General features: G+C 52.2%; 5 protein-coding genes, 2 non-coding genes and 1 pseudogene across 32 annotated transcripts; 3 read left to right on the forward strand and 5 right to left on the reverse strand.

Moving 5' to 3' along the window:
* The first annotated feature begins 347 nt into the window (after window positions 1-347).
* On the forward strand, window positions 348-121,039 carry Rapgef1 (Rap guanine nucleotide exchange factor 1). Of its 10 annotated transcripts, none has more exons than XM_047525386.1 (27): window positions 348-571; window positions 63,504-63,643; window positions 64,089-64,202; window positions 69,533-69,711; window positions 72,248-72,404; window positions 80,159-80,247; window positions 81,148-81,300; window positions 81,943-82,063; window positions 82,408-82,591; window positions 83,813-84,307; window positions 89,221-89,423; window positions 91,525-91,683; window positions 102,879-103,136; window positions 103,924-104,016; window positions 105,582-105,670; window positions 107,713-107,824; window positions 109,649-109,724; window positions 112,949-113,033; window positions 114,494-114,586; window positions 115,450-115,635; window positions 116,359-116,443; window positions 116,548-116,642; window positions 117,391-117,469; window positions 117,548-117,649; window positions 118,056-118,153; window positions 119,198-119,326; window positions 119,843-121,039. In XM_047525386.1, the coding sequence occupies exons 1-27, from the start codon at window positions 511-513 to the stop codon at window positions 119,991-119,993; spliced, it is 3,786 nt and encodes a 1,261-aa protein (XP_047381342.1). In that variant the 5' UTR covers window positions 348-510; the 3' UTR covers window positions 119,994-121,039. The 10 variants fall into 10 exon arrangements, with proteins under 10 accessions (XP_047381342.1, XP_047381343.1, XP_047381344.1 ...); XM_047525387.1 differs by having other exon boundaries at window positions 91,528-91,683; XM_047525388.1 differs by lacking the exon at window positions 103,924-104,016.
* Window positions 121,040-128,929: 7,890 nt separating this feature from the next.
* Prrt1b (proline rich transmembrane protein 1B) lies at window positions 128,930-140,026 on the reverse strand. 6 transcript variants are annotated; one of them, XR_007105025.1, is made up of 6 exons: window positions 139,922-140,026; window positions 132,830-133,299; window positions 132,175-132,318; window positions 131,863-131,989; window positions 131,117-131,233; window positions 130,954-131,025 (listed from the first exon to the last, which is right to left on the reverse strand). XR_007105025.1 is itself a non-coding variant. In XM_047525398.1 (5 exons), the coding sequence occupies exons 1-5, from the start codon at window positions 139,929-139,931 to the stop codon at window positions 130,876-130,878; spliced, it is 852 nt and encodes a 283-aa protein (XP_047381354.1). In that variant the 5' UTR covers window positions 139,932-140,026; the 3' UTR covers window positions 128,930-130,875. The 6 variants fall into 6 exon arrangements, 4 of the variants coding, with proteins under 4 accessions (XP_047381354.1, XP_047381353.1, XP_047381355.1 ...); XM_047525398.1 differs by lacking the exon at window positions 131,117-131,233 and having other exon boundaries at window positions 128,930-131,025; window positions 131,881-131,958; XM_047525397.1 differs by lacking the exon at window positions 131,117-131,233 and having other exon boundaries at window positions 128,930-131,025; window positions 131,863-131,958.
* Window positions 139,930-150,197, forward strand: LOC124964782 (signal recognition particle 54 kDa protein-like; annotated as a pseudogene).
* A 987-nt stretch (window positions 150,198-151,184) lies between these two features.
* Uck1 (uridine-cytidine kinase 1) lies at window positions 151,185-153,992 on the forward strand. Its single transcript, XM_047524370.1, is given in 8 exon segments — window positions 151,185-151,349; window positions 151,538-151,697; window positions 152,476-152,572; window positions 152,769-152,911; window positions 153,001-153,095; window positions 153,232-153,280; window positions 153,669-153,791; window positions 153,794-153,992. Coding segments are annotated over 8 exon segments (882 nt in total). The 5' UTR covers window positions 151,185-151,190; the 3' UTR covers window positions 153,850-153,992.
* A 948-nt stretch (window positions 153,993-154,940) lies between these two features.
* Window positions 154,941-176,876, reverse strand: Pomt1 (protein O-mannosyltransferase 1). 3 transcript variants are annotated; one of them, XM_047524368.1, is made up of 20 exons: window positions 176,702-176,876; window positions 175,451-175,599; window positions 174,132-174,238; window positions 173,936-173,986; window positions 173,106-173,252; window positions 171,916-172,027; window positions 171,491-171,556; window positions 171,314-171,407; window positions 170,920-171,075; window positions 169,858-169,988; window positions 169,476-169,571; window positions 167,548-167,640; window positions 165,829-165,925; window positions 160,513-160,605; window positions 160,152-160,272; window positions 159,364-159,461; window positions 158,722-158,835; window positions 156,990-157,116; window positions 156,026-156,203; window positions 154,941-155,693 (listed from the first exon to the last, which is right to left on the reverse strand). In XM_047524368.1, the coding sequence occupies exons 2-20, from the start codon at window positions 175,570-175,572 to the stop codon at window positions 155,519-155,521; spliced, it is 2,178 nt and encodes a 725-aa protein (XP_047380324.1). In that variant the 5' UTR covers window positions 175,573-175,599; window positions 176,702-176,876; the 3' UTR covers window positions 154,941-155,518. The 3 variants fall into 3 exon arrangements, with proteins under 3 accessions (XP_047380324.1, XP_047380322.1, XP_047380323.1); XM_047524366.1 differs by lacking the exon at window positions 176,702-176,876 and adding an exon at window positions 176,115-176,262; XM_047524367.1 differs by lacking the exon at window positions 176,702-176,876 and adding an exon at window positions 175,758-176,221.
* A 583-nt stretch (window positions 176,877-177,459) lies between these two features.
* Prrc2b (proline rich coiled-coil 2B) lies at window positions 177,460-255,847 on the reverse strand. 10 transcript variants are annotated; one of them, XM_047524361.1, is made up of 32 exons: window positions 255,668-255,846; window positions 229,775-229,944; window positions 229,001-229,178; window positions 226,743-226,845; window positions 224,109-224,181; window positions 222,347-222,490; window positions 220,213-220,454; window positions 219,681-219,802; window positions 219,166-219,308; window positions 214,216-214,306; window positions 211,931-212,117; window positions 208,301-208,598; window positions 206,728-206,936; window positions 204,430-204,625; window positions 199,586-199,802; window positions 196,960-199,017; window positions 195,600-195,802; window positions 194,949-195,094; window positions 194,349-194,490; window positions 192,953-193,035; window positions 192,319-192,510; window positions 191,993-192,190; window positions 191,489-191,575; window positions 190,423-190,527; window positions 190,134-190,326; window positions 189,391-189,488; window positions 188,475-188,602; window positions 187,800-188,040; window positions 185,545-185,700; window positions 184,771-184,862; window positions 182,842-182,923; window positions 177,460-181,701 (listed from the first exon to the last, which is right to left on the reverse strand). In XM_047524361.1, exons 2-32 carry the CDS (start codon window positions 229,887-229,889, stop codon window positions 181,567-181,569), a joined length of 6,657 nt encoding a protein of 2,218 aa, XP_047380317.1. In that variant the 5' UTR covers window positions 229,890-229,944; window positions 255,668-255,846; the 3' UTR covers window positions 177,460-181,566. The 10 variants fall into 10 exon arrangements, with proteins under 10 accessions (XP_047380317.1, XP_047380316.1, XP_047380312.1 ...); XM_047524360.1 differs by having other exon boundaries at window positions 204,430-204,619; window positions 211,931-212,123; XM_047524356.1 differs by having other exon boundaries at window positions 211,931-212,123; window positions 229,775-229,940; window positions 255,668-255,845.
* LOC124965046 (small nucleolar RNA SNORD62) lies at window positions 186,200-186,268 on the reverse strand. The gene has a single exon (XR_007105060.1). It is a non-coding gene; the product is annotated as a small nucleolar RNA SNORD62 (small nucleolar RNA).
* On the reverse strand, window positions 189,758-189,843 carry LOC124965045 (small nucleolar RNA SNORD62). Its single transcript, XR_007105059.1, has one exon. It is a non-coding gene; the product is annotated as a small nucleolar RNA SNORD62 (small nucleolar RNA).
* Window positions 255,848-277,834: the final 21,987 nt, after the last annotated feature.

The following is a 277,834-nucleotide window of genomic DNA, read 5'->3' on the forward strand; positions in this document are numbered from 1 at the left end:
GTGGAAAGGTGAGGGGGCAAGCCGGGTGGGGCCGTGGAAGGCACTGGATCCCATGCGGGTGTGTAGGTCCCAGGACCAGTTCTCCAGTCGCGGGTTGGAGCCTGCCCAGCGCGAGGACTCCGGGCCGGCAGGGGGCGCTGCGTCCCGGGCGGGAGGCGCGGGCCGGCTCCGGGCCGGCAGGGGGCGCTGCGCGGCGGCAGCGCGGCGGCTTCCGGCAGGTGGCGCCGTGGCCGCGGCCCAGGCCGGGCGGGCGGCGGCGGCGGCGGCGGCGGCGGCGGCGGCGGCGCGGCGCTGCGGCCGGCTCGCGGGCCGGGAGCGGCGGCGCGCGGGCGGCGGGGCGGCGGCGGAGCGGCGGAGCGGCGGCCCGGGCGGGCTGCGGCGCGGGCGGCGAGCAGGGGCCGCGGCCGCGCGGAGCTCGCCATGCGGGCGCGGGCCTGAGGCGCGGCGAGCGGGGCCCAGGCGAGCCAGGGCGCGCCGACCTGTCGCCCGCGGCGGCCCGGCCCGGGCCCGATGAGCGGCGGCCTCGGCCTCCGGCGCAGCCCGGAAATGTCCGGCAAGCTCGAGAAAGCAGGTGAGGCGCGCGGCGCGCCCCGGGGCCTCGGCTCCCGGCGGCGGCACGCAGGCCGCGCGGCCCCCGCCGCAGGGCCATCTTGGCCGGGCTCGTCCGAGCCGGCGGGCGCGGGGACCCGGCGGCCCGGCCTCGGAGGCGGCTGGAGCCCGGCGACGCGGGCGCGCGGCTCGCGGGGGATGCGGCCGGGCTGCGAAACGCGTCGGCCCCGGAGCCTGGGGTTCAGATACCGAGCCGGCCGCGTCGGCGGCCCCCGAGGAGGCAGCCTGGACGCGCTGGGGCGGTTCCAGGCGCGCCCGGGTGCCCTCGGCCCCGAGCCCAGCTCGGCAGGCAGGACCCGCGGGGAGGCGGGGGCTGGCGGCGGCGCGGTCTTGCTGCGGACCTGTCTCTTTGTGTGTTCCCGGAGAGCTCGGGGAGGTGCCCTCCGGTGCCTTGGGTTCCCCGGGCCGGGAATAGCTCTCCGAAGAGTCCATTACTGGCGTGCACATGGGGCCCAGGGCTGCATCAGGCGGCGGCACCTTGCAGGGCGCAGTCCTGGGTGCACCGCGAAGTAGGCAGCCGTCCAGGCTCCTGTGTTGAGACCACGGCTGGCTGTCATAGCCCAAGTACCTGGCCAGCTTGGCAGCCGCTTATGGAAAGCACCCTTCAGGCGCCCGAGGAGGGATCCGTGGCATTCCATCATGTTTCCCAGGTTGAATCGGGACACTTTTCTGGGATGCACCTCTGCAGCAGACCCACAAGGCAATGTAACTTTTGCAGCCTGCGGTTTAAGCACAGGAAGGAAATTTTTGTAGCTTTTATTAAGGGTTTGCTGTATATCCGGCTCTGTCCTTAGCCCCTCGAGTGTGTGGCTTATTAAATCTTTGAAGGTTCTTGTGAAAGAGAATATGGCTCCGGTTTTATGGGCTCAGAGAGGTTCAGCTAATTTCTGTAGTTCACCCAGCAGGGGAGCAGCACGCCCAGCCCTCTAATAAAAAACCAGGGCACCCTTCTCAAGAGTGGGGCCCTTGGTTTCGGGTGCTATTTCTGGGGTATGTTTCTCACTGTTCTCTAGCCCCAGGGCCTTGCCTGGTGACCATGAGTCGCTTTCCTGCACACGTGCTGGTCCAGAAATATCTTTGGTTCATCTGAGCAGCATTTCTCAGGAACTCCTAGTATAGTGTCTCATCTGAATGGCACTGTTGGAAAACTTGTATAGTTTATTTAAAAATAACATTAACTGAAAATTACATTTATTGTTTAAAACTTAGTAATCATAGAAAAATAAACAGAAGAAACTGAAAATCATTTGTCACCCTATCATCTGTTTTCCACAACTCAGAATGACATGAGCGTTCATCAACATCTCTACTACCAGTCTGTTTTGCCACAGTGTCCTTAGGCCTTCTCCGGGCACACCCTCTGCTGCAGGCTGTAGTAGGTGCACAACCCTGTAAGTGCCTGTCCTCTTGGGGCCTGGCCTAGTAATACCTGGGCTGCCAGGCTGCATGAAAGGGCAGCTGGAGCCTGGGTGAGGAGCCTAATAGCCAAGGAGCGAGGAAAGCTCTGGAAGGGGCAGTGCGAGGCTCTGAAGAGAGGGGCATGGGATAGCTCTGTAGAAATGGAGGAAAGAGGATTGAGTGAAAGAAGCTGCTCAGAGGTAGTGGGAAGGGCAGGAGGAGGATGCCTTTCTTGAAGTTCTGAGGTCGACAAGACCAGGGTGTTGGGGACCATAGGTATGGAACTTACAGGAAGTCTAGCCTTCTCACAGATCTTCTGTTATGGTCTGTTCACAGCTGCCCAGGAAGGTTGGGCTACTTCTGGAGTGAGGGTAACCTTTCTGGCAGTTTCTGCTGGTTATTACAGGCGAACAACAACTACTACTTCTTCTTCTTCTTCTTCTTCTTCTCCTTCTCCTTCTTCTCCTCCTCCTCCTCCTCCTCCTCCTCCTCCTCCTCCTCCCTCTCCCCCCACCCCCTCCTCCCTCCTCCCTCCTCCCTTCTTCCTTCTTCCTTTTTTTTTTTTTTTTTTTTTTGTACCAGGAATTGAAGCCAAGGGCAGTTAACCACGAGTCACATCCCTGGCCTTTTTTATTTTTTATTTTGAGGCAGGGTCTCACTCAGTTGCTTAGGGCCTAGCTAAATTTCTGAGACTGGCTTTGAATTTGCAGTACTCCTGCCTCAGCTTCCCTAGCCGCTGGGATGACAGATGTGTGCCACTGCAGCCAGCTCACTTTGCATTTTGATGAACTTGTCCTGTTAAGGCTTCTGTTGGAGTTTTATTATTTGTTTTGTTTTAGAGACAGGGTCTCACTGAGTTGCTGAGGTTGGCCTTGAACTCTAGCTCCTTCTGTCTCAGCTTCCTGAGTCTTTGGGATTACAGGTGTGTGCCTCCATGCCTCATGCCTGCTGGCACTTTCCAAATGGTCCTGCTGTTCAGTCTCAGAGCAGTGTTTGATGGAAGGAGAGGTCCTTTGCTGAAGGGACTGATCTCAGGTCAGCCCACAGACACGCTGCTGTTTGATGCCTGGAAGCAACAGAAACAGTGAAACATGCTCACCTCTCTGACCTCTGAAAATAGTTCCTACTCTTCAGGGTTTAGAGAACTGGGGGTCTCTGAGCGAGCAGGAAAGCTCTTTTCACCCCTCACACCCCCCAGACTGGCCCATCCAGCCTTGTTTCCCACCTCTGGGCAGATCTCCCCAGCTCTGTCATTGCTGCTTTTCAGTGCTTCACTTACTCATCCAGAACATGCCACCTCATAGGAACACAGAAAGGCATGCCTTACCTTTGGCTGTCCCAAGTGCCTGTGGGGGATCAAGACAGTCTGGGTTCCAGAATGCAGAGGGGGCTGTCAGGAGGGGTAGAAGGCTGGAGTGAGGGGATCAGGTGGGCTAGGAAGCCCTGGCCCTGGGATGCATGCTCGTAGGAGCTGAGAGGGGCTTGTGCTGCAAGACTGCCAGCAGACAAGCACAGCCCCTCCATGATGGAACGCTGGCCACTTTGGGGGACATGTGAGCACGGTTCTAGGTGCTCTTGTGGCGGTTCTGCTGGCTCACGCTTTTCCCCAGTGAAAACATCAAGTGAGGAGAGTTGCTGCCCTGATGTTTCTGAAGCTTAAGGCTGAACTGGCATCTGTGGGCTGGCTTCAGTCCATTTTCCACAACTGTTCTGTGGAAGAAAAAAAAAGTTGATGGCCAATACATGAAACTCAAATTTAATTACTCAGAAATTTCAGGCTCCTGGTTCTCTTGAAAATTGGGATCGCTTGTGACCCCGAGTCCTCATTCCTTCCTGTCAGACAGCCAGAGCAGGGCTGGGCAGTGGCCACCTCCCCATCACTCCCGCTGATGGCCACATCACTGACTCTCATTGCCCACAAGGACTGTGGACATTCGTTTGCATCCCTATTCTTGTTTGCCTTTAGTCTGGACTTTGAAATCTTTGCCCTGTTCCTTTATTGATTGATTATTTGATTCTTCCAGCACTGATTGAGCCCCTGCGCTGCCAGGCGCTGTCCTCAGCTCTAGAGATCTGGTGGGGAATTGGGCAGACCTCAGGCCACTTGCCTTAACCGTGGCATTGGCCTGTACAGAGAGCTGGAGAGGTTACAGGATGGTGGTTCTGAACTACTGCTGGAGTGACTAGAGATTTCGGTGGGAGTGGAGGGTGAGTGGAGTTTGCTGGACCTGCTGAGGGCTGAGCAGCCCACTGGGGCACGCCCACAAGGCCTCTGTGCTGGGAGGAGGGAGGGCACTTGAGTTTCACAGGCTGTTCCCACCAGAGCTTCAGCTGCTCCTTCCTTCCTCGGCTCAGGTCATTCATCAGTTTATGAGCACCGCCTAAGGCCTAGGCGTAGTCCTTGGGTTATAGGAAGGGTCCCTGTCCTATGGGCCTTACTTAGCTGGGGCCGATGAGAGAACAGATACTGCAAAGAAGGAAAGAAAACTATCTCCTTCCTTCCTTTTCTTTTCTTTCTCTCTCTCAAGTCCTCCCTCCCCTTCCCTCCCGCTCTCTCTTTCTCTCTCTCCTCTTTCTTTTTTTTTCTTTCTTTCCTCCTTTTTTTATCTTTTCCCCTGTGCTCTCTGCAAACCACAGTCTGCCTAGAAGTTTCATCACTTACCAAACCCTCTGGCCAGTGCCAGCTCCTTGTGGCCTTGGTGAAATCTGTGGGGTCGGTGAGCTGGCCTCAGGCTTGCTTAGCACACCACCTGCAGACAGAATTAACCTGGGGTCTCCAAGTCCATGTGCTGTATTTTTCAAGTGTTTAAAGATGCTTTTACTATGAATTGAAAGGACGTGTACAGTGACTGATTCACTAGTAGCTTGTTATTTTGTATCTTCTCAGAATAGGTACAAAGTATAAGTACTGTCACAGGTGGGGCTGCACATTTTTTGTGACCTAAGAAAGAGGGCCTCTTAGATTAGCAATCGCTGTATTTTGATCAGTTTTAAACTCCTCAGCTTTCAGTTTACCAGCACGCCTGTCCTTGGCATCTGCTCCTCATTCACTGTTTGCTCCCTGAACACTTTCTAAGTGCCTCCTCCTTGGTGGATACTGTGTGATGCCCCGTGGTGTCTGAGAGCCTGTGGAAAGCTGGTCCTCAAGGTGGCAGTCCAGGGGTAATGCTGGTCTTGAACGTTTCTGCAGTTTCCTTTGGTTTTTAAATGCATTTATAGACTACCTCATTTCACTTCGTCCTTATGACAGCGGAGAGGGCGAGGACAGGGAAGAGTCTCCTCATTTTGCACCTGCAGGCAACTGGGGCCCAGGGAAATTTGATTAGTTGCCCAAGACGGCAACCTGAGGGAAGTGAAATGGGGAACTGGCCCCTCTCGGCCTCTGTGAGTGCTGTTAGAGCCTTGGCATTGCTGGCAACACAGCAGCTTTCTGTCTTCATCCTGGTTCACGCTTCTACATATCTTTTTGATCTTAGGGGGAAAAAACCTGCCAGTTAAATTAGGGTAGGCCCAACTTGACCTTTAGGCTGCATATACTATTTATGATACTAAGAGCATTAACAGTGCTATAGGAGGTAAGAAAGAACACTGACACAGATAAACCTGATTTTGAAAAATTAGCCACAACAACTCCAAATGTTTCCTGGGCTCCTGAGCAGCTGTTGGCAGAGTGGTTTGAGTGGGATTCCTTGTAGCCAGAAGACCTGATAGGAGGCTCATAAAGACGAGTCATGGATGAGCTTGCAGAAAAATCATTTTCCAAGTTAGCTCGGATTGCAGGTCTCCTTGGATGCCAGACTGGGTCTTACCTCAGTCCCCTCAGTGTGTTGCCTGTTGCCATAATAAGATGACACCCTGGGAAGGGGAGAGGCCAGGCAACAGCCACCTACCTGCCCACCCATGGCCTCGGGCTAGCAGATTTGCTCCTGGGACAGGTGTGTCTCTGACTCAGCACCACCTTGCCCCAAAGGCTGTTTTATGAGTAAATAAATAAAATGCATGGTTTGAATTATTAAGGGATTTGTCATCTTAGTGTCTTGTTTTAGACCATCTGAGACCTGGCCTTTGGGTGTTTCTTTCCCTCTCTGGGGTCTCATTTTCTCCATCAGTGTCAGGAACGGGTGGGCTCTGGTTTAGGTTTTTGTTTGTTTGTTTGAAGCAGTAGGTCCCTTTTTATATAGAAGAAGGCCACTACATAGCGGCTAGTGGGAAAGCCACTCCAGTCCTTGCTAAGCTATGGGTTCTGAGGCTCCTCCTTGGACCCCCACCCCCCAACTGTGAAAACCCACTTCCTGGATGCTCTCACAGCCTACTGCACCAAAACTGACTTCCTGCAAGCTCTTGGTGCCTTCTCTTCCTCTAGCAGATAGTAAATTCCATGGAAAGGCCCCAAGTAAACACTTGGGTGGAATGATATTGTTTAACTCATTCAGAGTTCAAAGCACCAGTTTCCTGCCTGCAAGTTAAAAATCAACAAATAAAGCCTTAAATAGATCATTAGGTCCATGAGAGAGTGTACCTGTCTACCACTGGGGGCCACCACAAGCCTAGCACACATTAGGTGCTCAATACCTATTTATTAAAAGAATATGAGCTTAGTTAACATTGGCATAGAATGAACTTAGTATCTTGATTTCAAGTCTCTGATTGTCTTTTTTAAAAACTATTTTTTAGTTGTAGATGGACACAATGCCTTATTTATTTTATTTATTTATTTATTTATTTGTGGTGCTGAGGATTGAACCCAGTGCCTCACATGTGCTAAGCAAGCGCATTACCACTGAGCCACCACCCCATCCCCTCTGATTATCTGTAATACTTTATTTCTTTGGTACAGGGGGTCAAAGCTATGGTCTTGCACATGCTAGGCAATTGCTTTACCATTGAGCTACTCCCAGCCCTGAAGTGTTGTAACTTCTGGTTTTAAATTGCCAGTCAGGCTGTGTCCTGATGAGTTAATAGGACCAGTGCTCTGATAAGGGGCATGCAGAGAATTAGGGTCCTGTGTTAACCATTTACAATAACTGTGTTTTCACATAGTCCTTGAATATCAATGATGAGGTTGAGATCAAATTCCCAAGCTGGTGTGTCAAGATGCATACCTGTAGTTCTGGCTAATGGAGGCTGAGGCAGGAGGATGATTTGAGTCTAGGAGTTCAAGGTCAGCATGGACAGCATTAAAAAAAAAAAAAAAAAGGCTGGGGTGCAGGTCAGTGGTAAGGGCCGGAATTCTAGGCATGGGGAGACAGAGCCACAGCGCAGCTCTGACATGGCACACACTCCATTTGCAGTGACAGCTTGCTTGGGAGCAAAGTACTCTTGGACAATGTTGGTTCTATGTGGAGCAGTTGTGATTTTGCCAGTACATTCATAAAGTGTATGCCAGCTCTGCCCAGCCTGGCACCCATAACTAACACCAGGGCAGGAGTCTGTCATTACTTGTCCTTTTTTTCAGTTGGTCTTGGAACATTCTTGAGGACAGCTCCCCCATCTGTTCCTGGGTGACTGGACAGTACTGAGTGCAGGGACTGAGGAGGCTTCTGCTGGCATCCCCTGTTCCCCTTTCATTTTGTCCAGGAGTCTGGTGTCTCTTGCCATGCCTCCACCCACCCCCTCCTTCTCTTTTTTAAAATATTTTTTTAGTTGTAGATGGACACAATATTTGTTTATGTGGTGCTGAGGATCAAACTCAGTGCCTCACATGTGCAAGGCAAGTGCTCCACCACTGAACCACAATCCCAGCCCCATGCCCTCCTCTTCTGAGAGCTGAGATGCAGTGCACTTGCTAGAAATCTGGTTTCTGATCATCACAGTTCCTCTTTGTTGCCCCTTTTTCTTTCAGGCTGTGGTTCAGGAGACAAATGGCACTCTGAACCAGAGTCCCTCCTGCTGCTTCCTACAGATTGCTTCTTCCTCCCCATGGCACTTTAGCCTGCTGCACCTGTTGGCCCCTAAAAGGGCGTCTTTCTCTTGGCTTTTTGCTTGCCAGAACCACAATCATTTCGTGTCAAATAAAGTTCTGTAATCAGGAACCGATTTATTTTTTAAGGGTGCTAGGGATGGGACCCCTGGTCTCACGCGGGCTAGGCAAGTGCCCTACCCCTGGACTCCACCCAGCCCAAACTGTCATGCTTTAAAGCTTAGGAATGGGTCCTGCATAGGATGGTATTTGGTGCTTCCCAGGGATGGGGACAAGGCAATTTCAGGCATTTGCTTTGTAGCTTTTAAAAATGTAGGGCATTGGTGTGGACTTGGCAGATGTGGCTCCCAGGCACACACTGCTGCGTTAAACAGTTCAAGTGTGATGTTGCAATGTTGGGGAGAATGAAGGACATGGAATGGGAAGGGGGAGCTAAGTTCAGTGGACAGCCACTCAGCTGACCCAAAGCAAGCAAACAAACGAAACCCCTGGCAGGAAACAATTATTGTATTTCTTTGCTGGCAGTGGATCATCACATGTGCCTGCCCTCCTCAGTGACTGGTTGTGAACACATAGGTGATGATTGTGCGTGGGCCATGGCATTGGCTCCCCTCAGCCCTCCTTTCAATAATAAATAAAAATAGTAGTAGCAGCCCACATTCATCAGACTGTCATCCCATGCCAGTGCCAGGCTCTGTCCTGTGTTCTACACATGTGGTTTAATCCTGACAGTAGGAGGAAGGTCTTGCTGCTGCTCCCATTCAGTGGAGGAGAAGCCATAGCCCTTTCTTTGAGATCTGGAGTACTTAAGATTGACCCAGTCTTACCCTGACTGGGGCAGAGCTGGGCCCAAGCCCTGTGAGTGTCACCCTCACCGTGTTTTCACTCTTCTGGGCACAGCTCTCCACCGCCCAGGATCCCTCTGCTGGATGCTTGAGGAGACAGCTGTCCTCCAGCCTGCACTGAGGGGGCTCAGGAAGCCTTGCTTCTTGCTGTGAGAAACAGAAAGCCTGGTGGTCCATCTTCAAAATATAGTTGTAAGTGGCCCTTCCCTTTTGCCCACCCTGTTTCTTAAATTAGCCAGCCACATAGATTGTGCCCAAGTCCTCCAATTAGGGCAAAGGGCAGAGGTGCCTTCAGTATATAGGCAGGTGGACTGCTGCCCAAGTGCACCTGCTAGCTAGGTTCAGTAGCACATCCTTCTGGCAGAAGCAAAGGTTTACCTTGCCCACCTGCTTTGTGGCACGTTTGATTTCTTGCAGCATCTCAGTGTTTCTAAAATTGCCAGGAGACCTTGGGCAAACTGCTTATCTTTGTGAGCCCCTGGTGCCTCTGTTGAAACTCAGCTGGGTGGGCAGACCCTGAGAAACTTTCTTTTTTTGTGGTTTTATATTGGGGATTGAACCCAGGGGTGCTCTACCACTGAGCCACATCACTAGCCTTATTATTTTTTTTTATTTCTTTTTTGAGACAGGGTCTAAGTTACTAGGCCCTACTAAGTTGTTGAAGCCTCCTGCTTCAGCCTCTTAAGTAGCTAAGATTACAGGTGTGAGCACCACTGCTCCTGGCTTTGACAATTGAGGAAAGAGAGGTAGTGGAAGGGGAAGTGACTTGCCAAGTTCACAAATTCCAGGGAACTGGCTTTCCCTTCACCTCTCTCCCTCTACTGGGCCCTGGGTCTAGCACTGGTCTGATCCAGAGTTTTAGGGGCTGGCTTGGAGGCCCCACCATAGTCATTGCTTGGAACCTACTTTGGGACTCCCCTGGGGCTTTCCAGCCTCTCCACAGGATGGCAATGATGGCTCCACCTCTGCCTACAGATTTATGAAGCAACTTCTGGTTTCTTAGTTACAGAAGTGGCTTCAAAAGTACATTGACTGGAAATATCGCATATGAGTCTGCTTTGGAGAAACCTTTTGCAGATGGGGCAGTGGAAAGTGGCCCTTGTGAGTCAAAATAGTTCCTTCCACCCACCCAGCCAGCTAGTACAGGCTGAGTGTCCTGAGTGCCAAGCAGCCTGTCCAGCTGTGGGGTTCTGAGAGGGCGAGAGGTGCCGGTGTCCTGCAGGAGCTGGCAGCTCTGCCACTACCTGTACTGTGCAGGGGCCTGGATCTTGGCTTCACACATTTGCCTGTGTTAAAGACGGCATGAGCCCATATGAAGGGCAGGAAAGAGAACTTCCTGTGGCCCCAGGTCTGCACTGATGCATGCCTAGTATCCCTCGCAAGTCCTTAGTCTCCCCAGTACTTCTCCCTGTGCAGTACTGCCAAGAGCAGTGCCAGGCAGCGACTGAGCTTGGACCTCAGGTCCCCAACTGGAGCTTTGGTTCCAGGGATATTGTGAAAGTCATTCTCCTTCTCTGAGCCTCAGGTCCTCATCAATGAAAAGGAGAAAGCAAGACCAGCACCTGACTTGTGGTTTTGAGGGAGGAGTGGACAAGATGATGCTCTGTTCATAAGTAAGGTTCCTTCTGCTCCAAAATGGCTGTTTCTTCAAAAATGATAGTGATAAATAAAATAGACCTCAGCACTCACAGAAGAAAGGGAGGACTCTGGCTGTTGTGTTTTGGAGTCTCCAGGGCTGGGGGTGGGACCCAGGCTTTGTGCATGCAGAGCTTGCTCTCACCCGCCCTCTCTCTACACCTGAGAATACTGAATTCCAAGCAAGCCTACTGGGAGGCTGCTGGGAGGCTCATGGCGCTGCAGTCAGCATCTCACTGGAGGAGTGGCTTGTGTCTGAGCCACAGCAGTGCCGACCCGTCAGCAGGTCCTCTCTTGTTCTGTTCTAAAGATCACTTGAGCGTCTCCTGTTCCGAGTGATTCTAGGATGAGGAGCCGTGTTTTCAGCTCTGGAGGTGAGCTGAGCACCCAGCTCTGCTTTTGTTTTCTGACTGTAAACTACTACAAGCCATTCAGGGCTCTCCTGGACGAGGAACTTGGGAATTATGTGGAGTGCCACATCATTTTCTTCCTTGATTAACTTCACAGTTAAGATGAGCTCAGGAATCCTGTCATGTTGTTCCATGCCTCCCTCCACCCACGCTCTCCTGGGCTGTCCTGAGAGTGAGTGTCTATGGTCTCTGCAGATTTGTCAGTGCAGCTGGAATGAAGCACAGGGAGTGCAGGGGGACCAAAGCCCACTCACCTCTTTCACTTTCTGTAATCACTTGGTCCTGGAGATACAGAACCTCTCACTCGATTACTTAACCACACCACCTGTACTTCTGTCTCAGCATGTTGAGTGTGCCTTACAAATACTAATTCTATGAGCTCATAACAAAATCAAAAGCATGCTCTTCTGCATGATCTGCTCTTGTTTCATCTGCTCACAGGGAACTATTAATTACCCTAAATATGCAGAATTGTAGAAAGAAGTTTTTATATTGGACAAGATAGGAATTGGGCTAGGGACCTGGACAATACTTTAGCCCCAGGTTATAGGGACCCTGGCCCCAGCTTGGTAAGACACAGCATCTATCACTGAGGAAAATTGTCGGAGGGAATGTAAGTCACTGTCACCAGCAAGGCTTTGAATTGTGGCATCTTTGGGTGATGCCAGATTCACTCTGATCTCTGGGCAAGCCACAGTTCTTCTTTGGGCCTCAACCTTCTCCATAAACAGATCCCTACACTAGACAGTGGTTTCTGAGCTTTTTAAGGCATAGGTCTCCCAGGATCAGGGGAGTCTGTGTGCCCTGCCCCCAGAGGGAAGATCAGTCATGTGCAGGCATGTTTCCATCACCTATAAATTCCCACTACTGTATAACATGATAATTTGCAAACACCCTGAGCCTTGGAGAGACTGAGTAGTATCTTGGGTGTTTGAAACTAGTAGGACTTGGTTTCCTCTTGGTTTAAATGACAGTCAGTAGTTACGCATTTCTGGGATTTCGTAAGGATCTGAGGGACATAGTGCTTGCCAGCCTCTTTTTTTTTTTTGCAGTGCTGGGGATTGAACTCAGGGACCTGTGCTTGCAACGCAAGCACTCTACCGACTGAGCTGTCTCCCCAGCCCTTGCCAGTCTCTTTATTTAGTGCTTGTTGGATAAAAGGGGGAGTTTCCCCTTCTGGATGAGGATTTTTTTTTTTAAATTTACATACAGCACAGCAAAATTGATGTTGTGGGTGTAAAGTGCTGCTGGATTTGAACACATTTAGACTCATGTAACCACCAGTCAGGAGGCAGAACAGTTGGTCACTCTGGGAAACCTGCTGCACCTCCACGGTTGAGCTCTTCTCAGCCCCTGGGATTGTTGGTCTGCTTTCCATCTTCACCTGCAGATTTGCCTTTTCTGGAGTGTCTTACAAATATCATCACTCGGGCTGGGGATATAGCTCAGTTGGTAGAGTGCCTGCCTCGCAAGCATAAGGCCCTGGGTTCAATCCCCAGCACTGGAAAAAAAAAAAAAAAAAAAAAAAAAAAAATCACCACTCGGGATGTGACTGTGGACACTGGCTTCTGCCCCACACCCACCTTCGAGATTCACCTAGTCCTTGCTTTATCACTAGCCCATTCCTTCTTGTTGCTGAGTAGTATTCCATTGTATGGGCATGATGACTTGTATGGGCATGGTTTGACCATGGTTAATTGTCTACTCTGTTTCCTGGAAATAAAGATGGCATGGGATCATCACCAACAAACAACCCAAGTTTTAACAACGGTCAAATGATTCAAAAGATGCTTTGTAAATGGCCAGCATGTATGCCCCACATCACTAAGATTAGGGAAATGCAAATTGCCTCATGCTCACGAGTATGGCTGCTTTCAGAAACACTGAAAATGAAAGTGTTGACAAGGACTTGGAGAAATTAGAACTCTTGTGCACTGTAGCTGGGAATGTAAAATGGAGCAGCCACTGGAAAACAGGATAGCGATTCCTCTAAAAATAGAAAATAGAATTATCATGTGATCCAGCAATTCCACTTCTGCATATATACTCACAGGAGTATTGGAAGCAAGGACTTGAAGAGATATGTGTACATCTTTCTTTATGCCTGCATTATTCACAAGAGTCAGCAGGTGCAAGCAACCTGGGGGTGTGTTGACAGGTGACAGATAAGTTAAAGTGTGTGATACAGTGGAATATTCTTCAGCCTTAGAAAGGAAGGAAATTTTGGCATGCTGTAGCATGGATGAACCTTGGGCATGGCCCCTAAGCGGCTCATGTGGTTAGAAGAGATGTCTGACCCTGTGGGGCAGGAAGCTCCTTGGCTAGGGTGGATCTCGTACTGCAGAATGGGACTCTCCTCATCTTGTACCAGGGCTTTTCAGCTGTGCTTGGCCTCTGCAAATACCCCCACAGGGGGGATTGCCTGCAGTCCTCTGCTTAGCTGCACTTTCCTCGCGTCCATCAGTACAAGAGGAGCCTAAATGCCCAGTTGGGCCCTGTCCCTGGTGGGTGCTGTAGTCTGGCACGTAGTGCTTAGAGCAGGCGAGGTATTAAGGCTCAGTGGCCAACATCTGAGGTCCTGCCCAGATCGCGTCATTGGCACTTGCTGTGGGTTGATGGCACAGGGGGCATGCACTCCCGCTGTGTGGAACAGGACTCCAGGCTGTTGGCCACATTCCTGAGAAGGCATCACTGGCTTGAGGGAAGGGAAGAGAGATGATCTAGGCGGATGAAGTCAAGACCAGTCAGGCCTGTTGGATGGAAGGGTGCCTCCCTGAGGGAGTTTCATCAAGACTGCCTTGATGGCCTCTCTGGTCCACTGGTATTATTACCACAACTCTGTGGATCTGGGGGATGAGCAGTGGCCATGTCTTGTTGACACGGATGCACCAACACGTAAGATGTGCCTGTACTGGGGAGTGGACCCAGGGTACTCTGCCACCGAGCTGCACCCCAGCCCTTTTTATTTTTTATATTGAGACATGATCTCGCTAAGTTGCCTAGGCTGACATGGAATTTGTAGTCCTGCTGCCTTACCCTCCCATGTAGCTGGGATTACAGGTGTGCACCACCAGGCCCTGCATGAAATCTATATTTGATTTAATAACATTTATCAGGATGCAAAAAATGAAATATTCCAATAAAGTGGATTATAAAACAACATACTTTGATTCAAAAGTTAAACTATGAGAAAGTATATGTCTTAGAATCAAGGCAGTCCCACAGGACCCTTTCTTCAGCTGGTTTCCTGAGCTGCTCTGCACGTTCCTGGCAGGAGATGCTTGGGACACTGAGCAGCAAGTCAAGGATCCTGCTCTGGTGGAGCTTGCTGTGTCTGGACCCAAACTCTCCCCTCCAATTTGGACTCAGCCTGTGATTGAAGAGGTGGACTCTGAATCTTTACCTGTACATGTACCTCTGTTCTGGCCTCAGTTTGATGTCTGGACTCTAGAAGAAAATCACCTTGACGGTCCCTGTTCACATGGGCTGTGACAGATAGGATGATGATCACACTCACCTGCTTTTCCAAAACAGTGGTTAACAGCACCCTCCCTGTTCCCGGGTGTCCTGGTGCGTATGGGAAAACACCAAGGAAGTGGTCACTTGACAGCTGCAAGCTCCACAGGTTAGTGTCGCAGATGGTCTGGGCTTCAGGAGGGGACTGAAGCAGGGTTGGCTACAGGCAGGGTTGTGCCCCAGGGGCCCACAGGAAGGGAAGTGGAGCTGAGTTTTGGTTATGTTCTTCCTGTGCACATCTGCCACTTTGCACATTCCCCATGCTAAAATTGTAGGTGCATCAAAACCTGGGACAGTTTGGTTTGAGAAACAATAACCACTTACATAGAAAACCAGAGTTGTGTGTTCCTCATGATAAAGGTTAACCAGATCTTAAATTAATATTTTTGGAATGGATGGAAAGGATACTAGTGTTTGTGTCAATTTAAGTCAGAGAAAGTTAGAAAAATAATTCTGTATATATGGACATGGATTTTGTATCCTGTTTCTGTACAAGGGAGTATTGGGATAGAATTTTTGTGAGAAGTTTCATTTTTTGCAAGCAGTATATTTGGAATTGAAAGAAAACAGCCAAAAGACAGGAAAGTTTGTGTTTGTGACAACTGATGTAATTTGTTTTGCTCAGGATCATCTGGGGCCAGGTGGTCTTTGTCCTGAAGACCTGCTGGGTACCCAGAATACTTTTCAAGATTTAGGACCTGGAAGGGCCTGGCATTTCTAACAAGTTCCCTGGTGCTGCTGAGAAGCGGAGGGCACACTTTGGAGCCACTGCTCAAAGTATGGAGAGGACTGGGAAGGGTCCTAGGGATCTGCACTAAAAACTGGAATGTTTCCCTTAGAGCAATAATGATCGTGACGACTGTGTGACAGCACATGCGCATTCACGGGAAGAGCTGGCCTACGTGCACACAGTCCTCTCAGCAGCACTGCAAGCAGGTCACAGTGGCGTCATTACTCAGATGATAAAACAGAGCCCCAGAGGGCTTGCGTGACTTGTCTTGCTGGCCCGTGGAAGAGCTGGGTTGAAACCACTGGCCAGAACTGAAACAAACCCTGATAAAATGGAGATGTAGCTAAAAAATATTCCTGAAAGACATCAGGCTGAAGATGATCTTGGTGGTGAAGCTGAGAGGGCAACTCATGCTCCCGGCAGGCGTGTTGTGCCAGCAGTGTGAGAGGGAGACAGCCGTGATCTAATCAGCTCTGACAGGAAGGTGGTTGGGAGCTCAGCAGCCGTGGAGAAAGCTCTCGTGGGTCTCACACTTAATGTACATTGTGCCTTGGGATACTAGCTAATTAATTAGGATGATGTGCTAGTCATCATGATAAGCAAGACATTTAAAAACCAAGCATCCAGAACTCAGACAAAACTCTAAAATTTAAATTACGCTTAAAGTCACATGTTAACATCAGTGCTTTAAAAGCACAGTGATAAACATTCACAAACTTCTGAGTTCTCTTAATGTGCAAATGCTCCGTAAAAGGAGGCTTCCTCCCGGCTTTCCTTTTGGGGATCCTTTCTTTCTCTTCTGAACACTCCATTTGGAAACATCCCAGAGCTGAGATCTCTGACTTCTTCTAGACAGTCCAGTTTATACAAATACAGGCCATTCCCAAGTGTGCACTTCCAGCCTGTGTCTCTCCTGAGCTGCCTGCATATACTCTCTACTTGGACAGTGTCTCAGTCTCTTCAGGGTGCTATGACAAAACATCGTGCATGGGTGACATAAACCACAGACATCACTTTTCATGGATCTAGAGGCTGGGAAGTTCAGTATCAAAAGCCCTGGCAGATTGGGTCCCTAGGGAGGGCATTCTTCCTGGTTTGCAGATGGCATCTTCTTCCTGTATGGTCACTTTTATAGGGTTATCAGTCCTATTTCTGAAGGCTCTGCTCATGACCTGGTCACCTCACAAAGGCCCCACCTCCTCATACCACCGCATTGGGGTTATGTTTCAGTGTGAATTTTGGGTGTCTGTAGACATTCAGATCAGAGCAGATGCTTTGGAAGCCTCCAGACTTCATGTGCTTACCTGAGCCCTCGGCCCTCCACCTCACACTCTGCCTGCTGGCGCCTTGGGTTCCACTTTGCAGTCTTCTACCCAGTCTTTCACCCTTGACTCCTTTCCTACACGCCACACCCAATCCCCAGAATGTCCTCCTAGGTTTACCTCAGTGGATCCTGGCCCAGGCTGCTCAGGCCCCCTCTGCTGAGCCCCGCAGTCCAGGTTGCTAGCTGCCGTCCTGGTTTCCACTCTTGCCTCACAAATGCCCATTTGTCTTTCAACAACCAGAGGGTAAATTAGATCAGATTGTCCTGCTCAAAATTGTCCAGTGCTTCCCATTTACCATGTGAATAAAAGTTCAGCAGAGTGCTCTCCAGTCGCTGGGCTCTCCCCAGCCAGAGAGCTTTTGTGCCTTCCTTAGCATGCACTGCCTCTGAGCCTCCACCCTTGCTATTCCTTCTGCCTGGACTGTCCCTTCCCCCAGATACTGTAGGACACCTGCTGAGAGGTGTGGTCAAAACCTGGACTCAAATGCTGGTCATCCCTTGCTATCATGTGACCTTGGGAAAGTTACTCACCCTCCCACTTTCAAAACTCAGTTTCTTGCTGATAAATGGATCCAGTGCCAGGGTTGAGAGTTCATGCATGGGAGGTTCTTAGATTATGAATCCTGGAAAATGTGAGCTCTTCCGTGTGCAGGAGCCCCAGAGCCCTGCTCTGACCACTGGGTCTGCAGCGGCATTTACTCCAGCACTTTCCATCCCCTCAGCCTGCTGGGGTTTTTTTTGAATGTAGCATTTATCTGCTTCTTTTTTGTGATGCTCTTCCTCAGTTGGAGGTAAGCCCCTTGCCAGTTGCCTTTTCACCAGAGCCTGGGCAGTGCTGGGAGGGGCACAGCAGCCGCTGTCATGCATCCAGCCCACTGTGCCCAATGTGGCACCTCGCCTCTGGAAGTGAAGAGTGGCTGCGGGTAGGGCTGGAGGCTGAGCTCCGGAGGGTGTGGGGCATGCAGGGCCTCCCCAGAATGAGTATTGCCTCTTGGGATGCTGACATGGGCCACATGAAACAGAGACCATGGGTCCCCTAAGGCTTCCTTGACAGTGTACTGGACATCTCTCATAGGTGTCATTTGGTTAGCTAGAGAGGAGGGAGTGAGCTCCTGCATATCCAAACCGGCAGGAGCAGATTCGCGTAGGGAAAGCAGAGCTCGGGCTGGGAAGGTAGCTCCAGAGGCCTTGATCCAGTTGAGGCCCGTGAGCTATCCTGCTAGGCCTCCAGGAAGCATCAAGAGTTTAAGGAGTGTTCTCCACGTGTGTTTAGACTTTCCCCCAAGTATTCCCAACATGAAAAAGTGACAGAGAAACTTAAAATTTGGGCTTTTCTTTTTTTTTTTAATAATGTCTTCCGTTCAATTCCAGGTGGAATTGGAAAGTTTGAGGTGTGGTCTTTCTCTCCTTCCTTTCCGGGGCTAGCCTTAGTTCTGGGCCCAGTGCTTTGCTTTAGAAAGAGCCACAGATTAGTGGCTTACCCAGAAGGCTGGATCTGAGTAGTGGCGAGGTCTGTGTGAAGGGTCTTAGCCTCAGGTCCTCGAAGACCCAGGAACTATCTGGTTGAGGGCCTTTGAGTCCAAGGTGAGAGGCCGGTTCTGAGTCTGGCTACTGAGATCAGCCCAGGAAAGTAGCAGTTTGTTGCTGTGGAACACCACTTGTGGGCCTGCCTGAGTGGAGACAGCAGCCTGTTCGGGGTCCTGTGTCAGAACTCAGTGAGGTTTAGTGTGTGTTTGTTGACACATTTCCTGAAGAAGCAAGGTCTTGGCTAGCTGTAGAAACATCACACTAGGTTGGGTGACCCGTTCTCCAGCTGCCTCAGGGAAATGGCTTTCCCTGTCTGGGCCTCAGTTTTCCATTTCGTTGTAATGAGTCAGATGAACTCAATGACTGTTAAGCTTTTGGAACCCTTCAAGACTTTGGGAAAAGCAATAGACCCCTTCTCAGAAAAATGAACACATGTGGTGTGATGTCTTGGGAACCCCGAGACCCACAGCCTGCAAGGTGCTGGCCCACTGACCTGCCCACCTCCTTCCTTCACGCAGTGCGCCTCTCCTGCCCTGCGTGCTCCTGGCCCCTTGTCTCACACCACCCTGCCCACCTTCAGGTCTCACCCTTCCCTGACTTCTCCACTTAGAGGAGGTCACTGTGCTGCCACGGCAGTGGTGGCAAGTGGTTCTTGGCTAAGCCGTTGGTGTGAGGCCCCACCAGCTGTGATTCTGAGACTGACCTTTGAGTGTCAAAGAGAGTCCGGTGCTTCCTTGGACACACAGCACCAGGTGCCTTTGCTTCCGATGATTTCTTGGGCCAGGCAGAAAGGTCGCTTCAAAGCAAGGCTGGAGGACCCCAAGCAGTGCTCCAGAGCCTGCCCTGGCACCCGCCAGCCTGACCTCCGGCCGCTTGCTCCCTTTGTACGTGCACTGGACCAAGCCGCGGCTCCCACTTGGAGCGTTCCCACAGTGTTGGAGCTTCCTCGTATTGTTGTGTTTTTCTCCAGGAGGGAAGTGACCAACATCAGACTTTCCTCCCAGCAGACAGATTCACAAAGCCGAGAGCCTCGCCCCGGGTGGGTGGATGCACCGTTACAGGGCTCTGTGGCCTGTCCCTGCTGTGCCACTGCTGTCTTTCAAAACACTCCCCCTCGAGAAGTCGGCAACGCTCTGCAGAGCCTGCCTCTGTGTCCAGTAGTTTCTGGCATGTAGGGGAGGCACTCCTGAGAATGTCCCTCACTTCCCTAGCCACAGTGTTACCTCTCTGGTTTACGTTGCCTTCCACAATCAAAATGTTATTCCTGTGGTGTAAGTGTTTGTAAATGAGGTTTTATTTGAATTGTACCAAGAGAATGAGTTATTTATCTCAGTATTGCAGCAGATCTTACTGTGATGTAGGGGAGAATCCCTGTAGGGGTAAATAGTTTTTCTTCAGTGTATTGTGTCTAAAGCTTGGTAGTGTGTAGGTTAAAATGGCAACAGCTGTTTTTGTTTTTTGAGATGTGGTCTCACTCTGTTGCCCAGACTGATCTTGAACTCCTGGGCTCTGGTGTTCCTCCCACCTCAGCTTGCTGAGTAGCTAGAACTAAAGGCATGGGCCTCCATAGCCAGCACATGGTAACTGTTCTTTATTGAGCGTCTGCTGTGTGACAACATTTTAAAACATCTCATTTAACCTTTAAACAACTTGATATCGTAGGTGGCATACCTGAACATATTTTACATATGTGAAATACAAGGTCCAGAGAGGTTAAGTTTCTCTCCTAAGTTGCCCAGCTTGGAAGTACTCACACAAAGATTTCAACCAGGGCAGCTGTGCTCCAAAACCAGTTTATCTCCCTGCCCTCTTTTCCCTCCTCTGATTCTGAGAAAAAAGGCAGCAAAAGTTTTCCTAGCCAAGTATAATAATAAAAATTGGGGGACTAGATCCCGCCCTCTCAACAGAATAGCCTTGATTCCCCCCATTGCCTGCCCTGCCCCACCAGGGCCTCTGGGACCTGGGACAGGTGCTCCTGCATTCTGAGCCAGGGATTTGGGGCTTGTGGTAGCAACGTTGTTTCTCAAGGAGCGACACTGACTTGGGGTCAGTGTGGTCTGACTGAATGCATCACGTCCATCCACAGCCCTTGCCAAGTATTTGTGCAGGATTGTAAACACCACCTTGGCTGTGTAGCGAACCTTAAACTTCTGGCGGCTTTGCACTTTTTGATTTGTCCTGTCTTGGTCTCATGTTGTCTCCCTAAAGTGTGAACTGGAGGTAGTCGCTTGTCCATCTTGGATGAAGAGCATGACCACCTTTGGGGATGGTCCAAACCATACTTGGTCTGAGCTGGGAGTTTGGAGGAATCCGTGAGGTCAGGCTCTTCTGTTCATCCCCCCTCCCCACCTAGAACAGTTCACAGTGGGTCTTGGGGGGGCCTCGATTACCTGAGAGGCAGTTGAACCCGAGTTCTCATTGAAAGCTGTTCTCAAGGAAATCCCAGTTCATTTGAAAGTGTCCTCATGACATGAGTCGTTTGGAACTTGGGGTGCATTTGCTTGTGCACACACTTTAGAGTGTGGCAGCGAAGGAGCAGCAGGGCCAGACCTGAGCCCAGATCCTACCTGACACATTCAGCGTGTGGGCTCAGTGCCATGCTGCCACACTGCCAGGCACAGACACAGGGGAGCAGAGGTGGGAGACTCCAGCATAGAGCAGGGAGGTGCCCCTGTGCTCCAGCCGCCCCCTCCACTCTCCAGGAAAGGAGGGCTTGCTTATGATCAGGCTGCTTAACTGCTGGAGAGGTGGGATGGCAGCATTCTCGGCGCTTCACTTCTTCATCTATCCATCCGTTCATTTGTTCAGCAGTTAAACTCTGTCTCATGCCAGGTATCCTGCCGTGCTGGATGGCATTGTGAGTCGCTGGCCATGTGTTGGCAGGTCAAAGCTTTGCTTGGGTGAAGGGAGAGAGTAAGATGCAGGTTGGTGATCAGAGCCTTTTGATCTATTGTGGTTTTCAAGATGATCTGAACATGATCCGAAAGAAAGGGCTCAGATATTACATCTGGTGTTGAAAACGGGTGCAGTGTTCACTGGGAAAACTCTAGGAGGTCCCTTGGCATCTTCTTGGCAGTGGGGCTGATCAGTGGAGGGGGTTTTGCGGGGTGGGCTGCTGTGCCAGCTGAAGGCTGCCCTGGGCCTTGGGCATGCAGGGCTCCTGCCCTTGGCTCTCCAGCTGGGGTTGCAGTTGGCCTGGGAGGAACTTAGGGTCAGAGAGGGAAGCAGAGTCTTCGTGCTTCTTTGCTCTGGGCTGCTACATCACTGAAGAAGTGAAACACATGTGGGATGTGCTTTGCCAAGTTTGGAATCTCAGGATATGACTTTGGAAAGTGATTCCTATATTGATGATCAAAATATGAAGCCTTAAGATCTTGTAGAGATCTTGTAGAGGGCTTGGGGTTGTAGCTGTGGTACAGCACTCACCTAGCACCTGTGAGGCACTAGGTTCCATCCTTAGCACAACATGAAAAGAAACAAATAGGGACTGGGGTCGTGGCTCAGTGGTAGAGCGCTTGCCTAGCATGTGTGAGGCACTGGGTTCGATTCTCAGCACCACATATAAATACATTTTTAAGGTCTATCAACATCTAAAAATTTTTAAATTTTTTTAAAAAGAAAACAAATAAGTAAAATAAGGTAATATGTTTTATAAAAGATCTTGCAGAGATCTGGTCCAGCTCACTCATTCTCTATGAATGGGCGAGATCATCTCCTCTTCAGACGGGGCTGGGGTTGGTGCAACACCATGACTGGGTTCTTGGAAGTTGTCAAAGCATCAAGGTTTTCTGAAACTCCATCTCTTTGGTTCTGAGGGTCTTTATTTAAACATTGTTTCCAATCCTACTATAATTCTATAATTTGCTCCCATATAGTAGTATTAACTCTAAAGAGCAAATTTACTCGGATACCATGACTGAAGTTGGAAACCTCCCTCCTGAGCTAACATAGCCTCCTAGTCTAAGATTATAGATGTAACAGTGCCCATGGCCACAGGCTTCCTGAGTCCTGGGCAGCATGCTCAGTCCTGCACAATGCTTTCTTTTATTTGGTCCTCATTACAGTTGAGGTGGGACTGACTTACCCATTTAACAGGTAAGGAAACCAAGGCTACTGCACTCGTTGGCAAGGCCAGTGGGAGGACTGGGATTGGAGCCCAGCTGGATGGCCCCAGAGCCTACGCTCTTACCCTGGATGCTCAGGGGGTTTCTTAAGGGCTTTTACTTATTTATTTATTTATTTTGGTACTGGGGATTGAACCCAGGGTGCTTAACCGCTGAGCCACATCCCCAGATCATTTTTGTAATTTTTTTTAGAGACAGAGTCTCGCTGAGTTGCTTAGAGCCTCCCTAAGTTGCTGAGACTGGCTTTGAACTTGCCATCCTTCTTCCTCAGCTTCCTGAGCCCCACACCACCACACCCAACCCTTAAGGGCTTTTTTAACCCCAGACTCTGGAATTATTGACGTTTTATTCTGTTTTACCAAAGAGTAAATGACTCTGTGTCCTCGTGTTCTTCTGGCAAGCCCATTGTTTAGAATGTAGGTGCTGCAACACTGTCTCCAGTACAGTCGCTGCCACATGGGGTGCAAGGTTGGGGCTCCAGGTTGCAGACTCCCAGCTGCATTTGTGCTCTGTGCTCTTCTCTTGGAAACAGGCCCAGCTTGCATTTTGGTGTTGGGTTTTCCTCTTGGAAGCGCAGTATGAATGACGCCAGCCTGTTTTACTGATGGATTGTCAATTGGGGCACCTGGTCTGAGAGTGAGACCCTTCCATAGAAAGTGTGACTTGGGCCCGTGTGAGATTTCTTCTCGAGGCACACCCAGAACTGGCCCATTATGACTTTAGCTTCAACTTTTCCCACAGGGAAAGCGGTATTGAGAGTTTGGAATGCAGTCCATTCTTTGAGGCTTGCTGATGAGTAACCGTCACGGCAGGGCTGGGCCAGATCTGCTTAATATAGACCATTACGAGGCCCACCGGTAGGGCGCGAACAGGCCCTTTCCTCTGGTTTCCTCCCTGGGACTGAGGAGTTTGAAAGGCAGAGGCAGAGGCCTTTCCAAGTAGAATTCCTCCTTTTCCTCGGGAGGGTGTGCCAGGACCCTGCTACTGGGTAATGTGGAATATCCCAGAGATGAATCCCTTTTCAGCCAGTGACTCCGTGGTCTTTACTTGCTGTTCAACAAAGCCGCCTGGGCTTGGAAGGGCCCTGTGATCCCATTGGCTTTAGAATGGGCAATGCTGTTGAAAAACAGAAGCCCCTGAAACGAAGCCACCTGTGCCCCTGGAAACAAGGTAAGAAAGCCCTGGCCTTGGTTTCCTGAAGAGTCAAGGAGGCAACCTTCTGTTGGGAGACTGGCTCAGTGCCAGAACCTGAAACTGCCCAGGAAACACCTTCCATATTAGAAAGCTCTCCAGTCCAGGGTGGTTTAAAGACATTAACAGATACTTCTAAGGAATAAAATGATTTGCATTTTATTATGATGACTTGTCTGACAATTCAGTTCAGCTTAGAATGTTTTCTTCAGTGTAGAAGGTCTGTTTGTTGGAATTGTACAGTTTTAAAGACATTTTCCAAAGTTTAAATACTTGAGAGTTTGAGTCTTTTGTGATATTTTTATTTTAGAGAATATTATTAATTGTTTTTAACTACATACCACCTTCCAAGGAATTCAGAGGACCTTCTGTGCACATTTCTCATGTTCATCTCTTTTAGAGCGACTCCCCTCTGAGGCCTCCTGTCAGTCAGGTCTGAGGAGAAGCAAGCCTGAGCATGCGTACTCCTGGGCCCAGGGCCTTTCCGCAGTGCGTCTGGGGCAGTTCAATCTCTGGCACCTCTTCCACTGCCCTTACCACAGTGGACAAGCAGGGTGCAGGCCTGGAGGGCACGTCAGGGGTGGAGCCTGTGGGACTCCACCAGGTCTTCACCTTGACCTGCCAGAAACAGTCATGATAGCACGGGGTCTGCAGCAGGACAGTGCCTTTGCAACTGCGTGTGAGTGTGTCCATGGAACAAAAGAGTAAAATGCCTAGAAATGCTAACAGTGTCCAATTTTTTTTCTCTTTAAAAGGGAAAAGTAGATGGATGCTAATTCACTGTCAAGCTCCAGCTTTTCAGACTCTGTAATCATTCTTTTGTCTTACATGTTACTTTTTGAAATTGGTGCATTGTAATTATATGTGAAGAGTGGGGTTCATAGTGACATGTTCGTACATGCAGGTGACAACTGGACAGTTTCATTTCCTAGCCCCTCCCTTCCCTCCCTTCCTTCCCTCTGCCCCCTTCCTCTACTATCCTGGTCTCCCTTTTATTTTCATGAGATCACTATCCACTTCTCTCTTGCTTCCACATGAGAGAAAATAACCTGTTACTCCTTAGTGGTCCTTGATTGGATCCTGGTTTAACAAGGGGTTATCAAAGACATTTGGGGGACAACTGGGGAGAACCGGGCAAAAATTTTGATGGGAAACTGTTATTACCCACCCTCTTCATGGAGCCTAGGCTGGAGCTCGCCAGCTTGCCTCTGCCCTACAGCTGCACCTCCCCCCTCCCCCTTTGTTTCTTTCCATGTGTGGCAGCAGCACCAACCTTTTTTTTTTTTTTGGCCAGTCATGCTGAAGTATTAAGGGCTAAGAGTGATGCTGTCTGAAATTTACCTTCCAGTGATTTGGGGGCTGGGATGTGGCTCAGTGGTGGAGCGCTTGCTGTGCACGTACAGAGCCCTGGGTTCCACCTGCAGCACTGGGGCATGGTAAGTAAGTTTCAGCAAAGTAATACACGCATAAGTAAATGGTACCTATGTGAACAGAGTAGGGTAAGTTAAACAAATATCAGCGCCCAGGTTGTGAGTATATGAAACTTGTTAAATTTTCTTTAATATATTTGTACATATTTTAAAAAACATGAAAAAGCCAGCTGCTGACTCTGACACTGCAGTACAGTGTCTCTCAGGACAAAACTTAGGCCATGTTCACCAAGGTGGGTCAGGATTCAACCCTCCTCTGAACTCTGTGTCTGTGGGCTGATGTCTCCAGCTACCCAGGAGAAAATCAGCACTGATCACATAACTCAAAGCACCACTTTTATGGCAGGAATTTATATATTTACTTTTGTATTATCTCTGGTTCGCCTTTGAAAAATACTGAATTAAAACTTATTACATTTTTCATTGGAAGCAGCTGAGTTTACAGACAAATTTAAAGAGTTCTACCTGCTGATTTGTTTAGTGTGTTTATAAATCAGGGTGAAAACAGTTGTGGGAACCCAGGGCCAGCGGGTGGGGAATGAAGAGTGAAGCAGCTGGTGGTCCATGATTTCTGTCTTCACAGATCCCATTGGCTAGGATCCTGTCTTTGCTGGTGGGGTTTGTGTGTGTGTTTGTAGACCCCAGGATGGAGTTTGTCTTCACAGTCAGAACCCAGAGCCATGTCCTGAGTTGCTCTGTGCCCTGCTGAGAAGTAGCCTGCACAGCTTGCTTGCTATTTGTCTCTGTCGTGAAGTTGTTCATGTTTTGGAAATGGGACTTGAGCACAGTACTTAGGAGCTGGGTTTAATGGATGTCAGGCACCACCTGGCCCCTGGCCTGAGTGCCTTTCCCAAGTTCACCTTTGACAAAGTTGTGAATCTTGGTGGGTGAGTGATAGTTCTAGTCAGGGTCTGCTTTAGGGCTAGTGAGTGGGAACCTGCCTTGAGCTCCTTGTTGCTGCAGGTGACCAGAACAGCCCGGGTGGCCCCTGACTTCTACCCAGCCTGCTGCCCCCTGTTGGAAGTTAGACTTCAGTCAGAGCCCAAGAGAATGGCTGCCCATCTAGATCAGTCACATTCGTTTCTATAGCAAAGTTCTGGGAGTGGGATATTGACATAATGGAACACCTGTGTGAGAGGGCTGCCTGCCCCCCAGCTCTGCCTGTCTGCCACTGCCTCCAAGGAATCTAAAGATTTCAAGCAGCACAGGACACACACCCAGCCGGGGACCAACAACATGCTCTCCGACTACTGTTCTGTTTGATTTTTAAAATAGTTTTAGGGCCCCAAACAAAAATGCTTTATATTCTTTTTTTAATAATATTTCAGTTGTAGATGGACACAATAACTTTATTTTTATGTGGTGCTGAGGATCGAACCTAGTACTTCACATATGCTAGGTAAGCACTGTACCACTGAGCCACAACCCTAGCCCCTGCTTTATGTTCTTCACAGAAATGGATAATTTCTGGGGTTGGTAAAGTCGACTCATTACCATCATGAGTACTGGCAGGTCTCCATCAGGTGGGAAGCAGGATAAGACGGTGGTGGCAGTGTGGTCCTGAGGGCTCCAGCAGTTCTGTCTGTGTTTCCTGTCTGACCTTGAACAACTGAATCCCTGTGGCCTCATCTGCAGTGGCCTTTTCTAAGTGACTGCCTCTTATCAAGTTTTTTAAATTTCCTTCAAAACCATGGGAATTTTTATTTCTAAGATCTGTTTACCACCTGATTATTCACTCCCTGAGGGCTGCCTGTCAGATTCACTGTTCTATCTTCAGCACTAGTAGGCACATGGCTCTTGTGCTCCTGGAGTGCCACCTGGCCCATTGTCACTGGGTTGTGAATGAGGGTGGGCACAGCAAGGACAAGCCCAGTGGTTTGCTGGTGCCTCTGGATGCGCACAGAGTGCCACCTACCAGTGCCGGCCTGGGCTCCAGGGACTTGGAGACCTGCATTCTTAGCCTTTCTCTACCCATAGCAGAGAAATGAAATGAAATGGGGAATGAAAACAGATGCAGGGTCCTCTGTCCTGCAACAATGCTGAATTTGCAAAGAACCATTTTACTGATGAGTGTTCATGTTGTAGGAGATTGTCTCACAAAAAGCCTTTATAAAGGATCAACATTTAGTTTTTGATTTATTTGCCCAGATACCTAGAGAAACTTTGAAATTTAACTTCTCGAAACACTCATAATTCTGCTGTCCCAGAAGGCAGGCAGGTAGTCTCTCTCTTCCTTTCTCAGAAACAATTTGAAGGTTGCTTACAGTGTTCAGTTTGGCCCTGGGAAGTATAACATGAGGGCAGAGGTTTCCTTGGGAATTAAAAATTGCTTCAGTAATTACAAATGAATTGTTATCTCCTTCAAAAATCCCAGCAGCTCGGGGCCATACCAGCCTGGTAAACGAAAATGTTCATGGTTTGCATGTTTGCACACAGTGTGGGTGTCAGTGAATGAAGTCAGCAGCGTGGAAGGGCTGACTGTAGAACGCTCAGCCTGCCGCCTGGGTGAGGTTCTGCCTTGGCTTTTGGCTTTACCTGCCTATGTTCCTATGCTGTAGGGGCAGATTTAGAGCTTTGGATGGTCGCCAGCAGAGGTGTTTAGACTTGCCTCTGCACAACAGGTGGTGAGGAGGACTCTGGGCAGCAGGATGCCCGTGTGCCTACCAGTGTCTGTCCAGAAGGTGCAAGGGCCCAGGCTGCACTCTGTCCACTTGCTCAGTGCCTTCCAACTTAGGAAGGGGACAAATTCTTTACATTCTCAATTGTGTCCTGATCTCTAAGTGAGATAATAATAATGCCCACTTCCAGGGAGTATTGTAAGAGTTAAATGAGATGATTCATGTAAAGGAATTATGACCTTTAGCATACAGTAGGCATTTAATGAATGATAGCAATGCTTGTTATCATATGCTGCCCAGTAGGAAGAACCCTGGATTTACCAGGCCCGTGAATATGGGTCCGAGGTCTAGCTCTCTCCCAATCCCAACTAGTCGTGTGAGTTTGGATATTTCTCTACTCATTTCCTCCTCTCAGTCAAAGGGAAAACAGTCCCCTTGAGGTCTGTGATTCAGTGACCATCAGTAGTGGTCTCTGCCGTTCACATCTACAAACTCCTGATGCTTCTAGCCCTTTGAGAAAACCTGTTTGGGTGGACTCTACGGGCATGGGAATGCTTTTTGTGGTGTTAAATGCCTTCGAAATGGTTACTGCAAGACAGACATAGGTGTGTTACTTTGGCTGACTTGAGTGTTAACTTCCTAGGACAGCCCACTTTCCAGTACTGTTTTGGGTTTTGTTTTGTTTTGTTTTGTTCTTTTTTATTCATAGACACACAGGGTTATGGGCCTGAACTCTAGAGCCTGGGTGCCAGCCCACTTTCCAGTTGGCTGACCTTGGGCACGCTTTTTAACTTCTGGGTCTCAATTTTTCCATCAGCAAATAGTATTTATTTCATAGGGTGGCAGGAGGATCAAGCAGTTTGTGCATGTATGCTCAGAACAATGCCTGACTTGAAGTAAGTGTTCAGTAAGTTCATAGTTATTATTTTGGGGCTAAATGCTGAGAAGTTGCTTTTTATTTTAGTTGAAACATTTTGTCCCTTGGTGCCGGGGATGAAACCCAGAACCTGTGTAAGCTAGACTAGCACTCAGTTGCTGACCTGCAGTCCCAGCCCTGATGTTGCATTATTAAAGAAAAGAGCTGGGGAAATTTGACACAGTGCAGGCTCAGTGTCCAGAGCTGAAGAACCTGAGGTGAGTGAGAGAACAGGTGTTGGCTGGTGCCCTTCTTTTCCCCAGAGCTGCTGTGCATGTACACATGTTTTTCACATGTGATCAGCCTGTGCCAATAATTTCTCCCTTTATCTCCTGAGTGGTCTTCACAGCTACTGTAATGGCTGGCATCCTGTCATGTCAGGGATCCACAACTTATTACCTAACTCACCTGCTGCCAAATGTGGGAAGTACGTCCCCTTTCTGCTCTTAAGGTAAGGCCCAGTGAGTAGCTTCCTTTGGAAGGCCTTGTAATTCCACTGGATGCTTTCCTTAGGGCGAGGTGCAGCTTACAACTCCTGGCCAGGACCATTGGAGTGACCTGAAGGATCTTGTCATGTTGTTTTCCAAAATGACACATCTGTGTGAGTGATGCATAGGTTCACCAGTTAGCCACAAGCATGTTAGCTCTAATGTTATCCTTTTAAAATTGTTCTGATGAAATTTAAACTACACTTGCTGATGCTATACTGATGAATTGTCTGGTGACCTGGAGCTCAGGGAAGGGGCATAGGAAGTCCACAACCCACTATCAGTGTCAAAGGTTCAATTTTATTATAAAAACTTGATTCCCCACAGTTCCTCACTTTGGGCTTGGCTCAGTCACATTCCAGTGCCAAGTTTCATCAAGAGAGACCTGAAGCCTTGTTTAAGGAGACACACTCGTCATCATAGCCTTTTGTCCTCTGTCTTCCAGAAAGCAGTGATCATCAGAGTTACCCCCGGGGAAAGCTGCAGAGTGAGCCAGTGCATGCTGGCCTGGTTGGGGGAGTGCTTGCTACTGGGCAGGGACCCCGCACCTTCTCTCTGCTGTTTCCTGTTGAGGCCGACTCGCTCTCCTTTGCCACCTGCTTATGTGTGTTGGGGCACCAGCTCCACATCATGAAAGTGAATAGGCTGCAGTCTGTCAGCAGCTTGTTGCCAGGGTACTTTGGACCAGCTCGTGCAGCCCTCAGGTGTCAGAGCAGCTATGATGGGCAGGGCGTGTCTGAGTCCCTTGAGTCTGTTCACCAGTGAAGTTCGAAGCCACATTGGGATGGGATCATGAATAGGTCCAGGGTGGGGAGAGAAAGTTTTAAAAGCAAAAGGTTATTCAGCATGCTTTTGGAATCACTGGTGTCTTGAGATAGAAGGGTAAAAAAAAATTCTAAAATGGTTCCCTAATTTTACCCGTGGAGCAGCTGAGGCTTAGAGAAGTGAAGTGACTGGTCTGAAACCCTGTAGCTAGTGTGGCATGGCCGCCTGTCAGGATAGCGATGTCACAGTGAATGCGTGCAATACCAAAGTCACGCCGCACAGCCAGCGTTGTCCCATAGGTGACGTGTGACATCACAGTGTATGTAGCAGTGGATGGGGTGCTGGGCGATGCCAGTGGCCTCCTGTGTGCAGGCATAGTGCTAAAGGTCAGCATGCCCTGCTGGCTTCCATGTGTGTGCGGTGGGCGTATAATCCAGCCGCCCTGCATTGTGTTTTATTAAGCAAAAACTCAGATGTAGGAAATGGAAACCGTACGTGTGAAGGAGTTTTTCTCATGAGAAGAGTGGGGTGTTGTTTTGGGTGTGGGTAAGAAAAGGGAAGGAAACGGCTCTGTCATCAGATCTCTCCAAGTTTAGAACAGTGTCTGTGCATCATCATTGGCTTTGGGATGTGCTTTGCCCTGGGAACATGGTAGAGTACATTTGCAGCTGTTTAGAGGGCGTCACCATTATTTAAGATAATGGCAATGGTCAGCCTCCACTTTATGTCTAAACACCTCTCCAGTTCTTCTGAGGGATGCTATGAGGCACTTGATTTCAGAAGTCACTTCCCATTGGTGTGCTGGGTGACTCATACAGGGGCCTTATGGACTACAGCTGAGGAGTTTGCTCCAGGATAGTTGATCTGTGTTAAGAGTCAGTAAACTCCTTAAAGGACCAGATAGTGAATATTTTAGAAAAAACAAAATTGAGACTACTATGTAGATGCCTACATAACTATTTTAAATGAAATTCATTTAAAAATATGAGGACCATTCTTTGCCTGCAAGCTATAAAAAGGGATCCTGTGTAAAAGGTGGCTGCTGGGATTTGGGTTATAGGCAGAACTTTGCCTACCCGTGGCTTCCAGTGTCTTTTGGTTTGGGTATTGCAGTCATTATACTCTGAATCAGAAACAAATCACTCTTCCCTTGCAGAACGTCATAGAATCTTCTGGAGCTAGGTGTGCTGGTGCATGCCTGTAATCCCAGGGATTTGGAAGGCTGAGGCAGAAGGATCTCAAGTTTGAGGCCAACCTGGCAACTCAAAATAAAAAAAAAAGAACTGGGGATGTAGCATTGCAGAAGAAAAAGAAACAAAGTCTTGTGGTTGTCAGGCCAGAAGAGGACTTAGATGTCATCCTGCAACTGCCTTGTCTTTGTAATTAGGGTTGCCAGGCTGAGCCTTTTGCTTCTAGTCTGCCACACACAGTGTGAAGTGAGTGAGAGAGGTGGGAGACTAGGCCTGAGCCCTGGCACTCCAGCATTAGGAGGGGGAGCACCTGGGAAGGACCAGCAGAGCCCAAGAAGGACTTTCCAGGAAGTCAGGAGGGAAATCCAGGAGCATCCTGGGAGCCGGTGTGGTGTGTTGCTGAGGAGGAGGGAGAGGTGGCAAATGGTGCTGACTTGGATCAGGTCACACTAGGCTGAGACTTGACCATGAGATTTGGTACTGTGGCAGCCATAGGGCCTTGAGGGTGAGAGAATGAAAGAGAACCAGAGGGAGGAACTGGCCTGAGGAACTTTGCTGCAAGAAGCACAGACACAGCTGATAGTGGCAGTGATGGGGTCAAGGGCAAGATAATGGCATGATTAAGTGCTCTTGAGAGTCATCCAGCAGAGAAGGAAAACTTGATGGAAACCCAGAGATCAGATTATAACAGCTGTGTTTCATTATTATTCTAGCAGTCCATTATTGCTAACAAACCACCTCAGTACTTAGCTTAAAACACTAGGTATTTTACACTTCTGCACTTGACAGTTTAGGCTGGACTGCTGGGTTCCTGTCCTGCAAGAACCTGCAGTCAGCTGCAGAGAGGGTTCCGCTCTGTGCTTCCAGCAGGTTACCTGGCGGTGAGCAGGGAGGGAAACCTCCACCCTTGGTGGGGAACCATAAAGTCACCTTGCAGAGATGTGTAGTTACAAGTAGGGGTTGCCTTTTTTTTTTTTTGGTTTTGCAGTAGTGAGGATGGAACCCAGGGCTTCACACAGGCTAGGCAAGAGCTCTACCACTGAACTATACCCCCAACCCTTTTTAATTTTTTTTACTTTGAGCAGGGTCTTGCTAAGTTGACCACATGAACCTTGAACTTCCAATCCTCCTACTTCAGCCTCCTGAGTAGCTAGGATTACAGGTGTTTGCCTCTATACCTGGTCTTTGTTGCCAACAATCTGCTACAGCTCTCTGGGGGCCATGAAGTTGTGTTTGATCCACAAGCATTCTTTGTGGCTGACAGTATTAACTTTATTTCATAGCTGAGAACGTGAGTTGCCAAGCTCAAGTTCACAGGTTAGTGTCAGAGATGGGTCCACAGCTTGGTGTCTGAGGTCAAAGTCCCTTTCTTCTCCACTCCACTTTCCTGGTGGTGCCTGTGTACAGGAGCCCACAGGAGTGCCACCTCCTGTCTTTCCTCTTCCAGCATGAGAGTAATGTTTTGGTGGATAATTAGCATCTCATAATTGGAATGGACTGAGGGAGGTGATTATCTTGTTGTGGCTTGCCTGTTTACTGCATGGGGATTGGACAGCTGTGTTTATTAGAATCCCCTGAGGTCACAGTGGTGTGTTTAATTAGGGCTTTTATTGAGGCAGATTTCTGTGTCAGCTCTCAGTTGGTCCCTTGGTGCCCCTTGACAGTACTTCCATGTATCCTTGATCAGCTCATACCCCTGTCCAGATAGCCCCCTTGCCTGCAGGCCTTTTGACTTCCATTATCTTGTCTCTTTCTTTGCCTTTCTTTCTGTCCCTGGCACAGGGACACCTTGCCTCTAATCCAAAATTAGCCCCCTCTGCTCAGGTCGTCTGCCCTCCAGAACCTGTCATAATCAACCTGTCTCCACAGCCAACTGGATGTCAAGCTTTCCAAGAGTGGGATCCAAAGAGTGGGGAACTTTGAATTAGCATCAGGGAACTTTGACTCTGTCGCTGACTGTGTAGCCTGTGTAGCAAGTCATTCCCCTCAGGTTTGTGAATCCCAGGAGAGTGGGCCAGTGGAGCCACACCAGGGTCCGGGTCAGTCAGGGAGAGTGTGGTCTGTTTGTGCCCATGCTGAAACCCTCACCTGGTCACACTGTCCTGGGTCTTGACCTCTGTGCATCTGACATCCCTTTAATTTGCTGCAAGAACAGCAGCCTCCTCTGTGCCCTCTGCTCAATCCATGTCAGAACCTTGGTGGGCCTGGGGCCAGAACAGTCGCCAAACACTTAGCTCATTGGGAAAACAACTGGAGTGATGGGTTGGGGAGGGCTTGATTCCAGTCTCAGAAAAGGTGCTATTTGGTTAGAGATCAGAGACCTCAGGGAGAACATGTTTAAAGCTCTCTGTAGGCAGAGGGGTAGTCATTAGTCTCTGTCAGGCATTTCAGGGCCCTTTACCCTTGCTTGTGTAGGGAGCTCACAAACTGCTCTCTCAGAGTCCCCAGTGGGGATCCCTGCCAGCTTAGCTCCGCCTGGGCACAGGGGCAGGATGCAGAGGTAGTCTTTGTGTTTTATGTAGTCTGTAGGGACGTGAATAGTCTCCCGCTCTTTATTTGCCATGTAACCCTGGGGAAATTACTTACTTTCTGTCTGCCTCAACTTGTGCGTCTGTAAAACGAAGGCAGCCAGTGACAGCTGCCTCTGCAAGGAGCGCAGGAGAGCCTGCCACGGCACTCAGCTCGAGGCCCTGGTGGTCACCGTTGTCCAGATTCTTCATACCTTGACGACTGCTGCACACTTTGAAGGTGTGTCCTTGTTTCTTCAATTAGTCACCCATGCACCAAGTTGTATCCATGGGCAAGGAACCATTGCTTGTTTCCTTCCTGTCATCTCTTTCTGACTACCACCATGACCTTTGGAGCGAGTTTGCTGCGTGCCTACTGCCCTAAGGTGCTTACTAGGGGTTAGGGTCCCAAACTGGAATGTAAAGGGAACTCCATGTAAAGCCAGTCACCCCTAAGGAATCTCTTCTGTCACCTGGAATATACAGTCTGTATCAGGGGCCTCAGGCTGTTTCTATAGAGCCATGTAGTAAATATTTTAGGCTTTGTAGGTCACATAGGATCTCTGATGCACGTATTTCTTACAATTACAATTACAATTCTTACAATTACAATTCCTTCTTTACAATCCTTTAAAAAGTAAAAAAAAAAAAAAAAGTGTTGGTCCCCTGCACTTCAAAACAGGCCTTGTTCTGCATGAGATGACTGTGTCCCAGGATGGCCCAACAATCTGGCTTCTGGCATTGACACCTAGGTGTGTTTCCCTCCCACACTAGATCAGACTTGATCACAGTGACCACAGTAGAATCTTACAAGACTCTGTGCTCTGCCTGCCTGGCTCCCAGGGAGACCAGCTGCCATGTCATCTGGCTGAAGCCAGAACACTCTAACAGAAATCCTCCTGCTTCTAAGATAATTTAGAAATATTTAGCAGTAAAAGACAAGAAGTGAGGAATTATAAAGAATGATTGCCTACCTGCAGAATGCAATTGTTTGGTTATTGTGTTTTGTTTTTTGCTAGGAAGTACCTGTGCTACTCGTACATGGCAACAGATCTCTTCATGGTTAGGGTGAGATGGGTAGATGGTTCAGTGATCTGAGAGCATGGCGTGGCTCTTCTGCACTCACTCCCCTCAGCAGCCCTCTCCAGGTCAGGGCTGGGGCCTCCATGCTGTCTGATGGAACTCTTCCCAACTCTTTCTGGGATTTTGCCTACAGTCATCGTGGCCCTCAGCTCCGGTACAGCAGGGCACTTTCCAGCTGTGGAGAGCTGTTACTCCCAACCGTTTCAGATGCTGTGCTCTTCTCCAGTTTTGCCCAGAGGACCTTCAGCAATACATAGTTCATCCATGGGCAGCTGGCCTTGACCTATGTAGTGAAGCCTGCTTTGGAAAGATGAGCTGGCTCTGACCAAGAGTTTGAACCAAGACCTAGAGGTCTTTGGTGGGCATTTGAACTGAAGGCTCCTGCAGGATGGAGCCAGGCAGCCTGGACATGTTTCCACTTAGGACAGAGGAGCACCCAGAAGAAGCATCTCTGTGCATTTCTGTAGCAGTGGTTCATTAGGCACTTCCCTGTGCCAGGCACAGTCACTTGGGTCACGGATCTCCTGTGAGACTTAGATTTCTAAGTGGGACATGTTCTCCATTGGTGAATTCTGTATGAAGTGTGGAAGAAGGTGATAAGTGCTGGGGGAAAGGAGGAAGCTATAGTCCCAGGCAGGATGGCTCAGTTGGTAAGTTAAACTGGCTCCGTGGGCATGGCTCATTTTGAAGGTGAAATTCATGTAAGCCTTGGAGGAGCTGAGGGAGCTGGCCAAGCAGACCTAGAGTACAGGCCTTCTAGGCAAGGAGTCCTGGTAGGTGTTCCAAAGAAGAGTGCGGAGGCTGGGGTGGAGTGAGTGAGAGCCCACGAGCCCTGAGGAGCACTATAAGGGCTTTGGCTTTCATTACAAGAGAAATGTACAGTTATTGCAGAGTTGTGAGCAGAGCAGTGAAATAATCAGAAATTTTATTTTTTGCTCTGCTGGGGATAGAACCCAGGGCCTTGCAAATGCTAGGCAGGTGCTCTCCCACTCAGCTGCCCCCAGCTCTGAAATACTAAAAGAAGTACTCCCTTGTGTTGAGGAGACAGCAGAACCAAGGCAGCAGCCTGTGGGGGCTGATGCCACCGTCTGGGCTGGAACAGAGGAGAGACTGGGAAGTGTCTTGGAAATTAGAGCCACAGGATTTCCTGATGAATGGATGGGAAGGTGAGAAGAAGAGGGATCAAGCATTCGTCTAGGACTTCTGGCCCAGCAGCCCCTGGGTGCAGTTGCTGTCAACTCAGACGGGAATGACTGTCAGGAAGCTGGTCGTGGAGGGAGACCAGGTCCTGCTCAGTTTGACAGCAGCCCCTTAGATCTTTAAGCACCAGGCTGAGTGTACAGTTAAACATATGTCCAGGCCAGAGGTGTGAACTGGGGAGTATTGGCACAGACCATATGTGGAGTCACAGAGTGAATGAACTGCTGAGACTAAGCCTCTGTTGTAGGTAGAGTCTGCAGAGAGCCTGGGCAGAGAGAGCCAGGGAGGGCTGGGTGCTGGTTCTGGGCAGTATCCTTCCCTCTCGCCCTCCTTATTCCAGATGTGTAGCTTTCCTTGGGTCCCAGGACACTCCTTACATTCTATGCACCTTCTGCCTTCCTTTTTACCTGAACAGGTGTCATGGGAAAGCCAGGGCTAGTGATAGTGTCTTCCCCCTTTGCAAGTAGGAGACAGGTTGCACTAGAGTTAGGCCAAGGGGCCTAGCCAGCACAGGCCTAAGGTGGGTGCCTCACTGGGGTCCCCATGTCCTTCCTGAGCTGCACCTAGTTGTCATGCTGTGTTGTGTCTGAGGTGACTTGTGCAGTTTAGATGGTCTTGGGCAAGGGAGCAGACTGGACAGAGCCTCAGGAGTCTGGGGCAGGGGAAGGAGCCGAGGCATGGGGTGGTTTATGGATACTTTCTTAATTCTTGTTTGCAGCAAACATTTGATCACCTGCTGTGTATCAATACTATAGGTACAAATCTTAAACCTGGGTCCCTCATCTGAACCACTGTGTGATTGTTTTCTCAGATCTTCCAGGGACAGTACATAGCTAGTGTCATTCTAGATGTGTAGAGAGAAGCTACTATGATTCATTACTTCAATGGTTGCTTTAGGGATTTAGGGAACCCTGGTTAAGAAAGACAAACTGAAATAGCTGGGTAGGTACATAATTATAGACTGATAATCACTAGGAACGATCAGAGCTGAGCTCTGAAGGCTAGGTCAGAGTTAATTAGGTGGAGTGCCAGTGGGCTTTTGGGAGGAGGAAGGAGATCGTGGGCATGGGCACTGAGGCAGAGGCACTTGGTGTCTTGAGATGTGGACTGTAGCCCCGTCAGAGCCTGGGTTCAGGGCACCAACAAGCCAGGTAGTCACAAAGCATTTTAAATGGTGTGAGTGCTTGTGCATGTGTATGTGTGTCTAAGAGATTGATGAAGATAGAGATCAGATTTGTGCTTTGAAAAAATGATGAGAGTCTCCTGGCTTGGAGGAAGAGAGCCCTGGGGAGGCAGGAATGCAGCTCTGAGGTCTAGTTAGGTTTCTGGGAGGGTGGTGGCAGTAGCACGGAGTCCCTGGGTACTTGGAAGGTAAGATGGATATAGGGCTGGAAGTGGATGGACTCTGGGCTTTGAAAGAGTGCTGGGACTTCCAGTAGCCTCAGGTTCTTGGCTTGTGTTGGAGGGTCCTTGCCATCCACTGAGACGGGGAATGAAAGAGGAAATCCGTGTTGTTTGTTTGGTTCATGTGTAAACAGTGGCAAGTGGCTCTTTTAGGGCCTTCCAGTTGGTGTTAGCTATGGAAGTCTAAACTGTTGACTGTAGACGTGTACAGACTTGAGGAGTTGCCTTCAGTTCTCCCCAGAGTTCTCAACTTGTGGGATTCAGGGGATTCTCACAGAGTGGCTTAAGGGGCAGCGCTCCACGTGCACCTGGAGAGTGCTCCTTGCCTGGCACGGTTCTGGTCCCTGTGCCTGGGAGGGAGCTGCTCAAAGCAAGCAGAAGAGGGTGAGAGACCTGCTGCAGCTTGTTTTTCTTTCTCTTCATGGGCAATTGGGCTCCTAATGAGGGTGTTTCTCATTAGGTCCCAGGAAGCCCCCATCCATGAGTGGCTCACGTGATCCTCAGAACTGCGCTACCAGGTGTCCGCGGGTAACTAGCAGTTGCTCCAAGGGCCCCAGGAGTTTCAGCAAGCCCTTGGGACCCTGTGATAACACAGTGTCAGGAGTGACAAGTTAATTTTCTATTTATATTTAAATGAACTTTGCCAGGCACAGGTGGAACCTCCTGGGTGTGTGGCTTGCAGGAGAGAGGTGGGAGTTTCTTGGTGGGTTTGGTGTTTGCCAGCAGTGTGTTCTGAAGGATCCCAGGAGGCTGCCTGTGCCAGTGGCTGCCGTGCTTCCGTGTTTTCCTTGCCTCCTCCAGTGAAGAGCAAGCCGAGGGTGCCTTGCTCTTCAGAAAGTGCAGTCTGAAGGAAGTGTGTTCAGCAGAGAGCAGGCTTGTGCGGAGGGATGCGGGCTCTTCGTGGATGGTGCTGTGGCCACTCTGCAGCACTGCTGATGGTTCTTGAGCAAAGCCGCCACCCAGGCTCGCCTTCTCAAACTTCCCAAGAAGCCAGACGCTGACTTCACATGATGTTTGGTTTAACGTGATTGGTAATTTTATTATCTTTGCGGTGTTGAACTTCAGCAGTTGGAATGTTCATCTTATTTTTTATTTTCCTTTTTACCAGAACTCTCTTTATAGATCAACTAAGTAATTATAGTAAGACTTTGTAATGGTATTTAACTGCCATGGCTGTAAAGTACCTGGGTTTGAAAAAGCACATCATGGGATCCAGTCTTCCAATCCATTTGCCAGATGTCAATGAGGTCTTCTGAAGCCTCTGGCCCTGAGCTGGGCACCGGAGACGGCACTGAGCAAAACAGCTCAGGGAAAAGGGAAATGCACTTCACCTAGTCCAGGAGGTTAGCAAGGGTCTGCAGGAGAAAGCGATGGGCAATGGTTGCTCTCTCCAAGTGTATCCAGATGGTCTGGATGGTGACTTGATCCTGGCTTCAAGGTGGGTTTGGCAGCCCTTCAAGTTGATGCCACTTGTATAATAGAGCTGCAGTGCACCCCAGTCAGGAATTCGTCGATAAGGTAGCATCATGCTCATCAGCATCACCCTTGAGAGACACTGTTGTCTTCTCAGCCTTGGAATGGAATGCCTCTCCCCGCTTCCTCCACCCCCTTTACCTCTCCTCTCGTACTGGGGATTGAACTTGAGCTACATATCAGCCCTTAATTTTTTAATTTTCAGATAGGGACTCACTGAGTAATGAAGCTGGCCTCCAACTTGCTATCCTGCCTCAGGCTGAAGTAGCTGGGATTACAGGAGTGCGCCTCCCTGCTGGTCACAATGCTGATTCTTTAGAGCCGGAATCATAAACTACTGGCCAGATAAGTCAGCTGCCTGGCTTTGTAGTTGGAGTTTCATTAGCACAAAGCCACAGCCATTTGTACACTTATTTATACTGTCTAGTCATTTAAATGGCAGCTGAGCTGTTGCAGGAGACTATGGTCCACAGAACCAATGATATTTAGTGTCTTGCCCTTTAAAAGGAGAGTTTGCAGCCCTCTTGCTGTAGAGGAAATAAAGGGATTGATTTTATATGTAGGGGCCATGGTGTAAAGGAAATCACTATCTTTTTCCTCCAGAGTCCGAGCAGAGAGTAAGATGCTGGCATCTCAGAGGGTGGGCAGGGCTGAGGAAACCCTTACTCCTCTCCTGGGATCAGGTGCTCATCAGCAGAAAGGAAAGTGGTCTCTCAAAGTACTTCACCCACCTCCTATCCTCTATTCTGTCTCTGTTCTGTCTGTGCACAACTGACCCTGGGGTTCAGGAGACCGCCTTATGCTATGTCCTTCAGTCCAGGGGCGAGGGCGGAGTCAGGCTTACTGTGCGGGTAGGTGATGTTCCTGGACTGAGAGCCACCCAAGTCCCAGTGATGGCAGTAGGCACACCAGGAAGAGAGCAGGGCGTCATTCTGACAGTTCACACACCAGGCCCTGAGATGACTGTCCTGAGCTCCCTCAGCGTGTCCTGTGGTTACTGACAGAACTGTCTCGAGGACACAGGCCATGTTGTCCACAAACCAATACTGTTCATCTAAATTTGGGAGTGGGATTAGTTTATTTATGTTTCATTGTAAGTTGTAAGGGGGCCACGCCCATGTGGTCTCTGATTCCTGCCTTTTGGTGTCCCTACCTCTGTGGGAGTCCCCTCCCTTTGAGTGTGGACAGGACCTATGACTTGAATATGGGGAAGGCAGTGTGTGTCACTCCCAGGGTGATGTTATTGAGCCTGTCCTGCCAGCAGACTCACTCTGGAGCCATTCTCCCTTGCTGGCTCTGAGGAAAGGAGAAGCCTATGCAGCTAGAGCTGAGGGTGGCCTCCATCCTTCAACCAGCAAGGGCTGAGGCCCTTAATCCTAGCTGCATAGCAGGGAGAAAAATGCTTCCCTCTGCCCTGTAGGTTTCCTGGTAGGGCTCCGAATTAAATTGACATAAAGCAGATCAGGTAGAGGAAAACCACATTTAGTTAGGCAGGCACAGGGCCCACCAGGTGAGAGCTGCAAGGAGGGCCTGCACAGGAAAGAGCAGGGGCTGGGTCTCCTGGGATGGAACCCGAGTTACAGGAGGAGGGTGTCATGTGGCGGGTAAAAGCTGCTCACTCTGCACAGTCTCTCAGACCGGGAAGCCTGAGCAGCTTCCTAGTGCACCTTTACCAGTGCAGCTTTTCTTTATGGGTGCCAAGTTCTTCCACAAGGGTAGAGCCATCACTGTGTCTTCTGTCTCAGAACAGCCAGCTCAAAACTTGCCGAAGAAGTCTGTTTTGGGGTGACACTTTCAGGTCGCCTGCAGTCGCTTTCAGACCCTTTCCTGGTGGCACCTGTGGGCAAGCACTGTGCCTACAGCACCTTACTGAAACCTCCAGGAGACCTGACTGTGCTGTGATCCTGGCCCACAGAGCCAGTGAGGCAGATGGTCATTACCAGCCACTAAATCTGTGGAACTTTGTTATGCAACAATAACAAAGCCTTTAAGGGGTTTCCCACCAGGTGTTACTGCTTCATATTTAACATAAAAATTCTCACCAACACAAGGAACCCACACAGGTATTTCCTTCTGGAAAGTTGTCCTTGAGGCTGGGTGTGCAGCTCAGTGGTGGAATACTTGCCTGGCATGTGTGAGGTGAGACCTTGGGTTCCATCCCCAGCGTTCTCCAATCCTCCTGCCCCCAAATGTGTTATTAGGTTATTGAGTCACTTAGCCAGGCATGGTAGTATGCACCTGAAGTTCCAGCTCCTTGGGAGACTGGGGCCCAGGAGTTCAAGTCTGGCCTGGACAACTTAGGCAGACCCCGTCTCAAAAGAAAAATTATTGGGTTACTTGACAAATGGAATATGAAGATGGTAGCTTAGATAAAATCATGGCATCAATGTTAAATTTAATGAAGTTGATCACTGGAATGATAGAAAAGAATATCCCTGTTCTTGGTAATTATTTGTGAAGTATTTAAGGGAATGGGACACTTGTGCAGAAAAGCACTGCTCTCAGCAGTCCTTAGTGGGGAACTCTAGTGTATCCTGCCTTCATTTGCTGACGAGGAGGTGAGATTAGATGTCCATGCTTTCACACCTCCTGAGAGGTGGAGCCAGACTTTGCAGCAAACAGACCCCTAGCCGAGTACTGCAGAATTTCAGCCTAATGTGCCCTTCCCTCAGGAAGAGCTCCAGAGAAGATTTAGCCAAAGCCCTGGCATGATACCACCTGGATGGGAACATCTGAATCTCCACGTTGGGGAGCTTCTAACCTCTGATTCCCTTTTTCTTCTCACTGGGCAAAGCCACACATGACACCAACACAGTATTTCTGGCAAGACACTCATAAGGAGATACCCTGATCACAGTGCGGGGGCGGTGGGGGGTGGGGAACTGCATACCACTGCCCCAGTCCTCTTACTGAGGAGCATGCAACAGGCAGGCTGGCCCTACTGTCCTCCCAGGACTCAGCCTCAGCTCCTAGAGGGTGGCCACTAGGGACACTTAGGCCCCGTCCCTCACTGGCTGCTCATGTGCCACTCTTGCCAGTGAGTCCCCATGGGGACCTGGTTTCTTCACTTGAGCTTCAGAGGCCCCTCTTCAGAGTGTGAGGGACACATTCATGATGGCATTCAGTGGAGGGATTCCTACAGCCCGATGGTCTAGCGACTGCCCTTCCAGACCTACCTGGTTTCATTCATAAAGAGAAGGGGAAACAGTAACACCACACCCGGTGTCCTGCCGCCCCAGCTCACATTGCATAGTGGTGCCTGGGCCGGCAGTGCTGCGCCCCCTCGCTGCTGCTAGAGATAGGCGGGAGGAGGTGAGTTCTGTTAGGTTCTTCAGGGGTTATTTCTGTATTAAGCTGGAGTTCCTGAAAACAGCATTCTGGGCTATACTAATAGTTTAGATTCCCTAAGAAATATCTATTGATATGAATTTATTGGGCTATTGATTTTTCCTAAAGTGCAGATGTTGAAGGTTTTTTGAAGAACATCGTAGATCTTGTAAAATGAAAGTTGAAGACTCAGTTCACAGTTACTGTACATTCCCCTTGAGATTCCTTGTAGACTCTGTACTGGGAAAAGCTACCATCTTCTCTTGGATCCACATGCTTTCTTCTAATGGACAAAACTTGCCACTGGAAAGGACACTTGGAGCCAACCGACTGCAGTTCAGTCGCAGTCGGTCTTGGGACCTGCGCCTGACATGGCTTGCTTTGACTGCGTACTAGTATGTGTTTATCATTGCCTAGATGAAGGCTTACCACTAGGAGAATTGGTTCGTAACTTTGCACATTAGCTTTGTGGTTTGCTTTGACCCCACTTCCAAGCAGCAGCACTGTGATTGTGTTACACTGATTACTAGGCGAGTTGTTGAACTCATGCAGACAGGAGCTGCACCGTGTGTGAAAACTCGTGCTTCTGCTTTTGCTCAAGCGATCAAATCCTGTGTGGTTCTGACCTGGGCCTGACCTGGAGTGAATAGGTGGGTTGGAGCAGACCTAGACTTCTGTACCTGGCAGCTCTGCAGCAGCCAGACCACTGTTCGCCTTGTGTGGCCACACCTCAGGTACTCTCCCCAGCCTGCCTAGGTGGAGGAGAGAGGAGGGAAAGCTCTTTGCAGATGCCTTTTGCAGGACCCTTCAACATAAGGGAGGGAGCTCATTTGAGTCCTGTTTTTAGCATTACGGTAGTTTGTTTGCGTCTTTCCTGAGGGTAGAGCATTTTAGCTTTTGTTTTTGCTTTTGCATTTCCTGTGTACAACTCCTGAAGCAAAATGGATTGCTAAAAATGTCACTTGATGTTTGTTATTTTGTGCCTAGAATAACATTCAAGACCTTTGAAACTGTGAGTCACTAAAATAGTTTTAGGAGAAAGAAATGTCATCTCTGATACTCTTTTTTTATATTTTTTTCTAGAATGTTTCCAGTTGATTTTCTGTTTTTATTTAATTGGACCTATGTAAGGCTAGAGATGTTAACTCAGTGGTGGAGCACTTGCTTTGCATGCCCGAGGCCCTGGGTTCCATTCCCAAGACCACACACGCAGAGTTTGTTTTGTCAATAGCGATGCAGGAACATTTTATGTGCCAGTGTCTTGCATCTCCACTTGTATGCAGAATTTTGGGGATTGAACCCAGAGCCTCACACATGCTCGGCAAGCACTCTAGCACTGAGCCGCATCCCAGCTCCTGAGTCCTTATTTAAAAAAAAAAAAAAAAAAAAAAAAAAAAGTACAGTCATTTTTGGAAGAAGGTCATGGCTGAAAAGGAGAGCTGCTAGAAGTACAGCTGGGCCACTTACCCAGTGACCAACCAGCAAACAAGCCATTTTTATGTGATTGAAGCTTGCACATGGCCTGCCACAGGGCAGACTTGGGTTGTTTCCAGGGTTCCCTGGTACCTAGTGCGCAGCAGACACTTGGCAGTTATTTGCTGGATAATGGAGCAGCATGGCATGTTGAAAAAGGGTGGAAAAGGATGGTTTTGTAAAAAGAAAAGGGCGATCAGTAAGGCTAGGCTTCAGACCCAAGGGGCTCCCTGTCTCCTGGAGGACTTGTTCACACCAATTACTGAGCCTACCTGGAGTTTCCGATGGGTTGTGGGGTGAGAGTATGCATCTCTAAGTACCTCCAGGGGCAGTGACTCTGCAGGGTCAGGACCACACTGAGAACCACTGGCGTTATTTGCCAGATGAGAAAGGAGTCTTGGGGAAATGTGCTCTGCCTGCTTGACAACACTGAAAGCCACATCTCCTCCCATTTCAGGGAGAAATGTATTATAGTGTCCCCAGACTGGCCCAGTGCTGCGGTGGTGACCATGTCACTTCTTTCCTGGGATTCAGCCCTAGCCAACTGGCAGTCTTGGGACAGAACAAGAGGACTTGGTTCCAGGTGTCAGTTAGTTCTCCCTGCCCTGTATCAGCCACCCTGTGACCCAGTGACATCTGCCACCAATTGAAGGACGAGGTTCTATTGGGAGCCAAGTGAAGCTCTATGATTGTTTCGCAGTTGCACTCCCAAAGTCCCTCCCCATCTGGGAGATCTCAGCATGACACCTGGGGAATCAGCTGCCCTGCAGATTGCTGGCCACTTGGCGGGGGGCACTCCAAAGCCTCTCATTTGCTCACTGCCCTCTCTCTCCTCTGGGTGGGCAGGGCTCAGGGCAGAGGGAGGTCCTCACAGCCCTTTCCTGTCCATGGTTTTCTTTTTTTACTTCCCTTCTATGACACTGCCATCCCACCTCCGCAGCGCCTGCCCACGCCAAAAGACACGGCCCCTGACTGCTTAGGTTCAGGGGCACTCGTCAGCATGTAGTCGGCCAAGCAACGTCTGTGCTCAGGCTTTCCCAGGTGCTGTGTGGCTTTGGTCTGGACCTTTACTCTGAGCATTAGATTCTGAACCTGAAAAGTGTCCACTGAAAGATGGCCTGCCTGGCAGGGCTGGCAGTGGGTGCTGCCCGCATAGGCTGCTGCTAGAGCGTGGTGTGGAAGGGAGGGGCCCCTGCTCGCCTTCACTCCTCTTCTTCACCCTCCCCCCAGGACTCCCCCAGAGCATGCTTTGGATTTTGCCTCGTGGCCATTTATTTTAACACAAAGTTGGGAGAATTCATTTTTGTCTAGGCATCTCCTCATCACCAGAACGTTGGTAACAACAGGCTCTCTTTGTTGGGGGAAGATGGCAGGGTAGAAGGCTTCCTGCCTTGGGTACCATATTTGGATTTCTGAATAGTGCTTTCTACAGCAGAGAAGGAAGCTATCCTGCAGCCCAGAACCATGTGTTGCAGCGTCTTTGGAAGTCTGTGAGGACCCACACAGTCCACTGCCCTGCTGGTGCTCACATGCCCTGGCCTCCAGGGCCAACCTCTGCCAGCTCTCTGGTACCCCTGACTCAGTGTGCTCTTGCCTCTCCACGCACCATGTGCGTCCTCCTCAGGCCACACCCACTTCCCCCCCTCCTGCAGTGCGTCTCCCAAGAGTGCAGCTGCCCACCTGCAGCCCCCATGGAAGAGGCCTGAAGGCATGCCTTTTCTTGACTACCTTGCTACCCTGCTTCACTCCCAGGTCCCTGCATCTCCCCAGAAACCGTTTCTCAGGAGCCTGCTGAGAAGCCCATTCCAAAGTTTAAGTGTTGGCTGGAGAGGCCCATGCTTCCCCAGATTTGGCTGTGGGTCTTTGACTCATTTTTACAGCCATCTCCCTTGATGCATTTCAGGCCTGCCCTCCCTGCCCCTCCGGGTATTGGTGCCCATCTGCCTGCCTCGGGTGAGTCCTGCCTGCCCTGTTTCCTCTTACTGTTCTCCTCCACCCAGGCTTCTTTCTCTCAGAGGAGGGTTGGCCATAGCAGGCAGCCAGCTCCATTAGTTTTTCCTCATAGGGAGTTCTCTGCAGCTGGAACCATGGAGAGCCAGGGCAGGTGGGGGAAGTGTCATGGGCATCTGTACTCAGCAGGATGGACCCACACCCACACCGCCCCAGGCTCCTGCCAGGCCCCAGCTGGCAGATGGGGCAACTCTGGTTGTTTCCTGAACTAAATGCAGAGATCCAGATTCTTTGGTACCTGAGGAAGAGGGACATTAGTGATGACCTTTTTCACACACACTGGGGAGCTGACCCAGGGCCAGTTTATGACACAGAGGTCTGGCTCGTGTTTATGTCAGGGTAACTTCCTTGGGTAAAATATTGGGATTTTAAAACCAGACCATGCTCTGTAAGACTAGATAGAAGCAGTTGTGTATTTTAGCCATTGATTGATTGATTGATTGATTGTCTGGGGCTGGAACCTAAAAGTACTTTACCCCTGAGCTACATACTCAGCCCTTTTTTATTTTTTACTGTGAGACAGGGTTTCACTAAGTTACTGAAGCTGACCTCAAACTTGCTGTCCTCCTGTCTCAGCCTCCCGAGTTGCTGGGATTACAGGCCTGCATGGTTATTCTATTTTAGCATTTTAGAACTAGCCTTTTTTCATGGTTGGTTTGGGTTAATTGCTCTCTGAAGTTCATGTTGAAGATAAAGTGACAAGCAGCCCTTTGAAGCAGCCCAGACTTTACTTAAGCTTCAGGACACATAGTTCTGTGCTAATATTTTTGTTTTGATGAAAAATTTTAAAATACTAAGCTCGACCCCTGCCACAAAGAACATAGAAATATTATTGTAAAGAAAGTGAATGTATTTCAATTCCTGTTCTGTGGTAGTGCTTAAATTTGTAAAGAAAATCAGAACCAAATATGCTTTAAAAGGTAGCCTCAAAAAAATGTGCATAGCTTTCTGGCTCCATAACGTGCCTCTTGGAAGCATCCAGACCCGGTTACAGCTGCTGCCACAGATTTCGCTCCTCCAGAGGCATACTTGCTGGTCCTTTTGAGTGGCATGTCTTTACAACCAAGGAGCCCTTAGGTCTGAGGACACAGTGACTGGAGACACCAGTCACAGAATGAAAACTGTCTTTTAGAAGAGACAGCCATGGTGAATGCACCAAGGGCCAGTCTTTCTGGAAGAAAACAAAGAGGCATGTTTTCTTCATGGTCACTTGGTGGCTCTTGGAAATTTCCATTGAACGTTGTGGCATTGCTCTGCCTCCTTCTTCCCTCCCTAAGGAAGGAGCTGTTGTGACCCCACACAGGCGGGGATCCTCATGGACAGGCACATCCTGCTTTCTTCAAACCTGGAGGACCTGTGCTCAGGGCTGCTTATTTTCCCGGTGGACTGTTTTCTTGTTGAGAAAACCCAAGGTTTTCCATCTCAGATGTAAAGTGTGGTTATCATCTTAGAATGTGCTGGAGGGACTTTAAAGTTACTTTGTTTTCCACTGAGGACACAGTTACTCCACAGGTCAGGTCAGGCAGTGGAATCCAGCCCCAGACTGCAGGCTCTGGGCCTGCTCCTGAGCAGTACCAGCCCGAGACCACCCGACTTGAGTGTGTTAACATTGCCCCCTCCCCTTTAGAAAGCCTGCATTAAAAATCACTGTGTATGCTTTGTGTTTCCCGGAGAAACAAAAAGATCGTGTCCGATCTGCTTTCTTCTGACTGTGAGACCTGCGGTGGTGTGTGCACACCCTCTGACCCACTCCTCCTCTCTGGAGAATACTGTATCCGAGCAGTTACTCCAGGGGGAAAGGCACATTTTTTCCCAGCCCAGAGTAGGTGCTAAGCAAACACTACAGCTATGTAAACAAGAAAGTTGTTTAGCAGGAGGAGGGGCAGCCTCGACCCCTTTGTTCCTCTGCTCTGGATGGAACATGTCTGTCATCATGCAGGCCAGCACACAGCAGGTCTTTGGGAAGCACTTACCACTCTGAGTGGTGCTCTAGCCTGCGCTAGAGGAGCCCTGGCTTGGCAGCATTTCCTCGCTGGGGGTGATGACAGGTCACTTGGACTTTGGTGACTGGGACTGATGGGTCATAGCCTCCCCCACGTGAGTAATGCAGCCTTCTGGGCACAGATTTGTTCCCCAGCAGGAGAGGCTCATCCTGGTGTGGGGTGGATCCCACCGGCATGTCCCTTTCCCTGTGCCCTTGCTGTACTGGTCACACCCACCGTTCTCTTCAGCCGAGATTTGGAAACTTGTAGCAGCTTCACCTCTCCCCCTCAGAGGTTTGTCTTCTGAGCCGGCTCACTGCAGTCACCTGCAAGATTGTGAGAACCCAGGTTCAGGAGTCAGGAGTCCTGTGTCGGATGGGCTGGAGAGCTGGCAATGGTGACTGTCATCTTAGGCCTCGCCTGCCCTGCTCAGGTGAGAGTATCAAGCACTCCTTTGTCGGAAAATAACCCAGTAAAAAAGAATTTAAATCCTTTGTGTACTTGGTCATGGTCTAAACTATTTGGACGTTGTGAGAATGTCCCCCATAGCTCATTCTTCCTAAGAAATGCTGCCTTTGCCTTCACCTCAGTTCCAGGCCCTGGTCAGGAAGCTCAGCCAGTGTCATGGTGACTTGGTCAAAGGTCAAAGGTTGTGGTCCCTACCACTGGAACTGACCCCTGACCTGCAGTAGCTCCTCTGAGTGCCAGCGAGGGGTTCCCCAGCTACTGCCCAGGGAAAGGGAAAGCTGTCTCAAGCCAGTCACGGCTGAAGAAAGTTTCAAGAATTTCACCGCACTGCCTGTGGTGCCCTCTGGCATCTTCTGTTTCACTTCATGTTTTAGGCTGTGAAGTTGATTTGGGGACCTACTAATGGGTTGTGACTATAGTTAAGGTTAGCAGTGGAGTGCTGGCCCTCCCACCAGGCAGCCAGGCCTGCTTCTGACTCTCCCCAGCTCAGCACCCCTCTCCCCCACTTTTTTTTGGTGATAGTGGTGATTGAACTCAGCCTGGTGTGTGCTGGGCAAGCACTCTACCACCGAGTCACATCCCAGCCCTTGGTATTTTTCATTTTGAAACAGGGTCTTGCCAAGTTGCCCAGGTGGTCCTCAAATTTGTGATCTTCCTGTCTCAGCCTCCCAAGTGCCTGGGATTATAGGTGTGCGCCACCACGTCTGACTCAGCGCCCTCTTTTCATGGCCAGATCCACACTGTCTGGTGTACTCAGTTCAGGCCTTCTCTCATGAACTTCTTCTGGATCTCTTAAAAGTAGCCCTTCGTGTTGTCGGCGTTCGGCTTTCTCTGCAGGCAGGGCTGTACTTCCCTTCAGCTTTTGTAGGGAGGGCCTGTGTTGCTGTTCAGCTCCACACCCACCCTCTTCTGCAACTTCCCCGGCCTGGGCTGACTGAAACCCAGCCAAGCTGTGTTCCACATGGGGGGCGGGCCTTGGACTGGACTTGGTTTTAACTTTGTGGTGGAGTGTGAGGGCCAGGAGAGGATGGCTGTCTCTTAAGAACACATTGCTGAGCACAGTGCACATGTCTATGAGCTCAACAGCTCAGGAGACTGAGGCAGGGGATTCACAAGTTTGAGCTCAGCAACGTAGCAAGATTCTGTCTCAAAATAAAAAAATGAGAAGGGCCAGGTGTGGTGGCATCTCCCTGTAACCCCAGCAGCTCGGGAGGCTTAAGGCATTCGAGGTCAGCCTCAGCAATTTAGCAGGGCCCTAAGCAACTTAGTGAGACCCTGTCTCTAAATAAAAAAAACTTTTAAAGACGGGAGGGCTGGGAATGTGGCTCAGTGGTCAAGTACCTTTGGGTTCAATCCCTAGCTCAGTGGTAAAGGACCCCTGCATTCAGATTCTCAGGACCCCCCAAAACAAACAAACAGACGAAAAAGCACATTGCTGGGCTGCGGAGATAGCTCAGCTGGTAGAGTGCTTGCCTGGCAAGCACTGAGTTCGATCCCCAGTACCGCAAAAAAAAAAAAAAAAAACATTGCTGATGAGCCTTTTAATCAGTATTGTGAAACCCCTGTATCACTGATCCCAGATGGTTAAGGTACAAATGCAGTGAGAACAGGAGTCTCTCTGACAAGGAGACCCCTTCCCCTGCTTCCTGGCCACCTCCCAACTCCAGGCATCCCTGAAACACAAGTTCTCCCCCAGCCCATTGTTTAAAAATAGAGCCCAGGTTCCATCCACTACCCACCCCCACAAAGTTGGAGAGCCAGTGTGTGACTGTGGCCTCTTCCTCCTAGACCTGACTGATGTAGCAGGTGCCAACCAGCCAGCCCTTTGTGTGCCCCTGCTGTGCCCCGCCATCTGGGCCAGCCAACTCTTCCAGAGGGGTGAATCACTTTTACAAGCCACACTGGCCAGAAAGTCTTCCTTTGGTCTTGTGGTGAATTGCCTCTCTGATGGAGAGGCTGTGAGCACATCTAACAAACAGCTCTGCTGGACTTCGGCTTTACAGAGGATTACGAGCTGGACCTAGTGTGACGTGCACCATTCAGGCGGGAAACTGAGTGGGTGCGGCTGGTGGCCGAGGTGAGTGCTGGTCTGCCCATAGCAGGTGCTGGCTTGTCAGAAGCAGAACACCGATGGGGGGACGAAGCCCTCCCTCCTGCGCTGGTGTTCTCCTGTTTGAACTTCCCTCAGGCTGTTGTCCACTGGCATTTCCCTCCTTAGCCGCAGCTCTCCTGCCTGTGAAGCGAGGGCACGGGACGCCCTGAGGACCACCAGAGTGAAATGGGCAAGATGTGTGGGGCACCCACAGGGTGTGGATGCGCTCTGTCAGGACGTGATCCTAGCTGCTGCTGCACTGTCCCCATGGCTTGGATGGGGGCAGGTGCATGTGTGACAGAGGCTTGACACAGTGTAGCACACAGAGGGAACTCATGCACTTGCCTGGGGAGGAAGTGGATGGGATTTCAGGCTCTAAATCAATGACATTCTAGCTTTGCCTGAACCAGCATGGTTTCATATTTTTATCCCAAGATTTCTTGGGTCCTCAGGAGCCTCTGGTGGGCTATTAGACCACCTGTGGCTGTAACTTCAGAGTAAGAGTGTTGGGGAGATCACCAGCACTGGGACCAGATGTCACTTCTTCCAGCCCTTGGAGCACTTAAATACTGCGCGAAAGTTGTCCCATGAGGTGGAGCAGCAACTATGGGAGACTAGTTGATGCCTTTGGCCATGACTGAGGATAGAGGAGTTGGCCTGGCCTTGTCCGAGGGGCCCAGTCCTCAGTTGGTGGCTCCTTCTGGCCCTGCACCTTATAAGTGGGTGGCATCTCGGTGTGTGTGGACTGAGTGACCAAGGGTTCCTCACAGTGCCTGCCTTGCCTTATCTGACACCACCAGTTGCCCTGAGTGATTGTGAGGAGGGGACTTTACAGTGGCTCCTGCCCCTTCACATTCCTCTTCTCCCAGCAAACTCATTGAAGTGTCCCCTGGTGTTGGGACTATGTCTCCCAGCTCCTTCCCTGCTACTCAGGAAGCACATACATGAATCATTTGCTCACTGACAAATGAAAATACAGTTTCTCGTGGGGAAGCCCAGGGGTGACCTGACAGCCTGTCCTCAGAGTCCCCAGGTGAGCCCTGCGGAGGTAGAGGGAGGCTCTGCCATAGCCTGCACCTGCCAGCTTTCGTGCTTCTGACTGTCTGGCCTCACTACCCCATGTGGGGTGGCTTTGCTGTTGGTCAGTGCTGACGGGCTGGCTGTGGTGACACCAGCGAGTGCTGTTTGGGTTCTGAAGTGGCCTGCTGCCTCCACCTCTCCCACCTGGACCTGGCACCAGTCCTAAGGGAGGAGGCTGCTCCAGACAGCTCCACCCAAGGCACAAAGATCAGGTCAGACTCTGCTTCCTGTGTTATCTGGATCCCAGAGGTCGGGAAGTGCTGCGCCTGCCCGTGTTGTGCCTGTGGTGGTGGCGTGAGTGTGTTCACTGGAATAAGCCCTCGTTTTACCATCTCTGGTTTTTTCATTTTGTCTCTGGAGATGAAACTGGAGTGATGATTCATTCACATCTCCAGAAGTCCATGTTTTTAACCTCAAGGTCAGTCCCACCCAGTAATAGGAAAGGAACGCTTCCATGGATCAGACTGCCTTGGGGACAGTGAATTTGAGAGGCTCAGACACCTGCTAGTACTGCCCTGGGCTTGAGTTTGTCGGGGGAGGGGGTTAACTACATGACTTGACCAAGGTCCTTGACACCCCATGACCTGCTCTGTTCTCCTGTGAATGGTGATGAGAACCCTCCCCTTCCAGTGCTGGTGAGAAGGGGTGTGGAGGACTCTGCACCGTGCTGGCCTCCGGGCTCCGTCTCAGGTCTTCCTTTCTTCCCTCATGACTGGTTGGCTCCCGTCTGTCAGGTGGTGAATGGGGCTGGGGAAGGACCCAAAGTTGGTTGGTGTCTTCAGAGGTGACTCTCATAGAAAGGGCAGGGGCCCTCTAGGAGGCCATGCATGTTCTGTTCATGCCCAAAGTTAGCTTCTACTTAAGTCCTATGAGATACCAAAGTCATTAGAGGGTCCCTTGGTGTTTTTTTTTTTTTTTTTTGCAAGCATATTAAGCAGGTTTTATTTAAAGGTAATAATACAGACTTCTCCCAGCAGGAAGAAGGGGGCCATGGCTGATGTTCTAAAAGTCCCTCCCTTGGTTTTTAATCCTCCTTTGTTGAGAAATAGTAGCTGTCCACTCACTGGTGGCATTTATCCTGAAATGGAGTATTTCTCAGCAATGTTTGGGTGACAGCAGGTGGCATGTATTAAATGCTTACTGGCATGCTTACTGTGCTGTGACTTCACATGGAGTCCCGTATCCAGCCTTCTGACAGCCTGGTGAAGTCAGGACAGCTACTGCCATTTTGTACTGAGGGGTCTTGGCTCACGTCAGAGACGTGGGTAGGTGAGGCATGGTCGTGGAGCTGCCCTGGGCTGGCTGTGCGGTCAGCATCGCTCCTTTCTGCACGTATCCCCAGCAGTGCCTTTGTCCCTGCCTCCACAGAAAATCAGTTGACACCGTTGGCAAGCCAAGACTCAGCAGGTCCTGCTGCTGACATGACAGAAGGCTGCCTCTGCTCTGCCTCTGCTGGGCCTCTTGTGGTGTTTCCTCCAGCACCGTCGCCCAGCCAGGTGCCATGTGAGCTGAGACCCTGCAGGACCGCAGGTGGACTGTGCGGCAGGCTGTCTGACTTTCTGGCATTCTGCAGCTGCGCCCCCTCAGCCCGTAGCCTGACGCAGTTAATCAACCCAGCTCCAGGCACTTTCTTTCAGGAAGCTGAAGGAGTGGGCAGGGGCTTCCTGGGTGTGGAGGTGAGGGCTAGAGCTGGCAGTGACCATGCGGATGAGATGAGACACCGTGAGCATAAAGTCCAGACCAGAGTAGGTGGAGGAAAAACAAGGTGCAGTAGTTCATCTGTGAGAGTTACACAAATTATCTGTTGACATAATATTTTAGGTAAATTTGTTTATTAAAGCCTTATTTTTTCTTCTTTTTCATTTATTTCCTTGTTTTTTGTGTGTTTTATTTTCTTTTTAGTGGTACTGGGGTTTAAACCCAGAGGTGCTCTACTGCTGAACTATATCCCCAGCCCTTTTTATTTTGTTTTGAGACAGGATCTTGCTAAGATGCTAAGATGCTGGGGCTGGCCTTTAACTTGAACTTTCGATTCTCCTGCCTCAGCCTCCAGGGTTGCTGGGATTATGGGCATGTGCCACCATGCCCAGCTTAACTGAAAGTATTTTTAAATTGCACCTGTGGCTTCCTTTGGGCTTCTTTTGTCAGTACTGGCCTAGAGAACCAAAGACTTAGAGAAAGAGGGTAGAAGGAACAGTTCTCCTCTGCTCACTGGGAGGACTTGAACAACAAACATGCCATTAACTGAAGTGACCAGATCTAAGTACCCCATCAAAGGAACTCGCAAGTGAGTCATCTGCTCCTCATGTGCTGCCAGTACTTAAAGAATTACCTTAAAAATGATGCAAACTGTTTCCTCTCCACCTCTAATCAGGCATCACCTTTGGTGTGGTTGGAGTGTAGTAGTTGCTGGTGTTGCAGAACTCACTTGTCAGTTCTGTGTTTCCTGACAAGCACTTACTGTGTCCCCTGCATGCTCATTATTGGGTTAAGTGCCCGAGTCCAAATTGAATAAAGACTTATCCTCTTTGGGGCCTTAAGGGGACAGTAAATAGAACCCTTTTTCTCTCCCCTGAATTCTGAAAGTTGGAAGACAGTGAGATAGATGGAGACCAAAGTATCCCCCCTGCAGTTTCTGGGATAGCCTTGCTTTGAAGGGTGCCGCTTGCTGGAAAACCCAGTGAACTTACTGAGGCTGAGCCCCTGGGTAAACTGATGGATGTTACTCTTGGTCCGGGCTACCCCTTGCCTATCGTATGGGGAACACTGAACCTGTCAGCGAGACCAGCTCGCAGATCAAGAAGCCCCCAGCTGGCTGCTTCCCTGTCTCGTGCGTGGCTCGAGTCACCAGCTCTCCCCCAGTGTGACCACCATCTCCACCCCCGATAATAGGTCGGTGATGCCTGCTTCTGCATTCACGTAAACAGAATGGATGTACAATGTACCTTTCTGTGTCTCGCTTTTCTCCACCATGAGGTCAGCTGGTCTCTGCACAGAACTCATTGTGTGAAGCTGCCTGATCCCCCCATTCTGCCACATACAGGCCCTCAGGTAGTGCTGCCTAGAATGTTCTAGTACTTGTCTTATAGACTGAGGGCCTGGGGAGCATGGGAGGGTCAGCTGTGGCTGTGAGCAAGCAGCTGTGGGAGGGCCTGCCTCACTTGCATCCTTGCCATTGCTCCACATCTCCAGCGTCCTCTCAATCCACTCGGGCATGTGTCTAATGGCGACTCCACTGTGTTTCTAATGCCTGGTTTCCTGATGACAAAGGCAGTTGCACACCTTGCGTGTACTTATCAGCCATTTGGGTGTCAGCTGTTATGTCTCCAATTCTGAATGTGTTTTGATCCTCGCAGTTGTGCACATACACGCAAGATGGTTCTGTCAAATTGGAGCCCTGACCCCCGGCACAGCCTGGCTTCTTCACAGATGCCAGCATCCTGTACCTGACCTCTTCTGCAGCTGCCCAGAGCCTTGCTGCTGACTGCACCCAGCCCGGCCTGGCACAGGGCAGCTTGCCAATCTTTCATCGAACTTTGGATGCTCATCCTCTTCAACCCAGCAGTTCCAGTTCTCGGTCTGTTTCATTGCATAAGTGCACAGAGGCAGGCGTGTGAGTGTGAATCAGCACAGTGTTGTGTGAGAGCCAAGGGCAGAATCCATTCAGCTAGGAGACTGACTGCTGGTTGCATGGTCTAGCATTCAGTCATTGGCTGCACTACTTGGGGAATGCTCACAGTGATCGTTAAGACAAAAAGATAAGCAAAGACTGGGTACAGTGACCCACGCCTGTAATCCCAGCAACTTGGGATGCCAAGGCAGGACGATTGCAAGTTCAAGACCACCTTGAGCAAGTTAGGGAGACCCTGTCTCAAGAATAAAAAGGACTGGGGATGAAGCTCAGTAGTAGAGCATTACCCTAGCATGGGACAGGGCCTTGGATTCCATCCCTAGCACCTAAAAAAAAAAAAACAGCTTTGCCATATTGGAGTTATGAAGGATTTTCACTTTCTGTTGTATTTTTTCAGTGTTTAGATTTTTATGAGATTGTTTTAACTTTGTTGTTGAGAAAGAAAAAAAAAAACTTCATGTAGTATTTTCATCAGCACTGTCCATGGTGGCAGTGGAGTTGATGAACAAACAAGGGATAAAATGAACAGAATTCCAGGTCAGAGAGCCTTTGGTGTTGCAAAACTTCAGATACTGTTTTCCCTCTGTTTTAACATGAATAATTCTATGTTAAGTAGCACAGAGGATCTTTTAATGTGAAAACTGTTAGGAAGAAATGAAACACCAGGTTGCTTTTGGCTCTACCTGACTGGACTATTTTTAGCTTTTGCCTTATTAAGAGTCAGTAGAGCCCTGGCAGTGTGATCAGATGACAGTCACACAGCCTCTATGGTGTTTCAGGCCACTTTGCTCCCTCCTTTACACACATGCTGACATTTATCCTCTGCCACCACCCAAGAAGGAACTCAGTCTGCTATAGGTGAGAAGTGAGAGAGGTCCAGGGAAGAGAACAGTTTGTCCAGTTAGTGGCCATGCTCCAGTTAAACTAGATTTCCTGGCTCTGTGGCCATGTGCTTCCTGTGGTAACCACGACCCCCTCCACCCACCTCCTAGCCTTCAGCCTCACTTTGCAGTCCGTGAGGTATCAGACAAGTGAACATACTTTTCCCCAAATCTTTATATCACAGTTCTTCCCAATACTCTCAAGTCACCTCTCTACAACAGTGTCCTGGAGAGTGGGGGATGGGGATTAAGTGGGCCATCTGTAGACCCCTCCCAAGGCTGCAGCTCTGAGCCCAGTGTATGTTAGATAAGCAGATATTTTCTACCCTGAGTTTCTCAGGTTGAATGTAGTCATTGTGGAACTGCCTCAAAGTGTCATCCACCATGAACTTGGCTCTGTGTGGGTGATGTGTAGAGACTCGCCCATCCCGTGATGAAATTAAGCTCTGACAGAAACCCCTGCTAAGTTGGGATCCCAGCTGCTGCTGCAAGTGACATTTGGAAGAGGGCTGGTCCATGTGCACATTTGTCAGCAACAGGCAGATGGCGGTTAGGCCTGATTGAGGGGTGAATTGAAGATCTAAGAATGGAATATTAGCACCTGGCAGACCACTTTGGAAGAAGGTGGAGTCTTCATGTGGTTTTGTCCTGCTTGGGTTTTTGCTGAGACACAAGTGTGTGAGCAGGCCACGGGGCCTCCCCCAGGCTCCCCTTTCCCTCTGGGTGGAGGGACTGCAGCCCTTGCCGGTTGTCCAAGGACATGCCTGTTACTGGTAGCCACAGGCGTGTATGCAGAAATCATTTATGATGTCACGTACGTGAAGAGGTGACGAGCAGCTGAGCCTCTGGCCTTTTCCAAGTGGCAGTGGGGCTTTTACCACTGACCTTTCAGGTTGCTGTTACATGTTTGGAGGCCACAGTAAGATACCCCAGTTTTCCAGTTTGAGTACTGGACCGTGAAGGTGCTTTTGTTTCCTGTGGCTGGACAGGGTGCACGTGAAGACCTGTGTGTCTGGTGTTGGTTAAGGTATGGAGCGCCTGTGTCTACCCGACTCCCCCACCCCTGCTAGGAGGACTGTAAAGTGGCTCAGCCACTGTGGGGAACCATTTGATCATATCTGCAAGTTCAATATAGCACATGTCCTACAGCCCAGCAGTTTTACCACAAGAGGACTCCAGCACGTGTCCAGGAGACACATCTGAGAATGTTCACAGCAGCATTGTTTACAAAAGCTAGAATACTGTAAACAAACCGGTGTCCATGGCAGGAGAGCAGATAAATGAAAGAGGTATTGTGGAATCTGTGGAAAGCACAAGTACTGACGCGTCAGGATAGCTAGACGTCAGTCCTCCTGTCGGGGAACCGTGAGAGTGAGTCTTTACTGTGCATTGCTCATGTGGAGTCGCAGACCTACAGACTAAACCCCACGTGCAGATACAGACCGTCACCAGAGCTGGTCAGCGCCAATCCTGAGCAGGCATCGACGTAGCACCTGCATTCCCCTTCAGAGCCTTGTGTAAACTGTAGGTTAAACACAGGTTCAGTTCCTCACCCATAGGAGCCACCACGACTTCTGTGTTGCTGAGATGTAGACCATTTCATTTTTGTGGAACCTTCTGGAAAATGCATGGATTTGAATCATCATTTGTACTTTGTATATGTGTGATATGAAATCCTTAAAATTTTTGTTTTGAAATGTAGTTTTATTCATCCATAAAAAATGAAATTATGTGATTTGCAGGAAAACAGATGGAACTGGAAATCATTATGTTAAGTGAAATAAGCCAAACTCAGAAGGTCAAGGGTTGTATGTTCTCTCTCATATGTGGAAGCTAGAGAGGAAAAGGGAGATCAGTAGAGGAAAGGGACCAGGGGGTGAGAGGAGGAGAGGGAGGGGCTAACGTTAAGGAGTGATGTTGACCAAATTATGCTGTTATATTGTGTGCAGGTATGAATATGTAACAACAAATCCCATTATTATGTACAGCTATAATGCACCAACAAAAAAACTTGGAAAAAAATCTTGTTTTGAGTTGGGTACCATAGCACACTCCTATAATTCCAGGTACTCAGGAGGCTAAGACAGGAGGATCGCAGTTCAAGGTTGGCCTAGGCAACTTAGCAAGATCCTGTCTCAAATTTAAAAAATAATAAGAGGGATGGGGGTATAGCTCAGTGGGAGAGCACCTCTGTGTTCAATTCCCAGTAATACCAAAAAATAAAGATTAAAAAACTAATTTTTAAAAATTTCAGTACTATAAAATCTTTAAAGAGACACATTTACAAACTGGTGTGTTTTGTGAGAACTCAGGGAGCAATGGGAGAAAGCGGGGAAATCTGCCCAAGACCACAACAGCGTGGGAGCACCTCCTTGGCCTCACTCTCCGCCCCAGCCATTGCTGTGGAGGGCAGAGGCAGGTAGTGTGCTCCTGGGCCTATGTGTGCAGCTGCTGGCAGGACCACTCTGACAGCTGTATTCCCGTGAATGCCACTTGCTGCCCCTTGCCCCCTGCTACCAATGGCATCACAAAGGTGCTTCTCCAGCACCCAGCTGCATAGTTTAAAGGACCTTGAAAATCACCTGACACCTGTGCCGCCAACCTTTTGTTTCAAGGAGAAGCTGACAAAGAGCCTCATGTCAGAATCTGGCCTAGTTCTGCCACCCTTGATTTCCAGAGTTGAGTAGGTGGGTTGTCAATTACAAAGATTTTCCTTTCTCTCCCTGCTGTATTGCATCTGTGCCAGTGCTGGCTTCTTTGTGGCCACTGAATACCCTGAGGAGAGAGCTTGGCTGGTGATGTCCTCACACTGCCTGTGGGTGCCACCAAGGCTTCCCCACTGTTCCCCAAGACAGATGCGACTGCAGGGCAGAGTGAGGAGAGCACTCTCACCTTCCTGGGTCTGCAGCTCACAAGTAGAACTGCCCTTGCTTGGTCCCTGGGTCACAATGTGGGCCAGCCTGCCCTTGGCATTGTCCCAAGAGGGTGTTTCTTGCCTGCCTAGGTCATGAAGGCAGGGTTGTATGTCTGGCCAGCTCCTCAGCCCCATGCCTGCCCCAGGCTCTGACCAGACTGTACATCCTGCTCTGGTCCCCGTTTGTCTGCCTTGCTCTCCCTGCTTCTACTCTTGGGCAGATGAATGGGTTGACCTCACATCCCACCTGGTCTGTGGGCCTACTTGGTGATGTGCCTATCTTCTAGGGACCTTGTGAGGCTGGTGTCTGAAGGGGTAGGATGGGGCAGCAGTAAGATGGGTACTGAAGTTACATCCAAGAGGGAAGTGGATTAACAGGCATATGGAAGAGATGAGTGGACCCTCATTTACTCAGGAGAGTGAGGTAAGTGTTCAGTGCTGCAGAATAACCTGATAAGATCAGTAAGCACTGCTGCCTGGTATTAAGCAGGTACCCTGTGCTCGGCACTTGGCTAATTACAGGTGCTCCTTGACTTTCCATGGAGTTTAATCCCAGTAAACCCATCACAAAAATATGCAGGCGAGGCACTTAACTTACACAACAGCCTAGCCCCATCTACCATGACCACGCCCAGGACATTTTCCTTAGCCTGCAGTTGGACAGCATCATCTAACACACAGCTTGCTTTATAATAGAGTGTCAAGTGTCTCATGCAATTTATTGAATACCCATATTCACAAAATGCTGTCCACATGGTTCGTGCTGGTCGCTTCTCTCATACTGGTGTGACTGGCCCAGGGCTGTGACTGGCCACCTGGCCCAGCCTGTACCACACACTGCAGGCCAGAAAAGCATCACCAGTGAAGTAGGTTTGTCCTGCATGCATTCAGCACAAGTAGAAACCCATTTACCCATGTCACTTCAAGGACAGTCATTCCAGCCCCACTTTCAGGACAAAGCTGAAGAGTTAGAGGAGCAATGTCCTAAGTATTTCAGCCCAGGCAGCCTGACTGTGTGCATGCTGTGTTAACCACCACATGATTTTGACTATAAAGTGGGAATGTCAACTGTAAATGGGGCCCACCCAGGCAGGCAGAAGCAGAGGCAGAGGGAAGCTGGGAAATCACACTGTCCCAGCTCACCTGCTCCAAATCTCTGGGATGTAGGCTGGTGCCAAAAGCCCCTCCTGACCCTGGGAGCCAGTCCAGGTGACCAGCCAGGTGCACTGCTTCCTGGGAACCAGTGTCCACATCTGGGGTCCAGGAAAGTCTTCCTGCAGCTGTGGCCAGTACCTACCTGCCCTCTTCTAAGTGTTCTAGGCTCCTGGATAACTTGCACAGGGCAGATAGTTTATCTGTTCCTGTTTGGCCAACTGAAAGGTCTTTGACAAAAAAGAATTGAACTTTGACCTTATTAGGTCATGCGCAATGATCATGGACACAGCTGCAGCCCTATGGTACAGAGTGCAGTGTCATCTGTGTTTGTGTATGTACATGTGCGCACACTAGGTCATTTATTTGGAGAAGTTTTTTCCCTGGAAAATTTGATGGAATGCTTTTTATCTTTAAAAATTTAGATACTTTTCCATTGCATAGGATGGTGTTTTATTCTTTAACTGTCAGCCAATTTTAGATAATTTCTGGGTTCCTTTGCTCTTGCTAAAAGAAGCAATCTCTTTTCTGGTGTTCATTCCGTTTGGTTGACTTGCCCATTTGTCATTGAGCATCTTCCCTGGGGTCAGATACAGTGTCAGCACTGGGAAAACAGGCATGAACAACCCGGGTGCTGCCCTCAGGACACTCGCTTTCTTGGGAGGAGACAAATGCATAATTCAGTCAATTAATAAGATGGTTTCAGGCTCTGGAAAGTGGTGGTAAACGGTGAGACAGAGGGAGAATACCCAACTCTACTAAGATACGTTCATCTATCACGTGGTCCACTCATGTTAAATGTGCACTTGAATGTCCTTTTAATAATTCACTGGGTTATGCGACCAGCACGAGATTCTAATTTTAGAATATGTTTGTCTCCACCAGAAGAATCCCCAGACCAGTCAGCTGTCACACTCCCTCCTACCCTTCCCCCAGTCTTACACAACCACCAGTTTACTTTCTGTCTCTATAGGTCTGCTCTTCTGGACATTTTAGATAAAAGGAATTGTATAATATATGGCCTTTCGTGACTGGCAGCCATCACTTAGCATAATGTTTTCAAGATTCATCCATGTTGTGGCATGAGTCAGTGTTTAATTTCCTTTTAATTACTGAATAATATCCCCTTATATGAACATAACACATTTTATTTATTCTTTCATGGACATGTTTCCACCGATATGAAAAGTGCTGCTTTGGACTTGTGGCTGTATGTTTTCATTTCTCCTGGACATATGCTTAGGAGTAGAATTGCTGGGTCAGCCAGGCACAGTGGCACACACCTGTAATCCCAGCAGCTCGGGGAGGCTGAGGCAGGAGGACTGCAAGTTCAAAGCCAGCCTCAGCAACATAGTGAGATCCCATCTCTAAATAAAATATAAAAAAAGGTCTGGGGATGTGGCTCAGTAGTTGAGTGCCCCTGAGTTCAATTCCTGGTGAAAAAAAAAATTGCTGGGTTATATGTGAGGAGCTGCCGGATGCCCCCAAAGCAGTGTCTGAGACTGCCAGTTTCTCCAGTCCTTAGCCATGCTTGGCATTGTCTTCTCTATTTTTTTTTATACCTGGGTACCTGTGAGGTGGTAACTTACATTAGTTTTACAACTTATATTTCCCTAAGGAGCAGTGATGTTGACCATCTTCCCACATGCTTATTGCCAAATTGTGCATCTTCTTTGGAGAAATGCCTGTTTGAGTCCTTTGTTCATTTTAAATTGGGTTATCTATTGTTGGGTTGTAAAAATTCTTTGAATTTCTTTCTCTCTCTCCCTCCCTCCCTCCCTCTCACCCTCTCTCCCTCTCTCCCTCTCTCCTTCTCTCCTTCTCCCCCTCTCCCCCTCTCCCTCTTTCCCTCTCTCTCTTTTCCTCTCTCTCTCCTTCTACCTCTCCCTCTCCCTCTCTCCCTTATATTTCTTTCTCTTGCTCTTTTAAAAATTTTTTTAGTTGTAGATGGATGCAATGCCTTTATTTAATTTATTTATTCTTATGTGGTGCTGAGGATCAAACCCAGAACCTCACGTACACTAGGCAAGCGCTCTGCCACTGAGCCACAGCCCAGCCCTTGGCTCTTTTTTCTTTGCTTTGCTGGGAATCAAATGCAGGACTTCATGCGTGCCAGGCAAGCGCTCTGCCTCTGAGCTGTGTTCCCAGTCCCTCCAATTCCGCATACAGCCCTTATCAGATAGAAGACTCGCAGATGCTTTCTCCCCTCCTGCAGGTCGTCTTGCCACTTTCTTGATGGAACCATTGCAGAAAAAGTTTTTGATTTTGTTGAAGTCTGCTTTATCTGTTACTCCTGTTGCTTGTGCTTTTGCCATTGTGTCTAAGAATACGTGGTCAAATACAAGGTCACAAAAACTCCAGTGTTTTCTTCTAAGAATTTTATGGCTTCAAGTCTTGGGATAGGTCTTGCATTTACTTGCTCATGTGTACAGGTGGTGTGATACAGGGGCCCAGGTTCATCTTCTGTATGTGATGTTTCATCATCCCAGCACCATTTGTTAAAAAGACCCTTCTTCCCCACACTGTTTGTCTTGGCTTCCTGGTTGAAAATCAATTGGTTGAAAATCATGCAAGTTTATTTCTGGACCCCCAGTTCTATTCCATTGATCTACATATCCCATGTAGTCCCATGCCATCTTCGTTAGCATGGCTCGCTAACAGTTTTTAGGCTGAGAAATGTGAGTCCTCCATTTTGGTTCTTCTCTGGGACTTCTTTGGCTATTCTGGATCACTTATATTTCCATACTGATTTTAGAGTGAGCCTGCCCATTCCTACAAGAGAGCCAGCTGGGGTTCTCATAGGACCCATAAGCTGTCATGCAGGGAGTATTGACCTCCTGACAACAGTAAGCCTGGATCCATGGAAGAGGACACCCTTCCATCCACTTAGGTTGTCTTTGATTTCTTTCAGCGATATTTTATAATTTTCAGTGTGTAAGTCTTACATTTATTTGGTTAAAACTGTGCCTGAGTATTTTATTCTTTTTGATGATATCAGATGAAATAGTATACTTTGTTATTATATTTGTCTAAATAATATAACATATTTATAATAATATATAAATAAATTATATGTAGTTATATTATTTATAACAATATATATGTATTATGTTATAAATAAAAATTATAATAGTATATTATTTATAAATAGTATTATTTATGATATCAAGTGATATTTGATGATATAAATGCAAGCTTTAAAATTTTTACTTTGGAATGTTCTGTTTCCTCTATAAATAAACAGTTTGGTTTTTGTGTATTGATCTTGTCCTGTGACTTTACTGGGTTTATGGGTAGTAATCGTTGTTTTGTTGTTCACAGTGCTGGGAAGAGCCCACAGCCTCAGACATGCTAGGCAAGTGCTCCTCTGTTGTGCTGCCCCCGCAGCTCAGTTCTGTTTTCCAGTGGATTGTTTGAGGGCTTCCATACACATAGTCACATTGTCTACAAATAGTTTTGCATGTCCACTTCCAGTCTGGATGCCTTTTATATTCTTCTCCTGCCTAATTTCCCTGCAGTAATCTGCAATGCAGTGTCAGGTCAGAATAATGAGAGCAGATGTCCTAGTCTCATCCGGATCATAGCAGGAGAGCATCCAGCATTTTGCCAAGGCCCAGAGGGTTTGAGCACCGTGTTTCTAGTTCAGTCTCCACTACCAGCCCTGGGGCTGGCCCTTGTTGCTTGAGGCAGTTCCCTACACCAAAGGACGAGGAGTTGGACTTGGAAGACCCCCCTTGCTAGTTCTTACATCTTGCACTTATGTGATTCTACCTGTATTCCTTCTTCGTAGCTAGTTCCCTTGGCCATGGGTTAGATCATCAAACAAACTGAAAAGGACACTTGGACATATTTCAAGTCCTTTCTCCAGTTTTGACTGGCTTTGGTGTCCCCATTCTGAACAACCTATCCTAGTTGGAAATTGGAAAATTGAAACATGAACAGAGCAGAGATTTTTTTTTTCCTTTTTGTGGTACTGACAATAGAACCCAGGGCCTTGCTCCCCCTAGGCAAGTGCTCTGCCTCTGAGCTACACCCAGCCCCAGAAAAGGCTCAGTGGGTGCATATTTCCTTTCCTTTGAATCCCTGGTCAGAGAGAGAGTGCAGTGAGGACACTGCTCTCTCCCCAGCAGCTCCGCAGCCACAGCCTCCCGGCCTCCACCCTCTAACGGTCAGTCCCTCTGTGTTCTCAGACTCCCAGCGCTCTCACCTCTCCTCCTTCACCATGAAGCTGATGGACAAATTCCACTCGCCCAAAATCAAGAGAACACCATCAAAGAAGGGAAAGCCCGCCGAGGTGTCTGTGAAGATTCCAGAGAAGCCTGTGAACAAAGTAAGCTGCCTCTCCAGGTGTCCGTCCTGCCCTCTCCTGCAGCCCGCAGTCAGAGTGGTGCTGTTTGTAGGTGCGCTCCCTGGGCCTCCTTTAGACAGTGCCATATCAGTCAGCTAGTTGGCTAGGACATCCTCCCTTCCGAGCTGTGTCTTCCTCTGGGCACTATGCTCACACCCTGGATGCTGCCTCCTGCCCAAGGTCCCCTCATTACCCCAGGCACACTCACACTTGGGAAGTGTGTGATGTCCAGAACGCCCACCACTTGACTTTAGGGCTCTGAAACATGCAGACCCCTGGGACCCAACCAGAGACGTCCTCATGCTCTAGTAACCTCAGCAGGGCCAGCCAGCCAGGATGTGGAGCTGCTGTTGCTTTTCACCAGCCCCCCTTCAGCTTGCCACGGCCATTTCAAGCTCTGTAGGAATCCAGGTTTCCTCTCTTCCAGGAGGCAAGAGACAGATTTCTGCCAGAGGGCTACCCTATCCCCTTGGATCTGGAGCAGCAGGCAGTAGAATTTATGTCCACCAGTGCTGTGGCTTCCAGGTCTCAGAGGCAGAAGGTCAGTGTGACATTAAGAACAATTGGTTTTGCCTTGCCTTCTACTGCAGCAGCCTGGCCCTTGGTTTGGGGATGAGAACACCTCTCTTGCAGTATCATTGTTTCTGACTGGGTGGCGACTGGGCTGCAGTGTACAGAAGAATGCACAGGGCCTTGGGTACAGGGAGTGTTTATCCAAGCTCCCCTGGGTTGTGGAGAGAATTCAGTACTCCACAGAAATTTGGGGTCCTCTCCAGGGGTGGTGTGGGTGTGCTGCTTGGACCCAGTGGGCTCAGGGGAATGTGGGTGAGCCTTTCCTCTTGCGAGCAGCTATTCTTTCCTTAAATTGCTGAGACAGGGTGAGTAGTTCAGCAGGGAGACTTGGAAAGCCTTCGGACACTGTCCGAGCCATTTGCAAGGATTGGGGCGGGGCAAGGCCAAGTGCTCTGGGGCCAGGACTCTGCTGCCAATGGTGCTGTGGCCTTTTCCTGGCCTGTGCTCAGTGCTCGACACATGTTCTCTTCCTTCATCTTCTTAGCGGCTGTAACAGGTGAGAATCTGTTTTGCTGTAAAGGAAACGGTCTGTAGAGATATGAAGCATTTAGCCAGTCACCCAGCGATAAAGGTGTGGTGAAGTCAAGATTTGGGCACAGGCCATCCTCTGTCAACCTGAATTATCTGATGCTACATTTCTTTTTTAAAAAAGGAAGACAGTTTATTTTTTAATGTCTCACACACTTAAATACTGATCCTGTTGAACTTAAATAAAATAAATTACCCATGTAAAGTGAAATCAAACTTTATAGACAAATTGGTCCTTAATCCTCTGGTGATTCTCCAAAGGGATCTTATTATGTAACTTTTGTCACAGCCACCAGTTAAGTGCAAGTGACAAATACTATCCCGTTGTTTAAACACAAAATCATTGAATTTTGCAATTTGTCTACTCTTGGTTTTCCTGTTGGCCAGCAACATATCTTAAAAGCCTAGTTAAAAGCAGAGAAAATAAGATCTTTAAATCAAAAAATCTCTTGTAGAATACCAGTTTTTTTCTGTGCAATTCATTAACACAAGGAGCCTGAGAGCTCGAGGGAGGCCTCACCTGCCAGAGGCCTGGATTCCCGGGAAAGCAGAGCGGGCAGCACTGCTTGGCCCCGGCCTTGGCTGTTTTTGTCTGCTCAGTGGCTCTCAGAGTGTTGGCCTCCAAGGAGAGTAAGTGTCATCCGACACTAGTCCAGGCAGATCAGAGTAAAGTGGTTTACTAACAACTTTGCCCGGCTGCTGAACTTGGCAAACACATCCATTCAATTCTTGAATTTCCCCTCTTTATTCTTTATCCCAGGAGAGGTCATGGAGGAAAATGTGATATGGAAGCACCCCTCGCATAGTGCAGCACCTGCAAACCCCAGGGGACATTTGGTAGTATCTGGGGACATTTCTAATTGTCAGCACAGGAGAGTGAAGCAGGCACTACTGGGCATCTAGTTGGGATGGGACAGTACTGAGCAGGGAAGCACATCAGTAGTGCCAGAGGCTGCAGGTGTGACCCTCCCCAAGGAGGACTGCTGGCCTGTTCCACCTGCCTGCAACGCATGAGAGCAGGCTTGCTGCCTAGTGGCAGCTGCAGGGGTCTGCCCCCTGTCAGAGACCTCTGTGGGGTCTGTCAGCCATCTTGTCTGCCATTCATTGGTCCCTTGCCACTTGAGTATTTGAACACTCACTGTCCCCTGCTCTGGCTGTGCAATTGCTTGCCCACAGATAGGTAGAGGCACAGATTCAGATCCATTACCACCTACTGAGGCTTCCCTTTGCCTGGGCCCTGTCCTGGGTGGCTTCACACATGCCTTTTCATGTACTTCTCACTGTAACCATGTGGGAAAGGCTTTCTTGTCCCCAGTGCACAGACAGGTCGACTCTGGCCCAGGTTTTCTTAATCAAAGCCTGCTTTCCACTACATTCTGTTGTTTTCCCAGACTCATTTCACTTAGATACATTAATCGTCTCATCTCTGTCCATGAATTTATACTCTTTTTGCAACCTTTTATCAGGCCTAGTAGTGAGCTGTGGAGCCTCAAAATAGTAGAGAAGATTTAACCAGACACTCAGAGTCCAAAGTTGACAATCCCGTGTGATCACAATTACCATGGTCCAGAAACAGCCCAGAAGGGATGAATTGTCCAACCCTGGGCGGGGCACATTTGGACAGTAGTTGGCCCTGGGCTCTTGAGTAGACTCCTGCAGAGGTTTCCTCTCAGCTGTCAGAGTCCTGTAAGAAACATAGGCAGGGAGATGCCAAAGGCCTGGTGAGGGGCACTGCTGTGCTCGCTGTAGCTGGCCCAGCAAAAAAAAAAAGCAGTGTCGTACTGCCTGCGAACGGTCCCACGGCGCAGTTTTTCATGGAGCTGATTTGAACTTGCTTTCCCCCAACCCCAGCCTAGCTGAGATCTGTGTAGTCCCTGTCCTGGGTGCTGGGAGTGAGGCTGGGCTTCTGGGGAACCGAGAGCAGGGCTGCTGGTGGAATGAGGGGTGGGCTGCAGCGTGGGTGTTGGCTGCCGTTCTGCGGACGGGGGAGACCTGAAGAGCAGGCCCGTTTTCCTCCTTTCTCCTCCAAAACTGTCCTGCTCAGCAGCCCACTGAGCCATGCACAGCCTCAGGTCCAGTTGACACCACCCTCCACCGGCAGGAAAGCAATTTCAGTTTCTGTCCATCTGGGCCTTGCTTTCTCACTTAGGAAGGAGAGCTTTGGAGCGAGGGATTGCTAACGCATTTCTGTAATTATACCAGGGTACTTTCCATTAGGCTTTTTTCCCCTCAGCCTCCCCAGGCTCTGAAATCAAACAGGCCAAGTACAAATTCCAGTACTGTTTCTACTGTTAAACCTCCCCACTGCCCACCAAGTCCCTGTTTCCTCCCCTGTGGAATAACAGTATCTGCCCTGTGGGGTGGTTGTAGCCCTTCATGAAATGGTGCACGGGAAACACTGCCCTGCAGATGACCTGTGGTGCCCAGTGAGTGGTAGCTGTGATCCAGACCCTTTTCTTCCCTTTTAGATTTTTACATCCTTTGTGCAGCTTCTTTGCTTTAATATTAGAAGATATAAAATCTCTGATACTGGTATTGTGGCTGTGAAGTGCTATGAACGATCTCCATCTGTGTCCTCATTCAGCCCCCCACCCCTGTCAATCTCTGCAGTCACCCAGGGCGGATACATTCTCCTGCTTTGTAGACAGAGCCTGGAATCCACCACTTCCCAAGGGTGGATGGGCCTTGGATCTGGGCCCTCCCAGTACTGATAGCCCCAGATAGACACCAGGCTTGTGGGGACCAAGAGCAGCAACTGCTTCCTCAGAGCAGCAGGGGTGTACAGCTGGGTGCATCTGCCAAGCCAAGAGTATGAGACTGGGCAGCGTTAGCAAAGTCATAGCAAGTGAGTCCCCAGATGCAGCGCATGCTGGGACAGGTGTGTCTTTGTACACTCTGCCCCACCACCAAAGGGCTGGGAAGGCACCAGGTTCAAGGCCATGACTTCTGGGAACAGCCTTTGCTAGAAAACTGACAGAGTGCCTGCCTGCGTCACTGCCCCCTTCCTAGGAGCCCAGACAGCCGGCTCTCAACTGGCCGATGGGACCTCTCTGCAGTGACAAGGAAGTTCTCTTTTCTGCTCTTTTCTGACAGCCTCTTTCTCCCTTACATACCCAGTGACACACATTTTCTTAAAGTATTTCCTGTTCCCTCACCAAGTTTCATCATTACTTGCTTCCAGTGTTTTCTGATGTGCCAAGATGGTAGTATTTGTCCTAGTCCTCCTCTTGCAAGGCAAACCATGACTTTGGTTCATGTTTGCTGCCATGGGTAGGTGACGGCGAAGCTGAGAGCACTTGCCCAGGAGGTAGAAAGACCAGTGCCTGGAGACGGTGAGCAGTCAGACCTGTCAGGAGGGAAAGGGGAAGAGAAGGTGAGGGGTCCGGGCGTCCAGCGGTGTGCGGAGAAGAGGGCACTCCCAGCTGGTGGAGTCTCCTGGTCTCCAGAGGGAGGGGCCCACAGAGGGGAGCCGCTCCCGACTACAGAACCGTTTAGTTACTCATCCTATTCGTTTATAGGTTTTTCTTTGATATTCTATGAAATAAAAGCCTCCTCTATAGAATTTTTTAAAGTGACATTCCCTCTCATTTTAGAAGAAAGAGCTAATGTTCAAAATCATAATCCTTTTTTTTAGTTGTCAATGGACCTTTATTTTATTTATTTATAAGCAATGCTGAGAATCTAACTCTGCCTCACACTTGCTAGGCAAGCTCTGTACCACTGAGCCCCAACCCCAGCCCTCAAAATCATAATCATTTTTATAAATATTTCTGTCATGTGCTTATATATTTATGAATTACTCTTTCAACCAATGTCTTCTGGAAGTTTCTTCTTGCCCTCAGTTGCTTTTTCTAGCATTCTCTAGTCTTCAGAGAGCCTACAGAGGCAGTCTTTCTTACACAGACCCATGTGGTTCACCCTGTACGTGTGGTCTGTTCTGCTTGAGTAGGCCCTCTGCTCGTGGGCCTGCCCCTTGTGTGCTTGCTCAGTTTCCCCAGCTGCCAGCTGGGACCTGGACATTAGGACCATTCCAAGAGGAGATTGAAGGAAAGGAACTGGAAGGATATGCAGCCACATCCAAGGAGAGGAATTGTGTGGTGGCTTGAGTTCTGGAGCGTGCAGCGCCCTGGATTTCCTTTTCCTCACAGGTGGCTTTCCTTGGGAGCAGGGGCCCTGGATGCTATTGCACAAGTAGCAGCTGAACTGTTGCCACCTCTCCAGCAATTGCAGCTTTCACCCCAGAGCTTGCCACCCTTCCCGCCCTGGGTTGCCCAGTAATTGGGAGTAGCATGTCGTTTCACTGAGAGGAGGCCGAACAGCATGGGAGATGGGTGTGAACCCTCGGGTCTCTGGAGGGAAAGCCCCGGTCTCCAGATTGGTTTACAGGACAGGCGTGCCGTGGGACTTGGCTTTTGCCCCCCACCCAAGACAGCAGCAAGTCAGCCCACATTGTACTTGATGAGATTAGTGGCGGTTCTCAGTGTGGCTGGTTAGGACATGGAAGAGAATGGTTTGGGGAACCTCAGGGTGTGAGGGAGAGTTCAGGAATTCCTTAGTGATCTTTCTTAGTCCAAGCCCCTTCTTCCTTCAGGTTTGGCCTCTGTCTCCTGATCACAATCCACAGAAAAATAATCTGACTCAGTTTCTGCAACAGAATGTTTTCTATTCATAGCAGTCTCAAGCTGGTTTGCAGGAAATTTTATTCATTTATTTTTCAGACAGCTCTCTTTAATCTCTCTCCTCCTGCTTATACTTCATGTTTCCTTTCAGAACCTGAGCTGGCTGGAAGAGAAGGAAAAGGAAGTTGTCAGTGCTTTGCGCTACTTTAAGACCATTGTGGACAAAATGGCTATTGACAAGAAGGTACTGGAGATGCTTCCAGGCTCAGCCAGCAAGGTGCTGGAGGCCATCTTACCCCTGGTGCAGACCGACCCTCGGGTCCAGCACAGGTGAGTTGCTCCCAAGTTCTTGGCTGTGTCACCAGTGAAGGTGCAGAGGCATCTTGGTTTGGGGCACTTCAAACACAGGTTTCTAGGAACAGGAAACAGATTCTTCCCCCTCCCCCAGCTGTCCTGGCAATGAAATCCTTGCTCCTCCTGGGGCCTTGACACAGAAGCAGATAGATCACTGCCATCCCAAGGGACATTCTCTAAGTACCTTCAGTCACCCTACATGTTTAACCAACTTTTATTAGGACCTTCAAGTCCATCATTAGAGTCCTCAACTGCTTGGATGATCAAGGAAAGAGGTAGAGAAGAGCCAGCCTCAGGGCTTGGGTAGGGGAGCCCTTTGCCAGGGGCAGACCAGGGCCTCCTGAGCAGTCTGGGAACTGGGGGCAGGGGCAGCTTCGTTGAGTGCAGGGGCCTGTACTGCTAGAGTGCATTTCTTCTTAAAGGTCACAAGCAGTTGGCCCCACATTGATTGCTAAGTATAAAAAGAAGGGCCGTATTAAATGTAATCTCAGTTGAAAGCCTAGCAGGAAGTTTCTCTTAGGAGGCTGGCCCGTTATTTGTTTTTCATCCATGGTGCCTCTTCAGAGGAAATGCATCTCTGCTTCAGTTCCTTCTAGATGGCTCAGTGGTTATTTGGCCCCCGTGAGGCTGAGCTTTTATGAATGACTTTCAGAACTTGGCAACAAAATTCAGTTTCCTTCTTGTGGAAGATAAAGCCAATGGTGTCTTTATTTCCAAGGAACTGTCTGCCCTGGGTGTCCCATGGACATTTCTGCTGATCGCTAGAGATCGTGGCCTTTAAGCCAGAAGCTCCCTGCTTCTAGCCCGTGTGGTTAGCCTGCTACTGTCTGTACTGTGACTCCCATGATTAATCCTTGCCCACCTCCCAGGAGGGCTTGATCTGTTCTACTTCAAGAAGGCTGTAGTCAGATGCACAACGACTTCCTGTTAAGTCTTCTCAAGTATCTATTTTTGTATGATGGTCCCTTGCCAGGGAAGAGTTAAAATCTAGTTGGAAATCCCCCTCAGATAACAAAGGGGCTAATTTGTGGTATCAAGTTAGAAGCTCTGTTGGGACTTGAAGAAGGGAGAGTTTGGAGAGAACTGGAGTTAGTCTGACCAGGCTTCCCTGAGGAGGACTGCAGCAGACCCGGGGAAGGCTGGAGTTGACTGGCAGTGAATGGCCAAGGACCTGAGGCCAGCCGGCAGGGGAGGAAGCAGTGGCACGAGAAGACAGATCGCCTCTCCTGCCACCTCCTATGCTAGTCAGCCTCTGGGAAAGTCCCTGCTAGAGTCACCTTAACTAAATCCTGCAGCTAAGTGTTACGGTGCCAGCTCTTCCAGTGCCTGCAGGGGATCTTCAGCATCTGATGCTGGTGGAAATTAAATATTAAATGTCCCCATTCCACCTGATCATCCCCAGGAGCTCAGCTGTGCAGTGCTGTGGTGAAGCCACAGTGTGGAAGGCTAGAGGCTAGTCTTTGCTAGAGGTTCCCTTTCAGAACTTGGCAACAAAATTCAGTTTCCTTCTTGTGGAAGATAAAGCCAATGGTGTCTTTATTTCCAAGGAACTGTCTGCCCTGGGTGTCCCATGGACATTTCTGCTGATCGCTGTCCCTCTGTTATAATGCCTAAAGTCTGAAATGGAAAGATAACCTTTCCAGAATTCCCAGGGCAAGTTATCTTGGATTATTAAAAAACTCCGGCAAGATGAGTAACTTACATATACGTGTCTTGGCCGTTGCTCTCTGCTCGCTGGGGCTTTCTCCCAGTGCTCACTGGGCTCCTCTTGCATGCACTGGCATCTCTCTCTCTCTCTCACACACACACACACACACACACACACACACACACACACACACACAGGTCACCACTGTCACACATCCCCACCACCATCGCAGGTCACCTTGCTTGATTCATTGTTTTCTCAGAATAGTCACTAGTGCATTTCTCTATCTCCTCAACCACAGTTACGATGCAGAGAGGATGGTAAAACTGAGCCAGGCAGGAGAAATTCTAATAAACTGCACGTGTTTCTGAGCTCATGGCTCTGCCTTTAAAGGATCCTGCCCAGTAAAATTCCACAGGTCTCTTGGCTTCTGTGACCTGTCCAGAATGAATTTTAGTCTCATTCAAAATAACACAAAGCTTTGACCTGGCCCAGTGTTTAGCCACTTGATGAAGAGGAGATAGGTACTGTATGAGACATTATCAGAATCTCGTAGAGAGAGATGAAGTATAGAAAAGCTTATTAACTATTTTGGTGGAATTTTCATGTTATATTTGGAAATAAAGAATTTCATAACACAGATGAGAACATAAAAGTCTCACAAAATCTTGTTTGACTGTAAGGAGAAAGGCACAGGGCAGATGAGGTCTGCTTCTTCCCCAGAGGCAGGGATTTTTAAAAAGCAAGATGAGCAATGTGCCATGGCCATTAAGAAATTGGTCCTGTATCATGTGGACCTCTGTAGGCAGTGGTCCTGCTTGAGGCTTGTTTCACATTCTTTTTTAAAACCTTCCCTTTCTCTAGCTCAGCCCTCTCCTCCTGCTACAGCCGAGTGTACCAGAGTCTCGCCAACCTCATCCGCTGGTCTGACCAGGTGATGCTGGAAGGTGTGAACTCAGAGGACAAGGAGATGGTGACAACTGTGAAGGGAGTCATCAAAGCCGTGCTGGACGGAGTGAAGGTACCAGGGCGGGTTCTAGGCTGTGCTGGTTGGGACTTAGAGCTGCCAGCCTGCTTAATGTTAGGAGCTTGTTCACAAACTTAATGCCTGGGAATGAATGTCTTCCAGAGTCTGGCACTCTGGCTCATAACTGCTTAATTCTCTCAGGACTGGTCCAGGTGGCTCTTAAAAGCCTATGGGGTTCTTGTCCACACTATTGGAAAGGCTGCCAGAGGCACATTGTGTTCGGTTCTTAGGTGTCCATAGCACGGCTCTGACTGAGCACACTGCCAGCGAAGCACAGTACAGTGGAGACTCTTCCCACATTTTTTTATTGGTGCATTGTAGATTTTCATAATGGGGCTATCTATTGTTATATATTTGTACATGTGGAGATTGTTTTTGCATTGACCTTTCACAGAACTCCTAGTAAACCAGCTGTTCCTTTTCATGTTCTAGGAAATTTGGGGATTCTTGGTAGAAAAGCAAGACTGAGATAAGAAATGAAACTGTATTTACTTGATATCTGTGGTGTGGTCTGAGGATTCACCATCCAGCGAAGTTAGGAGCAGCGTAACGAGAAATATGACTCTGTAGTTAAGGTGGGAAGCAAAGGCCAAGAGGCCTGCTCAGGGTTCTGCGGCATAAACCCTAATTGAGAAAGTAAGTCCTGGTGGATAAGAAGAAAGGGAAACATAGAGCAGGAAACCTGTGTGGGCCTTTGGGCCAGGGCTAGAGCGTGGGCAGTAGGAAGTGGAAGCATGCTGTTACATGAAGCCGTGTCTTGTGGTGGGAAGAGCTGGCCTTGAGGTCTGTCTAGCTTCGAATTCCAAGGCCATCACTTACTGGCCAGTTTCCTCATCTACTCTATACCTCGGTTAACTGGTCCATAAATAGGTGTGATAACAGTACCATGTACCCTATGTGCACACATGATTACACACCCTGTGTAACTCTACATCATATACAACCATAAGAATTGGAAGTTGTACTCCATTTATGTATGATGTCAAAATGCATTCTGTTGTGTATAAATAAAAATTTTTTTAAAAAATAATAGTGCCACGTGTCATCAGGTTGCAGGTGGGATTGGATTAGTCAGTATGTGGGGTGCTTGTAGAACAGTGCCTGGCATGTGCTGAGCACTGGGCATTAGCACCATTTATTATTCATTGTGTGGTGCTAAATGCATGATTTATGAATGTGGCTTAGAAAAACTATATCCTCTTCCTTTCTACCCACCAACCTGAAATGGTAGCTGAGGTATTTACTCTACATCAAGAAAGATTCCTTCCTACTCACCAGGTCGCAGCTTCCTGAAAGCCTCCTGGCATGGACTCTGGAGAGCAGAGCAAGGACTCCCAGGGTTTGGATGACAGAGAAAGCCAAGAAAGCGTTGTGTGGTGTGGCAATTTGCTCCCAAGTGGTTGCAATTAGTTCCAGGCCCAAAGGCTCCCACCTCCAGCACCCCGCAAGGACAACTGAGTATCTGCAGGGATTTTTGAGTTCAGGGAGGCGTGGCTAGGTGACATCTGTCTCCTCCGACTGCTCCCATGTCCTCAGCACCCCCAGAGTTATTAAGTCCCACATGGTTTCTGTTGGACTGTGAGACTTCAGGCTGGAGCCCAGCACGGTCACTTAGCTACTCTGGCTACTTCCTCGTGGTAGCTCCCACAGGCAGCAAGAGCCTGACCTGGGAGGCGCTCAGCTTAGCTCTGGCTCTCCAGCTGCTGTGCCCTCCAGGCCTCTGGAGACACTGCTGTGTGCTTTCCAGGTGGCACTGTGTGGGTCCCTCCACCATGCTGATGCTGCCTAGAGCAAAACAAGTGGGCACAGAAGAGGTGAGATTTCCTCACTAGCTTCACTATAGCCCCATGGAATCAAGACAGCATCAGCCTCATGGAAAGGGAAATTTCTCCAGTTTTCCCATGACCAGGATGTGAAGGAGCCTGTGGGATTTGATGATTTGGTGATGTCTAAGAATAAATAACTTCTCCATAGTTGTCTTAAAACTATTTTCACCAGAGATTCTACAGTGAGGATTTCTGTAGATTCAGTCTTGTTATATTTATTTAAGAAGCATGTAAGGAGCGCCTCTGTCGCCAGATGGGAACATAGTGATGAACAAAGCTCGTGCAGGCCTTGACCTGTGGGCTTGTGTTCCCAGGGCAGGGGACCCCGTGCATCCAGCTGCCTCCACTGCCTCCCTCAGGCAGAAGACCCGGCTTGGCCCAGCAGGGTGCTCTGTGCTCGAGCCTCCCTCGTGTCCTCCAGGCCTGGGACACCCCACACGCCCACGTCCCAGTGGCTGGGAGGGACCAGGAGTGTGCAAAGGCACATGCCTGGCTGTCGGCATCCCTCCAAGAGGTGCAGCGTTCCTCCAGACTGACTCACTGTCTTTCAAGTGATTTATTCAGTTGTTGGACAGAATTTCATTTTGGGGAGAAAGATTGAAAAAATGTTTTCAAACCAGATGACTGTACTCGTCCCTGAGTGAGAGGTCATTCATCTTTTAAGCTCCAAGTAAATATCCCTGGTTGGCTGTGAGGTTTTGAGATATTTACTCTGAAGTTCTGGGGACAAACGAGGTAAGGTAATGGACATGAAGTCTGAGTGCTAGGTACCCGGTAGACATGGCTGGGTACTGCTCCCCACAGAAATGCTCATTTCCAGAAGAGCTCACCTTCGCCAGTCTCTGACAGTGGCCAGGACTCTTCCAGGCAATCTGGCAAATTTCACATCTTCACAACTTTGTAGTTTAATTTCAGCATTTTCTTCTCTACCTCAGACTATGACTCTTCACCCAACTCCCTGTACTCAGCTCTGCCCTCTTCCAGGCCTTTCAGGGTGCGAAGACTTTCTCTGTAGACCTCCACTCTTCAGCTGAAACTCTCCCCAGCCTCCAGTCGCACACACACGTGCCAAACCAACAAACAAACTTGTGGAAACCTACAATTCTGTCATTTAACCATCACCCTCAAAACCAATCTTAGGTGCCAGACTCTATTTGTAAAACAGCATATTTTGAAAGGAATATTTTCTGGCTGTCAATTCAGATTAGGTGTGATAGCAAGGAACCCCAAAATAATAGTAGCTTTTTAAAAAAATATATTTTTATTATTTGTTGACGAACCTTTCTTTACTAATTTGTATGCAGTGCTGAGAATCGAACCCAGTGCCTCACACATGCAAGCCAACCACTCTACCACAATCCCAGCCCCTATAGTAGCTTTTTGAAACAGAACTTGTTCAGTGTCATCTGTGAGAAGTACAGAGGTGGGCCGTCAAGACTGGCAGCACACTGTCACAGCCCAGGCAGGGGTTTCCATCCTGCGTTCCTGCTCTCTTTAGCACATGGATTCTACTTCATGATTCAGAATAGCTGCTTCATCCCTCACCATCATGTCTACATTCCAGCCAGCAGGGAAGATGAGAGTAGGAAGTTGGGCCTTCTCCCCTTAAGGAGGCTTCTTAGAAGGCCTCACAAAATTTCCACATACGTTTTACTGGCCAGAGCTTGATCATGTGCCCAGCTGAAAATCTATTGGGAAGAACGGGTACTATGGCGCAACCACCTGTCTCTGCCACATTGACATTTCAAATAAGCCATTTCTTGTATCCTGTTCAGACTGTTTTTTAATGTTTTATTATGAATGATTTCAAACATGTGCAAAAGAAATGGGAGTAGGAAGAGAAGAGAGCCTGAGGTCCGTCAGGCTTTCCTCGGTTCTCCCCTCCATCGTGGCCACTTCTGTTTCTTCTCTTCCTCCACCTGCTCCCTGGATCATGTGGGGCAGATCCCACGTCTGGAACTGGCCTGTTTGAGAGAGGAACACTGCAGGTCTTCTAGGCCACGGAGAGCCTGTGTTGCCTGTGCCCTTTGTTTTCATTTCTGTTCTCTTTGAACCAACCCTTTGTACTTGAGAGCCTTGCAGACAAAGTCCATCCTCTAGTTCGCTGATTGGTGTCAAGTTTTCTTCACTTTTCTCCTTCCGACTTGTGTTTTTGGAGAGCTGCTGTTCCTAGAGGCCCACAGTCTGGAGCTGTGCAGGGCACCTGGTGGTGCTGCAGACCTAAGGCCACAGCAGATCCAGGCCTTGTGCCTGGGAGAATGCTCTGGTGTCCTCGGATGGGCTTTCCCTGGGAGGTGTCAGTGGCCTTCACGGTCATGACTGCGTCTATTGCTTCCTCAGGGTTGCAGAATGACGACGACGTGGACGTCTGCCATTCCTTCATCACGGGCTTAGCTGGAGTGTCTGAGAGACTTCCCCTCATCACCTTCTTGCAGAGCTCAATTCCTTCCTTTCATATGCCAGTTTTCAAATCAGAGGATTTTCAAGAACCCTTTAGCATGAGCTTTGAATGGTTTTTAGAAAAGTGTCATTATGAAGGAGTGAATTGAGGCATATTTGACATGTTTCACCCAGTGCAGAGTTGCTCTTGGTGACATCCAAGTCCCACCTCGTGCCTGTGGACAGCTCTCTGAGGTGCCTCCTGCATGCGTTTTGACATGGTACTGGAGGTCTTTGCTAGTTCTCTCACTTCTGGCTATGAGAAGTTGATGTGGGATACTGTTGTACTTCCTGGGATTTCTTGGTAGGGGCATTGGTGAGAGTTTTATTGAGATGCAGTTTACCCATCTGGAACGTGCCACTTGGTGACTTCTGAGTGTTTGTTCCTGCACCCTGATGCACAGTCGCCACCACAGCCAGCTTTAGAACACAGTGGTCTCAGAATGAGTACCACCACCAACCACACCACGACTCCTCTGCATGTGAGAATCCTGGGCAGCTTTTCCATGCAGCTTTTGGGGCTCCAGGAGTACTGGTTTGGTGGAAAGTGGCCCTGCTTTTTGTGTTTTAGGAATGGACACATACTCATGCACTCTAGCATTTAGCTTAGCTTCACGTGGATGCACGCTTCTCTAGTCTCCTCTCTGGCACATAGAGGCAGTGCCATGGAGTGGGATAGTCAGCAGACCAGAATTTGCAAGCCAACCTCTTTCAGCCTGGGCCACAGATTGGACCTAGGTAATGTCCTGCAGTCCTGATGTTGCCTTGGACCCTGGGCACACTCATGCATGTGTGCCTGTCATCTCAGGAGGTCACTCTGCCTTTCCAGAAAGATAGCAAACTAATCATAATTGCTCCTGAGTCCGGAGGAATTGGTGGGACTTGTCCCTGTGTCAGCCACTGCAAGTGGGCAGACCTCTCCTGCTCCTTTTGCCCTGTGAGCCTGAAAGTGGGGTCTATGCATGGCTTTGGTCTGGAGCTTTGACCCCCACTGAGGCTGTGGGCTTTCAGGACAGATTGCCGCCCCCACCCTCCTCCAGGCCCTAGGTGCAGGAGCCACCTCCCTGCAGTTGCCGTCTCTTCCTGTTCCACCATCGTGTCCTATCTGTGTCACAAGTTGGCAAGCTGTCCTTGAGTTAACTTCTAAATGTGGTGACCAGAGCTGTGGGCTCTCCCTCCTCTCCCAGCATGGCTCTGAAACCTCACTTCCCACACTTCTACAGAAGCAGACATAGGCTATCACAGGGTGGGGTGACCCAGAATCTGGCTCTCCAATGTGCCTTGGGGGATGTTGAGGGCATGCATTTGTTTAATTATTGTTTCAGAAGCAGTATACATCCATTTTGGAAAATCTAGGGAAGGGCTGGGGAGATAGCTCAGCTGGTAGAGTGCTTGCCTTGCAACCACAAGGTCCTGAGTTCAATCCCCAGTACCGCAAAAAAAAAAAAAAGAAGAAGAAAGAAAGAAAAGAAGATCTAGGAAATAGAAAGAAGGTGAAGGGCAACCTGCAGTCATATTTGTTTCTGTTTCCTATATTCTCAACCTGCTTTTTTTGTTCCAAAGCATACAGTGTACACCAGAGTACCACCTGGGCTGTTCTTTCACTCGACACTGTATTACGGCATCTTTCTGTGCTATGTCACATGTTCTTGTGACTTCATTCTTAATGGCCAGATAGTGATCCCTGGTTGGAGTCTCTCATGACTTGGATCACCAGTACCTGTTAGCAGATGTGTAATTACAGGATGTCGAATGGTCTGATTTCATCCTTGGTGGGTGAATTTTTGCACACATCCAGAGTATTTTCCTTGGGCAGAATTCTCATAATACAGATATTCAAGGCTTGGCATGAGTCCTGGTATTTGCCCTTGGGACAGTTGTCCACCATCCAGAGTGATGCTCCCTGCACCCTGTATCAGGAGGTTTCTGTTTTAGTATATCACAGCTTGGGACTGTCTTATGATATCAGTACAGTTGTTGACATTTGTGAATTTCTCCTTCACTGCTCCTTCTGGCATTTCCATCGTCTTTTCTAGGGTTTGAGTCTTGGCTCTGGGCAGGGTGTTGGCTCTGCCTTCCTCGCAGCACCTGCTGCTGTTCCCTGTGCTGTGGTTTTAGTTTGGATGCTCTGCAGTCCCTGACTCAGGGTGACATGGCTGTGTTGACCCTTGCATCATCACCACCCCCTCCAACTTCAGACGTAGCCTCCATGCTGAAAGGAGGTCCTGCACAGAGGATGAGTAAAGAGACTGCGTGTGTTCACACATGGAGCTCTGCTCAGCTGCACAAGGGAGCAGACCTCCCCTGCTCCCAGCCCTGGCTGCTCCCACCAAGCAGAGGGGGACGGACTAGGCAGACCTTCGGAGACAGAAAGTAGGCTGGTGGGGCCAGGAGCCTCGGGTTGAGGGGAAACGAGGGCGACTGTGAACAGTAGAGTTTCTTGTGTACAGACACCAAGCAGGGAACTGCGTGCTTCAGATGGGTGAGTTTCCTGGCGTGGGTCTTATAGGGCTATAAAAGAAGAGGTTGGACACAAGAGTGTATGCACTGGTTCCTCTTATCAGGGTCTGGGATAGGCCAGAGTGATCGAAGGCATCCAAGTAAAAGAGTGGTGTAGGTGGGGCAGTGGACACGGGGCGACGGAAGTGGCCCACCCCTGAGTGATGTGCAGACGTGAGGAGCAGGGGCAGAGTTCCTCAACTCTGGGTGTGCATTCGAGTGAGAAAACTAGAGGCCTTGACCTGTGCTGTCTTTTCCCTGTTTTGAAAGTGCCTTTTTTTTTTCTTTTTATTTCTTTTTTCTTTTTTCCTTCCCTGTTTTAATTATTCTTTTTTAAAAAAATATTTTCTTTATTTTTTCTTTATTTATTTTTATTTGGTGCTGAGAATTGAATCCAGTGCCTCACACGTACTAGGCAAGTGCTCTACCTCTGAGCTACAACCCCGGCCCCTCCTATTTTAATGATTCTTAGGTCATTTCTGAGTAATGACTGTGACTCCCTGTCCCTTGACAAAGACCCCAGCCAGTCCCCTGGGGATGCCAGCTCCTGCCACACATGAAGCCAGCTAGCTTACTTTGGGAAACCCAAAGCCAGTGACAGGGCCAGGCAGGCATCCCTGACCACATGACATGAAGGCTTTAGAGAATAGAAAGTCACTATCCCCCCAAACCCACTGGGAATCTCATCTGCTGGGAATTTACTTGGTGTGATGGACAGTCATTTCTAGACTGTGGGGTTTTCTATTTCCCCTTCCAAGAGGAAGTGCCTCATGCATTTGAAACCCCTTGACGTGCTATGAAGGTATTTTTGGAGGGTAGGGGACATTTTGGGAAGCCGTGCTTGTCACCTAAAGTGCTAATCCATGCGTAGGAGCTGTGTGGGAAGTGTGTGGGCACAAAAGTGGGACTCAGCATTGGAGCCCAGAAAGGCCACCTGCCTCTGGCACAGCTCAGTGGTGTCCCTCTCTGCTGTGTTGGGTGCAGGAGCTAGTCAGGCTGACCATCGAGAAGCAGGGACGCCCATCTCCAACGAGCCCAGTGAAGCCCAGTTCCCCGGCCGGCAAGCCTGACGGGTGAGTGACAACCAGACCCTGCTGGCATGGTGGTCACAGGCAGAGCAGCCCTTGCTTGACCAAAGTTGGGAGCCCGTAGGCAGTGGAGGTGCATGGGGGAGGCTGGGAGCCCAGGTTCCTTTTCAGTGGTAGGTTCTGGGTGAGCACCTGTTACTTTAAAGTTTTGAAGTGAGGCCTTGCCCATCTGGGGTTTAATACTCCATGTGATGTCACTGAGGGTGGTACAAGTATGTCCAAGAGGGGAAGGTGACTCCTGTCGTCAGCCCTGCAGGCAGGCGTTTTCCTGAGCAGTTTCATGTCATACGTAGAAATTCCAAGGACAGGGGTTTTGAGGGTTTGACTTGAGAGTGCTTTGGGGTTTTTAATATTAGCTTTATCAAGAGCATAACCTGGGGGCGATGTGGACAGCTTTAATACCGTGTGTAATTTCTACCATGAATCCTTGGGGAAAATTAAGACACTTATTTGGAGCATTTTTTGTTTATTTATTTATTTTCAGTACTAGGGATTGAACTGGGGTCATGTACATAGCTACGTCTCCAGTCCTCTTTAGTTTTTGAGGCAGGGTCTCACTAAGTTGCTGAGGCTGGCCTCAAACTTGAAATTCTCCTGCCTCAGATTCCTACACTGCTCAGATTACAGGCCTGTGCCTGCCTAATTCAGAGTATTTTAGAGAACATTTATATCATCCAATCCAAGGAATCCATTTTCAGATAAGGAGACTGAGGTCAGAGTCAGGGGACCTGGCTGAGCCTTGCTAGTTTATCAGTGATCAAGCGTGACTGGAACCCGGGGGCTCCTGCTCCATGGCCACTTCCCCGCCCCCTCAATTCTCAGCCTCTGGGGACCTGAGTATGCTGTGCGACCCTCTGTAATCCAGAGTTCTTTTCGTCTCTCCAGCCAGCCTGAGCTCCCCCTAACAGACCGAGAGATGGAGATTCTAAACAAGACCACAGGCGTGTCTTCGTCCACTGAGCTGCTCCCAGACTCCACGGATGAAGAGGTTGCGCCCCCCAAGCCTCCTTTACCTGGCATTCGGGTGGTCGACAACAGGTGACTGTCTCCCTGTTGGTCTAGCACCTCCTGTAACTAGGACATCTGGGGAATGGATGGCAGAATGAGAAATAGGAAGGTGGCGTGGTCAGGCAGGAGCGGGGTTTCAGGGCCTTGCTCCTCAGCTGCTCTGGAGGTTGGTCCTCCTCAGGGGTGTCTCTGAGGGTCCTGGCCCAGGGCCTGTGCCCATTCTCTGAACACTACTGAATCTCTCATTTTGGCCTCAGCCATTGAAACCCGGTGTGGTTCACTATGAACAGAAAAGAAAGGAGTGCTCTGATTTTCATTCCTTTGTTATTAACAGATTTTTATTTTGGCAGGATGGGAGCAGGTGGTAGTTAAAGTGTGGAAATGGGGTGTGGAGAAACTGGTAATGAAAGAGCCTCACCCACATCCTATACTCTAATATCACGTTTTTGGTTTTTTTGTTGTTGTTTTTTTGTTTTGTTTTTTTGTTTTTTTGTATTGGGGATTAGACCCAGAGGTGCTTAACCACTGAGCAATATCCCAAGCTCTTTTTATTTATTTTTTGAGACAGATTCTCAATAATTTGTTTAGGGATTACAGGCATGTACCTCTATGCCTGGCTCTAAAGCCGGGTTTGCAATGTCTGATTTGCCTGCATGTTTTGGTCTCTTTCAGTCCACCAGCATTACCACCCAAGAAAAGACAGTCGGCACCATCCCCTACCCGGGTGGCTGTGGTAGCCCCCATGAGTCGGGCCACCAGTGGCTCCAGTTTGCCTGTTGGAATCAATAGGCAGGTAATGCAACCTGTGCACAGGTAGAGGGGTCATGGGTGGGAATTTGACCCTGAGGCCCTGCTGTGGTCAGGTGGAGAGGGTGTGGGGGTGGGGTTCTGTGGTCCTCCTCCTCCCCTAGGGGTCGGGGTAGATAGACTGGAGCCACAAGGCAGCTCCCGAGGATGTCCTTGGCCACTCCTCCATCACTCCAGGACTTCCCTTTTGTCTCTGTTGTTTGATTGCTGACACCAGGATGGCTTCTGGACAGGGCTGTGTCCCCCTAAGTCAGTGTTTTGATCGCTGTGTCCTCAGTCCCTGCCACCATTCTCAGAAGTGACTTGACTTGCTTTATTTTTCTTTCCCAGGATTTTGACGTTGACTGTTATGCACAGAGGCGACTGTCAGGGGGCAGCCACTCATATGGTGGAGAGTCACCCCGCCTCTCCCCCTGCAGCAGCATAGGCAAGCTCAGCAAGTCGGACGAGCAGCTGTCCTCTCTGGACAGGGACAGTGGACAGTGCTCCCGGAACACAAGCTGTGAAACACTAGGTGAGCTTCAGGCAACCTCCTGTCTCCTCCTTTCCCACTGGTTTCTTGGGACCATACCATCCTAGGCTTGAGTTCCAGCTAAGGCCAGTCTTGGATAGGTGACCCTGACCAAGGCTTTTAAACTCCAAGCCTCCTCTGCAAAATGAGGCTAGTGTCTGCCCCTCTCAGAGGCCAATGCTTGTGCAGTGCCAGCACAAAACCTGAGCCAGGCGCTCAGGTGGACACCGCCTGCAGATGGCCTGTCAGTGTGGCTGCCCTCTCATGGCCACCTGCACCTGGAGCTCTAAGTGAAGCCATGGGCCCCGACAGTGTTGGACAGAGGGCACAGGCGGCCATGGCTGGTGCTGAATGCAGACTGTGTGAGCCGACTGCAGCTGGCAAGGGCTTGAGAGCGTTAGGCTGTCTGTGTCCCGAGCACGCAGTGTTTTTACTTCCAAGACTGTGTCCAAGAGCATAATCAGAGACTGATAGCAAGATTTCTCTCAAGGACATTAATGTCAGCATTGTTAGGAGTGATGGTAATCTGGAAATACTTAAGAAGCATTGGAGGGAATCCGATGGGTTATGTACCTTTGTTTAGTGGAATTATCTACAGCTATTAGAAATCACTTAAAATATATTGATAAATGGAAAAACCCAGGACCTTTACACAGTATTTTCTCTGTTGGGTTAAAAAAATAAAGGACTCCTAGAAAGAAAAGAGACTTTTAAGAAAATACATCAAAATGTAAGCAAAGATGATAGATCCTGGGAGCGGGTGACACATTTTCATGTTTACCATGTTTTCTGCAGTGGTCATGTTTTTCACTTAAAGTAAGAAATTTTTTAAATATTGGAAATGACTGGGGATTTAGCTCAGTGGTAGAAAGTTCTTGCCCAGCCTGCACACAAGGCCCTGGGTTCAATTCCCAGCACCCCAAAATAAATAAAGATAAATAGATAAATGGATAATTGGATAGATAGATGGACACAGGGAGGGAGGGAGAAAGGGAGAGAGGGCAAGTGCTCATGAGCACAAACTGCAGAGAGAGGTACGGCCATGTCCCCACCTGTTTTACAGTCAGGGAGCAGAATGAAGAATACCAAATAAAGCAAGAGCTCTCGTAGAGGAGAGTGGAGACGTGTTTGTCTCCCTCTGTGAGGCGAGACTGGGCACAGCAGGAAGGGGTGATTGTTTGGCCAGGCCTCTGTCTGACAGGCATGTTTCCTGTTGGATTGCAGATCACTATGATCCCGACTACGAATTCCTCCAGCAAGACCTCTCCAACGCAGACCAGATACCTCAGCACGTGGCCTGCAACCTTAGCCCACTGCCAGAGTCCTTGGGAGAGTCTGGGTCTCCATTTCCCAGTCATCCTTTTCAGCTGCCTCTTAGCAGCTGTCCCCCGTCGGAGGGACCCTCTGCCCTGGGGCGGCAGACAGACACACCGCCTGCTCTGCCTGAGAAGAAGCGTCGGAGCGCAGCTTCCCAGGCCTGGGACAGTGCTGGCTGCAGGGCGTCCTACGAGCGGCACCCCTCGCAGTACGACAACATCCCCGAGGATGGCCTGCAGAGCCTGGCCCCGGCCGTCCCCTGCACGCCCTTTGCTGCTGTCCTCCCCTTTCAGCAAGGAGGCTCCTCAGCCCCCATCGAGTTTGTGGGTGATTTTACGGCTCCTGAGTCAGCGGGGGACCCAGAGCAGCCGCCTCCTCTACCAGAGAAGAAAAACAAACACAGTAAGCCTCTGTCGAGCTCCTCCGAAAGCACACTCTGTAAACTAGAGCAGGGCAGGTTGTGCTTGGTTAGTTCAAGCATTAGACTTAAGTGAAGCCGGGGACCACGGGTAATGCGTGGGTGGCCACCTCAGGGAGCCGGGGCTGCCATCACTGACCGCCGTTCTCAGACCCCATAAGCTGACCTCTCCTTTGCAGTCTCTGTACAATCTCAGGCCTGGTCCCCTCATCCCAAGTGCTTGTCCTCTTCAGGAGCAGTCAGTCAACCTCTGGCCTGAATACAGGAGCGTCGGGGCACACAGGAGTGTGTGTAAAGTGAGGTGGATATTTGAGTGGGAGCAGCCCGGGGGGTTTTCTGAGGACCCCTGTTTAGGAAGACCCTGGGTGCACACCCTCCTGTCTGTAGATGCAGGGCCACATGCTGATAGACTGTCCTGACGTTGCCTGGCAGGAGGCGCTGAGTACGCCTTGTGGATCGGATGTCTTAGTAGATGTCACCAGCATTTGGAGTGGATCTGAAATGTTGAATATTTGTGTTTGGTTATTTTCCAACTGTAGAATCACTGAGCAGCACTCTGGAAGCCCGATTCCTCCCAGCTCCTTAACTTGTTCCTCGCAGTCACCAGTCCCTCTGCCCCCACCTCCTGTCCCCTGATTTTCCCTGGCAGACCCACCGTCACCATTTGATGCATGTGGCCACATTGGCCCCAGGATTCCCTGGCCTGGGTGGAGCATCCCACAGAACACCCACAAACTAGAAACTGGATCTCGATTCCAGAGCTGCAGACCAGAGCACCCATCCTCTAAGCATGGAGCTGCCCGGGGCCACCGGCCCGTGTGCAGAGGCAGCTGTGAGTGTGTGGCTTTCCCACTCCTCCCAGCTTTCGTGATAGCCTCCAGGGGCTGGTCCCAGCTGGAGGGAGAGCCAGCTCTGTGGGGCTAGTGATGTCATTCCCATCTGTCCCGTAAGCCTGCTCGGTAGCAACCAGGGAACTGGTGAGGGGTGCAGCAGCTGTTCCAGGCACATCTCCTGGACGTCTCCCTCAGCATGGGGAAGCCTTAAGGAGCCATTGGCCTCCCCTCCACCCACCCTGCCTGCAGCAGCTTCATTATGGGCTCATCCCTTCCTTTCCTAGGAGTCCCGGGACTCAGATGTAGGGCGGGATTGCATCCCTGTAAACTCTACCAGACACACAGTACTCCCTGGCCAGGAAGCCAGAGCCTCCTCTCCCAGCTCTGGGAGCAAGTGAGTGGCGGTCCTCAAGATCTCCGCTGTGGCTGGAGCACTTGCACCTACAGACCTTCAGGAACCAGGTGTGGTGTCCTGAGCTAAGTGTCACAGCCTTGCTTGCGAGTTCTGGCCACCTGGGGAGGCAGCCGTCATTAACTTAGTCCTGGAGATGAAGGAGCTGGCACAGGGAGAGGCAGCAGCTCCGGGACAGGAGCCTGGCTGTGTTATAGCAGCATAATCCACACCCTCCCACACCAAGGAAGGATCCAGCCCTCCTTCCTCAACACCCCATCCAGTTGCCACTAGTGACCTGTACAGTCTTTTCTGTGCTCTCTGAAAGAATCCCAAACTTGAGGTACCCCAAGGCTCAGTCCTGGTTCAGAATCTGCTCTCTGTTCCCTGAGGGGACCCTTGAGGACTTCCAGCCTGTGACCCTGTAGAAAGCATCTCACAAAATTGCTTTGAAGGAAATCAGCACAAGTCTTCACACTGGACTACTGCCAGACCAAGCCATACACTCAGTCCTGATGTCACAGTGTGTCCTCACCCTGTCGGGAGGAGGACATCTTGAAAGGACCCTGTCCCCCTTGCCAAAGTCAGCTCCTTGGACATCTGGTGCCAGAGGAGCTTCCTGATCACTGACACCTGAAGTCCCAACAGCCCCAGTGCCTAGCAGAGCGCCAACCACTGAGCTCTCCCATCTGTGCCACTTGCGCCGGCCTCTGAGCAGTTGCTGTTGCTTTCGAAAGGTACTGATCTCCCTGTTCCAGAGACCTGGGACACCGCTGCTGTTCCTGGCAGGAACGCAGGTCTCTCTCAGGACAGCATCGTCAGGAGTTCTTACAGATCTGAAGGGTCACAGCTTGCTGGAGCGCCCGGCAGAGGTGGTTGCTTGGTCCTTCCCGGGAGCAGACGGTGGGGTGCAGGTCACTCTCCTGGCTGGCTTCTTGGTGTCATTGTTGCCGCAGGTGTGCTGCAGCCCTGCTGGGCCACGGACTTGCACCCTGCATGGTCAGGTCCTGTGGGTGCTGCTTGCTTGTTCTTGTAGGTGAAGAAGCACCCCGTTTCTCAGCAGAGGGTTCCAGAGGGAGAAACCAGGACCCGACTGAGCAAGCACCTCTGCCTTCCTTGATTTCCTGTGGTTTTTGGGAACGCAGTGTTCCACACCACAGAGCCATCCTGGCCACTTTCCCTTGGCATCTGAATCTCAGCTCTACCAGGCAGGGGCTTGTGGCACTGTGACATGGCCTGAGGAGAAAGCACTGGCTCACAGGGTAGCTGCAGTCTACCCACACACTGACTTAGGTCTCAGCTTCTGAACCCACCGTCCCTTTTCTTCCCAGCTCTTGTCACCTTGGTTCCTTCTGTAAGTAAATTAACTGGTAATTGGTTAATTAATTAACCAGGTGTCAAGAGGCTAAGAGTTTTTTCCTCCTAACGTGGGGACTATTCCAATACCCTCGAGCCCCCACTGCCTAGCCTAGAGCAGGGAGGACAGTACAGGATCAGGACACAGTGCCTGGGGTGCCAGCCTTGGCCTCAGCTCTGCCCTGGAGGTGTCAGGGCAGCATCTGGTCTGCATCCGATGGCAGCTAGAAGCAGGACTTCTGCTCCCTGCAGCCCTCACCACTTTGCGAGGTTGCTGGGCAGCTGTGTGCTCCAGCCCACTACCAGAACCCTCTTGCCCTGTAGGCAGTGGGCAGATCACTAACCCAGAAGTCAGGAATGAAGCACCCACTGATGCCCCACGGGCGCTGTGCCTGCTTCCTGGAGAGGAGCCTCGGGCGAGGACAAGGTCACTGAGACCTGACAGCTGAGCTCCTGGTTCTCTGGCTTCTCTCCTCCCCAGGCAGGTGTGGTCCCTGCTGTTTGTGCTGCCACCTGCATAGCAGCCTGCCTGGACAGGCTGCTCCACATCAGGATACCAGGGCAGCAGGGGTGGGGGCTGCTGCCCCGGCTCGAGGGGAAGGCGCCTGTATTCAAACTTAAGCACTTCCTTTCTCACTGTCCTTCCTTCCCTCTGTGTGGTTTAACCTTTCATCTGGAAGGGAAGGCAGAGTTTAGTGCCTGGCATTTCTTGCATGCCCTGTGGGTACTTCCCAGTCCCACCCTGGGGCTCGTCTGACTCAGCAGGTTCTGGGGACACTTCCTGGGGCACGTGCTCCCTTCCTCATTCTAGGAGTGTTCATAGGCACACTAAGACAGCATAAGCCAGACGTGGTCCCTGCCTCCCAGAGCCTCGACCCTTGAGGGAAGACAGTGAATGCTGTGCACCTGCTGTGTGTGCCTGTGTGCCTGGAACCCAGGGCCTTGCATGTGCTCGGCAAGTGCGCTGACACCGAGCTGCAGCCTCAGCACTTTATATTTTTATTTTGAGACAGGGCCTCACTAAGTTGCTGGGTCTGGCCTGGAACTTGTGATCCTCCTGCCTCAGCTCCCCAAGCTGTTGGGATTGCAAGTGTGGCCACTGCCCCTCTTGCACCATGGTCCTTCCGCTTGTAGTCCAGGGTTGTTTTCCGAAGGAATCAGTCCACCCCAGATATGCCCAGAGTATAACCCTGCAGTAGAGTTCAGAGTAAAGCCCTCTGCCCTGTCCTGTTCACAGCCCCAGGTGGCCTCGCAACTGGGCCAGGCCCCCCTCACTGTCCCCTGCCTGCTGTTCTCTGCCCATCCGCCCTCTTCCCAGCCTTGGACGGTCCTCTGTCTTCACATGGCTCATCCATGTTCTAGAGGGCCACCTGTGGCCACTGCACTTTACTCTTATCGTGGGGACCAATTTCCCATGACCACACTATATGTTTATCTGCTGCCACGAGGAGAGTGTGTGACCCACGAGCAGACCTGTCCTCCTGGCCCTGGCACAGTACTAGTACCTGTGCAGGTGCCCAGCATGTCCAGTGGGCATTCAGTAGACACTGGTGAATACGGAAAGGCCACAGACAGCTCATTATAAACCAGGAGAGAAGTTGAGGAGAACATGCCCAGGCACAGGGGACTGAGCAAGGGGAAGGTTGCTGGGGAGGGGGCTTCTTGGAGGAGCCCCCAAGCATTTAGCCACAGGCAGAATTTTTGAAGCAACTGGAACCATATGTGCAGACCCCAAGGTGGTAGCTGGGGTGGTAGCAGACCCCCTGGTAGACCAAGAACCAGGGAAGGTGCAGGCTGGGACTGAGCTCCCTGTAAGTTGCAGCTGGACAGCCCCATGGAGGCAAGAGCCCACGGAAGCACCTCACTGAGTGTGGCTGGAAAGCCCCGAGGGCTTTACAGGAAGGGAGTGAGGCAGCCCTTGTACTTTCCTTTACTAGACTGTTTTAGAGCAGTCGACTCCCAGCAGCACTGAGTGGAAAGTGAGGAATTTCCCATGTTCCCGCCCCCGACTCAGCCCCCCGTTGCCACCCCTCTAGAGGGGGACCTTTGGTTACAGAGCATGAACCTGCACTGAGGCACCTGGGTTCCCTGAACCTGGGCGTGCAGGGCGCTTCTCTGGGTGTAGGACGTTCTGGGTTTGCACATGTCCTCGCTTGCAGAGTCGGTGGTGTCACCGCCCCAGGAACCCCCGTGCTCTACCCGTCCTCCCTCCCAGTGTGCTCTCCCTGGAAGGCACCCTGGCTGCCAGGGGAAGGGCGGGTGGGCGGGGCCACTGGCGGCTGCCAGAGAGCGGGTGCCAGGCCTCCCTGTCTCGCAGTGCTGGCCTACATGCAGCTGCTGGAGGACTACTCGGAGCCGCAGCCCTCCATGTTCTACCAGACACCGCAGAGTGAGCACATCTACCAGCAGAAGAACAAGCTGCTCATGGAGGTGTACGGCTTCAACGACTCCTTCAGTGGTGGGGACTCTCTGCAGGAGCTGGCCCCGCCGCCCGCCCTGCCCCCCAAACAGCGGCAGCTGGTAAGTGACTTCTCCCCACCCTTATCCTTGGCACTGCTGTGAATGACACTTCAGATCCCAACACCGGGTCCCATGTGGGTGCCTTCTCTCCCTCCCAAGATGCTCACCAGTGGCCTGTCTCACATCCTGCCACCTCCCCACCCTGGGTGTAGTGGGCTTTCTTTTCCAGAGCAGCCTGTGCAGCTGGGACGGGCTTGTGCACATAATGTTTGCTTTCTCTGCTGATGGTCTCTTGTATTTTTTCTTTCTTCTTTGACTTCAACATAGACCTCCCAGAAAGGAGGGACTCAATTACAGCACAGGGCATGGTCTGTGCAGCCATCTGTGGACTTTATTCCATAATGGGCCTAACTGTATGGAGTGACTTAATCCCAGCCCTTGGCCAGGGATATCCCCATGAGAACAAGCTCCATTGAAGCAGGATGGCCTTAGACAGAGCTACTTTGTGCTGCAGATACAGCCCCTGTCCTCCTAAAACACCTCTGTGTGTGTCAAGGATCTTGCAGAGGGAATGAAGCGTGAGTCTGGCAGAAGGCAGTGTTCCACTGGGGCCACCCGCACAACCCAAGACCTCAACTAGCATTAACTCAGCAGGCCAAACATGTACCCAGGGCTCCAACCTTCTCTTTACCCCAGTTGACAAACCTGGTGGGACTTTAGGGTCCAAGCCTCTGATCCAGCCACACTCTGCAAAGGGATGTCCTGACCTTTTTAGATCCTGACCTTGGCGCGTGCAGTTCTGCTCACATGCCAGCCAGCCTGGCAGCTTTCTGATCAGAGTGATGGTGTGGCGAGCCAGCCACATCTGTCCGTTGTGAGAGGGTGCTGTGCTGCCTTTTATGAGAGCAGCTGCCAGCGGGGGAACAAATCGCCTTGGTTACTCCTGGTTGCCACCTGGAGCTTGAGCTGGTTCCAGCAGTCCTGAGCCATCCTACCTGTGGTGGGCACTGTCTGACTGAGCAGGCTATTTGTCTCATCCCAAGAACCAAGACCAGCCCGGGCAGAGCAGCCCTGCCTACTGGAGGGGGGCTGCACTTGGCCTCTGGAGACCTGGATTCCAGTCCTGCCCTGCCCTGCCCATTTACAAACACGTGTGAATCTAAATTGCTCAAAAATGTTTCACAGAGGGGTTTTCATCATGGAAACGTAAATGTCTGGTGGGGACCCCTGACCTAAATGTTTGGTCACAACCATTGCTACCCATATTTCATTGAAAGATGTGTCTTCTGTTCCCTTGACTGTCGTTGGGCATCTTCTCCCTGCTGAGGAGCCCACAGGCAGATCCCTGACGAGCTTCCGGGATCAGAAGCCCCTCCAGGGAGCATCCTGCCCGCTACACCAGGCTGGCAGTGTGAGAGCAAGGTTAGCCCCGGGAGAGGCCTTCAGAGAGGCCTTATCCAACACATCCCTCCCCAGACAAGAGCAGGAGCATGCCCGGGGCTCCCCACAGTCCTCACCATAACTCCCGGCATCCCCGTTGTAAGTGAACTGAGGCTAGAGCCATCCGATGGAAGCCCAGGTCTCCATGCGACGGGCCATGCTGGCTACTGGTCATACCCTGTCACTAGTGTACACAGGGGAGGAGTTAGGCACATCTTACAGACAACAAGCGCAGTGGTAATTACTTAGGTTTGTTGGCCCCACACACTGGTAGACATGGCTCCATCTCATCGAGTCCCCCCCACAGCCCCACGCAAAAAGTACCAGAGTGTACCCCATTTTATAGATAGGAAACCTAAGGCACCGAGGTCTTTCAGGAATGTCCAGGGCCAGCAGGTGGTCAGTGGCAGGGTCCAGATTCAAATCCAGGCATCCTGACCCCTCCTGAGCTCTGCTCACTAGGTGGAGCTCAGAGCCTGGTGTTCACCACATTAGTGGCTCCAGCCCACCTGTCCTTTGGCCACAGTCTGCCTGACAGCTCACCTTCTGCATCTGTCGTAGGGAAGTAAAGGGGTCTCTTCTCCTTCAGACAGTCTTGGCAGAGGTTCTGGTCCAAGCTGGGCCATAGGATTAGGGAACAGCCTCCTCAGCCCTTGCCAACACATGCTGACCGTTCTCTGCTCTCTCCCTCCTCCCTGCCTTCTCTCACCCCTCTGCCCAGCAGGCCTCCTATGCTGCTTCTTCCTTCTCCTCTGTCTCCTACTGTGTCCAGCAAACTAAAGTGGCCTTCACTCCCGAGGACGGCAGTGCCACTCAGGGCCTCAGTGTGTCCGTGTCTAACTCCTTTCTCAGCCGGCACGGCAGCTTGCCCGTGCCCTCGGTGAGTTGCTCCCCGCTGCTCTTCACTCAAAACTGCAAACCTTCCATTCATCTGCAGCCTGTGCTTTGTGGACATGGGTGCTGCTGCCCATTGCTGACCCTTCCTTCTGCAGAGCCCTGCACATAGATGGGAAAGGGTATGAGCGCTGGTTCTCTGGGGCCTCCAGGATGTGTGCCTGCAGGGTGGGCAGGGGTGGGGAAACGTGAGCAGCCCCCGTCTGTAACGTCAGCACTCTGACACGAAGGACAGAGCGGTTTAGCCTTCTGCTCTGCTGTCCCACTGGGCCTGGTGTCAATCCTTCAAGTATTCAGGAACGTTTTAAAGGGAATGAATGTTCCTCGTTCCTCACATAGGAAGCAAGGCCAAGGAGAGAGCAGCATCACCAGGTAGGTGAGAGCAAGGTTGAGGCTATGTTCAGGAGCTTTTGCTCTGCAACCACATCTGTCATTGCATAGGACACAGGCTAGGGACGACTGGGCTAATCAGGCCTAGGTGTGGCTAATCTGGCAGCACTTGCTAACATTTCTGGGACCTCAACTGGGACAGTTGGCTGGTGTGTCTGTCACCTCCCTCAGGCTGGTCTAGGCTTGTTCTCATGACACCTAGCAGGGTTCCAAGGAGACAAATGGAAATACACAAGGCACCCCAGGCCTGAGCCCAAAGCTGTGCGGCATCACTTCAGTTGCAGGCACTCCGTGAAATCACAAGGCCACCCAGATCCAGGGAAGAGGGAAGGAGACCCACCTCCAGGGGAGGTGCAGACTCAGGCCCAGGCCAGCACGGGGAGGGTTGCAGCCATTTCTGTGGACAGTTCACCGCCGACACTAGGAAGTACGGCTTCCCCTAGAGCCTGCCTCTGCCCGAGGACTGAAACAGCTGTGTGTTCCTGCTGACCTTGCCCTGTCTACCCTCTGTAAACGATGAGTTTGGGCTGAGTAACTTGAGAGACTTGCCCAAGGCCAGGTCCCCAGTTTGGTTTTCTCTTGTGTCCGCCTGTGCCCAGGCTTGCAATCCAGTGCCCAAGGCCGAGACAGTACCGCCTGCAGGGAGGACTGTGAGTGGACCTTCCGTGGAGCGCTGGGCACTCTGTAGAGCCCACAGCAAGCTGGGCGTGCTGGAAAGGCTAAGCGCTGCCCTCGCTGCCCCACCCCACCAGCCACACAGACAACTCAATTCCTCAGAAGACACCTCCAGCAAGCTGCCATGACTCTTGCACAAAACTTGGCTGTTAGACAACCCAGCTCTTGACTGTTTCCTTCCCACAATGTTGGCAGAAAGTATGCAGAATCCTGAGAGATTCTACAGAGCCCCTCTGAGCAGGGCTTGGAGGACTGCGGCTGAACTGGACTGTTGACATTCGAGGGCATTGTAACCAAGTTTGGTTACGGCTTGTCTTGGTCTTCATCCCCAGGACGCAGGGCATCTGAAGGCAGCTGGCATCTCTCATACTGCCTTTCAGCACCAACTCCAGGAGGGAGCCCAAGGGGGCCAAGCTAATCACGTGCTTTATTTCATTAAAAGGATAGTGTTTAAAGAGCCATTGGTAGTGATCTGTTTGGAGCATTTGACGTCTGATCTGCTGGACCCCAAAGAAGTGATTTAGTGTAATGGCAATTTATTCATGCTGCAGTCTCTGATTAAATGTTAAAGTGAGCCCAGACATGGGGCTTTGGATCACTATCAGAACAGCCCTTGGTTCCTGTTCAGTCCATGTCCCTGGGCCTGCGTCAGTCCAGCATGGAATTCAGAGGGGCACCCTGGGAATGCAGCACTTGTCCAACCTGGAAGCACCTGTCACAGTTCTTGGCTGAGTGACTTGTTCTTTCTACTAAAAGATTCATTCCGCCCTTGAAACCCTATTGCCATGGGAATCTATGCAGTCCGCCTGCATTGGATGGTGTAAACCCAAGTGGGCCCTGGAGGAGTATCCTGTGCACGCTTCCAAGGACGTCTCCAGAAGCTGCACGAGGGCTGAAGGTGGATGCTCCTGTGCCCAAGAGGAGCTTGAGTTCAGCAGGCCGAAGAGACAGACTTGGGTTCAGGTGACATGTGAGCAGTGTGGGAGTCACAGCAGGGCAGACCCGGTGACAGCACCTCATGGGGTGGGGGTAGAGCTGTGGCCTGAAGGACAGTTGATTTTAAGGAGATGAAGGGCAGGGAAGCCAGCCGAGTGTGTGTCCCACACCTGCCTCAGGGGTGCAGGGTCATCCCAAATGCAGGCCGCCAGAGATCAAGATTATAAGCGAGAGGTCAGAAGGGTGATAGCTGTACCAACCTTCCACCGTGTTCTCTGTCCCTCCATTGGGAAGAGCCAGTTGCCCAGCCTCAGGTGCCACCTGCTTACTGAGCTCTTGCTGCATGGCCCACGGGCTCAGGCCAGTCTTTCATAGGACCCAGGCCTGCAGGTTGGGCTCCAGGTGGGCTGCAGTTCTTGCTCTGGGTGGCACCCCATCCTCCTTTCAGCCCCAGCCCCATTCGCAGGAGCCCTTGGTCAGTGCAGTGTTAGCTCCTGGTTCACAGATGCCCTTTCTTTCCTGATGGGGGCCGTAGTCCCTGGAGGCCTGAGCAGCAGCACTGACAGCATCCAAGTCCTCTGCATGTCCTCGGATGCACTAAAACCAGCTGACAGGAGAAGGACATTGAGGAGGGTGGCAGAGGAGTCGGAGGGTGGAGAGCAGCAGGTGAGGCCTCCTAGAGTCCAGGGGCTGGCCCCTTCGCCCCTGCCACCTGGTGCTGGGGAAGATACCCCTGCACCCCTCCCAGAGGCAGCACTGCTGCTGAGCCTTCTGCCCCAGTGCTGGATCCCTTTCCCTGTCCTGAACTCTCCTTTTGTGGCTTTCTGGGCTCTTTTGCCTCCTGGGCTGTCTGCCAGTTCCACCTTCCCCGTTCCCTCCACGTCCCATTTACCAGCCATCTCTTCTGCCTGCCCTTTCTCTATTCTGACTCCGGTTGTGCAAATCTTGGAAGTTTGGGACTTGGTCCATATTCTTGTCTCCCTTGACCAAGGTGTCGTGGAGTCTCAGGGACCACAGGGCCACCAGTGCTCTTCAGCCTTGTGGTGGTGGTGTTGGGACAGCCTGCTTCCTGCATGCTCACGCTGTCCTCTTGTGCCTCCTCCCTTCACTAGCAGAAAGTGATGGGTGTTCCATTCCCAGGAGACCCACCCACTGGGATGCCAGAAATCTGCCGTTTTTCTTTTCCATCTTGACTGCTGGATGATTCTGCATGAGTCTGCCAGCCATCCCTGTTTCAAGAGCATATTCGATATCCCATGATAATTGCCATTTGTTTAAAAAAATTATTTGGAGTGAGAAAATCAAGGGTGTGTCATGTGAGGACCTTAGGTTTTTACAGGGGCTATGTAGCAGCTGGTACCCGCCTGGGTGCAGCAGTCACCTGAGAGGGTGGAGCGAGGTGTTTGTGCAGCAGCACACATAGTCTCACAGAAGGCCGAGCCTCTGCCCTGGCTGTCCCCTCACTGTGAGGCAGGCTCCTGACACTCCCCCGTGCCTCCGTGTCTCTTGCTCACTTGCTCCATCCCCCAACCTCCTGGCCATGACCATCCCTGAGAATTCACTCAGCAGCCATCACATAGACTATGGTCTAAGCCAAACAGGAAGTGGGCAGATGAAGATAGAAGAGGAGAGAGACTGAGAAGAGGGCGGCCCGTGGTGGGGAGTAAAGAGGCCCACAGCAGTCTGCACCAGGTGGGAGACACATGCCTGCCATCCTTGTCTTCTCTGTTCCCTCCTGATGTAATCTTGTCTTCCTCGACTTTTGTCCTGGACAGAGCAACATCACATTGGCAGATGAGAGGGAGGGGGCTCTGCGGGCAGGACCTGGTGGCCCAGGGTGTGGAAGTGTTTCTCCCAGGAGGTTGCTTCCTCTACCTGCCTGCAGAGTGCCCTCTCATTGTCAGCATGGAGGCTTTTCACTTTGGGGAAATGAGAATCTGCTGCAGTCCCACTGTGGGAAGCCTTTGCTCTGTCTCCGGTCTTATCTTCCGGCACCAGGTGTGGCGTGCGTATTTTGTAGGTGCTTCAAATTAGGTCTAGCCATTGGCACCCAGACTCTCCCATTCTGGGGGTTTTGCAGCACGGCACAGCGTGAAGCCAGCTCTCACCTAGTGACCTCTGCTTCTTGTGCATAGACTTCTATGTTGGACTCTGGCTGCCAAGGCCCAGCACGTAACAGTTGGGCAGTGAGTGACCATTCTCTCCTGTTCTCTTTTGCCCAGCCCTGCTGTTCTGTGAGCATGTCCCTGTCCACTGAGCCACCCAAGCAGGAGACATGGGTTGTCCTGTCACCCTGTGCCACACAAGATCTCTGCCTTGGCTGGTCCACACCTCCCCACCTCTGCTCCCTTGCTCCATTCCCCAAGCGTCCTGCCTGGATGGTCGCTGAGGACCTCTGCTGCCCTGCCCACCTCTGTGCTTGGGAATGCCTACCTCAGCCCCACAGCCAGCAAGGGTGGCCCGTCCCCGCAGTGCCAGGCCAGTGTGCTGCTGTTCTTGGAGGCCTTGCTGCCTGCTCCCACACCCTCCTCAAGTCCGCCGCCTGCATCCCTGTCCTTGCATGGCTCCGTCTTGCCATACCCTCTCCAGAGGCTCTCCCTCCATGTTCCCCCCACGGGGCTTCCAGCCCCCATCTGCCCCATGGAGCATGAGTGGTCACGAGGATGGGAGAAGAACGTGTGCGCCGGACACCAGGCACACGCCAGACCCTAACGGAGGGTAGCTTGTCATCCCAGTTCACTCTGGAAGGTGTTTCTTTCTTTTGTAATAACAATCAAATTCTTTTTCTCAAGATTACAAGTCCCCTGAGAATAGGGACAGAGCCTTTAGTGTAGCTGCTGCACACTGCCCATTGCCAAGCTCCTGAGTGGCAGGTACTCTGTGGCCTGAGTCAGTCAGCAGGCTCTCAGTGCACCTAAGTCAGCAAGAGGTAATGGGAGGCCTTGGGCACGCCTTCTTGTCCCTACCACAGTGCCCTCTTGCCCTGCACCCAGTGTCCTGGAGCAGCCTGGCGCTGACTCAGCACAGGACCGCCTCCTGTCCAGTGGAGCGGAGGTGCTGGTCCAGGTGCCAGCCAGCTTCCTGTTTCCTTTCTCACTTTCTTCTCTGCGGACCCAGGAGGCTCGGGATCCCCAGTAGTTCCTGTCCAATGGGCCCTTGGCATACCCCCTGCCCCTGAACGTGTCTACCCTGTGTTCTGCCCTTCTTGAAAGATCCACATATCCTGCCAACCAGCACCCCTCTGCTGTTTTCAGAACCTCGGGGAGAATGCAGGACCACGTTTGTATAAAGCCCAGCTTTGCAGGCAGTGAGAACCAGCTGAGCCCCACTAGAGACAGTAGGGATGCCTCCTTACTGTCTGAGCCCTGAGCCCTGGGCCAGAGCTCAGTGTTCCCCAGTTGGGGACTTCCACAAGCAGTGGCCCTGACTACCCATCCCCCCTCACTTCTAGACTTCCCGTTGGTATCCTGGCCAGCATTTTGGCAAGTCAGGGCCCCAGGCCCAGCCTCAGGCCTAGGGACATGGCTACTGCACCTTGCTTCAAGTGTGCCTGTAACTCCGCCTATGGCAGCCACACTGATCAGGTACCGAAGGACCCTGCTCTTAGAAAGGTTTCGGGGTGACATGGAGCCTTCAGGCTCTGCTTCACACACAGTGGATATGTCCTTTCCTCTCTCGCTGTGTCCTCTTGTCCAGAGCCTTCCTTACAACTCTTATCTTTCCCCATTCTGTAGATGGAAAAACCAGAGTGGAGAAGCTAAGTCATTTTGCTCTCAATCTTAGGCTAGAGCAAAAGTTAGAATCCAGATCCTTGTCATGAAAAGTACAATGCTCAGTTGACATTTGTGAACTTGCCAAATAAATGTGGAGGTCGGGTATGGCTTGCTCAGAGAAGCCCTGTTGACTGGATGTTGAGGCCTGTGTTTGTCTACCATGTTCCGATGCTTCCCCAAGCGTAGCTAAGGCTCTGAACAGACTTCTGTGCAAAGGAAGTGAGAGCGCCTCTCATGCTCCTGAACTCCAGAGGGTGTAAAGGTGGTTCATCAGACAGCTAGACTGTGTCCAGATCCTGTATTAATCTGAACCGACTCTCTAGAGCCGGTGCTCTCAGGTCAGCCCTTGGTGAGCACACAGAGCACCCTCAAGTGCTCTGAGGTTTGCAGGAGGATGACCATCAGGCATCAGGGCAGGACACAGTTCTCAAGAGAGCTCTACGATATTGCAGGAACTTGTCACTTCTGCATTTGCCACTCTACTACCCAAAACCCTCTCAAGGGAGACATTTTTGTTTTATATCCTAAACCACTAAGATGTTTGTTCCAATAGGAAGAGGATGTTTTTTGGACCTGACATGCTAATGCCACCTTCCTCAATAAGGCTAATGCAGGCATCATTCCCACAAAACAACTGGGAGCAAGACAGGCAGCCTGTGGCAGACCTCAGGCCCTGGAGCCTGTGACACCTGCCTCAGAGTCTGCCATTTGACTTTAGAAGCTCTTCCATCCTCCGTCATTACGTAAAATGTGATCATTTTATAAAGAGGGGTGTTCCCTTTGGGCCTAAGGTAGACCCAAAGGATAGCTTTTGAAAACCACTAGTTGGGACCAGGAATGAGAGAAGAGAATGGCAGAGGTCTTCCCTCCAGGTTGCCACATGCCATAAGGAGTGTCTCTCCCAGGAATGATCATGCGAACCACATCAGACAGCGTCTCCCGCTAACTCTGCTGAGTGTCGTGCACTCGCTGAAAGCCTGACTTCCTTCAAGAACACATCGTGCCCCTGGTGAGCCCTGTTGAAGGGAGCGTGCTCTGAGCCAGGGCCAGTGCTGAAAGCAGCGCCTGGCAATTCACAGAGGAGCCAAAGGCACACTGGAGAGTGTCTTCTCTTGGGTGTTTTTTCTCACAAACAAGGGATTAAGATTGTAAGCCTGAAAAGCAACTGTCCAATAGCTCATCTGTTTTGCTGAGTGCATCCAAAGGCACTGATGTCCTGAACCTTGGTGAGCCAGCGCGCTGAGCAGTGCCCAGTCTCTGGCGGCATTCTGCCCTAGCACTCACCTGCACAAGGGAGGCCATTCACTGGCACGAGTGCTTTCCCACTGCTGGTAGAGCTGAAGCTCTGCAAGGCTGGGCACTCAAGTCACTGCAAAGCAACATTCGGCTCAAGGTTCCTAGGCCTGTGCTCCAGCCCACCTCCTGAGTGCAGGCGACCTTCTCTACACCTGGGGCTTCCTGACCATTGGGAATTAAATGGAATGGCTGTTGCATTGAGGATTCAGGAACTTCCACTTGGTGATAAGTTTTCCTGCTTTCTTGCCAAGGCACCAGGGCCCATCCCTGCCCTTGCCTACCAGCTGCAGTGACAGCCTTCACAGATTGCTCAGGGGCTGTCCCTCAGTCTCCACCTTCTTTTTCACTTCACAACTTAGGAGCTTTCCCAGGTGTTTGTTCTTGAAAGAGCTGGTTCTGCCTCCACCTCTTCTATCTGCCCTGGAACGCTGACCAGACCCACCCTGCACCTGGATCACCGCCTTTCGCGTGCTCGGCAGCACACAGCGCTCAGGATCTGAGCAGATTTGAGCGGTCAGCAGGCTGTATCCTGCAGAGCTGTGGGGTTGAGGTGAAGTCTTGTCAGGTGCCCAGAATGCACCTCTGAATGTGATACAGGCCAGCCCAGCACCACCTCTTACCAGCTGTGAGTCATCAAGTGTATGGTCTCAATTTCCTCATGGTAAGGATCGCAACAGCAGTTCCTGCAGCTTAAATGAGAAGATCCATGTAAACCTTTGGCATCTCACCTGCCCAGCAGGGTGCATTCAGTGAGGATGGTGGTCCTCCTGGTCCTCAGTGGTTCTTGCTAGTTTTGTTTTGTTTTGTTTTCTTGGTGCTGGGCAATGAGCCTAGGGGTGCAGTACCACAGAGCTACATCCCCAACACTTTTTTATTTTTTGTTTTGAGATGGCCTCACTAAGTTGCTGAGGCTGGCTTTGGACTTGTGATCCTCCTGCCTCTGCCTCCTGACTCACTGCAAATACAGGCCTGTGCCTCCATGCCTGGGCATGTTGGCATTTTGACCGGCTGCATCCCTATCCTATCTGCTCACCTACCTTGGCACCCTCAGATCTCCTACAGAAGTTTGTAGGTATCAGACAGGAGCCCCTCATGTTCTAGAATCCTCAGCCCAAACAGTGTCACTCTGGCTATAAATAAAAATTTCTGCAGCACAGAGAGCAGCAGCTTGTCAAAAGTATAGCCAGGCACCAGCCAGTTCCAAAAATAGCTTCCAGGCCGGGGCTGGGTGGTGTGGCTGCAGAGTGGCCATCCCTGCCCTGGGAATGAGCACATTCTCAAAGGGACAGGAAGTGTTTCTCTAGGGAATTGATAGAAACCAGGCCTTGTTGAAGACAGTGTGATCCTGAGCCCCAGCACAGCTCCCTGCATCTACAGAGCTGCAAAGGAGCCAGAATGCACTTCATGGTGATTCGAGAGCCTTCCCTGGCACCTTCAAACTGTTGAGGGTTGGCTCTTGTCCCGGCACGGCCACATGGTTGGAATACCAGAACGCAAGTTGAGGAGGAGGAGCCAGGCCCCTTCGTCCTAGAGAAGCCAACTCTCCACGCTTCTTCCTCCGTGTGGCATCCCTGAGCCTCCTTCCCTCCCTGCCTGGTCTCCACTGTGTATCTGAGCCCAGGCGAGTAGCAAAACTTTTCCCTTACTTTCCACACTCACAGCTGAGTTGCTGCTGTAGGTCAGGCCATGGTCTTGGCATGTTAATAATAGAATCAGTTTCTAAGTGTTTGTTCATGCAGCAAATATGTACCAGGCTATTCTGAAGCGCTCAGCCCTGTGATTTATAGTAGCTCCTATGCTGGTGTTTTGGAGGCAGGGCGTTCCTTTATTGAATGGCCACAGACTGAAGTGCTGTCGTTTTCATCCTCGTTTTTAAAGATGAACTTAAGTCCCTTGCCCAAGGTCACAGGTGGGAAGGTGACAGGGGTCAAGCCATGTCTAGATGACTTAAGGACTGGCATCCAGCAGTTCTTGTACCTCTCCCAGAAGTCCACGTGGAAGTCTGTCCTGAATTGCCACATCAAAGCCTTCTGCACATGCCTGTAATCCCGAGCGTGAACCCTTTGAAGCTGCACAAAAGCCATTTGTGTCTGTGAGCCAGGGCTCAGTTTCTGCAGGGCATCTCTGGTCTGGGGGAGTGGTGTGAGGAACGTAGGGTGTTGCTGAGAGCTGCCCTGGGCTCCAGCAAGAGTCCACCTGGAAGTGACTCTAAAACAGGTGGCAGCAAGTAGGTGAATTTGTGGCTGGATGGAGGTACCTGCTAACTGGAGGTAGCGGCAGGCCATGGAGAGGGAGCCACTGGCAGAGCTGAGAACCTAGTCCTGCAGGGGACAAAGCTACTGCCCTAGAGTCATTCACGTTCTCCCAGAGCAGCCTTCCACACCACACCACCCAGCCACAGAAACAGCAAAGCTCCAGGCCTGTGGAGTCATGAGCTGCTGGAAGGTTCAGGGGAGTGTGGCACTGCTATGGATCAGGGCCAGAGCCATCAGCCTGGGCAAGAAACTGGTCTCTGCTCCCCGTTTCTCCAGGTGGATGCGCATAGGTGGGACTTTGCTGGCCACAGGCTTCTGAGTGTTTGGCATTGGTTGGTCAGAACGTGCACAGCACTTCCACAATTTTATTTAACTGTGGTCAAGGGCTGGCCTTGAGCTGATGAGTTAGATGGGAAATGAAATGTGTAGGTCCCTAGGGCAGTCGTCCCAGGTCCTACACACACCAACAGCCTGTGGAGCTCGCGGAGCAAGAGGGCCATGGCCTCACGGAGGATGAGGACAGGGGAGAGCTTGGAGCTCTGGTCAGCACAACCAAGTGGTCTGCCACACCTGGGGCGGGGGACGTGTGCTCAGAGTTGCAGCAGCTCTGTCCAGGCTGAAAGGTAGTTTTGCACAGCCTTTGAAGGACATGAAGAGCTTCAGCTTCCTGTTAGTCTACACCTTTGTCTCTTTCTTTCCCTATTTCCATGGTTTGTTTTTGTTTGGGGGGAGTTTTTCTGTTTGATTTTCTACTGGGGATTGAGCCCAGGAGCACTTTACCCTCCTTTTTTTGTTTGTTTGTTTATTTTGGTGCTGGGAATTGCACTCAGGGTGCTCTACCACTGAGCCACAACCCCCACTGCTGTTATTTGTTTTACTTTGAGGCAGGATCTCACTAGGTTGCTGAGGCTGACCTTGAAATTGCAATCCCTCTGCCTTGGATTGCAGGTGTGGCCAGGCATGCACAGCATGCACGTTTTCCATGGGTTCCGAAAGTAAGAACTTAAGGCACCACCTCTCCCCTCACTGCTCTCCCATCCCACAGGGTCAGTGCGTGTTGGCAGGCCTCAGCTGGGCATGTCAACTTCCTCAGGTTCTCGGCGTGGTGGCTAGAGCCCCAGCCTGCAGAGTGAAGCTGGGGCACATGGAGACACTCGGTCTGGTGTCTAGCTCTTCTGTCTGATAAGAGTTGGGTGGCATGTGAAGTGCAATGAGACTGCTGCATCTGCCTGAAAACAAACAAGGCGGGAGAAGAACAGAAGGAGGACGAAGGAAGGAGAGTGCACAGGAGGGGAAGGAGCTCGCAGGCCTGGTCAGCATTCTGACAGCCCATTTCAGACATTCAAGGCTTACTTACACCCTTCTGTTCCAGAAGGGTTTGAGGCCAATGGCAATGTTTAAAAGGTTGCAGAATTTGTCTTTTAAGGGATAAACCAAAGGGATTCGTCCGAAAGAGTCACCATGGATAAATACAATGTGGCATTGACTTCAGCCCCACAGTTCCCAAGAGGACACAAAGGTGTTGGGCTGGGGTGTGTAGCTTTAATTTTCTGCTGCAGAGGAATGTGTGGCCATCTGCATGCTGAGTGGGATTTGCTATCCTTGGGGGAACCGGGGGTCCTGCTGCTCAGATGTGAAGGACAGTGCTGGTCAGTCTCCAGGCCCGAGGGCCTCTCTGGGGAGCAGCTAGGGATGTGGGGCCTCCAAGCCAGAGGACGCAGGAGTTGGCCTGGCGCGCCCGCCCTGGCTGGTGGAGTTGGTGAGAACGCCGGCTAATCTAACGACTTCTTCTCTTGTCTGTCTGTTCTCCTTCCCGTATTCTCGTTTTTGTGTTTGTTTCCACTTTGATTCTGTAGTACAAATCTGTGTTTAGGTCCTACTCCCAGGACTTCGTGCCTCACCACCAGGCTTCCGTTCAACCTTTCCTTCCGCCTACCTCCTCTTCCTCTCCGCATTTCCCACCTGTCCACCCGTCTCAGAGCTCGGACTTGGTGGTGCCTGCTGTGGCCGGTCCGCCTCCCAGCACCGTGGCCGGGCCTCTCTCGTCCTCTCAGGAGAGCAGCTTTCATGGGAACGCTGTCTGCCTTCCTTCCGAAACCTCTTGCGCTGACTCGGTGAGAACTCAGCACGCACACGGCTGCACGTGGGGCTGTGCAGTAGTACAAAGCGGTATCGCTGCTCCTCACCAGCCCTCCAGCCACTGCTGGAGTGTGCCAGCTTGTGCCCGGCTGGATTGACAGCCACAGAGGGCCAGGGGTGCACCAGCAGCCGTCTGCTTCAGAACAGAAGTCAAGCCCTTACACAATGTTACCATCCAGCTAGGAACCCAGTTTCCTACACGTGGACTCGTGACCATTTGAGGCAGTAAGTTGTGGTAGCAGGTAGATCACTGGCGTTCTGTGTGAAGAGGAAGGCACAGACCCCTCTGGACGTAGGAAGTGTCAGAGATCCAGGAGGTGCCAGGGAGAGGCCTGGTTTCCTGCAGAATGGCCCCTAATGCTTCCTTTCAGACACTGGACAGTCCCCACAGAAGGGCAGATGGGAGGGGGCAGGTGGAGAGGAAGTCCACAGGTAGAGACGCTCTCCTCCCCAGCTTTGAGTTGCTTCTTTCCCCAACTGTGGAGGACTGCCTTTCCAGGGCAGTTCCCAGGATGGCCCTCGACACCTGTGGAGAAGACCCAGCAGGAAACCAGGGTCCCCACTAGCCCAGAGACAAGAGTTGGCAAAAGCAGCTTTGTCCTCTGACCCTGGGGAAGCACTTTCCAGGGGGAGCAGAGCATAGCTCTTTTTCTTGTAAAAGGAGCATCCAGTTCCAGGCCGGCCCTGCAAGCTGCCCTCTCTAGCCAGGGACTGACTGGAGGAGCTGCCCCATCGTCTCTCCTCTCGTCCTGTCTCCCCCAGAGTGAAAGCACCAGTGAGGAAGCTGGCGAGGGTGAATATGTCAGTCTGTACTCCTCTGGCCGGAGCAGCGAGGAGCTGGCTCCCTCTCGAGGAGTAAGTAGCCTCAGACGTGGCCTCATGCATGTGGCCCGGCCTGGCAAGGCTGGCTCCTGCCCCCCAGGCTGCCTTCCTTGCACCTGCTTCTGTTTGGCTGAGCCCTGCAGGCCTGCTGGGAGCTGATCGGCCAGGGAGAGGATGCAGCTTCTAGGTGCAGGTCTGCCCTTCGCCTGCTTCAGTGGGTGTGATGCTTTTCAGAGCCTGGCCAGGTGTGTCTTCCAGAAACCTCCAGAAGCAGCCTGGTGTGGGCCCCAGCTGTGAATCCAGTCACTTTCTATGGGATTTCTTTCCATCCTTCCTTCTAGTGTTGAGCCCCTCTTCTGTTCTTCCCCAGTAGAAGGGCTGCTTCTCCCACTCAGCCTTTCCGTCCCTCCTCTTCTTCCCAGCATGCTGTGCTCCTACCTAGCTGCTCCTGAGAAAGTCTGGCTGGGAGTCCCTGCCCTCGTTACCCTCATGTTGCTGCCCCAGCTCTTGATAGTCTGGGTGCGCTGGTTCTGCTGAGTATCAGTTTTCCAAATTCGACTTCATGAAAACAAGCGAGTCCAGAAGCTTCAGAGCCCACTGTCCCCATGAGCCTGAGTGAGACAAGTTCCACCAGAGTCGTGTCATTGACCACCGTGTGTGCAACCCAGCCCTGAAGAGCGCTCCCTTGGGGCAGTTGTGCTGTGGGACCTTAGGGATTGAGGTGTCCTCAACAAGTCAAGGAGCACTGAGGGGTCTTCACACTAAGGGGCTTTGGCCTTGGCTGTGGAGTAAGCTGTTGTGCCTTTCCCACCTGTCCCTTCTGGTGACCTGGGCCAGTAGCACCATCCCGACTTTCCTCACCTCGAAGCACCCTTCTGATGATGTCACTTGTATTCACACGGTTCCAGTTCTCAGTTGTAGCCTTGGTGGCAGCCAGGGACGTTGTAGAACCATGGTGTCACTGAGCAGGGCAATGGCAAATCTGCTGGGGACAGTTCACACTAGTGTTTGAGCAGCTGGATCTTTTGAGAATGTCACTGGTTGAGCATTACGACCCTGAAGACTCTCTGAAGAAGGAAATCAGTGACATTTTAGCACACAACGTTGGGACCCAGTGGCTTAGGGCACAGGCTTTGGATGTAAACAGCTCTGGGCTCCATCCAGGCTCTGCCATTTGGAATCTATGTGCAATCAGACTCTTGACCCCTAGCCTGTGTTTCCACACGTGGGGCAAGAGGGTGGCATTAGGTCATGGATAGGGCGGAAGAACGATGTACAGAGCCCTCCGCCCAGTGCCCAGTGTGCTCTGAGAGGCAGTTGCTGAGACAGTCCTCTCTCCAGGAGGGCATTAAGGTGGCTTCATCTGCCCAACAGCTGACATGTTATAATCATGCACCTCCACTTTCCCGAGGTAGGATGCTAGTCTCAAGAGGGCTTGTGTCTTGTAATTAATGGCTTTCAGCATTAACTTGTTCCCACCTTATATTGCTCCATAGGAACTTGCACTCCACAGCTACTTGCAGGTGGGAGTACTGGGCAGACAGATTGCCCCTGGAGCAGGCCACCTTCCAAAACCCAACACTCACTTCTCTTTGCAGGAATCACCAGCTGGGAAAGACGGACAACCCAGAGATCTCTCAGCCATCGGCAGTGCCCCTGGGAAGGACAGTAGAGATAGCAGTGAGAGGTAGGAAGTGAGCCAGGTCCCTAGAGCAGAGTGGCCACTTGGTAAGGCCTGCCTGTGCTGCCGCAGCCAGCCCAGGCCTGCTTGTTTTGTGTTGAAGGTCTTTCTTTGATTCTCAAAATAATACTTGCTCCTGGTAGAAACTGCAAGAACATGGAAAATCCCTGATGACCTCAAAGGTGCTCCCTGGAGTCTGCTATTCCCTACCAGTTGCACTGTGCTATCCCCTTCCAGATTACCCACCATGGCCTTGCCAACCTTCCCTGGTGTTCTCTTCTAAGTTGAGGTCCCTTGGTAGTATGAAAAGCCCCCACTCTGCCACCCACAAACTTGTTTCTATGGACATTGCTGGACGTGTGTGTGTGTATTGTTGCTAAGCCATTCTGAAATTTAAGTTACAGATGTTGTGACTCTGGCCGGCAAATACATCAGCATGCCTCTCTTAAAAAAGTAAAAAGTCCTGATTATAATATCGTTATCACCCTAAGAAAATTCCCTCATGTCATCTAATAGGCAAACCATGTTGCATTTCCTCTGTTCTCCTAGAAATGTCTTGTGCATCTTAAATTTCCGTAACTAAGATCAGTCAAGAGTCACACAGCCTATTTAGTTGTCTCTTTACTCTTGGAACATGTCAAAGTTAGCAGAAGCTAACCCAATCAGGCTTAGGGATATGTGGTCAACTTCTCCAACATGCACTCCTGTGCAACAAAGGAGCTGCACCCTACCTGCAGCTCCATGCTGATGTCACCTTTGTCCTGAGACACTCCATCTCCTCAAGCTTTTCCTTCCTTTTCCAACCAAGGATCATCCACCTTGGAGTCCTGTATAGGCCAATCAGACCTCAGCATGAGCAGGTGGAGAGGTGGTTAGAAAATAGCAAGAGGTGGTTAGAAAATAGCAAGAAAATAAACAGCCATGAGGAAGAATTCTCTCAGGCCTGTTGAGGAGGCCCTGCCTGGCCCACCTCAGCCACTGCTGTATCACCCCTGCTGAGTCCATCAGATTATCTTCCCAGGCTGACTTCAGCAAGAAATGGTGGTTTTCTGGCTTAGCACCTAGCAGCCAAGGTCAGTACATGCCAAGCAAAGCAGCCAGTGGGTTCTCTCACCTGCTTCACTGGACCAGCAGTATCACTTTCAGAGTTGAGATGGTCCTCGCAGAAGAGCAGAAAATCCTGTCAGAAGCAGCCACTGAGATGGCCTTTCACAAGACCACCCACAGCCTGGATCCTGGAGGGCAGGCAGCAGATGGGTTCTTCCCAAACCTACCCTGCTCTCCCTCACTGGAGTCACATGCCTCTCACGTCTCAGACCCTTCAGATGGAAGCCATGACCTGTGACCACGAGGCTGGCCAGTGCCCCAAGTCTCCATGAGGATAAGGCATCAGGACAAAGAGGCAATCAATAGACCGCTGTGCTCCTCTGTGGCCACAGTGCCTCCGCACACCCATCATGGGGATGGTCCTTCCCTCCCAGGCCCTTAGCCACCAACTCCTGTTCAGTGCTTCAGGTCTCAGCCTGTCTGTCCCGTCCCTCCACAGGGAACTTGCCTGACCTTCAGCAGGTCCCCTGCTCACTCTCCTCATTGCTCCTGAGCTTCCCCTCATTGTGCTTCTGTGACTGCCTGTGTCAAAGTGTCTTCTGCTAGACTGGGCACCTACAGACAAGGGGCCATATCTCCTTGGTCACAGCTTTTTCTTGTTGCTGAGCAAAGGGTCCAACAAGGAGTCCTCAGGAAGGACTTGGAGGACAGCATGGGGTGATGCCCCTCCCCTCCCGTCCTGCGGGCCCTCGCTGCACCTCTCACGGTAGGGACTGGGTCTGCAGTGGCCTTCGCAGAGGAGGCTGCAGCATCACTCACACGCTCAGGGGAGCCTCTTGATCCCAGCTAATCCCTTCTGTTTACAGCTGAGACATTCAGAGGGAACAGGAAGGGTCCAGAGCCAGGAACGGTTCTGACCCCATCCCAGGCAGCACTGCCCCGGCCTCTGGGCGTCAGGGAACCCAGGGCCTTTTTTAAGCACCAACCACTTCTCTCTCCAGGGCCCCAAAGTCACCTGACACTCTGGAGTCGGCTCAGTCAGAGGAGGAAGTAGACGAGCTGTCCCTCATTGACCACAACGAAATCATGGCCAGGCTGACCCTCAAGCAAGAGGTAAGGACTTTGCAGTCCAGCCCACAGAGCAAGAGCACAAGGGCTGCGGAAAACGTGGCCTTGGGGCACCTCCGCAAAAAGACCTGGGCCAGGCAGGCGGGGCACCGGCAAGGGCTCTTGGGTTCCCAGCAGGAGTGGGTCCCAGGGTGCGGTGGATTGCCCCCTCTCTTAGTGCTTCTAGAAAGTGCTTTAGGCATTACGGAGCCTCTCTAAGCCCCTGCTGTGAAAGAAGTCCAAAGCAGAGCTACACAGCTGCTGGCCGTGCTGGGGCCTCGCCATTTCTGTGCCATTGCTGATAAAGTAGCCCCACTGCAGCCTCTACCTGTGGCACATGCTGACCAAGAAAACTTAGGCGACGTGACTCAGTGGGAGAGCACTTGCCTTGCATGTGGTAGGCCCCGTTTTCCGTTCCCATCACTGAAAAAAAGAAAGAAAGTGGAAAACCCAGGCCTGAACTCCATGTGGCCCTTGGCAGACGACACCCAGACCTGTCACAAAGGAGAGGAACCCGCCGTGTGAGCCCCACCTCTCCCTTCTGCCAAGCAGCTCTGCAAACACAGGACTGGCCTCGCAAGCAGCCTTGCCCTGAGTGGGCACGGTGGCACAGGCTGTCGTCCCAGCTACTTGAGAGGATCACAAGGTTGAGGCCAGCCTCAGCAACTTAGTGAGACCCTCCAGAGCTTAGCAAGACCCTGTCTCAAAATAAGAAACAAAGGGTCGGAGCTGTGGCGCAGTGGTAGAGCACCCCTGGATTTAATTCCCAGTACCACAAATAAGTAAATAAAAATAAAGAAGCTCAACCTGCTGAGGTGACTATCCTCTGGGCTGACATTTGATAACAGCCACACGCAGACAGATCAAGAAAGCAGATTCCACCTGTGGCACCGTCCTGGTCAGACTCAGCTGGCTGCACCAGGGAAGCCTGGACAGCTGGCCCTCTGCAGAGAGCGATGCTTGCTTGCTTCCCGAGAGTCGGGTCATGGGTGTCGCTACGCCTGCCCCTGGTGGGAACCCAGAGCACTCTGGGACTCTGGAGCCAGGGCAAAAACACCACGTTCTTAGAAAAGTAGGTGTGTCTTGGTCTGTGTGGAAGTGGATTTTTTCTGTCTCCTTCCAAGTGGCAGAGCTTGGGACACTGCAGTGTCTGCTGGGCTTTGTTCCAGGCCCTGTTGACAGTCCCTTTGGGCTGTAGGCAAGTGGTTAAAGCCCATGTGCCATGTGGATTTAGGACTTGTCCCTCATTGGCAGGCAGGGGTTGGTGGTCGCAGAAGCCATGTCAGGTATCATGCAGTGTCTTTGTGACACTTTTCATTCCTCTCATGAAAGGCTCCTCAGAACCTGTGGCGTGGGTCACCGCAAGTGACTTCTCCTTCTCCTTGGGGGAGTGGATTTAGATTTAGGGCAGCTTGCTGTAGTTTTGGGATCATGACCTTGCTTGGAAATTGTCCTACTGCCTCCACAGGCTTCCCTGGGTCAGCCAGGGTGGGCCTGCCTGCCACCAGCAGGCCATACCATTCCATGTGAAGATCCCACCTTGTCTGACCCACAGACCTGTGAGTGGGTGGGTGGGGATGTTGAGTGACACCATGTCCCCCTGGCCCTAGCGTGTGCTTGAGAAGTGATGTGCCCTGGTGCCTGTGGCATCTGGGTATCTCCCGGGTGCCCAACTCCCAGGCCAGCTCCAATTCCTGCCTGCCCGCCAAGCATGGAGTAGCGAATGGGTCCACAGCACAGTGCTGCCACCTGGGGAGGGCCTGGGTCCCTGCAGCCAGGATCTGTCCTCTCAGCCATGCCCCATGCTCTCCTTTGCTGTTTTCACTCCAGGGAGACGATGGGCCAGATGTGCGTGGAGGATCTGGAGACATCTTACTGGTCCACGCCACTGAGACAGACAGGAAAGGTACGGCGGCCTGTGTGCAGCAGGCCTCGTCTGTGTGCGCCTCTCGCTGGACACAGCAGGCCTTGTCACAGTGGGGTTGCGGGTGCCCCCTGTGGAGTCGTCCTGAGTAGATCTGAGTGAGGGCTGGCCCTGCTGGGACGGAGGAGGGAGCGCCCACACAGCACTCGGCCAGCCCGCAGGGTGTGCCCCACTGACCACAGCTTGGCAGCAACATGAGGAACACTGGTACCACAGTCCAGGTGACGCTTGTGCAGCTCTGTCTTCATTGACGTGAGCCCCCAACCCTTCCAACTACCCCGTGACTCACATGCTCCAGCAGAAAGCTCCGGGAGCAGGCTTCGCTCTGCCCAGGGGCCCTGCTCACAGGCCACGCCCAGCCGCAACACCCCTTCTGCATCCCACTTGTTTGGGACGACTGGAGGAGGAAGGACCATCCCTCCATCCCCAGAATGTCCCCTGGCAGAAGGGCTGTCCTGCCGGGTCTGCTCTGGAAAGCAGAAAAAGGAGGGGCTTCAGGGCTTGGAGGCCGGGCCTGGGAGTGACCTCCCGCCCACCTTCAGGGCCCAGTGCCCTAGCTGTCCCATGTCTCCCACATTATTCTCTTTTTACATTTTTAAAAATTATTAAAAAGATGATGTGACAGCATTAAATTGCAGAAGGAATAAAAATACCGCAGTCTCTAACCCAACCAACTTCATTTATATAAACGGCCCGGTCTCTATTTTTATAGCAGATTTCCCAAAAAATTATTCTGGAAATCTTTGAATCATGAAAATAATAGGAAAAAGAAAATGTTTACCTGGCAGAAATTTTGAGAAATTGAGAAAAGAAGAAGTGGCTTCCACCAGCTCTCCCTCACCACAGCCTCTGCTCTGCCCTCCGCACTTCTTCTGACCTGGTCCAGGGATTTAAGAGTCCCAGACCCGTTGTAGGCTGGTGGTCACTGGGTGGTCCTCCCTCCACAGACGCTCTGTGGGGCTGTGTGCAGCCGAGGCCAGTGCAGGCCTGCTCAGGGCACTCTCTGCTCTCCAGGGACAGCCCTCACATAGCTTTGGTGCTGTAGACCCTCCTCCATGCCAGACATGTCAGACTTCTGTCCTCAGTTCCGCAAAAGGGGCTGTTTTCATTTTGTTTTCAACCAGAGGTGAAGGGCTGAAATGGAAGGTGATTCCGGTCCTGCCCCTGGAGGGTGATCTCCCCATTCCCACCAGCTGCAGCCAGCTAGCAGCCCCCGTCAGAGGGCACGGTGGGCAGGAGCCCGAGACCCTGTCAGTCTGTGCCAGCCAGACCTGCTGGGAGGAGACGGCTTCAGCTGGAGCTGCCAGCCGGTTCTGCTGGGGGAGGCCTTGGACTTGGGGAGCCAAGGTTGTTTGTCTGGGCGTATGACTGGAACAGGGCCACACTGGAAGAGCTGGGCAGCAGGGCAGGCGATGACGCAGTCTCCTTGGCTGGGGCTCCTGTACCAGGGGCACAGTGACTGGCTCCAAGACAGCTGGCCCCGGCCTGTGAGCAGCAGGACTCAGCCGCCAGCAGCTGCCAGGGAGGCGCTTGTCATCAGGAGGCTCTTTCCTCAGGGGCGGCCACATCAGGCTCTGTCTCAGGCTCCAGCTCAGACTCGTCCGTCCCAGGAGCCAGGTGTGCCACACCTGTTGCTTAGTCCCTGGTGTCCTCGGGAGGAACACCAGGGACGAAGGGACCCTGAAAAAGCTGTGTGCACGCTGGGGAGTGGCATGGGGCGGCTCATTCCAGAAGCCAGGTGACACCCGGTTTACCAGTGCCCATGGCTGACCGCTCTGGGGCTGGCAGCCTGGACAGGAGCCCATCATACTATTTATGGTGGCGTGACCTCCAGCCTGGTTCCTCGTCTCCTGTGGGGTAACGACGATCGCTGCCCTCGTGGGGTTGCTCTGTGTGCTGAAGGACATGGTGTGTACGGAGTGTGGTCCAGTGCTCAGCAGCAGGTCCTAGGACACACTCACAAGGGGCCACCATGGCTCCTGGCAGTTGTCCTCCCCACAGTGACATGTGGGCTTGGATCAGTTCCCTCAGAAGCGGCATTGGTGTGGCTGCCCCCTCCCTGCCTCCTGACCAGCCACGCTGAACACAGGGCCAAATGCGGAGCGAGCCAGGGAGTTGAGAGCCAGTGGCCAGGGAGGAGCCTGAGCTCAGTGCCGGCACTGGCCGCGAGGCCCCGTGCAGGAGCAGGCCGCAGTTTTTCTCCCTGTTTGGCCTCGGGTGACAGGCAAAGTGCCACATGCCTGTGACAAGTGGAGTGCCTTAAGATTCCTCCCCCCAAAAAGTGCAGGATGCCTGAGAAGAGGGTGTTAGAAGCTGGTGTGCCAGAAACAAAGTTCAAGCAGTGCCTGGGTGGTGGGCTGGGAGCAGCCAGGCCTCCCCGATAGCTCCGGCTTGGCTCCACTCGGGGGACCGGGAGCTGGACCAGCGCCTTTGTCTCATTTGAGAGTTTAAAAACTGCCCTCTCTTTTCTTTTAATGTCAGAGACATCATGGTTGGGAGGGTGAGTCACACAGCAAACAAACGAGACCATGGGGACTCTGGAGAGTCTGACATCCCTGACTGGGACCAGCTCCTACTTAAGGAGGGGCAGTGGGAGTGGGCACTGCCTGCCCAAGTCCCCCAGCTCCTGGGTCTGTCTTCCTTGTAGCTGGCCTTGCCCTTCCTGGGTACCCAAATGCACCCATGAGTATACCTCAGCAACCTGCCAAGCGGTGCCTCTTTTAACTCTCCTTAAGTCTAGTACGTGGACTTTCTCCAACGTCCACAAGACCCTGCCGTCTCTGTCCTGCCTCTGACAGCTTCAGGATCCTGCTGACAAGTTTGTACTGTTTTCTCTCTGCCTGTGGTGGTTAAGACACTTGGGGTCCTGGAACCTGAGGACAGGCAAGCACCCTGGGTGCTGATCCGGGGGCTGCATCTTGGAGCCTCCTGCTCCAGTCTGCCCCTTGCCAGGGAAGGCATCGATAACTGGTGGGAGCTTTCCTTCCCACTGGGACCAGACTTGGCCTGAGACCACACTGCACGGTGTTGCCCAGGCAGCAGTCATTGGGAGAACATACTTGTGAGACGACACGTGGGCCCATCCACCCTCCTGTGAGAGCTGAACGGTGCGGGTGGCGTCCTCTGCGACACAGGCAGAATCCCTGCTTCCCCAGCTCTCAACCCCTGCCCTGCACCCTGACTGAGTTGCTGCCTTGCCCCCGCAGACCTGGTGCTGTACTGCGAAGCCTTCCTCACCACCTACAGGACCTTCATCAGCCCCGAGGAGCTCATCAAGAAGCTGCAGTACCGATATCCTGCCCATCGTCACCACGCGGGGACGCCGGCCCTCGCCCCACGTGGCTGCACCAGCTTCATGGCCTCCCCTCCCGTCGCTTACCCGAAGGGCCAAGGGAGATGACATGGGTGCCAGAGCACGCGGGCTCACGGGAGGGGGGGGGGAACAAGGGCACGGCCTGCAGGGCATCAGGCAGGGCAGGCACCACGGGCAGGGCTTGAGGAAGGGAGACTGGGGCTGCCGCCCACCGCTGACCTCACAGTGGACAACTGCCCCGTCCACCAGATCTGCCTATGGGCTCACCGTTGGGAAATGTCACTCCCTACATTAGTGGCAAGAAGACCCCAGGGCATAAAGGACCTACTGTGGTTGCTTGTTGCCTCTTTCTCAAGCCTAGGCTGCCTGTCCCACCAGACTAGCCCACTGCTTCTTGGCCACCTCCAGCCTTGTAGCCTGTGACTGCCATCTGCTGGGCAGCTGCTTTCCCTCTGGGCAAGAAGTCCTGAGCCTCTGTTCCAGCGTCAGGGTCCCCTCCAGACCCCTCCCCTCACCCTGGCCCTGTGAGCCCCTGGTCCATCCAGACGGATGCGGGCACTTCCACTATGGAGTCTGGGTCCCTTCAGCCTCACGTTCCACTGCTCTGAGCACCTGCTGGCAGGCCTGGCTGGGGAAAGAGAGTTGCCCACTGGTCACACACGCAGCCGCCGCGTCGCAGGCATGGTCTCACCCAGCGGCAGGTGCAGTTCCTGCCCTGTGGCGCCACTGTGCCACTCCTGTCAGGCATTGAGGAAGCTGAGGCTCAGTGGGTCGGAGTGACTGTCCAGCATGGCGTGTGGGGGGAAGGTGCCAGGTTCTCAGCCCTGTCCCGCTCACCTGCAGGATGATCATGGAAGCCTGGCGGCACAGCCCTGCTGCGCCAGGCTGACGTCCGCCCTGAGTGCCCTGACGCCAGCCATGTGTCACAGACCGGAGGGGAGGGGAACACCACAGAGCAGCAGGAAGGCTCCAGGGGACCCTGAGGGAAGGATGAGTGCCGAGGGTCTGTGGGCCAAGGAGCAGGAACTGGCCCAGCCTGTCAGAGGTTGTAGCTCCCCAGAGTGTCCAAGCCACGGCAGGGGGGCCTCCGTGGGGTGGCAGCTCTTGGAGAGTGGTAGGGCCTGCATCTGCCTGGGGCCTGGAGTGGGTGTACTTGGTTGGGACCACCTGTGTCGACTCCAGGCTGGCACTGCAGCCCTCCCACATCCGGGCTCTCCCAGGAGCCTCTGGGTGAACCAGACAGGCAGGCCTGGGCGGTGCAGAGGCGGTGGCCGCTGGGAACCAGCCTTGGGGTTGAGGCCTGGGCCCAACTTTGCAGCACTGCCATTTTGCCTAAGTCCAAGCTTTGCTTCCGGTGCTGCTGCTTTAACGGGCAGTGGGGGCGTGTCTGCGTGGCACGTTTCCCTGCCATGCGTGCCATTTCTTTAACCTTTGCCACCTACGAGAAATTCTCTCCCTTCGCCGACACGTTCAAGAAGCGCGTCAGCAAGAACACGTTCTTCGTGCTGGTGCGGGTGGTGGATGAGCTCTGGTGAGTGCCTGCTCTCCGCCCTCAGGCCGTGGTGGCTCCCACGCCCTGGAGGCCGCTCCAGCCCTCCCAGCCCACCCACAGAGCACTGCCCACAGGCTCTGCATTTGGCTCCAGCCTGCTTCGCTGTGGCCCTCTGAAAGGATGGCCTGGTCCTCCTAGCACACAGTGAGCTGCTAGGTCCTGCCTGTTCTCACGGGCTCCATCCTGGACCCTCAGCAGAGACCCTTCCCACCTGTTACCATCCCTCCCTCCAGCATCTGAGGATCAACCCCTTGTAGGCTGTACTCTGAGCAATAGAGTCGGTCTGGGTGGGGGCTGGGGCTGGGGGCGGGGGCAGCCTCCTCCATGGGGGCATTTCCCCCATGATCTGGGGTCTGTGGTGAGCCCTGGCCATTTCCATGTTCAAGAAGTATGCCTTGGGCAGATCTCTTTCCTGGGCCTGCCGGGTTGGATGTAAACAAGACAGACAAAGACCCTGGCTTCAGCATCGATGTGCTACCGGGGAGATGGTCTCGGGCAGTGGCCACACATCCAGGGAGGGGTCGGGCACAGAAGGTGAGGGGTGTCCTGTCATCTGCTGCTTGGGTGAGCCCAAGCGCTCCTCTGCAGCAGGTTGGTGTGGGGTCTCTGCAGCACAGCCCCCACAAAGTCCCCACACAGTGCATGACCAGCGTCAGCGTGTGTTGAGTGACAGGCAGGAAAATGTTGTCAAGACCACTGCTCCAGAGCTGCAGAGGATGTGGGTGGCTGCCCTGAGATCCTTTCTCACTCTCTTCCCACGGGAGGCGCCAGCTACTGTGCCTTCAGGGTACATGGTGGGCTCTCGCGTGCCTGGCCTTCACCCTGTGCCCTTGGCCCGATAGCCTGGTAGAGCTGACAGAAGAGATCCTGAAGCTACTCATGGAACTAGTCTTCCGCCTAGTGTGCAGTGGGGAGCTCAGCCTGGCACGTGTGCTCCGGAAGAACATCCTAGACAAGGTGGACCAGAAGAGACTGCTCCGGTGCGCCAACTCCGACCAGCCCCTGGCAGCCCGGGGAGTTGCAGCCAGGTGAGCACTGACTTCTCCACCCCTCTGGAAGAGCTGTGTCCATGGCCACCTCTCTATTCCCCTTGCCTCAGCTCACATCCTGGTTCTGCCCAGGCCCTGTGTTGAGGTGCCTCGGGGACAGCCTCAGGGTGCCGAGTCGCTCCTAAGGAGGAGGTGGGGCCGTGGGCAGGCGGGGCTTAGCAGGGCAGGAGGTGAGTGGGTGTGCGCAGGCTGCTGTCAGCTTGGGGCTGTCTCCCACACTGACGTGCCATGCAGACCCTTCCTAAGACTGGAACCCAGGTCCTGGTCCTCTGCCGACCCTCTGCCCTAGCCCGAGGATGTGTCAGCTCCGGCACTGGCTGGTTGGCCAGCCCCTCCTTCGTGAGCATCAGCCCCCATTCCCGCAGCCACCTCTAATCACCGGCCATCTGGGAGGGGTGGCCAGAGGTGAGCAAGGCCTGAGGTGTCCGAGCTGCCCATGACCCCATGAGGGGAGCTCCGTCTCTGGATTCTGCAGGCTGCGGACAAGCTGCAGAGATGGGGCGGGCAGGCCTCCTGGGAAAACCTCAGGGCCTGCTTCCTTGGGATCCTGAGGGACACAAGGAGTGACTGCGGCCCATTGCCACCCTGCTCTCCTGCTGCGGAGCGAGGCTTGGACGGCTGCTCCCTCCCCAGCCCTGGTGCCTACAGTGCCTCCCTACAGTGTCCCCACATGACAGCGCTTCCTGCACCTCCGTCTTCCAGGCCAGGGACGCTGCACGACTTTCACAGTCACGAAATCGCGGAGCAGCTGACACTGCTGGATGCCGAACTCTTCTACAAAATAGAGGTAGGCGTTGGGGGAGCTGCTGCCAGTGTGTCCCTGAATAAGCACGCTCCGGTCACAGGAAAGCCAGAGGTCTCCAGTGCTGTCTGGTCTGTTTCCTCCTCTAGATTCCTGAGGTTTTACTCTGGGCAAAAGAACAGAATGAAGAGAAGAGCCCCAACTTGACCCAGTTCACAGAGCACTTCAACAACATGTCCTACTGGTAAGAAAGGCCAGGCATGCCACTCTGGCAGGGACAAAGAGCTTGCTGTCCTTCCTCCAGGCTCCTCTGGAGGCCCTGCAGGCACCAGGTGCAAACCATGGGGAGCCGAGGAGGCAGGGCCAGGCTGGTCGCCCACCTCCAGAGGCACCGAGGCTCTTCGGGGTAATACCTGCCCTCTCAGGGGCAGAAAGGGAGGGGGTGTTGTGTTTACTGCCCTGCGTGGTCATTATCACAGTCCCCCAGATGTGCCTGGTGCAGGTGCCCTTTTATAGGACAGAATTGGTGATATAGTGGGTGGCACCTCCTCCAAGTAGCCCTGGAAGCAGGCCCACGTGACCCACCAGAGGTGGAGGCTACCATAGGCCCCGAGGCACAGCCATGGCTGCTTTTGCTGCTGGTTTCAGTTCTCGCTTTAGCTTTTGTTGGGGCTGAGATGCTGACCGGTTCCCTCCCTTGTGGCTAGCAAAAGTGATCTGCTAACTGGGGTTTGGCTGGACGCCCTGGGCCAGTCCCGAGGCCCCAGGGGCTCAGGTCAGCACAAGCCAGGAAAATGTACTGGTGCCCCAGGTCCACTACAGGAGCTGAACTCCCTGTTCTGTGTCTCGGGGTATCTCGCATCTACCCCTGGTCACCCTGAGCCACTGGAGGCCTGGTTCATGACAGACACTGTCTGTCTCCACTGGTCTACCAGGACCCACAGGAGACCCGTCTCAGCTCAGCTGTGCTACTCTGTCCGTTGCTCCCACAGGGTTCGGTCCATAATCATGTTACAGGAAAAGGCCCAGGACAGGGAGCGGCTGCTCTTAAAGTTCATCAAGATCATGAAGGTAACGGTGACAGGGCCTCACAGCCCCTTTCAGGCTGCTGGCCCCGTACCCACCCTCACAGGCCACATCTCTCCACAGCACCTGCGGAAGCTAAATAACTTCAACTCCTACTTGGCCATCCTCTCAGCACTGGACTCAGCACCCATCCGCAGGCTGGAGTGGCAGAAGCAGACCTCAGAGGTGGGTGGGCAGGAAGCCTTTCGGTGGGTAGGCCAGGCTCAGTCCTGCTCTGCTACCAGCCCGTGGCTAGGCAGCTGCCTTCCCCACCTGTCTCCTGTCTCTGGTCTCTGGCCACTGGTTCCTGGGCTTCGTGGTTGACACCGAGCTTTCCTGTCCTGCCTGCCTGCAAGCCTGTACCTGGTCCCAGCTTCTGGAGGGGTTCTGGGTGGGTCACACCCACAGGGCCAGTGCTAGAGGGAAAAGGCAAGCTGTTGCTGGCACTGGGCAGGCTCCACACACCCCAAGGGGCATTTCTCACAAAATGGCCGTGGACCTCGCCTCCCCACAGCCCTAGATGTGGCTTCTCTTCGTGTCGCGGGACCTTACCTCAGCCCAGCACTGGCTCACCCACTCTCATCCTGCACAGGGCCTGGCCGAGTACTGCACTCTGATCGACAGCTCGTCCTCCTTCCGTGCCTACCGGGCCGCCCTCTCAGAGGTGGAGCCCCCCTGCATCCCGTACCTGTGAGTGCTGGCCTCCCCCTCAGCCCGTCAGGGCCTGCATCTTCTCTTCTGGGTGAAGACACTGGGCCCCCTGAGAAGTTAGGGCTCAGACAGCTCTGTTGTCCCTGTTTCACCATGAACTTTTAAAGTAGGGCATGCCTCTTGAGCCACAGCTGCCACAGAAGGGAAAGGTCAGTGACAAGTGTCAGCTCCCACACCCCCACACACCCTCTTCCCAGCAGGGGGCCCTTGCACCTTCCAGGAGCCTTGAGCCTGTTAGGCCAGCCCAAGGGTCAGTCACCCCAGGAACCTGGGAACACTCGGTGTCAAGTTGAGGAAGCTTCTTCCAAGCCTGGCCATGGGATAGTAAATCTGTGTCGTAGGAGAGGGAGGTGGACTCAGAGCTACACAGGCCTCTGTCACAGGACTCCTCTGGCCTCTCATGTCCTGGAGGACGTTAGGAAGGGAGAGACCCAGCAGCGTCCCAGGCCCAGGCGAGGGAAGGAGCATCCTGGGGCCTTTGCCCCCAGAGAGACAGAGCTTGCAGCCAGGACCTTCTCCCTGCGCCTGGCCCTCCCGCCCTCACCCAGCACCCACACACGTACCCACAAGCACACAGGCCTGGGTCCTCTGGCTGAGCTCTCTATGGATAGAGGAACTGCCTTCATCTTCCTCCTTCTCTTGACAAGTACCTATTACACCTGTTACATGCCCTCAGTCTTGGTCTGGTTTGGTTTATTGTTCATTGAATGACCTCACATTGGCAACCCACAACTGTGCCCACACACAGGCCTGGGCACAGTGCCCAGGCTCCCCTGCACATGAGCCAGCTCCTGAGGCTCCTGCGAGTGGTCGTAGGTCCAGAGTTCACCAGGCAGGAGCTCACACTGGAGGGAACAAACCCCAGACCTGTTCTTCAGTGTGCCCTGGGCTGGCAGGTACTTGGCATGGCTGGGGCTATTTGTCCCAAACTGGCTGGTCCTGGCTGTGCAGCCTGCTTACAGCCAGCCAGCTGCTTTCTGAGCCAGTCTCTAGCACCTAACAGCTTCTCCATGTGTCCCCCAGGGGTCTGATCCTGCAGGACTTGACCTTTGTCCACCTGGGGAACCCAGACTACATCGACGGCAAAGTGAACTTTTCCAAACGGTGGCAGCAGTTCAACATCCTGGACAGTATGCGGTGCTTCCAGCAGGCGTGAGTGCTATGACCTGTGGGACTGCGGGAACAGCCCAGGCCCTGGACAGAGGACCTCGCCCAGGGAACCCGGGAGCCTCCGTCTTTTGAGTGGGGATACCATGCCCAGCCCTTCAGGTCTCATCAGTACAGCATGGGAAAGTCCCGTGAAGGGCCCGGCTCCACCGCATGCCCTGGGCCTGGACCGGGCAGCAGTAGCCAGCTGTCTTCCTGTAACTGGGAAGCTGGTGCCCACCTTGCTTTGCAGAGGAGGCTGGCACACTCTGCCAGCCTGACTCCAGGGCAGCAGAACCCACCTGGGGCACCCATAGGGAGCCCAACCAGGGACGTTGCCTGGGGGCCGAGAGCAGAGCCTCAGCCCTAGTGGAGTCTCTAGTGCTGGCATCCTCTGTCATGTTGGGTGGCAGTAGCCCCTGCCATTTCAGCCTCTGCCAGGACACTGGGGTGACCAGAGGTTACGGCCATCGGGCTCTTCTGCCCACCCCTGCTCCTGACTGCCTCCCCTTCCCTCACCAGGCATTATGACATCCGGAGAAACGACGACATTATAAACTTCTTCAATGACTTCAGTGACCACTTGGCCGAGGAGGCCCTATGGGAACTCTCTTTGAAAATTAAGCCCAGGAACATAACAAGGAGGAAAACAGACCGGGAGGAGAAGACCTAGGAGCGGTGCGGTGGGCGAGGGGAATGCTCAGGGGCCTCTAGCCTGAGGACCTGGGCCTGCCAGGTGGGCTTCAGCGCCCCAGCCTCAGAGCCTGGCTGGCTGGGCCCGGCAGAGCCCGGAGCCTGCCTGCAGCTTCCTGCCTCCTCCCTGCCGGCACAGCCCCAGGGTCCGCGTGTGGAGCCAGCAAGGGTCTCAGTGGGGCTTTTGGCTCTGTGAACCCAAGGTCTCCCACTGGGCTTTGTTCTCGATTTCACTTCCACATCCCCCTCCCCCGGACCCCTCCAGCCTGGGACAGCACCGAGATGTCAGCAGCAGACCTCATCCCACCCAGGGCCAGGACCCTGAATCTCCTGAAGTGGCAGAGTGGAGGCGGAGGATGCTCTGGGGGACTGCCCTCCAGGACACCTGGAGAGGGGACAGAAGGCCAGGGGCAGGCACCTCTTACTTTCCATCCCCTGGATTTTAAACAGGAGGATGGAGTGTATGGGACCTGGCCCAGGAGGTATGGCAGGTGGCCTTCAGCAGCCCTGGCGCTAGTGCCCTGTGCTGGGACGACCCCAGGCCTGTCCTGCTGTGCGTGCTCTGCAGGGCTGCCCTGCTGGACCGCAGCAGAGTGCTGTCGGCCACCTGTTTCCCCTTCAGCTCCCCCACCACAGGCCCCCAGGCTCTGGGGAGCAGGGGGCACTTGGTCATCACAGAGACGCGTGGTGCTGAGCAGGGAGCATGGCAGAGCTGAGCCAGTCAGGGAGGACCTGGGGGGCGGGCAGCCCCTCCTCCGCACTTGCTGAGTGCCTTAACTCCAGCTCCCATCCCTCCCTGTCCCATGGGCTTCCCTCCTACCTTGTCCCTCCGGGAGGCCAGCAGGCTCCTTGCACAGTGCTCCCTGGAGTGCCGGCGGGGCAAGGCCTGCTGCGGAGATGTCTGGAGGCTGCCCAGCAAAGTGTCCCCAGGCAGCTGCCCACCCCTTGTTGGCCCCTCACTGCTGAGGTCGACAATCCAGGCAAGGCTCCCAGGGCCCGGCAAGCAGGGTGCCAGCGGGAACCCGTGTGCCCCCGCCGCGCCCTGTTCCACATGACGCGCGCTCACTCCTGCTGAGAGGGTGGAAGGAGTGCCGTCCGGGCGGGCCTCCCAGCCCAGTGTGAGCAGAGGGCAGGTGGCAGAGCGGGGGTGGGTGGCGCGGCCCTACACAGCTGTGCCGCTTCTGCCCTCGGGGGCTTTAGCAGCTTCTATCAAGAAGAAATCTGGGCTGTTCTTCTCCTTCGTGTTGATTTGTCCTGTAAATAGAGGGAGGAGCCTGTGAGGTGCACGCAGGCGCCCTCTCTGGCAGCAGCCCTGCGGGCGGCGGAACCTGTCACTTTATTATTTAAGGAGTGTGTGTGTGGAGTCGGTTCCTGAGCAGTGCAGGGTGGGTTGGGCTTGGTCTGTCCCCTCTTGGGTAAGTCCTTTCATTTCAGTCTTTGCCTTTTGCTTCCCACCCTCTGCCCGCCCCGAGTGCGCACGGGGCCCTGGGGTGTGCGAGCTAGGATTCCCTGCCGTTGAGTCCCAGCTGCCTCCTGTGGCACAGGCCACTGCCAGTGCTGTTGCAGCCCCAGCCGCAGCCTGCCCTGCCTGGAGGACGGCTTCCTGTCTGCGTGGGGCCATCCACTTGTCCTGGGGGAGCCACGTCCTCAACTCAGAACAGACCTGCTGCCCATCCCCAGAGTGCCCAGGCCCTCCCTTGCACTCCCTGCAGAAGTGCCCAGGACATGGGGCAGACAGCACCAGGGGACAGGGCGGCACCTCCCAGACGCCTGGGGAAGACAGTGTGGTGCGATGTGTGTGGCTTGCTGGGTGCCAGGCTTCCCGCCCTCCTGCCTCTGACTGTGGTCACACCCCAGCACTCAGGGCCTTGGCCTGGCTGCTGGCTATTTCTTGGGGGGCCAGGGGGAGTCGTGGGAATCCATCTTCACAGAAGGACACAGCATGGTGAATGGTTGGGTTCCCTGCAGGTGGCTGCAGCCAGGGAGAGGCAGACCCACGTCACGGCGGCCTGAGCCCTGACTCAGGTCTCCCACCTGGCTGCCCAGACCTCCCTGATGTTACGTTGTAATATACAGCCCCCAGCTAACCCTTCTGACGTGGCATCTTCCCGCAGACATTTCAAATGTGTAACTTTTATATGAAAGAAAAATAAACAGACGAAAGCCATCTGAGGACCCCTGCACAAATGCCGCACAAGCACCAGGTGGCCTTGGGCACCCCCTGCCTCTCTGCGGCCTTTGCCTGCTGGCAGGGTCCTGAGGGGACTCAGGGCTTAGGTTGGTGGTCTCAGTGCCCAGACCTGCTGAGTGGAGTGAATGTCACCAGCACCCGCTCCTTTCCAGAACTCTCTGGGGTCTTTGCCCAAGAGCTCTCCCACCCCACCCCAGGTCCTATGCAGAGGGACTTTCTAGGGCGGAGTTCAGGGGCACGAGTGCCCTAGAGCTGTCTGGACAGTGCCTTCTGCAGGCCTCTGTCCCCAGTGCACAGGCAGCCACGCCAGAGGCAACACAGCCCTGCACCTGCAGGGGACTGACCAAGGAGCCCAGGGGTTCTAGGTGCCCTCTGCCCAGGTTGGACTGTGTCTCCCCCACAGAATGAGGACATCCACCAGAGGGACCCCTTCTAGAGCCGGGGTGTGGCTCAGTGGAAGAGCTCAGTGTGTGGGAGGCCCTGGGTTCCATGCCAGCACCACCAAGACAAAAGGAAAATCATCATCTCCCTTTCTTTACTACCCTCCAGAGCCACCCCACACGCTGGCCACCCACCCACCCGGCCCCACCCCCAGCACCTTACGCATTGAGACCAGGCACCTGGGTGGCAGCGTGCAGGCTGGCAGGAGGCTGCGGGAGCCCTCTGGCACTCCCCAGGGCCCGTCTCAGCTCTGACCCCACAGGTGGCCTGAAGGCCCAGGGAAGAGGAGGGCATCCCCAAGAGCCACCTTGGGCCACCTGTCAGTCCCTTCTCAGCACCTCTCAGCTTGTCTTGTAACTGGAAAATGGACAGGCACAGGGACACTGCTGCAGAGCTTCTGAAGTCACCGCGGCCCCAGTCGGCCACGCCTGGCACTCCCCCCAAGCCGAGGAGGGGGATGTTCCCTCATGCACCAGACCGCACACGCTGCCTATCTGTTACCTCTGCTTCCCAGCCCCTTTCCTGGATCTGAGGGCCACAGGCATGTGTCACCCTGGGCTGGGTACTTAGCCTAGGGCTGCAGCCCAGGTGGAGCCCGGCTCAGGCCCACGCTGCACTCTACAGAATGAAGAGCGGACAGCTGCCCACGGAGCCACGGGTGTGGGGTCGTGGCCTCAGAGCATGGCCCCCGCTCTCCAAATGCACCTGGGAACAGAACAAAGGACGAATCCGCACACAGGCGCACCCCTGAGCAGTCCACCAACCACATCCGCTCGGGAGAGAACCGTGCCTGTGCCGAACGTTACAGAATGGTCCCCAGATACTGAGGCATTTTAAGTGATCTAGAGACGGTGGGACAGCCACGAGAGGGCTGCAAGTACTAGGCCACTTTATACAAGGGACTTGAGCCTCCGAGGCCTGCAGTGCCCCCAGTTCCTGGACCTGTCCCCTTGGAACAGAGGCCAACTGATTGCCTCAGCAGAGGCCAGCCTTCACTAAAATGTGACACACAGGGCTGGGATGGAGCTCAGGGGCAGTGATGGCCTAGCTACACAAGGCCTGGGTAGAAAAAAAAATTTTAAAACAGCATTCATAAACAGCATTTGTAAAATAAAAACTAACCAACTAGGAATTCCAAGCCTCCCTAAATCTGATAAAGGCTACCTTCCAAGATCCTTCGCAAGCATCACTCTTAATGGTAAAATATTCCAAGTGTCTCCTTTAAACCCGAACCCCACAGGACGCCCCACCAGCACCTTGCCCACTGTGGTGCAGGAGATCCTGGCTAGTGTCAGAAAGGAAAAGTAGCCAAGCCCTTGAAGGTGTCCAGCTGTACACTCGAAAACTCAGCACAGCCCTGTGTGCAGCCGACATACAGAAATGCCACCCTAGAGGACCTCATGCATGCTAGCTGTGCAACTCTGGAGTCCTCGGATTTAACCCAACAAAAGCCACGTGAGCCCTTATAGAAAAATAAGCCTTGCTGGTCACAGTGGCCCATGCCTATGATCCCAGTCACTCTGGAGGCTGAGGCAGGAGGATTTCAAGTTCAAAGCCTGAATCAGCAACTTAGCAAGGCCCTAAGCAACTCAGTGAGACCCTGTCTCTAAATAAAATTTTAAAAGGGCTGGGGATGTGGTTCAGTGGTTAAGCCTCCCTGGGTTCAATCCCCACTATCAAAAAAAAGCTCACCTTGCTTGGGTCTGAGACTTGGAGGAGGTACCGTGGCCCTGGCGGGTGCAAGCCAGCTCCCAGTCACCTAGAGCCTCCTTAGAGTCTGATGACTAATGCCCCAGGCACTCACTGGAGGAGACTGACATCTTCCTAGGCCTCAAGGTATGTAATTTTCCACACACAGTGAAAACAACCAGGCGCAGGTAGGGGGGTGGGTTCGGGGGAGACACAAGAAGCAAGGATCTAAAACAGCGGAAACAACTGGTAGAACCAGAAGGCTCTGGAGCTACCACCTGCAGACAAGGAGGCACAGTGCTTGCCATGCTCCAGGAATAAGACTGAGAATCATGGCAAATAAACAGGACAAGTGGGAGTTCCAAACAGAAACATCAACTAAAGTCAGTCACAGTGGCCTTGCCTGTCATCCCAGGACTTGGGAGGCTGAGGCAGGAGGATCAAAAGTTTGAGGCTAGCCTCAGCAAATAAGAAAGGCCCTAAGCAATTTAGTGAAAACCTGTCTCAAAATAAAAAATAAAAGGGGCTAGGGGATGAGGCTCAGTGGTTAAACACCCCTGGGTGCAATCCCCAGTACACACACAAAAAGTGTATAATTGCCAGGCTAATAAAGGAGAAGAAGTGGACTAATAAAAATAATCAAATAGAAGGCAAGAAAGGCAAGCAAAAGAAGTGGGGGGGAAGCAAATAGTGAGATGGTAGTTCAACCCCCCGACACAAAATCGCTGCTCAATAAATTCTCCATTTGAAAGACAGGCTGTCCAACTGCATTTTTTAAAAATCCAATCAGCCATTAACAAAATGTATCTGTCTACAATTAAAGGTACAGAAAGGTTGAAAGTAAAGTCCCAGAAAAAGATGTATTATGCCCACCTCACCAAAAATATGGTTAGCATAGCTACATTAATATCAGAAGAAGTAGACTGAGGTAAAAACATTACTAGAGTTACAAGGGGGCACCATGTAAAGACAGGAATCATCCTCAGCAGGATCAACAAGGCCTGAATTTTTATGTATCTACTTAAGTGCGACGAGGCCTTGATTATCCCCAGCAAGAGCTAACGGATCACAAGGAGCAATGGGTGAATCGAACCAGCAGCAGTCTCAACACGCCTCTCATAAACACTGATGGAAGCCCATCTCACATGCTTCCCTCTAAAGAGGGAAAAAGGAGAGTCTCACTTCTTGTGATGAGACCAAGATAGCCCTGGTACCAGACTCACAAGGGAGACCCCAGGCCAGTTTCCCTGTCACACTAGCAAGGATCCAAACACCACGAGCTAACTGGGTGGGCGACCCAGGAAGGAGCCCCGTCATGAGCCGTTTCTCCCTCAAATGGAAGGTCATTCTAACCCCTGAACATAAGTCACCACTCCAACGGGATAGATCTGATCGTGTTCTCGGAAGATACATGACAGTTATTTAACAGAATTCAATGTCCATACGTGATTAAAAAAAAAAAAAAAAAAAAAAAAAACTTGGAAATCTAGGAATAGAAGAGCACCTCCTTAATCTGGAAAAAAAAAAAATCTTACAAAGGTAAATGCTGAGAGCCTTTTGAGACTGGGAGGAAGACAAGTCTGCTCACAGTCAGCACCCCTGTTCTGCATTGTACTGGGAATACTAGCCAGTGCAATAAGGCAAGAAAAACAAACAGGATGCAAGAATTGGAAAGGGAGACAAAAAGCTCATTCTATGTCTCATTTTATATAGTTGATAGTACTGTGTGAGCAGAAGACACAAGGGATTTTCAGGTAACTTATCCAAAGTAAGAAATGAACTTGAAAAGGTTGGTGGTGCTAAATTGATAGTCAAAAATCAAATTTATTTCTGTAGAGTAGCAAGCAACCAAATAAAAGAAATGAAAGGAGAGAGGAAAATACAAAGAGCAATGGGTGAATCGAACCAGCAGCAGTCTCAACAATAAAATAAAAGAAGGGAGGGAGGAAAGAAGAAAGAAAGGATTATATTTATAACAGCATCAAAAAGTCAAATACCTGGGGACACTAATGAAACATACTGTATTTCCACATCAAAAACTAAAAACTATATGGAAAGAAATGCTTTTAAAGACCTAAATAAGATAACTCAGCATTTTTATTAGAAAACTGCATTGTAAATATGTCAGTTATCCCCCAATTAATCCATAGATGTAAAGCAATTACAGCCAAAATCCCAACTCTGTGTGTGTGTGTTTGTGTGTGTGTGCGTGTGAGAAAGAGAGAGAGAGAGAGAGAGAACTGACAAATCTAAAATGTATCATAGAGGCCTAGGGGTATAACTCAGTGATAGAGCGCTTGACTATTATGCATAAGACCCTGGGTTAAATTGGAAGGAAGGGAGGGAGGGAGGGAGAGAAGAAACCTACCTCATTATAGATCCAAATGAGTGCAAATAGCCAAGCCAGACACGGAGGCACATGTCTGTAGTCCCAGCTACTGAAAAGGCTGAGGCAGGAGGATTGCAAGTTCGAAGCCAGCCTCAGCATCTTAACAAGGTTCTAAGCAACTCAGTGAGACCCTGTCTCTAAATAAAAAATAAAAAGGGGTGGCTCAGTGGTTGGGTGCCCCTGGGTTCAATCCCAGGTACCAATAAAAAAATAAATAAAAAGTGAAAAGGGAAGCTACCACGTGAGAAAGGGTACTTGCAGTCCTGTGTCCCGAACACAGAGAACTCCCAACGCTGGCAGGGAGAGGAGAACAGGCACTTCACAGAAGAAGGTGTCCGAATGACAGATAAACACAGAGGCTCCGCTGATTTAGTCATCAGAGCAATGCAAAGTAAACCCACTGAGATGCCAGGACCCTCTGGGAGAGTCAAAGGTAGGCGACTGCAGAGCCCAGCGGGAGGGGAGCACGTGGAGCCAGTGGGACCCATCCTCTGCTCGGGACGCAGATGGACAGGACCACTAGAATACAGCTCAGCAACATCTCGTGGGGTCCAGATGTTAATATGTCCACGACCTAAGCTCGGAAAAGCCTTTTTGTTTTTTAACCACTATGGGCCCAACCCCCTCTGGGTCCCTTGAGGGGGATTCTAGGACCAACGTTTCCAGGTCTGGAATCAGGAGGCACCCTAACTCAACCAGAGTTACTTTCAACCTTTCAGATTTTCCCTAGCCACCTCTTCTTCGTGACATTTTTGGGTGGTTGGTAGCTATGCTACTGATAAAAATGTGTCCCCCACAAAGGACTGCAAGCTCAGGTGAGCAGACCCTTCTCCACTACTGGGAATCCCAAACTGCAATTCCTGGGTCGAAAGCCGGGCACATTTTTTTTCCTGCTGTTTTTAAATCACACAATGCACAAATGAATGTGCCCTATTCTAAAACTCAGCAGTATATTGCACAAGCCCTCCTAGGTGGTCCCGCCATAAAAGCAGCCAGGGTCAGCAGTTTGGAATTGGATCCTCAGATCCCATTCCTGCACTTAGACGAATGTGTATTGGCATGTTTCACACACACACACACACACACACACACACAACCAATAGTAATAATCCATTAAAAGTATGAAACTTTTCCTGAGGCAGGAGGACAGCAAGTTTGAGGTTAGCCTAGCAACTTTTTGGGAACCTGTCTCAAATTTTAAGAAAGGGCTGGGGATGTAGCTCGGAGGTAGAGCACTAGAGCACTTGCCTGGCACAGACGAGGCCCTGGGTTCTGTGCCGAGCACCACACACACACACACACACACACACACACACACACACACAGTGGAAAGATTTTAAATTCCACTCACATTCTAATTTTAAATGTTTGTTATTAACAGACACCACGAGTCTCTTTTCCATCAAGTTCATGGCAGCACGCGCCCATGCCCATCGGTAACAGGTGTGAGGGTCCGCGGTCCCTCGGACTCCGGGGGTATTCAGTCTCTGTTTTTCCCATCTACCGCGCACTGATCAGCTCCCTGCCGTGCACCTGTACTTCCTGACACACAGGCCTCCCATCTTCGTCTTTCCCTTTATGGTTTTCCAGATCTTAGAGTTTCCTACGCTCGCTCTTTTGAGATGGCCTTGCCCTGCTTGCTGCCCAGGCTAGTCTTAGACTCGGGCACAGTGGCCCTCCCCTCTGGTCAGCGAGAAGCCCATCCTCTCCTACTGCTCTTGGACTTCTCGACACTTAGCCCCTACATCCAGCTTGGATTGTCTGCACACGATATGAGGACAGCCATTATTTCTTCCAACCAAACAGCCAACTCTGCCTATTAGAATTTAAATGCCATTTCAATCAGGTTCCACATCTACTTGGAATGTTTTCTAGATTCTCCACTGATTTATCTCTGTGGCAATGTCTTTTCTGTTTGATTACTGTAGCTTTATGGAAGTTTTAATATCTGGTGGAAAAAACCCTCTTGAACTTTTAAAAAATAATGAGCAAATATTGCATGTTTTTCTTCCATGTTGATTTTTGTATTTTTAATGAGTCTGTTTGAGTTGCTCTTTTTTGTGGTGCTGGGGATCTACCCCGGGACCTTTGCACAGGCACAACAGCCCTCTCCCACTGAGTCATCCCCCATCCCCCAGCCCAGTCTGTCACGTTGTTTAAAGCATAGTTTTCTGATCAGAATTGCATTAACTCTATTTAATAAACATTTTTATGATGTTACAGCTTCTTATCCTAGCCTTTTTTTTTTAATCTTTTGGCAATTTTAATAATCAGATCCCAGATCTTTTTTGTTAAATTTATCCTAAATTATCACTATCATGAGTGGACCTTTATTTTATTAATTTATTTATTGGTACCAGGAATTGAACCCAGGGGTGCTCAATCACTGAGCCCTTTTGATTTTTTATTTTGAGACAGAGTCTCTCTCCCTAAATTGCTTAGGGCCTGGCTAAATTGCTGAGGCTGACCTTGAATTTGCAATCCTCCTGCCTCAGCCTCCGGAGCCCCTAGGATTACAGGCAGCCTAAATGTCCACTTCTAACTGGTTGTTACTATTGTCTTTAGCACCTTACTTTGTATCCTGCCACTTCGCTGAGCTCCAGTACCAGCTGTTCTTCCGTGGACTCCTGGATGCTCTAGTAGGGAATCCTTTCTTTAGTTTTCATGCATGGTTCACTTTTCCATTAGCTGGAGTGTGGTTGCCTGGCAGAGTCACTAGAGGGCGCCGCACCGCAGCCCTGACTTTCCTCCTGGTGCCAGTTTCCCATCTCCCACTTGAGTTCCCGCCCCGGCCAGGGTGCCAGCAGAAAGGCAGAATTCCAGGCTCTGCCTACTGAACCAGAATCTGCACTTTAATGAGACCCCAAGGGGTTCAAAGCACTTTCGAATTCACCGAGCAGTGGTCAGGATGATTTTCCCATTCCGGCTGGAGCGTCCTGAGGACAGCTGTGGCTGCCGGATCTATAAAGTACTTTTTCCGCATCCATCTAAAAAACAAGGTTTCCTCCTTCCTCCTCCTTTTTGTGGCCATCATGCATTTGGGGGCTCAACTTCCTACTTCTGCACCAGCCCTGTGTCCCAGGACATGAGGCCACCCCATAATCTCCAAACTGCTCATTGCTTACTTCCTCGTTCCTCCTCTCCAGCGTGGAGGGGGGGACAGGCTGGACTGGGCTGGGCCCTTCTGCCTCAGCTCCTGGTGGCTGCTCAGAAAGCACCTGATTCCATCTGCGTCTCTTAGGGTTCAGCCAGGACACACCTCCTTGGATTTGGATCCTGGCACCAGACACAAGAGCACCTGTGTGCAGGTCTACAGGCTGCCTGCCCAGGGGTGGCAGGGTGGTCTGAGAAGGATCCCAATCATGGTAGTGCTCCCCATGTGGGGACCCAGTCAAGCCCCAGTCGTTGGGCAATAAAGGTGAAGAGAGGAGCAGAAAGCTCAGATGGGTGAGGCGGACGCTGAGACCCGCAGGGAGGTGGAGCGCAGTGCCCTAGCTCCCTGGAGCTGCTCAGGCCCTCGCTGGAGCCATCTGTGTGCCAACAGGGTCCCAGAGAGGGGCAGGGCAGGGAGCCCAAGCCCAGCTGTGGACAGAGGTCACTGCCTGCCCTGGGAGGGAGCCAGGGCAACATGACGCTCTGCACAGGGCGTCCTTTTTGTTGACTGAGCCTAGTAGCTTTGATTTCTGGGCATGGGCTCAGCATGACGGCCCCTGTCTCCTGGCATGGTGCAGGGGTGTGGGAACAACCAGCCACGGGGGGCTCTTCTCCACTCTCCCCAGGGAGAGTCCACACTGGCAGCTCCATCACCCAGCTGGGATGGAGATGGGGGTGGCTGGAGGTGGCAGCGTCCTTCTAGATGGCTCTGAAGACAGCGCTGGTCCCTCTGACGGTCTCCCAGGGACAGAGGTGAGGCAAGAGTGCCAGGGGACGCCAGGGAAACAGGCTCGGGCAGCCCCCGCTCCAGGGTGGGTCTGGGCTCTGAGGCCACCTCAGGGTAGGACACCACCTGGGCCTCAGCGGGCATTGGTGAGGGCTGAGGCCCAGCCAGCCTCTCAGGGCTGCAAAGACCACAGGCGGGAGCAGCGCCACAGCAGCGGTGCCGCCAGGCCGCTTCTCCCTGGGACTCCTGGCATCCCTGCAGGAGCCGTGGCCTCAGGGCAGGTAGAGGGCCACCACGACATAGATGACCCAGCTGGTGGACACGAAGACCCCGAAGAGCAGGCTGAAGAGGACGAGCCAGCGGGCCTTCCGTGAGGCCTCCTCGGCCTGCGCCAGGTCGCCCCTGCCCAGGGCTGCGCGGGTCTGCAAGACACGGGCCGCGAGGGTGAGCAAGCCCAGCCCCACCCTCGAACGCACACCCAGGAGGTCGGGACCCACCAGGCCCACAGCTCACAGGGGGACAGGTGGGGCAGAGACAGCCTCGTCACTGCCACCCGGGACAGCCTTCAGCCTCATCAGCCTCATCGCCCGCAACCTCACAGTGACCCGGGGGTGGGATCCTCACGCACCACTGTGCAGACGAGGAAAGGCCCCGAGTGGTGGGGTGACCGCCAGGCCCACACAGCCAGGCGCAGGGCCAGGAGTCACCGCAGGCAGGTGCTCCAGGGTCCCTGGACTGTGCTGAGCTGCCCTCTCCCTTCAGTCCTGCCTTGCTGATGACTGGGGACCAGACCAGCAGAGCAAGGCCAGGCCTGTGACCAGGTCAGCCTGGAGCACGGGCCCCCAGGGGCCTGTCTCTGTTGGAATGCGGTGGCGTTGGTGTCTGCCTCTGCAGAGCATACGGTCAACACTGTCCGCAGGAAGGAGGGAAGCCAGTGAGATGGAGGGTGGACAGGGGAGATGATGAACAGGGCAGAGGACAGAGGGAGGAGGAGGATGGCTGGGGGAATGAGGGCTAGAGACACGGTGGCCAGCAGGTCAGGGGACAGAAGAACAGAGGGTGTGTGGATGGACTGATGGTGGATGAATGGATGGGAGTCACTGGTAAACGGAAGGATGGATGGACGTTAGCAGGATGGTGGGTGGATGGAAGGATGGGGAGGTGGATAAACTGAGCAGCTAGACGGAAGGGAAGCTGGAGGTGGATGGAAGTCCACTACTGGGGCGGGCAGCACCTTGGGCCTTATCAGTCATTCACACCTTCAATGTGATTTTTACTTTTTGTCTTGAGATAGGGTCTTGCCACGTGCTGAAACGGGCCTCAAACTTGCGATCTTCTTCCCTCAGCCTCCCAAGCTGTTGGGATGACAGGCGTCTGCCGCCAGGCCTGGCTTGTGAATTGTTTTAGTAGAATCTTCCAGAGTAGATCTTGAGTGGTGGGGGACCCAGGCAGCAGAGGGGAGGAGGGACCCACACAAGAAGACAACAGGGCAGGGACTTCCCAACCCCCACCCCTCCTGAGACACACCAGAGACCCTGTTGCTGGGAGGGGCTGTGCCCACCCCCACCTACCTCGTGGGAATACACAATGGCGATCAGCCCAGTGAGAAGGCAGCAGAAGAGGGTCACCAGCACGGACTCCATCATGTAGTCCTTGGGCAGGGGCCGGTGCTCCACAGAGGAGAGGGCTGGCACACCGGCCAGCGGGCTGTGGTACTGTGGAAGCAGAGCCACAGAGGTAAGGGAGGCCACGAACCTCCAGACAGGTCCCCAGCCTCTCCCAGCCTCAGAGGGCGCTGAGGCTGCCCTCTGCCCTCTCCTTCCGGCACCCCCTGGTCACTCAGCCCAGGGAGTCCTTTCAGTCCCACCCTTCACACACCGCGGGATCCAGGGTGTGGCCACCACCGCACTCCACCCCAGCTCTCCGGCCTCCAGCTCTCCGGCCTCCTTTTGTAAGGAAATCTGAGGGGCCACCTCCTGCAGCCCAGACCCCTGGGCCTGCTGCGGAGCCTGCTTTCTTCCCGTCCCTCCCGCCGGGCCGGGCCAGCCCATGCCCCCCAGAAGCCACCAGGCTCGGCCTCCACGTCCCTTCTCCAGGCTCCTATTCACCCCTCAGAGCCCAGCCCATCGGCCCCCCTCGGGAAGCTCCGGCGGGCCTGGCGCGGGCCCCAGCCTGGCCGGGTCACGGGGCGGCGGGTGGCTGCGCACGGAAGGCGCGGCGGCTCACCGCGGGGAAGGGGAAGGCGGCGGCGGGCGGCGCGAAGAGCGGGCCGGGCGGCGGGTAGAGCGCGGCGGGCGCGGGCTGGAGCAGCACGGGCACCTGCGGGAAGGGCGGGCAGAGCGGCGGCGCGGCCTTGGGCTCGGGCGGCGCGTAGGGCGGGGGCTCGGCCTCGAAGCCGATGCGCGCCGCGCCGCCCACCGCCCTGGGTCCCGGGCCGGCCGGGCGCTCGGCCTGCGCGGGGGCGGCGGGCGCCACCTGGGCGTCCCCGGGGCCCGGCCGGCTCCCCGCCGCCGCCGCCGCCGCGCCCTCGCCCGGCCCGCCGTCCTCGGCCAGCAGCTGCGGGCGGCGCGGGAGCTGCGGGAGCGCGGGGCGCTCGGGGGGCGCGGGGCTCCGGGGCTCCTCCGGAGCTGCGGGGGGCGCGGGACCCCGCGGGTCCTCCGGGGCTGCGGCGCTGTCGCCCCCTTTCGCGTCGCGACCTGGAAAGAAATGAGGCTGTGAGCCGCAGGAGGCCGCCGAGCCACGTGGGACTCTGCCCCCTCACGCCCCCAAACGCAGGCCCTCCGGGACGAAGCCGTGGAGGTGCCAAGTGCTCAGTGCTCCCTGGCCGGGTCTCGACCCCACGGGCAAGGAGCCCCTGGGCCGTGTCCCAGCTGCCAGGGTCAGCCAGGGCCTCTGCTCCCCGGACACCCACGTCCCCTCTGCGCACCACCTGTGGAACCTGGGCTTGGCCACGTGGCGCACGGTCAGTGGCACACAGCTTACAATCAGGACTTTTAACCCGTGTCTCTAGATGACGGGAGGGATGGGACCTTGGTAGTAGAGCGTCCAGATGATGAAAACCTTCTGGAGACGGATGGGGATGGCCGCACCACATGGTGAAGGTGCTTGAGGCTACCTCTCGCAGATTTAGAAGTGGGGAAGGTGGTGAATTCTATGGTGTGCAGCTGTTGCCACAGTTTTCAAAAGGCCTCCTATCTCTCCTGCTGGCCACAACTAAAGACTCCACACGAAATACAAAGCCACAAAGTCGCCACCCCAGCTCACTGGAGAGTGAACACATGGGAAGATTGTGCAGTCAATGCTGAGAAGCAGCTCCAGGGGCTGGGTTTCCTTTTTTCTTCCTCTCTCCTTCCAAGGTCCGAGCTCCAGCCCAGAATCACAGGATGGGACACGTGGCAGAAGGGGTGACTGAAACTTCAACAGATGACCGTCATTCCAGCCAGAGGAGAGAGGAAGGGCCCTTGCAGATGGAAAGAGCCATCTTTTCCACACAGAAAAGGGCACCACCTACTTCTGTGTGGAGCTGGGCAACCAACCTGGTTGCTCAGGACTTTCTCAGGTTTACCTGGGAGCTCCTGGTTCTGGGCAAACCGGGATGGTCATCACTCCAGAAGGCATCTCCCCATCCTGGGACTCACCCCTGAGCTGCATGTGCAGGGGACAAACCCAGGTTCACATAACAATGACTTTGAAAAGGGATTCAGACTGGGCGTGCTCCTCACAGGGGCGAAAGAGGGTGGAGCGGAACCAACCAGGTGGATGCAGCAACCGAGCAAAGCAGCATCTCCAGAACATTATAAAAGGACAGAGAACCCACAGAGCATAATATTCACCACATCCAGGGCAGATCCAAGATCATTTCCATACAAAAATAGAACTAGGAAAAAACGACCGATCCTCAAGGTGAAGACCGTTAACAGATGCCAACTCAGACAACCGGAGGTTGGACACCATGACCTGGTCCATGAGGCAAACAGAAATCCATCTGGGATAAGTTCTCAGCAGAAATAGAGAGGTGTTTTGTTGTTTCATTTTTTGGGTTTTGTTTGTGTGTTAATTTTAACTAAAATTCATTATTTCTGAAATTAAAAAAGCATTGATTGGACTCTATAGGAGCCTAGAAGAAACAAACAAAAAGTCAATGAACTAGAAGACAGACCAATCAGAAGAACAGAAAAAAAAATACCTGAAAAAATAATTAACAAAGATTTAGGGACCTGTGCGGTAATACACCAGAGCTAATGTGCACAGTAACGAAGTTCCAGAAGACATTTTAGGGAAATAGGGAAAATATTCTTGAAGAAATAATGGCTGCAAAATCCCCAAATTTGGTGACAGATAAATATACAGATTCAGGAAATCCAAAACAGGGACTCCATGGGGAAATTATGCTTAGCTCCGTCATCATTAAACTTATCAGAATGAAAGGTAATAATACAGCCTTGCAAAGAGGCAGAGAAAAATGCACATGATCAACAGAGGAAGAACGAGATGCCCGTGCACACGTATCCCCGGAGGCCAGAACAGCTGGCCAACCTGTGCTGGCAAAAAGGGCCATCGACACAGAACTTTGTATCCAAAGAAAATAGCCTTCGGGAAGAGGTGTGTGTGAGCTTTCGGTTGTATAGTATATCACCATGCCCACTTACTAGCCCACGGTTCTGTCTGTCAGGCCCCTCGATCTGCGGTCTCCAAAGCCCAAGATTATGATATAAGGTAGACCGGGCTCTTATTGGGAGCTCTAGGGAAGAAGCCATCCAAGTTCACTTGATTTGTGAGCAACAATCCAGCTCTGTGTGCTTGAGGCTCCTGTGTCCCTCCTGGCTATCATCTGGGACCCACTCTGTAACCAGAGGATATTCACATTCTTCTCACATGACTCCCTCCATCTCTTCAAAGCCAGGAAGGGCACATAAATCCTTTTCATACTTTGAAATTCTGTCTTCCTCTTCTGCTACTAATTGGAAATATTTCTCTGCTTTTTTTTTTTTTTTTTTTTTCTTCCCTTCTCTGCAGTGCTGGAGATCAAACCCAGGGCCTTGTGCACACTAGGCAAGTGCTCCACCACTGAGCTACATCCCCAGCCCCAATCTCTGCTTTGAAAAGACTCACTTCAGTGGGTCAGGACCACCCAGAAAAATTTCTGTATTTTAAGGTCAACTGACTTGAGCCTCCCATGACATCTGTAAAAACCCTTTGTAGAAGTACCTAGATTAGTGTTTGATTAAATAACCAGGGGATGGGAATCTTGGGAATCATCTTTAGAATTCTGATTACTACATGTAAAACAAAGGCAATTATCAGATGAAAGAAAACTAAGGGACTGGGGAATCTAGCTCAGCTGGTAGAGTGCTTGCTCTACATGCAGAAGGCCTGGGTTCAATCCCCAGCACCCCACCAAAAAAGAAGAAGGAGAAGGAGAAGGGATGCAGTGGCTGAGGCAGGAGGATCACGAGTTCAAGGCCAGCCTCAGCAACTTAGTAAGACCCTGAGCAACTTAGCAAGACCCTGTCTCTAAGTAAAATACAAAATAGGCCTGGGGATGTGGCTCAGTAGTTGAGTGCCCCTGAGTTCAATCCCTAGTACACCCCTCCCCAAATAATTACAAGTCAAATTTAATAATACCTAAAAAGGAATACATGGACTGAGGATGTGGCTCAGCAGTAAGGGGTTTGACTGGCATGTGTGAGGCCCTGGGTTTGATCCCCACCACTAACTCCCCCCCCAAAAATCACAAACAAGATTGTGCAAAATAGATTTAACATTTAAATATCAGTCGATATAATCAACTATATTAGAAGAATAAAGAGGAAAAAACATACCATCATTTTGATGGATGAGGAAAAAGCATTTGACAAAATCCAATACCCATTAGTAGTAAATCTCACATGAATTTTTAGCAACTAAGAATAATAAGAACATCCTCACGCCGATAAGGGGTATCCATGAAAAAACCTACAGCTAATCTCATCTTTATTTTATTTTATTTTTTTTGGGTGCTGGGGATCGAACCCAGGGCCTTGTGCTTACAAGGCAAGCACTTTACCGACTGAGCTATCTCCCCAGCCCCTAATCTCATCTTTTAAGGTACAAGAATGAATTCCTTCATCCTCCCCAAGATCAGAAACACGGTAAGGATCACCATTTTCATCACTTCTATTCAACTTGTTTTGGTGGTCTTGACCATAGCAATAAGGCAAGAAAAAAGAAATAAAAACCAAAAATAATGTACAAAGAAGTCTTACAACTCAATAAGTCAAAAATCTCAATAAGAAAGTGGGCGAAATACATGTAACCCCTTCACCAAAGAAGATAAACCAAAGAATGACCAATAAACATATAAAAAGATGTTCAGTGTCTTAAGTCATCAGGGAAATACTACAAGGAGAGATCACTACACACCCATTAGAACAGAGAAATTACATGGGGTCTCTGTTGTCCAGGCTGGCTCTGAACTCCTGGGCTCAAGTGATCCTCCTGTCTCAGCCTCCAAAGTAGCTGGGAATATAGGTTTGCACCTCCATATGCTGGCAAAGGTGTAAGGTAACTGGAGCTCCCACACAACTGCTTGGAAAACAGCTTGACAGTTTCTTAAAAATTGAAACATACATCTCTCACATGATCCAGCCTTTCCACTCAAGATAGTTATCCAAGAAAAACATATGACCACAAAAAGATTTCTTCACAAATGTTTATATCACCTCTATTGATCATGTCCCCAAACTGGAAACACACATATCCATAAAAATGAATGGATAAGCCTGTTTTGCTCTCTCCATACAACAGAGATGGCCCCAGTGATTCCTGCCCTGTGGAGTTGGTGCTCTAGGGTGACCCTGCCCAGGAATGGGAGTGGGACACGTGGCTTGCTCATGAGGAGAACACAGCTGAAGACATAGGGTTTCACTGCTCAGAGGAGGCTGTGGCTTCTCCTACTGTGCTCTCTGCTCTCGCTTGGTGTTCCATCTCTTTCTGTGTCTGGTAACTCCAAGAGGAAACCAGGCTCCATGCTATGAGAAGTCCCACCGAGAGGCCCATTTAGCAGAAGCCCTCGGAGGCCCTCGCTCCAACAGCTCAGGAGGAGCCGGAACTGGCCAACACTCAGGTGAATGAGTTTGGCAGCAAAGCTTTCAGCCCCTGCTGAGTTGAGCACCAGTACCTTGTGAGGAACTCAGGCACCCAGCTCAGCCATAGCCAGATCCTCATCTGCAGAAACTCTCCAGTAAACACTGTGGTTTTAAGTTTCAAATTCAGCGGTGACGTGTTATGCAACAATACATAACCCATACAACTTCTTAGCAATAAAATGGAGTGAACTCTTTTTGGGGGGATGGGGGTACCAGGGATTGAATTCAGGAGCACTCAACCACTGAGCCACATTCCCAGCCCTTTTTTTGTATTTTATTTAGAAACAGGGTCTCACTGAGTTGCTTAGAGCCTCACCATTGCTGAGGCTGACTTTGAACTTATGATCCTCTTGCCTCAGCCTCCTGAGCCGCTGGGATTACAGACATGTGCCACTGTGCCTGGCTTGGAATGAACTCTTGACACACACAACATGGGTGTATCTGAAAATCATTATGTCAAGTAGTGAAACCAGTCGAGACCAGCGCAGAGACACAGACCTCTAAGCCTGTAGTCCTAGCTACTTGCAGGAGAATGACTAGTTCGAGGCCAGCCTCAGCAATTTAGTGAGACCCTGTCTCAAAATAAATAATAAAAAAGTTGGGTATGTGGCTTAACGTTAGGGCACTTTCCTAGTGTGTGTGAAGTCCTGGATTCCATCCTCAGAACTACAAAAACCAAAAACAAAACACCTGCATGTTGGGGCTGGCCATCTTGTGTTGCTGGAAATCCTGCACCATGCCAAAGAACCAGAGCCAACCTGCTAGACATGCCAGGGAGGATAAGGTACCCCAGAGGATCACCTGGAAGGATAAGATACCTCAGAGGATCCCCTGGTCATCCCCAGACCACCCGACCAGGTGAGCCAGCCCTGACAAGCAGGTGTGGGCACAGGACTGAAATGCTGTCTGCCCCCATGTCCCCATCTGTAAAGGAACAGTAACATTAGCAGTAATTTTAAATAATATCAGTGGGGCTGGGGCTGGGCTCAGGGGTAGAGTGTTTGCCTGACCAGTGCGAGGCCCTGGGTTCCATCCCCGCACCAAAGCGAGCAAATAACAGTGAACAGGAAGACCAGGCTCTTCCTGAGAGCTGCTGCAATGGTTCGGACTGTGCTCACCTGCGCTTTAGTTTTTATGATGCCCGTTTTACAGCGGGGCAGTTCAGACTCCCAGCGAGAGCCTCGGGCAGTCAGATTCCCGGGAATGTCGAGACCCTGCCCCAGTTATCATAACAGAAACCACAGTTTCCTTGGATCCCGCCAGGGCAAATACCTGGCCTGATGGCACCGAGATAGGGACGCAAAGTAAATAAGTCTGCTGGCAGGGCAGCCGGGAGGACTGGGGTTCTCGGGTTCTCGACACCTGAGCCTGGCCGGACATTCCAGCCAGGAAGGGAGGCCGGGCCTGCAGCCTGGCTGCGGAATGGGGACAAAAAGTCAGGGTTGTGGAGGGATCCCGGAGGTCGAGGATCTGGATAGCCAGGCTTCGCGGCCACCCCCACCCCGCGAGCATCCCCTGGATCGGGTTGCAGATGGGATCTGGGTGCGCCCACCCCAGCTGCCCCAGATCAGCCGGGCTGGAGGAGGCGGTGGAGGCCGTACGGACTCTGCACCGTCCCATCGCCACTCTCAATCGCCGCCAGCCGGGGACTCCTGAGGGCATGACAGGATCCTGTTCCCGGCTCTGCCCCTTCAGTGCTGGCCGAAGCGGGCCGTCGGAGTGCACTGAGAGGCCTTCCTGGCGCCACCTTCATCTGCCCACCTTCCCCTCGACCTCCCCTCCCCGCCTCCCACCGCCCTGGGTCTCCGTCCCCAACGCGCCCGTCTGAGTCAGTCCGTGGGGTTCTTCGCACCTCCATCTCCCTCCCAGCTCTGTCTGCCCCCTTGCTGAGGTCCCCTTCCCTCGCTCTAGGGACTTCAGCCTGGCCGGAGGGGTGAACAGCCCCAGATGCAGGAGGCCGCCGGGGACGCTGGAGAGGGTGGGGAGCGCGCCGGGGCTGGGGGGCCACAGCCGTCCCGCAGGCGCGCCCGCGGAGGGCGCGGGGCGCGGGGCGCGGGGCCGGAGTTCCCGAACTTGCCACGGCAGCTCCGCGTTGGCGGCGGAGTCCCGGGCCGGGTCGCCCCCTCCTGCGCCCTCCCGCACCCACCGCGCGCGACCCGGGACCCAGGAGCCGCGCCCGCCGTGGCCTCACCTGCGTCCATGGCGCGAGCGGCGGCCGGTGCGCGGGATGCGCTGCTCCCCGCCTGCGCCTCGCGTCGGGCCGGGCTCGGCTTGCGGCGCCGGCTCGGGTTTCCTGGTGCCGGCAGCGCGGCCGGTTAATAATTGACCGCCTTTGTTTGCCCACGGCCGGCCGTGTCAACACTTGGCTCCCTCGCCCCCTGGCGCTCCCGCCCCAGCCCGCTTCTTCGCCCGCGAGCGCCGCTGGGACCCCGCAGGGCGGGACGTCTGGGTGGAGGGCGCCGCGCTTGGCGGAGTGGAGGGGCCTCGGGTGCAGGGACGGAGCAGGCAGAGCCAACCGGGGAGGCCAGCGGCACGGGTGATGGCCCCAAGGAGGACGCGGGGAGGCCTGGGCGGACTGGTAAGCACAGGCTGTATGTGCGGGACCCACAGGAGAGGTGACGCAGTGGCCAGGCCTCCCCACCTGCCCCGACCCACCCAGCCAGGAGAAGTTAGAAAGGCAGATTTTCCTGTGAAACCGGAGATTTGAGACAGTGCGAAAGAGACTTCCCCCAGGAAATGCGCCAGGCGGAGAACCTGAAGCATCCCAGTCCAACCACTGGGAATCGCAGATACACAACACCAGCGCCAATTTTTAAAAAATATCTTTTTAGATGTTGATGGACTTTATTTTATTCATTCATTTATATGCGGTGCTGGGAATTGAACCCAGTGCCTCACACACGCTAGGCAAGTGCTCTACCGCTGAGCCACAATCGCAGCCTAACCAGTACCAATTTCTGCATTCGCACCTGGACTTCTAGGTAGTGAGGAAAATCCCCAGGAACCAAGAATGATAGGCCCGGAGGCCACTGCCAGTATCACGGGTCTCAGCGGTCTAGGGCTTGAGATCTACCTCCAGGAGTGGCTGGGAGATGAAGACTTCGGGGGGCGGGGGGCAGAGTGATTAGACCACGAAAGGTGAACAGCAAACAAAATCTGCCCGTGGCTTAAAGAGGAGACAGGGAAGCTGGGCCCTGGAGATCTGTGCACCTGTGCACTGGGTATGGTTCACACTCAGCCCACCCTCACCCCGACACAACCTAGAAACCTCTAGATGGAGAACGTCATTAAAGATAAAAGGCAGGCCCAGGGGTACGGCTCAGTGACAGAGTCCTTGCTCAGCACACTCAGGGTCCTGAGTTCCATCACCAGCATCACAAAACAAAAAAAGGCCCTGAGGTGGGGATCCAGGGACGAGCTGTGGGACTTACTCAAAGCAAACCTAAAACCACTCAGGCAGGACACAGCCCCACTGAAGCTGAGACTTCCCACCGGAAGAGCACTCGCAGAGACGAGTTCGCAATCCCAATGGCCAAACCCACAGGGGGACAGCAGACCCAGCACTGCAAGATTCGGCACTGGGTGAGTCAGGGTCCAACCCACGTGAGTGTTTAACACAAAGGTATTTACTGTAGGGAGCTGGCTTTAAAGGCAACAGAAGAGGCAAAAGCTAATCAGAGGGAGCTTAGCATGAAGAAGGCGGCGATGTGACTGAGCAACACAGCAAGGGCACCAAGGTGGGCGCGGTCCACTCCAGGGGCAGGCAACAAGTAGGCAACGGTGGAAGAGAACTTAAAAACAAGAGTGGCTGAAGGTTGCTCTGCTCCTAACTAGGTGACAGTAACTCTAAACAATGCCAGTGGCAAAATTCACCTCCCTGAAAAGTGTCTTCTGATGGTCTAAGTTCTGAATAATTGCTGTGTTCCGGTGGCTCACAGAAATCCTGCAGACAGGCTTACACATTCCTGGCAGACTGGAAGAGTTCTCTCCCATGAATATGATCCCCCTGCGGGAGAAGAGCAAGATGTAAAAATATCAGTGTCTCCTCAGTGAAAATCCCCAGCCAAATAAGCCTCACACCTGCTCCCAGAACCCCCATCATTTTTCTAGTCCCTCACTCAAATATCAATGCTCACTTACCAAAGATCTGAAGAAAGCAGCTCACCTGGAGGAGACACAAACAAATGGGGCGACGAGTAGCTCAGAGGAATAAAGAAGAGTGAGGGAGATGAATATTAAAAAAAAAAAAAAAGAAAACCTCTTTACCAGAAAAAGCCAAGTGGGGTGGCACATGCCCTGGCTACTTGGTAGGATGAGGTAAGAGGATCACAAGTTCAAGGCTAACCTGGGCAACTAAGCAAGATGTGGGGGGGAATGTAACTCAGTAGTAAGTGCTCCCAGTACTGCAAAGGAAAAAAGCTCCAGAAAGTTTAGAGAAGGTGCTCATGAAACAAGAATTGGATGCTATAAAAAAGAAACGTTCATAAAACAAAAAGTTCTTGAGAATTAAAAATTTTCACAGCAGAAATGAAACACAAAACAAAACTCAGTAGAAAACTGGGAGTAGAGATAGAGGAAGTCTTCCAGAAGAAAAATGTAAAAGGGGAAAAAATTGCAGAGACAGTCCAGGATAACTGAATCTCTGAATAATATTAAGTTCCACAAAGAATAAGGAAATCAAAAAAAAAAAAAAAAAAAAAAAAAGAATAAGGGAATCACAAAGGGGAAGAAAACATCAAATAGAGAATCCAAGAAAATTTTCCAGAACTGAATCTTCAGATAGAAAGAGCTCACCGAGGGCCAACACAGGAAATTGGCCACTCCAAAGGACATGATTATGAAATTACAGAATATAAGGAACAAAGAAAATTTCTATAAATTTCCATGGAAAAAAGTAAGTTTCATACACTGGATCAAGAATCAGAATGATACTGGACTTCTCAATAGGAATTTTGAAAATCAAAGAACAACAGATGAATGCCTTCAAAATTCTAAGGGGAATTTCCAATTGCAGTGGCAAGTTCCTTTTGAATATGGCGGAAATGACAACAGATGACTTCTGTGATGCAGTCGGACTGGGGTTGCGGCTCAGTGGTACAGTGCTTGCTTAGCACATGTGAAGCACTTGGTTTGATTTTCAGCACCACGTAAAAATAAATAAATAAAGGTATCGTGTCCATCTACGACTAAAAAAGGTTTTACAAAAAGAACCATGGACTCTCACTCTAGGGAGCTCCCTCTTTCTCTGATTAATTTGGAACAATGCCACAGCAGGTGGTTCAAGGAGGCCACACACACCTGCCCTGTCCCAAGCCCCACACCATCTGGATGAAATCCTAGACAGTCAGGACACCTTCTACTCTGATTCTCAAGTAAGGAAGCTATTAATATAGCAAAGACGTTTAACTGCTGGCTTTACATTTATACTTTCACTGTTGGTTATGTTTTTGTGTTGAATGGACTTGACCATGACAGTTCATTTTCCATTTCTTCCATTTGAACTCCTTGGTTGGTCAGATCCATGTGCAAATCTGCATTGTTTCAGATTTTGCTGGTCAACCTGGTTCTGGGCAGCAAAGGACAAACAGCTGGTAGATGGGCTGGGTTCCCCGAGGCTTCTGGTCGTGATGCCAGGCCTTGAAGGCTTAGCATGACACCCTCCACTGAAGCCCCCAGTAAGGGCATGCCCGGAGTCCACTGGCATGGTTCACGGAAGGTGCAGGGGGACCAGGCGGCAGCTGGGGCTTGGCCCTCCACGTGGCATCGCTGCTGGGTAGTGGCTCAGCTTCTAGAAGTGCAGACCTTTACAGAAGGCCCAGGGGCCTCTTCTGGGAAGGGCAGTGAAAGACCTGACAGTGCTCTCTTGGACCTCCAAGTAGCTAGGGTTTAGGCCACCCTGCCCAGCATGCAGCCGCCACAGTTGTTTGGATCCTTTCCCATTGTACCATCTCCTCTCCTGTGGCTCCAGCCACTCGCTGCACCTGCCGACTCTTCCACAAGGGGGCAGACTTCCCCACTTTGGCCTTTTTAATTTTTGTCTGAGGTTGGTCTTTAGCAGGAGCTGTTCTTTCCTTCTCTTTCTTTTGAAATTTAAAACTTGGAATTGTTTATTTCTGGAACTTGACATTTAACATTTTTTTTTAGTTGTAAATGGACACAATACTTTTATTTTATTTTATTTTATTTTATGTATTGCCGAGGATCAAACCCAGTGCCTCATACATGCTAGGTAAGTGTAGCATGTTCACTGAGCTACAGTCACAGCCCCTATTTTAGATTTTTTTTTAAATTTATTTTTATTGTAAACAATGGAATACATGTTGTTTCTGTTTGTACATGGAGTAACAGCATACCATTTGCATATTCATACATTTACATAGGGTAATGATGTTTCATTGTTATTTTTTCCTTCCCCCCCACCCCTCCCACCCCTCTTTTCCCTCTATACAGTCCCTCCTTCCTCCATTCTTGCCCCCCTCCCACTCCCCATTATGTGTCATCATCCACTTATCAGTGAGATCATTCGCCTTTTGGATTTTTCGTAGTTTTTTGTTTTTTTGTTTTTTTGGGTTTTTTTCCTCTCATTTTCCCGGCAGGGGATTTGAACCGGGGTCCTTAGGCATGAAAGGTGAGCGCTCTCCAAAAGGAGCCATTTCTTCAGCTCCTGGATTTTTGAGATTGGCTTATCTCACTTAGCATGATATTCTCCAATTTCATCCATTTGCCTGCAAATGCCATCATTTTATTATTCTTTATAGCTGAGTAATATTCCATTGTATATATATATACCACAGTTTCTTTATCCATTCATCAACTGAAGGGCATCTAGGTTGGTTCCACAGTCTGGCTATTGTGAATTGAGCAGCTATGAACATTGATGTGGCTGTATCTCTGTAGTATGCTGATTTTAAGTCCTTTGGGTATAGGAGTGGGACAGCTGGGTCAAATGGTGGGTCCATTCCAAGTGTTCTAAGGAATCTCCACACTGCTTTCCAGAGTGGCTCACTAATTTGCATCCCCACCAGCAATGTATGAGTGTACCTTGTTCCCCACATCCTCTCCAACACCTATTGTTGCTTGTGTTCTTGATAATCGCCATTCTAATTGGGGTGAGATGGAATCTTAGTGTAGTTTTGATTTGCATTTCTCTTATTACTAAAGATGGTGAACATTTTTTCATATGTTTGTTGATCGCTTGTAGATCTTCTTCCGTGAAGTGTCTGTTCATATCCTTAGCCCATTTGTTGATTGGGTTATTTGTATTCTTGGTGTAGAGTTTTTGAGTTCTTTATATATTCTGGAAATTAGTGCTCTATGTGAAGTATGAGTGGCAAAGATTTTCTCCCACTCTGTAGGCTCTCTCTTCGCATTGCTGAGAGTTTCCTTTGTTGAGAGAAAGCTATTTAGTTTGAATCTATTCCAGTTATTGATTCTTGCTTTTATTTCTTGTGCTATGGGAGTCCTGTTAAGGAAGTCTGATCCTAAGCCAACAAGGTGAAGATTTGGACCTACTTTTTCTTCTATAAGATGCAAGGTCTCTGGTCTGATTTCAAGGTCCTTGTTCCATTGTGAGTTGATTTTTGTGCAGGGTGAGAGGTAGGGGTTTAGTTTCATTCTGTTGCATATGAATTTCCAGTTTTCCCAGCACCATTTGTTGAAGAGGCTATCTTTTCTCCATTGCATATTTTTGGCACCTTTGTCTAGTATGAGAAAATTGTATTTATTTGGGTTTGTGTCCGTGTCCTCTATTCTGTACCATTGATCTACCTGTCTATTTTGGTGCCAATACCGTACTGTTTTTGTTACTATTGCTTTGTAATATAGTTGAAGTTCTGGTATTGCAATACCCCCTGCTTCATTCTTCCTGCTAAGGATTGCTTTAGCTATTCTGGGTTTCTTATTCTTCCAGATGAATTTCATGATTGCTTGCTCTATTTCTGTACGGTATGTCATTGGGGACATTTAACATTTTTGAACTGCAGTTGACCACAGGTAACTAAAACCATGCAGTGCAAAACTGCAGATAAAGAGGGGGTTTCTGTGCTTACACCTCAGGTATGACTCCAAAGCCCAATCCTAACTCCAAATGGCAGGGCCGGCTTCTCCAGTCCATAATTTGGCACAGCGTCAACATTTCTAAGATCATTGGAAGTAATAATGTCTTTTTAATTTTTTAATTTATTTTTATTTCTGTGTTTATTTAATTTCTTTATTTTTACAGACTGCATTTTGATTCACTGTACACAACTGGGGTACAACTTTTCATTTCTAAGGGGTACACAATGTAGATTCACGCCATTCATGTAATCGTACATGTAGGGTAAGTGTGTCTGTCTCAGTCCACTGTCTTTCCTTCCCCCACCCCATCCCGCCCGCCCCATCTTCCTCTACACCATCCAAAGTCCCTTCATTTGGAAGTAATAATTTCTTGACTGATTATCCAACAATCTTATTATACAGATACACCATGATTTATTTCCCTGTTCACCTGCCGTTGGCCAGATGTCTATAGGTGTTGCTGCTATAAGTCGCTCCCTAAGTCCCTTTGCAGCCCCAAGCCTTGGGCAGGCCAGGCCATCCACCTCTCGGCGTCCAGGAAGGTGGCAGCCTTGGTGCCCACGTCCCAGGGCTTGTGGGGGCTGCGACGCCATTCAGGGCAGGCGTTTCTCTTGTACTGAAGATGGAGCCCGGGGCCTCACGTGCTGAGACATGCTCTCCCACTGGGCTGTGCCTTCCAGCCCACGGCTTTCTTATCTGACTCTTTTTGCTTTTTGTTGTTTTTGGGGTGCTGGGGATCAAAGCCAGGCCCTGACACACGATAGGCAAGCTACTTTCCCCAGCCCTGTCCGCACTTTGGACAATTACCTTAGTGTTCATCTACACGTTTTGTTTTGTTTTGTTTTGAGACAGGTTCTCACTATGTTGCTCAGGCTGGCCTTGAACTCAGACTCCTCCTGCTTCAGCCTCCTGGGCAGCTGGGGTTACGGGCAGGCCCCACTGCACCTGGCTTTCTTTCAGAGTGGACGAGAGCAGGGCTGGGGATGCGGCTCAGAGCGCCTGCCCAGCATGCACGAGGCCTGGGGTCCACCCCCCGTGCTGCACAAACCGACAAAAGCAATGACAGACGCAGGCTGAAAGAGAACACGGGGTCGCTGAAACCGCGGGACCGTGCCAAGCAGCGTTTGAAGACCAGCTCAGGCCGCTCAACATGAGCGGGCAGAGGAATCGAGAGAAAGGGAATAAAGAGAAGCCAGTTACTCCCTTAGCTAGGTTTCGTGAGAGAGCACACGTCCTACATTCACGGTCTCACCAATGATGGTTCCCATCTGCAACTTCCAAAACTGAAAGTTTATACGTATGTGTGTGTGTGTTGTATATATATATATAATATGTAATATATAATGATACAAACATTTTGCTTGTTCTTTAATTTCTAAAGGACACTCATTCACACATTGACTGACATCTATATATATATATACACACACACACATTCTTCTGTGACAGGCCAGAATACCTATATTATCTCAACAATACAAAAAGAAAATGGGTCTAAAACAGTGTTAAGAGACTGCCTTAGTTAAACCACAAAGCTAAGTTAAGCGTGTACGTGTGTGCACATGTATGTTCAGATCTCACCCCATCCCGTCCTTTTGGCTAAATTTCATACAGATGGCATCTGCCCTCACATTTCCACTCCTCTTAAAGGCATCACTGCCTTGTCACTCAAGCCCCTCCGTCACCAGTGCCCGGACACCCTCCTAAGTTTCCCCCGGAACCGATGCCCTCATTAGTTTCTTCTTGCGAGTCCATTTCTTGGTAAGCCTGGCACGTGAGATCTTCCACGCTTGGTCCGTGTTCTCTTCTTGGGTCAGTGTGACTGCTCTGTGACTGAGCAGCCCCACGGGGAGGCCGAAGCCAGTGAAAGCCTGATTCCGTTTCCCGAGAGAAGCGACCCACGGTGCCATGGGGAGCCGAGGCGCCCCAGGCTTGGTCAAGAGACAGGGCAGGAACACAGGGAGAGGCTGGGCCAGAGTCTTCACTGAGGCTTCCGGGGGAAGGCAGGCAGGCAGGGCAACACGTTAGGATCGCCCAGTTCGAGTGGTTGGGAGGTCTCTGGGCTCCAGGTGTCTCTGGCTGCCTGGCACCTGCCTCTGGGGTGATTTAGGGCAGGAGAAATACCGACTGGGGGCGTGAGAGCCGCTGAAGAGGCAGTTGGGGCCCCGTGCTTGGATTGGCGGGCTTGCACATGACGGCCCCCACTCAGGCCTTTGCTGTCTCTGGGGCGTTGCCTGACCTGGGAGTCCCTGGCTGGGGTGCAGGCCCCAGTGCCAGACACTGAGAGCTCAGGAAAGAGCCCTGGAGGTCTGCCTTTCTCCCCTCGTTTGTGCTGAGGGCCGACTCTGCCACGAACTTCGCTGCTGCAGTTTTCACAGCCAGAAAACTAAAGCCAAAAGCCAACCAAATCAAAGAAACACAGTTCTTCAGGGAGGCGAGCCCGTGCCTGGAAACAGAAGTGCATTCTCTTCCAGAAAGGCCGGAATACATGAAGTGATGCCATCTCCTCACTGGATGGCAGGTGAGGCAAGTGAGGCTCAGAGAGCTTAAGTAACTTGCCCAGAGTAACACAGCCAGTATGTAACCGGGCTGGGATTTGAAACCAAGTCTGTCAGACGCCAAAGCCATGTTCTCTCCAGTACTCCACACTCAGCAGAGAACCTTACAAGCACTTCTTAGAGCCCTCAGGTCGGCGGTAGCGGACCTTGGAAGAATAACACCAGCAGTGCACTTGACGAGCTGCGCCACCCTTACCAACGAGGAGGTGTTAAATGTTGTGCCAAAAGGAGCACGTGCAGCCTTACTGGAAGGGGATGCTAATGTCACACTGCAGAAGTAACCAGAGAACTTGCTGCATCTGCTATTGCTCTCAAGACAGCGGCTGGTCTTAGCAAAAGAAAGATGAGTCAGCATGCGGCTTTAAAGAACGGGGGGAGCTTATGGACCCCGGAGTTAAAGCAGGACACCCACCAAAGGAAAATGGAGTGCAATCATGCTTGCTGGGTCGCCAGGAAGTGCAGAAATGCCCCACTCCGAGGGGCTTCTGCCCAATAAAACCTGAGGCCACCCAGGCAAGAGTTCCTCTCTAGGGAAGCTACACAGAACTGGCTCCATTGCCTCTGGAGAAGCCAAAAAAAGAAAAATCTGAATTAGGATTGTTGATGCATGTGGCCACCACAAGCTGGAAAGGCCTCAAGTTGCTGACACCATACAACCTGGTGGCGCTGTTCAGGTGATGGACACCTCCACTGGTCCGGCTCCTGAAGCCCAGGCTGAGGCTTTTTTTTTTTTTTTTTTTTGTAAACAAATGGGACACATGTTGTTTCTGTTCGTACATGGAGCAAAGGAGCAACAGCATACCATTTGCATAGTCATACATTCACATAGGGTAATGATGTTTGATTCATTGTTATTTTTTCCTTCCCCCACCCCTCCCACCGCTCTTTTCCCTCTATACAGTCCTTCCTTCCTCCATTCTTGCCCCCCTCCCACTCCCCATTATGTGTCATCATCCGATTATCAGCGAGATCATTCGTCCTTTGCTTTTCTGAGATTGGCTTATCTCACTTAGCATGATATTCTCCAGTTTCATCCATTTGCCAGGCTAAGGCTTTTAATGAAAAAGTGGCCTCAGTAACAGTGACAAAACTGGATGGTCATGCAAAAGGAGGCGGTGCACTCAGGGCAGGTGTCGCCACAAAAAGTCCAGGGCTTTTTATTGCTACAGGGGATCACGGAGATGGATTGGAACCTTTCAACAGCAAACTTCTGGGTGCAGGTGACAGTGACGTCAGCAAGTTGAAGCTGGATGACTGCCAAGCACCTCTAGAGAAGTCGACACTGCGAGACGTGTCATGAAAACGGGCCCCTTCAGGCAGACCTCAGGAACGATCCCGGGTTTGAAACAGATTTGATGAGCAAAGGAAACGGACAGGAGTCAATGGCAAGGCTAAAGACATTAACGACAGTAAGGGACAGTATGCTTGATCCAGAACCCGACAGTGCCAAGGCGTTTCGTGAGCAACCGGGAGGAATCAGAAGAGCAGCAGGAGGAGAGAGACGCTCCAGAGCCTTTGACACAATCCATCAAGTTTGCACAGATGGTAAAAGTAGATGGGAGGCATCGAGGGACTTCTCAGAGGTGGGGACAAGTCTAAGAATGTGAGCTCATCACAGGCAGCAAAGGTGAACCGACAAGGGCACAGATGATGGATCCTAGAGTTCTGCATCCATGAGGCGGTTTCCCCAGGGTGCTGTGGCAACCGGAAAGGCAGGATGGGATTCGAACATTTTCAAAGCAGAAGCTGAGCCTTACCTGGCTTGGTTGGTGACTGTTTGCTGAGACTTCAGAGCTTCCCTCCTTTTTGCAAACAAGAAGAAAAAGATTTTTCTTGCCCTCTTTTTGTTGTTTTCTCCTTTTTCATTTCCCTTTCTTCTTCCCTCCCTTCTTATGATGTGAGGGAGCACCAGGAGTTAGTGTGTGTGAAAATCATATTTGTTTTAAAATTTCTTCTGTTAGTTTTCACCATCGTTAACACTTAAATCACAACGTAAAATTTTACTTCTTAAAAGATTTTTAATTGCCAATTTAATCACTAAGCATTACGTCTGTAAACAGTCCAAGTAAGGTACATGATCTTGCAGCAAAAGTAGTGTTAAGAAAAAAACCAAAACACAGGAAATAAAATACGGTCAGGATACTCAGCCTGTGAGGCCCGTTCCCATCAGACGCGCCCAGAACCTCACACACGGAGCAAGAGGTGCTGGGAGGCGGCGCCGAGCCCGCGCGGGCTTCGGGCGGGGAACCTCGCCGTGGGCAATGGGCACAGAGGTCCAGCCTGGATCCCGGGGCACGCGGACCCGGCTCGGGCCCTGCGGTGGAGCCGGCTTTCTCGGCGTGCGCTGGGCCGGCCGCCCTCCAGGCGCGCCCCACGTGGTCATCCACCGGCCCTCCGAGGTCAGAGTCCGCGCCCGCTGGCCATCCGGAGGTCTCTAACTCTCCAAGGCGACACGCAGTGACTGCGTCCAGCCCACCTGCCTCCAAGGTGCGCAGCGCCAAGTGGCCCGCGGCTCGGGTGCCTCGGGCGCTGGGCAGGCGGAGCCCGCCCCTCGGGGACCTGCGCCCGACTCGTGCCTCGCCTCTCCGCGGGGCCGAGCGGGAAGCGGCGGGGAGGGGGCCGCCAGCCAGCTCCGCCTTCTCGGCGCTCGCCGCACGCCCAGCGCCGGGCGACGCCCTGACCACGTCCGCCCGCGGCGCTCGGGAGGCCGAGGAGGCTGCGCTGCGGGCCCGAGGCCCGGGGGCGGGGGGCGCGGCCGGGGGAGCGGCCGGCGCGGCGGCGGCGGCGCGTGGGTCCCCGCGGCGCGCGCCCAGGCCCCGCCCCGAGCGCGGCCGCCCTGCGCACATGCGCCGCGGGCCCCGGAAGCGGCGGGCGCGGCGGCGCAGCGGGGCCGACATGGCTTCGGCGGGCGGCGGCGACGGCGAGGCCGCCGCGCCCGAGGCCGAGCGCCCGCACCCGCGGCCCTTCCTGATCGGCGTGAGCGGCGGCACCGCGAGCGGGAAGGTGAGCGGGCCGCGGGGAGGGGCGGGCGGCGGCGGCGCGGGACCCCGGCCCCGCCTCCCGCCTCCCGCCGGCCCGGCCGCGGGCCCCTGCGCTCCGCCCGCCGCGCCACCTGTTGCTGGCCGGCGGAAGCCCCCTGCGGGCAGAGCCGCCCGCCGTGCCAGCGCGGGGTGCTGTTTTTGTGTCCCCAGTCCACCGTGTGCGAGAAGATCATGGAGCTGCTTGGACAGAACGAAGTGGACCACCGGCAGCGCAAGCTGGTCATCCTGAGCCAGGACCGGTTCTATAAGGTCCTGACCGCAGAGCAGAAGGCCAAGGCCTTGAAGGGACAGTACAATTTCGACCACCCAGGTACATCCAGAGAGCTTGCCTGGGGAGGCTGTGGATGAGCCGGGCACGCGGCCAGTTGCAGATGCCCAGAGTGGGGTCGGAGAAGTTACCCACATGGCTGGCAGAGAGGGCCTGCAGGTCAAGTCAGGAGGATCTGACCAGCTCTCTGGGTCTGGGCTCCCTGCAGGAGTTTGCTTGGAGCCAATCAGGAAACCAGCAGCAGGAGGGGCCTTCAGGACCACTGCTCAGTCCAGTTGAAATCCACTTGCCTTCCTTCCCCCACCTTGCTGCTGGTGGGGCCTTTTGCACACCCCACTGTCCAGGGTGGCCTTTCCATTCCCCACCTGTCCAGGGACAGAGTCCTCAGGGAGGCCAGTTGTGGAAAGCAGTGCATGATCTAGGGCCCAGGCCCTGCAGTCCCCTCTCCTGATTTGGAGAGGCCTGGCTCCCTGTCATGGTCAGCCTTTCACAGGGACACCGAGGAAGAAGGCCTGCCAAGCAGCATTCTGACTGATTATTCCTGGCCAGAGAGGGGAGTGGAGACCTGACGCCCTGGTTCCTCAGTGCTGGCCAGTGTGTTCCAGCTTTCTGGTGGGACAAACTTGGGCTGTGCACTGCCCGAGGGTCGTCCAGGCATCTTCGTCCTGTGCGGTCTCTAGGACTGCAGAGGACCCTGTCACTACGAAAGTGTAGGGGCAGCTCCTAATCTGAACGTCCTGTAGGGTCCTCAGTATCCCTGGTACCCTCCTGTCTGTGGCGAGAGGGCAGCTGGGTTTTCTCACCTGCTTCCTCTCTGCAGATGCTTTTGATAATGATTTGATGCACAGAACTCTGAAACGCATCGTAGAGGGCAAAACTGTCGAGGTCCCAACCTACGATTTTGTGACACACTCAAGGTAAGCAGGTGGTTCCCGGGAAGTCCAAGGAGAGGGCTGGTTAGGGTGTCTCCTCTGGGTTCCTACACAGACTGCCCCATGGGGGGCCCTGCCACAGTTGTGGTCCATCCCATACATCTGTCCTCCACCCCAGAGTCCTCCGTGGGATTAGGGTTGACTGTCCAGCAGGGCCTATTGCTTCCTCTCCGTCTGGTAGGTTGCCAGAGACCACTGTGGTCTATCCTGCCGACGTGGTTCTGTTTGAGGGCATCTTGGTGTTCTACAGCCAGGAGATCCGGGACATGTTCCACCTGCGCCTCTTCGTGGACACTGACTCTGATGTCAGACTTTCTCGGAGAGGTAGTGCATCGTGGGTCCGTGTGCCCGGCCGGGACTGGCTGGGGTCCTGAGGGAGGCCTCACTGTGGCGCCTCGCTCCTGTCTCTGCAGTTCTCCGGGACGTGCACCGCGGGAGGGACCTGGAGCAGATCCTGACCCAGTACACCACCTTTGTCAAACCTGCCTTCGAGGAGTTCTGCCTGCCGGTACCACGCTTCATCTATTCGAAAACCTGTTCTCACACCTGAGTCCCTGTTCCCACCTGATAACACCAGGCCGACCCCTGCTCTCACACAGTCCTGGGGAGGAGTAATCCTCCTGAGAAGCTCTTGTGTCTTGCAGACAAAGAAGTATGCTGACGTCATCATTCCTCGAGGGGTTGACAACATGGGTAAGCAACCCCCCAATGCCTGTCCCCGTTCCCAGAGCCACCACCTGGGGTCTGCTGCCTCCTGCCTTGGCTTCTGAGGACTCCCGAGTGCACGAGACCCACAGTGTTTACCTGAGGCACTGGTTCAGCACGGACAGGGCAGGGCTTTAACCAGGCTCCCAAGTGGCCCAGGCTCCTCGCAGCAAATGGAGCTGCTGTGTTTTAATGTCTCACATCCTGTCCTGCAGTTTCTGTCTGCTAAGATGTGTGGCTGTTTGTGAGGACCTGGCCAGTGGCCTTCTGTCCAGGCTGAGTGCGGCTGCCTGGGGCGGGTGGCCCCATGCCCGCAGCCCTGTGCAGGCCTGTGGCACAGCAGAGCAGAGCTGAGTGCGCATGCCTCTCGCCGCAGTTGCCATCAATCTGATTGTGCAGCACATCCAGGACATCCTGAATGGCGATCTCTGCAAGCGGCACCGCGGGGGAGCCAATGGGCGGAGCCACAAGAGGACCTTCCCTGAGCCAGGAGACCACCCAGGGTGCTGGCCTCTGGCAGACGGTCACACCTGGAGTCCAGCAGCAGACCCCACTGAGAGCCATTACGTGCTGTCCCAGCCTGCTGGCAGGGCTCCCCACAGTCCACGTTCAGGGACTGGCACGGAGCACCTCCTGCCCCTGGAGGGCCCAGGCTGCCTGTGCTCTTGCAGGGAAGCTCACTTTGTAGGTAGACAGGGCATCCGTGTCTCACTGCTTCCTCTCACTTAGGGAGGTCTAACCAACATCTCTGTGGCTCACTGAAGTGCCCCCGCTGGGGGGTGAGCCCGTGTGCCTCCGGGAGGAAAGCCAGTCTGCTCGGAAACCTGAGGAAGCAGCCTGGGCACGTGGGCTCGGTGCACGTGACCAATAAGAATTTCCCAGGAGGGCCCGGTTCACACGCACATCACTGAAACAAGCTTTAAGACGTGTTATTCATCCTGATGTTTTCTCTTCCATCCTGTTCCATAAACCAAGGCTGGCTGTGCCCTAGAAACCTCCTTTCCTGACCCACCACACAGCTGTAGTCCAGTGTGGTGTGCTGGTCTAAGGAGCCTCAGAGGCGTTTCCCTCCCCTTGGCCTGGGCCTCAGTGGCAGAGAAGAGGCAGGAACCGGCATCGGCCAGCGTCGGTCTAACCAGCATCACAGAGGGCAGGGGGTTCAGATCCAGGTGCCTGCATGGCCCCTGCATGTTGGGGCAGAAGGCAGCAGGCTGTTGGGTCTGCTCTGACTGCAGCCGTGTCAGCATGTAGGCCCACAGGTGCCTCACCTCACCAGGGACCCCTGAGCCTAAGTGATGTCTAGATGGGCTGTGTACAGGGCAGTGGCCTCCAGCCCCAGCATGTGCCAGCTGGCAAACATTCAGGTGGCTTCCTCATACCGGGCCAGAGCTCAGGGCCTCACAAATGGCCCTGTCATCCAAGTTTGTCTTCCCTCCCATGTGACCACCCTTTCTGGAAAAAAGTGTCCTTTGCCATTGCCACAAGCTAGGCACAGGTCATTTCCTGCTGAGCACAACTTGTACTACCAGCCATGACATTCCTTGCCATATGCAGTGGCAGGGCTGATTTCTGTTGAGTCTTAACAGTGTGTTGAGCCTGTGTCCCCTTGGAGGGAGACTCAATAAATAACACCAAACACAAGTGCCAGTTTGTCTCTTTATTTCTATTGAAGAAGGCAGCGTATCATGGGCAGAGACACGTCTGGATGACCCAACCTCCACTGTTGTCTCAGCAAAATCTCACAGAAGTGTTTCTAAAAAGCAACCTGAGGAGTCACAGTCTTTAAACAGCATTCACTGGAGGCCTCAAAAAGATGTTCACACCAACAGATGGCTGTCCAGGGCGACCCTGCAGGCCCTTGCTGAGGACAGGGCTGGCCTGCTTGGATGAGTGAGCCCATCAGATCAAATGCCAAGCCCATGCCGTGAGGGCCTGTCAGGCAGGTCCTGGCTTGCATGTCACTGGCCTGCTTGCAAGTGGCTCCTGTGCTGGCCATTGAAACTCATGGGTGGGAGGGTGTGGAGGGAAAAAGTTCTTCAGAGAAAAATAAAACCACTCCAAATGAGGTGCTCTTCAGAGGACTGCTTCAAGAATGAAACCACAATTAAGTTCCGGGGCATCCCCGTGAGCCCGCCAGACTGCAGGCTGAGAGCCCTCTGCTTGTGAAAGATGAGCGCGCTGTAAGAGCCTGCCCTACCCAGCCCGACGGCTCTCGTGCTGGTTCTGCTAGTGTTTTCGGATCAGGATGTCCCAGCTATCTTTCCAGCGAAGGGCCTGGAGTTCACTGGGTGAGAGTGGCCTGTCCCCATAGGTCAGTGGGCGCAGCATGTTCGACACGTGGCATGCAGTGGAAAACCAGGCTATGACCAGGGCGCTAAGGAGGCTTCTCTGCAGCTGGGACCTGTGGGCAGGAGTGCAAAGTGTCCTGAGGACCCCTGGTTGCTGCTCCAGCAACCCTGCCTGGCCATCCTCTTGGAATCCATAGTCACCTGCCAGCCTGTGGATTTTTCCCCCTGGGTCCTGGGGACTGAACCCTGAGTCACTCTACCACTGAACTACATCCCCAGCCTTTTTACTTTCTGAGACAGGGCCTGGGACTGGCCATCCTCCTTGGTAGCTGTGACTACAGACGTGGCCACTGTGCCCAGATGGCTGTGCCTCTCTGGGCCCAGGTTGCACTAAGAGCAGTCTCTGTGACCCCCAGCCCTGCTGCCATGAGCAGGACCCCCATACCTGCACAGGTAATCACTGACGTGCTGCAGGACCATCGGGAGCAGAAGGATCTGGAAGGTGAGTGCGGGCAGGTAGTGGTAGAGGAAGAGCGTCTTCTCCATCAGGAAGAAGGGCAGGTAGTTCAGTGCCCAGCCGCCGATACACAGGGCCCCGGCTAAGGCCCAGTGCTGCCAGGCATCTGCAGGAGGGCACGACAGGGTTAGTGTGCATGAGCTCGTGCTTACATCACAGGCATATGACCTCAGAGCCCAACGTCCCTCCCGGAACCTTCCCAGTCTCAGGAGGAAGAATGCACCCATAGCTTCCTGCCTGGACCTAACCACCCCTATGGATGCCCTGGTCCACGGGAGGCCGGGCCCAGCGTGTGTTAGACCCCTGCCAGCCGTGGCTGGCCGCACAGGGCAGATCTGATCCAGTGTGGGGTCAGCCTGCTCTCATCTGGGAATGTCACTAGGTCAGTGCTCTTCTGGGATTTATGGAGGTGGGGCTGCACTCGTCCACCAGCCCAGAGTGACGTGGAAAGTCAACAGAGAGAAGGGTACAGGCATCACAAGATGAACAGAGACACAGCAGGGCAAGGGTGCTACGCAGCTCCCAGCAGTCTCTGGGACTGGGGTCAGGCACTGGGGACACCCACCCCACACTGGTGGTTTTTCCTTTTCTGTTTCAAGATGGTTTCAAGTGCAGTCCTGTCAGCTGGACGCGCCTGTCGGCTGCTCTCTTTCCCCAGCACCTTTGGTACATGCAGCCAACTTGTACGAAGGCCAGAGAGCACCACTATGACTGCTTCCTGCCGGAGAAGCCAGGAACGCCACCAGGGAACCCAACTGCCACTAGCTAGGTATTTTCCTTCCTGAGGAAACAGGGGCCTTAGGGCACAGGCTCCGGGTACAGCGGGGCTTCACTTAAGCAGCGCGAACTCTCATCACCAGAGGGAAGAGGCAGAGAAGTGCGCCGCACTGACCCTCGGGGAGGTCACAGACGTTCCTTCGCCGTCTAAGCAGGTACCAGAAAAAGAGCAGGGTGTAGGCCGCGGTGGCGAGGCTGGCCGAGGCCCAGATCACGACGTTTCCAAGCAGGTGGATCTGAGCCTGAAAGCAACGGGAGTCCCTCTCAGCCACCTGCCCTCCACGCAGAGGGCAACAGCCACACTGAACAAAGTCGAACGTAACCTTTACTCTAGCAAAGAGTGAAAAAGCAGAGGCAGGCTAGGGGGGGCACACCTGTAAACCCAGCTAAGTTGGAGGGAGAGTTCAAGGCCAGCCTCAACCACTTCTGGAGACCCCTGTTTCAAAATGAAGGGCTGGGGACGTGGCTTAATGGTAGAATGCTAGCTAACATGCAAGCCTAGGTTCAACCCAGAGTATCGCAAAAACCAAACACGTCGCGCAGGTACGTTCTGGTATCCTCCAGCCTCGCCACTAACCTGGACATACCTGTTCTCAATGAGAACCTTTCTAGGAAAATGCTAGCATTCTTGATTTTGTAAACTAAACCTGAAAACTAGGAGTAAATGAGATTTTTCCTCTTTTGGGGCAGGGGTCGTGCTGGGGAGTGACCCCAGAGCCTCGTGCATGCCAAGCATGTCTACTGAAGTTCAACCTACCCCTGAGAATTCTTTTCTTTTTGAGACAGGGCACCAATAAGTTGCTGAGGCTGGCCTCAAACTTGTGACCCTGCTGCCTGTCTCCTGAGTAGCTGGGATTACAGTTGTGGACCTGGTTTGAAGTTTCTTTTCTCTTTTTTGGTACTGGGGATTTAACCCAGGGGTGCTTTACCACTGAGCCACATCTCTCCAGCCCTTTTTAAATTCTTTATTTTGAGATGGGGGTCTTGCTGAGTTGTTAGGACCTTGCTAATTGCCAAGACTGGACTCAAACTTGTGATCCTCCTGCCCCAACCTCCCAAATCACTGGGATTACAGATGTGCGCCACAGTACCCAGCAAGATTCATTTTTCTTCCGGGGGGTGGGGGTGCGTACCAGAGATTGAACTCAGGGGCAGTTGACTACTGAGCCACATCCCCAGCCCTACTTTGTATTTTATTTAGAGATAGGGTCTCACTGAATTGCTTAGGGCCTTGCTGTTGAGGCTGACTTTGAACTTATGATCCTCCTCCTCAACCTCCCGACCTGCTGGGATGACAGGCATGTGCCACTGTGCCTGGCTAAGATTCACTTTTTAATGAGAAAGTTATTCACGGAATGGTAGTCCACCTCCCACACAGACACTGGGTGAGCCCTGGGACCTGGTCCTGGTACTTCCATTTCCCAAGGGCTGCTCTCTCTCCTCCAACTGAGAAGGGAGTGTTTAGCACCTGCCCACTCAGCGAGTGTTCCCTGAGCACTGACTGCAGCTGACACCGCAAAGTGACGACAAGACGCACATACACAGCCTGGTGAGTCCAGCGGCCAGGTGCTGTGCAGAACATATCTTATGAACCACTTCTGCCAGGAAAAGCAACAGCAACAAAGCTGGGGCTTTCCTAACAGGCGGGTTTGAGGCCTTACTCTCGGAATCTCATAGAGTGCTGGCCACGCTGCCCAGCATCCTGAGGAAACCAAGTCCTAGACTGCTGCTAGAACAGGCTTTGCAGAAATCCAGGACTCTGCAGGACACGCTGGCTGCTCTTAATGCTAAAGGGAACTTCTACAGGAAGGGACAAAGCTCCTTCAGCGGCCACAGGCGCTTCTTACGCTGGTCTTGGGGTGCAGCCAGTAAGCAATGCTGGTGTCCAGGGTGACCCACTGCAGCGGCGTGGAGCTGTACCTGTGCTCGGAGTCCTCAGTCCTCAGTGTCAGCATCCTCCACTGCAACAGAGCAGAGACCTGAGCTTCTGGGACGGGCAGGCTCTCTGCTTCACACAGGTGTTGGCAAATGGCTGCCCCTTGCCTGTGAACTGTGCCATCTCAAGTTCATTTGGATCATGCAACAGAGGCAGCAGGTCAGGCAGAATGAATGCTCTGGTCAGGGGTCCTGAAGCCTAACCCGGCACCTCCTCTGTGACTAAGAGCCTGGACTTGACCACGAGGCTCACTTTGGTACAGACCCTCTGATTTTGAGGGCCTCTGCTGGTTGAAAGTGGCCCCTTTGGACCTGATGGGTGACCTCAGGATGCTGTGGCAAGGTTGTAATGTCACTAAGGCTGGACCTCCTTGTTCCTGACTGCAAGGGCGGGGACACCGGGTAACAGTGCCCCATGTCACTCAGGCTGGGGAGGACTCCTGGGAAACACTCCTTCTGCCAGTGAGTCTGAGGTTCCAGGTCCAAGACAGATGCTGGGAACTTCAGAGCTCAGCACACACAGCAGAAGCCAGCTCCCTCCCGCCACTTGTCACCTGCAGTTCCGAGAATCTGGCCATGAAGCTGAGGTTCCTGCTGATGTCGACCTCAGTAGGGGAGTGCAGTTCCAGCTCCCTCTCCCTTTGCTCCTGGCCTGCCAGAACACAAGAACACCAAAGACGGGAGCAGAGGAGGGCCAGGAGATGAAGCAGAAGCCATCAGCTTGGCAAAAAGCTCGTCTCCCTGCATTTCCAACCACTCACGTGATACTTCATTGCGTGTGCCGTTCTGGAGTTTGCCCACCACACCCAACTCCCCCACCCGCTGGGGCCTTTCTCCACTCAGAATGCTCTGCTTGTGGGGGGTGCACTAGCTCCTCCGTGGTCCCTTGGGGAAATGCCCTGTGTTGTCCTTGCAGCAGGACAAAGGGCTAGGACTGGCAATTGAGGTGGGGAGTGTTTAGCTCCTGCAAACCCACAATTCTGTCTGTGTCTTTCTCAGGTGCTGAGCACTGGAGACGGCAGGAGGTGGCAGGAGAAGGCAGGAGGTGGCAGGAGGAGGCAGGAGGTGGCAGGAGGTGGCAGGAAGAGGCAGGAGGAGGCAGGAGGTGGCAGGAGGAGGCAGGCGGTGGCAGGAGGAGGCAGGAGGAGGCAGGAGGAGGCAGGAGGTGGCAGGAGGTGGCAGGAGGTGGCATGAGGAGGCAGGAGGTGGCAGGAGGAGGCAGGAGGTGGCAGGAGGTGGCAGGAGGAGGCAGGAGGTGGCAGGAGGAGGCAGGAGGTGGCAGGAGGTGGCAGGAGGAGGCAGGAGGTGGCAGGAGGTGGCAGGAGGTGGCAGGAGGACTCACTTTTGCCATACCGGTGCTCCTCCACGTTCCACACCATGCTCCCGTGGTGACCCCGTGACAGCTTCTCCCCTACAATCTCCAGCTGCCGAAACCCCCAGTCAGGGAGGTGTGCCCCGCTCAGCTGGAAGAACCAAACAAGATAAAGGGGCCTGGAAGGCAGGTCCCTGGCAGCCCACCCAGCCACTCTGTTGCAGATGTCCCCTAGGTCTGCACAGTAGGATTCTCTCCTGAGCAGTTATAAAATCCTCCCTTCCTCGGAGTAAAACCAATACACACACAGCGCAGTGACTGCAGTGCTGCTGCTGCAGGAGTTCAGGGACGCCTTGGCTTCCACAGCCACACTAAGCAGCAGCCCCCTTACCTTCAGCACGGCAGACGTGTTCACATGCACGAAGCGCACCTCTGACAAGATGGTCTTCCAGACGTCTCTATCTGACTCTCTGTTCACAATGTCCTGCAAAAACAGACTTGTCAGGCTGTGGCTGTGGCCCAGAGGTACAGTACTTGCCAAGTATGCACAAGAGCCTGCATTCAATCCCCAGTACTGCAAAAAACCCAACACCAAAAATGGATCTTGTCAATTATTCCTTTTTATTCAAACTTTCCTTAAATGCAAAAATGAAGACCTCTTCTTGAAAACAGACCATGTGTTATGCCACAAAGCAGCCCTTAGGAAATGCAAAAAAATAGAGATACTGCCTTGGTGTTCTATCAGATCATAATGGACTGAGAGGAGAAATCAATGACAAAATAAAAAAGGGAAATTACTCCAACACCTAGAGACTAAATAATATGCTATTGAATGAAACATGGATAACAAAAAACATCAGGGAGGAGGTTAAAAAATTCTTAGAGGTCAATGAGAACGATGATACAACATATCAAAATCTCTGGGACACTATGAAAGTGGTACTAAGAGGAAAATTCATTGCATGGAGCACATTCCAGAAAAGAATGAAAAGTCAACAACTAAATGACCTAACATTACAGCTCAAAGCCCTAGAAAAAAAAGAACAGAATAACAGCAAAAGTAGTAGAAGACAGGAAATAATTAAAATCAGAGCTGAAATCAATGAAATTGAAACAAAAGAAACTATTCAAAAAATTGACAAAACAAAAAGTTGGTTCTTTGAGAAAGTAAACAAAATAGACAAACCCTTAGCCACACTAACAAAGAGAAGGAGAAAGAAGACTCAAATTACTAAAATACATGATGCAAAAGGAAATATTACGACAGACACCACTGAGATACAGAACATAATGAGAAGCTACTTTGAAAATCTGTATTCCAACAAAATAGAAACTACCGAAGACATTGACAAATTTCTAGAGACATATGCTCCTCCCAACTGAACCAGGAGGACATACACGATTTAAACAGATCAATATCAAGCAAGAAAAGCCATCCAAGAAAAGCCCAGGACCAGATGGATTCTCAGCAAGTTCTACAAGACCTTCAAAGAAGAACTCATTCCAATACTTCTCAAAGTATACCAGGAAATAGAAAAGAAGCATACCCTACCAAACTCATTCTATGAAGCTAATATCACCCTCATACCCAAACCAGGAAAAGACACATCAAGGAAAGAAAATTTTAGACCAATATTCTTGATGAATATAGATGCAAAGATCCTTAACAAAATATTGGCAAACCGTATCCAAAAACTTATTAAGAAAATTGTGCACCACAATCAAGTGGGGTTCATTCCTGGAATGCAAGGATGGTTCAACATTCATAAATCAATAAACGTAATCCATCGTGTCAGTAGACTTAAGGATAAGAATCATATGGTTATTTCAATTGACGCAGAAAATGCGTTTGACAAAATACAACACCCCTTCATGCTCAAAACACTAGAAAAAATAGGGATAGTAGGAACATACCTGAACATTGTAAGGGCTATTTGTGCTAAGTCCATGGCCAACATCATTCTTAATGGAGAAAAACTGAAACCATTCCCTTTAAAAACGGGAACAAGACAGGGATGTCCTCTTTCACCACTTCTATTCAACATTGTCCTCGAAACTCTAGCCAGAGCAATTAGGCAGATTAAAGAAATTAAAGGGAGATGAATAGGAAAAGAGGAACTTAAGCTGTCACTATTTGCGGATGACATGATTCTATATTTAGAGGATCCAAAAACCTCCAGAAAATTTCTAGACCTCATCAAGAATTCAGCAAAATAGCAGGCTATAAAATCAACACGCAAAAATCTAAAGCATTTTTATACGAAAGCGACGAAACAGCTGAAAGGGAAATGAGGAAAACAACTCCATTTGCGATAGCCTCAAAAAAAAATAAAATACTTGGGCATCAATCTAACCAAAGAGGTAAAAGATCTCTACAATGAAAACGACAAAACATTGAAGAAAGAAATTAAGGAAGACCTTAGAAGATGGAAAGATCTCCCATGTTCTTGGATAGGCAGAATTAACATTGTCAAAATGGCCATACTACCAAAAGTGCTATACAGATTCAATGCAATTCCAATTAAAATCCCAATGATGTGCCTTACAGAAATAGAGCTAGCAATCATGAAATTCATCTGGAAGAATAAGAAACCCAGAATAGCTAAAGCAATCCTTAGCAGGAAGAATCAAACAGGGGGTAACGCAATACCAGAACTTCAACTATATTACAAAGCAATAGTAACACCAAATTGGCACCAAAATAGACAGGTAGATCAATGGTACAGAATAGAGGACACGGACACAAACCCAAATAAATACAATTTTCTCATACTAGACAAAGGTGCCAAAATATGCAATGGAGAAAGATAGCCTCTTCAACAAATGGTGCTGGGAAAACTGGAAATCCATATGCAACAGAATGAAACTAAACCCCTACCTCTCACCCTGCACAAAACTCAACTCTCAATGGATCAAGGACCTGAAATCAGACCAGAGACCTTGCATCTTATAGAAGAAAAAGTAGGTCCAAATCTTCACCTTGTTGGCTTTAGGATCAGACTTCCTTAACAGGACTTCCATAGCACAAGAAATAAAAGCAAGAATCAATAACTGGGACAGATTCAAACTAAATAGCTTTCTCTCAACAAAGGAAACTCTCAGCAATGCGAAGAGAGAGCCTACAGAGTGGGAGAAAATCTTTGCCACTCATACTTCACATAGAGCACTAATTTCCAGAATATATAAAGAACTCAAAAAACTCTACACCAAGAATACAAATAACCCAATCAACAAATGGGCTAAGGAAATGAACAGACACTTCACAGAAGAAGATCTACAAGCAATCAACAAACATGAAAAATGTTCACCATCTTAGTAATAAGAGAAATGCAAATCAAAACTACACTAAGATTCCATCTCACTCCAATTAGAATAGCGATTATCAAGAATACAAGCAACAATAGGTGTTGGAGAGGATGTGGGAAAAAAGGTACACTCATACATTGCTGGTGGGGCTGCAAATTAGTGCAACCACTCTGGAAAGCAGTGTGAAGATTCCTTAGAAAACTTGGAATGGACCCACCATTTGACCCAGCTATCCCACTCCTCGGCCTATACCCAAAGGACTTAAAATCAGCATACTACAGAGATACAGCCACATCAATGTTCATAGCTGCTCAATTCACAATAGCCAGACTATGGAACCAATCTAGATGCCCTTCAATTGATGAATGGATAAAGAAACTGTGGTATATATATACAATGGAATATTACTCAGCTATAAAGAATAATAAAATGATGGCATTTGCAGGCAAATGGATGAAATTGGAGAATATCATGCTAAGTGAGATAAGCCAATCTCAAAAATCCAGGAGCTGAAGAAATGGCTTCTTTTGGAGAGCGCTCACCTTTCATGCCTAAGGACCCCGGTTCAAATCCCCTGCCGGGAAAATGAGAGGAAAAAAACCAAAAAAACAAAAAAACAAAAAACTACGAAAAATCCAAAAGGCGAATGATCTCACTGATAAGTGGATGATGACACATAATGGGGAGTGGGAGGGGGGCAAGAATGGAGGAAGGAGGGACTGTATAGAGGGAAAAGAGGGGTGGGAGGGGTGGGGGGGAGGAAAAAAATAACGGAATGAATCCAACATCATTACTCTATGTAAATGTATGAATATGCAAATGGTATGCTGTTACTTCATGTACAAACAGAAACAACATGTATTCCATTTGTTTACAATAAAAATAAAGTAAAAAAAAAAAAAAAATGAAGACCTGTCACCAAGTAATGAATTAACATGGCTCTGAGCCAAGGGGAAATGCCCCCAAGCAAAGGAGCCGTGAGGGGCTTGACCTGGATGTCGCCATGGACACACCGATCCATGCCGCACACTGGTCCAGCCCAGGGGAAGGCACACCATCCCCTGCCAAAGGCTATGCAAGGCAGGATTCCCACAGAGACTTAAAAGCCTGATGAGTTTCCCTGCCTGTCTACAATGCATGGTCACCTGGAGGGTGGAGGAGAGCAGAGGCCAGAAGGCAGACATTTCTCAGTCTCTATCCAGTGAATACGAAGTCGGCCCAAGTGAAGCTTAGGTGGTCCCTGAGGGAGGGATTTCTCATTCTGGGTCACAAATAAGCAAACACCTGAAGAGCACTGTGCTGTGTCACAGCCTGACACAGTGGGGCCTCCCGAGGACCCTGTTTTATTGGTAAGATTCAGAGAACCCAAAGCTGAACGGGAGCAAATGCCTGGAGGTCTGGCTGGCCACTCTGAGGCTAGACAGCTGCCCCTGAGGCACGCTCCCCCTTCCATGTCCTGTCAACTGCAGCTGACATGTGGGCATAGGGTCCTAAAGGTGCCACCAGGAGGCGGCAGAAGGAGAGGGATCGGCGATGGAGCCCTTAGCAGCAGAGGGCAGAAGGGAGGTACAGAGCCAGGGAAGAGGTAGGACCCTGAGTGGGACTTGCACTGGGAGAGCTCCCATCATGGGTGCCACCCAGAGGAAGTGGAGGAACAGGGCACAACACAAGCACGTGCGGCATAGGGAAGGCAGAAGCAGCCAGCAGCACTGGCTAAGCACGCAGCAGCCTCTGAGACTTGGCACTGCCGAGGGAGCCACCAGGGACTGTGTCAACTGGGTGTGGTCACCCTACTGAGAACCAAAGGGGGCTGCGGGCACCACTGGGAGCTGAGAGGAAGCTGGACTCAGTGTGGGATGACCGGACTGAGCTGTGCTTAGCATCCAGGTCCCTGAACTCAGGGCAAGGGGTCCAGCAGCCAGCACGCCCACACATGGCCCTTTCCTGGGAGAGCTGTACGGGTGTCGGGGAGAGACAACTGCAGGCCCACTGATGGCCGAGTCGCTCCCCAGGGGGCATGAGAAGCAGGACTGTCAGGCTGAGGGGTGGCCAGAGTTCTGGTTCCTTGTGAGGACCAGATGTGATGGTGAACAGCGGCAGATCGGGGGGGCCTCATGAGCAGGCAGCCCTGCCTGGGGCAGACCCAAAGCACCCGCCACTTCCAGGAAACGCCTTCCTCGGGGCTTGAGGACCTCCACAGAGGAGCAGGGACCTCCTCCCAGTGAAAGCATCCATGACTTTCTCTGTGAGTAAATCCACAGTTTATTTTCAGTTGTAAATTCATTTTACAACTGAATCAGAATAACCTGAAATGGCAGCGGGGCATTCGGAGTAGGAAACGCGCCAGGTTCTCTCTGGCTCACGACCATCCAGGCCAGCATGGCGCTCCACGTGGACTCACCAGCCTCCAGAGGTTCTGGGCGGGCATGGAGATGTTGTAGTCAATGTAGCAGGAGACCTCCTGCGCGTGGGGACTCAGGGGAGCCGCAACATCATGCCTGGAAAGCCAAAGCAGACAGAGCCACTGGAGAGAACCCTCAAAGCTACTTCTTCCTTAAGGGAAAAAGCCACTTTTCAGAGTGAAGGCAGCTGGCTACAGGACAACCTGGTTTTCCACTGGTGGCTACTGCTGGAGAACATGTCCCTGAGGTTGGCCATGAGATGCTGAAAAGGCCCCCACAGTAGCGCACTTTCCAGGGGGCCACACAGATGGACTTTCCAGGGTGGTTATGACATAACTGGGTGGTGTCTCCAGCCCACTTTTTGGACCAGGCCATGTCTCAGAGGAAGGAATGGCTATTACAGGGCTGGCTTCTTGTGTCTGAGAGCCCGAGCCGACAGCTCTGTCATGCAGAGCTCAGGAGCAGTGCTGCCGGCCAGTACCCAGCTGACCAGGGCCAAGCAGGACAGTGTGGGGACAGCAGGCCCTGCGAGGCCAGCTACACAGCCAGGAGCACCCTGTGATCCCTGTCACCCCTGTGCCAGTCCTGCTAGGCGCTGCAGACCCAGCAGCAGCAAATGACACCCTCAGAGCCTTGGGAAAACAGGCCCCGTGGTTGGGGCCTGTGTGCAAATGAGCACCAAGAGTGGACATTTGGGGCCTGTGTGCAAATGAGCACCAAGACTGGACAGCGACGGCCCAGACGCCCACCAGGCACCTGCCAGCAGAGCCAGAGTAAGCAGGGCGGGACTGGGGGCCTGAGTCCAAGCACGTTCCAGCAGAGGGGTGCTGCGCAAGCCCACGTGCGGTGCTTGTCACTCGGGACTAGGAGGGAGGTCAGGCGAGGGGCTGATGTGTGTCAGGACACAGGGGCCTCAACCAGGGCAGGAAGCAGGTGACAGGGAGTCGCCAGAGGGCTGCAGGCAGAGGAGCAATGCCAGAGCATGGCACCTTCTCAAGGGCCTGGGCCCGGGCCACGGGGGCCAGGTGAGGCCGGAGGTCAAGAGGGCTGGGCTGGGGCGTGGGTGAGGGAGAAGGGACAGGAAGAACCAAGGATGGACACCTGACAGGATCCGGGCTCTGCAGGGGTAGCCAAGCCAGAGCTGGGTCCCCATGAGCACCCGGTGCAGCCAAGTGGGATGTGGGCGTTCACAGGAGAAGCTGGAGGCGAGGCTGGACCTGGGGTCAGGGATGCTGGACGAGGTGAGGACAACCCAGAAGCTGGGAAGGTGCAGAGGGTGTGAGGGTGAGGACCAGCCGAGTTGGCAGTATGACCCAGGAGGAGGCAGGAGGGAGAAGCTGGAGGAGGAGTGGCCACTGTACAGAAGGCAGGTCAGCAAGGGGACTCCTCTGGCTGGGTTTGCACCCACAGGGAGTCTGTCTGGAACTCATTTAAACATGCACTGCTCTACAGAGGAGCAGCCCAACGTGTCCTGTGCAGAAAGCATCTTCGCATTCCAATGGTGGCCCTGACTGCATCCCACCTTCTGGAACATGCTGGGCCTTCCACCCCACCTGCACCAGTGTTTCCTTTAAAGCCCTCCCCTCAGCTGCGTCCTCAGGCCCCCTGCTAACCCCTCGGGCACATGCAAGTGCTGGACAGCAGTTGTGTCCTGCTGGACAGAAGCAGCAGAGGACACCCAAGCAGCGAGAGAGCCGGGGGAGCAGGCAGGCACTCACGTGTTGAGGAGGCGGGCAGTCATGCCATGGACTAGCTGCACCACGTCCCCGTGCCGCACGGGTCTCAGAGGGCTGTTCACCACCAGCTGGTGCCTGGGGAAGATGCAGTGCTGTCAGGATGGTGCCCGCTCTGGGCCCCTAAACCAGCAGCTCACCGGGAGGTGCCACAGCTCCAGAGTGCCACCAACTGGCAATCGCCCACTCACACACGCCTCGCAGAGGGGACTGTGGAACCAAGGCACAAAGTTCCACTTAACCTCTTTCTAAAGCTGGCGGTCACTTTCCAAATGGCCACAGGTGACTGTCTGCCACTGTCACGCTTGTCTGCAAAGGCTACAGTGATAGAAGCATGGCGGCTGCCAACACTCCGTTTTTCTAACAGCAAGGATCTTTTGTCCATAACCATCATTAAGAGCTAGAAACCCCAGACGCTGGGCCACATGCCGACATGTGGCTGGACAGGCCAGATGGTGGCCAGCTGCCCTCACATCACTGCACTGAACAAAACTGATAAGGAGCAAATGAACACGCAGATTGCATCAGCAGCTGCACACGATGGACACAGGAAGCAGTGGGGACAGTGATAGAAGGAGGGTGCAGAGGCTGGACAGGGCGACCAGGAAGCCTCCCAAGGACCTGGCCTTCACATTCCTGATAAGTAGGACTGGTCAGGCAGAGGCCTTTGCCCTGCTCTGGACACAGAGGTGGCTGAGAGCTGAGCATGTGGGCAAGGTTGGAGGCTCAGGCTGGGGCAGGGGCACCTTATGCAGGGGCTGAATTCTAGGGGCATGGGATCTGAGGGGGGTTTTGAGCAGGAGAGTGTCCTGATAATGAGGACCCCTGGGGCAGCGGAGGCTGGAGTGGGTGTTATGATTTGGATGAGGTGTCCCCCCAAAGCTCACATGTGACACAACGCAAGAAGGTTCAGAGGAGAAATGGCTGGGTTGCGAGAGCCTTAACCCAATCAGTGAATTAATCCCCTGATGTGTAAACTGAGTGGTAACTGGAGGTGGGGAAGGTGTGGCTGGAGGAGGTGGGTCGCCAGGGCGTGCCATTGGGGTATACATTTGTATCTGGTCTTGATCATCATGTGAGCTGCTTCCCTCTGCCAGTCTTCCGCCATGATGTTACCCCACCTCCGGCCCTGAGGAATGGAGCCTGCTGTCTATAGACCAAGACCTCTGAAGCTGTGAGTCCCTGATAAACTTTTCCTCCTCTACAATTATTCTGGTTAGTCTTTTAGTCACAGCAGGGAGAAAGTTGACTGAAATAGCGGAGTACACATGAATAGGAATCACTGACCACCTGTGGAGGGGGCAGGCAGTGGAGACAGGAAGGTGGTAGAGACAGGACCTGGAAGGTCTGAGATCTCATGTGCAGGTAGAGTCCACAGCTTGGGCATGGGGATGAGCAGAGGGAGACCTGCCTTGGAGGCCTGAGCAAGGTGATACTGTTTTCAAGAGAGGAAGGTTCTATTTTTTTTTTTTCTCGGTATTGAGGATTGCACCCAGCAACACTTAACTACTGAGCCAAGTCCTCAGTAATTTTAATTTTTTTTATTTTGAGACAGGGTTTCGCTAATTGGCTTAGGGCCTTGCTAAGTTGCTGAAGCTGGTCTTGAACTTGCAATCCTCCTGCCTCAGCCTCCCGAGTCCTGGGATTACAGGTATGTGCCCTAACACCTGGCAAGATCCTATTTTTCTGAGGGGAATGGTAGTGGTGGTGGAGGGCACTGGAAGAGGGGAGTTTGGGGCATGCCTGTGACACTTCTAAGAGGAGGCCCTGAATGGGCAATTCCAGGCTCCCAGGCTGAATGAAGGGTGCTGAGTGGGGGAACCCAGTAGAGAGGGGGGCCCAGAGCAGACCCCAAGGTCCTGGTCCAGCCAGGCCTGCTGAGTTCTACTGTGGAGCACCGGGACTGCACTCACCTCCCAGGATCCTTCACAATCCACCAGTTGTTGACATCCTTGAAGGGGTAACAGGTCACCTGCTGCTGGTGGGAGCTGCCCCGGCCATTGTCATATCTGGGTGAGAGAGTCAACAGAGTGGTCAGCCAAGGACCCATGGCAGTTCTCCCACGGAGGTGTGTGGGGAAACGCGGGTGGAGGACACGCAGAGAGAGGCACTCGTGTCAGCGCGGTGAGGAGGGCACACGAGGAGCCGTGCGCTGCACCAGCCCCCAGCACTAGGCCCACACACGCCACAGCACCACGGGAGTGGGGCCCAGCACAGGGCCTCTGCGCTTGGAAAGGGACAGCTGCTCACGTGGGCAGAGCTGGGAGAACATTCTATGATCTTCGCTTTCCTTACATCATGGGGTAGGTGCTCTGGTGGGAATGGAGCCAGCAGGGCAAGGGTTTGCCAAAGACACTCCTCAGGGTGACCTGGGAACCAAAGGCCACCTCCAGTGGCTGGCCTTGGGTGATGCGGGCCAGCCCTCCCTAGACAAATGGAAAGGGTTGAAGGTGAGCGTGAGCGCGAGATCCCGAACCAGCCTTCCTGATAGGGTAGTGGGAACTGGCCTGATATCTAATTGGTCAGGACCACTCGTGCAGTGGTGTCCTGTCCCTTCTGAATCCTGATCAAAGTGAATCAGGTGCTCGGCTAGGCCTTACGCTTGCACAGCATTTGGTTCTCAGGAGTCCATGGGGACACCAGCAATTATGTCAGCTCATGAGGACGCCTTGGGGTACAGCCCTGCCCAGCACCCTGAGGTCCTGTATTCACTCCTCAGTACCGAGAGAGAGAGAGAGAGAGAGGAGAGAGGAGAGAGAGAGAGAGAGAGAGAGAGAGAGAGAGAGAGGAGAGAGAGAAACCCAGAGCAGGGCGAGGCGACGGCCTGACGGGCTCCGAGGCTGCATTCCAACCCATCTCACTCGGTCCGCCCGCAGGCTGAGTATCTCTCATGCAAAATGCTTGCAACAGGAATTCGGGGACTTTGGATTTTTTTTGCACTTTGTAATATCTGTACAGACCTTAGCAGGTGATCATCCCTAATCTGAATGTCTGAAATCAGAAATGCTCCAAAATCTGAAATTGTTTAAGCATTCATGCTGGCACTTGAAAAGCTGGGGATTTTGCAGCATTTTGGATTTCAAGATTTTTGGAGTGGGGACACTCAACTTATAATGTATTTGCAATTAATATAAACGAACACCAGAACTGAGTGCCATCCTGTAAGGCGCTTCGAAATGCCCAATGTCTCTGGGACTTTAAGACGTTTTCAAGCAGTCACGTGGAGAACTAAAGAGTCGGCCCCTCATTTATTAACACAGCATCACTGCATTTGGGATCCCTTTACTGCCGTGGCTGCCACGTTCTCGACTGACTTTCCTACAACACTCACTGGACAATGTTCACACAGCCCCTTACCTCCAAGCTGGCTTGGAAGGCACTAGACATGATTTGGTCATGGGGCCCAGAGCGGTAGAGCAGCATCAAGTGGACGTAGAAGAGGAGCAAGTACAGGATGACCGGGACGCCCAACAAGGCCACGGCTCTGGCAAGCAAGTGAGAGAACACACGGCCCTGCCGGAAGATGCAAGAGGAGGTCAGCTCCTGCTCCATGGCAAGCCTGTCCATGTACAGACTCTGGGCTTAGAAGCGTGGCCTCCCCGACAGGGGCCCTCGTCAGCTGAGAGGAGAGGCTGCCTGGCTTGTCTGCCTCTGAAGCTGTGAGCATTCAGGTCTGTGCACTCGACGCTCCCCGGACAGTCCTCTCAGCCCACACAGGCTGGCCTAACACTGCGCTGGCATCAGTACTTACATTTGACAAAGTCTGGTCTCCAATCAGGTGCCAGGCATGGAAGGCTGCGACACCAAGCACGAGCAAGTACGTGAAAACACCCATGTATTTGATGCTGAAAAGACAAGACTAATAAGGTCATGACGCGACATGAAAACACAGGAGGGAGAACCCACCAAGACAGTAGAGCCAACTCACCCAACTGCGCAGGAACAAGCCACCCCAGTCAGCATCAGCCAGGACCACCAGTGCAGAGAGAAAGGGCTGGGTGAAGAAGCAGGACAGGGACAGGTCACGCACTGTACAACAGAGGCCAAGAAGGCACGCGTTTCTCCAAGAAGTCGCTGGGTTGGCTGGTTGTATCAGATACCATAAAAAGAATCCCCATCTCCCAGTTTCAGTCTGAGAAGAATTTTTTTTTAGTTTGTTTTTTTGTTTTTTTGGTCAAGAACAAATTTTCCAGCAAGTTAAAGAAAAAGGAGGACATATTTGTGAAGTCATGAGCCAACAGCCAACCCCCCAAAATATTAGATGACTGAAAGGTACTCAAAATAAAAGGTCTTAGAAACCACCCAGAATCTTTTTTTCTGATAAATGGGCAAGATAGGCCCCACTTTCCATACCTGTGTTTTTGGGAGTTGAAGAACTTCAGGTAGGACAACACAGCCAAGAGATTAAAAAATATCAACAATGACTCCAAAAGCATGAGTCTGGACTGAGTGATCAGGGCGTTCTCTGTTACAGACACGAAAAGCACGTGAGTCTCAGGGTAGCACGCACACACAGGAAGACTAGCACATTCACACAGCAGACTGATGGCCTCCTCTGCTCCTCAGAGGGAACTGGCTCCAGGGCCAGTCCCCAGGTATCCTTGGATACAGACACTCACATCCCTTATAAAGAAAGGCACCGTGCTTGCATGGAACCCACATACATCCTCCTGTGTACTAGAAATCATCTCTAGATTACATACGACACCTGAAACAACGTAAATAGCATGTAAATTCTTGCTCTACTGTCGTGTTTAGAAAAAAAAATCTATACATTTCTGGTACAGGTGTAATTTTAAAAAAATTGATTTCTGATTCATAGTTGGTTGAATCTGCAGATGCAGAACACTATGATACAGAGGCTGGTTGGACTTAACTAAGACAATACAACCTGCCACAGTGGGAAGTTCAGAAGTGGGGTGGCTAGCAGGGGACATGCCCCGAGTCACAAAGGCAGATAGGAATAAGAATCTGAATCACATCTACTGACACCTTGTGAGCAGGCGACTCACTGACTTCTCTGAGCCTTTTGCTTATTTGCAGAACACCAGCTTTGTAAAGCTGCTGTGAACATAAAAACATTATGTAGGCACAGGATATCAGAGTCTCCAGCCACGCTGAGTGTCTCTCTTTGTTTTCTAGTCTAACCTTTCATCTGATTTAATTCCATCTGTTCATAAGTTCAGCTGAAAGAGGATACACCAGCTCATGAGTCCATCTTAACTGCCCAAAGCCTGGGAGGTGGAAGCGGGGATCGTCAGTTAGTGACAACCAGATGAAGATGCAGGTGCCTTGGAGCAGTGTCTGGCCGGCCTCCCTTTATACAGCCACACCTCCACTACTGACAAGGGTCTGGTCACACTGTCCAGCACTCCCAGCGCCCAGGGACTTACAGCTCAAAACTGATGAGCTGGATGTGCTTCCTAGTGGGGCATGCCCAGGGAATCCGTGAGCTCCCCTGGTCTCACGCTGAGATGTCAGCAACGCCAGTACTTGGCTCTTCCCTACGTGGCACCAAGAGTGGGCAGGGGCCTGGGGATTACCTATAAGCATCAACAGGGCAGCTCCCATGGCAGCAGAGTGAGAAAAGTGGAGCTCTGACACAATCTGGTAGGCCATGGGGACAGAGAGTGCCCCTGCAAGTGCTGGCAGCAGGCGCAAGGACCACACGGGCACGTTGCTACTGTACTCTGGAAGGCAATCACAGAGGAGCTGAGAACGATGTGCACGCACCATCCGCATGTACTGCAGGTCAGACTCTAAGATTCAAGTTTATAAAATGGGGATGACATTAGCAACTGAGTGTGCAAATTGTGGGTGGAGACTTCGAAACTAGCTTTGGATTTTTGTTTTGTTGTTGTTTAGAGATAGGGTTTTGTTATGTTACCCAGGCTGGCCTTGTCTTCCTGGCCTCAATCAATCCTCCTGCCTCGGCATCCCAAGTATCGGGGAATACAGGTGCCATGCCTGGGCCCAGTTGCTCTGAAATGAGCTTCGTGCAGTCTAGGAAGCAGTTCTCACAAAGCACCAATGAATACTAAAGATTCTGAAGTCAATGTTCATTTACATGTACCCCACCTATTTCCAAAAATATTGTGGCAATCTACAAAAGTTACATGTAAGAAAGATAACTGCAATAAAATGCCACAGGATACATGTACCAAAAACCAGGGATAAAATAATTACTGTAACTAAGCACTAATTTTTACCAGACTTTTCAAAAGGTTTTTACCTGTATGCAAATAATTAATATGCTGAACTCAGATGAATAAATGGCAATTGTTAATCCCCATCAAAACCATTATCTCTCCTTTCTATTATGTGCACATTAAGAAGCAAACTTAAGGTTTTTTATATTTTGTTTTTTTTTTACCTGCTCCAATTCTGTTCCACAAAAAGTTACCATCAAATCCTCCTAAGTAACCTAGAACAGAAAATTAATTTCTGGAGTACTGTGGAAGGCAATAAAGAAACAAGGTAAGTAAACAAAATACAGTTTCAGCCCTCAAGAAATTTCACTGATAGTTTTATTGAGGGCCCACGAGGTAATGGCTACTAATGAATCCTACCTCCCAACGCCAGCAGCATGTGGCCAAATGGAGGTCCACTGTCATCCAAAAAGAAGATCCGTTTCATGTAAAAAGAGATGTACTGCCCATAATATACTTCATCAAAACTGAAAGCAAACAAACACATTGTATTCAACTAGAAGTTTGAACTGTAAACAAGAGAAGTGAAGATGAACTTCTGTGTGCTTCCCATGACTTTAGGTAAGTGGTGAGCAATGTCTGTTGCCCAACTGTACCCTGACCCCAAATACTAAGACACACACAGCCTCATCCACCCACAGGGAAGAGAGTAGAAAATTCACCAACATCAGATGGCACTCAGATGCCTGCCACACACAGAGTCCAGCCCCTCTAGTTTCCAACATAGGTGTGTACTGCTGGTCAACCTACTGAAAGACCTCCTAGGCCCGAGGAGAATCCCACCTCAGTTCTCCTAGCCACCAGCACCTGCTATGGCTGTGACATGGAATCAGACCTGTAGACTCAATGCAACAGCTGCAGGAGTGAAAGGAAAATATATAGGAACCAACTGCAACAAAATATTGCCATACAAATTGGGAGAAACTTATGATACCAAGGAAATGCTGTCAATTTCTTAGGTGTGATAACGATCATAGTTATGTGATTTTTTTAAAGAATCCTCATCTTCCACCCCTCCCCACAAAATAATTTTCTTCTTTTAAAGTTATATACTGAATTTATGAAACATGTCTAGGATTTGATTCAAACCAACCACTGCAGGGAGGGAGCTGGCTATGAGCTGATGATAGCTGAACTGGGTAATGAATATACTGGTGGAGGCCATTACACTGTTCTCCCTACTTTCATATATATTTGACGTTTTCCATAATAAAGTTAGAAAAGAACATGTGCTAATTAATAAGCAGTCCTTCAATAACGAAAGCAACCACTTCCCATTATGATCAAAAGCAAGGTCTGAGAGCTCTAAACAGCGAAGACTCACTTCCAAATCCATCAGTCCTCTGCCCTCCAATTTTAAAATGGAAAATCTACAGCTGGTTACCATATTTCTCTCCACTGCAACCATTTAACAGGCTGTTTTTCCTGCTGTAAACCTATGGAGCAAGACCTAAAAGGTGTACTCTACAGGGGACCAACTGTTCTGGGGACAAAATGGTCTCATTCTTACTGCCCAAAACATCCATCACCAAGAAGTCCGGGAATTTTGCTATGCCATTTAAGTCCACTTTGAAAGGCACTTCCTTGGGCTGGGAGTGTAGCAAGTGGGAGGTCTTCCCTAGCATATATAAATGACGATTCCTCCTGGACACCGCCTCCCACGGAGTCGTCTGGCTTACACCACAGCGCGTGGGTAGGAGAGTTGCCACAGTCGGCTCAGAAGTCCCACTCCAGTCAGGGCCACGACGTTCAAGTTGATGTCGGCAGTCACCACGATAGGGCGCTTCAAAACTCCCAACATGGTGTAGGAGAGAAGCTTGGAGGACGCCTGGGAAAAGAAGGGAGGAGCTGCCATCCAGGGGAGAAGGGCTGGAGAAGGGCTGCAACACCCAGCCTGGCTTCCAGAGGCAGCGGGGCTGGGAGAAAGGCACCGGGAGGCTTCCGGGCATCCCCGTGGGAGGAAAGGGCTGCGGGAGGGCAGCGCACCTGGGCGGGCTGCACTCTGGAAAGGCCCGGGAATTCTGCTCCAACAACCCGCTTCACAGACGCCTGCTGGGCGCGAGGCCGCTGCGGCGGGTGCGGCCCCTCCGCCCTCCCCTGACTGGCAGCTCCGGGCGCTCAGGGCCTGCCGTCCCTGCCTCGAGCAGCCCTTCTCTCCCGAGGCCGCGTCGCTCTGGGGCACCCGGCCGGGCAGCCGCCTCCTCCCAGGCTCCGCGGCCCGGGCGCTCCTCTCCCCGCGAGGCTGCGCGGCCCTGCGCCGCCAGGACCCGGACGCCCCCGGCCCCGGCGAGTCCCGCACGGACCGACTCCGAATCCCGGCTGGGCTCGAGTCCCCAAACGTACTAGGGTTTCTCGGAGCCCGGCAGCGCGCTCCCCGCGCCGTGTCACGCCTCGGAACCTCCCAGGAGGCGGACCGTTTGGGACTCGGCCGCTGGGGACTCCACGCGATCCACCGATCGGCATTCGCCTCGCCGAGACTGCGGGGCCGGTCGGGCAGCGGCGCGCGTGCGCATTCGGCGCGCACGCCGGGCGCCGAGGTCCTCTCCTGCAGGGTGTGCTACTCCCGGCTCCGGCGCTCCAGGATCCCTGTGTAGTGTAAGCGCACGCGTGTCTCCCCCGCGCCCCGCCCCGGTGCCAGGGATTGAGCCTGTTGCTGAGGCTGGCTTTGAACTCGGATCCTCCTGCCTCAGCGCCCCCGAGACACTGGCAGCCTCGCCGCGGTTGCAGGCCTGCTCTGGGCGGGCGCTCGCCGAGTGCTGCTGGCTTCCTGGCTCCAGCTGCGCTGCTTTGCCGGTAGGAGTGCCCGCGAGGGTCGGCCGCGCGCGGAGGGAGGTCCCGGCCCTCGCGGGGACTTGGGAGCCACCTGCCGCCGCACCGGGCGTGGCTCGGAGGAAGAGGTCTCGCTTGCTGGCGGGCGGTTGTTTTCTTACCTGGCCGTAGGCACCTGTGCTGGATGGCCAGCGACTTCGAATCTTCACTGCCCTCCGAGGTAGGAACCCTTACAATCCGTTTAAAAATATGTTCCTGGTGCTGGGGTTTGAACCCATTGGCACTCTACCACTGAAGCGACGTCCCCAGATCCCCTTTGTTTTTTGAGTCTGGGTCTAAGTTGCCCAGACCGGCCTTCAGCTTCTGATCCTCCTGCCGCAGCCTCTCAGTGTTGGCCGGGAGTACAGGCGTGCACCACCCACTTCCCCCGGCACAACCCGTTTCAAGATAAGGAAAGTATGATGCCCAGATGTCTTTCCCAAGATCACACAGCCAGGTGACGGCAGAATTGAGCACCACTGCCTGAACCCCAATCTGCTTTTGACCCTTCACTGCCCGAGACCAGGCTTGCTTTTTCCCCACCGAAAAACGCAGCATAATCCTTTCCTACTTTTCCACAAAAGATCTGATAGGATTGGCGACACACAAGCTACCTCAAGTGCCCAAGGCCGCTCACCAACCCACTTGGGCAGAGGTGTGCACAGGTGGGATGCCCGTCCCGTGGAAGTGGGTGGGGACTGCTAGGTGCTGCCACGTTTTGAAGATGAGCCCAGCAGCAGTTTTAGTCCTCTTTTCCTGGCGTCGCTCTCAGCTCAGGCATTTCAGCCAAGCCATGCCTCCTGGTTTCTGTGTAAACTGTAAAACAAGAACCTTTCATCTGAGGGGTTTCCAGTCAAATGTGAAAAACAAGGGACACACAACCTGAGAAAGCATATTCAGCTTTATTTTTTCCTTTTTTTTTATTTAAATAAGGAGAGTTCTTTCATATGGAAAGAGCTAGTACAATCACATATTTGAAAGGAGAAACAACAGGTACTCAACTGGAGGGGAGGGAGGGTGAGCGTCCAGCACGGCCGGGTGAGTCCATGATGCCATTTTTCCCATCCGAGGTAAAAGTTTCCCCAAATCACGTATAAACAAGTTGCACAGACACCTTTAGCCATCGTCTGCCCTTTCAAATATCTGGTCTACATGAAAAGACAAAGAGAGGAAAGGCCAAAATAAAAGCAAAAGGAAACAAAATCAAAACAACCCTCTCAAAACCAAAAGAGAAAACCCCCAAATCCTTTTTACTACACAAGGCATGAGGTCAAAAGCTTAGAGTACAGGATCCCCTTTCAACAGTGGAAGAAAGCCACCTGCCCAGAGCCTTTATAGGAATTTCTGCTTCCAGGCTTCCTGACATGCTGAAGACAGGGCCCTAGAATGCTGCTACCACCTTGGAGGCTACCAAATGGGCGGAGAAATGGTGAATGGCAGGTCTCAAGCACCTAGGTCATTAGCCAGATGTGCTGGTGGCCCGGGCAGAAAACATGGCTGTGTAACAGTGTCTGTCTCCAACACTGAGCCACTCCTGTCCAGATGACCTGCTTGTTTAGGTCCATCTCACATTCAGAGGGCTGGCTTTCTGGAAGTCTGCATTTCCCATTCATCACAGAACATGGCAAGGCAGACACACAGACTAGTATCCTTGGTCATTTCCAACAGACCCTCTAACCCAGGTTTGCCCTGCAAGAAGTGAGAAGGGACAAAAAAGATTTGAGGCAAAGGCAGTCACTTGGCAGAGGGCAGCCAGTTTGCCAGAGTTGCTGTGCACTGCCTCCGTGAGCCAGCAGGACAATGCATTGGAGCAGACACTTGCCTCCTGGTCTCTGTGGTCAGTCATAGACTTCCTCACTGATGTGCAGAAGGCAGATCCAAGACGGGAGGCAACATCTGTATCTAACAAGTCACCCCAATACCCCTAGAAGCAGCAGGAATGACCAGAGCTTTGGACTCAACCTTTTCTGAATGTGTAATGAAGTCATCCTTTGTTCCCCCTTAAGAGAACTAGAGCCAGAAGTGTTCTGTGAACTCCCAAGTTTGAAAACAAATGTGAATGATGCAGGGGAAGCCAACAGTAAAGAAACCAGTCCCCAGTGGGGGGACATTGCATTTCAGACACCCTACCCTTGAATCTCACTCCACTGAGTGGCCAGCAGAGGACCAATACTACTATTACAAAGTCCCTGGTTGCCAAGTAACAGGCTGTACCATCAACGGTCCAGGCAAAACTGCCAGCCTCCGGAGGTGACTGACAGGTGAGAGGATCTTGCACTGGCCCTTACCTACCTCAACAATAGCAAAGTGGGTCTGGGCTTCCCCTGTTCCCGCTGAAGGCCAGGACATCCTGGCAGAAGCTTCTGCATGTATCTGTGATCTGAGAATGGGGGTTTGAAACCAAAATAAGACTCTTAAGTCCTATTACCTTGAGATTGGCCCTAAAACCACTTGAAAGGAAGAAAGATATTGCACCTTAAAAAGTCTGCACTAAAAAACTGCGTTTAATCAGACCACAGAAGGGTTGAGATGTCAGGAGGCCGGAGGCCTGCCCTCCGCCCCCAGAGTCTAATTTAAGATCTGCACTTGGGGGAAGAGCCCACAGCTGAGGTCACAGAGGTGGCGAACGCATCAAACTTCACATGCAATTTCCTGGCCTTTCCTGCACAGAGTAATTCAGACATTATATATAAATAGAGCAGTGGAACATTTTTACTTCTTTTCACCTAGACCTACAACATCAATACATATAAATAAATTCTAGTGTTTCTTGTCTTTATTTGGGGTGGGAGACAGGAAGGAGGGAGATGGGGTGAGAGGGCTGAGAACCGGTGACCTACTTTTCCTCAAACAGGAAGCACTGTCATTCTGTGCCAGGTTCACCTGAAGGGACATCTTGCATTTTAACAGCGTCCAGGACTATTCTGTTGAATTTCGAAATGAGAAAATTTTTGTTCCTTTTGACACATAATGCACACTGGCATTAGGTGAGTGGGTGTGGTGTGTTTATAAGGTGGACAGACAGAGGTGGCTGCGTGTGCTCCCGCTGGCCCAGACGCATCAAGGGGCGGCTTGGCAATGGAGGCAGTGGGTGGGGGAGACCAGACTTGCAGGGGAAGAGGAGAGCAGATGAAGGACAAGGGCAGGCCAGCGCTGTAGACTCCACGCAGGCAGCCCTTTGAGAAGGTGAAGAGTAAAGGTGAAGAAGCCAAGCCAGTAAGGTCTGGGGTGGAGGCAAGCAGAGGTGGCGCCGAGGGCTAGAGATGGAGCAGCGATGGTCCTTCGGTGACTACTCCACCCGGAAGCCACCAGGGGTGATCTGTAGTGCTGCATCACAGGGGAAGTCTGAGCCCCAATCACAACGGCAGAGGCCACAAGAAGCCACTCAGTTCCTACATGTGCTTCCCCCCGCTCTGCTGAAGACAACTCAGTACCCAGGGCTCCCACAGCTACCAGGCCCACGGGGCCACCGAGGGTAAACCACACAGGCACATGACAACCCCTCCCAGGTGGCACACTGGGACAGGTGGTGGCTCCTGCAGGTGGATGGCTGGTTAGGGGCCCTGCATAGCATCTGAGAACCTGAAGTTTCCCCTTTTACGTAAACTTCCTTGGAATGATGGAATCTGGGGTGATTGGAGAAGAGGCAGCTCAGCATGCAGTGGTCCACGTCTTTGGTGAGGGGCAGCTCTCCAGATAGAAGACTCTGTCCTTTCGGGTAGGCCGCCACGGCTGCTTTAGAACCACGGCCAGCCCCATGGCCCACCTTCACCTTGACCCTGCCTGGCTGGCTCTAAGATGGGTGGCACTGACACCTGCTGCTTAGCTAGGGCTCCTTCATCCCAACGTGGGTCTGCGCTGGGACTGAAGCGCAGGGCAAGGAAAAATCCCTACAACCTCACTTAGGGGCCACACACCTTTACAGATCACCCCAGTGAGCAAGGTCTTTGTGCTCCTGTCCCTGTGGCTTTAGTGATGAGTTGTGTGCGGGTGGAGTGACTGGGATCCAGAGAGCACAGCAGGCTCTGGGAGGAGGAGGAAAGGGAAGAGGCAGGTTGTAGAAGGTTGCAGGGAAAGGAAGTCAGCGGAAATGCAAAGCCCAAGGCGGGTGTGGGGCCTGGGAAGCACAGCAGACAGGACCCATGGAGCACTGACTCGGCCATCCTGGCTGCTTTGGAAAATGACACTGATGACCAAGGTTCACCTCTGGTGCCCAGCAGTCGTGTCCACTGGCTTCATAAGAGCCCAGGACAGAGATTCCGTGTAATTCTTCTGCTAGAACGTCATCAACTCCCGGCCTGGGGCTGGAACCCAACGGAGATGCCAACCTACCTGCTGCCCCACTCACCTCACCGCCAAGGCGGGAGCTGACACTGGAGCACTCAGCGATGGTGTCCTCAGTGACCCCAAAGGCTGACCCACGGGGGCACATTCTTAAGAGGCATCTCTTAAGGTATCGCAGCGATGCGTCAAACAGGACAGAGGTAAGAGGAGACCACTGGGGACAGCAGAAGGGCAGAGAGGACAGTGAGGACCGTATAAAAGTTCAGCTATACAGACGTAGCTGGCGTTTTGTTTTCCTTTCCCCTTTGTAAAAACCTTAGCTGCTTTTTAAAACGAGAAGCCTCTGGCTAGAATGACCCAGCTGCCAACCACTGCCTGGGGACGGGGCGGGCAGGTCTGACTGCACAGAGGTGACTCACTCCACAGTCACGTGGGGAGGAGGGGCGGGAGGGAGGGAGCCGGTGCTCTTTTGTGTCAAAGCAAGCAGGTCGGTGCCACGTCCACGGTGCGAGCTGGCTGGCATGAGCTTCCAGGAGTGGGCGGAGCGGGAGGAGTGGGCAGAGCGGGAGGAGTGGGCGGAGCAGAGCTCTCGGTCCGGGCCAGGTGCTCGGTCGGAGCGTCCGGTGAGGTTCCGAGTGGCGGCGGCCCGGGCTGGGTGGTGGCACTGTCCCTGCCGGGGTGAGGCGAGACTGGCCAGGCACCTTCAGGCTTTGCTCTCCTCCACTTTGACTGCCCGAGGCTTGATGGCTCCAGTTCTCTTCATCTGGGAGGTGGCTGAGGGGGCCTCCTGCAGCTTCACGGCTCCCAGGCTGGGCTTCTCATCCACTCGTTGTTTTGCCTTTGGACAGATGAATGGGAAAAAGAAAGTGACCGCACTGCAGAAGCATCTGCTTAGAGACAGCTCCCACTATTCCTGCTCCTGAGACACAAAGAAAAGCCCCCTGGCTTGTCCATCCCTTGCTGAAGGGCCAGACTTCGAAGTCACTCTCCTAGGAAGGATCCGGCACGTGACTGTCTTCCTCCCACCCTGTGGGCACTGAGTGCAGGGACTGGGAGAGGCAGAAGACAAAGGGTCCTTCGCAGAGAGTTCAGTGAGGGCACCTCAGGCTGGAGCATTCTGGCCCAAGTCTGACCGAGAGAACTTTTTCAATGGTGTGCCCTGTGCCCCACAGGCTTTGGGGCCCCCAGCAGTCCTCAGGGCAGACTTGGTTCTTCCAGATCTTTGACCATGATTCAATCAAACTTTTCCCCAGGACCCCAGTGGGACCCCAAGATTCCCACTCAGGGTTCCACTAGTCTGCAGCTGCGCACAGGAGAGGGTGTCCCACAGCAGCCACTCAGTGGTCTGAACCCTGGGAGAAGGTTTTAGAAGCTCATTCCACAGGATTCAAGTAGTGACCCCAGGGGAGCCTGCTGGAGGTAGAAAATGACAGCAATCACCCTCCAGCTCCCACCAGCCAGAGATGCTGACTTGTTAAAACCCAGGACGGAGGTCCCGAGCTCTGGAGCCCTGAACCACTGTAGAGGAGGGAAAAGAATAGGGCCTGCAGGAGAAGATGCTGAGAAAGCCTCGTGATAAAGAGGAGAGCGGACCTGTCTGAGCCCACCCAGCCGAGACAGACAAGACACGCCCCTACTAGAGCTAGCACGTGCACGCCCAGCTCCTGGTGCTGACCCACAGACCTAGCCGGCTCTCCCCAGCGCCATCAAAGCCCAAGTGCTAGGGGCAGTCCGCCTTCAGGTGTTGCCTCCTCTGAGGAGCTAGGACTCCTCCCTTCTCTGCAGGACAAGGAAGGACCCAGATGCCCTCAGGAGGAGAAACGCCTGTGCCAAGAGGGACTCGAGCTGCTCAGCTCTAACCGTCAGGGCATGTGCTCCTCATAGAAGGAGCACTCATGGGCTGGACAGTCCCTTCTCCTCCGGCGCTGGGAGACGGGCCTAAGTATCCAGCTGCAGGGTCTGGAAAGCCATCTTCTACCTGTTGAACGTAGTGTCCCTGCACAGAGCCCATGTTAACTGCTGATCCAGAGGGCTTCCCACTGGGGCTAGCAGAGCTAGGCCTGAAAAAACCAAAGGCAGGGGTGAGAATACACACGTGTCACCACAGAACGAGTCAAAGCCTCGCACACGGAGCAGGCACGAGCGACAGGGGCCCTCTGTCCAGAGGCACTCACTTGGGCAGCTGAAGACCTCTCAGATGGAAAGCCAGACTGGAGACGGCCAAGAATGCAGACAGGGGGAGGGTGGTCCTCATGCCCACCCTGGCACTTCAGGAGACACCCCCAGGAGAGGGGAGGTGGGGCCCAAGCTGCTGCAGACAGACAGACACTGGCCCTCTTGCAGAGTATGGAGGGTCTGGGCCAACGTGTGCAGTGTCCTGAACAAAAGGTCTACAAACCCAATTCAACCAGGATTGTGCTGAGGTTTTTCTAGTCCTCTTTTAGCTGGGGATGGGAGGCACAGAAATGTGCAGTGTTCCACTGACCACCCAGGGATGTTAATGAGGGTCTGTGGTCAAAGAGCTCAACAGGTGCACTGCAGAGCCAACAGGATGAGGTGGGGCTGCCGAAGCCCTGTGTCCCGGACACCACCACACAGTCTGTTGCCTGCCTCGAGCCCCCTTTCTGCAGGTATGTCTCAGCAGCCCCATTTCCAGAAGACTTGGGGCAACATGGCTCTATAAAATTATAATAATTCCCCAACCCTCGATGACCCCTGCAAATACCAAAACTGCAGAGGGGAAGTCCCTCAGTGCAGTGGTGTGGTGTTTACGCAGAACACATGCACGGTGCTGGGACTGAGCCATGCCCCTAGCCCCCTCCTATACTCTGCATCACCTCTACTTTACTTAGACCGCTGCACTGTCAGTGGAGCAGAGGGCCCACCGCACCCTCCCGGCTGAGGTGCTGCCCTTCCTGCCACTGTGCGCACAGGCAGCCTGTCGCACCAACCTCCACTCTGCTTTGCTCCCTGGGGACAGCTCTGCAGCCAGAGGCTGCTCACGTGCCTGTGGCAGCAGGGCCTGGCCTGCGTGCATGCCGAGGCTCCCCTCTTCTCCTCCAGGTCACGTGTGCTGTTCTATGCTACTATCCCTGCATTCTGCTGTGTTGGCCTACGTGACAGGTGATGGTAGGAAAACAAGACACACCGACACACAAACACGAAGCCAAGACAGTGGGAAGAACAGAAATAAAGATGAATGAGGAAAAAATTCATGAAATTTCTTTGGAAGTGAGGTTGAAAGTATGGAACAATGAGATGGAGGAAGCCCAGTCTGACACAGCAGGAGCAATGGCCAGAATGGCCACAAGAGTGGATCCGGGTGGTGGGACCCCGCAGAGCACGTGTTGGAAGGTGACCTGGTGCTAGAACAGTGCACTGCAGATTGTGTGTCTGTCCCACTGCAAACACAAGGGAGCGCCAGGAGACCCCTCATGGAACAAGAGTTGGCCGTACAAGACGGTGTGGCCAGGCCAGAGCTGCCTTCCCACCCCGACATGAGCCAGAGGTACTAGGCCATGATCCAGCAGAGTACAGCCTCCAAATCGAGGGGAGTGGGACAGTCAGTGGAGGTGGAGACAGATGCTGAGGAGTGGAGGGGAGGGCCGCCCGACCCCACAATACAATGTCTTATGGTGGGGAAGAGGTGAGTGCAGCTGAGGGAGGCCCTGGGAAGGACATTCCTTCCCTAGTTTTCTAAAAACTCCCAATCCAGAGTCTCGTTCTGTTGACTAGAATTCAGACTCCCCATTCCCCACAGTTAACAAGTGTGTCCCATGGACTGGGAGGACCAGGCCTCAGTGCCCTTGCACTGCTCTCCCCGGGCTCACAGCCTCCTCTAAGCCGCTGGGTCACGTCTACAGCATCCTCAGCTACTCAGGCCCCAGCCCCCAGGGCATGTCTTTACCTGTAGGCCTGTGGTGATGGTACGGAGCCTCCTGTGGGAACATTCTGCTTACTGTCGGCAAAGTGGAAGCCTTTCAGCTCCATCTGAGAGGACTAAAGAGACCAAGAGGCAACAAGCTATCATTTGATAGCTACAGAGACAGCCCGGCCCTTGGTGAACCACCCTGGGCGGAGCTGGTGAGGGCCATGAGATTTCCTGCAGTGCCTTCTAGAGGAATCTGCACCCACTCCCTTCTAATCCAAACCTAAAGAAGCCTTCTTCTCAGAAGCAGAAACATTACAATGTTCTTCTTAAAGAGGGACAGGAGAGCTAATTGTGCACAGTCAGAGGGCACTAGCCATCCATACTAGGAGCATTTACTCGGATTATCATCCACAGCACAGCCACTTGGGACCTGGTGAGCAACACCGACTCCTAGCCCTTGGCCCTGGACACACTCAGTCAGAATCTCTGGGACTTGTGTCTGCTGTGGTTTCACACAAGGCTCCTTAGTCATTTAGCCAGGCCACTGATGGCGTGACTGTTCCTTCCTGTTCTGCCAATCTCATACCACATACACCTAGGCTTATTTTTGTTAGTGGCTTATACATAAACCAAGGAGTTCCTGATGTTTAGGATTCAAAGACTTCAAGGCACAGGAGAACAGTGTTCTAGGGAGGGCCAGAGCCTACACCCAAACCTCTAGTGCTTTCCACCACAGTGGTCCTCAGCTAGCTAGGAAGGGTTAGCCAAAGTCCTCTCCCCAGGATCACAGGTGGGTGGGGTAATCTTTACCTCTCTGCTGGTGTTCAAGACTGGTGGCTGGGACCCAGGTGGAGGAATCCTTCGAGGGGCCCCAACAGAGAGGCTCTGCCCTGGTGGCAGCTGGATGGACTGTGGCAGGATCAGTGGCTGCTGCCCGGAGCCATACCGAGGCAGTGGCATGGTCAGCTGTTGGGTAACAGGACAGTTAGGAAAAGAAACAGACGTGAGGCCAAGCCACGTGCAGACTGTACTATCAGTGACGCACTGGTCTCCTCTGCTCCCCAGCGAAGGCTCTGCATACCTTCCACTCAACACAAGGTGTGGGGAGCCACAGGGCACCGTTCAACACGGCAGGGGCAGGACAGGGCAGTGTAGAGGCACACTGGACATGGCTGCCAGTCCCCAGGACCCACTGTGCTGAGCACAGATAGGTGGCAGCAGGACCTATGTGCATGTGCAAGCTGCATGTGTGCACGCACGTGTCAGGGATGGGGAAGAGGATGAGTGAGGACATCAGGAAGTGTCCTAAGGAAGCAAGGGCCAAACACGCCCCAAAGGTGAAAGCTGCATATGAAGTGCGTCCTTAAAACATGGGACCTACTGTCGTGTGTCAATGCTGGTAGAAAACAGTGCTGGTGGAGGGGTGGCCTGAGAAGGACAGGAGCATGGGGCAGCCCACGTTTTGTCTCTCAGTCACTCTCCTCTTCCTCTCCAGTGGAGGGTCAGGAGGACTACTGGAAAGACGTCGCTGAGACCGTGGCGCCACGGCCTGGTGCCGAGCCCCTGCTTCCAGCGCAGCGGCGAGGACCGCGAGGACCGCTGCACTGCTTTGGGTGCAGCCTCGGTGTGGTGCGGCCTGCCAGTGAAGCTGAAGGACAGTCCTGCTGCTGCACAAATGCCGGGACGGGGCCTCAAGGGCACAAGTGGCAATACAAGAAGAGCCCCTGCAGAGCCTGGGGAGCGTGGGTGGGGGATGAGAAATGGCTGGAAACGGAATTCTTCCTAAAGGCAGACCATCAGGACCTGCTGGATCACAGGGCATGGGAGGGGTGACAGGACCAAGTATGGTGGCGACTGGACCAGCAGCAGTACTGGGAGGAGGTCACAGTCCAGCCGCGGTGGGTGGGACATGCCCAAGACTCGGGAGCAAAGGTGCTGACTAGGCCACTGCATTTGAGATTCCAGTCCAGAGTTGCTCTGCACTAAAGCAATGAATGTGCGAGTGAGCAGCACATGGACTTAGAGCCATGGAACCAGAACGTGGGCGCCTGGGCATGCCCAGTGTTACAGACTCAGGGGTATGGGCAGAGGAGAGGTAGCGAGAGGGTGTGTGGAGGCAGAAGGAAAACCATGAGTACCTCCTGAGGCCTGAAGTGCCCAGTGTGATCTGAGCGAGCGTGTGACCGCCGGGTCAGATGCTGTGGGGTGACGGGGCTAGACTAGAGCCAGGGATGGGGCAGAGCTCGGTGGCAGAGCTCCAGTAGGCCCAAGGCATAGGGGACTCGCAGGGGTGGCCCCGAGTGGAAGAGTGGGCCCCCTTTCAGGGACAGGACTTGGCAGTCCAGCGGCATATAGGCAGGGAGATGTGGCCATGGGCTGACCCTGTCCTGTTTCCTTGGTGACAAAGAAAGCAAGGCAACAGTGGGGTAGGAGGCAACAAGGAAAAAATGGTGAGTCTGCAGTGGCTGCTAGAAGCATGGTGGCCACCGGAGAGAGCTCGAGAGCAGGGTGCTGGGGGGCACAGAGGCCTGCCGGTGACAGGGAAGCAAGGATGAAGGACCTGCAGCTGCATCCCTGGAGGGAAGGAGGCACAAAGGTCAGCGGCCACAGCTGCATGGGAAGACACACAGCTACGGTCATGACCAAATCTGGAGGCGAATGTGGAGGAGCAGGTGCTGCAGTGGACGGGAGAGGCTGCCAGCCAGGACCACAGGGTGGGGCGAAGGCTCAGCTCCAACCGGGCAGTTGGTAATGGGAAGCCCCATTTGGACGCCAAGCAGGGCACCTTCTAGGTGGAGCTTCAAGGAGAAGGTAGGGGTAAAGAGGCTCCTACCCCATCTCCAGAGCATGGGGACAGAAAGAGGAAGTGGCCTCCATTTGGGGGCCACAGCTCTAAAGCAACAGAGATCTCAGGATAGCTGGGTCTCAGAATAAAATGGCAATGGGACCACTCAGAAGAGTCAGGCTCTAGCAGCTGAGGATGTCACAAGTCAGCACGCACAGAGGCAGGTAGGAGGGCAGGGAAGGAGGCCTACTGTCCAGGGAGAAGGAATGAGTGAACTGACCTGTGGCAGCTGGGAGTCCAACATCTGGGAGGCGCCCAGACCAGCAGCCTGGCCGAGCTGGCCCTCGTAGACCAGGGCCTGGTTTCCATTCAGGGGCTGGTAGGGTGAGCCGGATTGGGGTTTCACCATCTCTAAGGGCTGCATGCCTGGGAATGCTGAGTACGGAGCCTTCAAGGCCGTGCCCCCAGAGAGGATCATGGTGCTGGGTGGTGACAGGCTGGGGTGCATGTACACCTGAGACCTGCAAAAGCAGAAGACGCTGGGATAGGTGGATGAGCACACCCATAGGTGTCCAATGGGGCTAAGCATCAGGATCCCAGGACCCACTGAGGCACGGAGCCTGCTCCTCCAGAGTGACTCGGGCCCAGGTGGGCCTGATGCCAATGGTCTAGGGGCCTCTGTGAGCATCACTGGGTTAAACAAACAGACATCGTGGTTGTGCCAGGCCAGGGACACCAAAAGCACGGGCCACCAGGCTTAGTGAGGGAGCAGGGTGCAGGATGGGAAGGAAAGGGAACACAAGGCCCATAGCCGGAGAGCACAGCCTTGGCCTGTGAAGGGATCAAAAGCATCCCCTCTGCCTCCCAGGCCAAAGCGAAAAGCACGAGCAGCCACAGAGCAAAGCAGTGTGACAGTCTGAAGCCCTGGCTGAGAGCAGTCTGCACGTGAGCTCACCTGAAGGGCTGCAAAGAGCTGAAGATCTCCTGAGACTGGGAGACGGGAAGCCCGCCCCGCAGTCCAAGCTGAGCCTGAGCCTGCAGAGACGTGTGAAGGGAGATTGGGATCTGCTGGGCGGCGGCAGCCTGTGAACGGGAGCCAGGTGGTGACCACAACGCCCTCCACAGAGGCTCCCCACCTCACACCCTGCCTGGCCTTCCCTGCTCCTGGGGTACAGCCAACAACAGCAAAAAGCTGGTAGCGAAGGCAAGCCGTGTTCCACCCCTGTGCTGGCTGGCATTTGTACAGCCGCAGAAAGGAACCCCAGCTACCCAGACCGCTGGAGGCAGCCTCGTGCTGGACAAGAGGACACACGTGGTGTGGTTCAGTTATGGGAAGACCAAAATTGCACTTCACTAGATAGCTAGGGATTTGAGTCAAGAAAGAGTTGTGGATAAGCCACCTCCTCTGTCCTCGCCCCGAATCTGCACTGGGAACACCTACAGCCCTTCTGGGGAGCTATTGGGGTACAGGCACATGAGCTGGGCTGTTTGGAAGGCCCAGCATCAGCTTTTCCTCTGAAGACTCCAAAATCTCTCCCTTGCACAGACAATATGTCCATCCTGCACAAAACCAAACATTCGCCTGTTCTAAAACTACCTCTTCTCACACTTCCATGGCTGGGGATCCAGGCCCAGCTCTTAGCCAGTCCCCAGCTAGGACTCAGGAAGAACGGTGGGAAGAAACGTCAAGCCCAGGCTGGGGCATTTACGTGCATCCTCCTCATCCAACAAGTCGTCTCTGGGTGTGCCATATGTGCCAGGTGCTAGGCACCATGTGAGGACACAGGAAACGGGACAATGAGCAAATGAATGCAGAAGTGACGATGCTGGTGTGCATCTCCCCGTCCAGCCACCTGCCTTGCTGTCCTCACCTGCTGGTAACTCTGCTGCTGAGGTATGGTTTGAGGGACCAGCCGGGGCTGACTTGCAAACACGTGACCGTCTAAGTACAGAGGCGGGAGGTGGTTGCCTGGAAACAGAATCCAGAGGCGAGAGAATGATCAAGTCTCACTGTTGCCAAGTGAAGACACTGCACACATCCAGCTTCCCAGAGGACTCTGGGAGTGAGGGTGTGAGCTAGCAGAGGCTGCTCCCTTCTGTGCTGCAGCACATGCCACGGGGCTCAGCATCAGGCCCAGGAGCAGGACGGTGGGCTGTGGCCCACCTTTCACGATCAATCACCCACCAACTGCCACAGACCCTTGGGAGGGCTCTGACTACAGCTGAGGGCTGCCCCGGTCTCTCAGTCACTGTCCTCTTCATCCTCCTGCTATTGAGTCCACAGTGGAGGGTCAGAAGGATCTATTGGAATTACATCACTGAGACTTTGGCAACTGGGTCCTCAAAATACCCACTGTGCTCCCCTGGGGCCACAACACAGTGACAAGGATGGTGATGGTAAAGATAAAAACAGCTGCCACCACGGGAGGGCGCGGCTGGTATCGAGCCCCTCCAGGGACACCCTGCTTCAGGGCTGTGCCACCCTCTGCAGCACCATCACCAGCCCACGGCTCAGGGAGGCGAGCCACTCCCCGGTGGAGGTGGCACAGCTGGCACTGGCAGGCATGTGCTCGGCTATTCATCCAGAACTAGCCTGGCTCAGGGGACGCAATACCTGGCATCGAAGCAGAAGGGGCTACAGAGGCCACAGGCATGGGTGGCATGGAGACTCCACCAAAGGAGCTGTAGCTGACCCCGCTGGAGGCGCCCACAGAGGACGGAGGCTGAATTCCCGAGCCAGCACCTCCTGGAGAGCTCTGCTCTGGCAAACTGGGGGAGTTTTCCCAAGCCTTCCGTGCAGACTCCATCTTTGAAAGCAAGGGGAGAGAAGGGGAGGACAATAGCAATCTAAGCCACAGGATGCAGGGGGCTCCTCCCTCCACCCAGCTCAGGGATGATGTTACCTTCAGTGTGAGATCAGCGGTGGGGAAGGACATTGGGGAGAGGCCAATGGCCCTCTGGATATGATGATCCCGCCGGAGGATGGGAATACTCTGTGTCAACCCTGCCTGGAGATGGGAAGAAAGGAAACCATTGGACCCAGGAGCTGAGGAAGCAAGGTGGCTGGGCAACATGTCTTCAGGTTTAGCTGCATGTAGCTAAGACCATGGCTTATCTCCCCCACACAGCCATTTCCTCAAAAGTAATCTGTGGAGAGTCCCCTCCACACCCACATTCCATGGGAGGCCTTGACACAGGACAGCTGTGCCCCAGCAACACAAAAAAATGTGGACTTGCTACCAGTAGGCATCTGCCACCTGGACTAGAGATGCCTGTCAGGACAGGGAAAGGCTGTGCTTATCACAGATCCCCTCAGGAAGAAGCAGGTCCCTGTTAATACAGGCTAGACCCTCCTGCAGAGCCCAGTGTCCCATATCATAGCCACTGTGAAAAATCTCAAAGTATGAAAATTTGGTTAGCAGTTTCAAACACACATAACCACAGAACCTTCTCTCATCAATGTCCATCAACATTCTGCAGCACTAATCTTCCTTGAAACCTGGGGAATGCCGCCCGAACAATCCTCAGTCAGCAGATGTCTGAACACCCTCCCAGCCAGCAGGGAGGGCAGAGTGGACAGAGATGTCAGCACACAGCCAATGCCAAGCAGCCCACAGAGTCACACCTCCCTGCTCCTGAGTGCCGCTGGAGAAGCAGAAGGTCTACCACACCAAACACACAGACTCGGGGACCCTCTGGCGGGGAGGACAGGTGTCCAGGAGGATGCTCTTGCTTTACCTCCATTCCCCCGCTGGCCACTAAATGACAGTCTGCACCAGTTTTGGCTACATCTGGCACACAGAAGATGGATCTAAAGAAAGTCAGATAACCTGGACCTTAAGAATGACACTGCTTTTACTGGAGCAATTAGAGGCACAGTAGACAGAGTGGACTCCAGCCCAAGTGAGCATGTACTCAGGGCCCGCACAGTGGGTCAACACTGGGGCTGGAAGAGAAGCACAGACTTACGTTGCTAGCCAAGGCATCCTGAAGTTTGACCACTGCATTCCCTGCAGGACTAGAGGCAGAACCAGGCGGTAAGCTGAAATCAGAGTCCTGGAAAAAAAATGGCACCTGGCTACTGAACTCCTCCTGGCTAGCCCTGCTGCAGAGGCACTCGTAAATGCAATCCAGTTTTGGTGACTCAAAACACCCAATATGCAGCATTCGCCAGAGTCATACATGAACAATATGACCACACACGAGAAAGGAAGCTGCCCGACTCCTCTCCTGCCCACGGGCTAACCTGGAAGCCTGGCTGGTGTCAGTAAAGCCATCTGTATGGCCTCCTCCCTGACTCCATACCAACACTCTTCCAAGAACAGTGCTGTTCCACTCCCATCCTCTTGCTTCCTAGGGAATAGCCCCAAGTCCCCACTTTCCAAGTACGAAGAAGAAGAAGAAGAAGAAGAAGAAGAAGAAGAAGAAGAAGAAGAAGAAGAAGAAGAAGAAAAACATCAAATCAAGTCTCACTTTTGGATTGACTCCAAATTCGATGGGCGGCACAGGCAGCACGGAGTCCACGTGAATCTCTACCCCGTTAACAGGCGGGACGACGGCCCCTTGCAGGCGCTCCGCCCCCTCCGAGCCCTTTCTGTTTTTCAGTGAACGTTCATTGCCGATGGGTCCTGGTCTGTGCTCCTTGCTTTGTCCTGAGCCTTGTTCTGAGTCCTTGATGGGAGAGTAGAGAAGCCGAGACACATAATCTCTAGCTTCCCCACTCCTGGGCATCAGGGAAGACATGACAACGGCCTCTTCCGCCCAGGACCTGGCCACCATGAAGGGGACTTCCAGGTTACCTTTTGCTCAGACTGCTTCTGAGCCTGCTCCTTGTGGCTGTCGGCCTTGGGTTCTGCCAGGCCAGGTCCACTCATGTCCTCTGGCTTCAGAGTTCCATATGGGGAGCTGCGCTGCGAGGAGGTTGCGGACGACTCCCGAGACTCAGCACTCAGGTCAACACCACTGTCTCCCTGGCTGCTCTTAAAACCCTGCTGTGCAGAGCACAAAAGGGTTAGACCTGTCCCCAAACTCCAACACATGAGCATCCTGAGGGGAGCTTGCATGTGGCACTGACACACCTCCCCAACCACCTGCCCTCGAGTCCTGTCCAGATCTCAGCCCTGACCTGCGCCAGTGCCCCATGAAACACGTGGCCACATGAACGCACCAGCCCTGCTTGAGCTCATGACCACCAGATGATGCATGGCCCTTGATAAGAATGCCAAGGTCATTTCAGTCAAACCAGACTGGTGACCACCCAGACCAGCTCAGAGGAGGCCCTCGATCTGGCTCTACCGGGAGGGTGTGGGTGGTTATCCCTTCTCTTTCTGCTCTTGCAGGCATACACAGACCAGAGACCAAGCTGAAGAGGGTGAGAAGCCAGGAGCTGTGCAGTGCAGGACAGGGCGGAGCTCGGGCCCAGGGCACACGCACCTCAGTGGAGCTGGGCTCAGTGCTGCCGAAGGCAGAGACGGCTTTCCTCCAGGAGTCACCGGCTGCGGCCTGCACAGGGAGGGCTGCCACAGGGAGAGGGACACAAAGTCAAGGCATCAGAGAGGGACAAACAATCTGGAAGACTCTGAAATCAGAGTTCACAGAATCCAGTCCCCCGAACTGCCTCCCCACGCCCACCCCACCCTAGCGCCTAGTCTGACACACAGAGGCAGCTGCACAGCAGCCTCCCAGCACCCACTGGTCCAGCAAGTGAGTTTCTCAGGGTTTCTTTGTATGCTTTCTCAAAAACTCACACCTGTTTGGATTCTTCATCACAACGTCTATGTTGGCATGTTCTTTCTCTTAAGACAACCATTTGTTTCTAAAAGTTGGCAATGTCTATAAAATCTTTAGAAGATCCAAACACATACTAATCAGATTGTATTGGCTAACAGGCCCTTCTGAGGATCCAACAAATGCCATGGACCCCTGGTTCAACCAGCTGATGAGACGTGGTGGAATCCTGGAGGAAGAGACCTTCCCATGGGAGGAAGCAGCTCTTTGGCCCAGGGAAGGCTGCCCAGGCAATCTGGTCAGTGGGTATTTTTGGACATGAATATTGTGGTAACTATCATTCATCCGTGTTACTAAGCTTAACATTAAAAAATGCTTGGTAAGAGAGAGTTCTTGTTTTCAGTCAAAACTGAACATCAACTAATGTTATTCTTCAGTGAGTTGGCATCAAGATTTTACCTGGAACTTAAGGACAGGTTGTGAAGTGACAATGACAGAATCAAAGCCCAGAACCCAGTGTGTTGGGTATTGGTCATGAGGCCTGTGGTCCATCACTTCTCTCTGCAAGCCTTTGCCTAAAAATAAGCTGGATGCCTGCAACGCCAGTGACTAGCAAGGTTAAGGCAGGAGGATCACGACTTAGCAAGACCCTGTCTTCAAAATCAAAAATAAAAGGGCTGTACCAAAAAAAAAGAGTGAAAAGCTACTAGAAATACAGACATTTTAGGGAGACACATTTTGTGGTCTCAAGGCTGCCTTTCCACCAGAGTGCTAGGAGGTGCTCTCAGGTTATCTTTCTGTTGGAGAGGGCTCACTCGCTTTTCTCCCTGTGGTCACTTGTTGCTCTTCCACAGGGAAGAAAAAAGAATAGACATGACAAAGAAGTCAACTCCACTCCCTGAGATTGGCTTGTGGGGTATCTCCAGGCTGCTGGGATGCGGAACACTCTGCCCCTCCAGGACGCCTCTGGCAAGGAAAGTCTGACCCTTCTGGGGGCTGCAGCAGCAAGCAGTGCTAAGCCTGGGGAGGTCCCACCTACACTCAGCTCAAAGGCAAGACTCCGCAGGAAGAGACGGGCTGTGAGGCCAGGCCCCCTTCTCACCTTGGCTGCTGCTCTCCCAGATCTCAGTGCCCAGGCTGCTGCCAGGCACGGCCACATCACCTTGCTCCAGGCACAAGTTGTTCTGCTTTTTAGCAAATCGAGGGGGAATACGGGAGGAAAGGCCTCGACCTTTGACTGGCACCTAAGGGGAAAAGAGAGTGAAGAGTCTAAATGACAAGCTCTCCCAGGCAGAGGATCCCAGTGCCAATCAAACCACTGAGACTGCTCGAGATGCCCGAGATGTGGACCGCTGAACATGCTGGCAGGCCCGCCACACCACCAGGGCCAGGTGATGGTCTGTGAACGTGGAGTGAGAGGGTCCAGCCGCCGGGTGCAGCACAGGGCTCCGGGCCTTGTGACCTGAAGGGAGATGACTCACCCACCCGGGCGGGGGCCCTGTGGAGGAGGACGTCCTGAGGGCTGACAGGTGTGACCCCAGTCCAGCCCCATAAGCTTTCTGAGCCTCTTTGTGACCCAGAGTTCTCCTCGCCTGCCCCCATGGGGCTGCACGCAGGTGCTGGGGCAACGCAAGCCTACCAGGTACGTCCCCCTCTTCCCCCCTGGGCTCCCCCAGCCCGCTCCTGGCCTGCAGCCGCTCACCTGTGCGGCCTGCTCCTTCTTTCTCCTCTCCTCCTCCAGGAGCCGGCGCTGCTTCTTAGTCAGCACTTCAATGAAGCCCTCGCCCACCACGGAGCCCACTTCGCTCTCCTCCCCAGGGCCAGTCGCACAGCTCTCGGTGATGGCACCTGAACCCAGAAAAGGGGCAGTTTCCACAAATCGCCCAGCTCAACTGGCACCTGACATCTGAGCACAGGCTGGACTCAGAAGCTGGGCAGTTGGCTGGACACTGCCAAGGAGCTCCAGCATCCACCAGGGCTACGGGGACCTGGACACGGCTACGCTTCCCACCTGACCTGAGGCTGCAGCCTCAGCCAGGGCAGCTTGAGCAGCACTAGAGCAAGGAACACCATCCCTGGGGATGGGCCTCTTAAACCCAGCTCTGCTCCTACCAGATGGTGGCCCGGGACACCTCCCTGAACCTCCGGGCATCAGGCTCCCCAGTGAGACGGAGCACAGGCGAGGTGGCAGTCAGCTGTTCTCACCACCGCAGCCAAGAACAGCCCGGTGCCTGTTCAAGGCAGTTCTCAGAAGCTGACAGTCGCTGGGAGGGTGTGCGTGCCCACCCAAAGACTGCTGGGGCCCGGGATCCTCGGGGGCTCTGCCAGAAGGATGGGAGGGGCCCAGACTCACTTCCGTAGCTCAGGTCAAATTGCTTCCGGGTCTCCTCCTGCTCCCCAGCCCTCTGAATGGCCAGCATGGCCTCCTTCTCTGCCTTCTTACTGGTGGCTTCTGGACCATCAGAGTTGGTGTGTGTGGCCCGCTCCAGGGCATAGGGCGAGTGGCCACTCCCACTGCTGCAGCCAAGGCCTCCAGGCAGGGCATCATCTGGGGACCTATAAAGGAAAACACGTCTGTGAACTCAGAGATGCCCAATGACGAGGACAAAATAAAGAAAAAAACCAACAAATGCACCGGCCTGCACACGCGCGCAGCCTGACCTAGGGTGGTTCCTCCTCCAGGCCACGTGGGCAGTAGCCCTGTGGACCAACGTACACCAGGAAGCTGCCCCAGCTCGCACTGCTCGGGCAGAGCCCTGGCAGGGAGAGCTATCTCCACACCCCCCCTCGGCCTGCTGCACTCAGCACACGCAGAGGGAGAGAAGGAAGGTGGGGTGCGCTGCGGACAGGGCTGCCGACCTTTCTGTTCTGAGCCAGCAGCCAGAGGTCCTGGCCTTGCCTGCCACAAGGCTTAGGGCAGAGCCAAGCCTGGGCTTCTGGGCCCCAGAGAGTCAGGTTAGACTGATGCCTGAAAGAACTAGCACTCCGCTGAGGCGGCTCCTTTTGGGGTAGAAACACCCCAGGTTTCTGTGCTCTGAACTTCCAAGGCGGGCAGTCAGCGTCAGTGTGCTGAGGTGCCTTAGCACCCCTACACATCCCCTCTGAGGCATGGAGCAGGCAGTCAGCAAAATCACCCTTTCCCCAGACAGGAGCCTGCGGGCCACGAGTGACACCAAGCACAGAAGGTCTACCTAAGAAGCCTCCAGTTCCAGAGAAGAGATGTTACTCGGGCTGCAGGCAGCTGCTCCCAGCTGCTCCTGGCAACTCTGACCACACCATGGCAGTGGTGGAGAAGCAGGGTTGCTGGGGGAGAGCCACCTCCCTGCAGCCAGAAGGCTAGTGAGGCCCTCCAGGACACTGCCCAGCCGTCTCAGGAGCAGAGGAATCAAGTGAACTGGCCGGTGCCCCCAGGTGCCACACACAGGCATGCCCTTGCTGCACTGCAGGGCTCCAAGGACCATTCAGAGGCTGAACCCTGGACAGGGGCCAGGCCGCAGCCACAGGGCCACTGTAAGTAGGGGCGGGGCGCACTTCGGGTTTGGACGGTCAAGCCACAACAGCGACACACAACAAGAAGCAGACAAGCGATGCACGAGCAAGTGATGGAGACGTTCACACACAGCGGCGGGCAGCGCCCGGCCCAGCGGGCATGCATGCATGGACCCGGTGCTGCTGTGCAGGACAACAGGGCCTGGGGTGGTGCTCTCGGTTACCTTTTGGCTTTCAAGGGCGTCCCACTCTGCTGGCTCTCATAGCGGGGGGACGTCTCACCACCACCTGGCCTAACGGGCTTCTCCCCAAACCCTCCCGGCTCCAGCTTGCGGCTCTGTCTGTCCGCCAGGGGCCTCTGACTGGAGAAGCTCCTCTTGGCCAGCTCCTTCTTCTCACCCAGACCGGCCCCCGAAAAGCCGCTGTCCCCCTGTGGGTCGGGCTCCCCAGGGCCCCCGCGCCTCTCCCTGCGCTCGCTGAAGTCGCTGCTCTCAGAGGCTGTCTCCCACTCCTCGTTGGCGTGGTCAGAGGAATTGTGGCAGGATGGCTCTGGGGACCTGCGGGCCCCTGTGCCACCCTTGTCCCCAGGGCAGAGTTTGGGCCGGCCCGGCCACTGGCCTGCCAGCAGGGGGGCCTCCTCCTCCGGGCCCCACAGGACCAAGGATTCTCGCTCCTGCCGGAGGCGCCGGAAGCGCGGGGGCTTATCTTGGCGTGGGGGGCGCCTCCTTCGGAAGGGCCGGTTCTCAGCATTCTCAGAATCTGTCACATGGTCATCTTGGAAGAAGGACCTCTTGTCCTCCAAGCGGCTGTCCTCAAAGGCCCTACTGCCAAACGAGTCCGCATGTCTGTAAGAGTCGGGGACATAGTCTCTGTCCGTGGCGCGCCGGGTCCCGCAAGCGTCGGTGGTGCTGTACTCCTGCCAAGAGCCGCCCGGGCTCCTGCTCTGCCAGGGCATGGGCTCCTTGGGGGCAAAGGCCCTGCGCCCGGAGCCGCAGCTGCTCAGCCGGGGCGGGAGTGCACGCCCGCAGGCCCGCGGGCCCCGGCTCCTGGCCTCCGGGCCGCTCTGGTCCTCGGAGTACACCTTGTTGGAGCGCCAGGAGTCCGTCTTCAAGGCGCCCTCCTCCCGCTCCAGGAGCGAGCCCTCTGCACCGCCCTCCGAGCCTCTCTGCCGGCGCCGCTTGGGCAGCTCTTCGTACTCGGAGCCCTCGCTGTGGGTCTCACTGGCGATGCGCCGTCGTGGCTTGGCTCTGGGGCCGTCCTCTGGCTGGGGAAGCTCACGCAGGCCCCGGCCGCGGCCACCCCTCTGGCTGCTGCTGTAGATGCCGCGGGCCCCCAGGATGCCCCCGCCACACAGGCTGCTCCCATTTCCACCGGCTGGCCGACCTCGAAAAGTGAACTCTCTGAAACCTCGGCCCCGGCTGCGGGCCTGGCCCCGGCCCCCAAAGGCTTGCTCCTCGTCGATGAAGATCCAGTTGTTTCTCTTGGTTGGCGGAATGTCGCTGGTCTCTCGGGACGGTCTGGTCTCCCAGGCCTTGTCAGGCTTCTTGTCTTCATCTGCATCCCATTTGCTGGCCTCATGGCCAGACCCAGCGCGGGTGGAAGCTTTGTCCTCCAGAGTGGAAGGGGGGGCATTGGCCAGAGCAGGGTCGTTCTCCTCGTCCTCGTCCTGCTCAGCCTTCTCTGTGGCCAGCCGTGCATTCTCTTCCCCAAGCCCCCGCTTAACCTTCTCTAGCTCCTTCTCCTTCTCCTCCACCTTCAGGGCTTTGAGGACCGGCTTCTTGATGGGCCCAGACCTCCGGGTCCTGCCCGGCTGCTCCTGGTGCTGGCTGCAGGCGCTCCGGGGCTCCGGTGTCCACGCGGGCTCCGCGTCTGGCTGTTTGTCAGGGCCCCCTTCCTTCTCCCAGGAGGTGGCATGGAAGGACGGCTCCTCCCGGGGCACCTCCTGCTCAACACCCTTGGCTGTGTCGGCGGCCTTTGGCTGGTGGCCAATGTCCCAGCTGCAATACTCTGGCTTTTTCTCAACTGGGACAAAGTCAGGCTCCAGCGGGGGACGCCTGAGGTTTTGGACATGGCCCCCAGGAGTGCCCACCTCCTGAACATTTTCTTGGGGTGGAAATAAAAGCTCCTGGCCTATTCTTTGAGAAGAGATACAGCTGTCAAAGTCTGCTTGGGCCTTCTTGTCAAAAGCACTCAAGTACTCCTCCCCTCTCTCCTCAAAGAGATGGCGCTGGGCACTTACGCCCCCTGACCTTCCGGGGGAAGCAGAGTAAGAGCTTTCATTCCTGAAAAGGAACCAGAGAAATCAGTCAACGTGATTGGAGCTGGGTTCCTGGCTTCCATGCTGAGCACAGAGATCAGTTTTAGAAAGGGGGGTGGGGGAGCTTTAAAAAATAAAGAAAACACAGCAAACATTTGCTCTATATTTAAACACTTGGCCTTCTCCATGGCCCCTGAAGTCCATGAGCGCAGAAAAGGCAGATGCCACTGGGCAGGCTCAGCTTGCCACCCAGAGACAGAAAAGCTGGAGGTCCCCTGGAGCAAGCTGGAGCCTGGGAGTCGGCCAGAGCCTGGGCCCCGGGGCAGTAGGGCCAGCCCTGTTTACTCGCAAAGGAGCAACTCAGATCCCTGCTCTCCACCTGCCTGCCTGTGAGGCCCACCCTTGCTCCACACCCAAGACTGGCCTCCTGGGGCTCCTGCTGAGCCTTCAGCCCCGTCAGTAAAAGCCGCTCACACAGCATCCAAGCACAACTCATACCCCTTCCCAGCAGCATCTCCTGGGACAAGGCCTTTCCCTTGGGACCAGAGAGCTGTCCTGTAGTGGATAGGCAGCGGGACTAAGCGCCATCTCACCTGACATGCACATCCATAGCCAAAGTGTCGCTTGACTTCGGGTGGGGGAGTGAGTAGCCCTTGCTCTGCAGTGCCAGGTAGCCCTCGGGGCTCCAGACGGGGGCTGGATCAATGGCAGTCACTTTTCTTTCTTGGAGTGGGGGCATACAGTTTTGATCTTCAGAGCGACATCCAGTCCCACTGAGAGACTCTTGGGGGATCATGGGCTTCATCAGTCCTGATGAAAACAAAGGACTAATTTGTCATTTCATTTAGGAAGCTCCATGGCAACCAGCCAGCCATTTGGAGTAGAAACAGTCACTGCCTGCTCTGTAGACACAGCACCCTACTCCAAGACAGAGGGGTCTTCACTCTTTTCTGACCAGGGTCCCTGAGGGCACAGAGGTATGCCACTTGACCTGTTCAAAGACCTGCGGAGGCAAGCTGAGTTCCCAGACCAAGACCTAGTTGGAAGGGCAATAAAACTGGTGCAAGGGCTGGTGCAGGGTGATCTCGCCACCTTTCAACAACTGGTCAAGGGGATCTAGAACGATAATGTAGCCAGGAGCGGTGGCCACTGTCATCCCAGTGGCTGGAGAGGCCAAGGCAGGAGGAGTGCGAGTTCAAAGCCAGCCTCGGCAACAGCGAGGCACTAAGCAACTCATTGAGACCCTGTCTCTAAATAAAGTACAGAACAGGGTTGGGGATGTGGCTCAGTGTTTGAGCGACCCTGAGTTCAATCCCTGGTACCGCCCCCACTCCCAAAAAACCTGGTAAGTGCAAACTGGAATTGGCAAGTGGAGTCCCTCCCCGATGACCAGAGGTCACGGAGTCAGCAAGCTGAGGAGTGCTGTGCAGCAGAGATGCCTGGAAGCTTTCCAGTTCTAGGGAAATGAGCCACATCCAAGAAAGCGTGCGGGGAAAGGAGCTGGCCTGACTGGTTCCAAATCCTTGTAGGAAGATTTAAGTTGATTTGATACCTAAAACTACATGGCAACACTACACACAGCATACAGGGCAATTCTGGGAATGTAGCAGGGGAGGAAAGTGGCAGCAGAAAATTAACAAAAAATTGCTAACTCACCAGAATGGACCAGCACAGAGGTAACATGCTGGCCCTTACCAGTTGTAACTGGCTGGGGAACCTGGACAAATCATGCCTCTCCCAGCCTCTGCCCGCACCTGGTGGGTGAGGCAGCAGGGCTGGCACAGATGCTGTCCAAGGTCTGGGCCTAAGTCTGCAGGCGAAACAGATCTGACTTTGAAATACTCTCTCCACACAGCTGTATGACACTTTGTTGTACACATCTCTGGAGCTACTCTGGCTGGAAAGATGGTCTGCGTCAGGTTGGTAGCTGTAGCTTCACGTGAGCCGTGGGACACTGTTCAAGTGCTGCTGATCTGGCACTCCAACACCAAGTCCATCTGATTCAAGGGGGGGCAAGATCCTCTGGAAGCCCACAACCCATGCCTTTCATTAAGCACTGCTTGTGAGGCATGCACATCTTCCTTTCTGGGGCTGGATAAAGTCCTTAAGACCTGAAAAACCCTACTGTCATAAAAGTACTGGGCAGAATATATCAAATGGTTTGCTTGTAGAGCTGTGTTCACAAGAAAAAAGGAACTTCCAAAAGCTAAAAACCACAGCTGCAGACCCAGGAGCTGGAGCACCTCAAAGGGCAGAAAGCAAGGGCAGCTCAGCCTGGAAACCCACAGGCTTGGTCTCAGCACCCTCACGAGACAAGGAACGGGACCACTGTGTAACTGGGACCTGCTCAAAACAAAGACCCTCCCAAGGGCTCCACCCTCCAAAGCTGTACAGGACGATGTATGCTCCTCAGCAAGGGCCGAGTGCCTGGATCTGGGCAGGGAGAACATCTGTCTGGAATTCAGAAACCACATGCCTACTTCCATGGGGATCCAGGGAAGAGGGGGTTCAAATTTCTAACTCCCACAATAGTCCAGAAATCTGCCAGCAAAGGTGGCTCCAACTGGGAGAAGAAAACATAGAGACTCTGGAGGGACGTGCCCTCAACCCAGTTCGCACTGGATCCTGAAACCAAACTCAGACCTAAAACCACCAGAACACATGTGCCATGGGCTCACAGCAAGTCCCCCAGACAGACAGCACGACCTCTGTTAAACACTAGGAAATCACATTTGAAATGATTAAGAGCATAAAAGGAAAAAAAATTTTTAACTTAAAAACATAAGACTATAACAGACTTGTGAAACAAATTCTAATCATAAAAATATACAGTCACTGAAATTAAAAACTCACTGGACAGTAATAACAGAGATCAGACAGAGCTGGAAAGAGAAGTGTGCTGGGAACAGGCCTGGGGGACTTCCTGGGAGGCTACAGAGGGTAAGGCCTGCTGTTCTGACTCTCTCTCTTATTTAAGACGCTTGGAAGACAGCATGGAAGGTAGAGAATAAACCTAGAATAAGACGTAGAAAGAAAAGATGAAGGAACGAGAGGGTCTGGGGCGTGGTCCGGGGCAGAACCTGCCGAGCACACGCAAGTCAGGACCCGAGTTCCACCCTAGCACCAGAAAGTGAAGATATAAAGAGAAAGAGAGGCACTCACTGAAGTGGGGAAAGAGGTACGCCTTACGGCCAAGCACAAGGAAGTCTAAGTAGACTAGAGAGAGAGGTCCACCTGAGCACAGCACACCAGGACAGAACAAGGACACCCAAGACAAGACAAGACCTCGGAAACTGCCAGAGACAGCACAGAGCAGAAGACCCCAAAATGGATCAGGTTTTCAGCAGCAGGAGGAGTCAGGAGAAAATGGAAGAGGAGGACCTGCACAGCACTGAGAGGAGGAGCACCCACCTGAAGCTCTCCGTCCAGCGCCAGGGAGGAAGACTGTCCGGGGTGGCCTATAGCCAGAGACTCTCCCGAGAACCGCCGGGCACACCTCACCCAGGTACGCCCACCCAATCGAGGAATAGGGAACACGCAGGCAGGGTGCAACGGCAGACTGGAGAAGATGCCGAGGACAGCAACTGCCCCCGTGGTGGGCATGAGAATAAGACAGAGAGAGGTCAGCAGAGTCGAGAGGCAGGCACAGACACCGAGCAGCCTCTTCCAAAAGTCAAGGGGACAGGACAGGATTTTTTTTTTCACCCAGCGTCTCACACATACCAGGTAAGTGCTCTACCACCAGATGCACCCAGTCCTCGTGTTAGGGTTTTAATGTCACCAACGTAAGAAATGAGCATAGAAAGGAGGTGAAACAAACACACACACACACAGGAAAAGAGGGATAAGTGGATAAGACAGGAGAGCAGGAAAATCTAAATATAAATTTGAATAAATGTAAAGGGAGCAAATTCGGTAGTTAAAAGCCATAGATTTTTCAGAATAAGACCATGTAGGTCTTGTAGACAAAGTTATGCATTCCCTAGAAATAAGGGCTCAGAGTAAAGGCAGCAAAAAATGGAACACTTCACTTAGTGAAGTGCTAATAATCAAAAGAAAACTGGTGTAATCATGCTACTATTGGACAAAGCAGAAAGCACAACCGAGAAGGTACTACATGTGATGGGAGCAGATGTCATTCCACACCTCTGCAACTCCACAGATGGATGCTGCAGGAGGGTCCAACAAGACCATAGTTGTACTGGGAGCTTTGCTGTTGTTGTTTTTCCTTTTTTCTTTTTATGTGCTAGTGACTAAACCAGGGCCTGATACACACTAATAGGACTGGGCTCCACCAATGCACTAAGCCCCAGGCCCTGGTTCAGGGCAATTTCACACACCTTTCAGCAACTAATCAAGGGGATCAAAAACTGTAATACAGCTGGGTGCAGTGATGCACCCCTGTGATCCCAGTGGCTTAGGAGGCTGAGGCAGGAGGATAGCAAGTTCAAAGCCAGCCTTAGCAAAGGCAAGGCCCTAAGCAACTCAGACCCTGTCTCTAAATAAAATACAAAATAGGGCTGGGGATGTGACTCAGTGGTCGAGTGCCCCTGAGTTCAATCCCCAGTACAAAAAAAAAAAAAAAAAAAAACAAAAAAACTGTAAAGCAACAGATACTTGTACAACACAACTGACAAGCTCAACTGAATGGACTACATCCAACAGGAGAACACAGTTCTTTTCATGCAAACAGAATAAGGAAAACAAAACCAAACCTCTAACCTTGTAAAAAAAAAAAAAGCCTACAAAGAAAACCTCAACAAACATCTGTCAATCGAGGTGGGTAACACGTGAAAGCCTTTGAACACAACCTGGCTTGTTAGTAAATAGCTTTACTGGAAAACAATCAAATGCACTCACTCACTATTTGTCTCTGTTTCTACCATACAACAGCAGAAGTGAGGCACTGACCGAAGCCCATGATGAGCAACACCTGGCCACCGAGGAGAACACTGGCCCCTCGCCCACAACAGACCATGGTATCTGTCCACGAAGCAGCTAGGTTGCAAATCAACACCATGAAGATCATCTTAAAGTCAGACATGAATGAACCAAGCATCCAGCACAATCATTTTCAGAATAATTTCAAGTGAAATAAGGAAGTAGAAAGCAGAAATGATTAAAACCTAAGTAAGATAAAGGAAAAAAGAAACCCCAAATCTGATTTTAAAAAGGCAAACCCTGGGAAAGACTGATCAGGGAAGAAAAAGAGAAAGCACACGAAGACAGTGAGAACAGAAAGGCACCGTATGAGGCAGCAGAGACCTGAAGACTCACTCAAGCCACTGATAGCGCCCCCACTAAGTGCCCAGGACAGGAGCACCGTCTCACCTGCGCTCTGCTGAAATCAGGCCCGTCTCAGAGGCCAGAAGAGATGCCAAGGGGCCTCACTCTTGAGACACCACCCCAACCACCCGCTCTCCAGCCACGTGCTCACCTGAAGGGTGCAGGGCCGAGGGGTAGAAGTCCACAGGGGTCCGGGTGGGGGTGACCCGAGGGTCCATGTAGGAAGGCATCATCATCCACCTGGGATCGAAGCCCAGCATCTGGGGGTGGTGCGGGTAAAAGGTGCGCGGTGGGTGGGAAGGTGGTGGGTACACCGGCTGCCAGTGCTGCATCTTGTACAGCTGCTCCTGAGCAGGGAGAGAGACCTGGTAGGACAGGTGCAGGGACGCCGCCACAGGCTCCAGCACTCCAGCAGGCGGCACAGAAAGCCCTCCTGGAGGGAGGGACAGACAGCTGCCCAGAGGGGAGCCCAGCACACACAGTGGTCGGGCTGGAGTCTTTCCCAAGGCTGGGTGGGCAGTGGTGCCTGCCGCAACAGGGGCCATGTATGCTAGTGCTGCCCAAGACAGAAGAGGCTTCCACGTGGACCCAACACCCCCTGGAACTCACCAATGAGCAGCATGCCTCCCCCAGAACCTGGGCTGCTGGCCACTCCTGGTCTACAGCCACCACGAAGGACGGCCATCATTCCTGTCCTCCTTCCATCCTCTTCGCCCACTCTCCACTCAGCAAGGGTCATCTCTCACACCCCAGAGTTAGCTCTGAGCTTCGAGAGCCTTCAGTGGTCCTCCCTGCCTCTGACCACCCGGTCTACCCTGCTCCAGGCGACCCACAGTGTCTGTGGAACCTTGCCTAACCTGCCTCCCTGGCTTCCACTCCAAGGCTGGCCCCAGCTCTCTCCCTGACAAACTAGGCCATGGAGCATTCAAGGCCTGTCTGTCCCTAACCCTGGTCTCCTCGGGAAGCTGCCAAGAGACCCTTGAACCCAGGCCCATCCTCTGGTCCCACAGAACTGTACTTGTGAGTGCTTGCGGTCTGCAGGTATGTGGCTGGGCCCCCTGACTAAACGACGAGCCTCAGCAGGCACACCTGCCGCAGGAGTGAACAGGAAGCATTGGCGGACCATTCTCTGTCCCATGCGACCGAGGGTGCTAACTTACCAAGGGAACCCAGAGTCAGCACCCAGAAGGATTCTAGCAGACACCCTACCACTCTGCAAACACAAAGGCCACCAGTCCAGCTGGCAGTCCACAGCTCGTCCTGGGCTGGATTCCCTGGGTGGCTCCAGGGGCATTCACAGCACCTCTGAGCACTCAACAAACAGAGTTCAGCAGTCAGGAGACCAGAGTGCTGACTCTCCAGGCCACGGGGCTGCTGGCCTCTACCCCACAACTCCTTCCTGTCACACCCATGTCCCCAGGGGACCCAACCAGTCAGGCTGCCCTGGTGCTTGCAGGAAGGTTTCCCCACTGTCCTCCCCACTTGCTGGGGAGGGTTGCCTAGAGCTCCTGCGATGGTCGCACTTTCGTGCAAGTAACTCTAGAGATCTCCCCCATGGGTCACCCTACTCCAAGTCCATGAGCTGCTCACAGGACAACAGGGCCCTGGGCAGAGAAGCTGGGCTGGAGGTTTTATAAGAAATCAAAGGAGATGCTGGGAGAAGGCTTAGGCTGTGGTCCACTTTGCCAGAGAACACACGTTCTGAAGCACCTTTGGCCAATATTAATAATAATGCATTATACACCCGAGTGCTGGGCTTGCACCGAATGCCTCCTGAGCACAGCTCCAGGCCAGGCTGCTCCGCTGCTTGCTCGACAGCACACTACCTAGTGGGACTACCAGCTGGCAAGCCCACCAGGACAGAACTGGTCATGTGAGCTTCTCCAGGGCCCAAAGCAGGTCACTTTTAAGGCTGACTGTGATGGTGCTGGTTACTCAGTTCACAGGTGTCACTGTCACACAAGAGGCTCCCGCTACCATGCTGAAGCAGCTCTCACCCTTCCTGGCTCACGAGTGAAGGAGCAGGAGCTTGACAAGCCTAGCCAAGCAGGACACAGGAGTCCCAGCTACATGTGACAGTCAGGATCCGCCACTGGTACAGGGCCCTAGATACCCACAGACCCCGCTCTTCGTCCAGACACATCCCTCTCTGACAGGTCCTGGTACAGCTCACAGCCTCTGTCTCGGAAGACCCCATGGATCCCCTGTGTGTCTGAGGAGTGTCAGAGGTTGCTGCTCATTAAGCTAAACCCCACCACCTCTTTTCCTGGAAATCCACAACAGGGTTTTACTTATTTGGAGGGGCACCTAGCACTGGGAGACGGAACAGCAGGGTGATCTATACAGTCACAAGTTTGAAGTGTGGTCACCACCATGCTCGCACAGTGACTGGCTGTGTGAGGGCAAGAGCACTGGAGGGCACAGAAGGGGCCATCTGCGTGGTGCTCACCTGCTGCTGCTGCTGCTGCTGCTGCTGCTGCTGCTGGCGCTGGAATCGGGGAGGAAGAGACTTCTGATACTTGCTGAATTCCTGTGCAGGTGACCCGGCCTCCCTGGCCTCTTCCTCACCGCTGCTGCTCTGGGCCACAGCTGGGGAAGCTGTGCGTGCCTCTTCCGAGAATGTGGGGGGGCCTTCCTGGGTAGGGAATTCTGGGGAGCCTAGAGATGAGCAAGCAGAAAACAGCCACAGTGAGCGCACAGTACCCAGGCGACCAACGGCTAAACTCAGCAAGTGCTTCTGCTGCAGTCAGGGATGTTCCAAAACAGGACTCACAGTGCTGGGCCTGGCCCACATTACGGAATCCTCGGGCACCAGCTCCTGGCCTCCCCACAGGACACCATGAGCAGGCTGCACCACAGCCCCTTCAGAGATGGGGACAAGGACGAGGAGTCAGGGGAAGTGCACGTGGTCAGAGTCAGCAGTAAGCTGAGATCTAAGAGAGGACTTTGTAGCCCAAGAGTGGTCACTGCCCAAACAGGACGACTCCCTGGTATCCACAGGCAGTGCGACCTGGGCGCAGGGTCAGCTTTTTCCGCTGCCTCCTGTGTAGGGCAGGGTAACAGCCACCACTCCACAGGGCCCTTGTGAGGACTGAACGAGATGGCCCACATCATGCACTGCCCCCTGCCATCTCTCACGGCCCCTCCCCGAGTACTGAGACTGTGGAAAGAGGGCAGAAGCTGGGTGGGGTGGTGCACACCTGCAATCCCAGCAGCCCGGGAAGGGAAGTAGGAGGATGGCGAGTTCAAGGCCAGCCTCAACACCTTAGGAAGGCCCTAAGCAACTTAGTGAGACCCTATCTCAAAATAAATTTTTATAAAGGGCTGGGCATGTGGCTCAGTGGTAAAGTGCCTGCTGGGTTCAATCCCTGGTACTGAAAGGAAAAAAAAAAAAAGAGAGAACAGAAGAAAACTTGATTCCTCTGGGCTTCTTGGCAAGTGCTCATGGCTACCAGATCACTAAAGGGCCCCGTCCTGTAGCTTTCAGGGAAACTAACGTGGGCCTGTGTCTCCTAACAAGAGTTGACGTGAGCCGACTTAAGGTCACGGAGGACGCAGCTGCCTTTCCGGGAGAGCGCCCCCTGCTGCCGTGTCTATGCAAGCTCAAGCCTGCCACTGCCAGGAAGAAGGCATTCCAACACGCAGGTGGCTGCTCTCTTTGCATAAAAGGACCCTGCGCCTCATGAATGTCCTCTATCATCAGGCCTGTGGAGCAGCGCAGCAATGGAAACAGCAGCAGCCATGGCCAGGTGGATGCCGCCAGCAAGCCCACTGCAAGCACCCTTGGCACGCCAGCCATGAACACATTCACCACGCTGCAGAGGTGGAGGGAGAACCTCCAGAGGGGCGAGCGCTCCACCAGCTAGTTGAAGAGCTGAAACAGGCCCAGGCCTCAACTCTGACTGGCGCTTCCCAGTGTGATCGGGCCTCAGCGGCAGGCTCTGCTAAGAAGCAGAGGAATTCGGACAGCCGACCACAGACAGCGGTGGAGGCTCCAGCTGGTGGGTGGACCTGTCTCTTACCTTTGCGGACAGCAGGCCCATTCTCTTGTGGGGGGGCCTTCTCAGTGCCTGGGGACCGAGGGACCTCCCTCTCCACCGCCTTCTGGGCCTGCTTGCACTTCTGGTCCAGCTGCTTGAGCTTGGCAGCGCAGGCCGCCAGCCTCTCTTCCCGGGCTCGGCGCTCCTCCTCCTCCCTGCGCTTCCGGGCTCGTTCCACAGCCTCCGACATCTCTGACTGGATGAACTTCTGCCGCGGGGGTGGCTTATCTTCCTTGTCCTCGACAGACTGTTGTCGGAACACGCTGCCCACTGAGGATTTCTGCCAAGAGGATGAAGCTCTGATGAGATGCTGGGCCACAAACCCAATAGGCAGGGGCCACTGCCTTTCTGGGATCAGTGCTCCTTCCAGAGAACGCTGAGCGCCTTTGAGAAGCAGCGAGGTGACGCACAGGCAGACTCGCGGTTTACATACTTCTGCTTTGCACTTGTGGGAAGGAGCCCAGAGCCTCCACGTGCAAGGCGGGCAGCTACCGCTGATCCTCACCCCCGCCCGGGCCTGGGCTTTGTCTTGCTCTGTCCCTGACCATGCTGGAATGTCACCTAGTCAAATGTCAACCTCCCACAGTCCAATCATTTGTAAAATGGGGCCAATAAAGGAAGCCCCGGGGGTCATGCAGGTCAAACTAGTGTCAGGAGCACTCAGTTCCGTGGTGAACGAGGATCTCCTGCCACTGCCAACTGGCGCAGGAGACTGGGGTCCGCAGGAGCAGGAATCAACTGCGTCATTCCTCAGTCACAAAACTGTCCTCCTCCTGCCCCGTGGAAACATATCCATCCCTGAGCACACAGCTGTGAGAAAATGAAAGCGCTGTCAGACATACAGCTTCGAGTTGGTCTCCACACCAACTTGAAATGAAAAGGCACATCTGAAAGTGTCCCTCTCGGGTGGGTCTCCGTTCCTGAGCCTCCTGCTGGCAGCCCATGGCGCCAGAGGCAGCATGAGAACCCTCAGCACAGGAGGGCGTCTCCTGGCCGGCAGGGGCAGCTGCACCAAGCGGCGCCAGTGGGGGCATGTGCGGCTGGTCCCTAGCCACTGAAGTTCCAGTGACATGGGACAATTTTTTTTTTCTTTTTAAAAAGAAAGATGCCCTGTTCTGAATGGTGCTTACAAAGGTATACACCACTGTCAAGGCCACTGAGCAGAAAGAAGCAAGATCTCTGTCTTCTCGTACAGTTTAAGTGGACCTCGATAGGAGGAATAAGCCATATGCACTGTAGTCGAGACATTTTCTCCTAAAGCCACCTTCTCACAATCCAGAGATAATTACTATGATCATAAGATTAAAATTCCAATTGAAAAGCAGGAAGGTGCTTTTTTACATATTATACTCTGGACCCAACTGTGCGACTTTCCTCTCAATTTGCCATTGAAAATGAACCTCTGCCTGTGCCAGGGACAGGGCTGCTCACTGACCTCTGCAGGGCTTCTCCATGAACCACCTGCTTGCTGGTGTTCACCCACCCTCCAGGTGAACCTCAACGAGGTTTTACACTTGCTTATTCCCCTTAGAAAATTTCCTAGAAACACGACCACAGACTCGAAAGCTCTGTGTCCACTGTTGAGACCTCCAGCTGCCCTCTACGCTGCACGATAGCCACCGTTTCCTAGAACATGTGGACTGAGGCAAGGATTTCAGTGATTTGATGAGAATACACTTGGGCACATAAATTACATAGATTTTCTTCCTGTTGTCTTTTCCAGTTAACTTCCAACATGTTACCAGTAGATTAAAGTGAAACCTTTTGAGGAACCCCAATCAATTTATGAATAAAAATTCGGACCCACTGCAAGACAATTTCCAGAGTGGCACTGAGTGCGTTCCACTTTCACTTTGTTGCCCTGTGCCCAGCACAGTGCCTGGCATACACAGTACCTACTAAGACTGAAGACAAGAAATCACAGCAGGAGAACCCTAACTGAACATGGCGAGTTCACCAAGACTACTCAAAACAGTGCCCCTCTACCGAGTCCAGACCCTGCTGACCGGTTCAGCCCTGAAGCCACCAGCTGTGGCCAGGCCATGCAGGGGTCTGGGGCCAGTGAGTCATGCTGGTTCAGTGCAGTGGCCCCAGCCAGCAAGGTGACAGTGTGCACGTGGAGAGTCGGCTTGGTAAGGGAGGCGGAGCCTACGTAGGGGGAGAGGACAACTGTGAGGAGCGGGCTGGGCAGGGAAGTTCAGGGCACTGTGGAACAGGGGCGATGCCAGAGGGCAAGGCGGGCACCTGTGCAGGCAGGGAGGGGCAGCAGAAGTGGAGACCAGCCACAAACAGGTGCTGAGCCATAACGATAAAGCCAGGGATAACAGACTCCTTGCTGCTGCAGGAGAGAGAATCAACCGAGAGACAGAAAAGGAGAGGAGTCCCTGGAACCGGAGGCAGCACTGCACACTCAGGGATTCCGACGGAGACAGACACAGAAACAGCGCGGCTCTGAGCACCTGTGCTCATCACACTCTGCATCCTGGAGGCCCGAGCAGCCACACCCAACAGCAGGGGACGCCCAGGCGTAGACACTGGTTTCTAAACATCAGCAGTCATCAAAGAACCAGGACTTCGTGCAGAAAGGGCTGATCGGGGCAAAGTGAGGTCCTGGACAGCAGTGTGGACTGGTCGTCCTCCAGAGAGAAATGAGTGCTCCGCACAGGCCCCAGAGGCCCCAGAGCTAGACAGACAACCTGGGCACCGAGCCAGATGACGAGTGCAGATTACACACCACTGAGAAAATAGACGAATACACAAATCTGACGCGCAACGTCAGACAAATCAGCAGTCTTGTTTCCCCCAAAATTTCTTGTCAATTACAAACAGAGAAAAGAGTAACTCTATAACCAAAACACGGCAGATGCCACATCAACCATGAAATCAAAGTGCACGTCACCAGGTGGGAGGCCTGAAAGGTTCCTGCCAAGACGGGAGCTCTGGGCCTAGCGAGCACAGGGCAGCCCAACCTGAGGGCCTCTTGCTGGCTTCAACTTCAGAAGCACCAGGCCAGGAGAAGAGGGGCTGGCTGAGGCACAGTGAGTGACTGCGGTCTGAGCTGGATCCTGGGATGCAGGGCCTCGGGCGACAGCAGGGCAGTGTGACGGCTGAGGACTGGGCGGCGGGCAGTGAGGCTGAGCGCTCCTTCCTGGCTGTTGTTGTTTTAATTGTAAATGGACACAATTCCTTTATCTTACTTATTTCTATGCGGTGCTGAAGATGGAACCCAGTGCCCCACGCAGGCAAGGCAAGCGCTCCACGGAGCCCCAGCCCATCCTCCCGGGTTTTAACCATGGTCACCTAGAAAGTGTCAGTGCTCTGTGGCACGAGGACTGATCAAGTTGTCTCAGAAAAAATATCTTCATATTATAATTCCAAGTTTTCTGTAACTTTGAGATTCTTAAATCAGCAAAAGAAATCTTCCCAGGACTTCTCAGAAACCCAGCTCAGTGAATACCTGAGAGAGGACGGGGCTAGAGGACCTGTGCCATCTTTGTCTTGAAACTCTGGGCAAGTGAATTTGGAGAGTGAGGTGAGGAGGGAGACAGGGAGGAAGGGAGGGAGAGTTCCAGCAGAACAGCCAGGTATGGAACCCCCCCAGGCCCATGGTACCTGGTAGTCTGGGCCTGATGCCCAGCCATGAAGCTTCCTGGGAGGTGGTTGAGGCTCCGGCACCTTTCGGGCAACACGGGACACACCCACGGCTTCGCCCCAGTCCTTCCCTTCCTCTGGAGTGCGCTTGGCATCAGCACTGTCTGCAGAGCTCAGGGACAACTGTCGCTGTGTTCTCGGGTCCCAGCTGTTCCTAGGACAAATGGCACTCGGCATGAAGTATTCCCAGGCAGTCCAAGCATGTCTGATCCCAGTAGTCAGGGGCCCCCAAGAGTGCTGAGGCCAGGTGTGCATATGCCAACCTCCTCAGACAGATCTCCACCTCACCCTCTGCACGTGGGCACTGCCAGATCACTCTTACAAAAGCTCCAGACGGCACGGAACACTTTACTTCGCTGACGGCAGACAGACTCCATGATTACCCCCATTTAAAGAGTGAACACTGAGGGGCTGGGGAGATAGCTCAGTCGGTAAAGTGCTTGCTCTGCAAGCACAGGGCCTAGGGTTCGATCCCCAGCACCGCAAAAAAAAAAAAAAAAAAAAAAAGAGTGAGCACTGAGTCTCAGAGGCTGGGGGGCTACTCTTGCAGGCAGGAGCCTGCTCCCCACGGACTGCAGCTCCTCCTGGGGTCTGCGCAGGGAGGGGCTCAACCAGAACCCCAAGGAACAGAGGCAGCGCTGGATGAGCAAGGAAGGCACCCCGGCATGGAAGGGGCACCAGGGGCTGCACAGGGGGACGAGGCACAGCCCAGCCACCAGAGCTCCAGACACAGGAGCACCTCGGGAAGGGCTGATGGGATGGCTGACCTACGTGCTGCGCAGCAGGTGGGATGTATAACCCAAGGAAGGTGCGCTAGAAGACAGCGCAACGACAATAACAACCTCTGACTGACCGCTGGGAAGCAGACCTCTGAAGGCGGCCCATCAGGAAGACCTGTCTCTGGAAGGCAGGTCTCAGACACAGTGAGAGGGAGGAACCAACCCTGGTGGCCTCTGGGTGATCAGACAAGGAGGGTGCTGGGCCTATGGGCCCCAAAGGCAGAGAAGAAGAGGTGGCAGAGGCAGAGAGGTTCTAGGAGTTCATCCCCCATGAGGAAATAAAGACTGGGAGACACCTCTGGGAGTCAGACACCATCACCACCTCAGGGAGCACTGGGAGAGGAGGCTGGGGGTGGTCATTCGAGCACTCTGAACTGGACGTGTACTTGGTCACAGCCAAGGGCAAAGCTGGGCCCAAAGTCCATGTCTAACTCCAAATCAACTGAGGGACAGAACGTGTCCTGCTGTAGCATTTCATGTCTTTACTTTCAATTGAAATTCTTGGTCACATTCTCCTGAACTCCATGTTCCTTCCCAGAACTGACTCAGATACATCCCCAATGCATCACCTAGTTCATTCCTTTGTGTCTCACTAGAAACAAGTGACGGAAGCTTGTACCCGGCTCCCTCCAGAAGAGGGGTGCTGATGGCAGGGGCTTCAGAGTAGAGGTGGAATAACAAGCAAAAGACTCTTGGGCTCAACCTCATGAATGTGCAGTTACTGAAGCGAAAACAAGTAGAAAAGCACCTGCCATAACAAAGCATGAACACCTAAACCAGGCACAGCAGTGAGCAGGCTTTAAAAAAGAACGCAGTGGTCACAAGGCACGGAGGTGGGCAGGTCTGTAGACGTGCTGAGGGCAGAAACGCCACAGGGCAGCCGTGGGCATCACGTCCAAAGCAGTAGCTGGAGCTACTGACACCAAGAGGGGAACTAAGGGAATCAAGCGCACGATGCAGTATTTCCCAAGGGCACTGAGTGAACGCAGTCCAAGGACATAGTCCAAACACTAGAGGGAAGATCAGAGAGGTTCAGGGAGCGTGCAAACCTGGCATGGGCCCGCCTCCCGCCTTCCCTCCGCCCGGCGTTCCTCAGCAAGCTCAAGCCCTGAGAGGCCCCAGAGCAATGCAGCTGAACCTAGGTGGTCCCAGCGGTCTGGTCACCACAACGCTCCATGGAAGAAGTGGTCTGTATAACACGAGCCCAGGTCAAGAGGCTCCCGGCACAGGTACCAGTCATGCCTGGATGCAAAGCCTGGCTCCATTCTGAACAGCTGTCCTCGAGTTACCATCCCTCATCATCTGCAAACTGGAAGTCAATCTGCGCCTGTGAGGCTGCTGAAGGAACCAGGAAGTGCACCTGGCATAGTGACCAGCTCACGGCAGCACCAACGTGCAGGGATGCGTCCCCCCAGCTGAGGTCAGGAGACACCGGGCGCATGCAAGGAGCTAGGATGGGCGCCTTACCACTTTGGCCGGCCATCCTTCACAACCTCTTCTTCTTCTTCATCATCGCTGAACTTCAATTTCTCTGAATAGTCTACTTCCTCATGGAGGCCTACAACAGCAAAAGGGCCCACGAAGAACGAAACAAAAGTGAGAACACCAGCACTGCTCAAGGCACCAGAGCCCAGCATCCCATCATGGGGCACCTGGCCTCCCCTCCTGAGGAGCCGGAGTGACCACACGGCCGTCGCTGCCTGCACAACCTGCAGGTGACCAGGTAGGGCGGTTCTGCTGTCCAGCAGGAGTGCAGCAGCCTGGGCAGAGCTGCTCTCCTACAGACAACTGTAAAATCTGCACAAAATATTTTTTGAATGTATTTCAAGGCACAGGAAAGTGAGTAAAGCAGGCAGAAACCAAACTGCAGTGTGCCTAGCAGCATGGGACTTCACCAGGAAACGTGAAAGCCACTGTCTTGCTCAAAGCACCCCACCCTGCACAGCCTGGTGGCAGACAGCGTCCTTCCCCCAGCATGTGGGAAGACAAAATGTGACGGGTGCATACAGGACAAACACACACTGAGCAAGAAGCCAGACGCTACGCCACCCTTGGCATGACCCCCTGCATGTGAAATGTCCAGACCTGCAGATCAACCAACGCGGGGAGGAGGGTCAGCTGACGAAGCCTGACCTGAGGTGGTGCTGCTGGCGGTGTGGGTGACGGAACTGTTCTGGAGTGGGACACTGGTACTGGTCATACCTTATGAATAACTAATGACAGCCAAATGGCAGGTTTTAAAGGGGTGAAATTCGTGTTATATATGAAAATTTGTTATTTGAATTCTATCCTTAAAAAAGAGGACAACAAAAAACCCAATTAAAAGGCTGAGTTGGAGTTGATAAACAAGCAACTTTGAGCTCCATGCTATCCGTTCACTAAACACAAATGGCTTGAATGATACACAAGGAGAGCAAAGGTGAACTCAGACCATGATGCTGACACAGGGCAAGAGGGAAACACCACAGAGCCAGGGTTCCAGCCACGCCCGTGAGCCCAGGCTCAGAGGCTGAAGCAGGAGGATCGCAAGTTCAAGGCCAGCCTCAGCCTCTTAGCAAGACCCTGTCTCAAAATAAAACATAAAAAGGGCTGGGGATATGGCTCAGTGGGTAAGCTCCCCTGGGTTCAATCCCCGATACAAAAAAAAAAAAAAAAGAAACACCCCTAGAGACAGGGATACAAAAACTATAAATGTAAGTATGTTTAACAAGAGCTTCAAAACAAAGCAGAAACCAACAGCATTAAAGGGTAAGGATACAAATCCACAATCTGTAAGCACATAGAGTCTGAAGGGGACCGCCAACCACCTTGATCAGGCTGTCCTTTACAGAACAGGACACGCAGCAACAGAACATGGGGATGCTTTCATCCCTTTATCTGCAAAATGGGAACCATATCTGACCCTGTAAGGCTGCTGTGGACACCAGGAAATCCACCTGACACAGTGACCAGCTCACAGCAGCACCAACATGCAGGGATGCATTCCCTGCAGCTGAGGTCAGGAGACACTGGACGCATGCTAGGAGCTGGGATGGGCGCCTTGCACATTCCTTCCAGGAGCACTTGGGATTTTCTCCGAGGTAGATCATTATCCTAATTGTAAAACAAGCCTCTATGAGTTCCAAAGAACTGAAACCATACAGAATATGCTCTCTGTTATAACAGAACTATTAGAAAACTAGAAATGCCTCATAATTAAAATGAGAACATTTAAAATTGGTATAAAAATGAACTGGATGCTGGGGGGCATCAACAAATACAAAAGTTGCCTCTATGTAAAGATTAATAAAACTAATAATCTTTGGCAGAATTGAACAAGAAAGAGAAGGTAAGTATCACCAAATTATCAGAAACAAAAGAGGGTCTACATCAACAGATCCTACAGGCATCAAAGGATGAAGAACCAGGCACGGTGGCCACACCTGCAATTCCAGAAACTCAGGAGGCTGAGGGAGAAGGATATCAAGTTCAAGGCCAGTCTGGACAACTAGCAAGAACCCGTCTTGAAATAAAATAGAAAGGGTTGGGGATGTAGCTTAGTAGTAGAGAGTCCCCAAGACATGTCCCCACCAAAAATAAAAACAAAAAATATGTACAAACATATATATATATATATATGTGTGTGTGTGTGTGTGTGTCTATATATATATATATACATGTATATATATATACATGTGTGTGTATATATATATATATATATGTATATGTATATATATATATATATATATTTTTTTTTTTTTTTGTAATCTTACAGGGTCTCATTATATTGCCTAGGCTGGTTTTGAACTCCTGAGCTCACAACATCCTCCAGTCTTGGCCTCCCAAGTTCCTGAAACTACAGGCATATGCCATCACACCCTGCTCTTCTTTTCTTGAAATTTTTGGTGGCAGTGCTGGGGTCAGTGCACAGGCCTTGTGCATGCTAAGCACGTGCTCTGTTAGCAAATGAGCATAACAAGATGCTTACGGCCTCTACAGTGAGGATCACGCAACATCTTTGAGGGAAATGGAGACCTAATAAAGAGATTCGCCAGGCTCCTAAAACTGAAGACTTAATGTTGACATGTTGCTTCTCTGGATACAGACTCAACACAATTCTAAGCAAAATGCCTGCAGGCTCTTTGTGAGTACTGACAGTTGAGTCTAGATTCCCATGGAAATGCAAAGATCGTGAATAATCAACAATGTTAAAAAGAAGAGAAGTAGAAAATTTACACTACCTGAATTCAAGATTTACTGTAAAGCTACAGGGTGGGACTGGTATCAAGATGAACAAACAGATCAACAGAACAAACGGCATCGGGACACACACCAACACTTACATGGTCAACTGATGTTTGGCAAAGGTATCAAAAAGCAATTCAAAAGGGATAGGCAAGTCTCGACAACAAACAGCATGGGAAAAGCAGGCATCCATGTGAGAAAGTGATTCCAGACGCCTACACTGCACCCCCATGGAGATGAGTCCAACCTGGACCAAGACCCAAAGCGACAGTCCAAGCTACAAAACCTCAGGAGTCTTCTTCAACACCATGGTACACAGAGGCAGAGTCCCTAAACAGGACACAGAAGTGATAACCAGAAAAAACATTTGTAAATCAAACTTCATCCAAGTTAAAAACTTCTGCTTATCAAAACAGAGCTAAAAAAAATAATATATGGACAAGGACTGAACTAGAAAAAAAAAAGTATGCAACGTGAAGTTGCAAAGGACTTGTAGTCTAACAACCAAAAAACTGAAGCTGCACAGACACTGAGCAAGGATGAAATATGAGCAGCCGTAGAACACATAAGACATCATCTCCAGTCACAAGCAAGATGCAGGTCAAGAGCGCAAGGCATGGGAAAGGTTAAAATTACAAGGACAAGCCCAGAGTTTGAGGATGCAAAGCACCAAACCCGCTCAGGGTGCTGAAGGAACGTGAGATGGTACGACCTTGGGGAGAGGCCGTTGGGTCTACAGACTTATTCAACTTAATCCCGGGCCTACCCTCAGGCCCAGCAACTCTGCTCCTGGACGCTCCCTCAGGAGGGATGAAGAGATCATTCTTAATGGGACTTTCAAAAGCGTAAGACAATCTCAGTAAAGCAATACAACAGAACACATCTCAGCACTTGAAAGTAATGACTTTTGTGCTGAATGACAAATATAAAAAACATCCTACAGGGATGGGGTGTGGCTCGTTGATACAGCACTGGTCTAGCATGTGTGAGACCTTGGGCTCAATCCCCGTCAGGAGTAGAAACTATGCACCCATTCATTTGATGTTCTATAATAGGCAATCAGTCTACAGTGAGAGCAGTCAGGAAAATTGGAACGCCTTGGGTAGAGCAGGCAGGCAGACCGACTGAGAAGGGTTGGAGGAAGTTTTCCAGGGGTGTGAACCATCCATCTTCCCAGGGTGTGCTGTGCAAGTACATCCACTGAACCAACTCTACAGGAGATGCGTGACTTACAATGTAACTAAAACTAGCTAAAAACAAAAAGAATCAGGCTGGGGATGAAGAGTGGGCAGAAGTAAAGGAATAAAAACAGGGCAACGCTGGAAATTCCTAAAGTTAGATGACAAATAGTTGGAAGCTCATTCTTTTTGATTGTTTTTAAATTTTCCATTATCTGAAACACCATTTGACCTAGCTATCCTACTCCTCGGTTTATACCCAAGGACTTAAAATCAGCGTACTACAGTGATGCAGCCACATCAATGTTTATAGCAGCTCAATTCATGATAGCAAAACCATGGAACCAACCTAGATGCCCTTCAACAGATGAATGGATAAAGAAAATGTGGTATATATATACATAGTGGAATATTACTCATCCTTTAAGAAGAATGAAATTATGGCATTTGCAAGTAAATGGATGGAATTGGAGAATATCATGCTAAGTCAAATAAGCCAATTCCAAAAAAACAAAGGCTGAATGTTTTCTCTGATAAGGGGCTGCTTATCCATAGTGGGGGGTGGGTAGAGAGGAATGAAGGAACTTTGGATGGTGAGGGGAGGGATGGGGTGGGTGGGGATGAAGACTGTGGATTGAGACAGACATTATTAACCTACATACATCTATTGAAAAAATTTTAAATAAACAAGTAAAATAAGTAAATAAAAATCAAAAATAAATAAATTTTCCATCATCAAAAGTTCTTTGAGGGCTGGGTTGTGGCTCAGTGGTAGAGAGCTTGCCTAGCACGTGAGGCACTGGGTTCCATCCTCAGCACCATGTATAAATAAATGAATAAGCAAAGGTACTGTGTCCATCTACACCTGAAAAGAACTCTTTGAAAAGTTAACATCAAAATCTCCCACGGGAAAGACCAAAAGAAGAACCAGCTTGGGCAGAAGTCATCAGGTCTACCTGGGAACGCAGGTGCCCGCCCAGGCAGGTGGCTGCAGCACGCCTCCCGCCACACCCACCTGCCCAGCCGTCCTCGGCATCCGTGTCCAGATCGTCCAGGCCCTTCAGGTTTTCTGCGTTGATGATGGTGGGCCGCGGTGCGCGCTCCACCAGCTGCCTCAGTGGGCGGACGGGGCGGGTCAGGCCCAGCCTGCTTTCTTTCCTGAGGGACAGACGTCCACACGACGGGCTTGTCAACACACAGGGAAGCACAACACTCTTCCAACAGTAAGTCCTACAGGTGCTGGGCTCGTGTGTGGGGTAAAGCTCACATCGTTTCCTTTTAACAGAAACACGTAACGAGCAGACACCCGGCGGGAAGCTCTGCCTCGCCACAGTGCCACACTGCCCGGGCAGCGGCCACAGTCACGTGCTCAACAACAGCACAGTGAAGCTCGGGGCCAGGGCACAGCCCTCCACCCACCCCACCCAGCCTGGGTGCTGAAATGGCTGCAGGTCCTCCGTGATCTCCCGGGGACATGGCAGCGGCAGCCCCACCAGAAGGCTCTGTGCGCTGGACTGCATACGCACTTACCCATCTTGGCCGTTGATCTGGAACTGTCTAAATGGAGCGCGGGGTTCCAGCCGGAGCTGAGGAAGGGGGAACGAACCCCGTTCCACTGGACCCTGGTTCTCTGATAGCTGTGGTGAACACATCTGAAACACAATACCAGGAAGAGGATTTCTGGGAATGGCCCAAATTTCAAGCTCCACTTAAATTGAAATTTGTTTTGGAAAGTGGATAATGGGAAGAAGAAACAGGAAAAGCTGTTAAAACAGGAAAAGCTAATAAGCCCTTCCCCCACTGCCCTGTTCCTCACCTGCTGTGGGTAGGTGGGCTTAGGGGCCCCCGTGTCTGGGAACACCCACTTCTCCTTCACCTAAAAGAGCACCCCTGCCAATAACATCCCCCCAACCAGGACGAGGGCCCAAGACGGCAGCACCTGGGAAGGGTAGAGGGCAAACAGGTCTGCTGGAAACCTACAGAACAGAAGAGAGCCCATGGCTGCCTTTGGCCACTGAACTGGGCCCTGCTGGACATGCTGGGACATGCACACGGGACTTACAAAAGCAGGGAGCATGTCGTGGTACGTGGGAGGGTGGTACACATTTCCCAGGAACTGTGAAGTCCCTTTGCGGACAGGAGGAGCCGGGCGGAGAGCGGGGTCCTTAGAATCGCTGGTACATGCCGAGGAGGGGGCTCCATCCCCCACGCTGGAGTTCCTGCTGCCCGGCTCAGCTGGGGAAGCGCTCAGAGACACCGCAGAGGCTGTGCTTCGCCCACCGCCCTCCCTCCAGCTCGTCACATCTGCAAGTTGATGGGCAGGAGGAGAGAGGAAAGAGGAGGGGGAGGGAGGGGTCTGTGAGGTTCCGGAAGCCAGGGGACCCCTTGCTCACCAAAAAATGAAAGGGTAAAAAAAAACAAAAGTGAAGAACCATCTGGCCTTCCAAGGGAGGCTGAGGCAGGCGCTCAGCCAGCAAGCTAAACTTTCTGAGCACAGTCAGACTGTCAGAGGGATAAAATAAGACCTGCTCAGAGAGGACGCTGCGAAGACCCGGGTTCCTCCACGGAGAGAAATCGCACACCCCCAGAGCACAGAACCCAGAGAAACGAAGCCCTGAGAACAGCCCCAGCCACTCCTCCAACACCACCAGCCCCACCTGGGCACGTGGCACTGGGCACTGGACTGCACTAAAGCCAGACAGGTCCTGCCATGTGCTGCCCGCTGACTGACAGCAGCACCTAACAGCCTCCAGTGGGCCCGGGGCACAGGCAGACCTTGAGGACTGTCAGAGCTTCCAGCACCCAGTGAGTCTGTCTGGTGGAAGGTATTACAAGAGCCTCCCATCCAAGGGGGACATTCCAAGACCCCAGGGACACCTGGAACCTCGGACATACCAAACCCTGGCCATGCACACCTACCTGTGACAGACTGATTTGCCAGCTGGGCAGTGAGAGATGAGTAACTAGAACACATATGCTCACAGACTCTCCCTCAGAACCCACAGTCAAGAGCTGCGGGCCAGCTTGGTGTTAGATGCCTGCCTTAGCACACATGAGGCCCTGGACTTTGATCCCAGCACAACAAAAACTAAACAAAACAAAACAAACCTCCAGTAGTAGTTTCAGATGTGGCTGATCACAGCTAACAAACTGTGGAGATAAACCACAGTCTAGGGGGACTGCTACATGGGCCAGAGAGAAACCGGAAGAGCCAAGGACTCTGTTCAGTCAACTTTCAGTTAGGAGTTGAAACATAAAAGGTCCCTATGTCTGTAACCCCAACGAGAAAGAGAACCAGGACAAGCCAGACAGTTAGCCTGCTCCCACTTTGCCAGGTGATTCCAGGCAAGTGAGGTCACCCTTTGGGCTGTCTGCATCCTCATCTTTTCAAATGAGAAGGAAAATTCTAGAAGCTGTTTTTAGTTCCACACTTCCATAGTCCTACAAAGTAACTCACCTGAATTAATCCCAGAAGGACACAATTCTGTCCTACAAAACTTGATTTTATATTTGCAGTAAACAAAGCAAACAAAATAAACCCCTGCAGGTCACTGAAAAGGTTTTGTCCTAAGTAGAGAGGCACAGTGGTCATTTAATTCACAGGACAACTGTGACTTGGCAACAGGGTCACCAACAGGAGAAGCCTTAGGGATTACCCAAGAAAAGTGAACAAAAGTCCCTTCCCACTTCAAGACCCGAACCTAGGAGGTACTTGAACATCCCTGGCCTAAACACCAGAACCTCAAATCACCCAAGGCCAGCAAGCAGTGCCACAGTGCCACAGACCTGGTGCCAGACACCAGAGGAGGGCAGCAGTGTGGGCTGGCTGCACAGCAGCCCGGAGCACAGAGTCTAGAGTGAGGCTGGAAACTAACATCCCAAGTGACGCCAGCAGGGTGCAGTTAGGCCTGGGAGGCACCGACTTGGAAACAAGCTCTGGAAGCAGGGACTCGAATGGGCTGGCCTTAGGCGTGTTCTTGATGCAACTACCCAACACAGCGGACAGACAGGAGGGGACAGGTCTGACCTGACCCAAAGGCAAGACGGGTGGAGGCAGGGAGGGCCCGGGGAAGAAGTCCAACAGAGCAGGGTCAGGAAGGGCGGCCTGGGGCCCGGAAGTCCCAGCACCCTCTAAGAGGGCAGAAAGACAGGGAGGGTCCTGCTCTTCAGGAGGCCAGGACACGGTCAGCACTTACTCTGGGGGCGGAGGCTTGGTCCGGGCCCATACGACGGATCTAAGACGCCCTTTTCTTTGCCAGCCTTGTCCTGCCCTCCAGCTGCTTTCAGCGTCGGAAACTCCTCGGGAGAGAAGGATAATAGTCGGCTTGAGCCCCTTAAACCTGTCGAGAGAGCCAGAAAGACACAGGGAGCGACTGAGTCCAGCGCTGCCCCACATCTGCTGTCACACTGCCCTGAAGCAGCTCCAAGCGAGCCATGCTTGTGGGCATCTGTGCTGGCAGGTGGCACTATGGTCCCAGAGGTAGCACAGGGAGGGCACCGGGGAAGATACCAGGCTCCTCCTGACTGATCCCAGGGTCACGAGGCCAGACGTGCCACTTCCCCTGAGCACACTGACTGGCTTGGTGCCGCCCACTGCAGGCAGGAAGCCATCCATCAGCAGCTCCCACCCAGAAAGCGCGTCCTGCGTGCGGCTGTCTGGGGGAGGCAGGCACATGGAGCTGGTTTTCAGCACAGGCTCCTGAAGGTCAAGCCTGGGGAAGCCCCGGCTGGCAGGGGCAGTCAGGAGATGGAGGGCACACAGGGGAAGAAGGGTGGCTGGTGCCGGGTGCAGAGGTGTAATCCCAGGGGCTCCAGAGACCGAGGCAGGAGGATCACAAGTTCAGGCTAAGCAAAGGTGAGGCACCGAGCAACTCAGTGAGACCCTGTCTCTAAATAAAATACAAAATCGGGCTGGGGATGTGGCTCAGTGGTGAGTGCCCCCGAGTTCAATCCCTTCAGTACCGCACCCCCCCCAAAAGGCAACTGGTGCTGCTTCGCCCAGGAGAGCAGATGGTAGCTTTTCGCCGATTCATTACTTTCCAGGGACCACACACTGCTGTCCTCTCCTCAGCACAGAGGCGCTGCCTGGCGCAGTCTGCACAGCTAGGGATGGTCCCGTAGTGCTGAGAGATCAGGAGTTCACGTAGAGCAGCTAGGTGCTTCCAGGCACAGCTGCCGCCCCAGGTCTGTGTCCCAGGGCTCCAGGGGCTGCAGGGGAAGCCTGGCTGCCCTTTTGCCAGGACTCACCAAACCTGCTTCACCTCCCTGGTCTGGACTTGCCTTGGAAGCTCCCAGAGCCTGTATTCCCATTCTAAGCAGCTGCTCGGTGCTTATTTCTCACAATTCTGAACCCTCGTTCCTCCGGCCCATCTCCCTAACCTCTCCTCCACTGAACCAGCCGCTCACAGCTGGGCACGCTGTCTGTGACACCTGTGCGCCAGGCACCATGCTAATGGTAACAGAATCCACATCTCTCAACACTCTGGTTCTAATTTCCAAAAGGAGCAGCTCAGTCCCCAAGGCTGCTTCCTGGCAGACCCAAGCCTGAAGCCCAAGCCACGCCACATCACGCCTTCCGTGGTTCCAGCAGGAAGCAAGGAGCTGGTGTCGGCATCAGCACTGAGTGCGACTTCCACCAGCACTGCAGCTGGACTGGAGAGGGCAGGGCCACTGCCCAGGCCTCCTCTGCACACCTAAGATGAGCACCTCCAGCAACCAGTCACTGGAGCCAGAGGCGACATCTTTGCAGAAGTAGCGTCTCCACCGCTGGCAAAGACCAGAGCACACCAACAAGATGACTTTGGAGAAGAGATTCCACAGAGCAGGTGGGTGCCTAGGCCCGACCACAACAGTCTGGAACGGGCTCATCCCTCTGGCCTCCCCCAGCAGGGGCGACACACGCACACACATGCACACACACGCACGCACACACACACACACACACACACACACACTTACCACCTTCGTGTCCTACTGGCTTTCCATTCAGCTGTGCCCATGACTTTGGTCCACCTGGCACTGAATTTGTATTCTGAAAAGAAGGAAGGAAGGAAATAAGGAAAGCTGGCTTGGTGAGTCCCCTGACCAACAACCAAGTGCACAGACCAGAGCGCTAAGACGGCAGGTGGGCTCAGGCAGAGCGCTCACTGGCACGCACAGGCCCTGGGTTCCTCCCCTGGCTCTGCAACAGGAACACGAACGTGGCACCGAGGTGCTGGCACCTCAGATCCTGCTCTCTGTGGACACGGCCGTGGCCATGTCTGCGCAGGCTCTGACGATGTGCCCTCTCCCACGGCACCTCTCTCAGTGCAGCAGCCGCAGGGACTGGAACTGCCTCGCGCTCTCACAGGGAGGAGCAAGGTCAGGGAGGTGACTGCTCAGGGCCACGAGGCCGGGACTCAGACCCAGGCAGCCGTCTTCCCCTGCTCTGCAACACCGTGTCAGGTGTCCCTGGTGCCCACAGAGCTGCTCTGCCTTGCTCCAGAGACACAGACTGAACCCCGATGCAGCACAATTCTCAAATGCTGCATCACTGTGGCTGCATGGGCAACCCAGCGCACCCGACCTGCCCACGGCCAGAGGCTCCACGGGACGGTCCTCCGCCCCTGACCAACCTGGACTTGCCTGCCAGCCTCGGCCCTGGGGGCAGCCGCTGTTGACAGCTCATGAGGGTCGGACATGCTGCCAGGCACACCCAGTCTGAGCGACCCCCACATAGCACAGCACAGCCACGGGCTGGTCACATCTACAACAGGCTCAGAGAGACCCCCCAGACAGGTAAGGACCAGGGTCTATGGCCACCAGAGTCCAAAGGCCTTCAAGTCTCAAACGCTAAGCCCATCTGCCCTTCCCACCAACACTGGCCTTTACAGCTTGCTCCTTTCCCGAGGCCGAGGGGCCCCAAATGCAGCAAGTCAAGTCCAGCCACACGCTGGAGGAGATACTAGATCAAACAGCCACCCTTTCCATCTACCTCTGCTTCCCAGGCCATCACCTCCAAGCAGAAAAACTATCTGCCTTGACAGAGCTGGTCAGGTCTTTATCTGAGTTGCCCAGCGTGCTTTGCCTGGGTCTCTGCCCACGGACCACATAAGGGACATGCCTTGGCATAAGGGGGACAGTGCCACTGGGGCTGGGCAGCCTTTGGATCCAGCAGCAAACAGAGGGCACCAGAGCAGGGCTCGCTCTCCTCTCCCACACTGCAATCCCACACCCCCATTGCTGTCTGCATCCACAGGGTGACTCCCCACCCTTGACCAGGGGCCCCAACTGGAGAGATGCCTAGAGAACCAAGAGGGGGTGCTATTATTGCCAGCAAATTCCATGCCCCAAACAACACAACTGTAATTACCCTGAGATGTTCTCAGAGTTACAAATCAATAGGCGTTTCTTCTACCCATCCCTCTGCATGAGACAGAAGACCCAGCAGCTACTAAGAAGAGGGGAAGATGGGGTACAGTGGGCTCCTCCCCCTGGCTGCAGCCCAGGCCCTTTAGGAATTCTCAACACATGCCCAGGACCTCACCCATCTCCAGGGGTGGGGACCCTGGGCTAGCCTCAAACTCACGGGCTCAAGCGAACCTCCAGTCTTAGCCTCCTGGGGACCTGGGAGGACAAGTGCCCCACTGAACCCAGGTATGAGCACACATATATTCAACAAGCTCAATACAACCAGGGGTGAAGAAGCATCATGGAACCACAATCTCACTTAGTCTGAAGTTCTGAGAAAAAGAAAGAATGTCGATTCCATGTACTGACTGCTCAACAGGCCCCAGTGAATTGAGGCCAAGGAATACGGAATCTGACAGGAACGGGGGTCTCTCTTCATTTCAAAGAGCACAGGTCAGAATTGAGTGGAGGAGGATACCGAGGAAAGCAAGAGGCCTCCACCAGCAGGTACGGCAGGCGAGGGATGGCACTGCAGACCCGGGTCACCCAGAGGGCAGCACAAGCGGGCTGGCACCAGACCTGGCGAGTGCCAGACAGCTGTCACGATTCCTCTTCTACAGAATCTGTAGATTCCCCTAGATCCATCTCTCTGGCCTCGCGGTGTAGATGAACCCTGCTGATCACGGCAAGCCCATGGCCAGCCCCCGATGTGCCAAGTGCACTGTGAGCCCTTGCTTGGCTGTGGCGTGTTAGAAAAGCGAGTAAAAGGATCATGGCTCATGTCTCCTAAGTGTGTTCCAGACATCAGTGCTCAGAGACATTCGGCTGGGAGAGGTTCCAGGACCGTCCACCTGGGATGCCCCGCTCCACGCTCCCCAGCCTGACGAGGGCGGTGAAGGAGCTCACCTGACAGCCGCGTCGCTCTGTGGCCTGGCACTTTTTGAATTCTTATGACACTCATGTCAAGCAGCACACTGGGGAAACTGACCTACCCTGCAGCCAGACCACAGAGCAGGCGGCACCGACTGCCCCAGGTCCCTCCACGCGCAGGTCAGCTTCCTCTGCTACACCCACCATCTCTCAGTCACGCATCAGTCTGCCACAGCAACACCCGTCTTAGCGAGGACACCCACTGGGCCTCAAGGGCAGGGATATGGAGGGCCACAGTGTCAAGAGGCTCTGGATGGGGTCCCCAGAACTCACCTCCTGACTGCTCGGCTGTGTCGGCTTCTGCAAATTGGAGACAGACTTCTGCAAACCCGGCTGCGGCAGCGACTCCGGCGGCTGAGAGGCCGTCGCACTGGAACTAGAGAAAGGCGAGACTCATGCTGGGGATCAGACACAGCAGGGCATCTGAGCAGGTCCTGGGCTTCCCAGAGCCACAGCAACGAAGACCCACCTCCCTAGCAGACTCCCACGCTGGCAATGGGCGGGAAACCCAGCAAGGCTGGGGCAAAGGCCTGATGCGCAGCACAGGCAGCTTCCTGTGGAGGCTGCCGTCTGCAACAACTGACCTTGCCCTGCAGAGGAGCTCGGGAGGGCACGGGGGCCGCGCCCACAGGGAAACCAAGTCACAGGCCACACCTCCTCAGGGCCGGTGCTTTAAGACAGCAGATTTGCTGCCTTCTCCAGGCTCACGAGAGGGGTGTGTGCTCACAGTAAGAATAAACTTTTTTTTTTTTTTTTGCGGTGCTTGGGATCAAACCCAGGGCCTTGCACTTGCAAGGCAAGCACTCTACCAACTGAGCTATCTCCCCAGCCCCAAGAATAAACTTGTACGTACATATGAAACAGAATCTGTCACGATCTCGTCCTCCTGACAGAGCCTCCAGGCAGATTCCTGTACATGTGCTAACACCGTATTTTCCTAACACAAATAGGATGATGGCCCCAAACCTACAGTTCCAAAACCTCTTCTTCCCTTTATGAATCTCAACAGTTTTTCAGAAGAACACATATTGACCTACCTTCTTTTTCTTTTTATATTTGTTTATATTTTTGGTACTAGAGATTGAATCAAAGGGTGCTCAACCACTGAGCCACATCCCCAGCCCCCCCCCTTTTTTTTTTATTTTTTTATTTAGAAGCAGGGCCTTACAAAGTTGCTTCGGGCCTAAGTTGCTGAAGCTGGCTTTGAACATGCCATCCTCCTGCCTCAGCCTCCTGAGCCGTTGGAATTACAGGCATGTGTGTGCCACCGTGCCCACTTCTACCTTCTTTTTAATGAGGACACAGTACACATGGGCCAGAATTTAACCAATCTCTGATTTTTTTTCTCTCCCCACTCACAGGTAACCACAACGGGCATTTTGTATACATACTAATCTTTGTACCCTGTGAGCAATCCAGTAGCACGTGACCCTAGAAACAGAACTGCTGAATCAAAAGATGTTCTAAAGTTTAGAAGACATCTCCAAGCGTCCTCTGTGGCTGCCGGTCAGCACGCACTCCTGAGAGCAGCTCCTGCCCACCTGGCTTATCTGTCAGCTGAAGCCAAGCTCTACACAGACACACGCCTCCATATTCACCTTGCCAAGTGGCCAGCCACTCACAACCAGGGCCACTGGTCCTCATGTCACGTCTGCTTAAGACGGCAGCCTCCCCTCAGTGTTCCCAGACCCAAGCACTGAGTCCCCCAGGCAGGAGGCGGCGGGCCGGGTGGCAGGAGGAGTGCCTTCCCCAGCAGCCCTGGAGGATGAAGAGGGAGTGAGCTGCTGTCTCCCAGCTCTTCAGGCTCCCACTGGAAGACCCCACCGCAGGCCAGTGCAACAGCCCACCTCCACCACGTCCCTCCTCTGTGCCTGTAACCCTCACCAATGCTGGTCACCAACCCTGGAGCCCCGTCCTGCTCCTACGTGAAGGGGGCTCAGAAGTGAAGCGACCCTCCAGGTTTCATCAAGCTGCCAGGTGGTCCCACTGGAAAGGCCAGGCGGGGCTGACTACTGAGGCCACGCCTCACCTGCCAACAGAGGGTCCCTAAGCAACCGATGGAAAGCGCTTATCCTACCCTCTGGGACCTCATTCAGTTGCTCCCACTGTAGAGCCAGCGGCTTCCTTCCCAGCCAAGTCCTCTCCCCTGGACGCCCTCCTCAGTGGCCAGAGCAGCCAGGGAAGCCACAGAGAAAGGGGAGAAGGCCTGGCATCCAAGGGGCTCGCCCAGGCCATGTGGCCAGGCCCCAGGCCCACACAGAGGCTGTTTCAGATCTGCGTTACCACACTCGCGGCCTGCCGAGGCCCCCGCGGGTGCTGTGCTGGCCGCGGTGAGTCTCGGGGCGGCTGCCATGCTGACTCTGGGCAACAGGGAGTAAGCGTTGCTCCACAGGCGACTCAGCTGCTCAGAGCCTCGGCAGCTGCCCCTACCACTGGCTCTGGAAGTCAGGGAAATGAGGCGGGGCCAAGAACGCACGCGCAACAGTGGGAGGAGGCAGGCTGCCCCCGCCTGCTCGTGGCCCTGCGCTCACCTCTTTGGGTCGGACTGCTCCTGCTTGTTTGCCCATCCCGTCCCGTCCTTGGGCACTATCACGATGCTGGGGTCGTTTCCTTTGTTTTCAGACTTCAGGCTTGGCAGGTTTGCAGGTGGTGGCATGCGCCGGGCTGTGGCCACTTTCCCGAGACTCTGTAAGCCATGTCTAGGAATAACTGTGGGGGACAGGATGGAGCAGACGCACGCAGAGGTCACGGGAGGAAGGAGGCTGGCTCACTCGCGCTCTCCCACCTCTAAGGATGAAGGACAGCCCACCAGAGACAGGCTCCTGGAGGCCACCACAGCCACCACAAGCTCTGTGCAGGACGTCAGACCAAGCCTACTGAAGTCTGCACAGAGGCCTCCCTCCTGCGAGGAACTCAGGACACAGGTGAGGAGCCTGCCCCAAAGCCCTGTGTGGGGACGGCTCTGGTCTCATCCTGACAGGACCCAACAATGCCTGGGCTGGGGCCACTCAGGAAGGCCTTGTGGGTGTGGACAGGATCAACACCTTCCCACCCACTCCAAAAAGTCAAACCCATGAAACCCAAAAAGGTAAACTGAATTCCATTCTAAAACATCCACAGCTTCGCTGAGTTAATAGATGGACAATAGTCACACTGCAGGAGAGTCAGGCTCTCCAAGGTTCTGGAGTCAGACCTCAAGCAGGAAGCGAAGGGCGACCTGCTCCCAGGTGCCCAGACTCAATCATCTGGCCAGGTCTCGGACACACCGGCAGGGGCACAGAACTCGCCTTCAGGTGGGGCCTCACCTGAGGACCTGGTGGCGTCTACTGGTCTTCCTTTATACTTGTCAAACAGGCTGAGAGTCGAGTACTTGCTTTTCCCATCCTTGCCCTTGGTTATTTGCCCCAGACGATCGGACATTGCGATGAAATGTCATCTAGTAAGGATATTTTTCTCAACGCCGCTCCCGATCTGCCTTTGGAATAGAAGCAAGAGTTAGTCACCAGGACTTATGACCCAAAGGACTGACTCCTCCAAGGATCACGGACCTTCTGAAGATCTGAGGACAGCTTTGGGCTCTTTCCCTAGGAAAACACCTTTTCCTCCTACAAGCACTTGCCCAAGGTGGCCCGTGCCCCACCCACAGCCAACTGCTCTGTGTGCACTGGTCAGAGCCTACTGCCCACAGCCATGTGGAAATGCACACTTGAACACACTCAGTCTCCCCTAGCCAAGCACATCCCTCCCAGAGGGAACAGTCCACGCCCAGGCCTGGAGGCATACCCACGAAACACCAGAAGCAGGACAGGCCAGACCAGGGAGCCCACGGCCTGTCTGCCGCGGCAGCTCGTCCCAAGGACGGGGAAACCAGCCAGTCGGTTGTCAGGAGCATGTAGGCACCCGCAAACAAAGAACCAGCACCCAGGCAGAAAACATCTGCCCAGGCCACAGGAGCACGCTCCCAGGGTGCACGCGTGGAAAACGGCGGACCCGGTCCAGGGCTGATTGGGAGAGCCCTGCCCCTCCACCAGCACTGCAGGTCTTCCGCACTTCCCCATGCCCACTGTGCCCTCCTGTCCATCCAGATGCTGAGCCCAGCTACTGCAGCAGGGCAGAATGAGCCCCAGGCCAAGACTGAGGTCACAGCTGCCTTCTCCTCTACACCCACCCTTGACGGGAGGTTCCAAACTTGACCAGATGGGGAAAAACCCTGTGTAAGGAACACGACCTTCTACTTGCCGTTAACCTATGGAGAAGTCGATCGAGTGTCCTTAACAACAAGGGTGATGTGCGGGATGCCTGCTGACCACGCACAGGCACCGAGGTGGCTGCCTTGTAGAGTCCGCCCCTTTGCCATCCTGTCCTGAAGCCATGCAGGCCAGGACAGATGCATCAGCATGTCTGGGCAGTACTTTGCACCCCAAAAGACGATGCTTGAGAGAAAAGTCTATCATGACCATAGACACAGCACAAAGAGCAAAGATGGGTTACAAGCTGGGCCAAAAGAAGGTAAGATAGCAGAGGTGGCGCTCCCGTCTCAGCTGACCGAGCCCTGGGCAGTGAGGGCTACAGGATCTGCCCTGCAGGAACCAGGCTCACCGTCCTCTCCTCCACTCAGCCAGGACTGAGGCCCCGCCAGGCACCAGGGGACAGATAACAAGCAGTGCATCCAGGGGTGCTCAGGAACAGGCAGGGGGCGTCCAGCAGGCGCATGCGTACTGACGCTGCACCCTCCCCAGGGAGGGCGGGCCTCCTTCCTTTAGCCTTCTCAAATCCTTTAGCCATACTCAAATCCAGGCCACTCAGTGACCCTGGAGAGGCCAAAGCGTCAGGGAACAGGTGCTTCCGAGTGTGTGGGAGCATCTGTGAGGGCCACAGCAGAGGGGGTCTGTTCTGCTCACACTCCTGTCCAAACCAGAGGTGCCGAAGGTGCTACAGCAGGGTCTGCAAGACATACACTCCCAGGGCCAAAGCTGCCTGCAGCAGCGGAGAACAACAAGCCGCAGGAGGGGAAAGGTCAGAACGGGGGACCAGGCCACCCCATCTGTCCCTTCCCACTGCTCAGCTGTGTCTCTGTTCCACCCTGCGGAAGTCCTAAACGCCAGTCAGGCATGCGGCCACGCCTGTGATCCCAGCCACTCGGGAGGCTGAGGCAGGAGGATGGCAAATTCAAGGCTAGGCTGGATAACGTAGCCAGACTCTGTCTCAAAAAATAAATAAATTAAATAAATAAATAAATAAAAAGGGCAGCATGAGCAAGGCCCTGGGTTCACTTCCCGGCACTGCAATCAATCAATGAAAACTCTATCAGCATCCCCCTGCAACCAGCTGGCCCATGGCCTTCAAGGACAGGGCTGGATCCGAGCTGGTCAGAAAGCCGGCACTCTGCAGGCTCTTGGTGCAGATCAAGTGAATGTCTCCACTTCAGTGGGAGGAGGTCTGCAGGGAAATGCAAATCAAAACCCAAAGAAGCACCCTCTTACCCTTGAAATAATGGCTGTTATCAAAACAAAAAATAAGCTGGGTGCGGGAACAGGCTCAATCGCTGATCCCCACAACCACAAATAACAAGTAACAAATGCCAGTGAGGGCAGAGCAAGGGCTGCTCAGCAAGGCACCGGCCAGACCCCGCTCCATGGGCTGGGACAGGGACACACTGGACTGTCAGGAACTCTCCACAAACTCGCAAGAGGCTGAAGGGGTCTGCAGGGAGTGTTACACAGTCCTCCACACAGATGCTGATGAGCTCGCTCCCTGCAAGCCAGGACGGCTACTTTCATCTGGCAAAGGGTTTTGCAGGTGTGGTTAAGGGGCTTGGGTGGAAGATCATCCTGAGTTAGAGGAAGCCCAGTGGAGCCTCAGGGGTCCCTGTGAACGGAAGCAGAGGGTCAGGGTCAGGGTCAGAGATGTGCACTGGGAACAAAAGCAGGAGCAATGCTCTCTGAAGCTGGAGGAGGGACCTGGAGATGAGGCGCAGGCCACTGGAGGCTGTGAAGCACAGGAAGAGACCCTCCAAGCCTCTGGGAACAGCAAGCAGCTGCCAACACCTGGATTTCAGCCCCAGCCCTGGACCTCAGATTTCCAGCCCTGGTGTTGTTCTGAGCCACTAAACGTGCAGTAGCTTGTCGCACACACTACCACATGCCGACGAGAAGCTGGACCTGGGACACAACCCAGTCCCAAACCCAGCAAGAGACACTGGGACCCTCCTCAGTCACAGCCCAGAGGAGTGTGCCACATTCTCGAACTTCAGCACCAGGACAAGGGCTAGTCCCTGCCCCAGCTGTCACCTGGGTGTGGATCACAAATGCGCTGAAGGGCCGTCAGCCTGACCCTGTGCCCCTCCCTGCCACACAGGGGGCAGGACTAGATCTGTCACCGTGAACGCTAATTCAGATGCCTCTTCACTCAATCAAAAGCCAACAAAGGCATCAGAGAGATCATCTGCCAGCCATTCTGCTCTAAAAAGCTGGCGGGGGGGGGTCCGACAGGCAAGCTCTTTTTTATGCCATGCACAGGATCAAACCCAGGCCTTGTGCGGGCCAGGCAAGTGCTCTTCTGACAGCCACGCGCCCAGTCCTCCACATTGTATCTTTACATGTATTAGTTGTAGATGGACACGATACATTTATTTTATTTCTATGTGCTGCTGAGAATCGAACCCAGGGCCTCACACATGCTAGGCGAGCTCTGCCACAGAGCCCAGCCCCAGCCCTCCATGTCCTATCTTAACCTGCCTGACTTCTCAAGCAAAATGTCATATGATTCTGAAACTTGACCAGAAAACATATTTGTTTCTGTAAATATTTCTAAAAGTCTTCTTAACGCCCATCAGTCCTGGCTTCTGCCAATCCACTGATGCAAACATATCTTTCTTCAACTCCTCACTGACTGAGCCTGTGAACAGAAGTTAGAGTGGACACAGAGCCCTCGGCGTGTCCACTCTGAGAGTCACCATTCCCACACCCACCCCAGAGACCAGCAAACTGACCTCTCCACCCTTGCACCCTGGAAACAATTAAAGTCCTACACAAACATAAGCCCTGTCCCAGGAATCTAGAAAAGGATGATTGGTCTGCAAGGGCCTGAACTATGTCCCCAAGCTCAACCACCAGCTGACACCAACATAACCAGCATCCATCTCATCCCAGGTAAAATGCTCTCCAGCCCACTGACCACAGAGCCTCAGTGACATGTGGGAAACTCCCCACTGATGCAGGCGCCAGGCCTGCAGCATGTTCCGAAGTGCCAAGCCTCCCTCGAGACTTGCACCTGCTGGGCACACTATCAGCCTCTCCAGACCTGCTTCCTCAGTCACCAATGACAGGCCTGGCCAGGAACTCTTTAGGCACCAGCCTGTCCTAGAACCAAGCACTGCCGTGTTAATGACCACAGCCACAAGTGCAAAGGACTTGTTCACGTCAGCTACCTCCTACTGCACATCTGAGCCTGGATCCCATATCCCCTGTAGATTCAGGGTGCTAATCAGCAATCATCTGAGCCCCACCATCCTGGAAGATGCCAGGTTGAGGTTGCTGCCCAGAGGCTCTTCTGATCCTCCACCACGGCCTGAAGGGGAACATGGGATGGGGCTGCACAGGGCACACCGAGCCTAAAGCCTAAAGCAGTTACACTTCGCACCTAACAACGTGAGTTATGGACACCTCCTGGAGCACCCAAGGGTTCTTTCGCTAAGCCGGATTTCACTGGACACAGCGCTGAAATACAGAACAGTGCTGGGCCAGCCCCGAGCATCTGTCTCTGCTGAAGCACTGATCTGGGCTGGCCCAGCCCGCCACGCCCAGTGACACTGCTTGCCAACTGGTCTTTACAAGCATAGGCCAGGAGCGCCAGCTGCGAGCAAGCCTTTACCCAGGGGAAAAAAAAAAGAAAGAAAATCAGAAGAAGCACCCTGCCTGGGAAAGGGTCCTGCTGGTGCGCCCCCGAACCCCTCCCCTGCTGTAACCCTTCCTGTCTTACAGAAGCCACCCGAGGTGCAACCACAGGGCACAAGAGCATCGGTGAAGGAAAAACCGGGTCTAAAAATTCCCATGAAGGCAGCTTAGGAGATGAGTAAATGAAGAAAGAACATTTAGAAATAAACCCAGGTCTGCATGCTTTGGCATATAATCTAAATGGGCTGAGAGGCCCAGGCCCTGCTGGAATAAAAACTACCAGAAAGACAGCCAACAAAGGCACCTGACACCCAGCCCCACCTCTCCAGACAGCAGGCCGGCCGAGCAGGTTCCTGAGAACCGTCTGCCCATCACAGGGAAAGGCTTTATCAAAAACCATTTCCAGGTAACAGGATTAATTTCACTCTGCACTTGGGTACCAGCCAGTATCATGTGACCGACCAGGAGACTGAGATGGCCTACAACTCACCAGCAATGGTGGCACATTCAGGGCCAATGACAGTGCCACAGGCAGGCCTTCCTGAGCACTGGGCACCTTGCTAAGCACTCACATGCCACACCCCCAGCACCTCGCAACCACCCTTTCTGAAAGCTACTTCCACGTCAGCCAGTTTGACAGGAGTAGGGCATTAGGGTTCAGAAAGGACAGAGACATTATCTTGCCCAAGGTCACGAGGCTGCTAAGTGCTAGAGCCAGCATGGAGTGCGGCTGGAGGAGGCCAGGCTGCAGACTAAATGCCCAGGGCCCATGGGGCCATGCACACGGGACAGGAGTCAACCCAGCTCAGTGATGCACTGTCTGATTGCAGATGAGGACACAGACAAGAACTCAAGACAAGCATTCAATGCATGACCAGCCTTCAACAGTCAGATTCCCACCAAGGCCAGTCTGGTCTCTTCCCAGGTCTCTGTGATCTAGTGCCTCTGGGTTGAAACAGGCACTCTGGTCACACCCATGTCAATCAAGACTCCACGGCGTGCAGCCCAAGCTCCGGCTGGCTCAGGGCACAGTCACCTGGGAGGACATACAGTGGGGTAGGTGAAGTCCTCAGCCCCCAGCTGGGGAGAAGGAGGAAAGAATGAGGACCTTGCAAGACAAAACCCACAATCAGCAGGAGTAGGAAGGGACAGCAGGCAGGGTGGACACTAGGAAGCAAGGAGGGTGGCCAGGAAAGGGCACAGTCATCAGACAGGAAAGCAAAGAACCCTCACCACGAAATCCGGGTGCATGGTTAATCAATCTGCCCTTCTCCAACATGCCAACATCTATCAAAGAGCACTGTCTGCCAGGCACGGTGGCACAGACCTATAGTCCCAGTTACTTGAGAAGCTCAGGCAGGAGGATCACAAGCTTGAGTCTAGCCTCAGCAACTTAGCAAGATGTTGTTCAAAAAAAATAAAAAATAAAAAGAGGGGCTGGGGTTGTGGCTCAGTGGTAAAGCCCTTACCTAGCACAGGTGAGGCACTAGGTTTGGTCCTCAGCACCACATAAAAATGAATAAACTAATGGCATTGTGCCCATCTATAACTAAAAATATTTTTTGAGGCTATTGTGAATGGAGTTTTCCTAATTTCTCTTTCAGAAGATTCATCACTTATGAACACTAAAAATATTTTTTAATAATAATAAAAAATAAAAAGGACTGGGGATGTGGCTCACTAGTGAACACTGTGCATTCAATACCCAGTACCAGAAATAAAAATAAAAATGAAAAAGCACTTTGCTCATGGAAGGCTACATCACCCATTCAGACACTCGGCGACTCCCCTAGCACATACCAGACACAGCGCCAGTCAATACTGGGGACGTGGAGGGGACGGGCCTCCACCCTGGACTCCAGCAGCAGGGGCACCTTGCCAATACAGCACATCTGGCTCTGCTGGCCACCTGGCCTTGGCTGTAACCCTGGGCTCTGCCTGATACGCTGTCGCTGTCACATAGGACACACAACCAAGGGCACAGCTGTGCTCCAAGAAAACCCCATCTACAGGGACAGGGCAAGCTGAAACTGGCCTGCTGACCCCTGATCTAGAGGGGGAAGCAGATAAGAAAATAAAGACAAGCAATACATAAATAAAGTGAATACAACAAAAGGGGCATCCCACACACCAGGATGTGGGGGAGGGCCTGGCTGCATTTCAGCAACAGCAAGACCAGCACCACAGGGCAGTCGAAAAGGCAGCGGGGTTGGGAGGGGGGCCTTAGGAAGTCACGGGACGCCAAAAAATCTCTCCTCCAGAAGTCAGGCGCTGGCCCACCTGGACCCCTGGGGTCTGGTCCAGCTACAGCACAGTTCAGTATCTCCACTGCAAAATACTGCACAGCCCTCCAAAAACTGTCTACCTGAAAACAGGGGCATGAGTGGGGTTTCCGAGGACCAGTGTTTACGAAGGTAGAGGCCAGCACTGAGGACACACCCCCAAGGAAACAGCATGTTCAGGAAGCAAAAGAAATTAAGTAAGAAAGTACTCCCGACACCCCAATTCTCCGGCAACTCAGTTTGCAAGCCCCTGCCTCGGCCATGCCCTTGACCATGCCCGGTAACCACCTCTGCTAGGACAGGCAGCCAATCAGTTTCTGCCAGGCACCTTCTCACAGGCTGCACCACCACTGCAGCCCCAGGGTCAAGTCCAAGCCCCCTCACTGGACACACTGGCCTTGCAGGGCCAGCCAGCCTCACTACTCTCCCACCTTGGGCCCAACCCCACCCCTGCCAATCTCATGTGTAAGGCTGCGTTTGCGCCTCTCCTCCGTGCCACACCAGCTGGGCCTGGAGGCTGCTTCCCTGCAGATTAAGTGAGGGTGAGAAAGCCTACCCAGTTCCCAGGTCTGCACACAACAGTGAGAGATCGCATGCCGTGCACTCGACCCAGGCTCACTCAGCGGCTCTCGCTGACAGCAGCTGTCACTGTGGCTGAGCTCCAATCCTGGCCCTGCTGGCCTGGCTGTGGGGCTCACGGCAGTCCTCCAGCCTCCCCGCATCAGGCCTGTTCCCGCCCTCCTCAGAGCTCCTGGTGCCCCAGGTGCTGGGCAGACCTGGCGCCTGGCCTCTCCCTCCTCCTCCTGTGCATAGGGACCTGTCCCCACACTGGTGTGTCACCACTTACGGGCACTGATACAGGGAGCGGCCCTCGGACACACAAGGACCAGGATGGATACTCAGGATCTCCGGGTTGGCCCTTCTTTAATTCTCAGGAGGCAGAGGCGTACTTTGATCCTCGGGAAACCCTCTCAGGATCTGCACTCCGCTGTGACTACGTTTTGAGCAACACCAAGCTGCCCTGGTTTCCAGGCTCCCAACGGAGGGCAGGGAGTATGGCCACCCACACATGCACCAGGGCTGCGTGGAGGTCATGGTCCCAGCCCTGGCAGTAACAAAAGCATACAAAACCCAGAAAGCTTTAAACACAGACAAGCCCTGAGCCAGCTCCCAGACACGGCTGGGTCTTCTTCGCTGGTGCAGGCCCTGAGGACTCTGGGTCTCCCTGCGCGATGTCAGTCACCTGCCTCTGCAGCTCTCAGTTCTGCTTTATGATCCTATTTCAGAAGAGCTTGGCACTAAAGGTCATAAAATACTGCATTTAAATTCTAAGCACATTTGCTATTGTTTAAAAAAATTATGAAAATAATTTTAAAGAAGGCTCAAGGAGGTGGCAAACAGGCAGGGCACAAGCACTCAGAGGCTGTCCTCCCAGCCAGCCAGCTGTCCCTGGGCAGTCCAGCAGCACTTTGTTTACACCCAAAGTCTCTCCCGTAGGATGACGTCACCTGCAGCAAGCTGTAATTTGGGCACTAGAGAACACAGAGGAGACTCAGGCCAGCCCACTGGCAGGAAGTGACTTTCTTCAGACAGGAGAAAGCATCCTCCCCGCCTCCCCCACCTCCCAGGCTGTGTCCTCGCAAGCCCGCTGCAGATCGAGCCCCGCAAGGTGGCCCTGCTCCACTCCCACCTGACCTGAAGATACCTGAGGCCAGTACCCCCTGCACAGGGCAGGCCCCTCCTGCAGGCCAGAATGGCTCTACCCACAAGCACCAGAAGGAAGAAGCAGGAGGTCTGGTGCCCCTGCCCCACTTCCCACCCCATCCATGACTGGAGGCAGATAGCCCCTGGAAAGGGCAATGGGGGAAGGTCACCAGGCGAAGCACACCCTGCAGGGCTACCTGGCCCAGGAAAGGAAATCAAGGAAGAGGGCAGCGGGGTGCCAGCAACCCCCCTGCAGCTTGGGGCTCTCCTCTCCCAGAGGTGTGGAGGGAAAGGCCGGGGTGACTAAGGGGCTCACAGTGCTCTGAAGCCAGCAGACAGCAGAGAGGCTCCCACATACAAGGCAGCCCCGGCCAGGGTGCGGAAGAGGCCACGGAGCAGAATCCTGACAGGACACTCGACGCAGACACTGAGCATCCCTGGAAAGGCCTTTGCTCCATCCATTCTACTCAGAGACGCCAGGGAGGAAGCAGGGGCTATGGCTGCAGACACGGCTCAACCTTCCAGAATCCCCTAAAATGAAAACTGTAGGACAATCTCGGCAGACCAAGAGCCAACATGAGCAGTAGCAGACTCCGATTAAAAGATGCCACCACGTGGGGGCTGCAGAGGGCAAGCGCCTTTCACCCACGGAGCAGAGTGGGAGGACACTTGGGGCACCAGAGGGACAGCTAGCTAGCTGGAGGGGGTGAGGCTGAGAGACTGCAGGTGTGACGACCAGCCCCCTGCTCCGGCCACCTCTGGGTTGAAGGAGAGGAGTCCAGAGAGCAACAGGGGCCAAGGGTGGGATGAAGGGCTCGAGAAGGAAGCCACAGGTGGCAGCCGTGGTGGGGGCTCTGCTGCCAGCAAAGCTGGCAGCCTGCTCTTGAAAACCTATGGGCACAGCTGACACTGAAGGGCTCCGGTGTCTCCAGTCAGCTGTGTGCGCCCAAGACCACACACAGTCACAGACAACGACTAGCCGGCAGAGCCCAGGAAAACAAACCAGCTGAGAGGCAAACACAAAACATGCAATACACAATTAATATCCTCAGAAAACGAACACACTGCACTCATGCAACACAGACATTCAGAAAACAAGAAAAGCCCCAGGAAGAACTCAACACACCACCGTCAAAAGCCACGAGCCCCGCTGACCACGAGAGGCAGAGCCCAGTCAAGGCCCTCTCTGTCCCACTCAGAGCAAAGTCAGGGACAGGATGACTAAATAAGTGGGGGCTCCTGCAGCAGGAAGATGACACCGGGGAACTCAGTGAGCCTGGGCATGGCACAGACTCCGGCCGGTGACAAGGCAGGATGGGGTGGCCTGCTGCGAGAACCAGGCCGTGCCCACGTCAGACGTCCACACAGGGAGACTGGCCTCCGACTCGCCTGTAAACATGTCCTAGAGTCAAAAAGTCCAATAACCCAACAGAAGAGGCAGAAGATGAGTCCAAGCAAATCTCAAGAGACATTGACGAGGTAAGTGGTAGTCATACATCCACCCCCTAAAATTAAAAGATTAATCCAAGGGGTTGGGGCTGGGGTAGAGTGTTTGCCTAGATCCCCAGCACCACATACAACTAAATAAGCCAAATACGGGTATTGTGTCCATCTGCAACTAAAAATATTTTTTAAAAAAAGAAAGAAAAGAAAAGAAATTAATCCAGGCATCCAGATTTAACTAGGAGCTCCAGGGATGTGCGGGGAGGGGATAGTAAAATAAGAAAACACAAGAAATCGGCTTGGGAGGCTAAGGCAAGAAGATTGCGAGTTCAAAGCCAGCCTCAGCAACTTAGCAAAGCCCTAAGCAACTCAGTGAGACCTCGTCTCTAAATAAAATATAAAAAGGATGGGGATGTGGCTCAGTGGTTACGTGCCCCTGGGTTCAATTCTCGATACCAAAAAAGAAAAAGAAAAGAAAAGTTCTCAGAGTTAAAGTACCCAAGGGCCAAGAGGAAAGCTTCCAGGGCTCAGGACAGCGGACCTCTGGAGAACACAAGCCTCACAAAGGCAAGGCCCCAAAAGTTCTAAAAGGCATGATCCTCCCCCCAACTCAGAAAAGGTCCCAGGATGGACCCAGACGGCACTGTGCTCTCCGGGCAGTAGCACTGACTTCTCACAGCACCGTCACCTCCGTGGGCCAAGCCTGAGTCTAGAGACCAGTACTCAGCCAACCAAGCCACACACGGGCAGAATGCTCTGCGAACTCACACGAGGACTTGGAGCACCCACCTTCTGAGGAGGGTGATCAGGACTGTGCGCTAATAAAAGGAGAGCAGGGGCCATGCCTGATCCCAGCAACTCAGGAGGAGTGCAAGCTCGAGGCAGCCTGGACAGCTCAGAAAGACCCTGTCTCAAAATAAAAAATAAAAAGAACTGGGGGGCTGGGGTGTGGCTCAGTGGCAAAGCGTCTGCCTCACATTCGCAAAGCCTTGGTTCTACCCCCAGCTCTGAAAAAAGGACTGGGGAAGTAGCTCAGTGACACAGCACACCTGGGCTCAACCCCCAGCACCAGAGAGAACGCGGAAGCGTGTGCAGTGTCACCGAGGCCAGTCCTGCCTGCCCACCAGCAGCTAGCTCCCCCTTCCTCCTCCTAGAGGAAGCCGCCTGCCCTTCCCCAGGCAGCCCAAGCACCTGAGAAGGCTGACCACACCCACCACGGTGCAGGGGAGCCTGGCCTGCGAGAAACCCATCCCCCTTGCTAGTCACTGGCTGGTGACAGGAACACGGCCCATCCAGACAAGTAAGGTACCTGGCCCCTCAACACCAGAACCCTCAGACGGGCAATCCCACCCTGCGCACTTATGGACTTGGACTCACTCAGACCAAGAAACACCCTCACTGTTTACGGTAGTCCCTGCTGTTGGATGATCAGAACCTCCAACTGACACACACAGGACCCGGGAAACAAGAAACAGCATGAGAGAGACAAGTCCCAGAATAACCACCAAAGGAGGCCTGAGACAGCAGCCGTGCCACAGGCAAGAAGAGCCAGAGCCAGAAGAGCAGGACGGGACAGTCCTCTGGATCAGGAATGTCCCGCAGAGGCCCCGGCGTCCCGGGGGGGCACCACAGGGAGGTGGTGGAACCTTTAAGAGGTGGAGCCTGTGGGAGAACCTCAGGTCACTGGGGTGTGTAGGCTTCTCTTCCTTTCCCTCCTTGCTCCACCACACACTTCTGCCAGGATGGCCTAAAAGCAACAGGGCCAACCCAACATGGGCTGAAACTTCTAAAACCGTGAGCCAAAAGAAACCTTCTCTCTTTATAACGAACCTCAGGCATTTGTTATAGTAACAGATAGCTGACCAGGGAAATCCACTGGGCAGATTCACCAGTACCCAGGCAAGTAGAAAACAGTATTTGGTGCATTTTACGGGAGCGCTTTAAAAAGTAAAAGGTACCAGTGTATAAATTCATCCATTTTTTTTCTTCTATTTTGGTTAGCATTTTGTGTGCTCTATTTAACAATTTTTGCTTTCTCCAGAATCACAAAGCTATATATGTTTTCTTCTAGAAGCTTTGTTTTACCTTTCATATTTAGAGGTCTACTCTAAAACTGATTTTTGGATACGAGCTGCAGTAGGAGAATTCTTTTCTCCCCATATGGAGAATGTGTGTTAATTAATTTTTCATTGTTATGACGGAAATGCCTGACGAAACGACCAAGCAGAGAAAGGCTGATTTTAAGCTCACGTTTCAGGGTTCAGTCTGGGGCTGGCCTCACTGCTCTGCGCTCAGGGTGAGTTGGAGCGTCGTAGCACAAGTGGGCAGAAGAGGAAAGCCGTTCCGCTTGTGGTGGCCAGGAAGGCAGGGGGCGAGGGACGGCAGGGAAGATGCACCTCCCCGGGCAGCCCAGTGACCCGCCTCCTCAGCCACGCCTGCCCCAGCACCACCTGGTCAGGCCACTCCAACGCAGTGAACCGATGAGGCCACAGCTCTTGCAATCCACTCATTTCACCTCTGAACCTTTCTGCATTAACAGGAGCTTCTGAAGAACACCTCACATCCAAACCACTACAGAATTCAATTTGCCCAATTTACCTTTTTTGAAAGGGCCATCTTTTCAAAAGACGGACGGCACCTCTGTCACTAATGTACTCCTCCACATGCGACTGCTTCAAGACTGTGCCTCTCCTCCGGCCTGTCCATCTGTCCTCCCACCAGCACTGCTCCGCCTTCATCCCCATAGCTTTACACAGGATGTGTCCTTCAGCTCTGATCGCCTCGAGAATGCTGATTATTTTTGGCCCTTTCCATTTTCATATACATTTCAGAATCATTAGTCAATTTCCAAACAAAACAACAAAAAGAAAAGAAAAGCCTACTGGTATTTTGACTGGATTATATGAATCTGAGATCCATGTGGGGACAAGTGACATCTTTCCAATGCTGGTGAGTACGTGGAACACAACTCTCATGCACTACAGGTGGGTCTGCCAGTCGGGGCAATCACTGGAGACAGGCAGTCATCTATTAACGCTGCATACGCCCACTGGTGACCCAGCAACTCCACTCCCAGGTATGCACTGGGCAGAACCCACACATGCAGGCAGCACAGGATGTGCCAAAGAGTGCCAACAGCAGCACTGTTGTTCTTTTTTTGTTTGTTTGTTTGTTTTGTAGTGCTGAGGATGAAACCCAGGACCTCATACATGCTAGGCAAACACTCTGCTACGGAGCCACACCCCACTATTTGGGAAAACTAAATGGAAATAAGCTAAAAGTCTATCACCACTAGAACAGATAAATACTATATTCACATAATTGAATACTATTCCACAATAAGAACAAATAAACACACAGACCTCCATGGACAAGGGGCTGGGGATGTGGTTCAGTGCCTGAGTGCTCACCTAGCAGGTAAGAGGTCCTGGTTCCATCCCTAGCAAGGGGGCTGAAGTGTGGGGTTAACAAGGATGAACGCACAAATATAATGTTGAATAAAAGAAGGCAGACATAAGAGTAAGAACATGGAGAGTGGTTTTATAAGCGTCAGGGAGACAATCCAAAATGAAAATATAACTGACATGAACACACACACACACAGAGCAAAGTTAACTTTAAAACTTAAAAAATATCAGGAAAAAAAAATCTCTACAGCTTGGTACATCAAGCTTGCTCAAAACAGAGATCATCTGACCAAGGTAGATCAATAGACATATTCAAACCAAGAGCACATCAGTGATCCCAGTCACTCAGGAGGCTGAGGCAGGAGGATGGCAAGTTCAAAGCCAGCCCAGCAACTCAGTGAGACCCTAACTCAAAATAAAAAATAAAAAATAAAAAGGGCTGGGGATGTGGCTCAGTGGTTAAACACCTCTGGGTTCAAACTCCAGGGAAAGATGAAAGAAGTTAACATAAAAACTTTAAATTTCTTCACAGACAAGAATGAAATTATATCAAGCACACAATTTTAAGAAGTCAGAAAAAAAGACAATCAAATGTGAAAGAAAGCAGAAGCAGTGAGAAAATCAAAAGCCACTGGATGAATTTAAATGACTACATCTGAATAAAACTGAATTTATAACATAGGAGTTCCCTGACACAAGAATTAAAACAGACCAAGCACTGAGAGGAAGGCTTTAGCACTACCAGTTCACACGGACACCAAGGCTCAGCAAGGTTAAGGGACAGGCCCAAGGTCACAAGCACTGAGAAACTTGAACTTGAACCCAGGTCACTTCGATACTCCAACAACCAGATCTACTCAGAAGACGCCGGGCACTGGGGGCATGGGGGGCACACTTTGATCATGAGGTCTATGCAGCCGGCCCAGGGAATGACCTCCAATGCCCACAGTATCCCCAGGCCCTGCCACGCTCCTGGGCCTGTGGTGAAGGTCCCACCTGGCCCGGCTGGGAGCCCAAGCTGCACTGGCATCTTATCATATGGCCTCCCACTCCAGAAGCTGCACCAGCCAGGGCTCCTTGTCCACAGGGGTCTGTCTTGAGCTCCCCCACCCAGCTCCCAGGCAGGCCTGGGCTGAAGGAAGCCTGCAGGGGACTCTGGCTGGAAGTCCATCTGCAGTCTACAGAGTTACTGACCTACCCCCAACTCTCATTTTTTAATATGCCATCAATTTTAGCAAGTAGGTGGGGGATGAATTCAATTTCAATTTTCAAAACACAGTTTAGGGCAGAACAGCTGGGCGGATGTGCTACACACAGGCCTCCCCCTCCAGCACAAAATTCAACAAGAACCTGGCAAGAAAAACATCAGATACACAGCTCTATTGCAGTTTCTCCTTCCTTTTCCACCTCCAAATAATGGTGAATTAGCAGGCGAGAAGTACTTTGCAAATGCCACGGAGATCTATATTCTTTATTGTAAAATCTGATTTAGAAGAGAACAGAAATTGGAGATGGCCTGTGTATTGGATTGTTCCTTCTAACCAGATCAACAAGGCAGCTTCCCAGGGCCACCCACACATACACAGGGACAGATGACTGAACTGGTCGGCTCACAGAATCGTCAGGGCCCTGGTACCAGAAGACGAGTGCTCTGGACAGATGGGGCCGCAGGAAGCAAGTAGCCCAGAAGCAACCACCTCCTGCCTCACTGCAGCCCGGGCCTGCATGGCACCTGTGCCCAGTGGCCTCGCCCACTGCCACATGCACCTCTGTCCTTAAATGAACACAGTGACCTTGTAATGAGTCATCTTCATAACTAATGCATGTTACTGATACACACTCAGTAAAGCAAATTCAAATGATACTAAATAAATCGACCCGACTCAAAAAGAAACCACTCTTACATCCTCTGGGCCTCGCGCCTATCAGGAGACTTGTGGCTTCGATTTTCTTCTTACCCACAGCCTCCCACCAGCTGGCTGCACAAGCGGTTCACCCCTGAGCTACACCTCCAGTCCTGGCTCCAATTCTTACTCCACAAACACAGTAATGTGGGTCCTTGAAATCCTTAGACAGCCTTCTAAGTAAGACAGCAAGAGTGAGCAACCTCATTCTTTTTTTTTTTTTTTCTTTTTCTTTTTTTTGAGGGGGGATCACCTGGGATTGAATGAACTCAGGGACACTAAACCACTGAGTCATATCCTCAGCCCTATTTTGTATTTTATTTAGAGACAGGATCTCACTGAGTTGTTTAGTGCCTCACTTTTGCTGAGGCTGGCTTTGAACTCTTGATCCTCCTGCCTCAGCCTCCTGAGCCACTGGGATCACAGGCATGCGCCACCACACCCGACAAACCTCATTTTCTGAAAGCCTACACAGTATCCCACCACATACCCACCACCCTGCACAGACACAGGAATTGTTTCCCACTGGGTGTGGTGACAACTAAACCACACGACACTCCGGAACACGTGTCTTCACGCTCAGGCCAGCATCTCTACAACCCCCAGCTTTTCTATGAGCCACATTTTTAGTTTGTGTCCATGAAACTGAAAGGCAGGAAGATGAGGAGCTGAAAGCTACAACCCGCCCACAGAGGCCCTGAGCCCCAGCCCTCGCACTGGGGAAATCCCTAGGGCCAGATGCCCTCTAGCAGCGGATGCCCCAGGGCCCAGAACACAAACCCTGCAGAACCCCATCTCCTCCCACCCCACAGCTCTGCTGGAGGAGGCAGGGGCTCTCAGGGCGGCTGTCACCAGGAGCCCAAGGGAGGCTGCAGCAAGCCATCCAGTCGGGCCAGCTGGAGAGCTCCCAGGCCCCTGCGGTGGCTGCCATTACCACCACCGTCCCCAGCCAGGGAGCCCAGAGGGGAAGGGATACTGAGGTCACACTGCGCCCTGTCCCTCCACCACACCCCTCAGAGCCACAGGCGGGGGGGGGGGGGGGGCATATAGAGCAGGTTCATCAAGAACAGAGTCCCTGCAAATCCCCCTTCTCTTGATGAAAGCAAATAAATCCAAAGACAACGAAGGCAGGAAAGGCCAAAGGGCCGAGCTGATTTCAGTGGTCTCGAACAAAGCCTAAAGAACCCCACCTGGGCGCCTGCACCGTGTCCCCTCCAAGCCCCAGACCTAAGAGGGAACCCAGGACAATGACAGTCGCTGGGCCACCTGTCAGACACGACCATATCACCAGACTAAGAGGGCAAACCCCAACACAAGGACCAGGTCTCCCCCAGGACACTCCCAGGTGCGAGCCAGCCTGAGTGCGGCAAGGCAGGGGCGCAGGCCGTCTGACGCACCTGCTCGCCTCTCACTGTGTGACTCCAAGGCCTCACTCCGCCAGAGCCCAGGCCTCCCACGTCCCACCCACCAGCCACCTCCCAACTTCCTGAAAACTCCTAAGCAGACTTGTGCCCCCTTATCCCAACGAGCTCACTTCGCCGGCACACCGCCCACCTTGTCGAACCCCAACCTCCCATGTTGACGCCACACGGTGAGCTTTGAGATCCCTGGAGGGCAGGACCAGTTGGTTCGACCTACCCTGTGCCACTGCTGGATTTCCAGGACACTATGCTGTCACTCATTGGGGTGCAGAGAGGAACAATGGCCCTCCTTGCCCGCCCCCGGAAAGGGCTGAATTTTAGAAGACCTTGGAGAGACGCACACCCACATATCCCACCGTCCCTGCAGGTCTGGAATCCACCTGTGGGCCAGAGAGCAGTCATTTCTTGATGTTAAACAGAAATAGCAGGAGAAAGAAATGACTTTCATTTTCTGGCTCCTACACTGTGGAGCGCTTGGATTTTTTTTGTAACAAGCTTGTAACGTTACTGTTGCATTGTTTTTGAGGTTTCAGTAAACCAAGCAACACAGAATCAACCTTCTACCCTTCCTGAATGACTAGGTTCCCGGCAGAGCACAAAACCATCCCAGGCCTTGTATCCCAGGCCGTGTGTCAATTCCCCAGCAAGCCATGAGACAGGTTCCATCCCCACTGGGCAGATAAGGAGTCTCTAGGGAGTGAGAGCTTATTTGTTCAAGCACTACTACAGGTAGGCCCAAGTGGCAGGAAGGAATACTCCTGTCTGCCCACAACCACGTTGGGGCTGTGGCCAGCCCAGCTTCAGGGCCTCCCGTGCAGCAAGAGCCTGTGAACTGCCTTAACATACATACCTTCACTCCTTCCAGGAAATTTACCTAAAAGTCCCCCAAAACAGAACAGACTCCACAGGAGGCAAAAGCCAGTGATCAAGGCTGGGGTTGTTGCTCAGTGGTAGAGCGCTTGCCTTGCATGCGTGGGGCACTGGGTTCGATCCTCAGCACCACAGGAATAAATAAAATAAAGACATTGTGTCCATCTATAATTAAAAATATTAAAAAAAAAAAAAAAAAAAGCCAGTGATCAAATGCCCTCGTCAGCTGGTAAAGGCACCACCGTGGTGCTTCTTAGGTGGATGGCAGCAAGAGTTGCCATGCACCTGCCCCACCAGGGCCCTTGTTGGTTAAGGTGCCCAAGCTCCTGGAGGGGAGGGCAGGGCCACTAGGTCCGGGCCTAACCCTCCAGCACGCAGCACAGGGCTCAGCACACAATTAGAAACCTAACATCCAGTAAACAAATGGGCCCCAGGTGCATCAGCCTGCCTGCTCCAAATCCCCAAGCCCTCCTTGAGTGCCGAGTCCAGGAACCATTAATAGCTACCGTCTACTGAGAGCGCCTTGCCTCATGCTGGGTGCTTAGAAACACCTGAGCCAGTGCCTCTGCCCAGTTCTACGAAGGTGTTACACTGCATTTTGCAAACAAAGAGAAGAGAGATTTGAAAATTCAACAGCCAGCCCCAAGTCTCTCAGGTCCTACTGGTAAAACCCGAAGGCAGCTGACCCCAAAGTGGCCTTCCTGTGCACCCTGTGCCTACAAGGAAGAGCAAACAGAGGCATGGCGTTCCTAACTCCCAGTGGACTCCCTCCTGGTTCCGGCACCAGAGCAGTGCGGTTCCAAACTGCATCCTGAGGGCACTCGTTCTGGCCGGGCACGAAGCCTCCCAGCCTCTACTGAGGAAGCACCACCCTCGCATCTACTCCAGTTCTCTTCCTGTTCACTTCATCCACCAGCTGTGGTCTCCCTGAAGTCGGAGCTCAGGAGCCAAGTGGCTGAGCAGAGGACCAAGCAAACCTGCACAGCTGTGGTCACCAGAAGACGCAAAGGAGGACCGAGCACTGCACACCCTAGACTCAGGGGTCAACTGGACAGACTCCCAAAGGCCATCTTTGAATCTTACACACCAGGCTCTAGAATCTAAAGGCTACAAGATGACATCTGTGCCAGGACCCTCATTTTACTTGATACCAAAAACCAAGCTGGGACCTGGCCCTCTGTGCCTCCCTATGATCTCCTAGTCCTTGGGATGCCCAGAGCAGCTCCTCCCTCAGTCGTCAACCCCACCGCAGACCCCAGCAACCAGAGCTGCCACTTCTTTTTATATTTTATTTTGAGACAGGGTCACACTAAGGTGCTTAGGGCTTCACTAATTTGCTGAGGCTGGCCTCAAACTTACGATCCTCCTGCTTCAGCCTCCCAAGTTGCTGGGATTATAGGCATGGACCGCCATGACCAGCTGGAACAGTCACTTCTGATACGCCTGACCAAAGAGATGACAATATAAAACCCTACACACCCAAGAGGACCCAGAAAGGCCTTACACTTGGAAACCCACACTCACCTCGCCCACACCACTACTGTGTATAAATGAATTCAAAGTTTTCTGAGGAAGTTGGCAGATTTCTTACCAAATGCTATTCAAGTCCGAGTTCACATTGCACACTCACTTGCACAGGTCACTTTACACAAATTTTATGTTTTTGAAGAGAAAACTGGCACAATCTTACCAAAACTGTAACATCCCAAAATTAAAAAGTAGGTGAAACGTCCACCAACAGGAGGCAGGTAAAGTCAAACAAACCCACCAAAGACGGCTACAGCTGCTAGCACAGACGACGTCACCATCTGCTCATGCTGTCATGGGGCAGGACAGGACATCACAAGTGACAGCAGTGAGCCTGAAGAACACAAGCATGCACACGACTCCGCGCTGTTCACTGGTTCTAGACTGAACCCAGGTGCTCTACCACTGAGCCACATCCCCAGCCCTTTTTAATTTTTATTTTGAGACAGGGTCTTGCCAAGTTGCCCAGGCTGGCCTTGAACTTGCAATCCTCAGTCTCCTGAGTAGCTGGGATGACAGATTTGCCCTGTCTTGGGTTTTATGTTTTTTGTTTTTTTTCTGGAAGGAATCACAAGAAACTTCTCAGTGTCCCTTCTTTCAGAGGGACTGAGGAAGAACCTTTATACCTCAAATTTCTAACTACTACTGCTTCTTTTATTTATTTTTTTAAGTGATCTGGGCCATGGATTATGAGCTATTTTTGTTTTCTTCTTTATACACTTGTACATTCTTTGAAATCTAATAAACATTATTTTTAAAACGTTAACAGTATGGCAGACCTATTTACATTAATGTAGAACATGTTCATGATGATGTTCATGGAAATGTGAGCTGCCATGTAAGAATAGCACAACCCCGTCTCTGTTTTCACAAAACCGTCCTAGAGACCATTATCTGCACATGTGCCAAAGTCTAGCTGCGTGTGGATACACACAGCTGTGAACAGCGGCTACGGCCTGGGGAGGACTCTCGCTTCTCTGCCCACACTTGCGTGTCCCTCTCTCTTGGTTTGGGTGCTGGGGTTGAACCCAGGGCCTCAGGCATGCTAGGCCAGTGCTCTAAAACTAACCTGCACCCCCAGTCCTCTTTCTTCTTCTTAAACAACGAATCTATATATTTTTGTAATTTGTTTTTTATCAAGAAAAAAAATTCACAGTATGTTTCAAGACCACGTTCTGCTCTCCCCAGCAGTTTCTGAACACTGAGCCCATTCAGCCCCAGACAGGTCAAGCAGGCAGAGTGCGGCCCCTCCCAGACAGGCCTGTGTTTTCTGTCCTGCCTGGAACAGAGCTGTTCTTTAAGCCGGGACTGTATGTAAACAACACCTGCCAAAAAAAGCTCTGCAAGACACAAAGGACCCAGGAAAGGGTGCTGGAGAGATGACCCCCTTTTTCCACCAGGTCCTGCAACCCAGCTCACCATTCTGCACAAAGGGATGAGCTGAAGCACGCTGGGCTCGGCTCCCCGGTCCTTGCGAAAGCCCTTGCATACTGTCCACAAAGGGCTGAGCAGCTCTGAAAAGCAGGCTGACCCAGAAGCTCCTTGGGGGGCCCAGAGTTTCTGATTTCAACTCATAAACACATTTTCATACTCCAGGCCTCAGCACACTACTTTCCAGAGGTGCTTATTTCAAGTCTGCTAGATGTCCCGGAATGCCCTCCCCAGGCTGAGGGGCTTGATCTTGGTGGCTTGTCTGTGCAGTGACCCAGGGCACACAGGGAGGCGGGAAGCAGCAGGACCCCGCGCCACAGCGCACTCACTCCACAGGGGCAGGGACAAGGCCATAAACAAAAACACAGCAACATTTACAAAGACGAACAGCTAGGTAAACAAACGAGGCCTCATTCGTGTGGTGGAATACTGTTCAGCCCAAAGAGATGAAGGAACTCTAGAGACCCACCCCAACACAGTGGAGCCCCGCAAACACCCACACGAAATACGCCAGACCCAAATGACAAGTACCGGATGACCCCCCTCACATAGGGCATCCAGAACAGTCCATCCATGGAGACGGGAAGCAGAGTGGTGCTGCCAGGGGCAGGGGGCACAGGGACTGGGATGGAATGGGTGCAGACTTTCAGTCTGGGATGACAGGAGCGCCAGGTGAAGGCTGGTGGAGGCCATACGTAACACGTGTGTACCTTGTGCCACGGACTGTGCACTCGCAAATAGTGAATTTTATGCTATTCACAATTTAAAAACTACATATACAAGTCGTGAAAAATGCTACAAAGAAAAGCAGAGCCAGGCACAGTGGTGCACACCTGTAATCCCAGCAGCTCGGGAGGCTGAGGCAGGAAGACTGTAAGTTCAAGCCAGCCCCAGCAACTTAGTGAGGCCCTGTCTCAAAACAAAAAATAAAAAGGGCTGGGGTTGTAGCTCAGTGGAAAAGTCCCACCGAGTGGGTTCAATACCCAGTACCACAAATTAAAAAAAAAAAAGGAAAAAAGAAAAATGGCAGAGAGTGATGGCAGCTAGGTTGAAGGTTCCCCACAGCCTCTTTAAGGAGGGGCGGCTCCCCACCACTGGACAGGAGCTCCCGAGGAATGGCTGCAGAACCTGCCAGCCCTGCGTCCCCAGAACGGCAGTGCATAAACAAGTCCCTTGTCCAGATTCAAACCAGGAAATGGAGTAAGATCCAGAGCGCTACTCATTCAGACTTCACCAAGACCCAGGGGCTCACGAAGAAAGCCGCCCTGAGTCCAGACTGCAGAGGAAGGTGACAAGGGCTAAAGGAGAAATCGACACTGTGCAGAAGAGAGCTCATACACCCTCCAACCCACTCAGCCAGACAACCATCAACACGGCGGCGCTCACATGAGTGAAGAACCGGAAACAACAACCGGAACACCCACCAAGAGAGGGTTAAGTCAACTATGGCACCTCCACAAGACAGCAACTGTGCAGTTACAAAACCATGGTGCTTTGAATAACAGGGAAATACACTCTAGCATTAGGAACAAAAAGCCAGCTATCAACTGTTTATGCAGCGAGAATTGCTCCAGTTCTGAAAATACAAACTCATCATCAGAGGAAACAAACACCAGAACCTTGACTGTAGTTATCTGTGGATGATGAGGTTACAAGTGATTTTATTTTCCTATTTTTTAAGTAATTTTCTTTTTTCTTTCCCCAGAGGCAACATTACCTTTACCCATGGTGAAGACATATCTAAAGGGCCTCGCACGATGACTGGCAAATAACAGGTGCTCAAGGAGTATCAGCTGCGTGACAAGAGAATTAAAAATGCAAACACTGGCACACCAAGAGTGGTCTGGAAAGGAGTCCGGCTGGAGCTTCGGAACCGGCTGTGGAGGTAGGAAAGGAGGGACTGCAAGAGTGTAAGAGTGGACAGGTGGCCAGCAACTGGAGATGGACTTCATTCGGTCTGCAGGCACTGCATGCTGCACAAAAAGCTCCCCACAGCAGCGTGGCCGCAGTGTCCTGGAGGCTGGCCTCTGGTCACAGGGAAGATCAACAAGTACAGCTGTGAACAAAGCTCAGCCAAGACTTCTGGCCCGAGCCACTGAGGCAAACCTCCCTCCCACTGCAGAGATTCCCCACATGCCACCATGGATTACCAAGGCAAGCCCAGGGATGTGATCAACCAGGTGGAGGCCCCATCTAAAAGGTGCCTTTAAACACTAGAGCTGGTCCTTAGCTTTCTGCTTCACCAGAGCTCCCCTGTCCCATCGGCTCCCATGTCCTGCACTGAAGGCAGCACCTTTATTCCCTTATTCAAAAGGAAGGTCTCTGAGGCTGCCCAGGCCCCAGAGTCTTAAAAGGAAATTTAGCTATGAGTTGAAAAGATGGTCTAGCTGGCCCTGCCCTTCTACACAGAATGTACTTAAAAACCAAAACCAGAGATTCTGAGCACAAAGCCCAACAGATGTCTGCTGGCAAGAGTATTTTTGGAGGGGAAATGCACTGTTTTAAGATCTAGGAGAGAGAGGCCCTATTAACACCTGCCGTCCTGGAACAAGACGTGTACCTTTAACAGCAGAGAAGCCTCATTATCGGATTTAGAAATACAGGCAGCAGTCCTCCTAACCTATTCTGGTTTGAAATAGAAACCAACACAAAAATGATCAATCTTAAATGGTAGAATAATGACACACATAACCAGCATACAGCCATCAGCAACATGAGTCAGTACTTTGTGCAGGGCAAAAAGAAAACTTGAAAGTACAATAAAATAATCCTTCAGGAAAAAAGAGAACTGAAATTCAAAAGAGGGTGGAGAGTGGTGGAAAGGCCAACTAAATGGCATAATGAAATTCCCTGAGCAAAGCCCAAGGCAACCAGACCCTGCAGGAACCCGTCCTGACCTGCCATTCCTGAAATTCCACTCTCCCAAGGCCTCCTGGCCCTTCCTTCCCCAGGCTTTCTTCTTACCCATCTGGGCCCAGTGGAGACTGGACAGGCCTAGAGCAGGCTCCATAACAGGGCCATGCAACCAGCATCAGGGAGCTGAGTGGTAACAAATTCAGGGGCACCTGAAAGCATGGCAGGAGAGGCAGCCACCTGCCTGCTTCCCCAACCCGCCAGCAACAAATGGGCCAGGGTGAGGGCAAACAGAGAGGATGGACCAGGAGGCAGAGGAAAAATGAAAGGAAAACATGACCCTGATGAGACATCTGTCCCACAGCAGTTCACAAAAACCACCAAGATGGTGTGGGAATGCCAAAACGAACAGAGGCAAATTCCCCAGCAGAAGCACAACCGCGACCTGAGCAAGCCACTGAGTGAGTAGGTTTGGTCAAGAGACAGCCTGGGTCTCCATCCTCACTTGTGGCCGAGCCTGGCCTCGTCTCCAATGAACACTTGTGGCCTTCCATGGTCTGCAGTAAACAGCAGAATCCAGATGTGGCTGAGCTCCCTAGCTCTTCTCAGCCATTCTGGGGCTCCCAGGCAATTGGATGATCATCATGTCAAAACATTAGCTGGCCATACAACATAGGCAGGGAGGTCAGATCCACGCACCAGAGAAACAGAAGAAAAAGCTCAGGAATTATAAGAACCAGAAAAATAAGTCGCCAAGAAAACAACAGGCGTTTTCATTAACTTCCCATAGATGTAAACACTTTCCTTCAAATTTTGCTCCCACGAGCCCCCAAAAGACACCCAAGGCAGGCATAATTATTCCCATTTTACAGACACAGGAGCCAAGGCTCAGAGGCCTACAGGAGGTAACCCAATGAAACCATGCAGCAGCTTCACAGGCTCCAAGAGACACTTGCCTGAACAAGCTGAGGCTCCCCAAATGATTATCTGCCAACCCCAAAGGAAAGCAGTTATCCTCCAAAGGCAGGCCTCCCTAGGCTCTTGCCTGTTGTCCCAAGGATCCTGCACTGAAACCCAGCTGAGGGATGGAACTCACAAGGGGAAGGGACCCCAGGTCCACGGGCCTATTCCCACACACTGTAGGTCCACTAAGCTCTTGAGGGCTCCAAATGTTCTTTTCCTATCCTTGTCCCCCTGGAGCGCAGCACTAAGTGACCAATAATGTCTTGTGTCTTGAGGTCTCCCCTGTCCAAGCCTCAGGCCAGCACCTGTGGCATGCTCAGGCACAGCTCAGCACTATGAGTAGCACCACAAGTAGCCAACCCTTCCCTGGACAGCAGTTATGCAAACAGCCACAGGAGAAGCAACTCTTGAGCACCGACTGCATGCCAGACCCTGCATCGACGTCCCCATTCTGAGAGGTGTGGAGTGCCATGTTCCTTGTTTATGCCAATGAAGACTCAGAGAACCCCAGAGCGATCACAGGGTTTAGAAGTGCATCCCAGAGACTGGGCCCCTTAGTTCCACCTAACACCAAGCGCTGTTCACAGACACAGATTTGAGGAAAAAACATGCAAAGACTCCAGAGAGATGATCCCGAAACCCAACCAGATGGTAATGTAGAAACCCAAAATCAAAATTACACCCTATTACACCTTTGCTAACCCTTAAAGCAAAGAAAAATCGTAGGGAAAGTTTACCCACCCGACATCCCAGAGGTTTGAAAGGTTTCTCCCAGGCAGCCATTTAGCAAATGACACACTCCCGAGGAGCCCCCCTTCTGCCACTTCCTCCAAGCTCACCAGTGCCTTGAAAAACACCACTTCTTGCCTAGGTGGGCTGCGACCTCCCTCGGTATTTAAAGAGAGAAGAAGGAAAGAAAAGAAAACACCACCTTCCAATTTTACGTGGGCAAATCCGATCCTGGGAGGCCCACAATTTCAACAGGGCTGTATTTCTTACTTAGGAGGGAGGAGAGGAAAAAAGAAAAAAAAAAAAAAAAAAGAAAGAAAGAAACCGCCATCTGGCAGGCCCGAGGAGCGACATCCTGTTTATTATTAAACATTTTTAGCAGGCGGGCACCGAGCGTTTGGGAAATCACCCCTGCTCGCGCGCTCGGCGCCGCCGGCGGGCCCGGCCCTCCCAGCCGCCCGGCCGCCCGACCACCGGCCGGGCCCCACCGCCGCGCCCGGCCGCGGCCAGCGCCCCGGGGTCCCGCGGGGTCGGCGCCGGAGGCGGGCCCGCCGGCGGCCGCGGGGGAGGGGCGCCGACCCCGCCCGGCCGGCCGCGCGCCCAGGCCCGGCGCCCAACAATGGCGAGGCCGCCGCCCGCGCAGGCCGAACCCGCGCCGCCGCACCGCCCGGCCCGCGCGCCCGCGGACAAAGGTCGGCGGCCGCGGAGACAAAGCGGCCGCCGCCGCCCCGCGCCCGCCGCCCGCGCCCCGCCGCGCCGCCCGGCCCACCTGGTCTGCTTCCGCGGGCGCGTCGGGGCGGCGAGGGCGGCGGGCGGCGGGCGCGGGGCGGCGGGATGGCGGCGGATTGCGCGGCGGCGGCGCCGTGCTCGTCCTGCTGCTGCTCGCTGCCTCCGCCTCCGGCGCGCGCGGCCTCCTCCCTCCCTCCGCGCTCGCTCGCTGGAGCTCGGCTGAGTCTCGCCGCCGCCTCCGCCCGCGCTCGCCTCCCCGCCCCCCGCCGCCGCCGCGGCCCGCGCAGCGCCCCCTGCCGCGCCGCCCGCGCCGCCCGCCGGCCGGGCGGGGGTCCGGGCGGGGCGCAGGGGGCGGGGGCGCGCGGGCGCCGCGAGGGCGGGCGCGGGCCGGGGGCCGGCGGCGGGGGCGGGCGGCGCGGCCCGGAAGAGGCGGCGGCGGGGGCCGCGGCCCGGCCGGGGGGCGCGCGGGCGCCGGGTCCCCGCCCCCCTCGGAACTGCGGCGCCTCCCGGCGGCGCGCGAGCCCGCATTGTGTGCAGGGCGGAGGGGCTGATGGATGCGCCCGAGGAAGCCCGAGCGATACATTGTTCAGCTCCGCAGCAAGGTTGTTGCACACTGTGGATACTTTATCCCCTTTGTCTGCGATGAGAAACCGTAAACCGTCCCTCGAGCGCGCTGCGTGTTTGTGCGGATGCGAAACAAAGGCCTGGGAGAAGCGCTCCCCTCGAGGTTCCCTCTGCGCTCTGAGGTCGGGGTGCTAAGCGCGGTTCTTGTTTTGTATTCTAGACACCTTAGCAATTAGAAAAACAATTTCAAAAGGCAAAGACAAAAATATGTCGCCGGGGCCTGGCATCCAAATCGCCTCTCGCCCCTCTTTGGGGCATTTTTTGACACTAAACACTAAACACCAGCTTCAGGCCGTGCCCTGTGTCTTGGTTTGCTTCATTCAGTCCCACCCCAGGCCACATGTTATTATCCCAGTTCACAGGTGAGAAAATAAAGAAGATCTGAGAAGTTAGATAACTTGCCCGGGTAGGCCCAGGAAGATGATTAACCCGCTTATCCTGCCCATCGCCAGAGGCCAGGCGCAGCACGTGGGTAGTGGGATTCTGGGTAATGTTACAACCTTCTTTATACTTTGCTACATTTGGTCGATGGTCATTTTCAATGTTGTCCTTTTTTATTTTCTTTTGCGCATGCGCCTGTGTGTGTGTGTGTGTGTGTGTGTGTGTAACAGATAGAGAGAAATGGGGTCCCATTAGGTATCCTAGGCTAGCCTTGAACTTCCTGAACTCAAGGGGCCCTCCTGCCTCAGCCCCTCAACAGCTGGGACCACAGGCACAAATTGCCATACCCTGACTTTACCCTCTCTTTAATCAAATTTGCGTTACTTCCCTGCCAATATTTCTAGTCTTTACTATCTTGGCAATAGAGAGGATGTAGCCTCATCTTCATTTTCCATCTTGTGGCTTGATATTAAAACCATCTTCAGGAAGGTCACTGAACAGCCCCATCCTTACAACACAGCACCAACTGAAATGATAGGAGACTGAGCAGCAACGGTGCCTTTATGGAGTGCTTACTGTATGCTGGCTACACACTCTGGATACAGTCAACCATTTGACCCTCATGGCATACCACAAGTGGGACTCTATAAGGAGTACCACTATTGCCCCTTGACAAAGAAGAAAGACAGACTTTGTAGCAGGCAAACTAATGCACACACACACCCCCCAAAGATGTCCAAATCTTAATCTGCAACCTGTGAATGTGTCACCTGACATGGCAAACGGGACTTTCCGGGGTGATTAAGGCTCTTGAGATGAGGAGATTATCAGGGATTATTTGTGTGGCCCAATAGAATCGCAAAGGTCCTTCTAAGAGGGAGGCAGGAGTCGGAGGGGGAGATGTGACTGCTGGAACAGAGGACATCGTCCGGGCTGATGAAGGAGTGCTACAGACCAGAAGGCTAGGAGCACAGCCGCCTGTGGAGACTGCAGCGCCTCCAGGAGGAGAGGAGGCCTACATCCTGAGTTCAACAACCGCAGAGAGAAACATTCAGAAGCAAGTTGTCTGAACACTTATGACTATTTTTTCCTGGTCATTAGTGCCTAAACAATACAGTGACTATTTTCATAGCATTTGCATTATATAAGGTGTTATAAATCTAGGATGTTTTAAGTACACCTGAGAGCTGGGCAAGGTGGTGCCATCTTTGGTCCCAGCTACTTGGGAGGCTAAGGTGGGAGCCCAGGAGTTCAAGTCCAGCCTGGGTCACATATCAGGACTCCCTGCTTAAAATATATATTTGAGAGAAGGTGCATAGGTTTTATATAAATACCATGATATTTTATATACAGGACTTGAGCATCCCGGATTTTGGTATCCTTTGGGGTCCTGGAATCAATGTCCTATCCCACTGTGGGACACCTGTATATTTTATTTAACCCACTAAATTAAAAATATAATTTCAACATATAACCAATACCTTTAAATATTTATAATTGTAAGATCCTTCATGGTTTTGAATCCTGGGAAGTCTCTGAATCCAATGTGCAGTTTATACTTTACTGCACATCTCAGGACTGACCACATTTCAAGTGCTCAATAACCACACATGGCCAGGGGTTACTGCAAAAGATCTGTACCTTTTCCACTGTTCCTCACCCTACTGGGAGAAGCAGGATGACTCTCAGACCTTAAGTCTAGCACAACAGAGACACTGGCCTAGGTCTCATGAGGACAGGACATTGTCCCTCAGATTCTCTGCACTGTCCTTAGCACCAAGTATGGTACCTGACAAATAGTCAGAGCTGAATAAATCGTGATTGGTTTGTTGAATGAAGAATGAGCATCTGGTCCTTATCTCCATTGGCTGGGATGTAGGGGATCCTGCAACTCCTTAAGAATCCAGGAAAGCCAGGCAAGACAGTGCAGGCCTATATTCCCAGCCACTCAGAAATTTGAGGCAGGCAGATCACAAGTTCAACATCAGCCTCAGCAACTTAGTAAGACCCTGTCTCCAAAAAAAAAAAAAAAAAAAAGGCTGGGGATGTAGCTCAGTAGTAAAGTGCCCCTGGGTGGCTCCTTCTCCAATACCAAAAAAGGTGGGGGGGACAGCACTGCACGTAAATAATTGAATAAAATAAAAAAGGTCCATCAACATCTAAAAATATATTTTTAAAAAATCAAGGGATCTGAGGGTGTAGCTCGGGGTAGAGCACTCACCTGGTATATGCAATCTCCAGCATTGGAAATATATATATGTTAAGGGGTTACCCTTTTAACTAACAAGAGAGGACATAAAAATATGATAATTTTGTAGGACCTTGGGTGTTCCGGGACAGACAGGGAAATGTTCGGTTGGCAGGGGGAATCAAGTCACATTTCCAGCCCTTTTTTAATGTTGAGACAGGGTCTTAGTAGGTTGCTGAGGCTGGCCTTGAGCTTGTGATCCTCCTGCCTCAGGCTCTCTGGGATTACTGGCGTGGCCACTGTACCTGTAAGAATGGCCATTCTTACCATTGCCACCTTAGGGATGAGGAAGCTGAGATCAGACCTATGGCAAGGTCCCTAATCACTTGCTTGCCATAGCCATGGTTGGAGCCCAGCAGTGCCAGTCTGAAGTGTGACCCTTTCTAAGGGGGGGCAAGGCTACCTGCTGGGAAGGATACGGGGGCTGCTGTCTACGGTCCCAGCCTGTCACCAAGGGCTGGCACCTAGGATTTCCCAAGACTCTGAAGGCACCTGTCCAGGATGTCCCAGGAACTCAGGACCCACAGGGGGCCGAGGTAGAAGGAGGATGGAGAGAGCAGAGAGGGAGGTTGGACCAGAGCTGCCGGGGTCACTCAGCCGAGCTGGCTGCCATGGCGGGAGGGTGACTTTCAAGCAGATGTTTTCATGTCACCAAAATCACTGGAGCCAGGTGCAGTGGCACATACCTTTAATCCCGGTGGCTCGGGTGGCTAAGGTGGCTGAGGTAGGAGGATTGTGAGTCCAAAGCCAACCTCAGCAATCCAGCAAGGCCCTGTCTCCACGTAAAATATAAAAAAGGGCTAGGGATGCGACTCAGTGATTCAGCATCCCTGGGTTCAATCCCTAGTACAAAAAAAAAAAAGTTCCTGGAAAGGAAAGAGCAACAGCCAGAGCTGGACTATTGAAAAACAGGGAGGAAGGAATGGACCAAGCGGGCCAGTGCTGGGGTGCTCGGCATAGACCAGTGGGCTAATGTTTTGTTTTTCCTACTTCAGTCCCTGAGAGACAACATAGCCTATGGTGGTCCCATGACAGCTGGTGATATATCAAAGCATGATCGCTGTCTTTTGCCACATTTAACAATAATTTAACATTTTCACTCAATGCTTGTAAATGTTTTATTTACCCATGATTTTCTCTTCTCTTTTCTTCTCCAGTGTTGGGGATGGGACCCAGGCCCTGAGCACGCTCTACCACTGAGCTGCACCCCGGACCCCGTGATTTTCTTTTTAAAACTGCATTGTGGCTAGCCACGGATCGAGCCCATGGCTGGCCAGGTGCAGGCCTCCTGCCTGCTCTTCGTCCCTCCCCTCTGCTGTCATTCTTCTCCACTGGCCACAGCTGACCCTCCCTCCCCCCTCCTCCTCCTCTCCCCACTCAGCTCCTGGGTGCCGCCCCTGGGAACCTCCCTGACTGTCCAGGACAGACTTTGCAGCCACAGGCCAGGACAGGCCAGCTCCCCTCTGTGCAGTCCCAGTCTTGCCAATGGTGGCCATTTCTTCACTCGCCTGTCCCCGTAAGGCCAGGGGTTCATCAAAACCATGACTGAGTCATTCAAGTTCATAAATTTCCCAGCACTTAGCACACAATCTAAGAAGGTGCTTAACAGGATTCTGCTGGATGCAAGAAAAGTGTTGGGGCGAGGGCGAGTCCACACCTGCCGGAGGGAGACTCCAGTCCCCACGCCCGGGTGCTCTGAGGCTCTGCGGGGAGGCTCCCCTCCCTCCACAAGTCATGAGGCCCATGAATCCCACTTCCAGGTGAGACAGACACTCAGACTTCGTCAAGGTCACACAGGGAGGCGTGGCAGGAGAGAGGAGAAGGGAGTGCAGGGGAGGGAATGTGGCCACTGAGGACTCCTGGGCCTTTACTCTGTCGAGGACCGCGTCTCACGTAACTCCGTGAGCTAGAGTCTGTTACTGCTCCGTTTCACAGATCGGTACACCAAGGGCCTTTGCCCACCACCTGCTGGCTGCTGCATGCTGTGCTGGACTGGTGTGGTAAGGAGGGTCTTTCCAGACATCTAGGGCCCAGGAAGTTCTGACAAACCCCACTGTGGGGAGAGAAGTGGAGAACCACATGACACTGCAAACCTTTAAAGTGCTGCAGGCCACACAGCCCAGGGCAACCCGGCACCTCTCCCAGGACCCATCTGGCATCAGGGCTGAGCCTCCTGGTGGCCAGGGAGCAGGAGGGCTGCCCGCAGCACAGTCATGCATACCTTTTGCTGACTCCACTATGAACAGAGTCCCAGCCAGCTCACCTCAGGCTCCACAGGGCCTGCCAGGCTAAACCCAGAAGCAGGCCCTGGGTCTCTGCCCAGGACTTGTCCCCAGAATGGAGCCCTGCTGGAGAATCCAAGATTCCAAGTAGAAAGGCCCTGAGTTGAATTCTGTCTCTGCTCTCATCTTCTGTGTGTCTTTAGACAAGTGACTGTCATTCTCTGAGCTGTGCTTTGAGAACGGAATGAGACCGTGTGCACTGGCAGCTAGTAGAGCTGGCATGGCACAGGCATTTTCACATGGAGGTCCTTATCTGTCTGAGATACATTGGGGTTTTGTATCAGTCATCAACTGCTGCATAACAAACAGCCCCCAGAGGTAGTGGCTTCAAACCACAACCATTTGTTACTTCTCATAGTGGGGGAAGGCTCTTGGGCAGCTGGTCACTCACACAGCTGCAATCAACCCCTCCTTCTGGAATCCTCATTCTCCAGGATCCTCCACACAACCTCTGCTTCCAGGAAAATAGTCTGGGCTTCCTTATATATGGCAGCTGGGTCCCAGGAACGACAGCAGAAGCTGAAGCCTCAAGCACGTCACCTCTGCCTTGTGTTGGTCAGAGTAAGTCACCAGGCTGGCTCAGACTCAAGGAAAGGGGAAGCACACAGCCCCACCCCATACTTCTCCATGGAAGGAGAAGCCTCTGGTGCAGAGGGGGGAATCTGCTGGACACTTATTCATAGATGATCTTCCACATTCTCGGGACCCTTGCCTTCCCCACCCGGCACCTCCTCACAACCTCCACCCCTTCTGCCTAATGAGGACATTCTGTCCCACTGTGAGGATGTTTCCTGAGATCTATGGTGGCAAAACCTAGGGGAGTCTGGGAGATGGCAAGATGAGGCCTATAAGACCTACCAGTACCCTTAGGGGCACTGAAAACACCAGTACTGACCACGAGCCAGAGAGCCCCACTACCTGCCCACTGCGCTCGAGACTGCTGAGCGTCTCACACAGGCTCCTCTGGAGCTGTGGGAGGACATGGAGATCCACAGTGAGCCCCAGGCCTGCGTCACCCTGTGCTCTGGAAGCCCTGGGTGGGCCAGCTTTCCCACTCTCTGCACCTGTTCTCCTCAGTGCAGCTGTACCCAGGGCCAGCGCCGGGCTCAGTTTTCAGTTCAGAAAGTGGGATCATCTTAACTCAAGGGGGAAAAGGAGAATATTCCAGAGAGAAATGGATTCCAGCCAGGGAAACTGAAGGATGCTTCTTAGGCAGGTACCTTTGACACCAGGCCTTGAAAGAAAAGCAGAGTTCAATCAGAGGAGACTGTGAAGAACTTCCAGATGGGGGACCAGCATGAAGGAAGACCTGGAGATGGAGGCTGTGGATCCTGGGCAGGGACTGCAGCTGGCTGGTGGCCGCTGGAAATGTGGCCCCAACCTAGGGAATGTGCATTCCAGCGGGAGGGAGCCTGCAGCTAAAAATACACAGTAGGTCTGAACTGGCACAGGGGAGCCCTGGCAGGCTTGGGAGCTCACACCCGGAGGGCAGCATCAGGAGTCAGCAACTGTCAGCCCAGGCTGTCAGCAAAGGCTCTTTGGAGGGGTCAGTGACACAGGGGGCCCAAGGCCAGGAGCCTGGTGACTTCCCTTCAACCCACACCTAGTTCTTCACCCTCCATGTCCCACCAGACACGGGGGTAGAGGGAGAAGGCAGGGAGAGCAGGGCTGGGGAACAGAAAAAGGAGAGTCAGATCTGAAACGTGGGAACTGGACTGAGGAGGGTTAGGGTTAGTGAGGAATCATGGAGTGAGCAGGGAGGAACCATGGAGGGGTGGGTTTGGGGAAGGAAAGGAAATGAAAGGAGAGGCAGCTCTCTGTGGAGACTCCCAAACACAGAACAAGGACAGCAAGGCCTGGGGTGGGGGGTCCTCCTGCTCCCTTTCGGAGCCCACAGCAGAATTTTCAGGTCATGGTCCTCCTGCTGTGTGAGCCATGTCAGAATCTTGCTCAGCATGGAGCCCAAGAGGCCCTACCTGTGAGGTGGAGCTGGTTGGGTACAGCCAGGATGCAGAAGGTCCTGGGCAAGAGCACTAGCCACCAGGTCTCGCCCTCCGCTACCAGTATCTCAGAAGTGTAAGCTCTGGACAAATAATGGATCTCAAAACCTGACAACATCAAGAAATTGAGATGACGACCCACAGAATGGAAGAGGCTATTAGTCGATGATAGTTTGGTAAGGGTTTAGGATCCAGAATAAAGAACTCTTGTAAGTCAACAACAAAAAGGACAAACAACCTTATGGAAAAGTGGGCAAAGTTCTTGAATAGACATTTCTCCAAAGAAGATATGCAATGGCTGATAAGCTCATCAAACGATGCTCAACACCATTGACGGTCAGGGAAATGCAAATCAAAACCACAATGAGGGCTGGGCTATTGCTCAGTGGAAGAGCATTTGTCTAGCACATGTGAAGCACTGGGTTTGATCCTCAGCACCACATAAAAATAATAAATAAAATAAAGGTGTTGTGTCCATCTACAACTAAAAATATTAAAAACAAAAACAAAAACAAAAACACAATGAGAGCCAGGTGCAGCAACTTGGGAGGCTGAGGCAGGAGAATTGCAAGATCAGGGCCAGCCTCAGCAATTTAGTGAGGCCCTAAGTGACTTAGTGAAACCCTGTCTCCAGAAATAAAAAAGGTTGAGGATGTAGCTCAGTGGTTAAGTGCGGGGGTTCAATCTCCAGTACCAAAACCAAAACAGAACAAAATAACAGTAAAAAACCCCAACAACAACAGTCCTCCTCCTAGATATATTTCCCAAAGAACTGAAGGCAGATGTTGAAACCCTTGCAGAGGAATGTTCATAGCAGCATTACTCTCTCAATAGAAGGTGAAAACAATGCATAAATACACTGATTGATGAATGGATCAACAATGGGGTCCGTCCATCCTGAAATACTACTCAGCCATTAAGAGGAACTGATCCATGCTACCACATGGATGAACCTTGAAAACATGATTCTAAGGGGGAGAAGCCAGACACAGAAAGCCACTTATTGTATTATTCTATTTATATGAAATATACAGAGCAAACAAATCCATAGAGATAGAAAGCAGATTAGTGGTTGCCAGAGACTGGGTGGATTGGGGATAGGGACTGGTTGCCTAATTGGTATGGGGTTTCCTTCTGGGGTGATGAAACAATTCTTTATCACTGCGTGACATTGCCAACCCTTTTTACTTTTTATTTTGAGACAGATTCTTGCTAAGTCACATAGGCAGGTCGTAATGTTGAAACTTACTGGACCTTGAGCTCCTGATCCTCCTGCCTCCGCTTCCAAGTCAGTGGGATTATAGGTGTGCGCCATGGCACCTGACTCCAAATCATTTTTTTTCATAGCTGAGAAAACTGTCATTACTTTAACTTTATGTAAATCTCTTTAATGTCTAGCTTAGTTAAAAAAAAAAAAGCTGGGTTCTCATAACTACTTCTGAATTTAATTTGTTGTGAGATTGTTGTCATGTTTGAAGTATTTTTAAAAATACAGCTTCGCACAAATAGGCTGCCAGAAAAGGGAGGACCTTGCAAATTGTCTCCTCAGAGAATTATGGATATAATTTTTCGATATGGCACCAAAACTTGAGAAGTTTTAGTTTCTTAGTGGTAGTGTTGAAAATGAAACCATAGTGAACTTTTCTTATTCTGGGTTTTTTTGTTTGTTTCCTGGTACTGAGCATTGAACCAGGGGCGCTTTACCACTGAATCACATCCCCAACCCTTTTTATTTTCTATTTTGAAGCAGGGTCTCACTAAGTTGCTTAGTAAGCACCTTGCTAAGTTGCTGAGGCTGGCCTGGAACTTGCCATCCTCCTGCCTCAGCCTCCTGAGTTGCTGGGATTATAGGTATGTGCCACCACGCCCAGCTTCATATACTTTAAGTCCTCTCTAGATTACCTATAATACCTGATACAGTGCAAATAGTTGTTATATATTAGTTAAGAGAAAAAAGACTGAACATATTCTGTGCAGATTCCATTTTTTCCCTATTTTCTGTCCCCAACTGGTGGCACTGGATGCAGAAGTTGCAGATGCAGAGGACTGACTGCATACTTTATACAGAAGTGCTTCTTATCCACGTCCCATTTTGTCACAGAAAATACTAAAAAGGTGTGCCCTTGAGGTTGAGATTTAATACAATTATTTTTACTGCCTCTTCAAGGACATTCCTAAGTCATACTGGCTTTCATTTTTCTTGCAAGGGCTTTGTAACAAAGAATCCAATGGCTACTAGCACAGTTCAAGGTCACTGCCTTGACTCCTGTGAGGTGCCAGCTGTTTTACTCATGATGGCTTTTGCAACACAGTGACAAAACATTTAATTTAAAATTTAAATTGAAAAACAGAACACATAAAGCCAGCTTGCCTAGAGGTATTTACTGAGCACATGACTCATAGTAGGTGTTCAATATACATTTCGTGAATTCTTTTTGTGCTTGGGATGCTTGGGATGGAAACAGGGCCACTCCTAGCTCCTGGAATAACAACCTCCAAGTACCACACTTCTTCACACCAACCATGGTGCTGAGCACTTCACATGCATCGTCTCCTTGAACAATGGACATCCCCATTTCAAAAATGAGTGATGAGAGGCTCAGAGAACCCAGGTGACTAACCCAGGCAGCCGGTGACAACTGAGACCAAGAGAACTGGAAGAGAGACAATGCACTTAGCTGGCTGCGCTTGCTTTTAGTTATGGCTATCAGTTGACTTGTAAAATCACTAATTCTAGAGACTGGCATAGTGATGTGCACCTGGGGTCCCAGCCACTCAGGAAGCTGGGGCAGGAGGACCACTTGAGCCCAGCAAAACCCCTCATGGTCATCATCATCGTCATCGCTAGCTCTGGGGGTCTCACCGCGGGGCAGTGTTGTTGGTCTCCCACTACCTTTGCTGCAGGTGACACCTCTGATGTGTGGGTCAGCGTGATGAAGGTCCCCTGGGTTAAAATTTTGGGGGCTTGAAGTCTCTTTTTTGAAACTGCTGGCTCTGTCTTTGGGCCTTTGCTGGCATCCTCCAGTGGGCAACTTCTTTGCCATCAAGAGATGAAAATTCTGCCCTTGGATCTCGTTAAGCGATGAGGATGGATCACACACGCACAGGCCACTCATGACCTCACTTCCCACCTTACCCACACCCGAGACCACCCTTCTATTCCCAGCACCAGAAAGAAATAAAAAATAAAAGTTATGTTAGCTGCATGCGGCGATGCTCCCTTGTAATCTCAGTGACTCGGGAGCTGAGGCAGAAGGATCACAAGTTCAAGGCCAGCATCAGCAATGTGAGAAGGTGCCCTTCTCTCTCTCTTTTTTTTTTTTCCTCAATACTGCAATTGAACCCAGGGTTGCTTTACCACTGAGCTACACCCCCAGCCCTTTCCTTTCTCATTTTGAGATAGGATCCTGCTAAGTTGCTGAGGCTAGCTTCAAACTTATGATCCTCCCACTTCAGCCTCCGGAATGCATCCTGCTTCTTTCTTTATTTTTTGTACTGGGGATTGAACCCAGGGGCACTGTACCACTGAGCTGATTTCCTTTTTTTTTTTTTTTTTCCTTAACTTTTGAGACAGGGTCTGGCTGAGTTGCTTAAGACCTCACTAAATTGCTGATGCTGGCCTTGACCTTGTGATCCTTCTGCCTCAGCCTCCCCAGTCACTGGGATTACAGGGAGTGTCACCGCATCCAGCTAACAGTAACTTTTATTTTTTCTTTCTTTCTGGTGCTGGGAATAGAACCCAAAGCTTCACGCCTACCAGGCAAGCACTCTACCACTGATCCACATCCCCAGCCCGGCACCTTGTTTTTTATCCCATAGTCTTAATCCCTGTCCTTTGGGAGGCAGATTTTAGGCTTGCTCTTCCACGTCCATGTTTGGCTGTCTTGTGAATAAACCCCTCCTCTTTTGCAAAACCAATCATTACAGTGATGGGCACACTGTGCAACTGATTCATTAACACAAGCAGATCCAGAAGTCACCCAGCGTTGTCTCATTTCAAAGCTTGTGCTCTTAACCACTGTGTTTCAAATACTAAATGTGTTTGGTAGAAAAATATCTTTGGTTTAGGGTCGGATCAAGATAAATAGAGGTAAATAATCAAATGAAAAATTGAGGGCATTTGGAAAGAAGTTCAAATAACTAAGTTGCCTATGAGACTTCCCAGCCGCCAAATGGAACTTAGACATTCTTTGGTTCACTTGCCTGAGCCAGGTAGGTTAGTGGCGGTGGCAGGACAGGTCGAGGATGCTGGACAGTGATGGCAAAGCCTGGTTGCTGCTGGGCTGGAGGTTGTGGCTGTCCCAGGAGAGGCCAGGAGCAGACAATAACCAAAGGGGGACTGACATGCCCATGGGCCCAGGTGTGTGATCTGAAATGCAGCAGGAATAATGAGACCACTGGGCTTTCCTGGGCTGCGTCCCCACAGGTCAGGGGCCACACCTGCAGGAGTTCTTCCAGGGCTGTGAGCAGCGGCTTTCCCTAGGTGCTCAGCCCTAGCCCTGAGAGGATGAGCTGCATGCCCTTGTGGTTGATCCCATTGTTTTCAAAGGAGGAATTAACCACTGACATTGCAGCTACCGTCTTGCCAGATCTTCCTTCATTAGAATGTGATCTGGCCCTACTCTACAGCCTTCTCTCCTGCTTCCCCTCCCAGACACTCAGCTTTCCCTCACTTCCAGACCTGCTGATCCCTCTGCCTGGAATAAATCCTTCCCATTTCCCCACAAGCCCCTGTGCCTGGTGAATCCTATTCAGCCCTCAGGATTTTGCTCCTTTAAGAACCCTTCCCTGCAGGTACCCACCTGCACACTGCCATTAGAACAGTCTTCTTTCCTCCTCCCTTGCTCAACAATGGGAGCAGGACACTGTGGCTTTCAGGACAGGCACCATGCTCACAGGGCCAAGAGCCAGGGGCTTACACAGGAAATACCGTCTGCTGGTCTTACCTGCCCATTAGACTAAGGAGGTCCCATGCACCGAAGTGCTGTCTGCATGTTCACCACTAAGTCCTCCAGTCTCACAGTGCCTGGCACAGAGGGAGGGCTGCGCAAGTCTGTGTTAAACCAAAGGGCAAATGAATGAACCAGCAAATCCTTGGAAAGGAGAGGAAAGAACATCAGTAGGTGGGTGGGGATGAATGAAGTAAAGAACAACCTTTGCACCCCACTCCTGGACATGCAGCCCTCTCTTCATTCCCAGGCAATTGGCTGAGTGAGGCACTGGGCACTGTGCATGTGGAGCACAGAGCTGGGGTGCTAGGGCTTAACAGAAATAGACATCCAAGAGGGACTTGTAGTCCTGTTGAGGAATGGTGTGCAGTCATTTCAAATACCATCACAAAACAACATGCTCTCAGAGTCCGATTGTGGAGAGATAAAAAATAGTACAGTAATAATAGAAATGGTTATGTATGAGGTTAGCTAACAGCTACGACAAAACCGCAGCATTTCAGTGGTCCTCACGATGGAAGTGTATGTTTTTATTTCTCATACTGCACTCCCAAGTGCATCTCCCTGGGTGAGCAGCTCTTTTCCAAGTGGTGCTGAAGAAGGATTTGGAACCTTCTTCTGGTTCTACTATCACTTCCAGCTGTGCAGACCAAGAAACAGGAAGGAAGGTCAGGATGTGTGTCCATTACTTCTGCGCACAATCACCTGTCGGAGCGCAGTCGTGCAGCCCCACTTACCTTCAGGAGGCTAAGAATTGTAGCCTAGAGTTGTGCGCTGGAGGGAAAGGGAAACGGGGTCTGCAACATCATTTCTTAAGGGCCTATTATAGTCAGGCATCGTTCGAAACGCTTGCATAAACTTATAGGTCCTCACAAAAACCCGATGGGAAAGCTGCTGTTAATACTCCTGTTTAAAAGAGGAAGATGCACGGAGAGGTTGCTGGGCTAGCTTGAGATCACCCAGCATCTATGCTTACAGAGACAGGATGCGACTCCAGGCAGCCCATCTCCAGGGGTTACACGCACAACTGCCTGCACCTGCCTCTCAAGGACGGTAAAGGGAAAGTTTCCCAATAGAGGCGCTGGGACCCTGGGGAGGGCGCAAGCTGGTCCACTGGGATGAGAGCAGGAAAAGAGGATCCTTCTATTTATGTTTATCTATAGTCTTAAAAAAGAGAAGAAGAAAATAAAGAAATCAGAGCGATATTAAACTTTACCAAAACATCATACCGATTGACCCTGGCGTTCTTACTCAGCTGGGGTTCAACCTCTGCAATCCGTATTAGTAAAATTTACTATCGCTGATTTTTTTTTCCTTAGAATACAGATAAACATTAATATAACGTGCTGGCTGCAGGTCTGGGATAAGTGGACCAGTGCAGTGTGTTTTAACTAAACCAACGCTCGCAGTGTGCTCGAGTGGTTTTAAAAGATTGACGCCAGGAACGTATCATTGGGTACCCGGTACAAGGACCGCCCGAACGCCCAGCCTCCACACGCATGCCCAGAGCCGCTACCCGCAGCGCGGAGGGCGGGGCCTTCTGGCCACACCCCTTCTCGTTTCCCCGCCTTTCTTGTTCCTTCCGGGGGCATCGTTGGCTGCTTCGCCTTGTGATTGGGCGAGTCTTCTGTAGTAGAAAGGACTCGATTGGATGAAGTTTCCGCCTCTCGCACGACGCCCTGTTCCGATTGGTCGAGGTGCTGGGTCATTTTTGACGTCAGCCAGACTGCGACGGAGTGACTCGGTCGAGGCAAGGGGCTGGCTTTCCGGCGCCTTGTGTCCGGTGGCCTCGGGCGATCGGTCCGGCTTTGGGACTATTGGGCTAAGTGGAGGACCTGGTAAAGCAGAGTGGTGGCCCGCGGAACTCTGGCCGCGACGCTGTCGGGGCTGTGGCGGGGGACGTTGAGGGTAGTAGGACGCGGTGGTTTGTTCACAGGATACCTCGCTAGGTCCCAGCTGGCGGCCGGGTGCGGAACTGGGCTTGGGGGCTTGCGCAAGCAATTGGGGATAAGTCCTCGGCTGCAGTTAGAGTCAGGCCGAGCAGGTGGAGCTTCTGTGGCAGAGCCTGCAGAGGTTTTTGAGCAAGGGAACCGAAATCAACAGATTTTTTTTTTAAAAAAAGAAAAGAAAAATCTACTTGCTGGCCTGCAAATCCATCTTCAGAACTAAGTGGGACAGTTGAAGACATTGGCCAAGGGAGAAAAACCCAGGAGAAATGTCACCAGCCAAAAACTCTATACAGATCAGGTCTGAAGCTTTAGGACCTGGGAGCACATGACTCCTTGTGCAAGGAGAAAAAAACATCTGTGGGAATAAGCTTGTCTTGCAAAAATCGTCTTGAAATTGTTGAAGTTGTTAAATAGAAGACTTGCAAGAAATCCTTCAAACAAAAGCTAAAACGTTTTTCTGGATTAAGATTTATCTGGTGCAGGTTGTGGCTCAGTGGTAGAGCACACATGCACAGGGCCCTGGATTCAATCCCTGACACTAAATAAGTAAAACTTAGTTATTTGTGAAATCCTTAGTCCCAGAAGAGATACATTTCCCTGAGAGAGTGAGTCACATTGTATTTGCCAGGGTAATAAAAAGGCAGTGGCAAAAATGGCAATAGCATGGGAATAGGGCAAAATTTCTGTGTTATCAAACATAAAGTCACTGAAAAGGATAATGGTAGATCCTACTTGTGATTCCACTTGAAGCTGACTTTCCTATCTAGTGCATAATCCACGCAAATAGCACACCGTGTTCCTTGAACAAGGGTAACATGCCATCAGAGGTACATATTGGTACCAAAAGATGGTCAGTAAGTCAGTCACTCATGGTATCTCCTAGGACCCATAGAAACAGGCTGATGGATGTTAAAGGGTGCCTTAAGTCTGGAGTGTAGTTCAGTGATAGAGCACCTGTTTACTATGTGCCAACCTTTGGGTCCATCCCCAACACTGCAAAAATTAAGTGAGGGGTGCCATAGAGCCAGGCTTGGTGGTATACACTTGTAATAACAGCTACTCAGGAGGCTGAAGCAGAATTGTGAGTTCAAGGTGAGCCTGGGAAACAGTCTCAAAACGACAACAAAAACTAACAGCATTCTGTTTTAGAATGGTTTTGAAAATACAGGTCATTAAGAGCATTCTAGATCATTAAAATTAGGGAGATAAAAGTATTTGGATTGGCCAGGCACAGTGGTGCACTACTGTAACCCCAGTGGCTTGGGAGGCTGAGGCAGGAGGATCACAAATTCAAAGCTAACCTCAGCAATTTAGTGAGGTCCTCAACTTAGGAAGACTGGGTCTCAAAAAAGGGCTGGGGCTGGATCTCAGCGATTAACTGCCCGTGTGTCCAATCCCCTGTACTAATAGAGCATATATGTTTCATCAACAGGACCAACCAAAATTCATTATATTCTTCAGAACTAGTAAGAGGTACACACAATGAAACATAGATAATAACTAATAGAACACAAACATCCAACACTCTCCGTTTGCATCAGGCACTGTGCATTTGCCTTACAGATGTTTGTTCCTTAAGTCCTTAAACAGCCTCAAGACACATGGTTTAGAAATGAGGAAACTGAGTACTAGAGAAGTAAGCAACTTGCCCAGCTGGTAACTGACCAAACCAGTGTTGAACTGAGGCAGCTGATCACAGAGCCTCTGCTTTCTCATGGTGCTGCACTGTCTCCCAATAGGGTGCAGGGACTTACTCTGGGACAGAGGTATTACATTATGGCCTTCTCCATCCCCCATCCTGGGGAATGAACCCAGGGGTGCTCCATCCCAGCCTTTTTTAGTTATGTTTGAGACAGTGTCTCACTAAGTTGCCCAGGTAGGCCCTGAACTTGTGATCCTCCTGCCTCAGCCTCCTGAGTAGCTGGGATTATGGGCAGGCACCACCATGCCTGGATCCATGGCCTGTTTAATATACCAATATTTGCCTTCTCAAATAGGATCCAATAAGTAGGCTGTCAATAATGAATGTGGAACAATACAAAATATGAGTCTCTAATACCTTGAACAATATCCAACTAGGTCATTTAACTGGACCTGGGTGACAAAACAATTTGTGAATACAATAGGTTTTTCAAAACAATATCTTAAAGAACAATAACTAATTTTCCACATAAGTTTGTTTTTCAAATTGCCCCCCCCCCAAAAAAAACCCTTTAAGTAAGTTCTTAAGTTTCCATGTGTGTTTTCTTTATTGTTCTGATTCTTTTTTGCAGGGGGGTTTGCTGGGGATTGAGCCAAGTATATGCTCTACTACTGAGCTATAACCTACCAGACACAAAGTTTTTGTGTTTTAAATAACAATCTTAATTTTTTTAAAAAATACACCTCTTTGTCCTAATACAGGATCTTGAACATCTGGTACTCTTTTATGATAACTTAAAATTATTAATATTTGTTATCTTTTTTCAGATTATAACTACCACAAAATGAGTGGCTTATGTACAACAGAAATTTATTTCTCACAGTCCTAGAGTCAAGATGCCATCAGGTCTTGCAGCCCTGGTCAAACTAGCATGTAAACACAGCTCTATTCAGCACCTTTTTTTTCTTTTTTCCAGTGCTAGGGACGGAATCCAGGGTCTTTAGTGCATGCTAGGCAAGCACTCTACCTCTGAACCACATCCCAGCCCCCAACCAACATCATGATCAGTCTCTTGAGAGCTCTTGAGCCCACCATAGCCATGTCTGAATTCATGACTCTCAGAAACTGCATGGAATAATAAGTCTTATTATTGTTGTTGTTATTATTATTATTATTATTTTGTGGCACTGGGAATTGAACCCAGGGGTGCCTAATTACTGAGGTACATTCCCAATCCTTTTTTATTTTTTATTTTGAGACAAGGTCTTGCTAAGTTGCTTAGGGGCTTGCTAAGTTGCTGAGGCTGCTGGCCTTAAACTTGCTATTCTCCTGCTTCAGTCTCCTGAGTCACTAGTATTACAGGCATGTGACCCCCTTCTGGCAAATTCACTATTGTTTTAAGAAGCTAAATTTGGGGATAATTTGTTATACAGTAATGGATAACTAACACAGCTGGTTAACAGAAATACAACAGACTTTTGTATATTTACCTTATATCTTATAACTTTGAGAAAGTCACTTATTAGTTCTAGTAAAGTCTTTGTAGAGTCTTTGGAATTTTCTGTGTAGACAGTCATGTGGTCTGCCATGAAAGTTTTATTTCTTCTGTTCCTGTAGATTTTGTTTACCTTATTGATTCAAGAAGGGGAGACATCCTTGCCTATTTCTGAGCTTAGTGGAAAAGTGTCCAGTGATGTTAGCTGTAGAATTTTTATAGGTGACTTTTATAGGTTGAGGAAGTCTCTTCCTACTTTACCAGGAATGGTTTTTGTTTTATTTTTAAAAATCATGAATGGATGTTGAATTTGGCCAAATGAAAAGGCAAATCTCAGATTGGGAGAGAATGTTTGCAAAACATATCCCACAAAGAACCTGTCCCAAAAAATATTGCTGGGCGTGGCAGTACACACCTGTAGTCCCAACTACTCGGGTGCTGAGGCAGGAGGATGGCAAGTTTGAGGCCAGCTTCAGCAACTTCTTGAGGCCTAAGCCACTTAGCAAGATCCTGTCGCAACATAAAAAAGATAAAACGGGTTTGAGATGTAGCTCATTAGTAGAGGGCCCTGTGTTCACCCCCAGAACATCACAAAAAGTGGAGGGGTATTCTGCATCAGTAGTCACTAGGGAAAATGCAGATCAAAGCCACAATGAGTTACTACTTCACACTCACTAACATGGCTGAACTTTTTTAAACTGGCCATTTCAAGTATGCAGAGCACCTGGAACTCTCATGTGTTGCTGATGACAACAGGAAGTGGCATAAGCACTTTGGGAATTAGTTTAGCATTTTGTTAAAATGTGAAACATATACTTACCTTAAGGCCCAGCTCTACTCCTAGAGCAATAAAAGCATGTCCACAAAAAATATCTGTACACAAACATTTATAGCAGATGTTAGCGCCCCAGCCTCCAGGACATCCACTTCCTAATCCCCAGCACCTGTGAATATGTTACCTGGATGGGGCAAAGGACTGTATAGGTACGAGTAGTTAAGGATCTTGCCATGGGGTGATTACCCTGGGTCAAGGCAGGGAGCTGGATGGAAGGCAGGAGCCCTTACACGGGAGAGGCCCAAGGGTCAGACTCAGGTGGGACAAGGGATGCAGAGGTTTTGGTAATGCTGAGGATGGAGGGGGGACCTCAAGCTAAGGATATGTTGGTGCACTTGACAGCTCTTCTGAATCTCAAAGTGAGCAGGATGAACAAAGGAAGTCAGACAAAGACTACGTATTGCATGATTCAACTTACAGAAAATTCTAGAAAATGGAGACTACAGTGACAGGCCAGTGGCCACCTGGGACCAGGGAAAGATGGATTATGAAGGCAGCGAAGCTTGTGAGGGAAATACTGGTGTGACCGTGGTTCACGGGTGCAGTTTCTGGCCACACACTTTAAACAGGGGCAGTTACTGCCTTATCAGTGACACCTGGGGAGGGCTTAAAGGAATAATGCAGCCATTGTGGAAAAGGAATGAACGGAGGAGAGTGGGGCCAGCGACACAGGCAGTGAGGAAATGCCAGAACGGCTCCCTCCCAGCCCAGGACCAGACTGCTGGAAGCCCGGCTTGGTGCCAGTCTCTAAATGAGGAACCCCGCCCGGCAGACCGGCCTTGAGATACCACCAAGTTATAGCACACCAAGCCATCGCAAGTACTAGGAAATGTACAAGTCAAGTGTCCAGACAAACCTCTATGGCTCTTCCAGTGGTGCTTAAAGTTATACTCAACCTCAGTAGTTTCCAAAATTTCCTGAGAGTTAATGATAAAAACTTTGATTTTTTTTGAGGTTTCTTAATAGCAAAAGCAGAAACTTTCATGCCAGTGGGTAATCATTTGTTCTTCCTGCTATGATAAAAAGTACAATAAAAATTACAACAAAATTTAAAAAGCTGGCAGGGAAATGTTACGTCCTGAAATGTAAAAGAACCAAGGTAAGGCCATTTTGTTCTGACCCGACTCCATTGTATGCTTGCTTACGTTTTCTTTTCAGCCTCCTGAAGCTGTATCCATGTTGACAGTGCAGTAGGTCCTTCCTGTGTCCCTGACTGTGGACCTGATGTCTAACAAAATGACTCTGAATGTATAATCAAAACAATTCTCTCACGTAATCAAAATCTGTTTCAACAGGGTCTTTCTGACCTACACATGCCTCAATTGTTCTTGTGGTTTTTTGCCTTTATAAACTCTGTACTTACAAAATTCAGGTGCTGGGAGTTCTTTGAGGTGTTAGGTTGTTCCCAGGCACTTGCCTGGCATGCGCATTAAAGGACCCCTATTTCCCTTTCAGTTTGGCTCAGTGCGCATGGTGGTTTGTGATTCTCACACACTGGGTAACAATACCTCTTCACCAGCAAATGTTACTGGAAGGCTGGCAGACAGCAGAGCTGGGAAACAGGTGTTTGGACAGTGTGCAGGGTGTGGCGTGAATGGGTCTCACAGATGGCTTTAGCATGTCTCTGCTTGTGACAGCAAGACCAGAGCACTGCTTCTTGATATTTGCAAGTTTCTGAAGCAAAAATGAACTAGAGATAAGATAGACTTGGCAAGAAGTGTCTTACTTAGCAAAAACAATGAATCATGAAAGAAAAAAATGTATAACTACATGCAACCTCCAGAAAGTTCTAGAAATAATATAAGTAGTTGTTCCTTATCCATGGTTTTGCTTTCCAAAGTTTCAGTTAACTGCAGTCAGAGGCAACTTGAAAATATTAAATGGAAAATTCCAGAAATGAACACTTTGTTTTAATTCTGATTGCATATTGTTATAATTGTTATCATTGGTCTCTTACTATGCCTAATTTATAATTAAGCTTCTAGGTACAAATGTATATGAAAGTAGGTACATAGATATAGGAAAAAACAGTATCTGCAGGGTCCAGTGCTATCCGCTGTTTCAGGCCTGCACAGAGGTCTTGGAACACATTCCCTGTGGATCAGGGGACAGCTGCATGGAAGGAGCTGCTGCTTTGGGTGGGAGTAAACAAATCCGGGGAAACGGTACTGAGAGAGCAGCAGGCAGAACTCATCTGTGCGTCACTCCTGGGGAAGAGAGGGGGGTGAGGAACACAGGAGTGTGCTCTCACCCCTCAGTGCTTTTTTGGAGGGGGCCTGGGTATTGACTCCCCAGTCCCTCTCATGTTTATTTCCAAGCAGGGTCTCACTAGGTTGCCCAGGCGAGGCTTGAACTCCCGGTCCTCCTGCCCCAGCCTCCTGAGTCCTCTCCCTGCTTATTAACAAGGAGAGGGATGGCCGTGCAAACTCACGCACCTTGAAGTTTATGCCCTGTTTATCTTGAAACGATAATCTTCAAGGAGTCTAAGCACGTGCTTTGCATCTTTCTTTTATAGTAACTCGTGTGCTGCAAATTTCCAAATTGGCCTTTCCTGTGTTGATAAGTAACTGCCAGTAGCACACTACCCAACAGATATGTCGTAATCAATATATAAATCAATATGCTCATAAACATGTAAACAAATAAACACATCAATATGCTATCTGAACTTAGAGCAAAGGGGTTATATTATCAAAGAATGACACAAAACTAACTGTTGACAGAATTTTTTCCTCTGAAGAGTGCACTGGGAAGAAAGGGTTGTTGATGAGGGCAGGTGTAAGGCCTTATAGACGGAAACTTGAATGACTCAGCGGTTCTAATCTGTTTAAAAATATTCCAAACAAAGAATTTAAGTGGATTTTGGACCATTTTTTGATAACATAAGAATGTGACTTTTTTTTTTTTTTTTTTTTTTTTTTGGTAGCAGGAATTGAACCCAGGAACACTGAGCCACATCCCCAGCCCTTATTTGTTTTATTTACTTTGCGACGGGGTCCAGTAAGTTGCTGAGGCTGGCCTTGAACTTGAGATCCCCTGCCTCAGCCTCCCGAGTTGCTGGGATTATAGGTGTGTGTCACCATGCTGGCTAGAATGTGACACTTTCAGCAAGGACAACCAGTCAACATCCTGAGGGTGAACTTCTGGTCTAAATGAGTCACTAAATATCAACATCCTCTAACTTTACAAAAAGAGGGGCCGCCAGAGATCACGCGCCTCCTGGAGGACTAAAAGGTCTCCATACACACCTGCACACCCCTGCACACACCTGCACACAATCAAAACAAATCTCACCCAAGCCTCTAGACAGACTCTTGACTAAGGGGAAAAGAGAGGACAGGAGAACAGGTTAAATCACGTAGGGAAGCAGCAGGCATGATCCAGGCTGCGGGGAACTTCCCAGGATACACAAAGAACCAGGTTTCCTCACCAAGTTCAGAGGGAGGAGGGAGAAGGTGGAAGGGAGACAGGAATGGGGAACTTACGGATTAAAACACTGAAAACGGTGTGAATCTGTTATGTACGATAACACCTGTTTAACACCTGCCCCAAATCAACCAATCACACTCTGCCTTATGTGTCCCCTGATAGAAATTCAAATACAATTCCGTACAGTGACGCTATGGTCACCTCTGGAGATGGCTCCTCTTTCCGTCCTTCCTTGACCTCTGGGCTTTCCTGTCTAGTCCACCAAGCCCCTGGCTCTGAGGCCACCCCCAAGCTGCCACAGGCAGTTCCTAAATCTGGATCCCCATCCCAAATCTCACTCAGAGTTCTGGCCGTGGAGACAGGTGCACTGGTC

The sequence above is a fragment of the Sciurus carolinensis genome, chromosome 14 (genome assembly GCF_902686445.1).
Source record: "Sciurus carolinensis chromosome 14, mSciCar1.2, whole genome shotgun sequence".
Classification (NCBI taxonomy): domain Eukaryota; kingdom Metazoa; phylum Chordata; class Mammalia; order Rodentia; family Sciuridae; genus Sciurus; species Sciurus carolinensis.

Bases quoted from the DNA above. Each gene is read 5' to 3' on its own strand.
- Rapgef1 (XM_047525386.1), top strand. From the start codon at position 511: ATGAGCGGCGGCCTCGGCCTCCGGCGCAGCCCGGAAATGTCCGGCAAG. The intron at 109,725-112,948 runs GTACGGCGGCCT...TTGCCCCCGCAG, and splicing joins CACTGAGACAGACAGGAAAG to ACCTGGTGCTGTACTGCGAA. The intron at 114,587-115,449 runs GTGAGTGCCTGC...TTGGCCCGATAG, and splicing joins CGGGTGGTGGATGAGCTCTG to CCTGGTAGAGCTGACAGAAG.
- Prrt1b (XM_047525397.1), bottom strand. The intron at 132,319-132,829 runs GTGAGCCGCCGC...CTGCTTCCACAG, and splicing joins CCGCCTTCCCCTTCCCCGCG to TACCACAGCCCGCTGGCCGG. The intron at 131,026-131,862 runs GTGTGAATGACT...CGTGTCTTGCAG, and splicing joins AAGTAAAAATCACATTGAAG to ACCCGCGCAGCCCTGGGCAG.
- Pomt1 (XM_047524366.1), bottom strand. From the start codon at position 176,234: ATGCCGATCGGTGGATCGCGTGGAGTCCCCAGCGGCCGAGTCCCAAAC. The intron at 169,572-169,857 runs GTAAGGAAAGCG...TCTCTCACCCAG, and splicing joins CAGAGCACCTACCCCATGAT to ATATGACAATGGCCGGGGCA. The intron at 160,273-160,512 runs GTAAGGGGGCTG...TGGTTCTTCCAG, and splicing joins ACACGTCTGCCGTGCTGAAG to CTGAGCGGGGCACACCTCCC.
- Prrc2b (XM_047524356.1), bottom strand. From the start codon at position 229,889: ATGTCCGATCGTCTGGGGCAAATAACCAAGGGCAAGGATGGGAAAAGC. The intron at 199,018-199,585 runs GTGAGATGGCGC...GTTCCTTTTCAG, and splicing joins GCTATGGATGTGCATGTCAG to GAATGAAAGCTCTTACTCTG. The intron at 189,489-190,133 runs GTATTGCGTCCC...TTCTGTTTCCAG, and splicing joins CCCTTCTGCTTCGATGCCAG to GCAACCACCTCCCGCCTCTG.